The sequence below is a fragment of the Bufo bufo genome, chromosome 3 (genome assembly GCF_905171765.1).
Source record: "Bufo bufo chromosome 3, aBufBuf1.1, whole genome shotgun sequence".
NCBI lineage: Eukaryota > Metazoa > Chordata > Amphibia > Anura > Bufonidae > Bufo > Bufo bufo.
In genome coordinates this window covers 79,405,480-79,628,789 of record NC_053391.1, presented here as the reverse complement: position 1 = coordinate 79,628,789, position 223,310 = coordinate 79,405,480, and the positions used below count along the sequence as shown (strand labels likewise).

General features: G+C 44.5%; 3 protein-coding genes and 1 long non-coding RNA gene across 7 annotated transcripts; 1 reads left to right on the top strand and 3 right to left on the bottom strand.

The window, feature by feature from the left end:
• Positions 1-21,965: 21,965 nt before the first annotated feature.
• Positions 21,966-60,245, bottom strand: LOC120994587 (uncharacterized protein C3orf38 homolog). The gene is made up of 3 exons (XM_040423260.1): positions 60,097-60,245; positions 27,679-27,719; positions 21,966-24,573 (listed from the first exon to the last, which is right to left on the bottom strand). The coding sequence occupies exons 1-3, from the start codon at positions 60,170-60,172 to the stop codon at positions 24,148-24,150; spliced, it is 543 nt and encodes a 180-aa protein (XP_040279194.1). The 5' UTR covers positions 60,173-60,245; the 3' UTR covers positions 21,966-24,147.
• Positions 60,246-87,323: 27,078 nt separating this feature from the next.
• On the bottom strand, positions 87,324-162,180 carry LOC120994584. 3 transcript variants are annotated; one of them, XM_040423254.1, is made up of 11 exons: positions 162,013-162,180; positions 135,041-135,213; positions 134,740-134,919; positions 110,224-110,343; positions 106,253-106,363; positions 104,735-104,863; positions 104,469-104,591; positions 104,063-104,173; positions 102,230-102,358; positions 101,979-102,086; positions 87,325-88,612 (listed from the first exon to the last, which is right to left on the bottom strand). In XM_040423254.1, exons 1-11 carry the CDS (start codon positions 162,134-162,136, stop codon positions 88,160-88,162), a joined length of 1,761 nt encoding a protein of 586 aa, XP_040279188.1. In that variant the 5' UTR covers positions 162,137-162,180; the 3' UTR covers positions 87,325-88,159. The 3 variants fall into 3 exon arrangements, with proteins under 3 accessions (XP_040279190.1, XP_040279188.1, XP_040279189.1); XM_040423255.1 differs by having other exon boundaries at positions 104,063-104,178; positions 104,489-104,591; XM_040423256.1 differs by lacking the exon at positions 110,224-110,343 and having other exon boundaries at positions 87,324-88,612.
• Positions 162,181-162,288: 108 nt separating this feature from the next.
• Positions 162,289-179,015, top strand: LOC120994583. The gene is made up of 3 exons (XR_005777437.1): positions 162,289-162,402; positions 177,617-177,798; positions 178,879-179,015. It is a non-coding gene; the product is annotated as an uncharacterized LOC120994583 (long non-coding RNA).
• A 6,107-nt stretch (positions 179,016-185,122) lies between these two features.
• C3H3orf38 (chromosome 3 C3orf38 homolog) lies at positions 185,123-213,913 on the bottom strand. 2 transcript variants are annotated; one of them, XR_005777436.1, is made up of 4 exons: positions 213,681-213,913; positions 189,533-189,738; positions 185,508-186,177; positions 185,123-185,329 (listed from the first exon to the last, which is right to left on the bottom strand). XR_005777436.1 is itself a non-coding variant. In XM_040423253.1 (3 exons), the coding sequence occupies exons 1-3, from the start codon at positions 213,805-213,807 to the stop codon at positions 185,641-185,643; spliced, it is 870 nt and encodes a 289-aa protein (XP_040279187.1). In that variant the 5' UTR covers positions 213,808-213,913; the 3' UTR covers positions 185,123-185,640. The 2 variants fall into 2 exon arrangements, 1 of the variants encoding a protein (XP_040279187.1); XM_040423253.1 differs by having other exon boundaries at positions 185,123-186,177.
• Between the last annotated feature and the right edge of the window lie 9,397 nt (positions 213,914-223,310).

Genomic DNA, 223,310 nt, shown 5'->3' with positions numbered 1-223,310 from the left:
CCCCTAGCAGGCCTGTACATGCAAGTTTCACAGTAACAGGGAAATACATAGCATTACATTACATGACATTTTATAAAACTGACATATACCAACTTCCCCATAATTAAGGAGGGACGACAGCACACCAAGTGACACTTTGGTAGTGACGGGTATTACAGTCCCCGTACACTACAATACAGGCACGTGGAGGCCACACACACTACTGAGCCTCATTTTGACTTGTTTTAAGGACATTACATCAAAGTTGGATCAGCCTGTAGTGTGTTTTTCCACTTTAATTTCGAGTGTGACTCCAAATCCAGACCTCCATGGGTTGAAAAATTTGATTTCTATATTTTTTATTTTTGTGTGATTTTGTTGTCAGCACATTCAACTATGTAAAGAACAAAGTATTTCAGAAGAATATTTAATTAACTCAGATCTAGGATGTGTTATTTTTGTGTTCCCTTTATTTTTTTGAGCAGTGTATTTTACTTTTGACACTAATACACGACAAACAGGGCTGTAATTTTATCGCTTCACAACACATCGGCTAATAAGCCCTTTTTTCCACTAATACAAGCCAAAAAATGCTTTAGAACTTATAACGGCACCATACAAGGGCAGATAAGACGTAGAAATATTTCCTTGTAATAAACTCTGTTAATGCCTGTTTCAAACAGCACTTGCACCCTAATAAGAACGGTTTGCTGGAATTACAGAGCTGTATAATGGCAATTTGGATCCCCAGTCAGTGTAGCAAGGTGTAATCGGATTGTTCCTATTAATCAGGTTGTAACCTCCCCTACTGAACCCTGTTGAACATAAATGCTGTGGAATGATTCCTCCCTATCCTTTCCCTACACCTTGAATAATCTTTCCCTGCACTTGTAAATATTTTTTTTTTAGCACAGTGAAGTTTTTTCTAACACTGTCCCTAGTGCCTGCTGATGTCTCTCCCTGCACTAAGTACACTGGTAAATGGCAGAATCCAAGATAGCTGACGCAATTTTTAGGGCTGTGACATTACAGGGCAAGCTGGCTGCTGATTGGCTGCAAGCATGGCATTATCCAAAAGTTCCATGCTCCATGTCCTCACACGTGCAGCAGCCATTTTAGGAAAAAATTTGATTTGTTACCACGAATCTCTAGAAAATTCGGATTCGTTGTGAATCGAATAAAACCTGAAATTCGGATCAAATTACACTTCGTCCACTTCGATTCGCTCATCTCTACTCCTGGATTTAGCTAATAAAAACTGTGTTTTTGTGTCTTCTGTGTTTCGGACACATTCCTGCTTTTGGCTTCCAAATCATGATCAAATCCTGATGCAAAATACTGACCTTGTGATAGAGGCCTTATGGAAACTCAAACAACAGGACCTATTTTTATTTTTCTGTTCTGATGAATCAGAAGAATGAAAAAATAAATGGTGATGTCAACATGGCCAAACAGGGACACTAGTGGCCCCAGAACAGACTGCTGATGGTGGTGACAGCATTACGAGTCACAATAGTGGCCCCGAAACAGAGTGTGGATGGGGCACAACAGCAGTGGTAGTAACGGCACAAGATGGTGGCAGATCACAGTAGGGGCAGCAGGTGTGTGGCTGCAGCACGTGGGCAGAAGTTACGAGCAATTTTAAATATAACACTAATAATGTAAGAAAAACCTATACACTGATGAGCAAAAGAGTAACAATGTATTGAACTTTTGATTTTCAGGCTCCATATCTCACCATCCACTACAGCATGGGTGTCAAACATGCGGCCCGGCAAAGATATTCATTGCTCTGGTTACCTGGAGGTGGGCGGAGATAAAATAAAAAAGTCAGAGGCGGTCCAGGAGCGGTTGAAGGATGGCGGAGCAGTTGGAGGCGGTCCAGGAGAGGATGGAGGCTGGCGGAGGCGGTCCAGGAGAGGATGGAGGTGCGCAGAGGTAAACGTCACGTCCTGATGTGACGTCATCAGACTCCGCCTGGAGTTCTGACATGCTGCGGACGGCGCCATTGCGGCTATAGACGCAGGCTACCAGATTTACAAGGTAAGAAAAGTACCGTATTTTTCGCCCCATAAGACGCACTTTTTCCCCCCCAAAAGTGGGGGGGGAAATGCCCCTGCGTCTTATGGGGCGAATGCTTCCATTTTACAGCGCAGTTTGCGACGCTGCAGCATCGCAGACTGCTATGTATGAGCCGGGAGAGAGGAGGGGCTGGAGTCCGTAACTAGGGGCGGGGCCCGGTGCAGTCACTGTACTCTTACACCGGGCCCCGCCGCTCACCAAAGTATTTATAAACGTGAATCCTTATCCTGTTATTAAGTTGAACTAACGCTGCCCTCTCCCATGTTCCCATGTTCCCCTGTATCCCCATAGCACTTACTTAAGCTTCAATAGCAGGCAGAGCGGACGGCAGCAGTAACGTCACTCACTGACGTCGAGCGCCTGCTCCGCCCACTTTATGAATGAAGCAGGCGGAGCAGACGCGCAACGTCAGTGAGTGACGTTACTGGTGCCGTCCGCTCTGCCTGCTATGGAAGCGTGTTCGTAAGTGCTGTGGGGATACAGGGGAACATGGGAGAGCGCAGCGTTAGTTCAACTTAATAACAGGATAAGGATTCACGTTTATAAATACTTAGGTGAGCAGAGGGCCGGTGTATTGGGGGACACTGTTATGAGGGGGATCTGTGGATGACATATAGCAGTGTCATCCACAGATCCCCCCCATAACAGTTCCATCCACAGATCCCCCCCACTTCATAACAATGCCATCCACAGATATCCCACCCCATAGCAGTACCATCCACAGATATCCCACCCCATAACAGTTCCATCCACAGATCCCCCACCTCATAACAATGCCATCCACAGATCCCCCATAACAGCACCATCCACAGATCCCCCACCCCATAACAATGCCATCCACAGATCCCCCCACCCCATAACAATGCCATCCACAGATATCCCACCCCATAGCAGTGCCATCCACAGATCCCCCATAACAGTGCCATCCACAGATCCCCCATAATAGTGTCATGCACAGACCACCATTAATTCAAAGCCCACCAAAAGCACAACTTTTGGTTAAAAATATTTTTTTCTTATTTTCCTCCTCAAAAACCTAGGTGCGTCTTATAGTGAAGTTTAATATTTGTATATATATATAGGTCTCACTTGTGTTATTGGGCAACGGGATGTTGGGGGTCAGCAGTCATGAAACAACAATGTTGTTCTATGAAAATGTACGATTTTTTTTTTTTTTTTTGATGCGGCCCACATAAACTTAAATTTTGTTTTTTTGGCCCATGTTAGCCTTTGAGTTTGACATGCTTGACCTAGAAGGTAAAAAAAAAAAAAAATTTATTAACATTAACTTTATATAACATTTGAACAGAACATTAACTTTTATAAACTTTATTGAACTTTTGAAACAGAACATTAACTTTTTTGCTTACCTGTGATTTTTTTTTTTTTTACCTTTAGAGGACAAACCTCTCCTTCCCCATGGGACAATGTGCAAAGAGCAAATCGCCCAGAGATGTGGCGAAGTACATTATGCACTTTGTTCCATGTGAAAGGAGAGGTTTGTGGCAGCTCTGTGTGAAAGGGCCCTAAGACCCCTGTATGCCTGTCCTGTGTCACGCAATCCCTATACTAATAGTGTACCTGTGTGTGGAACTTGCGGAAACACTCCCCTATGCATAGGACAGGCTGGTCAGGACAGTCAGGACAAAAAATTGTGGTGTCACGCCTTATTCCACCCCTGCTACAGACACGACATCTTTATCTTGGGGAACGTTGAGTTGGGGTACCAGGATAGACAGACTGGAAGTGTCTGCGATGTAGCCGGCTCACTACATCAGGGACTTGGGGCACGGGACTTAGATACAGGAGTTCCGAAATGATCTCTTCCTGGAATTTAAGGAAGGATCCTGTTCTCCCAGCCTTACTGTAAAGAACAAAACTATTATATACAGCCAATTGAATTAAATATACAGACACCTTCTTATACCAGCGTCTGGTGCGGCGGGAAACTAAATAGGGAGCCAACATCTGGTCATTGAAGTCCACCCCTCCCATGTGAAGGTTATAGTCGTGGACAGAGAGGGGTTTCACAATGACTCCAGTTGCCCTTTCAATTTGGACAGTCGTGGCTGCGTGAATGGTGGACAGAAGGTAAACGTCCCTCTTGTCCCTCCACTTCACCGCGAGCAGTTCTTGGTCACACAAGGCAGCCCTGACCCCCGTGCAAGTCGGGTACTAACGAGCCGTCGGGGGAAGCCCTGGCGACTAGGTCGCACGGTGCCACAGCATTGAATTCCGACTAGATGTAAGGCCTCTTTCACACTTGCGTTGTCCGGATCCGGCGTGTACTCCACTTGCCGGAATTACACTCCGGATCCGGAAAAACGCAAGTGTACTGAAAGCATTTGAAGACGGAACCGTCTTCCAAATGCTTTCAGTGTTACTATGGCACCCAGGACGCTATTAAAGTCCTGGTTGCCATAGTAGGAGCGGGGAGCGGGGGAGCGGTATACTTACAGTCCGTGCGGCTCCCCGGGCACTCCAGAATGACGTCAGAGCGCCCCATGCGCATGGATGACGTGATCCATGTGATCACATGATCCATGCGCTTGGGGCGCCCTGACGTCACTCTGGAGCGCCCGGGGAGCCGCACGGACGGTAAGTACACTGCTCCCCCGCTCCCCGCTATACTTACCATGGCTGTCAGGACTTTAGCGTCCCGGCAGCCATGGTAACCACTCTGAAAAAGCTAAATGTCGGCTCCGGCAATGCGCCGAAACGACGTTTAGCTTAAGGCCGGATCCGGATCAATGCCTTCCAATGGGCATTAATTCCGGATCCGGCCTTGCGGCAAGTGTTCCGGATTTTTGGCCGGAGCAAAAAGCGCAGCATGCTGCGGTATTTTCTCCGGCCAACAAACGTTCCGTACCGGAACTGAAGACATCCTGATGCATCCTGAACGGATTTCTCTCCATTCAGAATGCATTAGGATAATCCTGATCAGGATTCTTCCGGCATAGAGCCCCGACGACGGAACTCTATGCCGGAAGACAATAACGCAGGTGTGAAAGAGCCCTAAGTGCCGAAAGAGGGCCACGCTTGAGTAAAAATTGTCCACTTATAAGTGGTACCCCTTGTGAAGTAAGGGTGACACCAAGTCCCAGACAATCTTGCCACTGCTCCCCAGGTAGTCGGGACATCCAACCGGATCCAGTTTTGAGTCTTTTCCCTCATAGACCCTAAAACGATATGTATAGCCTGTGGCCCTTTCACAGAGCTTATACAATTTGACCCCATACCGGGCGCGCTTGCTGGGGATGTACTGTTTGATGCCAAGGCGCCCGGTAAAATGTACTAAGGACTCGTCTATGCAGATGTTTTGATTAGGGATATACGCATCTGCAAATCTGGATGACAAATGGTCTATGAGGGGCCGAATTTTGTGGAGCCGGTCATAAGCAGGGTGGCCTCTTGGATGACAGGTGTTATTGTCAGCGAAATGCATAAAGCACATGATGACCTCAAAATGTGCCGTGGAAATTGCAGCAGAGAACATGGGTATGTAATATATTGGGTCTTTAGACCAATATGACCGCAATACATTTTTTTTAGTTAGACCCATGCTAAGGATAAGGCCCAAAAAATTTTTTAACTCTAAAACTGTGACTGGTTTCCACCGGTAAGGCTGGGCATAGAAGCTTTCCGGATTGGCGGTAATAAACTGTGTGGCGTAGCAGTTGGTTTCTGCCACAACTAGGTCATAGAGATCCGCGGTGAAGAACAGCTCAAAAAACTCGAGGGCTGATCCTAAATGAGCTGTCTCCACGCAAACTCCAGACTGGGCGGTGAAAGGGGGCAATACGGGTGCGGCGGAAGCAGGGGAGTGCCAATTAGGATTTGCCAGCACCTCTGGGAGACTAAGGGTTCTACGGGCCTGTGAACGCAGTGGCTGCGACGGGGGAGTTACTGCACGTGCCACCGTACCAGCTTGAACTGCCCTTCTGGTGCTCGCCACTTCACCAAGGAATACGGCAGTGCTGGTAGAAGGTCCAGGATGTGCTGCGCTGCTGGTGTATGCCGCACCATAAACAAGATCAGCGCTAGCACCACTCTGCTGCAAATGAGGCTCCTCATGCGGGGTATGCAGAACCCTGACATGGGATCGGGTACGCCTGACCGTAGCAGGGACCTCAACCTCGTCATCTTCGCTAGAGGTTAGAGTGCCACTGCTGTCTACAGGTTCATATTCTGAACCACTGGATTCAGCGGGTGAGGCGTCCCCATCGCTTTCATCCATCACGGCCAGAATCCTGTAGGCCTCTTCAGCGGAATACCCCTTGTTTAACATTTTGGGCTCACTAAATTTAGGGGGTATTCGTCTGAGACTACCCAGGAAAAAGAGCAAACCTACATAGTAAAAAGGAGTGCTTGCGAAGTAAAGCTGCGATAGCTAATAAAGATCCAAAAAGCTCAAAAGTGATCTTTATAGCGGCGCAGCGATTTTACGGTGTTTTTGCAGTGATCAGGAAAAAAAATAATCTGTCACTGCGGTGGGGCGGACTGAACGCAAGTGTGCGCACAAGATCAGGCCTGATCGGGCGAACACTGCGTTTTTTGTAGAGCCTAAGGTGACCCTAATGTACTTATATAGATCTGATTGCGATCAGTCTTGATCACTTACAGATACTATATAGTACTAGCGCTGATTAGCAACAGCGATGACGCTAATCAGCGACTAATCAGTGACTGCGGTGCGGTGGGCTGGGCGCTAACTACCTAGCAAGTAGCTAACTACCTGGCGGTGATGAGGGACCCTAATATGGGTGATCAGGTGCTAAATAAGGGGTTAATATGTGACAGGGTAATGTGTATGTGTGGTGATTTGGTGCAACTTACAGAGCTGCCTGTGTCCTCTGGTGGTCGATCCAAGCAAAAGGGACCACCAGAGGAGCAGGTAGCAGGTATATCAGACGCTATTTTCAAAATAGCTTCTGACATACCCATTTCATTGGTCATTTAAAAAATCCACAGCCTGCCAGCCAATGATCGCGGCCGGCAGGCTGCAGATGAACTTGTGAACTGCGCTCCTCCGATCGGCGTTAGTGTGACCTGGGAGAGCCAGGGTTAGCGAGACGGGAGGTGGTTAAGTAGCTGTTAAGACACCCGTTTTCCCCCAATATTATTACGAACAAGGTCCCACCCAGCAACCCTCCAGTCGCTATCCCTACCTCTATGAAAGTCCAAGAAATGAGAGACCACCGATGTTCGTGGTCAATTCCCTTTCAATCAGTCTCGTGATGCTAGACGAATATTAGAGAGATGCTGCTGTATTCTCTTGCGTAGCTCTTGTGTAGTTTGTCCCACGTATACCGTTTCTTGTTACAAGGACATAGTAGCGCATAAACCACGGTCCTGGAGCAACAATTTACATACTGTTTAGGTGTAATCTTCTGATCATTTGAGATCATCAAGTTATCAGAGCCTAGTGTGAATTGGCATACTTTGCAGTTACCATGGGGATGTGTACCTTTTAGTCTTCTACCTGTGCCAGTGTTCGTAGATGGACATTGAAAGTGACTTTACACCAGTTTGTCCTTTATGTTGGGTGCTCTTCGCGCTATTATCTTAGGCTTGGTGTCAATGTACGGAACAAGTCTCCGGTCAGAATTGAGTAAAAACCAATGGGTCTCTAGGATCTTATATAAGTCTGGTTATTAAAGCTGGTGATCAAGTGTACCTTGTTGTCATGGGTCCTAATTTTAGGGTCAAGCAGGTCCGAGCGGTCTGAACATTTAGCTTCATGATAGGCCTGTGAAATGAGTTTTCTTGGGTAACCTCTTTCCAAAAAGTGAAAAGAGAGATCAACAGCAGCTTCCTTGAAGTCTGTCATGGATGTACAATTTCGGCATAATCGCAAAAACTGACACTTCGGTATACCCCTCTTGAGAGGGGGTGGGTGGAAACTCTGAAAATGAAGCAAACTATGGAATTAGTGGCGGTACTTTAGGTCCAAGAAATCTACCTTAGCTTCCGAGATCTTGTGGGTTGATGTTCAACCGATTCTGATTTATTAGATTAATAAATTGTTCACAAAGGTCCTTGGGTCCCTGCCAAAAAAATAAAACATCGGATTTTGATTTGATTATGTTATGGTTTTAATCATGTCCTAGTTTATATGAATGGAGATAAAATACTTTTCTTATCTAGCTTTATTATGGTATGGCTTATTTGGCATGTTCAGTCATATGATTATAGGGTATACTATATGACACTCATTTTATATGTGTTTATGTCAGGGAGAATCGGTACATTTGTGCGCATATATGGCTCATATTTTTATGTCTTTCCCTTTGATCAATCCTCCTTTTTTGATAATTTTTAATCATGGCTTTCCTTTGATCAATTCTCTTTTGACAATTCCCAATCATGGTTCACTTTTAGGGGTATGGCTTATTTGGCATGTGTAGTTTTAGGATTATAGGGTATACTATATTATACCTATTTTATATATGTATTTACAGTCCTGATCAAAAAAGTTTAAGACCACTTGAAAAATGGCAAAAAATCTTATTTTACATTGTTGGATCTTAACAAGGTTCCAAGTAGAGCTTCAACATGCAACAAGAAGAAATGAGAGTGAGACAAAACATTTTTTGAGCATTCAATTAATTGAAAATAATGATTAAACTGAAACAGGCTGTTTTTCAGCTGATCCAAATTTTAGAACTACATGCCTTTACAAGGCCAAATCTGTGCAAAGATGTGGATTCATTGTCATTTTCTGTCAGGTAGTCACACGTTGTGATGGCAAAGGCAAAAAAACTCTCCCTTTTTGAACGTGGTCGGGTTGTTGAACTGCATAAGCAGGGTCTCTCACAGAGCGCCATCGCTGCTGAGGTGGGACGCCTTAAGACAGTCATTTGGAATTTCTTAAATGATCCTGAGGGTTATGGAACAAAAAAGTAAAGTGGAAGACCCAAAAAAAATTCACCAGCACTGAGCCGGAGGATCCAATTGGCTGTCAGTCAAGACACTGGACGATCCTCGACCCAAATTAAGGCCCTTACTGGTGCTGACTGCACCCCATAACCATCAGACGGCATCTGAGACTGAAGGTCTACAAAAACAAAAAACTTCTTCAAAGACCTCGTCTCCTTGAAAGCCACAGAACTGCTCGTTTTGACTTTGCAAGAGAGCACCAAACATGGGACATTCAAAGGTGGAAGAAATTTTTACTCTCTGATGAGAAAAAATTTAACCTTGATGGTCCTGATGGTTTCCAACGTTACTGGCATGACAAGCAGATCCTACCTGAGATGTTTTCTATGCGCCATAGTGGAGGGGGCGCCATAATGGTCTGGGGTGCTTTTTCCTTCCGTGGAACAATGGAGCTTCAGGAAGTGCAGGGGCGTCAAACGGCCGCTGGCTATGTCCAGATGTTGCAGAGAGCATTCCTCATGACTGAGGGCCCTCGTCTGTGTGGTAACAACTGGGTTTTTCAACAGGACAACGCTACAGTACACAATGCCCCCAGGACAAGGGACTTCTTTAGGAGAATAACATCACTCTTTTGGCCCATCCTGCGTGTTCCCCTGATCTAAATCCAATTGAGAACCTTTGGGGGATGGATGGCAAGGGAAGTTTATAAAAATGGACAACAGTTCCAGACAGAAGATGGCCTTTGTGCGGCCGTCTTCACCACTTGGAGAAATGTTCCCACTCACCTCATGGAAACGCTTCAAGCATGCCGAAACGAATTTTTGAAGTGAGAAACAATAACGGCGGAGCTACTCATTACTGAGTTCATGTTTGGAAGTTGGATTTCTGTTTTGGGGGGGTTTATTTATTTTTTTGGAGGTGTGGTCCTAGACTTTTGATCAGCTGAAAAACTGCCTGTTTCAGTTTATTCGTAGTTTTCATTAAATTGAATGCTCAAAAAATGTTTTGTCTCACTCCCATTTCTTCTTGTTGCATGTTGAAGCTCTACTTGGAACCTTGTTAAGATTCAGCCATGCTAAATATGATTTTTTGCCATTTTTCAAGTGGTCTTAAACTTTTGATCAGGGCAGTATATATGAGGCATGATGGTTTTTTGTATGTGAACCCCTGAGGAAGCCAGCATTGGGATACGCGTGGGGATACTCTCCTTCCTGCACACCATGATTATTAAACGGATTAGTACTTAGTGCATTCTTTATGATATATTTATACGCTTTGCACCTTACTTTGACGGTACTTTATGTCTATACTGGATATATGGAATGTTTGGTTTATGTGCTGGACAAGATTCATGGTCCTCACACAGATATATGATCGTATACATTTGGTTTTAATGTTTTTTTACTTAGTGCTTTTTTAATAAATTATATATCTGTGCCCATCTGTGTGCTATTTTTTTTTCTTTTTCTGGCACATTCAGTTCATCTATTCCCCCATTAACGATCCGCATATAATGGCGCCAGGTTTTTCCCTTCGCCATGGTGGCGTCGGAGGCTTTGATGAATTGGCAAACCTCGATGAGATCACCCACTGACAAGTGGAACAGGTGTCCGCTGATTTCATCCTGCAGCTTCTCTAGATGCATCTGTGTTCGCTTGCAGTGTTGTAAGGGTTAATATCTGAATCTCCTTTAGGCTTCGCGTAACCGCTTTCTTTCACTTTTTTATCACTTTGCGTCTTCTTCACCCACTCCCCGTACGGGCCACCAATTTTATTGCACATATGCTGAAAGTATGGTCAATAATTCCAACGTGCAAAGGGAGCAGGCTGGGTGAAACTGGAAGTGCTTTTATTGAAACATGTTCTGCAATGACAAGCATGACCTTCTGTCACGTAGGCAGAAGAGTAACTGCGTATTCTGTCCATACAGATTAATACACAACAATCTATATAATAATAACACTCTCATATAACATTCTTATATAAAATCATAAACTATTAACCATGTGCAGATCTATTATTACTCAATCTGCATCACAGTAGGCAAATAGTGCAGTATAATATTATACAGGGAGTGCAGAATTATTAGGCAAGTTGTATTTTTGAGGATTAATTTTATTATTGAACAACAACCATGTTCTCAATGAACCCAAAAAACTCATTAATATCAAAGCTGAATATTTTTGGAAGTAGTTTTTAGTTTGTTTTTAGTTTTAGCTATTTTAGGGGGATATCTGTGTGTGCAGGTGACTATTACTGTGCATAATTATTAGGCAACTTAACAAAAAACAAATATATACCCATTTCAATTATTTATTTTTACCAGTGAAACCAATATAACATCTCAACATTCACAAATATACATTTCTGACATTCAAAAACAAATCAGTGACCAATATAGCCACCTTTCTTTGCAAGGACACTCAAAAGCCTGCCATCCATGGATTCTGTCAGTGTTTTGATCTGTTCACCATCAACATTGCGTGCAGCAGCAACCACAGCCTCCCAGACACTGTTCAGAGAGGTGTACTGTTTTCCCTCCTTGTAAATCTCACATTTGATGATGGACCACAGGTTCTCAATGGGGTTCAGATCAGGTGAACAAGGAGGCCATGTCATTAGATTTTCTTCTTTTATACCCTTTCTTGCCAGCCACGCTGTGGAGTACTTGGACGCGTGTGATGGAGCATTGTCCTGCATGAAAATCATGTTTTTCTTGAAGGATGCAGACTTCTTCCTGTACCACAGCTTGAAGAAGGTGTCTTCCAGAAACTCGCAGTAGGACTGGGAGTTGAGCTTGACTCCATCCTCAATCCGAAAAGGCCCCACAAGCTCATCTTTGATGATACCAGCCCAAACCAGTACTCCACCTCCACCTTGCTGGCGTCTGAGTCAGACTGGAGCTCTCTGCCCTTTACCAATCCAGCCACGGGCCCATCCATCTGGCCCATCAAGACTCACTCTCATTTCATCAGTCCATAAAACCTTAGAAAAATCAGTCTTGAGATATTTCTTGGCCCAGTCTTGACGTTTCAGCTTGTGTGTCTTGTTCAGTGGTGGTCGTCTTTCAGCCTTTCTTACCTTGGCCATGTCTCTGAGTATTGCACACCTTGTGCTTTTGGGCACTCCAGTGATGTTGCAGCTCTGAAATATCGCCAAACTGGTGGCAAGTGGCATCTTGGCAGCTGCACGCTTGACTTTTCTCAGTTCATGGGCAGTTATTTTGCGCCTTGGTTTTTCCACACGCTTCTTGCGACCCTGTTGACTATTTTGAAAGAAACGCTTGATTGTTCGATGATCACGCTTCAGAAGCTTTGCAATTTTAAGAGTGCTGCATCCCTCTGCAAGATATCTCACTATTTTTGACTTTTCTGAGCCTGTCAAGTCCTTCTTTTGACCCATTTTGCCAAAGGAAAGGAAGTTGCCTAATAATTATGCACACCTTATATAGGGTGTTGATGTCATTAGACCACATCCCTTCTCATTACAGAGATGCACATCACCTAATATGCTTAATTGGTAGTAGGCTTTCGAGCCTATACAGCTTGGAGTAAGACAACATGCATAAAGAGGATGATGTGGTCAAAATACTAATTTGCCTAATAATTCTGCACTCCCTGTATATTAACATAAGATCCTATAACAATCACATTCACCATACACTGGCGCCATGTGACACGTCAGTGTACTCCACTAACATTTGTGCAGTTTGTTATTTACTCACACAGCATCACCAGCAGCCTTTGCTGATTACAGGGATGTGGATTAACCCCTTAAGGACCCATGACATACATGTACGTCATTTCTTTGCGGGACTTAAAGACCCATGACATACATGTACTTCATTGGGATCGGAAGGGTGTAGGAGCTGCGCCCGTCCGATCAGCGGCAGGGGTCTAGCAGTCACTGATAGCCGGACCCCTGCTGCATGCGTCGGCATCGGTGAAATCACCGATGCCGCATTAACCCTTCATGTGCCGCGGTCAGCGCCGACCGCGGCACATGCGATGTCGGGCGGGGATCGGCGCTGCCATCGGGTCCCTGGGCTGCTGTGACGCGACCTGATGGCATGGAAGGCAGCCCGAGGCCTTCCTTGGGCATCGGGGATGCCTTCCGGTGGAGAGCCTGTGAGATCCAGCCCCCTGGATCTCACAGGCAGGAAGCTGTATGAGTAATACAGAAGTATTGGAATGCATTGTAAAGGGGATCAGACCTCCAAAAGTTGAAGTCCCAAAGTGGGACAAAAAATAAAGTGAAAAAAAAGTTGAAAAAATTGTTTTCCCCAAATTCTTTTTAAAGTTTCAAGAAAGAAATTTTTTGTAAAAAAAAACAAGTAAAAGTAAGTAAAGTAAAACCAATTTTTTGAAAAATAGGGAAAAAAAGAAAAGTAGACATATTAGATATCACACGACCTAAAAATAAAAAAATAAAAACTGTGCTAAATAAAAATTTTTTGTCACCTTACATTACAAAAAATGCAACACCAAGTGATCAAAAAAGTGTATGCCCCCCAAAATAGTACCAATCTAACAGTCACCTCATCCCGCAAAAAAATGAGCCCCTACCTAATCCAATCACCCAAAAAATAAAAAAACTATGGCTCAGAATATGGAGACACTAAAACATATTTTTTTGTTTAAAAAATGCTGGTATTGTGTAAAACTTAAGTAAAAAAAATATAATATACATATTAGGTGTTGCCGCGTCCGTAAGAACCTGCTCTATAAAAATACCCCATGACCTAACCCCTAAGGTGAACACCGTAAAAAAAAAGGTGTAAATAGCCATTTTTTGTCACCTTACATCGCAAAAAGTGTAATAGCAAGCAATCAAAAAGTCATACGAAACCCAAAATAGTGCCAATCAAACCGTCATCTCATCCCGGAAAAAAATGAGCCCCTACAGAAGACAGTCGTTCAAAAAATAAATAAAACTATTGCTTTCAGAATGTGGAGACACGAAAGAATCTATTTTTTTTTATGCTTTGTTATGTAGAACTGAAACAAATAACCAAAAAAAGTCATATTTAGTATGGTCACGTCCGTGACAACCTGCTCTATAAAAATACCACATCATCTAATCTGTCAGCTGAATGTTGTAAATAACAAAAAATAAAAACGGTGCCAAAACAGCTATTTCTTGTTACCTTGCCTCACAAAAAGTGAGCAACCAAAAAGAATCATATGTACCCTAAAGTCGTACCAACAAAACTGCCACCCTATCCCGTAGTTTCCTAAATGGGGTCACTTTTTTGGAGTTTCTACTCTAGGGGTGCATCAGGGGGGTTTGAAATGGGACATCGTGTCAAAAAACCAGTCCAGCAAAATCTGCCTTCCAAAAACCGTATAGGAAATTCCTTTCCTTCTGCGCCCTGCCGTGTGCCCGTACAGCAGTTTACAACCACATATGGGGTGTTTCTATAAACTACAGAATCAGGGCCATAAATATTGAGTTTTGTTTGGCTGTTAACCCTTGCTTTGTAACTGGAAAAAATTGATTCAAATGAAAAATCTGCCAAAAAAGTGCCTAAAGGATTAACAAAGTTTGTAACGTCCCCAAAAAATAAAATGGCATTCCCAAAATGATCCAAACATGAAGTAGACATATGGGAAATGTAAAGTAATAACTATTTTTGGAGGTATTACTATCTATTATAAAAGTAGAGAAATTGAAATTTTTTTTTTACTCCATTTTACCACTGCCATGAAGTAAAATATGTGACAAAAAAAACAATCTCAGAATGGCCTGGATAAGTAAAAGCGTTTTAAAGTTATTTACATATAAACTGACACAGGTCAGATTTGCAAAAAATGGCCTGATCCTGAAGGTGAAATATGACCGTGTCCTTAAGGGGTTAGATTTTGAATTTTAGGAACAAAACAGTAACTATGCAGTTACATGACAAGAATCTGCATAACTAACCATATGCTAAATAGTTGCAAATCCAATTTATGTATGAGATAGCCAAGATGATTGTCTATAAAATGATGGTAGTCTCACTTTCAAAGCTGTAGTGCAAGCATGTCAAACTCAAAGGCTAACATGGGCCAAAAAAACAAAATTTAAGTTTGTGGGCCGCATCAAAAAAAAATAAAGAAATCGTACATTTTCATAGAACAACATTGTTGTTTCATGACTGCTGACCCCCAACATCCCGTTGCCCAATAACACAAGTGAGACCTATATATATATACAAATATTAAACTTCACTATAAGACGCACCTAGGTTTTTGAGGAGGAAAATAAGAAAAAAATATTTTTAACCAAAAGTTGTGCTTTTGGTGGGCTTTGAATTAATGGTGGTCTGTGCATGACACTATTATGGGGGATCTGTGGATGACGCACTGTCATGTGGGGGATCTGTGGATGGCGCTGTTATGGGGGATCTGTGGATGGTGCTGTTATGGGGGATCTGTGGATGGCACTGTTATGTGGGATCTGTGGATGGCACTGTTATGGGGGATCTGTGGATGGCACTGTTATGGGGGATCTGTGGATGGCACGGTTATGGGGATCTGTGGATGGTACTGCTATGGGGTGGGATATCTGTGGATGGCATTGTTATGGGGTGGGGGGATCTGTGGATGGCATTGTTATGGGGTGGGGGATCTGTGGATGGTGCTGTTATGGGGGATCTGTGGATGGCATTGTTATGAGGTGGGGGATCTGTGGATGGAACTGTTATGGGGTGGGATATCTGTGGATGGTACTGCTATGGGGTGGGATATCTGTGGATGGCATTGTTATGAGGTGGGGGGATCTGTGGATGGAACTGTTATGGGGGGGATCTGTGGATGACACTGCTATATGTCATCCACAGATCCCCCTCATAACAGTGTCCCCCAATACACCGGCCCTCTGCTCACCGAAGTATTTATAAACGTGAATCCTTATCCTGTTATTAAGTTGAACTAACGCTGCGCTCTCCCATGTTCCCCTGTATCCCCACAGCACTTACGAACACGCTTCCATAGCAGGCAGAGCGGACGGCACCAGTAACGTCACTCACTGACGTTGCGCGTCTGCTCCGCCTGCTTCATTCATAAAGTGGGCGGAGCAGGCGCTCGACGTCAGTGAGTGACGTTACTGCTGCCGTCCGCTCTGCCTGCTATTGAAGCTTAAGTAAGTGCTATGGGGATACAGGGGAACATGGGAACATGGGAGAGGGCAGCGTTAGTTCAACTTAATAACAGGATAAGGATTCACATTTATAAATACTTTGGTGAGCGGCGGGGCCCGGTGTAAGAGTACAGTGACTGCACCGGGCCCCGCCCCTAGTTACGGACTCCAGCCCCTCCCCTCTCCCGGCTCATACATAGCAGTCTGCGATGCTGCAGCGTCACAAACTGCGCTGTAAAATGGAAGCATTCGCCCCATAAGACGCAGGGGCATTCCCCCCCCCCACTTTTGGGGGGGGGAAAAAGTGCGTCTTATGGGGCGAAAAATACGGTACTTTTCTTACCTTGTGAATCTGGTAGCCTGCGTCTATAGCCGCAATGGCGCCGTCCGCAGCATGTCAGAACTGCAGGCGGAGCCTGATGACGTCACATCAGGACGTGACGTTTACCTCTGCGCACCTCCATCCTCTCCTGGACCGCCTCCGCCAGCCTCCATCCTCTCCTGGACTGCCTCCAACTGCTCCGCCATCCTTCAACCGCTCCTGGACCGCCACTCTGACTTTTTTATTTTATCTCCGCCCGCCTCCAGGTAACCAGAGCAATGAATATCTTTGCCGGGCCGCAAAGACATTCATTGCGGGCCGAATGCGGCCCGCGGGCCGCATGTTTGACACCCATGCTTTAGGAGGATGGAACCTATTTTCCAATCTCTCTCTCTAAGGAGAGGAGGAGTTGGTTAGTTTAGGAGTTAGTTGGAGCCGACCCCCAGCCAAGGGAGGTTGTGCAGCAGGTTGCACGTCCCTCCTGGGCGTGCATTGCCTAGAACAAGCAGAGCACCTTCAGCTCTGTTGGAACAGAGAGACCAAAGCCTGAAGCCTCTGAAGCCGGGAGTAAAGGTTCCCTGGTACAAACTAAGAGACAGACACAAGTAAGAAGTTGAAAACATAAAATATTATAGTGGCTCACTCTACTCAAATAATAGAGGTAAGGGTGCTTAGTTTATAAGTGGCTCACCCAGTCACTTGGTAAACTTGGAAATAGCAATTGAATAGTTAAACCGGCACTCACCATCCAAAACCAGATCTAAAACCAAGTGTTATAATAACAACTAAAATTTATTCGAATAAATGGTAAAATATCGATAAATAATCTATATATAGTGAAATCGATGAATAGGCTACCGAAGTTGTCATACACTCTGTATTAAAACTACATATTACTCTAACTCCCCAATTGGCTTTGTTATTGTTGGGACTTGAAGATCTTCCAAACAACTTCAGGTCAATAGTGGCACATATTGTTATGGCTACAAAACTAGTGATAACGAGACACTGGAAATAAGTAGAAACTCCCCATATAAAAGAAGTCTGGCAGGCTGTGAACAACACCTGTTCATTCGAACAAACTATTGCAAGGGTCCAGGACAAACTCCACACATATCACTATAGATGGGACGAGTGGTTGAACAGTACCTATTATTGCTCTCAGTCTTGAGGGCTGTTCCTGCATTGTTTTGATGTGTTATTTGTTTTTACACTTTTGTTAGACTTTTCTGTGTTACTATTCAACTCATATATCATTATTTATTTATTTTTTTCCGATATAAGTTCACTATATGACTGTAAACAAGTCTGAACTCCTATATTTGATATCTTCTTTGTATCATGGAAAAGCATGTTTTGTTTTATTTGTTTTAAAAAAATGTAATAAAAAGAATTTACAAGAAACATGTATAAATATGGATAAATGCACTTAAAATTTACATGAATGTATAATAAATAATAAACAAACAATAGAACAGCATAAAAATAATTTTGTATAAATGAGGATTTAGGACTGTAAGTTATGTTGGTAGTAATAAGTAGATCAATAGTTCATCCAATGTATAATCTTTTCAGCGTACTAGTTCAATCAATGGATAAAAACTTAATAAACTTGATAGAAAAATCTAAGTAATAGGAATGTTCAAATGTTGAAATATTCGAAGTACTGAATATTCGAGCTATGGATTAATAAAGAACAGTCTTGTTAAATATTCTAATATAAAATCGGCAGTCCTTTATGAAAAAACGGCGATCCTTTTAGTTGTATTTGACTGGATTTACTTGCAAGTATTGATATAGTTGTACTCACTCGCTGTATGATTGCTTTAGCGTATTTACCAGAGGCGTCCATCGGGGTATGTAAAGACTTACCCTCCTTGGTATTTCTGTATATTCGATATGTCTCAAATCTTTATACAGCAACCATGTAGTTTCAATTTTCGCGTTGAAAGTTGGCGTCTCACGTGCTGCTCTGTCACATGACTTGTGGCGGTACTGACGATTTATATCACGTGGTATTTCGAGGAGGCGGCAATCGAAGCTTGAGTGTTAAGATCTCGAATAAATAGCGATCTTTCTTAATACTGTAATCTTGTATAGATATTGCAGTCAATATATTCGGGTAGTAGTGGGTAGTTGTGATTCTCTGGTTCTGCCAGACGCGTTTCGAGGACCTCTATCCTCTTCCTCAGTGGCCATGCTGAGAGTCTCATCTACCCTCCTTTTATACCCTTATGTTAGAGGGATCTGGATTTCTTAAAGGGACAGACTGTCCACTTACAATTTGCCATAATTATTTGATTTTGTTCGATTAATCAATATATCGACTTAATTCTTGTGATATAATCGATCTACTCTTGAAAATTATCCACAGAAACAACAAAAAATTATGAAAACGCAACTGCCTTTATGATGCAGTATTGATGCGTTTTTTCTTCTTTTTGCGCGTTTTTGTTTTTTTCTTTCCACCATCATTGCATTGTTATATACCGTCACTAAATAAAGTACATATGAGATAAAAAACATTTCCCTTAAAAACTTTTGTTTAAAAAAGTTGGTTTCCAGATTTAATTGGAATCATTGAAGGGGATTCTCAATATATTTTAGCGTATTAGTGATTTAAGGTGTGCTTTTCTGTGGTTGACTGATGGATCCTCATATTACTTATGATATGATCAGTAAAATTACTCGAAATGTACATGAAACCAAAAATAACAAAAAATGCAGGAGCGTTAGTGCAGTTTTGATGCGTTTTTTTGTTCTTTATATTATTTTCCAGCAGCCAACCATAGCTACAATATTATATACTGTATATCTAATTGTTTAAATACATATCCAGTGAACAATTGAGGCAATTCTATATTGATAATAAGGCATTAAGATATAGGAGTTCATCATATGATAATACAGTAGTAATTGTGATACAGTCTGATTGGAAGGATCTCGCCCCGAGGGAAGATCGTGGTACTGGTACACCTTAAATCACTAATACGCTAAAATACATTGAGAATCCCCTTTAGTGATTCCAATTAAATCTGGAAACCAACTTTTTAATGTATTTTTAAACAAAAGTTTTTAAAGGAAATGTTTTTATGTTTTTTATCTCATATGTACTTTATTTAGTGACTATATAACAATGCAATGATGGTGAAAAGAATAAAAACAAACGCACAAAAAATAAGAAAAAACGCATCAATACCGCATCATATACGCAGTTTCTGTTTCTGTGGATAATTTTCAAGACTAGATCGATTATATCACAAGAATTAAGTCGATATATTGATTAATCGAACAAAATCTAACAATTATGGCAAATTGTAAGTGGACAGTCTGTCCCTTTAAGAAATCCAGATCGGCTTTTAGGTTGGTCCCTCTAACATAAGGGTATTAAAGGAGGGTAGATGAGACTCTCAGCATGGCCACTGAGGAAGAGGATAGAGGTCCTCGAAACGCGTCTGGCGGAACCAGAGAATCGCAACTACCCACCACTACCCGAATATATTGACTGCAATATCTATACAAGATTACAGTATTAAGAAAGATCGCTATTTATTCGAGATCTTAACACTCAAGCTTGGATTGCCACCAACTTTCACCGCGAAAATTGAAACTACATGGTTGCTGTATAAAGATTCGGTTCATATCGAATATACAGAAATACCAAGGAGGGTAAGTCTTTACATACCACGATGGACGCCTCTGGTAAAGATGCTAAAGCAATCAAACAGTGAGTACAACTATATCAATACTTGCAAGTAAATCCAGTCAAATACAACTAAAAGGATCGCCGTTTTTTCATAAAGGACTGTCGATTTTATATTAGAATATTTAACAAGACTGTTCTTTATTAATCCATAGCTCGAATATTCAGTACTTCGAATATTTTAACATTTGAACATTCCTATTACTTAGATTTTTCTATCAAGTTCATTAAGTTTTTATCCATTGATTGGACTACTACGCTGCAAAGATTATACATTGGACAAACTATTGATCTACTTAATACTACCAACATAACTTACAGTCCTAAGTCCCCATTTATACCAAATTCTTTTTATACTGTTCTATTGTTTTTTTATTATTTATTACACTTAAAATTTACATGAATGTATATTTATCCATATTTATACATGTTTTATCGATTTCACTATATATAGATTATTTATTGATATTTTACCATTTATTCGAATAAATTTTAGTTATTATAACACAAGTAAGAAGTTGCAGCAAAAAGCAAAGGACAAGATTCCTATTTAATCTTGTCAGCACAGCAGAGTTAAGAGAATTAAAGATGTAGGAGAGCCGAGATTGTTATTGCCTGCCAAGTTAATGCTAAAACCTGCTGGAAACCAAAACAAAGTCTGTGGATTGTTTGGAGAAGCGTTTATTGAAAGTAAAGCTGCTTTGAACTTTAACACAAGGTCTGAACTCAATTCATTTCTTCATCCCATCATCAACTACCCCCTTTGTATTGCTTTGGAGCCAACGCCTGGGGTTCCAGAGTATCCATGTAGGAGCACCGTGACACATGCAACACCAACATACAAGGACATTGTAGGCCACCCTGCACCACTCTGGCATTTCTACACCTGGGTACCATCTACCTTATCACTAAAAGGGGTCTCTATGTCCTCGTTGCTGAAATGCAACAGCGTCACAACAAACTAAGGCCCCTTTCACACGGGGGAGTATCCCTCGCGGATGCGATGCGTGAGTTGAACGCATTGCACCCGCACTGAATCCCGACCCATTCTTTTCTATGGGGCTGTTCACATGAGCAGTGATTTTCACACATCACTTGTGCGTTGCGTGAAAATCGCAGCATGCTCCTCTTTGTGCATTTTTCACGTAACGCAGGCCCCATAGAAATGAATGGGGTTGCGTGAAAATCGCAAGCATCCGCAAGCAAGTGCGGATGCGGTGCGATTTTCACGCACGGTACTAGGAGACGATCAGGATGGAGACCCGATCATTATTATTTCCCCTTATAACATGGTTATAAGGGAAAATAATAGCATTCTGAATACAGAATGCATAGTAAAATAGTGCTGGAGGGGTTAAAAAATATATATATAAATTTAACTCACCTTAGTCCACTTGATCACGCAGCCCGGCTTCTCGTCTGTCTCCTTCTTTGCTGATTGCAGGAACAGGACCTGTGGTGACGTCACTCCGGTCATCACATGATCCATCACATGATCTTTTACAATGGTGATGGATCATGTGATGACCGGAGTGATGTCACCACAGGTCCCTTTCCTGCAATCAGCAAAGAAGGAGACAGACGAGAAGCCGGGCTGCGCGATCAAGTGGACTAAGGTGAGTTAAATTTGGTTTTTTTAACCCCTCCAGCACTATTTTACTATGCATTCTGTATTCAGAATGCTATTATTTTCCCTTATAACCATGTTATAAGGGAAAATAATACAATCTACAGAACACCGATCCCAAGCCCGAACTTCTGTGAAGAAGTTCAGGTTTGGGTACCAAACATGCGTGATTTTTCTCACGCGAGTGCAAAACGCATTACAATGTTTTGCACCCGCACATTTTCCTGCAACGCCTGTGTGAAAGAGGCCTAACTGTTTTCCATGAACCCATTTGGGGCCCCGGGTGGAGTGGCCCGCTGCATTTATTGCCAATTTTTTTGTGATTTTCAAACTTTTATGCGGTCAATTATCAAACTGGTGTAAAGTAGAACTGGCTTACTTGTCTATAGCAGCCAATCAGATTCCACCTTTCATTTTTGACAGCTCCTTTTGGAAAATGAAAGGTGGAATTTGATGGGTTGCTATGGGCAACTAAGACAGTTCTACTTTACACCAGTTTGATAAATGACCCCATTGGTCTATTTCCTTGACAAATTGGAATAATTTAAAGGGGAATAACATCCATGGACTGAGATCATGAACAAAGGAGCAGGAGTGTTTCATGGTGTGTGGAGGGTAATTCTCCATTTTGTTTGTGGTCCAGACCTATTGCACTATTAAGCTGTATACTGTGAATTGTGGTGTAATCAGGATAATTTTATATCATAATCATTTGATAATTTTTTTTTTTCACCTTTATACAATATATTACCTCTAACAACCTTTTAACCCCTTAGATATCACGGTCAAAAGCATATGTAGCATCTATGTGGTTAATCACAGGGTGTGGGGTCCCTCTTTTACCCTACCTACTCCCAGCAACACATGAAAAGCAGTAAAACATAAAAAGAAGTAGACGTATTTTGTATTCAGGTAATCCCCAATGTCAATTTAAAAAAAAGTTCCAGCTGTGAAAATGCAAATTCTTGCTGTTCTTATTCCAAAATACAGTCCTTAAGATGTTAAGGCATTATAGTTTTATCATAAGGAAAATATTATTATTGCGCTGTGAAATTTGTCTTTTATTGAACAGTCATTTAAAGCCCAGTTTCATTGTGTAAATGTAGACTACTACAGGATATGACATAAATGTCCGAGGTGACCACATCTTCTATGGGAGTTCTGAAAATAGCCGAGCACACTTAGATACTTGGATATTTTCAGAACTTCTATAGTAGTGACAGGAGAGAGCCACATGTGTCCAGCCACCTCTTCATTCCCAATGATGCAAAATGGGGTCCCATTCTTTGATATAGGTGCTTGTCACAGAAATAGGACCCACACCTTCCATAACTCTTTGACATATCCTATGAAAACGCCATAAATGTCCAGCTGGCTATGCCAGCCTTCCAAAGAATTCTAGTTATTGCCTTAATACATGGAAATTAAGAAACTCTGCTCAAAGTCTTGATTAAAATATGCTACAATTTTGTGTATATAACTCCTATGATTCGAGATACATATCACCATGGTTACAGACTACTAATAATGCTGTGTGTAGTCTGAACTTGAAGTCATGTGTTACTCCGCGCTGTGTGTTCTGCTCTACTTGATAATTAGCTCTCCTTCCAAAAATAAAAAGAAGCTGAATTTCTAATGCACCAGATATAAGCTAGCTATCTTATATAGGAGAAATAACTTAAGATTATAGCTAAGCCAGTGCCTCATCTGCAGACAGCTGTTTCAGGGTCACTGCCCATTATCGATGCAAAACATCAAGAGACCATTGTCGGGATTGGGGGTACGCAGTGCCGTTTTAGACGCCGATCTTAATAGGGCACTGCGCTGGCAGTGGATCTGCTGAAGTTATGAAGAGAAAGCTACTGACCTCGTAGAGGAAAGCGGATAGAGCACAGCAAGAAATAGCTCCAGGGTCCTGACAACATGGAGGGTTTGTGGTCTGTTACCTTGGAGACACATAAAAGCTACAGAAGCTACAGACACAAAATGAAAGTCTGTTTGGTTGGTTTTGATTCTAGATGCATTGCTTGTAAAGGTCGACATAACCATGTCAACAAAATAACTATGGAGGTTATTTATGATGAGATGTACGCTACTTTTTGGCGTGCTTTTGTCACAGATTCGTTCTCAAAGGGAATTTGCGCCTGAATCTATGACTTTTCCCACTCATGCCACTTTTCCGAGATGGCAGAAAAAGGGGGCATAGCGTGGGCGGAGAATGAGGCTGTCCGGCCCGTCTTATTTAGCATTTTCTACACCTATTTTTGGACTAGAAAGTTGCATCTCCAGCGTATAAGTTATATAGAGGCCGGCACCTCTACATAACTTAGGCGCATCAAGCGCCAGAGCACGGTTATTAAGACCGGCGTCTAAAACACCAATCCTAATAAATGACCCCATATATTCTTTCAATATAATGCATATTGTGTCATACCCCTATGTGTGCATGTTGAGTTGAACAGATTTGATTATAAAGTTCTGTCCGCCTGGCAAACGAACAGCTTTGAAGGTGTGATCAAATATACCAATATAGGAATTGTCCTTGTGTACAGTCCCAGAGATTTCCACAGTCAATACTCCATATCTGTCGTGTCCTGTCTTTAGTCCTCCAAGATCAAGATTTGGGCTGAAGAGGAGATTCTCTTCTTTGAATATTCCAGACAGAACCCATGTAGTCAACATAAGACCTGTAGACTCTAATTTATTTTGACCTTTTATGTTATAGGTGCACTGAAGGTGTACATTCTCCGTAAAATAACTGGATGCCAGTTCGTTAAAAGGTTGATGCTTCTGATGTAGTTGTTTGGGTAATGTAAAGTAGAACCACTGGCATAGCTTTCTTCCGATGTCATTGGCGATGGTCTGCAGACAACAATAACACTTAGTTAGTCTGTATAAGTGTCTAGAATGGGGAAATGAAGTAAACCGTGTGCCCATATGACATTTATGCCTAACCTCTTGTCAAAAGTGGAGAAACTACCCATTCTGGACATTTAATACTTTGAGGAGGGAATTCGAATTTCATTCCCATCCGCCTGGGCACTGATAGGGTTAAAAAAAAAAAAGTCAAAATGAAAATAAAAATGAAAGCATATTTTCATACAAACTAATTTTATTAAACATACATCACAAAAAACAATAAAACATTGTCCTATTTGGTATCCCTGTAACTATAGCAACCTCTGTTAGGTTTGAACAGTCAAAAACAAAAAGTTTTTATGCATTTTGTAATTATAAAACATTCATATGAGTTAAATATTAATTTATATGTAAAAATGACATTAAAAATTCTGCCTGTTACACAAAAAATATGAAACCTTATGCCGCTACGAAAACAAAAACCTTTTAAAAAAAAGTTATGATGGTTAGAAAGCTGGGAAACAATAGAAAAAAAGCTTCTCTCATCCTAAGATTGACCTTGTCCTGGAGTGGTTTAGGGTACGACCACATGGAGTGCTGTGCTGCACTTGGGATGCAGTCACCTGTGAATCATAAAAATGCCTGGCCCTGTCAAGCAAAGCGGAGAGGGCGTGACAGTTGCAGAGAGAGCAGAGCCTCTAGGTGTAATAGGAACGCCCCCATTGCTCCTCGAGGCTCATTTGCATATATTAAAACATCATTTTTCTCAGCAATACGGGCACATATGAACCTGGGGCCAATACAGATGCCTTCAGCTGCTAAGCGCACATATAACAGGTCAGCCAATTTCATAGGGACTAATCTGCTGACAGATGCCCTTTAATAGGATGCAGCAGCAGCAACTTGTGCTTCTGCGTATTACTCACCTGTAGGTGGCTGCACCGTGTGGTCGTACCCTTAAAGGGGTTTTACCATCTCAGACAATGGAGGCAAATCGCTAGGATATGCCCCCATTGTCTGATCGGTGTGGGTCCCGCACCTACACCGAGCCTTAAAAGTGGTGGAGGGTGCACTGCATAACGCCTTCCATTCATTTCTATGAGGAAAATAGCTGAGCGCTCCCTCAGCTGTTTCCATCGGGCCCATAGAAGTGAATGGGAGCGGTGGCCATGCTTAAGTGGTGGCTCCCATTCACTTCTATGGGGAGAGCACTTGGTGGTGGCCGGACCCAGGAAAACCAGGGTCCTTCAGCCACCACTTTTCCCGCTCCGTTCTGGACCCGCACCTATCAGACAATGGGGGCAAATCCTAGCGATATGCCCCCATTGTCTCAGATGGGAATACCCCTTTAAGGTAACTGCACACATTGCAGTTTTTGTGCAGATAAAAACGCAGCTTAATGCAGTACCAACAAAGTGAAAGAGACGTGACAAATCAGAGGCCATATAAATATTTATTTAACAGAAAATATGACCATGATATCTCCCTAGGCAATGTGTGGATAAATTTATAGATAAATAATTATGGATTTATAAATATATATATATATATATATAGTTAACAGAAAATATTGCCATGAGATCTCTCTACCCCCACACTGCGCAGGCGCGGAGATCGGATGGATCTTCTGGAGTTAGCCGCGCTTGCGCACTGGGCCGTAATATTTCCCTACTGAGGCTCTCCGGCGCATGCGCAGTGTCCCGGTGTGCAGAGGAACTCCGCTGAGATTTTCCATAAACTGTCCGTTTGTGCATGCGCAGATCGTCAAAACTCAGGAACGCCTCCTCACGTCATTAGCAGTGCGACCGGAAGTTAGGAGGTAGGGAAATCTCACGAAGTAGGGTAATGTAACGTTACACCGGCACTCCACGCAGCGTACTGTGAGAGCTGTGATTCTCTATGACCTTAGATGACATCATCACCATGTGACCAGTAACCTAGCAATATTACTGGTCACATAGCTATGAGGTCATCAAGGTCCTACCAGGAATGTTGCAGGAGAAGTTTGCCTTAACTGTGGAGCTTTTTTTGTGAAGATTACATCAGAAAAAGGTGACAGGGGCTGTTATGCTAATATACTGTAAACTACTGTATAGTGGGGTGCTGTATACTGTGTGGGAGCCTGTATACTGTGGGGGCCTGTATACTGTGGGGGGCCTGTATAGTGTGGGGGGCCTGTATAGTGTGGGGGGCTGTATACTGTGTGGGGGCCTGTATACTGTGGGGGGCTGTATAGTGTGGGGGGTCTGTATAGTGTGGGGGCCTGTATACTGTGGGGGGGGCCTGTATACTGTGGGGGGGGGCTGTATACTGTGGGGGCCTGTATACTGTGGGGGGGGGGCTGTATACTGTGGGGGGCTGTATAGTGTGGGGGGCTGTATATTGTGGAGTGCTATACTGCTGTACTGTATACTGTGGGGGGCTGTATACTGTATACAGTGGGTGCTGTATAGTGTGGAGTGCTATACTGCTGTACTGTATAGTGTGGAGGTTGTATAGTGTGGGGTGCTGTATCATGTATAGTTTGGGGTGCTATACTGCTCTACTGTATACTGTGAGGTGTTGTATACTGTGGGGTGCTGTATACTGTGGGCTGCTATACTGCTCTATTATATACTGTGGGGTACTGTATAGTGTGGGGTGCTATACTGCATACTGTGTGGTGCTGTATACTATAGGGTGCTATACTGCATACTGTGGGGTGCTGGGGTGCACTGTAACGCTAGGGTGAGCCGAGCCCTGGTCTCCTTCCTGCAGAGCGGTGCCCACTTCCAGCCTGAGCCCAGCTGCCCAGAGCACTGATCCTGAGCCACTGGAGTCTTCAGAACTGGAAGTATTTACAGTCATTCACTGTACTCTATCAGATGTGTGGATTTTGTGTGTGTGTGTTGTGGTGGGGGACGTGATTGCCTGCTAAGGTGTGGGAAGGCGGGATCCAGGGGGCCCAAGTAAATTTTTGCCCAGGGTCCAATCAATATTAAAGATGGCCCTGCTTACATGCAGGTATCCTATTAATACTGAAGGCAACAAACTACTTCATCAACAGGCGTCATCTCAGGATATCTTAATGCACTTTTTAGAAAAGATGATTTTATGGACACAACCTACCTCACTGACGTGGCTGTTCCAACACTCAACCTCCCCACCACCTGTAATACAAAATAAAAAGTAACTAAATATCTACTGATAGTACAGGGGGTAAAGGGAATAAAATCATTTCATTTTCGATGAAACCCATGACAGAATTTAGACATCTCTGATAACTACCGAACAGGTTGTGTGATGTAACTGAATGGCTCTCATTTTAATACAGTCGAAACCAGTGCCTAAATTATCACTAAGGATTGGATTGAACAAGTTACTGGCGAAAAACGTGTCATTCCCTTACGTCCTACCAGCAGCACAGATGGGGTTAACTACCCCCCGTGGACTGGTAGGACCGGTGGAATTTTAATGAGCCCAAGAACCAATAATAAAGACTTACACCCCTACAAAAGGAGGGGAGACCCCCCAGCCCATTGTGTTCTTTTCTGTCCTCCGGACAGGTGGACTGGGCCAGGGTAGCGGAGTTTTCGGCCTTTGGGCAGACTATTCTTAGCTCTGCCAGGCATGAAGGCCCTCCCTAGGGGTTCTTTTTGCTATCTCCCCATCTGTGCTGCTGGTAGGACGTAAGGGAATCGTTAATTTCTAATGATAATTTGTTTTCCCTTAGTCCTAACAGCAGCACACAAATATCCCACCCTAGTAAGGTTATTCATGCTATAGACACAATGGGCTGGGGGTGTCCCCTCCTTTTGTAGGGGTGTAAATCTTTATTATTGGTTCTTGGGCTCATTAAAATTCCACCGGTCCTACCAGTCTACGGGGGGTAGTTAACCCCATCTGTGCTGCTGTTAGGACTAAGGGAAAACAAATTATCGTTGGAAATTAACAATTTACCAGTTCAACACCAGGCCATATATCATCCTTCCTTACCAGTCGCAAGGGGTTGTCCCCTATAACTTTCTTTTCGTTCGGTTATATAAATATTTTTGGTTCCTGTTTTTCAGTGATACATGGGACTTTACTTTTATGGCATTTTTATTTTAGTATTGTTTCGTTTTTATTTATTTTTAAAGGAGAAATGTAAAGAAAAGCAAGGAAAAAGTCAGTTTTTTTAATTTTCTTAATTTTTATTTTGTTAATAGCACCATGTGTAACTAAAATATAGTTTTTTATTATTTTCCCTTTCCATAACGATCATTTTGATACATGGCTGTATGCAGGGCAGTTTTTAATACTGATTGGACCCTGGGCAAGAATTTACTTGGGCCCCCTGCATCCCGCTTTCCCACACCCTAGCATGCAATCACACCCTCCACCACAACACACATACAACCTCATCAATACAATGCACAGGAATGTGCAGTGTGTGAGTATATCTTAGCCAACCCACTGCTTTTCCATAGTGAAGCATTGGGAGGCTATTACACATGCGTGGCTTCATAGAGATGCTTTGAATCAATGCATTTCTACGAGGAGTGTTTAGCGTGAATGCCAGTGTTGAACGTTGTGCAACCCTGGACTAGGAAGCACCTCTAGTGGCCATCTGATGAGTGGCCACTAGAGGTGTTCCTTGGCAGTAATGTAAATACTGACTTTTTTTCTGAAAAGGAAGTGTTTACATTAAAAAGCTTGCAGAGACATGCTATAGTCACCAGAACTACTACGTTTAGCTGTTGTGGTTCTGGTGACTATAGTGTCCCTTAATATAGAGGGGGGAAAAAGAATCCGCACAAAAGTATCAAATAAAATGGCTGTATCATTATTCTAAAAATTAAAAAAAGCACAACTTCTAACACAAGTATAAAGTATTTAGCAGATTACTATTTTTATATTTGTTTTACAATGTGCAGATAGTATTGTACTACTTAACACCACAGATAACACAGTGGTAACTCTCTGAGTACAGATAATGTAGTAGATGGGTGTGAGCTCCCAGAATTCAGAACACGCACAGTGTGACCTGAAGTCTGGGGCCAGGCTGCCACAGTGTGGGCCAAATTCTATATCCACCCCCCATCACTACGGAACATACAGGGTAATACAGCGCCCCATACCTCTTACATCCAGTGGCCTCTCCTCTGATGTAGATGTTCTCTTTCCTCGTCTTCTCCTTTCAGACCTTCAGACCAGACCACCATTTTTCACCCATTTCTCATCTCTGCAGTTTGACAAAAAAAATCTTAATTTACTACTTTTCCATCATCCTCCCATCTTCTGGACAAATCATTCTACCGCCCCCAATACTGTGCCGCCGTGCTCCCCAATATTATACTGCAGAAACAGATAAACCCCCTGATAATACTAGTACCACACAGATAATGCCCCCTTCAATAATTATTGGCACACATTGCCAAAAAATAACTGCTCCCAGGAAATAGTGCCCCTGACACTAATAGTGTAAGCATAACGTCCCCCCAAAATAATTGTGGTAAGCTGATACTGTGCCAAGGTGCCCCCCACAGTAATAGTGCTCCCAAAAGTCCCACCAATAGTAATAATTCTCTGCTAGAGCACACATGGTAGTAATAGTGCTCCTACAGTGCCCCCAACATTTCCCCACTGTGCCCCAGAAGTAATAATGCTCCCATAGTGTCCATACTAGTAATCATGTTCCCCATTGTCCATACTAGTAATCATGTTCCCCATAGACCTCCGGCAGTTATAAAGCTCATCATAATGCCCCCCAGTAGTAATAATTCTCCTTATAAAAATACCCCCTCAGTTGAGCTAATGTCCCCATAGTGCCCCAATAATGTGCCAGCATAAAATACCCCTAAATAGTGCCCCCAGTAAATGCCCCCATAGTGCTTCTCTCCCCCCTTCCTCCTAGTGCCCCCCATAATGTACTAGTATAAAATGCCCCATAAATATAACGTCCCCCAAAAATAATTGTGGTAAGCTGATACTGTGCCAAGGTGCCCCCACAGTAATAGTGCTCCCAAAAGTCCCACCAATAGTAATAATTCTCTGCTAGAGCACACATGGTAGTAATAGTGCTCCTACAGTACCTCTAACATGTCCCCACTGTGCCTCAGAAGTAATAATGCTCCCATAGTGCCCATACTAGTAATCATGTTCCCCATAGACCTCCGGCAGTAATAAATGCCTCCCAGTAGTAATAATTTTCCTTATAAAAATATCCCCTTTTAATGCCCCGAGTTGAGCTAATGTCCCCATAGTGCCCCCATAATGTGCCAGTATAAAATACCCCTAAATAGTGCCCCAGTAGATGCCCCCAGTGTCCCTCATAATTTGCAAGTATAAAATACCCCTTCTTAGTGACCCCCTAGTGCTCCTCTCCCCTTTCCTCCTAGTGCCCCCCATAATATACCAGTATAAAATGCCCTATATATAGTGCCCCAGTAGATGCCCTCAGTGTCCCTCATAATTTGCAAGTATAAAATACCCCTTCTTAGTGACCCCCATAGATGACCCCATAGTACTCCTCTCTCCCCTTCCCCATAGTACCCACCATAATGTGTCCCAGTATAAAAATGCCCCTATACAGAGCCCTCCATATAAAATAACCCATTTTTTGTGGCCTCAGTAGAATCCCCCATAGTGTTCCTCTCCCCCTTCCCCCATAGTTCCCTCCCCATATAAAATACCCCTTCTTTGTGGCCTCAGTAGATACCCCCATAGTGCCCCCAATAATGTGCCAGTAAGAAGTACCCCCATAGTGCCCCCAATAATGTGCCAGTAAGAAGTACCCCCATAGTGCCCCCAATAATGTGCCAGTAAGAAGTACCCCCATAGTGCCCCCAATAATGTGCCAGTAAGAAGTACCCCCATAGTGCCCCCAATCATGTTCCAGTAAGAAGTGCCCCCATAGATGCCCCCTAATCATGTGCCAGTAACTAGTACCATATAATAAAAATAAACATTTATAATTACCTCCATCAGGCTGGCAGTGATGAGATGTAGGCCTCTTCCGGCCTGTGTCCCACGCTGTACGGCTCAGGCGGCACAATGTCATCGCGCCGCCTGCGCCGGCCTCTGTTAGGCTGCAGGCACTTGGCCTGCAGCCTATCAGAGAAACGGGGAAGGGAGACGCCTCTCCCCTGCCCCGCAGCATCCATATGTATCGCTGTCCTGAGGACGGAGATACAGATGACTATGGAGATGAGTGCTTCCACAATGGAAGCACTCATCTCCCTGTGCCCTGCCGCCACCGCTCCCCACTTGTCACCAGTGCCGCGCTGCCTCACTTTGCCTAATGGGCGGTGCGGCCCTGCTAGCGCCCCCCGGCCCCCCCCCACGCTACACCACTGGCTAGCAGGGCTCAAGAGGCAGCTGCCTTGGTCCCCCCAGGAGCAACTGGGCCCGGGGCAGCTGCCCCTTCTGCCCCGTGTTAAAGAGGACCTTTCATCCGAATCAAGTATGTAAACTGAATATACCTACATGGAGAGCGGCGCCCAGGGACCCCCCTGCACTTACTATTATCCCCGGGCGCCGCTCCGTTCTCCGGTGATAGCCTCCGGTAAAGTCATAGGCTCCACCCATTTGAGCCTGCCGGCGGCTCCTTCTCCTATGCTGTAGCGCTGGCCAATCGCAGCGCTCAGCTCTTAGCCATGCTATGAGCTAAGCGCTGCGATTGGCCAGCGCTACAGCATAGGAGAAGGAGACGCCGGCAGGCTCAAATGGGTGGAGCCTAACTATGACTTTACCGGAGGCTATCACCGGAGAACGGAGCGGCGCCCGGGGATAATAGTAAGTGCAGGGGGGTCCCTGGGCGCCGCTCTCCATGTATGTATATTCAGTTTACATACTTGATTCGGATGAAAGGTCCTCTTTAAAGACGGCCCTGGCTGTATGGATTATGTTTGTTGGGAGGTGGGGCTAGAAGCTGTAGTGTAGTTATTATTTTTCATTTATTTTTTTATTTTTGTCTTTTTTATTAATTTTTTTTATTGCTGATTTCTCTTGTTACTGGGGATGATATATTAGCTCCAGCTATAGGGCTCATGCACACGGCCGTTGCCTGACGTGGCCCGTATTGCGGCCCGCAAACAGTGGGTCTGCAATAAACGGGCACTGGCCATGTGCACCCCGCATTACAGATGCAGACCCATTCACTTGAACGTGTCCGCAATCTGGAATATATGGTGCGGAACGGAGGAATGGAACCCCATGGAAGCACTATGGAGTGCTTCTATGGGGTTTCTCTCCATGCCTCCGCACTGCAAAAAAATAGAGCATGTTCTATTTTTTGTGGTGCGGACCGATCACGGACCGATTCAAGTTGAATGGATCTAGATCTGTCTGCAGAATCCGCACGGATGTTGCCTGTGCATTGGGGACCGCAAAAGGCCGATCAATGGCCGTGTGCATGAACCCATAGGGAAATACAGCCCCAGAAAGGTTGTACAACCGCACTGCCGGGCAGATCTGTGTCTGATAAGACCCAGCCAGCTCTGCTGACTCCTGGCCCCTGGCCAGGGCTGGACTGGGAAATTAAAGCCCTGGAAAAAAAAACTATAAGTGGCACCATGTTGTAAGCGGGTCCATGTTGACAAAAGGCAGGGGCAACACATGTAGGCAGGGACGCCTCAAGTAGACAAAACTGTAGTGCAGCACAAAATACTGCCTTAGCAGAACCAAATACCACAGTGCAGCACAAAATACTGCTACCCACACCACAGTATGAAACTGTATCATCGTCCTGAGGACAGCAATACAGTTGAATTCAGGAGGGCACCTGCGGCCGGCCAGGTGCATAGATGCCTGATGCTCCTTCATTAATTAAAGGGGTCGTCTGTGTTCAGAGCTGAACACAGACATATTCCCTTCTTCACCCACGCAGTCCCTCTGAGACGAGCACTGGAGCAAGGCAAGGGCTTTTTTGTTTACAAACTTACACTGCTAGGAGGAGGCTTTCACCTAGCACTGTTCCCAGCGACGTCACCAGCACTAATGTATAATAAATAATGTTTTACAGGCTAGTGCAGCGCTAACGTCCACCAATTACTGCCGGTGACATCACCGGGAACACTGCTAGGCGGAAGCCTCCATCTAGCAGAGACCCGGTATGTCACTGAATCTGCTGAAAACGCCTTTGCCCTGTGCGATGCAGGGCAAGGGAGAGCATCGTAGCTTGAAATGCCCCAATGCTCATCTCAGAGGGGCTGCCTGGGTGAAGAAAGGGAGGGGAACCCCTTTAATGCTGAGAGCAACAGACCTTTATGTATGTGGCTGGTGACCAGTAGGAATGCTCGGGAAATTTCCCTGTAGGGTCTATGGCCAGTCGACCCCCAGTGATCACATGACCATCGGGACCATAACACCACTCCCTGATCTCCATACACAGCTCTCATTCAGCATAGTGTATAGCACAATAGGAAAGTCAGAGATGGTGAAAAACTTTCCCTGCATTGTCTATGGGGAGCACACCTGTCATTGACAACTCCCTGTTCCCGCACATGCATCATTTTTCTGTCTGGATTTGCAGGGGGAATTTTAAGAAATCTCATCCACACACTGCAGAAAAACATCTGTGTGTAAATTGACCTTCAATGCATATTTTAAGTCTGACAGTTGAAATTTTCACATTGATTTCACCTTTTACCATGTACATGGAGAAATCATTAGTGTCCGTGAGAAAACTGGCATAACAATCACAATGTCTGACCTCACCTAAAACATACTTACAACAGAACTTAAAGAGGACCTTTCATCTGTTTAGCCCTAGTCTAATTAGGGTCTTACCTTTATAGGGCGGCCCCCACTGTTATCATCGCGCTTTTCATCCGCTGTTGTCCCCCGTTGATTTCGCCGCATTATATTCTAGATAGCTGACTTGGTTATAGTAGGCGGAGACTGGAGCGGTTCTCTTCTCCCTGGCTGTGAGCGCATCCAATCGGAGCGCACCGCTCATAGCCAGGGAGAATGAGCTCCTCTCTGGCTATGAGCCGTGCGCTCTGATTGGATGCGCTCACAGCCAGGGAGAAGAGAACTGCTCCAGTCTCCGCCTAGTATAACCAAGTCAGCAGCTAATTAGAATATAAGGTGCCGAAATCAACGGGGGACAACAGCAGACGAACGGGGGGGTCTTTGAAAAAAAAAAAAACGGGGGCCGCCCTATAAGGTAAGACCCTAATTAGAATAAGGCTAAACAGATGAAAGGTCCTCTTTAAATGGGTTCTCCAGGAATTTAGAAAATTAAAATACTTAAATATTATTATATTGTGAATATATTCCCATATACCTTTTATTATTTATAGTGGCTCATTTTGTTTAGGGAGCAATCATTAGGATAAACAATATGGCCACTGTCCTATTAATAAACACAAAACCTGTCCTAATCACACAGGAGGACATGGATCAGGATCATAGAAGGAGATGAGGCAGCGATTTGGCTCACTGCTCTGAAGTAGCATGTCCTCCTGTGTGATTAGGACAGGTTCTGTGTGTACTGATAGCATGGAGGCCATTTTATTTCTCCTAATGATTGCTCCCTACACAAAATGAGCCATCATAACTAATGAAAGGTATTTAGGAATATATTTATAATAAAGTAATATTTAAGTATTTTCATTTTCCTAATTCCCAGGGAACCCCTTTAAACCCCTTCCCGCAGGCGTATATATGGTCACAGATTCAGTTGCATGCCATGTTGCGGCAAAATCTGCAACTTCTTCTCGCTCACGCCAGATCTTAAAACGTGGACGTGGTGTGTGTGGGGACGGGCCAGCAGACCTGTCTCATTCATCGTTTTCAATACCTGGTTTAGGCACCTCTACATAACTTCAGAGGCCATAGAGGCTGGCGCCTCTACATGACTTCAGTGATCCACCACCAGCTATAGGGCTTATTAAGACCAGCGTCTAAAACACCAGTCTTAATAAATGTGCCCCATACTGTAATCCCCGTACTATTAAAATATAAAATTATTTATCCCATACGGTAAACTGAAAATAAGCCGATTTTTTGGTCACTTCGCAAGAAATTAAATAAAAAGTGATCAAAAAGTCATACACACCCAAGAGTGGTATCAATGAAACATACAGATAATTCCTCAAAAAATGAGCTATAACACAGCTTCCTACACACAAAAATAAAGTTATAGGAATCAGAATATGGCAATGCAAAGAAAATAATTGTTTTTTCCAAAGTAATTTTTTTTCCTTCAGTATGAAAACTAGAAAAACAATACGAATGTGGTATTGTTGTAATCGTACTGACCTGGAGAATGAAAGTAACAGATCATTTTTACCACCTAGGAAACAATGTAAAAATAACGGTGGCAGAATGATTTTTTTTCATAATTTCACCCTGTTTGGAATTGTTTTCCCGCTTCCCACCACATTGTATGCAACCGTAAATGGTGCCATTAGAAAATGCATTTTGTCCTGCAAAAACAAGCCCTCATACAGCTATATGAATTGAAAAATAAAAAACTTATGGCATTAGGAGGGCAGGGAGTAAAAAAAAAAAAGAGGAAAAATATAAAATATCCTGGTCTTGAAAGGATTAATGCATAGAGCCCCAATTTTCAAATTAATCGCAATTTTACCATTTGCTCCATCATATGCTGCAGGCCTAATAGCACAACGGTAGAACATAGATATAAATAGATATGAGAATACCAGATAAATAAGAGCGTTTATTCTGCCACCTTTGCCTTGGCAGTCCTGGATTACAAATAAATATAAGATACTAGTTTAATAATGGAGTATTAATTCAGCTTTGCCCAGTGAAAGTCTGATTAGTAGCGCAGCTCGTCATTATTATAACATGTATATCTTTACTATGAAGCTATGACGTCAGTACAGATTGCTCTCCTGTGGTATCAAGCAGAGTATTACTGAGGTCAAAGGTTTAGTGGTGATACCAGTATCTAATATACACTGCTCAAAAAAATAAAAGGAACACAAAAATAACACATCCTAGATCTGAATTAATTAAATATTCTTCTGAAATACTTTGTTCTTTACATAGTTGAATGTGCTGACAACAAAATCACACAAAAATTAAAAAATGGAAATCAAATTTTTCAACCCATGGAGGTCTGGATTTGGAGTCACACTCAAAATTAAAGTGGAAAAACACACTACAGGCTGATCCAACTTTGATGTAATGTCCTTAAAACAAGTCAAAATGAGGCTCAGTAGTGTGTGTGGCCTCCACGTGCCTGTATGACCTCCCTACAACGCCTGTGCATGCTCCTGATGAGGTGGCGGACGGTCTCCTGAGGGATCTCCTCCCAGACCTGGACTAAAGCATCTGCCAACTCCTGGACAGTCTGTGGTGCAACGTGATGTTGGTGGATAGAGCGAGACATGATGTCCCAGATGTGCTCATTTGGATTCAGGTCTGGGGAACGGGCGGGCCAGTCCATAGCATCAATGCCTTCGTCTTGCAGGAACTGCTGACATACTCCAGCCACATGAGGTCTAGCATTGTCTTGCATTAGGAGGAACCCAGGGCCAACCGCACCAGCATATGGTCTCACAAGGGGTCTGAGGATCTCATCTCTGTACCTAATGGCAGTCAGGCTACCTCTGGCGAGCACATGGAGGGCTGTGCGGCCCTCCAAAGAAATGCCACCCCACACCATTACTGACCCAATGCCAAACCGGTCATGCTGGAGGATGTTGCAGGCAGCAGAACGTTCTCCACGGCGTCTCCAGACTCTGTCACGTCTGTCACATGTGCTCAGTGTGAACCTGCTTTCATCTGTGAAGAGCACAGGGCACCAGTGGCGAATTTGTCAATCTTGGTGTTCTCTGGCAAATGCCAAACGTCCTGCACGGTGTTGGGCTGTAAGCACAACCCCCACCTGTGGAGGTCGGGCCCTCATATCACCCTCATAGAGTCTGTTTCTTACCGTTTGAGCAGACACATGCACATTTGTGGCCTGCTGGAGGTCATTTTGCAGGGCTCTGGCAGTGCTCCTGCTGTTCCTCCTTGCACAAAGGCGGAGGTAGCGGTCCTGCTGCTGGGTTGTTGCCCTCCTACGGCCTCCTCCACATCTCCTGATGTACTGGCCTGTCTCCTGGTAGCGCCTCCATGCTCTGGACACTACGCTGACAGACACAGCAAACCTTCTTGCCACAGCTTGCATTGATGTGCCATCCTGGATAAGCTGCACTACCTGAGCCACTTGTGTGGGTTGTAGACTCTGTCTCATGCTACCACTAGAGTGAAAGCACTGCCAGCATTCAAAAGTGACCAAAACATCAGCCAGGAAGCATAGGAACTGAGAAGTGGTCTGTGGTAACCACCTGCAGAACCACTCCTTTATTGGGGGTGTCTTGCTAATTGCCTATAATTTCCACCTGTTGTCTATCCCATTTGCACAACAGCATGTGAAATTGATTGTCACTCAGTGTTGCTTCCTAAGTGGACAGTTTGATTTCACAGAAGTGTGATTGACTTGGAGTTACATTGTGTTGTTTAAGTGTTCCCTTTATTTTTTTGAGCAGTGTATAAAGCTGAGTGTATGTATGTATGTATGTCCTCTAAAGGAATCCGCACCGTCGCATTTACAGTCACTAAATTTGGTGAACAGGTACATCAGGTGTCCGGGAAGGTTTTAGACCGGCTCTCAGCTCTCTAGGACGTACCATTCCTGAGAGATTCCCAAAAAATGACCATGATTAGCCAATACAAGCCCCCAACTGCCATGCACACGGTCACATGTTTCTTATCAGCCAATAGAAGCTCGCAGGTCCTACTCCAGGTTTCCATAACAACTGATCACAGGGTGTTAGCAGTTCATAGGTCCTTAACCCCTTCATGACCCAGCCATTTTTTACCCTAAGGACCAGGGCATTTTTTGCAAATCTGACATGTTATGTGGTAATAACTTTAAAACGCTTTCCAGGCCATTCTGAGATTGTTTTCTCATCACATATTGTACTTCATGACAGTGGTAAAATTGAGTCAAAATATTTATTTATTATTTATAAAAAAAATACCAAATTTACCAAAAATTTGGAAAAATTTTCAAATTTGAATTTCTCTACTTTTATAATAGATAGTAATACCTCCAAAAATAGTTATTACTTTACATTCCCCATATGTCTACTTCATGTTTGGATCATTTTGAAAATGACATTTTATTTTTTTGGGACGTTAGAAGGCTTAGAAGTTTAAAAGGAAATCTTAACATTTTTAAGAACATTTCCAAAACTAAATTTTTTCAGGACCAGTTCAGTTATGAAGTCGCTTTCTGGGGCTTACATATTAGAAACCACCCATAAATCACCCCATTCTATTCAAAGCTGATTTTACAAAATTGTTAACCCTTTAGGTGCCCCACGAGAATTAAAGGAAAATGGGAATGAAATTTCAAAATTTCACTTTTTTTTGCGGATTTTAAATTTTAAGCTATTTTTTTCCGAAACACATCAAAGGTTAACAGCCAAACAAAACTCAAAATCTATTACCCTGGATCTGGAGTTTACAGAAACACCCCATGTGTGCTCAAAAACTGATGTATGGGCGCACAGCAGGCTTCAGAGTAGAACTACACCCCTCAAGGAATATTTCAAGGTGTGCAGTGAGCACTTTGACCAATCAGGCATTTCACAGAATTAAGAAACACTTGGTAGTGAAAATTTTAAATTGCATTTTTTCACAAAAAAGTTGCTTTACACCTACATTTTTCACTTTCCCAAAGGGTAACAAGACAAAATGCACCCCACATTTTGTTCCCCATTTTCCCCCGAATACGAACACTTGGCTGTGAAAAGGAAAAATTACAAAATTTTCGAGAAAAAGTTGCTTTACACCCACATTTTTCACTATCACAAGGGGTAACAAGACAAAAATGCACTCCACATTTTGTTCCCCATTTCCCCCTGTATACGCCAACACCCCATGTGTGCTCAAAAAATTATGTATGGGCGCACAGCAGGGCTAAAAAGGGAAGGAGCACCAAATGGGTTTTAGATGGCAGATTTCAGTAGATAAATTTTCAGGTGCCATGTCGCATTTTAAGACGCCCTAAGGTACCCCTACAGTGGATATGCCCAAAAAGTGACCTCATTTCTGCAGTAGTGAACACTTTGGCCCAACAGGTGTTTATAGAATTTAGGAACAATTGGCCATGAAAAAAAAAATTGCATTTTTTTCATTAAATCGTCGCTTTAGGCCCACATTTTTACATTTCCCAAGGGGCAAAAGAAGAAAATGCACCCCACCATTTATTAACTGTTTACTCTTGAATATGGCAACCCCGTACTTGTTCGTAAACTAGTATTAAGGCTGATTTCAGCCTGTATTTGTGGGCAGGGCGTTGGCTCCCTATATATACCTGCCAATTCCTTCCCTCAGGTGGTGTGTCTCACTTACTTTGTAGGAGGAGCCACATCTAGCTGCCATGCAAGCTTCACTTCAGTTTTTTTCTAGCTTCACGTCGGGTTGTTCAAGTGCGATTCGCTACACAGCGCCACGATATCAAGAGAGGTCGTTCGGTTACACGTAAGTTCTTGGAGCATGAGCTCCCGCCTACTCACGGCTACGGGCAGTAGCACTCCTCCACAAAGGTTCTGCGGTTCAAGGTGGAACGCATCCACTTCCGCCTGCCCTCCTCCAGCCGAGCACTGATCGCAACACCTCCCACACACGTCCGTCCACTCCAGGCTCGCACTTGGGGACTGCACATCCCAGTCCAAGCAGGGTAGCAAGCACGGGGGTCCCCCTTCCCCTCCCTGCAGCGGCCATGAGTGCGCCACATGCCCACTCGGAAATATCCACCCCAGATAAAAAAAAAAAAAAAAAAAGGGGGATAATAAATCATTGCCCCAGCAGAGACGCTATATACCAGAGGCGGCACAGATGGGAAGCAGTGGGCATTGTTGCCGGCGTTACGCCAAACTGCGGCAGCCCAGCTTCCAGCCTGTGTCAGGGGCAATTTTGGTGTGTGTATTTGCATATATTAATCAACAGCACATGGGCCAGTAAGTTACTTGGTCCCTGCAGGTCAGAATTGTGTCACGGCATGGAAGCAGGGATTCACACTGCCAGCAGGTGTCAGGGGTCCAAAATTGCGCGTGGCAGGCTCCCTGTTTCCAAACGCAGGTTTGGCTGGAAAGATTTGTCAGCGGCGCGCGATCAGTTCAGTTATCACATATACCGCGTACTTAAATCATCTGTCGCCTGGACCACTCAGGCCAAGTTCAATGTTGTATGTCACCTGGATCGTACAGGCCGTGTTTAATGTCATGTCACCTGGATCGTCCAGGCCAACTTTAAACGTTGTATGTCACCTGGATCGTCCAGGCCGAGTTCAATGTTGTATGTCACCTGGATCGTCCAGGCCAACTTTAGCGTTGTATGTCACCTGGATCGTCCAGGCCGTGTTTAATGTCATGTCACCTGGATCGTCCAGGCCAACTTTAAACGTTGTATGTCACCTGGATCGTCCAGGCCGAGTTCAATGTTGTATGTCACCTGGATCGTCCAGGCCGTGTTTAATGTTATGTCACCTGGATCGTCCAGGCCAACTTTAGCGTTGTATGTCACCTGGATCGTCCAGGCCGTGTTTAATGTTATGTCACCTGGATCGTCCAGGCCAACTTTAAACGTTGTATGTCACCTGGATCGTCCAGGCCGAGTTCAATGTTGTATGTCACCTGGATCGTCCAGGCCAACTTTAGCGTTGTATGTCACCTGGATCGTCTAGGTTCAGCTACCACTTATACCATGTCACATCATTTATCTTGCCTCTGGGTCACGCCAGGATGAGCTAAATGTTGGGCGACAACTGGACCTTCAATTTAGCCATTGTTGTGACACGCAGTTAGTTTTTCAAACGAGCCAATGTAACACGTCACCTGGATCGTCCAGGCCGAGTTTTTCATATGTCCCCTGGATCATACGGGGCCGAGTTTTACGTAGTATGTTACCTGGATTGTCCAGGCCGAGTCTAATGTTGTGCGTCGTCTGGATCATCCAGGCCGGGTTCAATGTTGTATGTCACCTGGATTGTCCAGTCTATGTTCAATATGGTATTTCACCTGGATCGTCCAGGCCAAGTCTAATGTTATGTCACCTGGATCGTCCAGGCCACGTTTTTAAGTAGTATGTTACCTGGATCGTCCAGGCCACGTTTAATGTAGTATGTCACCTGGATCGTCCAGGCCATGTTTAATGTAGTATGTCACCTGGATCGTCCAGGCCATGTTTAATGTAGTATGTCACCTGGATCGTCCAGGCCATGTTTAATGTAGTATGTCACCTGGATCGTCCAGGCCATGTTTAATGTAGTATGTCACCTGGATCGTCCAGGCCATGTTTAATGTAGTATGTCACCTGAATCGTCCAGGCCATGTTTAATGTAGTATGTCACCTGGATCGTGCAGGCCATGTTTAATGTAGTATGTCACCTGGATCGTCCAGGCCATGTTTAATGTAGTATGTCACCTGGATCGTCCAGGCCATGTTTAATGTAGTATGTCACCTGGATCGTCCAGGCCATGTTTAATGTAGTATGTCACCTGGATCGTCCAGGCCATGTTTAATGTAGTATGTCACCTGGATCGTCCAGGCCATGTTTAATGTAGTATGTCACCTGGATCGTCCAGGCCATGTTTAATGTAGTATGTCACCTGGATCGTCCAGGCCATGTTTAATGTAGTATGTCACCTGGATCGTCCAGGCCATGTTTAATGTAGTACGTCACCTGGATCGTCCAGGCCATGTTTAATGTAGTACGTCACATAGGTTGTCCAGGTTCAGCTACCACTGATAACATGTCACACCATTTGTCCTGTCCGGGTTACCCCTAGGATGAGCTAAATGTTGAGTGACAACTGGACCTCCAAGTTAGCCACTGCTGTATCCACATCATATGTCATATTGGGTTCGCCACACCCCGTTCTAGTCTGTCCAGGCTCGGCTTTTAGGAGCCTTCCGGACAATCAAGGGGTTTCACGGTCCCAATCCTTTTCTCACGGCTACGTTATTCAGTTTACTTAAATGTTTTCCCTCAGATTCCTAGAAGTGTCTCCGGCCACTATCATTCTCAAAGTAGGCTAAAAGTCCCGCAAGGTAAGTCATACGCAACGAGGGTAATAGCACTGGGAGGTTCTATCCTTGCATATCCCAGTCTGTATATACCTTATTTAGCTCTTATTGTTGGTTTTTTCTGTTCGCGGCAATCCAGATCAAGTCATTCATCAAAGTCAGGTTCAGTCAAAGGCGGATCCACGATGTCTCAGGGTCAAAGAAATGTAGCAGCAGATGCACTGTCTAGATTTAATTTTTTGGTTTTCTTTCAGGAGATGCCCGACGCGGACCCCACGGGAGCCTCAATCCCGACACACAACACTCTAGTGATGGGCTAGAGTCTTTGATTTCGACAGCAAAACACCTCATAAGTCAATCATTAGCCCCAAATACGGCCAGGAATTACAGAGCCGGGTTGAAAGCGTTTGATAGTTTTAGACTCCTTTACCCTCAGGGCGGCCGTGACGAAACATCATACTTGCTGGCGTTCATAGCTTTCTGTTATTCCCAACTTAAACTCTCTTATAATACCATCAAATTATACCTAGCGGGCCTCCAACATCACTTCATGCTCAGTAATCTGGGTCGATCTTCTATTTTTTTCAAACCAGGCAATCAAGGCGGCCCTCAGGGGAATACAAAAAAATGCAAAACAGGCTCCCACCCGTAGACAACCGGTGTCCAGCAAGCTGTTCAGGGATTTGTCTTCTGCCCTAGATGGCTGTCCTTTTGGGCCCTTGACCAGCACGGTAATACAAGCAGCCATGTTTTTAAGTTTTTACGGCTTCCTCCGGCCAGGAGAATTCACTGGCAGCTCTCCGGGACATGGCTGTCTCCGCAAAGAACAGCTGTCGTGGCATAATGACTATTTCGTACTCAGCCTTTCACTGACCAAAACAAACCAAGCAGGGCCACCCACGGAGACTAAATATTTCCCTACCCAAAATAACTGGTGCCCAGTTCGGATCCTCAACAAATTATTATCCCTGTTACAGACAGCGCCTCGTAACAGTCCTCTTCTGCCCTTCAAAGACAAACCCCTCTCTTCAAACCAATTCACGTCCCATATCCGTTCTCTGGCAGCAGGCCTTGGGTACGACCCAGGCGTCATCTCGGGTCACTCGTTCCGCATCGGAGCGGCTTCGTCAGCGTCGAAACACCAAGTCCCTGCTCATGTCATTCGTTCCATGGGGCACTGGAGATCATCTTGTTTCATTAGATACATTCCAAACCCACACAGGGAAATATCCCAGGCTTTTCAGTCATTGGCGTTATAGGTCATGCGAGTTGGAAGTATATGAATAAACCGGTTTAGACAACATAGTGTACTTGTCTTTTTGCCCTCTCCAGGCTTACCCACGCCCGTGGCTCCCGGCACAACTCAGCCATAGTTCAGGTTCGGCATGCCTTACCCACGTCCAAGACGCATTCAGCCCTGCCCATAAGTATTAAGGCTGATTTCAGCCTGTATTTGTGGGCAGGGCGTTGGCTCCCTATATATACCTGCCAATTCCTTCCCTCAGGTGGTGTGTCTCACTTACCCCTCCCTCCCACCCCTTTTTTCACACACTCCAATAGGGTACGCCCTCTCCAGGCTTACCCACGCCCGTGGGTCCCGGCACAACTCAGCCATAGTTCAGGTTCGGCATGCCTTACCCACGTCCAAGACGCATTCAGCCCTGCCCATAAATATATTTAATATATTGGCACAAAGCAGGGTTCAGACGGAAAAGAGCACCATATGGCTTTTGGAGGACAGATGTTGCTGGAATGGTTTTCAGGCACAATGTTTCACTTGAAAAGATCCCCCACAGTGGAAACCTCTAATAAGTGACCACATTTTGGAAACTACTCCCACTAAGCTATTCATCTAGAGGTATAGTGGATTTTTTGTTTCATTATAATTTGTACATTAAAGAGGACCTCTCATGGGTTTGGATTAATAGAGATAAATACCTGGACTTGCGGGGATGCTGCCACCCTGCCTGATTTTTTAAAATATTGCCCCTGCACCCCGCTTTGCCCCCTGCATATTTCACGCTCAGTATACTAATACTGAGCATTGGAACAAGGAGAAAGAGACGCCAGGGCTTCTTAATGGGCGTCTCCTTCTCCCTGCTGTAGTGCTGTCCAATCGCAGCGCAGAGCGTCACAACCAAAGAGGTAGGGGACCACAGCGGAGCGCAGGGGCGATATTTTAAAAAATCAGGCTGGGTGGCAGCATCAGCAAGGGTTACCCTGCAAGTCCAGGTATTTATCTCTATTAATACAAACCCATGAAAGGTCCTCTTTAAGTTTAGTTTGAATAATTTAGACAAGGTGGACTAAGATTTTTTGAAAATATAAATTCTCACTGGGCAACAGGAAAGGATAAAAAGGGTTTCATGAAAGTAAAAATATAAAATTATACGCCTGCTGTGCACCCATACATCAGAGCACACATGGGGTGTATTCATCTAGAGGTATAGTGGATTTTTAAAAGATCAAAGGGTTTTGGAACCGCGCTGCTATGGACTGTGTCTCCCGGTAAAAGTGGATGGCATAGGGTATCAGCCCCTCTCCCCGGCACCCAAGGGATCCGATCTTCCGCAGACCTCCTCCTCTACAGGGTTTAAAGGGGATAGGCAGAATAGTGAAGCACCCTTTGCAATCTTTTTATAAAAGGTTTTATTCTACTCACAAGAGTCGGTAGACAAAAAGCATGTAATACAAATCAAACGTCACGTTCCTGCCCGACCCGGGTTTCGCTGCCTCGCTTCTTCAGGGGCGATAACTGCGCATGCTTGCAATCAGGCCCTTAAATAGCCCAGCTGATCTCATTCCATAAGCCGGTAAAATTCCGGACCGTAAAACAATTCACAAACATCACTTACATATCATACATAGTCAAATTACCATTAGCAATCCTTTATGCATTCACATTTAAAATAAGAAATAAAAAGGGGAATTGCTCCCGCTATTACAAAATCATCCGCATATATACCCTTTCAGGTTACCGCAAAAAACATATCCACTCAATACATATTTCAGCCTCCTTTCCACATTTACTATTCCCCATCATAACTATACCATCTAATACCCTAATTCCCTCCTGCTTACAGTATCTATAATCCCGTCCCTTAGGCTCCGCCCACTCCTGGAGCATAGTTCAGGTGCTCTCCACCCACTCCTATAGTGTCATCCAGGTGTCCCCGACCCCGCCTCCCTCCTCTGACGTGCACATCACGGGGCACCACCGCCCAATTGAACGGTCAGGCCAACATGACGTCACTCACAGGTCCTTAAGAAGCCAGGTAGAGAAAAGCCGGACGACGCTAATGGTGAGGACAATTTACAGTATACACGGTTTCAAATCAAATTCTATGTTTAACCCGCTTGGTTGTAGGGTTCCTAGTTGATAGATCCACTCTACCTCTTTTCTGTTAATCTGTGCCAGCGAATCCCCTCCTCGCCAGTGTGGCTTAACGGTTTCCACTCCGGCAAATTTTAAACCCCGCGGATTTTTGTCATGCCTTAGCTTAAAATGAGCTGATACACTATGGGTCATCAGGCCTTTTTTTTTATGTTACGTAGATGTTCTTGTATCCTGACCTTCAGCTTCCTCACCGTCCTGCCCACGTACTGGAGCCCACATGGGCACTCCAGCACGTATATGATGCCCTCATTTTCGCACGAGCAATTTCCTCTTATGCGAAACTCCACCCCATTCTTTTTGGATATCATAGAATTAGTGTATCTCTGCCGTTCTTTTGAATTCCGATTCTTACACCCTGCGCAAAACCCGCACCAGGTAAATTTTCCTCCTTCTTTATGCATCTTTATGTTCATTGGGGGGATGGCACTATGTACAAGTTTTGTTCTAATGCTAGCAGCTTTCTTAAAAATAAAAGAGGGATTCGCAGGTATCGTTTTTCCTAATGTTGGATCATTCTTCAAAATTCCCCAGTTCTTTTTTACCATTTTCTTAATGTTAGCGGACATAGAGCAAAATTTTGTTACAAAAGAGAACCTGTAGTCCCTATCCACCTTTTTCGCTTTCCCTTTCATGTGGGAAAGGACCTGTGAGTGACGTCATGTTGGCCTGACCGTTCAATTGGGCGGTGGTGCCCCGTGATGTGCACGTCAGAGGAGGGAGGCGGGGTCGGGGACACCTGGATGACGCTATAGGAGTGGGTGGAGAGCACCTGAACTATGCTCCAGGAGTGGGCGGAGCCTAAGGGACGGGATTATAGATACTGTAAGCAGGAGGGAATTAGGGTAGTAGATGGTATAGTTATGATGGGGAATAGTAAATGTGGAAAGGAGGCTGAAATATGTATTGAGTGGATATGTTTTTTGCGGTAACCTGAAAGGGTATATATGCGGATGATTTTGTAATAGCGGGAGCAATTCCCCTTTTTATTTCTTATTTTAAATGTGAATGCATAAAGGATTGCTAATGGTAATTTGACTATGTATGATATGTAAGTGATGTTTGTGAATTGTTTTACGGTCCGGAATTTTACCGGCTTATGGAATGAGATCAGCTGGGCTATTTAAGGGCCTGATTGCAAGCATGCGCAGTTATCGCCCCTGAAGAAGCGAGGCAGCGAAACCCGGGTCGGGCAGGAACGTGACGTTTGATTTGTATTACATGCTTTTTGTCTACCGACTCTTGTGAGTAGAATAAAACCTTTTATAAAAAGATTGCAAAGGGTGCTTCACTATTCTGCCTATCCCCTTTAAACCCTGTAGAGGAGGAGGTCTGCGGAAGATCGGATCCCTTGGGTGCCGGGGAGAGGGGCTGATACCCTATGCCATCCACTTTTACCGGGAGACACAGTCCATAGCAGCGCGGTTCCAAAACCCTTTGATCTGTACTAACCAGTGTAAACGACCGACCACACTATTCCGGGACCAGCAGCAGCGCAAGTAACTGTCCGTGTTGGGACACAGGACTGATTTTTTGTTTTCTGTATTTTATAGTGGATTTTTAGTTTCATTATAATTTGTACATTAAATTTAGTTGGGATAATTTAGACAAGGTGGACTAAGATTTTTTGAAAATATAAATTCTCACTGGGCAACAGGAAAGGATAAAAAGGGTTTCATAAAAGTAAAAGTATAAAATTATACAGCGTAGTATGGTAAATTTTGAAGCATCTTTTCATACAAAGGCCAGGTTTTGATGGACATGTTTCACATTGATAGCTGGTTACCTTTCTTATACCATATTTGTAACACACACGGCAACGTTTTAGTGGCTTGCTCTTTTTTGCAGTGGGAGAAATTTCACTGGGGAAGTGCTGTTCTGGCACTATCCTTGTTGCCTCACATGTAGAAGTGGTACTGGGGCCGACCTCCACCCGGTCCCTATATATGAGGGCCTTTATTACATTTTCTTGGAATTCAAGAAAAGTTCCCTCTTGGCCTGCATTTCTGTAAAGTACAAATGCATTATATAATGCAACCTGTGTAAGGTGCACCACAATTTTTTTTATACCATATCCTGGATTTTCGCATTGGTACTGTAGAGTTTGAGTACCTGGTCTGACAGGTCTACCCCACCCATAAATTTATTATATTCTTGAATACACACTGGTTTAGGGGTTTCAGTGTCAGTACCTCAAACAGGTACAAGGGTGCTGATGTCAGTGTATTGTGGTTAACATAAGTACATCTCTTTTGTCTTTATATTTAACGCACAATACATTTTCGCTACGAAATGCTCTGCTCTCTCCCACCCTACACATTTGTTCCAGCAGCGTTTTTAGGAGGCCTTTTTGTTTTTTTCTTATTGTGTCACATTCCACCGTACTTCTGTTAGCAAGGCACTTAAAAAGTGATATATTGGAATAAAAGTTGTCAAGGTATAGGTGGTATCCTTGATCCAGCAATGGGTGAACCAAATCCCATACAATTTTTCCGCTTATTCCAAGGGTGGGGGGACATTCTGGGGGTACTATTTTAGAATCCTTCCCCTCGTATACTTTAAAGCGATGTGTGTAGCCAGTTTTACTTTCACACAATTTATACATTTTGATGCCGTATCTTGCCCTTCCTTTCAAGGTCATTAGGGATTGGTCGACAACAATATGTTTTTCAGGGGTATATATTTCTGCAAACATAGAATTGAAATGGGTGATTATGGGCCCTAGTTTATACAATCTATCAAAATTGGGATCATCTTGGGGTGGTCATCTGGTATTATCATTGTAGTGTATAAATTTTATGATGGTACATTGGGGCGTAGTAAAGTACATCTGTACTCCAGTATGCTCTTATAGATGTTTTTTTTTTACCAGGCCCATACTTAATACAATGCCCCAAAATGTACGCATTTCCTCAGCGTCGATAGGGGTCCATTTCTGGGCATGAAATGTTGTAGGATTCATGGCAATGAATTGGCTTACGTACAAATTGGTTTTGCACCATCATCAATAAAATTAAATTATCAGTAAAGAAAAGCTTTAAAAAATCTACTTCTCTAAACCCAGTCGTATTAACATGTATACCCGCATCAGCAGTAAAGTCGGGTACCTGGGCCACATAGTTATCTGGGGGTGCCCAAGTAGGTGCATTTGATTGGATTTATGACTGATCATCAACTCTTTGGCGCCTTCTTGGGGTTCATCGGATTCATTTGAAGATGATTATGATGATGCAATAAATTTTATTTCACCTTCACTTGCAGACTCAGTGTCTGAGCAAATCATGGTGTACACCTGCTCTGCAGTAAACCGCCTTTGATGCTCCATATTTGAATTTTAGTAAACTACGTAACAGTCCAGTAACTGTAGAAGATTAAATAGTTTTAGTTTTTTTCAAAAAGGTACTAACTGAAATATTTTTAACCACCTCCGGACCGCCTAACGCAGGATCGCGTTCCGGAGGTGGCAGCCCTGCGCAGAGTCACGCATATATGCGTCATCTCGCGATGGGCGAGATTTCCTGTGAACGCGCGCACACAGGCGCGCGCGCTCACAGGAACGGAAGGTAAGAGAGTTGATCTCCAGCCTGCCAGCGGCGATCGTTCGCTGGCAGGCTGGAGATGTGTTTTTTTTAACCCCTAACAGGTATATTAGACGCTGTTTTGATAACAGCGTCTAATATACCTGCTACCTGGTCCTCTGGTGGTCCCATTTGTTTGGATCGACCACCAGAGGACACAGGTAGCTCAGTAAAGTCCCACCAAGCACCACTACACTACACTACACCCCCCCCCCCGTCACTTATTAACCCCTTATTAGCCCCTGATCACCCCTGATCACCCCATATAGACTCCCTGATCACCCCCCTGTCATTGATCACCCCCCTGTCATTGATTACCCCCCTGTAAAGCTCCATTCAGATGTCCGCATGATTTTTACGGATCCACTGATAGATGGATCAGATCCGCAAAACGCATCCGGACGTCTGAATGAAGCCTTACAGGGGCGTGATCAATGACTGTGGTTATCACCCCATATAGACTCCCTGATCACCCCCCCTGTCATTGATTACACCCCTGTCATTGATCAACCCCCTGTAAAGCTCCATTCAGACGTCCGCATGATTTTTACGGATGCACTGATAGATGGATCCGATCCTCAAAACGCATCCGGACGTCTGAATGAAGCCTTACAGGGGCATGATCAATGACTGTGGTGATCACCCCATATAGACTCCCTGATCACCCCCCTGTAAAGCTCCATTCAGATGTCCGCATGATTTTTACGGATGCACTGATAGATGGATCCGATCCGCAAAACGCATCCGGACGTCTGAATGAAGCCTTACAGGGGCATGATCAATGACTGTGGTGATCACCCCATATAGACTCCCTGATCACCCCCCTGTAAAGCTCCATTCAGATGTCCGCATGATTTTTACGGATGCACTGATAGATGGATCCGATCCTCAAAACGCATCCGGACGTCTGAATGAAGCCTTACAGGGGCATGATCAATGACTGTGGTGATCACCCCATATAGACTCCCTGATCACCCCCCTGTAAAGCTCCATTCAGATGTCCGCATGATTTTTACGGATGCACTGATAGATGGATCCGATCCGCAAAACGCATCCGGACGTCTGAATGAAGCCTTACAGGGGCATGATCAATGACTGTGGTGATCACCCCATATAGACTCCCTGATCACCCCCCTGTCATTGATCACCCCCCTGTAAAGCTCCATTCAGATGTCCGCATGATTTTTACGGATGCACTGATAGATGGATCCGATCCGCAAAACGCATCCGGACGTCTGAATGAAGCCTTACAGGGGCATGATCAATGACTGTGGTGATCACCCCATATAGACTCCCTGATCACCCCCCTGTCATTGATTACCCCCCTGTAAAGCTCCATTCAGATGTCCGCATGATTTTTACGGATGCACTGATAGATGGATCGGATCCGCAAAACGCATCCGGACGTCTGAATGAAGCCTTACAGGGGCGTGATCAATGACTGTGGTTATCACCCCATATAGACTCCCTGATCACCCCCTGTCATTGATCACCCCCCCTGTCATTGATCACCCCCCTGTCATTGATCACCCCCCTGTCATTGATCAACCCCCCTGTCATTGATCACCCCCCTGTCATTGATCACCCCCCTGTCATTGATCACCCCCCTGTCATTGATCACCCCCCTGTAAGGCTCCATTCAGATATTTTTTTGGCCCAAGTTAGCAGAATTTTTTTTTTTTTTTCTTACAAAGTCTCATATTCCACTAACTTGTGTCAAAAAATAAAATCTCACATGAACTCACCATACCCCTCACGGAATCCAAATGCGTAAAATTTTTTAGACATTTATATTCCAGACTTCTTCTCACGCTTTAGGGCCCCTAGAATGCCAGGGCAGTATAAATACCCCACATGTGACCCCATTTCGGAAAGAAGACACCCCCAGGTATTCCGTGAGGGGCATATTGAGTCCATGAAAGATTGAATTTTTTGTCCCAAGTTAGCGGAACGGGAGACTTTGTGAGAAAAAAATTAAAAATATCAATTTCCGCTAACTTGTGCCAAAAAAAAAAAAATTCTATGAACTCGCCATGCCCCTCATTGAATACCTTGGGGTGTCTTCTTTCCAAAATGGGGTCACATGTGGGGTATTTATACTGCTCTGGCATTCTAGGGGCCCCAAAGCGTGAGAAGAAGTCTGGTATCCAAATGTCTAAAAATGCCCTCCTAAAAGGAATTTGGGCACCTTTGCGCATCTAGGCTGCAAAAAAGTGTCACACATCTGGTATCGCCGTACTCAGGAGAAGTTGGGGAATGTGTTTTGGGGTGTCATTTTACATATACCCATGCTGGGTGAGAGAAATATCTTGGTCAAATGCCAACTTTGTATAAAAAAATGGGAAAAGTTGTCTTTTGCCAAGATATTTCTCTCACCCAGCAAGGGTATATGTAAAATGACACCCCAAAACACATTCCCCAACTTCTCCTGAATACGGCGATACCACATGTGTGACACTTTTTTGCAGCCTAGGTGGGCAAAGGGGCCCATATTCCAAAGAGCACCTTTAGGATTTCACAGGTCATTTACCTACTTACCACACATTAGGGCCCCTGGAAAATGCCAGGGCAGTATAACTACCCCACAAGTGACCCCATTTTGGAAAGAAGACACCCCAAGGTATTCCGTGAGGGGCATGGCGAGTTCCTAGAATTTTTTATTTTTTGTCACAAGTTAGTGGAAAATGCTTATTTTTTTTTTATTTTTTTTTTCATACAAAGTCTCATATTCCACTAACTTGTGACAAAAAATAAAAAGTTCCATGAACTCACTATGCCCATCAGCGAATACCTTGGGGTCTCTTCTTTCCAAAATGGGGTCACTTGTGGGGTAGTTATACTGCCCTGGCATTCTAGGGGCCCAAATGTGTGGTAAGGAGTTTGAAATCAAATTCTGTAAAAAATGACCTGTGAAATCCGAAAGGTGCTCTTTTGAATATGGGCCCCTTTGCCCACCTAGGCTGCAAAAAAGTGTCACACATCTGGTATCTCCGTAATCGGGAGAAGTTGGGGAATGTGTTTTGGGGTGTCATTTTACATATACCCATGCTGGGTGAGAGAAATATCTTGGCAAAAGACAACTTTTCCCATTTTTTTATACAAAGTTGGCATTTGACCAAGATATTTATCTCACCCAGCATGGGTATATGTAAAAAGACACCCCAAAACACATTCCTCAACTTCTCCTGAATACAGAGATACCAGATGTGTGACACTTTTTTGCAGCCTAGGTGGGCAAAGGGGCCCACATTCCAAAGAGCACCTTTCGGATTTCACAGGTCATTTACCTACTTACCACACATTTGGGCCCCTAGAATGCCAGGGCAGTATAACTACCCCACAAGTGACCCCATTTTGGAAAGAAGAGACCCCAAGGTATTCGCTGATGGGCATAGTGAGTTCATGGAAGTTTTTATTTTTTGTCACAAGTTTGTGGAATATGAGACTTTGTATGAAAAAAAAAATTTAAAAAAAAATCATCATTTTCCACTAACTTGTGACAAAAAATAAAAAATTCTAGGAACTCGCCATGCCCCTCACGGAATACCTTGGGGTGTCTTCTTTCCAAAATGGGGTCACTTGTGGGGTAGTTATACTGCCCTGGTATTCTAGGGGCCCAAATGTGTGGTAAGGAGTTTGAAATCAAATTCAGGAAAAAATGAGGAGTGAAATCCGAAAGGTGCTCTTTGGAATATGGGCCCCTTTGCCCACCTAGGCTGCAAAAAAGTGTCACACATCTGGTATCCCCGTACTCAGGAGAAGTTGAGGAATGTGTTTTGGGGTGTCTTTTTACATATACCCATGCTGGGTGAGATAAATATCTTGGTCAAATGACAACTTTGTATAAAAAAATGGGAAAAGTTGTCTTTTGCCAAGATATTTCTCTCACCCAGCATGGGTATATATAAAATGACACCCCAAAACACATTCCCCACCTTCTCCTGAGTACGGAGATACCAGATGTGTGACACTTTTTTGCAGCCTAGGTGGGCAAAGGGGCCCATATTCCAAAGAGCACCTTTCGGATTTCACAGGTCATTTTTTACAGAATTTGATTTCAAACTCCTTACCACACATTTGGGCCCCTAGAATGCCAGGGCAGTATAACTACCCCACAAGTGACCCCATTTTGGAAAGAAGAGACCCCAAGGTATTCGCTGATGGGCATAGTGAGTTCATAAAACTTTTTATTTTTTGTCACAAGTTAGTGGAATATGAGACTTTGTAAGAAAAAAAAAAAAAAAAAATCATAATTTTCCGCTAACTTGTGACAAAAAATAAAAAGTTCTATGAACTCACTATGCCCATCAGCGAATACCTTAGGGTGTGTACTTTCAGAAATGGGGTCATTTGTGGGGTGTTTGTACTGTCTGGGCATTGTAGAACCTCAGGAAACATGACAGGTGCTCAGAAAGTCAGAGCTGCTTCAAAAAGCGGAAATTCACATTTTTGTACCATAGTTTGTAAACGCTATAACTTTTACCCAAACCATTTTTTTTTTACCCAAACATTTTTTTTTTATCAAAGACATGTAGAACTATAAATTTAGAGCAAAATTTCTATATGGATGTCGTTTTTTTTGCAAAATTTTACTACTGAAAGTGAAAAATGTCATTTTTTTGCAAAAAAATCGTTAAATTTCGATTAATAACAAAAAAAGTAAAAATGTCAGCAGCAATGAAATACCACCAAATGAAAGCTCTATTAGTGAGAAGAAAAGGAGGTAAAATTCATTTGGGTGGTAAGTTGCATGACCGAGCAATAAACGGTGAAAGTAGTGTAGGTCAGAAGTGTAAAAAGTGGCCTGGTCTTTCAGGGTGTTTAAGCACTGGGGGCTGAGGTGGTTAATATACACTGCTCAAAAAAATAAAGGGAACACTTAAACAACACAATGTAACTCCAAGTCAATCACACTTCTGTGAAATCAAACTGTCCACTTAGGAAGCAACACTGAGTGACAATCAATTTCACATGCTGTTGTGAAAATGGGATAGACAACAGGTGGAAATTATAGGCAATTAGCAAGACACCCCCAATAAAGAAGTGGTTCTGCAGGTGGTGATCACATACCACTTCTCAGTTCCTATGCTTCCTGGCTGATGTTTTGGTCACTTTTGAATGCTGGTGGTGCTTTCACTCTAGTGGTAGCATGAGACGGAGTCTACAACCCACACAAGTGGCTCAGGTAGGGCAGCTTATCCAGGATGGCATATCAATGCGAGCTGTGGCAAGAAGGTTTGCTGTGTCTGTCAGCGTAGTGTCCAGAGCATGGAGGCGCTACCAGGAGACAGGCCAGTACATCAGGAGATGTGGAGGAGGCCGTAGGAGGGCAACAACCCAGCAGCAGGACCGCTACCTCCGCCTTTGTGCAAGGAGGAACAGGAGGAGCACTGCCAGAGCCCTGCAAAATGACCTCCAGCAGGCCACAAATGTGCATGTGTCTGCTCAAACGGTCAGAAACAGACTCCATGAGGGTGATATGAAGGCCCGACGTCCACAGGTGGGGGTTGTGCTTACAGCCCAACACCGTGCAGGAAGTTTGGCATTTGCCAGAGAACACCAAGATTGGCAAATTCGCCACTGGCGCCCTGTGCTCTTCACAGATGAAAGCAGGTTCACACTGAGCACATGTGACAGACGTGACAGAGTCTGGAGATGCCGTGGAGAACGTTCTGCTGCCTGCAACATCCTCCAGCATGACCGGTTTGGCATTGGGTCAGTAATGGTGTGTTGTGGCATTTCTTTGGAGGGCCGCACAGCCCTCCATGTGCTCGCCAGAGGTAGCCTGACTGTCATTAGGTACCGAGATGAGATCATCAGACCCCTTGTGAGATCATATGCTGGTGCGGTTGGCCCTGGGTTCCTCCTAACGCAAGAAAATGCTAGACCTCATGTGGCTGAAGTGTGTCAGAGGTTCCTGCAAGACGAAGTCATTGATGCTATGGACTGGCCCGCCCGTTCCCCAGACCTGAATCCAATTGAGCACATCTGGGACATCATGTCTCGCTCTATCCACCAACGTCACGTTGCACCACAGACTGTCCAGGAGTTGGCAGATGCTTTAGTCCAGGTCTGGGAGGAGATCCCTCAGGAGACCGTCCGCCACCTCATCAGGAGCATGCACAGGCATTGTAGGGAGGTCATACAGGCAAGTGGAGGCCACACACACTACTGAGCCTCATTTTGACTTGTTTTAAGGACATTACATCAAAGTTGGATCAGCCTGTAGTGTGTTTTTCCACTTTAATTTTGAGTGTGACTCCAAATCCAGACCTCCATGGGTTGAAAAATTTGATTTCCATTTTTAATTTTTGTGTGATTTTGTTGTCAGCACATTCAACTATGTAAAGAACAAAGTATTTCAGAAGAATATATAATTAATTCAGATCTAGGATGTGTTATTTTTGTGTTCCCTTTATTTTTTTGAGCAGTGTATAAAGCAAATTTGCTCAAAAATAAAAATGGGAGTGGGATTGGGCTCACTGGGTCAGTGGTGGTGGTGGTTGGTGTCGATGGCAGAAAAAAGCCCACTAAGAATATGTATTGCTTGGTGTAACTCTGGCAATAGGTCTGTGTGTACCCAAGAAAATAACTGAAAAACTGTAACTAAAAAAGATTTTATATAGCAGTGGGTTAGGGTTCACTGGATCAGTGACTGATGGCCGTTAGTCAATGCGAAGGGGGGTGAGGGTGGAGGCCCTCCAGAAAATATGTAGTTCTTGATGTGACTCTGATAGGGGTGCTGGGCGTACCTACTGAAATAACACTAAAACTGTGTCAGTGACTGGCGGCCATTGGCCTGTGCGGATGTCGATTGGGGTGGATATGTAGTGCTTTGTGCGACTGGCAGGAGCACTGGGTGTACTGGGGCTCACTGGGTCAGGGACTGGTGGATGCTAGCTAGTGAGGATGATGATGGGGGAATAAAGGGCCGCTAACAAAATTATAAAACGAAACGGCACTAAATATATATATTTAAAATGGGGGAAAAAATATTTGCTCTGAAAAAAAATAATATGGGAGCAGGATTGGGTTCACTGGAAAGTAATGGGAGGTGGATGGGCTGTGTATAGCGATTTTAGCGATTGGTGCAACTCTGACAGGAGCTCTGAGCGACAATAACCCTCTCTGATCTCCTCTCTGACAGAACTGAGGTGATCAGAGGGGGTAAGGTCACCTACCTAGACTCCTGTCCCCTGATTGGCCAACCTAAGACCATCTTGATTGGCCCTGGGTTGGCAAACTGTGATTGGTAGCCGTCTGTGACAGCTGCCAATCACAGCTCTGTCACCACCTACATGCTGACAGTTTCGCATCTGGGATGGCTGTCAGAGAGCAATGACAGCAGCGTTCCCTGATGCCCTCCAGCTCTGATCGGTCCATTGGAGGGACGATCAGAGCCTCTAACAGTGTGGACCATACAGCCTATAACAGCGGGTGGCTGTCGGAGCGCCGCTGTAGTCTCCGTTGAGTTCCCTCAAGACATGCGCTGGCTAATAAAACCAGCACTGATTGGTCCATGAGACTTCATGGACCAATCACAGCGATCGCCGACATGGGTGTGTGCTCACAGGTCCCAGGCCGGCTAGCTGTGATAATCAGCTGTCCGTGACCACTATCATCACAGCTCTGCCACCAGGTAGAAAAACATGGTGACATTTTCTAGCCATGACGTGTATACTCATCATGGAGTGCAAAGTAACACTTCTCCATGACGGGTATACTCGTCAAATAGCACTAAGGGGTTAAATATTCAGTCATATGACGTGTCAGGATTAGATACACAGCTCTGCAGACAGTATCACACGTTATAGGATTAAATACACAGCACAGCAGACAGTATCAAACGGGATAGGATTAGATACACAGCTCAGCAGACTATCACACAGGATAGGATTAGATACACAGCTCAGCAGACTATCACACAGGATAGGATTAGATACACAGCTCAGCAGACAGTATCACACAGGATAGGATTAGATACACAGCTCAGCAGACAGTATCACACAGGATAGGATTAGATACACAGCTCAGCAGACAGTATCACACAGGAGAGGATTAGATACACAGCTCAGCAGACAGTATCACACAGGATAGGATTAGATACACAGCTCAGCAGACAGTATCACACAGGAGAGGATTAGATACACAGCTCAGCAGACAATATCACGCGTTATAGGATTAGATACACAGCACAGCAGACAGTATCACACAGGATAGGATTAGATACACAGCTCAGCAGACAGTATCACACAGGATAGTATTAGATACACAGCTCAGCAGACAGTATCACACAGGAGAGGATTAGATACACAGCTGAGCAGACAGTATCACACAGGATAGGATTAGATACACAGCTCAGCAGACAGTATCACACAGGATAGGATTAGATACACAGCTCAGCAGACAGTATCACACAGGATAGGATTAGATACACAGCTCAGCAGACAGTATCACACAGGATAGGATTAGATACACAGCTCAGCAGAGAGTATCGCACAGGAGAGGATTAGATACACAGCTGAGCAGACAGTATCACACAGGATAGGATTAGATACACAGCTCAGCAGACAGTATCACGCGTTATAGGATTAGATACACAGCACAGCAGACAGTATCAAACAGGATAGGATTAGATACACAGCTCAGCAGACAGTGTCACACAGGATAGGATTAGATACACAGCTCAGCAGACAGTATCAAACAGGATAGGATTAGATACACAGCTCAGCAGACAGTATCACACAGGATAGGATTAGATACAGAGCTCAGCAGACAGTATCACACAGGATAGAATTAGATACACAGCTCAGCAGACAGTATCACACAGGATAGGATTAGATACAGAGCTCAGAAGACAGTATCACACAGGATAGAATTAGATACACAGCTCAGCAGACAGTATCACACAGGATAGGATTAGATACAGAGCTCAGCAGACAGTATCACACAGGATAGGATATTAGATACAGAGCTCAGCAGACAGTATCACACAGGATAGAATTAGATACACAGCTCAGCAGACAGTATCACACAGGATAGGATTAGATACACAGCTCAGCAGACAGTATCACACAAGATAGGATTAGATACACAGCTCAGCAGACAGTATCACACAGGATAGGATTAGATACACAGCTCAGCAGACAGTATCACACAGGATAGGATTAGATACACAGCTCAGCAGACAGTGTCACACAGGATAGGATTAGATACACAGCTCAGCAGACAGTGTCACACAGGATAGGATTAGATACACAGCTCAGCAGACAGTATCAAACAGGATAGGATTAGATACACAGCTCAGCAGACAGTATCACACAGGATAGGATTAGATACAGAGCTCAGCAGACAGTATCACACAGGATAGAATTAGATACACAGCTCAGCAGACAGTATCACACAGGATAGGATTAGATACAGAGCTCAGAAGACAGTATCACACAGGATAGAATTAGATACACAGCTCAGCAGACAGTATCACACAGGATAGGATTAGATACAGAGCTCAGAAGACAGTATCACACAGGATAGGATATTAGATACAGAGCTCAGCAGACAGTATCACACAGGATAGAATTAGATACACAGCTCAGCAGACAGTATCACACAGGATAGGATTAGATACACAGCTCAGCAGACAGTATCACACAAGATAGGATTAGATACACAGCTCAGCAGACAGTATCACACAGGATAGGATTAGATACACAGCTCAGCAGACAGTATCACACAGGATAGGATTAGATACACAGCTCAGCAGACAGTGTCACACAGGATAGGATTAGATACACAGCTCAGCAGACAGTATCACACAGGATAGGATTAGATACACAGCTCAGCAGACAGTATCACACAGGATAGGATTAGATACACAGCTCAGCAGACAGTGTCACACAGGATAGGATTAGATACACAGCTCAGCAGACAGTGTCACACAGGATAGGATTAGATACACAGCTCAGCAGACAGTATCAAACAGGATAGGATTAGATACACAGCTCAGCAGACAGTATCACACAGGATAGGATTAGATACAGAGCTCAGCAGACAGTATCACACAGGATAGAATTAGATACACAGCTCAGCAGACAGTATCACACAGGATAGGATTAGATACAGAGCTCAGAAGACAGTATCACACAGGATAGAATTAGATACACAGCTCAGCAGACAGTATCACACAGGATAGGATTAGATACAGAGCTCAGAAGACAGTATCACACAGGATAGGATATTAGATACAGAGCTCAGCAGACAGTATCACACAGGATAGAATTAGATACACAGCTCAGCAGACAGTATCACACAGGATAGGATTAGATACACAGCTCAGCAGACAGTATCACACAAGATAGGATTAGATACACAGCTCAGCAGACAGCCGTGGGGCGGGGTGCTGTAGAGGTCACTGTTATGGGGGAAACTGTTGATATCTTTTTTTAACGACACACAGAAACAATAAATGAAATAGATTACATATACCTGTGCGAAGCCGGGTCCTTCTGCTAGTGAGATATAAAACTAATAACATACCTGTAGGATTAGAGCACTTTGCATATTCCCCCTCTTCTTGTTTCAAAGATGACAGCATATCAGTCCAACTATTCATACTGACAGCAGCTGCTCGTCTTTTTCTACATATTTGTGAAACTGGGAAATGCACTTCTGACTGAGAAGTCGAAACTTAAAGACAAAAAAGGGAGTGGCGTACTGCACAAAGCAAAGTGACTGACGTAATTATGTGATTAGACTCCATCATTCTCAAGCAGTACTGCAGACCAGGGTTTTATGACAACTACAGTAGGTTGAAATCTGAGAGGTGTGAACAGTGTCAGACTGGGGTACTTAGAGCCCACCAGTGTAACTGTTTCTGGGGGCCCACCTTAAGGCTCCTGCACACTAACTTATTTTTTTTCTATGTCTGTACCGTTCACTTCAATGGGGCCGCAAAAAAACAACAAAAAAAAAAAAAACTCTGTGTCTGTATGTCCGCATGGCCGTTCTGCAAAATGATAGAACATGTCCTATTATTGTCGGCATTACAGACAAGGATAGGACTGTTCTATTAGAGGTCGGCTGTTCTGTTCCGCATAATGTGGAATGCACACATCTGGATCCGCAATTTGCAGACTGCAAAACATCCAACGGTCATGTTCATGATTACTTACAGTGATAACAGAAATATTAAAGATAAAGTATGATGGCAGACATTCACAGCAAAATTCACAAACATACATGTGGCAGAATGTACACATATATGGATATCCTGCACTTAAATCGGTTCTGGATATCCTGCACTTAAAGAGGCCCTGGATAGATCATCAGCATCTGATCGGCGGGGGTCCAACACCCGGGACCTCCGCGGATCAGATGCTGATGATCTATCCAGAGGATAGACCATCAGTTTAAAAAAAACGCAGAACCCCTTTAAGGCAGTCAGAAACAAGACACATGAAGCGCACACCAATCACTCATTGGACAGATGTGGGACACAAGACACTTATACATGGCTCACATGTCACATGCTGCACATACACCACTGATACATAGATCATATATAGCACACACCAATCACACATGGGAAGCACGCAATGCACACACCAAGACATTTATGCCTAACCCTATTAAGTGTAGCACATTTAAAGGGGTTAAAGGGGTTGTCTCACTTCAGATATTGGAATTTATCATGTAGAGAAAGTTAATACAAGGCACTTACTAATGTACTGTGATTGTCCATATTGACTCTTTTCCATCACATTATACAAAGCACGTATCCATGGCTTTGACCACTCTGCAATCCAAAAGCGGTGGCCGTGCTTGTACCTACCATATAGGCCACACCAAACCACACCACTCGGCATTCCACTAAACCTGGGATGCGATAGGGCCCTGGGGGGGGGCGGTGCGTTGCAAATTCACACTAATCCTGATAATAAAAGCTCCACAAAAGGTATGTTTGTCCTGCTCTGCTCTGTCTCTACTTAGCGCTATCCATAGTTTAGCATAGTCTCAACTTTTGACAGAAACTTTTAAAAGACAAATTCACTGGTGAACCCTCATAAAGACAGTAAAAACATTCACACCCAGGCTCGGACTGGCCCATCGGGGAGGCGGGGGATTCCTCGGTAGGCCCGCAGTCTCCTGCGCCCGGAGATAAGACAGAGGAGTAATTATTTTTCTTGTTTCTCAGAAGAGATAATTATTGTAGCCACTAGGTGGTTCTCCTACCTGGGCACAGTTGGACCCCAGGCTTAGGGCTCTTTCACACCTGCGTTCTTTTCTTCCGGCATAGAGTTCCGTCGTCGGGGCTCTATGCCGGAAGAATCCTGATCAGGATTATCCCAATGCATTCTGAATGGAGTGAAATCCGTTCAGGATGCATCAGGATGTCTTCAGTTCCGGAACGGAACGTTTTTTGGCCGGAGAAAATACCGCAGCATGCTGCGCTTTTTGCTCCGGACAAAAATCCGGAACACTTGCCGCAAGGCCGGATCCGGAATTAATGCCCATTGAAAGGCATTGATCCGGATCCGGCCTTAAGCTAAACGTCGTTTCGGCGCATTGCCGGAGCCGACATTTAGCTTTTTCTGAATGGTTACCATGGCTGCCGGGACGCTAAAGTCCTGGCAGCCATGGTAAAGTGTAGCGGGGAGCGGGGGAGCAGGATACTTACCGTCCGTGCGGCTCCCCGGGCGCTCCAGAGTGACGTCAGGGCGCCCCAAGCGCATGGATCATGTGATCGCATTGGACACGTCATCCATGCGCATGGGGCGCTCTGACGTCACTCTGGAGCGCCCCGGGAGCCGCACGGACTGTAAGTATACCGCTCCCCCGCTCCCCGCTCCTACTATGGCAACCAGGACTTTAATAGCGTCCTGGGTGCCATAGTAACACTGAAAGCATTTTGAAGACGGTTCCGTCTTCAAATGCTTTCAGTACACTTGCGTTTTTCCGGATCCGGAGTGTAATTCCGGCAAGTGGAGTGCACGCCGGATCCGGACAACGCAAGTGTGAAAGAGGCCTTAGGCTCCAAAACAAATAAAGGAAAATAGTTGAGTTAGGGGGTGAAGAATAACTTGAGTTCAGACCTTGGTAAACTTTAACAGCAGCTTTACTTGCATAAACTTGATTTCAGACAATATTCAGGCTTTCTCTTGGTTCCAGCAGGCTTTGGCATAAACTGGCAGGCAAACTTGGTAACAGGCTTGCTTAATACCTCGGCTTTCTTTTTCTCTGCTGTGCTAAACTCTGCTAGGGTCTGGTTGCTGGACTTTCGGTCAGTTCTGGTATATTTGGATTGGGGTGCCTTTGGCTGTTATCCCCCTCCTGACACTCAGTGAAGTAAATAAGCATTGAGTCCGGGGGATCTACTAGCTACTTCCCTTTGGTGGCTCTTGCTCAAGCCAAAGAACACTTTCCTCTGGCTGCTATATCTTTAATGTCTTCCCAGCTAAACTGAAATAACTGCAACCCCTCCCTTCTGGTAGGAAGCAGGAGTGGCCTGCCTATGCCTAAAGGGGGGAGAATAGAATGGTGAGTTCTGCCTAAAGATATCTCTCACTCTGCCAGATACACACCGCCACCTGCTGGTGAACCAGACATATTACATGTACAAAACAGTTTCAAAACAATATTAGAAATGCACAGTGTGAAGGACATGGAAATAAATACAAAGATGACATTTATGGTAGACCATTAGATACATTAGCAGGGTGAAGGAATGGTAACACCAGGGTGTTACAAATATTAGCTTTTATTCTGCCAGGTTCTGTTCTTTAAGTGTGTTGGAGGTGGATCTCCACTGTGAAGTGCTCTCTGCTCCATAGTCCCTTCCCTCTGGTCTAAGTGACAACTGTAGCATCCAGCCAAGAGACCAATGCAGCTGTCACACAGAGCAGAGAGGAAGTGCATTTCACAGTGGAGCTCCACTTCCAATATAGCTAACAGAACCTGACAGAATAAAAGTTCATATTCACACTTGTTCTGCCCAGCAGAGTTTGAGAATCATTACAGATCACATCTGCCTCAGTTTTGGTATTTCTATAGTGATTAGTATGGTTATAGCACCATCTAGCGGTGTCAAGTTGCATTACAATTAGTTTTTCCTATTACAAAGACTGCTGCATTGTGGGTGGTGCAAAGCATCCTGGGAAAGAGAAGTCTCCAGTCACCAGGACACATCAGCAGAGAACAACACTAATCCTGATAATTAAAGCTCCACAAAAGGTATGTTTGTCCTGCTCTTCCCCAGCTCCTACCTGTTGCTGTCAGCAGTTTAGCATAGTCAGAACTGCTGACAGAGTCCCCTTGAAAAAAATTACTTGAGCACTACAAGGAGGTAAGTTCTACACTGGACCAGGGTGAGTTGTTTAATGTCATATATTTTGACTTTTCCAAAGCATTTGATACTGGACCACATAAAAGGTTAGTACATAAAATGAGAATGCTCGGACTGGGAGAAAATTTCTGTATGTGGGTAAGTAACTGGCTCAGTAATAGAAAACAGAGGGTGGTTATTAACGTTTGAGAAGGCAGCAGTGTGAATGGGGCTGAACTGCGCCCACGCCACATGACATAGTTGTGACATCACGGCCTAAGTAAAGCTGTGAGAAGGCCACTGGCTACTGTGAACGCCGTTGCCTTCTCAAACAGCTGATTGGAGGGGATCCCGGGTGTTGGACCCCTGCCAATCAGATGCTGATGACCTATCCAACTGTCTTTATTGATCTAACCTGAATATCATCTAATGTATTTATTCCAGGTCCTCCACAATGTGCATTCCTAATCTGTTTGCAACTGGTCTGTTCATGAAATATGCCTGGTTCACCAGCAAGTGGCATCAAACACGGCAGAGCTGTACTTGGATAGAATGTAACCTTCCATTCCATTCTAACCCCCCTCTGGAGAGAAGTGGGCGAGCCCTACTTCCTGCAGGAAGGGTGGGGACCAGTTAGCTTCAGTATAGTTCACCCCCAGCTAGGGGAAGGGTGTGCAGGGGCACATCTCTGCTGGACGTGCCCACGCCAGCCAGAGCACCTTAAGCTCTGCTGGCCATGGAGGCCAAAGCCTTAAGCCTCAGGAGCCAGGAAGAAAGTTCCGTGGCATAACCTAGAGTCAGACTACAAAGAGAAGTGCAGCGTACAGAAGAAGCTGAGTTATACAACCAGCCTGTCAGTACAGCAGAGTCAGAGAGAAACAGATGTAGCAGAGTGGAGTTTGCCTGCCAGTTTTAATGCTAAAACCTGCTGGAACCAAGACAAAGCCTGAAACTGTTTGAAGAAATGTTTATTCAATAAAGCTGCCATTGAACTTCATCGCAAGGTCTGGACTCAAGTTATTATTTCCAATTCCTCAATTAGTCCCCCTATTTATTGCTTCGAAGCCAAAGTCTAGGGTCCAGTGATATCCAGGTAGGATCACCGTGACACACATAAAGATACAGATAGGCCGTACTATACCACTCGGCATTCCTACACCTGGGTCGCGTTATATAGAGGGCCTTGGGAGAGGCGCCCATTGCACTGTGAACAAGGCAGACATAGCAGAGCTGGAGAGGGTCCAGAGGAGGGCAACTAAAGTAATAACTGGAATGGGGCAACTACAATACCCTGAAAGATTATCAAAATTAGGGTTATTCACTTTAGAAAAAAAGACATCTGAGGGGAGATCTAATTAATATGTATAAATATATCAGGGGTCAGTACAGAGATCTATCCCATCATCTATTTATCCTCAGGACTGTGACTGTGACGAGGGGACATTCTCTGCATCTGGAGGAAAGAAGGTTTGTACACAAACATAGAAGAGGATTCTTTACGGTAAGAGCAGTGAGACTATGGAACTCTCTGCCTGAGGAGGTGGTGATGGTGAGTACAATAGAAATTCATCCAGGCCCCTCTTGGACTCTTTTAGAGTGTAATAATTATTGTTCAATTCGCCTTGAAGCCAAATTTCCCTGTGCTTCATGGTAACGAATTTATTTTTCATGAAATGGTGTTAAAAAAAAAAAAAAAAACATACTCACCTCATCCATTTGCTTGTGATTGAAGAGATTACGTCACCACGCCCGGCCATCACATCATCACGTCACCATGCGAGATTTTGAGGGGTGTCTTCAATCAAGATGGCCACGACAGCCTCTCTGTGAACAAATGGATAAGGCTCCATTCACACGTCCATGGTGTATTGCGGATCCGCAATACACCCAGCCGGCACCCCCATAGAAATGCCTATTCTTGTCCGCAATTGCGGACAAGAGTAGGACATGTTCTATTTTTTTCCAAAGCCGCGGACCGGAAGATCGGCATCGGCATCCATTCCGTCCACATAGAGAATGAATGGGTCCGCACCCGTTCAGCATAATTGCGGAACGGATGCGGACACATTCACGGACATACTCACCTTAATGGACCTTAAGGTGAGTATGTTTTTTATTTAACTGGATTATCCCCTGAAAAAACATTATTTAAATCTCAGATGCCGCAAATCACGAATTTGGCGAAGCAGCTGAATCGAATTTTTCATAACTTCACTCATCACTAATAATAATATTACAGGTTATAGTTACTAGAGAGGGGTCGTTGATCCAGGGAGTAAGGCCTCTTTCACATGATCATTTGGCTTTTGCGGTCTGTTTTTCACGGATCCGCTGTTCCATTTTGTTGTTTCCGTATCTGTTCCGTTTTTCCTTTCTGTTTTTCCGTATGACACATACAGTATACAGTAATTACATATAAAAAATTAAGCTGGGCATAAAATTTTCAATAGATGGTTCTGCAAAAACAGAACGGATACGGAAGACATACGGATGCACTTCCGTATGTGTTCTGTTTTTTTGCGGACCCATTGACTTGAATGAAGCCACGGAATAGGACTTGTTCTATCTTTCAACGGAACGGGAAATACGGAAATACGGAAACGGAATGCATCTGGAGTACATTCCGTTTTTTTTGCGGAACCATTGAAATGAATGGTTCCGTATACGGACCGTACAGGGAGTGCAGAATTATTAGGCAAGTTGTATTTTTGAGGATTAATTTTATTATTGAACAACAACCATGTTCTCAATGAACCCAAAAAACTCATTAATATCAAAGCTGAATATTTTTGGAAGTAGTTTTTAGTTTGTTTTTAGTTTTAGCTATTTTAGGGGGATATCTGTGTGTGCAGGTGACTATTACTGTGCATAATTATTAGGCAACTTAACAAAAAACAAATATATACCCATTTCAATTATTTATTTTTACCAGTGAAACCAATATAACATCTCAACATTCACAAATATACATTTCTGACATTCAAAAACAAAACAAAAACAAATCAGTGACCAATATAGCCACCTTTCTTTGCAAGGACACTCAAAAGCCTGCCATCCATGGATTCTGTCAGTGTTTTGATCTGTTCACCATCAACATTGCGTGCAGCAGCAACCACAGCCTCCCAGACACTGTTCAGAGAGCTGTTTTCCCTCCTTGTACATCTCACATTTGATGATGGACCACAGGTTCTCAATGGGGTTCAGATCAGGTGAACAAGGAGGCCATGTCATTAGATTTTCTTCTTTTATACCCTTTCTTGCCAGCCACGCTGTGGAGTACTTGGACGCGTGTGATGGAGCATTGTCCTGCATGAAAATCATGTTTTTCTTGAAGGATGCAGACTTCTTCCTGTACCACTACTTGAAGAAGGTGTCTTCCAGAAACTGGCAGTAGGACTGAGAGTTGAGCTTGACTCCATCCTCAACCCGAAAAGGCCCCACAAGCTCATCTTTGATGATACCAGCCCAAACCAGTACTCCACCTCCACCTTGCTGGCGTCTGAGTCGGACTGGAGCTCTCTGCCCTTTACCAATCCAGCCACGGGCCCATCCATCTGGCCCATCAAGACTCACTCTCATTTCATCAGTCCATAAAACCTTAGAAAAATCAGTCTTGAGATATTTCTTGGCCCAGTCTTGACGTTTCAGCTTGTGTGTCTTGTTCAGTGGTGGTCGTCTTTCAGCCTTTCTTACCTTGGCCATGTCTCTGAGTATTGCACACCTTGTGCTTTTGGGCACTCCATGTTGCAGCTCTGAAATATGGCCAAACTGGTGGCAAGTGGCATCTTGGCAGCTGCACGCTTGACTTTTCTCACTTTTCTCTATTTTGCGCCTTGGTTTTTCCACACGCTTCTTGCGACCCTGTTGACTATTTTGAATGAAACGCTTGATTGTTCGATGATAACGCTTCAGAAGCTTTGCAATTTTAAGAGTGCTGCATCCCTCTGCAACATATCTCACTATTTTTAACTTTTCTGAGCCTGTCAAGTCCTTCTTTTGACCCATTTTGCCAAAGGAAAGGAAGTTGCCTAATAATTATGCACACCTGATATAGGGTGTTGATGTCATTAGACCACACCCCTTCTCATTGCAGAGATACACATCACCTAATATGCTTAATTGGTAGTAAGCTTTGCCTATACAGCTTGGAGTAAGACAACATGCATAAAGAGGATGATGTGGTCAAAATACTCATTTGCCTAATAATTCTGCACTCCCTGTATACGTAACACAAAAAACGGCCCGTAAACGAAAAAAAAAATGGTTGTGTGAAAGAGGCCATTCCTTTCAATGGGTCCGCAAAAAAAACGGAATGTACTCCGTATGCATTCCAATGTCCTATTTTTCTCCGCATAACGGACAAGGATAGTACTGTTCTATTAGGGGCCAGATGTTCTGTTCCGCAAAAAACGGAATGCACACGGATGTCATCCGTATTTTTTGCGGATCCGTTTTTTGCGGATCGCAAAATACTGAAAAAGCCAAGCGATTGTGTGCAAGAGGCCTTATTCTGATTGCCTGATTTTTTTTTTTTCCCCTAAAGTGAGGAAAATTGGCTTCTCCTTCACCTGGGTTTTTCTCCCTTCTTCTGGATCAACTTGCAGGACAACAGGCTGAACTGGATGGACGGATGTCCTTTTCAGCCTTATAAATTATGTCAGTATGTTACTTAGGCCTCATGCACACAACCGTTTTTTTTTAAGGTCCGCAAAAACGGGGTCAGTAGGTCCGTGTCTGTTTTTTCTTCCGTGGGTCTTCCTTGATTTTTGGAGGATCCACGGACATGAAGAAAAAGTCGTTTTGGTGTCCGCCTGGCTGTGCGGAGCCAAATGGATCCGTCCTGACTTACAATGCAAGTCAATGGGGACGGATCCGTTTGACGTTGACACAATATGGTGCAATTGCAAACGGATCCGTCCACCATTGACTTTCAATGTAAAGTCAGGAGTTAATATACCATCGGATCGGAGTTTTCTCCAATCCAATGGTATATTTTAACTTGAAGCGTCCCCATCACCATGGGAACGCCTCTATGTTAGAATATACCATCGGATTTGAGTTAGATCATCAAAACTCAGATCCGTCAGTATATTCTAACACAGAGGCGTTCCTATAGTGATGGGGACGCTTTAAGTTAGAATATACTAAGAACTGTGTACATGACTGCCCCCTGCTGCCTGGCAGCACCCGATCTCTTACAGGGGGCTGTGATCAGCACAATTAACCCCTCAGTTGCCGCACCTGAGGGGTTAATTGTGCGTATCATAGCCCCCTGTAAGAGATCAGGTGCTGTCAGGCAGGAGGGGGCAGACCCCCCTCCCCTGTATTTAACTCATTGGTGGCCAGTGCGGCCCCCCTCCCTCCCCTGTATTTAACTCATTGGTGGCACCTGAGGGGTTAATTGTGCGGATCACAGCCCCCTGTAAGAGATCGGGTGCTGCCAGGCAGCAGGGGGCAGTCATGTACACAGTTCTTAGTATATTCTAACTTGAAGCGTCCCCATCACCATGGGAACGCCTCTGTGTTAGAATATACTGTCGGATTTGAGTTTTCACTGAAAAAGCTTTTATGCAGATGGATCTGCGGATCCGTCTGTGTGAAAGTAGCATACGGCCACGGATCACGGACGCGGATTCCAATCTTGTGTGCATCTGTGTTTTTTTTTACAGACCCATTGACTTGAATGGGTCCGTGAACCGTTGTCCGTCAAAAAAATAGGACAGGTCTTATTTTTTTGACGGACAGGAAACACGGATCACGGCCGCGGATGAACAACGGTGCATTTTCCGAGTTTTCAACTGACCCTGGTGCACCCCGATGCACACAACGGTCGTATGCATGAGGCCTTAGGGGAAACCCCACACAAAGACAATGAGATCATTCACAATTCCCTCACCTAATTGTAATAGACTCCTGGGCTGCAGTACTGCTCGAGTACTATAAAGCCTAACCACATAATACAGTCACTTTGTGCTTCACGACACACCCTTTTTTATTTTTAGTTTCAGTCAGAAGTGCATTTCCTAGTTAAACGTCATGTGTTGTGTTAATGCGTCATTGATGGAGCAGGAAAGACCAGTTGGGGACCAGGGAAGAAGTGGCATGGGAGCGGCACCTGATTATTTTTGTTATTTGACACTATCATAAGGTCTTTTTTTAAAAATGGCATGAGGTTGTACAACTCAGCCTAACATGGAAATTACCTGCAGCTACCACTGGGAACTTTTTATTATTGATGTATTCCTGTATACAGCTAGCCGGTTTGGTGTCTGCAGGCAGACAGAATTTTAGCTTTAAAAGGAAGTCTGTCAGCACTCTTGACCATGCACAACTCTTGACAGCAGTAGGCACGGGATGGCTAGAGCAGTACAAATATACCTTTTGTGGAGCTGTCATCAGGAGTAGTGAGAATACAGGGAGTGCAGAATTATTAGGCAAATGAGTATTTTGACCACATCATCCTCTTTATGCATGTTGTCTTACTCCAAGCTGTATAGGCTCGAAAGCCTACTACCAATTAAGCATATTAGGTGATGTGCATCTCTGTAATGAGAAGGGGTGTGGTCTAATGACATCAACACCCTATATCAGGTGTGCATAATTATTAGGCAACTTCCTTTCCTTTGGCAAAATGGGTCAAAAGAAGGACTTGACAGGCTCAGAAAAGTCAAAAATAGTGAGATATCTTGCAGAGGGATGCAGCACTCTTAAAATTGCAAAGCTTCTGAAGCGTTATCATCGAACAATCAAGCGTTTCATTCAAAATAGTCAACAGGGTCTCAAGAAGCGTGTGGAAAAACCAAGGCGCAAAATAACTGCCCATGAACTGAGAAAAGTCAAGCGTGCAGCTGCCAAGATGCCACTTGCCACCAGTTTGGCCATATTTCAGAGCTGCAACATCACTGGAGTGCCCAAAAGCACAAGGTGTGCAATACTCAGAGACATGGCCAAGGTAAGAAAGGCTGAAAGACGACCACCACTGAACAAGACACACAAGCTGAAACGTCAAGACTGGGCCAAGAAATATCTCAAGACTTATTTTTCTAAGGTTTTATGGACTGATGAAATGAGAGTGAGTCTTGATGGGCCAGATGGATGGGCCCGTGGCTGGATTGGTAAAGGGCAGAGAGCTCCAGTCCGACTCAGACGCCAGCAAGGTGGAGGTGGAGTACTGGTTTGGGCTGGTATCATCAAAGATGAGCTTGTGGGGCCTTTTCGGGTTGAGGATGGAGTCAAGCTCAACTCTCAGTCCTACTGCCAGTTTCTGGAAGACACCTTCTTCAAGTAGTGGTACAGGAAGAAGTCTGCATCCTTCAAGAAAAACATGATTTTCATGCAGGACAATGCTCCATCACACGCGTCCAAGTACTCCACAGCGTGGCTGGCAAGAAAGGGTATAAAAGAAGAAAATCTAATGACATGGCCTCCTTGTTCACCTGATCTGAACCACATTGAGAACCTGTGGTCCATCATCAAATGTGAGATTTACAAGGAGGGAAAACAGTACACCTCTCTGAACAGTGTCTGGGAGGCTGTGGTTGCTGCTGCACGCAATGTTGATGGTGAACAGATCAAAACACTGACAGAATCCATGGATGGCAGGCTTTTGAGTGTCCTTGCAAAGAAAGGTGGCTATATTGGTCACTGATTTGTTTTTGTTTTGTTTTTGAATGTCAGAAATGTATATTTGTGAATGTTGAGATGTTATATTGGTTTCACTGGTAAAAATAAATAATTGAAATGGGTATATATTTGTTTTTTGTTAAGTTGCCTAATAATTATGCACAGTAATAGTCACCTGCACACACAGATATCCCCGTAAAATAGCTAAAACTAAAAACAAACTAAAAACTACTTCCAAAAATATTCAGCTTTGATATTAATGAGTTTTTTGGGTTCATTGAGAACATGGTTGTTGTTCAATAATAAAATTAATTCTCAAAAATACAACTTGCCTAATAATTCTGCACTCCCTGTATACATAGTAACATAGTATATAAGGCCGAAAACTACATTTGTCCATCCAGTTTGGCCTGTTATCCTGCAAGTTGATCCAGAGGAAGGCAAAAAAAAACTGTGAGGTAGAAGCCAATTTTCCCCACTTAAGGGGAAAAAAATTCCCACCTCCTCAGGCAGAGAGTTCCATAGTCTCACTGCTCTTACTGTAAAGAATCCTCTTGTATGTTTGTGTACAAACCATCTTTCCTCCAGACGCAGAGGATGTCCCCTCGTCACAGTCACAGTCCTGGGGATAAATAGATGATGGGAGAGATCTTTGTACTGATCCCTGATATATTTATAATTAGTAATTAGATCTCCCCTTTTTTCTAAAGTGAATAACCCTTATTTTGATAATCTTTCAGGGTACTGTAGTTCCCTAATTCCAGGTATTACTTTAGTTGCCCTCCTCTGAACCCTTTCCAGCTCTGCTATGTCTGCCTTGTTCACAGGAGACCAGAACTGTACACAGTACTCCATGTGTGGTCTGACCAGTAATTTGTAAAGTGGTAGGACTATGTTCTATGCCCCTTTTGATGCAAACCATTATTTTATTGGCCTTGGCAGCAGCTGCCTGACACTGGTTTTTGCAGCTTAGTTTGCTGTTCACAAAAATTCCTAGGTCCTTTTCCATGTCCGTGTTACCCAGTGTTTTACCATTTAGTATGCATGGGTGACTTGCATTATTCCTTCCCATGTGCATAACCTTACATTTGTCAGTGTTAAACCTCATCTGCCACTTCTCTGCCCAAGCCTCCTGTCTATCCAGATCCATCTGTAGCAGTATACTGTCCTCTTCTGTGTTAATTACTTAACACAGTTTAGTGTCATCTGCAAAAATTTATATTTTACTGTGCAAGCCTTCTACAAGATCATTAATAAATATATTAAAGAGGATAGGGCCCGATACTGACCCCTGAGGTACTCCACTAGTAACAGTGACCCAATCTGAGTGTGTACCATTCATAACCACCCTCTGTTTTTTATTACTGAGCCGGTTACTTACCCACATGCAGACATTTTCTCCCAGTCCGAGCATTCTCATTTTATATACTAACCTTTTATGCGGTAGAGTGTCAAATGCTTTGGAGAAGTCCAGATATAAGACATTCATTGATTCGCCGCTGTCAAGTCTAGAACTTACCTCCTCATAGAAACTGATTAAATTAGTTTGAAATGACCGATCCCTCACGAAGCCATGCTGATATGGCGTTATTTGCTTATTTTCATTGAGGTACTCCAAGATAGCATCTCTTAGAAAACCTTCAAACAGTTTACCCACGACGGATGTTAAACTTACCGGTCTATAGTTTCCGGGCTCTGTTTTCGGACCCTTTTTGAATTTTGGCACCACATTTGCTATGCGCCAATCCTGTGGAACACTCCTTGTCAGTATAGAGTAATTAAATATCAGAAATAAGGGTCTGGCTATGACATTACTTAATTCTCTTAGGATACGGGGGTGTATGCCATCTGGTCCTGGTGATTTGTCTATTTTAATCTTTTTAAGACGTCGCTGTACTTCTTCCTAGGTCAAACAGGGCACTTTTAATGGGGAATTTACTTTTACATTCTGCATTTCATCTGACAGTTTATTTTTTTCAGTGAATACAGTGAAGAAAAAGCTTTGCTTTCTCCTCATCGCTCTCTGCAACTCCCTCCTCATCACTCTGTAAAGGGCCGACACCTTCAGATTTATACTTTTTACCATTTATATAATTGAAGAACATTTTAGGGTTAGTTTTGCTCTCTTTGGCAATTAATCTCTCGGTCTCTAGTTTGGCCGCTTTTATTTGTTTTTTACAGATTCTATTTTTTTCCTTATAGTTTTTAAGTGCTTCCTCGCTACCCTCCTATTTTAGTGATTTAAATGCTTTCTTTTTGTCATTTATTGCTTTCTTTACAGTTCTATTTATCTTTTTGTTCCTTAACCTTTTATTCCCATAAGGTATGTACCTCTTACAATTAGATTTTAGGATGCTTTTAAAAATATCCCATTTTGTGGCTGTATTTTTATTTTTGAGGACCTTGTCCCAGTTAGTTAAGCCTATGGCCTCTCTTAGTTGGCTAAATTTAGCTTTTTTGAAGTTTAGTATTTTTGTTCCTCCCTGAAGAAACACTCTTTTGAATGATAATTGAAAGGTTATTACTTTATGGTCACTATTTCCTAGGTGTCCCCCAACCTGCACATCTGTTGTTCTGTCAGGTCTATTGGTTAATACTAAGTCCAGTGTGGCCGTCTCTCTAGTCGGGTCCAGAACCAGTTGGGAAAGGTAATTGTCTTTGGTTATTGCCAAGAACCTGTTTCCTTTATGAGATTTACAGGTTTCAGTTTCCCAGTCTATATCTGGGTAGTTAAAGTCCCCCATAATAACCACCTCAATATGATTTGCCTCCTCGTCTATCTCGTTTAGTAGTAGATTTTCTGTGGACTCTGGTATATTAGGTGGTTTATAATAAACTCCTATTAGTAATTTATTATTGTTTTTGCCTCCATGTATTTCTAACCACAGTGACTCCACATGTTCGTGTCCCTCACTTATATGTTCTCGGACTGTTGCCTTTAGACAGGAATTTACATAAAGTCAGACTCCTCCCCCTCTCCGGTTTTGTGTCATGGTCTTACCTGCTTGCTGCTCTCCTTCGTTTGACATGTGCTGGCGGCCATCTTGGGTCCTGGGTTTCTTGTAGCCTTCCACCCTGCGGCTCCTCCTTCCCCTGGGAGGAGCTGGATGCCTAGCTCATATATATAGGAGGTCTGTGGCTTCAGTTCCTTGCTTGGTCCTCTTGTGTTCACATGCTTCTAAGACTGCTGCTGCTTCTGGTTCCTGATCCTGGCTTCGTCTGACTACCCTGCTGGTTCCTGATCCTGGCTTCGTCTGACTACCCTGCTGGTTCCTGATCCTGGCTTCGTCTGACTACCCTGCTGGTTCCTGATCCTGGCTTCGTCTGACTACCCTGCTGGTTCCTGATCCTGGCTTTGTCTGACTACCCTTCTGGTTCCTGACCTCTGGCTTCGCAAAGACTCTGCTCGGTTTCACCATCCGTTTGGACTTTTGCTTTACAGCTTCATTTTCAATAAAGCCTTCTTATTTTCACTTATCTCTTGTTGTACGTCTGGTTCATGGTTCCGTGACATTAGGACCAAGCCATGAATTCTGACGGTACAGGGTTGATCAGCAGGATCACCTGTTGGGTCGGTTCGCTGTGGCGTTGCAAACCCTGCTTGAACGCACGGCTCATTTCGCTCCCGTTGCCGATGGGTCGGTTGTCGCTCCTGGGCTCGCTCCTACTGCCGCTCCGGTTGTTGCGCCAGAATCTACCCCGACACCTGTTGTTGCGCCTGCGGTGTTTCGGGGTATGACCGGTTCTGCCCCTCTTCCACAGCGCTTTGGGGGAGAGCCAACTCAGTGCCGAGGTTTCCTTAACCAGGTGGGCATTTATTTCGAGTTGCTGCCACATGCCTTTCATACTGAGAGATCAAAGGTGGGCTTCTTGATCTCGCTGCTCTCGGACAAGGCCTTGGCCTGGGCCAGCCCTTTATGGGAGAACAACAATCCGGTGGTTGCCGAGTTTTCCGGTTTTGTTGCTTCTCTTCGGAAGGTATTCGATGTGCCGGCTCGTGCTGCCTCTGCTGCGAAGCTCCTTATGTCCATCAGACAGGGTTCACGATCCGTAGCTGAATACGCCATTGAGTTTCGTACCCTGGCAGCAGAGGTGGGCTGGAATAATGAGGCTCTGGTCGCTGCTTTCTCTCATGGTCTCTCGGATGCCTTGAAGGATGAGGTTGCAGCTAAGGACCTACCAGTTGAGCTCGAGTCTCTTATTTCTTTCCTGATTTTGATTGACACCAGACTCAGGGAGAGACCTTCCTTTAAGGAGAACCTGCGGAGGTCTTCTAACAGATTGGTGCCTACGTTTGCTGTCCCACCCGTGCCTCCCTCTCCTCCCACGCCTCCTGGGGATGACTTGTCTGGGGGTGAACCCATGCAGCTGGGGTTTGCTCGCCTGTCCGAGGGGGAGAGGGCACTCCGGAGACGCGAGGGCCGATGCATGTACTGTGGTCTCGGTGGGCATTTTCGGTTGGCATGTCCGAACCGTCCGGGAAACGCTCGTACCCTGAGATCCTGTCGGGGGCAGATCTTGGGTGGAGTCTCCTCGTCCCCGGTTTCCCGTGTTGACAAACCACTGATCACTGTTGTCCTCTCCTGGGTCGGGGGCTCGGTGACGACCCAGGCGTTGGTGGACTCTGGTGCTGGTGGTTTGTTCATTGATAGTGTGTTCGCTGCCGCCAATTCCATTCCTCTGCAGGCTCGAGGTTCCCCACTGGCTCTTGAGGCGATAGACGGCAGACCCCTTCTGCCGCCACACGTGACTCATGAGACCCTTCCAGTGGGGATAGCCATTGGTGCCGTTCACAGAGAGTCGGTCTGCCTCCAGGTTATTTCGTCTCCACACTACTCGGTGGTCTTGGGGTACCCCTGGCTCCAGAAGCATAATCCGACTTTCGATTGGAGATCGGTCGAGATCCTCTCGTGGTCACCGCAGTGTGGGGCTAGTTGCATCCATGGGTCTGTCAAGTTGCTGTGTACTTCCTCGGACTCTCTGTTGCCTCCTGAATACGAGGAGTACCGGGATGTATTCGATAAGGTGCGCGCGGTTGCCCTACCTCCGCACCGCCCATACGATTGTGCCATAGAGTTACAATCTGGTGCCGTTCCTCCTCGTGGCAAAGTCTATCCACTGTCGGTAGCGGAGAATGAGGCCATGGAGGAGTACGTGAGGGAGGCGCTTTCACGCGGACACATTCGCAAATCTTCGTCCCCGGCAGGGGCTGGATTTTTCTTTGTGAAAAAGAAGGGCGGTGAGTTGAGGCCTTGCATCGATTACAGGGGTCTCAATCGCATCACGATCAAGAACGCTTACCCGATACCCTTGATTTCCGAGCTGTTCGATCGCCTTAAAGGGGCCACGGTCTTTACCAAACTCGACCTGAGGGCGGCATATAACCTGGTAAGGATCAAGGCGGGCGATGAGTGGAAGACCGCGTTTAACACCAGGACCGGTCATTACGAATCCTTGGTTATGCCCTTTGGGTTGTGCAATGCGCCCGCAGTCTTTCAGGAATTCATCAACGATGTTTTCCGTGACCTGTTGCAGCAGTGTGTGGTAGTCTATTTGGATGACATCTTGGTATATTCTGAATCCATGGAGGCCCACATTCTGGATGTCAGACGAGTGTTGCAACGGTTACGAGAGAACAAGCTGTTCGGTAAGCTTGAGAAATGCGAATTTCACCGATCCCAGGTAACCTTCTTAGGTTACATCATTTCCGCTGAGGGGTTCTCCATGGATCCTGAGAAGGTTTCGGCTGTCTTACAGTGGCCCCAGCCCAGTGGTCTTCGTTCCCTGCAGCGCTTTTTGGGCTTCGCCAATTATTATCGGAAGTTCATCAGGGACTTTTCCATGCTGGCCAAGCCTCTCACGGATCTGACCAGGAAGGGCAGTAATTCCCAGGTTCCAAGAACATCAGGGCGGATGCCTTATCACGGCAGTACTCCGAGCTGTCCAGGGAGGAGTCGATTCCGACTTCGGTCATACCTCCGAATCAGATCCTGGCCGCCATTCGCACCAGCCTGACCTCTCCCCTGGGTGAGCAGATTTTGGCGGCTCAATCTGGTGCTCCCTCTGGGAGACCCAACGGCAGATGTTTTGTGCCTGAGGAGTTGCGCACTCGGTTGTTGCGAACCTACCATAACTCCAAGACCGCGGGGCATCCTGGAAAGAATCAGCTGTCCTGGGCTGTTTCACGTCTGTTCTGGTGGCCTTCCCTACGTTCCGACATCGCCGCATATGTAGCGGCATGCTCCGTTTGTGCCCAGAGTAAGTCCCCTCGGCACCTTCCGTTGGGCCTTCTGCAACCCATAGCCACCGGGGAGCGCCCATGGTCACACCTGGGGATGGATTTCATTGTGGACCTCCCTGCATCCCGAGGCCATACGGTCATTCTCATGATTGTGGATCGGTTTTCCAAAATGTGCCACTGTGTTCCTCTCAAGAAGTTACCCTCTGCACAAGAGTTGGCCACGATTTTTGCCAGGGAGGTCTTCCGGTTGCACGGTTTGCCTAAGGAGATTGTGTCGGATCGGGGGAGTCAGTTTGTGTCCAGGTTCTGGCGCGCCTTTTGCTCCCAGTTGGGGATTCATCTCTCCTTCTCCTCGGCCTACCACCCTCAGTCCAATGGGGCCGCAGAACGATCCAATCAGGCCTTGGAGCAATTCCTTCGTTGCTATGTCTCCGATCACCAAGACAATTGGGTTGACCTCCTGCCTTGGGCTGAGTTTGCCAGGAACACGGCGGTGAACTCTTCCTCTGGGACGTCTCCCTTCATGGCCAATTATGGGTTCCAACGTGCCGTGTTACCGGAGGTATTCTCTCCCCAGGATATTCCGGCTGTGGAGGATCACCTTTCCGTCCTACGTGCTTCTTGGGTACAGATCCAGAAGTCCCTTGAGGTCTCTGCGCAGCGCCAGAGATTCCAGGCTGATCGCAGACGAGCGCCTGCTCCTTCCTACCAGGTCGGAGACCGTGTATGGTTGTCCACCCGCAACCTCAACCTTCGAGTGCCCACTCCCAAGCTGGCGCCTCGCTTTGTTGGTCCCTTCCGAGTGCTTCGCAGGGTAAACCCGGTAGCCTATGCCCTTGCGCTTCCTCCTGGCATGCGGATCTCCAACGTGTTTCATGTCTCCCTGTTGAAGCCACTGGTGTGTAATCGTTTCACTTCCTCGGTTCCTCGGCCTCGTCCGGTCCAAGTGGGCAATCGTGAGGAATATGAGGTGAGCAATATCCTGGACTCACGCCTGGTCCGCGGTCGGTTGCAGTTTTTGGTCCATTGGCGTGGTTATGGTCCAGAGGAGCGTTCCTGGGTTCCCTCCGCAGATGTCCATGCTCCTGCCTTGCTCCGAGCCTTCCACGCACGCTTCCCTCAGAAACCGTTTTGTGCTCCGCGGAGGAGGGGCCCTTGAGGGGGAGGTACTGTCATGGTCTTACCTGCTTGCTGCTCTCCTTCGTTTGACATGTGCTGGCGGCCATCTTGGGTCCTGGGTTTCTTGTAGCCTTCCACCCTGCGGCTCCTCCTTCCCCTGGGAGGAGCTGGATGCCTAGCTCAAATATATAGGAGGTCTGTGGCTTCAGTTCCTTGCTTGGTCCTCTTGTGTTCACATGCTTCTAAGACTGCTGCTGCTTCTGGTTCCTGATCCTGGCTTCGTCTGACTACCCTGCTGGTTCCTGATCCTGGCTTCGTCTGACTACCCTGCTGGTTCCTGATCCTGGCTTCGCAAAGACTCTGCTCGGTTTCACCATCCGTTTGGACTTTTGCTTTACAGCTTTATTTTCAATAAAGCCTTCTTATTTTCACTTATCTCTTGTTGTACGTCTGGTTCATGGTTCCGTGACATTTTGGCGATCCTTCCTAAACAGACTGTAACCCTGTACATTAACTGTCCAGTCGAAGCTATCATCCAGCCATGTCTCAGTTATTCCCATTATGTCATAGTCCTCCTCACACATCACTAATTCCAGTTCATCAGTTTTATTAGTCAGGCTTAATATACATACATTTAAAAGGGTTTATGTATATTTTTTACCCTACACCTTTCCTTCTGAACTGTTCTAGTCCCTCCTTCCATTTCTTCCCTAGTCCTACTACCTTGCTCCTGGTCTCTATCTGCACTATCTTCCCATCCTATAATGTAATTACCCTTCCCCAGTCCCTATTTTAAACACTCCTCCAACCTTCTAGCCATCTTTCTCCCCCAACACAGCTGCCCCTTCCCCATTGAGGTGCAGCCCATCCCTACGATAGAGCCTGTACTCGAGAGAGAAGTCGGCCCAGTTCTCCAGGAACCCAAACCCCTCCTTCTTACACCAGTTCTTGAGCTACTTGTTAACCTCCCTAATGTCCCGCTGCTTTTCTTGTGTGGCTCGAGGTACAGGTAGTATTTCGGAAAATACTACCTTTGAGGTCCTTGCCCTAAGCTTTTGACCTAAATCCCTAAAATCTTATTTGAGGACGCTCCACCTACCTTTAACTTTGTCATTGGCTCCGATATGGACCATGACCGCTGGATCTTCTCCAGCCCCTCCCGAGTAATCTGTCAACCCGATCCGCGATGTCTCAAACTCAAGCACCAGGAAGACAACACACCGTTCATCGATCATGTTCTTTGTGACAGGTCCCCTTTTCTGTACCCCTAATAAAGATCCTGAACTACTTAAAGTTATCTACTTTGCCGTGTGCACCCACATTCATAGTTAATCCGTTCTGTAGTTACTGTGCCGTCAGTATTACAGGTGTAATTTATTTCCCTCTACATCACTGTGCAGTGCACCAAGATCTGTCAGAAGAACAGAAAACTAACAAAAAAAAGAAGCCTGTACTTTGAGCATCTATAAAGCCTCTTTCAGACGGTCAGTAGAAAACAATGTAATATAATTATTTGCATCTCTTCTGTGTTTTGGGCCCACTCCTGCTTTTGGCTTACAAATACTGATACAAAATACTGACCGTGTGAAAGAGGCCTTATGCTCAATTTGCATCCGTTTTGGCCATTTACGTCTGAAATCAGTTTTTTTAACAAGTGAAAAAGTCCTGCATGCTCAAAATACAGAATCCTTTTTTTATTATTTTTATTCTGTTCTTCTTACGGATAAGAAGAATGGAAAAATAAACAGTGATGTCAACACTGACAAACAGGGACAGTAGTAGCCCCATAACAGAGTGGGGATGGGGGCCCATAGCAGTGGCAGTAACAGTGACAATAGGGGCCCCATGACAGAGAGTGGGGTAGGTAGCAGCAGCAGTTGCATACAGCACAAGATGGTGGCAGATCACCGTAGTAGCAGAACCCAACAACAGAAGAGTGATAGCAAGGCCCAATGGTATGCATATCTTTGTAAAAATGTAACATGTACATATCAGTAGGCCGAGAAGCCCTATTATAGGGCAGTAGAGGCAGCAGGCAGAAGGTATCTGTCACGGCTGAGGATGGGGGAAATCCTCAGCCGTGCGTGCCAGATGATGTTATGGCTGCTCAGCCAGGAGAAAAGGGTAGGGAGCAGGTCACCTCCTAACAGCGTCCCTACCCTGACCCTAACTCCTAACTGCATGGGCCGACCTTAAAGGTAGGAGGACCCATGCGCAGGAACCTCGGATCCCTAACTCACCCTCCGTCCGGTCCCTGCGCTAGGAGTCAGGGTAAGACGACCTACTCCTCCTAGGCACGGAGGAGCAGGAGTCTCACTGGCCAAGCTGTTGGGAAAAAGGGGAACCAAAACAGACTAACGGAAATGGCAGGTGAACTAAGTAGTTCAACCAACCTGCCACAGCCTTGCTGACTGGATCCCTGAGAACACACAGAATCCAGAACCATTAGCTGCACAAACCAAACGAAGGAAGGACCCAACAGAACATCAGATGGACATCTCACACAACATGACATAAAACATAAAGTGACATTTTCTTTATGACCACAGGGGTGGCTCTCACAGGCAGATAATAACACAGGAGGCTGCTCCAGCAAGCATGGCTGAAACAACCCACTGAGCAATGCTAACAGCGAGGCTATATAGGCCAGGAAGCCACACCCACAGTCAGACACACCCAGTGCACACACACACTAGGAAGGAGGTTAACCCTTCCAACACCAGGGAAGGGAAACATAAATTAAAAGGGAAAGTGTCCAACTCAGAAACACACTGTGGCTGTTGCCGCAGGCAACGACATGGGTGGCAACCATGTCCTGGGAGTCAGCCCGAAGGCCGGGACACTGCCACCACATGTACACCATGCAACCAAACGTTGCCACGGGCAACCACAGTGAGGAGAAGATGTAAGTGTACACCACACAAAACAGAGAGTGCACACCGACATACAAAAGTGCATACATACACACAACTCCTAGGAAACCGCACACATAGCTGTTGTCCGCGGCAACCGCACCTGAGGCCAACTACATTATGCCTCAAGCTGCGGTTGAAACTACAACACAAAACCGCGGGCAACAGTATGCGGCTCCCAAGGAGTCACGGCCAAAACCGTGGCCGTGACACTCCCACCCCTCAAAGCCCCCCCCCACAAAAAAAAAACACGTGAGGGACTCACACAAGGGGATGGGAGAAGGGGACGTCCACTCTCAGACACGGTTCCCAAAAAGTCGCTGTCAGCTGCATCCTCTCCCAGCACACAACACAGCCAGTCCGACGAGGCCTGCAGCCCGCACCAGCGACACAGGGAAGAGAACCACTGAGAAATGGACGAGGGGACTCTCCACTCACGTCCCCACTCCAGTCGCTGCCAGCAGACACTCCTAACCAGCACGCAGCCGGACCACTTACGGAGTGCTGCCAGCAAATAACCAGAGATGGGAACATGGAGAGGAACGAGGGATCACCAATACAGACACGGAAGATAAGGTGGCGGGGAATAAGCCACCAACCGTGCTGTTAACGGTGATCCCCCCGGGACGCTCTTCCTCCGGAGAACGCGCATGCAGGCCACAAGGGGATGGCGCTGCATGCTGCACCCTCATCCGAAGGTGTGCACCCGCACACCAAACAAACACCACGGTGCAATATAAAATTAGGGGGACTCCAAACGAGGCAACGGTGAAGGGAAGGCGGGGAACGCCACTCACCGCGCCGTCAGAGGCGAAACCCCCCAGAACGCTCTCCCTCCGAAGAGCGCGCATGTACCCCTTCCGCAGACGGCGGTACATGCTTCACCCTCTTACGAGGGAAGCATACTCCCACCCCTCAAAGCCCCTCCCAACAACAAAAGGGGAAAGTTGGTGAGGCATAAGAAACAATGGGGGGGGGGAGGGGAAAGACAAACAAAGGGGGCACCAACATGGACAACGGTGAGCAAGGAATGGCGGGGAATGCCACTCACCGCGCCGTAAATGGTGAAAGCCCCATAACGCTCTCCCTCCGGAGAACGCGCATGCACCCCATCCGCAGATAGCGGTGCATGCTTTACCCTCTTTCGAGGGAGCGCCACGTAAGAAGCCTCTGTGGTCATACTGTCACGGCTGAGGATGGGGGAAATCCTCAGCCGTGCGTGCCAGATGATGTTATGGCTGCTCAGCCAGGAGAACAGGATAGGGAGCAGGTCACCTCCTAACAGCGTCCCTACCCTGACTCCTAGCGCAGGAACCGGACGGAGGGTGAGTTAGGGATCCGAGGTTCCTGCGCATGGGTCCTCCTACCTTTAAGGTCGGCCCATGCAGTTAGGAGTTAGGGTCAGGGTAGGGACGCTGTTAGGAGGTGACCTGCTCCCTATCCTGTTCTCCTGGCTGAGCAGCCATAACATCATCTGGCATGCACGGCTGAGGATTTCCCCCATCCTCAGCCGTGACAGTATCAGGCGGGTGGCAGCAGGATGTGGCCAGAAGTAAGGGCCTATTTTGCAGAATATTCCGGCAGCACACTACAGTATGGCAGAGTGGACTATTCTGTTGCATCAGGCACAGGTGTCTGGAAATCCCAGTTGATCCACGTCTGATTCATTTTTATCAATCGGCGCAGGATGAGGGTTTTATAGGGATGTGACATCTCAAGGGATGGCTACTGGCTGCACAGCATTATGGGTCGTATCTTACTTTTACTTTGTAATTCATGCAGCAGCCATTTTAGAAAAAAAAAAATATTTGTTACCACAAAGCGTGACGAAATTCGGATTCGTGGCAAATCAAATTTTTCCTAAACTTCGGATCGAATTCCACTTCGAATGCTTTGATTCGGAAGCAGACCTTTAGACAGCTTCCGGCAATGTTGGATCCAGACATCTCCAGCAGGATGCTCCCTGCCGTAACAGCCTTCCAGAGATGTCAAGCGCTAGTGTAAAACTAGCCTTATACCAGCACTGCCCATATCATTATATACAAGAAGAACTATAACTTATACCAGCATTGCCCATATCATTATATACAAGAAGATGTATAACTTATACCAGCATTGCCTATATCATTATATACAAGAAGATGTATAACTTATACCAGCTGGATGTATATAATTATATACCATATTCCCAGGTTATACCAGCATTGCCCATATCACTATATATAAGAATATGAACAGCATATATTATACCAGTAGTGCATATATATTTATATAACTCTTCTATCTTTTAGGAATGCGATCATACATTGTATATTGACTATCAATGTAAAAAACTTTTATATAATTTTTTGTATACTTTTTTGCAGAATACCTCTGCATAGAAAAGCGTTACTAATTACATATTCCTTAATGATCAGCTACTGTATTTTGAGCTTTAAAAAATATTCACAAAGTGTTATGTACAATTAATTTTATTGAATAGGAGTACAAAAAGATTTTATTAATTTGGAATAATAAAATGTATTTTTTTATTTGATGGCAAGAAAAAATATCAAATCTTCTAACGTATAATGTGCATGGTAAAAAAATATCAAGCCAAGGAAGCCACAAATGTCAGAGACAACATATCATACAGTAACTACTATGCAATTAAAGGGGTTATCCTGGAAAAGATAATGACTTGTCCTCAGGATAGGTCATCATTATCACATTAGAGGGGTCCAAGTCACCCCCACTGATCAGCTGTTTCAGGGAGCTGCTGTGCTCACTGAAGCAGGCTTCCAGCAGCTTTCCAAGGACAGCACATCGTATAGTGGCAGTTTCTGGTATTGCAGCTCAGTCCCATTGACTTGAATGGGGATGAGCTGTAACTAGGCCATGTGACCAATGAACAGTGATGTCATTGGCTTAGGAAGAGGCTGTGGCGCTCAAGGCCTCTTCTAACAGCTGATCAGCGGGGGTCCCGGATGTCGCACCCCCGCAGATCTGATACTGGAGCTATCCTTAGGATAGGTCATAAATATATTTTCCTAGATAACCCCCTTTAAGGTAAATTCAGCATAAACAATACAGAAAGAGAAAGTGTATTGGTGTAATGGAGGCATGGGCAAAATTGTCCATGGATAGAAATTGTAACAGTCTTCACTACTTTTACACTAAATTATATTATTGTTTTACTATTTTCACATTTGTATATGTAGGGACTAAACCAGACCTCCAATTTTTTTTTTTAAATGGTCATTCACGTTATTATAACGTAATAATTATAATGCTTTGCTAAAAACCTGTGCATGCTTTACAATATTTCTTGTCTATAGTACATTATATGTTACAATTATTGGCAAGGATAATATTTCCCACCATACAAATGACTTTATATTTACCACATTGTCCCATGCATGCCCAGCTTTAGACCTTAAAGGCTATGTACACCTTTGGAGTAATTTTTTTTTTAATGATTGGATTTTACTCTTTATTACAAATATTGAGCAGTTCTGTCACAAAGTGTTAACTGTTTGTCTAGCTGTGTGAATCAAGCTTTTTTACTTTTACTTTGTGCCAATAACCCTTATCTCTAATTTACTAAGAGGTCATAAACACTTAAGCCACATTTAAGCCACATTCTTATCAGTAAGTAAAAAAACTGAGCTTTAATGAGTGTTTATAAGGGCAGAGAGCAGAGATAAGGAGTCCGTCAGATTAGCTGGCTTATGGAGCAGAGAGAAAATTCAGATCCCTCTATTAGAGCATCTCAGCCCTGTACTGAAAAAAGGGCTCCATATTTGGCAGCAGACAAGTAGATGTGGTCAAATATACAAGCCAAGTTGATGCCAAAAGGAACAGGAACATGCAAACCTATGCAGACTTAAGGAATCAAAAGGACCTTATTGTTCAAGTTCACTAAGTAGTTTTGTAACAGATAGGCGGCCAACAGGAAATTGACATTTAACTATTAAAGTTCTGTCGTTAAAATATAACTTTTATTCAGATTGCTAAAATATGGGTATTTTCAACTCAATTGTGTAAATAAAAAATGTAAACCGTCCTAGATAGCATTATCACTAGGTGTGAGTATATTGTCAACTACTCAGACCAAAACCTAGGACTGTACAGACTAGCCAATCAGACAATCCTTATGCCGGCTGACAGGTTCTGATCCCCGCAGTCCGTGACTGCGGGGATCAGAACCTTCTAAAATGAATATATAATATCCCCCCTCCTCATTTTATGGATGGCTGGGCGGGCGTGCGAACCACTGCGCGCGATCCCCCCCACCACTTCCCCCATTTTCAGGATAGCCGAGCGGTTTCGCAGAGTGTCAGCATACAGCTGACACTCTGCTTGAAACAGCCCACATTAGTGCTGGCACCGATGTCAGCTGTTTAACCCCTTCCATGCCGTGGTCCATAGGGACCGCTGTATAGAAGGGGTTAACAGGGAGGGAGCTCCTTCCCTCTACCATCGGGTGCTGCTGTGCTGTTGCACAGGGATCACAGAGGGAGGGAGCTCCCTCCCTCATCAGACGCTGCTCTGTTGTGGCAGCGTCCGATGGTTACCATGGCAATCGGACGCCTTCACAAGCTTCCGGCTTGCCATGGTATAGCTAAGCCGGATCAGGCTTCTGCTAAAGGCAGCAGCCTGATCAGGCTAAATGTAAAGTCACAAAACACTACAGTATACTTTGTAGTGTACTGTAGTGTATTATATAGGCATTAGACCCACTAAATCTTCAAGAACCAAGTGGGTCTGGGTAAAAAAAAGAGTTAAAAAAGTTTGAAAAAAAATATTTCTTCTTATAGCGACACATTTATCACTGATTAAAAATTTTAAAAAATAAAATACACTACACATGTTTGATATTAGCGCGTCCATAACGACCTGATCTCTGAACAGGTCATGTTACTTTCCCCGTATGGTGAACGCCATTAAAAAAAAAAAAAAACTATGATGAAATTAAAATTTTGCCCACCTCACTTCCCAAAAAAGGTAAAAAAGGTGATCAAAAAAGTTGTATGTATGCCAAAATGGTACCAATCAAACCGCCACCTCATCCTGCAAAAAATTAGCCCCTACATGAGAAAATCGCCCAAAAAATAAAAAAAATATGGCTCTCAGATTATGGAGACACTAAAACATGTTTTTTTTTTTCTAAAATCCTTTTATTGTGTTACAGTAAAATAAAAAATAAAAAAGTATACATATTAGGTATTGCCGCGTCCGTAAGAACCTGCTCTATGAAAATATCACATTACTCAACCCCTCAGGTGAACATCATTAAAAATATATATATATATAAACTGTGCCAAAAAAGCCATTTTTTTTCACCTTACATCACAAAAAGTTTAATACCAAGCGATCAAAAAGTCATATGCACCTTAAAATAGTACAAATCAAACCGTTGTCTCATACCAACATTTTTTTATTAGGTTAGTACAATAAAAAGGTATACCTGCATACCGCAATACTCTCGTATTTTGTAATCTTATTTATATATACTTATTTTGTTTTTTTCAGTAGTATGATTAAGTGGTGAAAATTATTAGTGCCCCCCCATTTTTGACTGTGGTATCTTATCTGCCCCCCCCCTATATATTGTTCATAGAGTCGCCACTGCCCAACACACAAGTTACCAAGGTGCAGTGTATCTATGCTGATTTGCGCCCCAGTGCCGCAGGCTACGTGTCTGCACGCCATGTACCAGAGCGTGCAGCACTCTCTGTTTGTTTGTCTGTCTTGATCAGCTTCCAGTCGCTCCTGATGACTAAGTTGCATAATAAAAGCAACTAAAGAAACGCGTCGAGCAAATTAGGCTTTGTTGCCTACCCTGAGAGATAGGGGAGAGCTTCAATGAAGAAAGCAAGACTTATTTGTAGCCAATTCTATTAGTCTGTAGACAAGGGGTAGCAAATCAGCATAGATACACTGCACCTTGGTAACTTGTTGTGTGTTGGGGGATTATAGGTGGGGGTGTATTGAGCGCTCATTGCCATATTTCCACCCAACTGATATCCAGTTACCTATCTGCTCCCTTTGTGTATACACAGTCCTAGGTTTTGGTCTGAGCAGTTGACAATATGCTCACACCTAGTGATAATGCTATCTAGGATGGTTTACGTTTTTTATTTACACAATAGAGTTGAAAATACCCATATCTTAGCAATCTGACCTTATTGTTCAGCCTGGGGCACTTGGGCTTTAGCTGAAGAAGTCAGGGAGATTGAAGCACGCTAGACCTGTCAAAGGCCGAGTAGGCACACAAGTGCATGACCCATGGACAAAGCAACACCATGAAAAGGGAGAGCAGGACACTGGCCATAGGGATAGGTATACATTTGGCTATACAATCCATGAAGTTTATTTCATGATATACAATGATGTAGACTCTTAAGAATTGTTTATGATTTTCAGATCAGTAAATTGTATTTTCCAGTTATTGTTTCTCAAGTTCCCAACCACCTCAAAGACCTGATCAAATGTACCCACGAATGACTTATTCCGGAACAGGGTACCATAAACCACTACCACCACCACACCTTTTGGGGACCTCTCACATTTTACCTTCCTACTAGTAATATTTGGTTGAAAACAAAATTTGTCTTCCTGTACTAGAGCAAGTAAACACGCACTCACGCTCCTGCCACCTTTGTATTTCCCCCTGGATGACATGTACGTTAGATGTAGCACAGCATTTTCCAGGAAGTGCTGAGGGCCCCAGTTTTTCTTATGTGGTCCAGATGAGGCATTTTGGGAATTGAGGAGACTGTAGTACCATTCACAGAAATCACGGGTAAACTTTTCACAGTCAACTGGCCAAACACGTGACGCACCTTCTTCCCCCTGTAAAACAAATGCAACATAAGCTAGGACAAGGCTGATATCACTTATGATGGCAGGGTGGTTCCTGGTTAGCCTCAATGACTTAAAAAGAATGTGTCATCAGAAAACGAATTGTTATTTAAATCAAGTTTTTATGCCAAACATAATTTTGGGGAAACAAATTATGTTTTTTTTTATTTTTCAATGTTAAAAAATTATAACTGCTTTTATTCCCAATGTAATAACAATTCTGGGACATATTTTCATATAATTCTGTTGTGCCGTCCCTATATTATTCCTAATGGAAGCTTATAAGTGAATTGCCAGCAGTCTGCAATAAAGGTGCAGCCGGGTGTTACCAGTTGGGGATGTGTCTCTGCATAGTCTGCCACTATCCAATCAGTGCTGACTATGCTAAGTTCTGCACCTTTGTTACATGCATTATGTTTGCATTCCTCTCCATTTTCATCTGTTTGATGTCACTGAACGTGTTTTCCTGTTTCATCAAATACAGGTGACTCATTGCATAAATACTGTAAAAACTATACAGTTTTGTAATATACTTCATGCATGGATCATTTTCTTAGTTTTCAAGAACTCTGCTTGCAAACATTGAATAGGATTGTTCATCACTGACTTGATGAAAATCTGTCGAGTCTTTAATGTAAAGGACACCCCAGGGAGAAGAACTCTAATAACTGTCCTGTGAGTATAATGAGCCGTGCACCCATGAGTCCGTCACATGTGCAGGACAGATTTTATTCATTTGAATAACGACGATTTCCATCCAATGTTTACAAGCAGAGACCTCGAAAACCTGCAAACCGGGGGGCCTTTCATTTTTGCTTTTTCATTTTTCACTCCCTGCCTTCCCAAAGCCATAACTGTTTCTTATTTTCCCGTTCACATAGCTGTATGAGGGCTTGTTTTTTTGCAGGACAAGTTGTACTTTCTAATGGCAACTATTGATATTGCATATGATCTGGAAAAAAGATCCACATAAGGTGAAATAAAAAAATTTAAAAAAAGCAGTTCTGCAACAGTTTTATGGCTTTTGTTTTTATGGCTTTCACTATGCGGTAAAACTTCATTCTCCAGGTCAGTACAATAAGAAGGATACCCCATATGTATAGTTTTTCTTGTGTTTTAATACAAAAAAAATAAAACTTTGGAAAAAAAACCTTTTTCTTTTTATCAAAATATTTTGACCCCCATAACTTTTTATAGTTATGTCTACAGAGCTATGTGAGGGCTGATTTTTTTTGTAGGGCAATCTATATTTTTCAGTGATACTATTTTGGGGTATGTATGACTTTTTAATCACTTTTTATAAAAAAAAACATTTTAGGGAGAAGAAGCGATGAAAAAACTGTGAATCGGCTATTTAGATTTTTTTTGCATTATGCCATTCACCGTTTGCGATAATTTTTTTAATATTTTAATAGTACAGGTGTTTTCAGACATGGTGATGCCTGTGATGTTTATATTTTTTTTCTGTTTATTTATTTTTATTTTTATTTTGGAGAAAGACGAAAGATTTGGATTTAAAAAAATGTTTTAATAAAAAAATATATATATTTTTTTTTTAGTCACCCTAGGTGAATATAACATGCAATCATTGGATTGTATAAAGTAATGGAATTGTATCCATTACAATATAAAAAGATCTGTATTTTCCAATGTACAGGGTGGGCCATTTATATGGATACACCTTAATAAAATGGGAATGGTTGGTGATATTAACTTCCTGTTTGTGGCACATTAGTATATGTGAGGGGGGAAACTTTTCAAGATGGGTGGTGACCATGGCGGCCATTTTGAAGTCAGCCATTTTGAATCCAACTTTTGTTTTCTCAATAGGAAGAGGGTCATTTGACACATCAAACTTATTGGGAATTTCACAAGAAAAACAATGGTGTGCTTGGTTTTAACGTAACTTTATTCTTTCATGAGTTATTTACAAGTTTCTGACCACTTATAAAATGTGTTCAATGTGCTGCCCATTGTGTTGGATTGTCAATGGAACCCTCTTCTCCCACTCTTCACACACTGATAGCAACACCGCAGGAGAAATGCTAGCACAGGCTTCCAGTATCCGTAGTTTCAGGTGCTGCACATCTCGTATCACCTGAAGGCAATCGTCTATGCTGTGAAGATACGAGATGTGCAGCACCTGAAACTACGGATACTGGAAGCCTGTGCTAGCATTTCTCCTGCGGTGTTGCTATCAATGTGTGAAGAGTGGGAGAAGAGGGTTGCATTGACAATCCAACACAATGGGCAGCACATTGAACACATTTTATAAGTGGTCAGAAACTTGTAAATAACTCATGAAAGAATAAAGTTACGTTAAAACCAAGCACACGGGGGGCGGAGCCTAGCGGCGCATGGAGTAGGACGCACGCCGCACTAGCTCCGGCAAGAATCCTTTCTATTATATCTATAATATAAATTACTAATAGGAGTTTACTATAAACCACCTAATATACCAGAGTCCACAGAAAATCTACTACTAAATGAGATAGACAAGGCGGCAAATCATAATGAGGTGCTTATTATGGGGGACTTCAACTACCCAGATATAGACTTGGAAACTGAAACTTGTACATCTCATAAAGGAAACAGATTCTTGGCAATAACTAAAAACAATTACCTCTCCCAACTGGTTCAGGACCCGACTAGAGGGACGGCCATACTGGACTTAGTATTAACCAATAGACCTGACAGAACAACAGACGTGCAGGTTGGGGGACACCTGGGAAATAGTGACCATAAAGTAATAACCTTCCAATTATCATTCAAAAGAGCGTTTCTACAGGGAGGAACAAAAATACCAAACTTCAAAAAAGCTAAATTTAGCCAACTAAGAGAGGCCATAGGCCTAACTAACTGGGACAAAGTCCTCAAAAAAAAAAAATACAGCCACAAAATGGGATATCTTTAAAAACATCCTAAAATCTCATTGTGAGAGGTACATACCGTATGGGAATAAAAGGTTAAGGAACAAAAAGAAACCAATGTGGATAAACAGAACTGTAAAGAAAGCAATAAATGACAAAAAGAAAGCATATAAAACACTAAAACAGGAGGGTGGCACGGAAGCACTGAAAAACTATAAGGAAAAAAACAGAACATGTAAAAAACAAATAAAAGCGGCCAAACTAGAGACCGAGAGATTAATTGCCAAAGAGAGTAAAACTAACCCTAAAATGTTCTTCAATTATATAAATGTTAAAAAGTATAAATCTGAAGGTGTCGGCCCTTTAAAGAGTAATGAGGGGGGATTCGCAGAGAGCGACGAGGAGAAAGCAAAGCTGTTAAATATTTTTTTCTCCAGTGTATTCACTGAGGAATATAAACTGTCAGATAAAATGCTGAATGTTGAAATAAATTCCCCATTAAAAGTGTCCTGTCTGACCCAGGAAGAAGTACAACAGCGACTTAAAAAGATCAAAATAGACAAATCGCCAGGACCGGATGGCATACACCCCCGTATCCTAAGGGAATTAAGTAATGTCATAGCCAGACCCTTATTTCTGATATTTGCGGACTCTATACTGACAGGGAATGTTCCACAGGATTGGCGCATGGCAAATGTGGTGCCAATATTCAAAAAGGGTCCAAAAACAGAGCCTGGAAACTATAGGCCGGTAAGTTTAACATTTGTTGTGGGTAAACTGTTTGAAGGTTTTCTGAGAGATGCTATCTTAGAGCATCTTAACGGAAATAAGCAAATAACGCCATATCAGCATGGCTTCGTGAGGGATCGGTCATGTCAAACTAATTTAATCAGTTTCTATGAGGAGGTAAGTTCTAGACTTGACAGCGGCGAATCAATGGATGTCGTGTATCTGGACTTCTCCAAAGCATTTGACACTGTACCACATAAAAGGTTAGTATATAAAATGAGAATGCTCGGACTGGGAGAAAACGTCTGTAAGTGGGTAAGTAACTGGCTCAATGATAGAAAACAGAGGGTGGTTATTAACGGTACATACTCAGATTGGGTCACTGTCACTAGTGGGGTACCTCAGGGGTCAGTATTGGGCCCTATTCTCTTCAATATATTTATTAATGATCTTGTAGAAGGCTTGCATAGTAAAATATCAATTTTCGCAGATGACACTAAGGCTACTTTCACACTTGCGTTGTTCTTTTCCGGCATAGAGTTCCGTCACAGGGGCTCTATACCGGAAAAGAACTGATCAGGTATGTCCCCATGCATTCTGAATGGAGAGTAATCCGTTCAGTTTGCATCAGGATGTCTTCAGTTCAGTCGTTTTGACTGATCAGGCAAAAGAGAAAACCGTAGCATGCTACGGTTTTATCTCCGGCTAAAAAAACTGAAGACTTGCCTGAATGCCGGATCAGGCATTTTTTCCCATAGGAATGTATTAGTGCCGGATCCGGCATTCAGAATACCGGAATGCCGGATCCGTCCTTCCGGTATGCGCATGCGCAGACTGAAAAAAAGGTGAAAAAATAAATGCCGGATCCGTTTTTGCCGGATGACACCGGAAAGACGGATCCGGCATTTCAATGCATTTTTTCGACTGATCAGGCATTTTTAAGACTGATCAGGTTCCTGATCAGTCTTACTAATGCCATCAGTTAGCATACATTTTGCCTGATCCGGCAGGCAGTTCCGGCGACGGAACTGCTTGCCGGATCTCTCTGCCGCAAGTGTGAAAGTAGCCTAAACTGTGTAAAGTAATTACCACTGAAGAGGACAGTATACTACTACAGAGGGATCTGGATAGATTAGAGGCTTGGGCAGATACGTGGCAGATGAGGTTTAACACTGACAAATGTAAGGTTATGCACATGGGAAGAAATAATGCAAGTCACCCATACATACTAAATGGTAAAACACTCGGTAACACTGACATGGAAAAGGATCTAGGAATTTTAATAAACAGCAAACTAAGCTGCAAAAAACAGTGTCAGGCAGCTGCTGCCAAGGCCAATAAGATAATAGGTTGCATCAGAAGGGGCATAGATGCCCGTGATGAGAACATATTCCTACTACTTTACAAATCATTAGTCAGACCACACATGGAGTACTGTGTACAGTTCTGGGCTCCAGTGAACAAGGCAGACATAGCAGAGCTGGTGAGGGTCCAGAGGAGGGCAACTAAAGTAATAACTGGAATGGGGCAACTACAGTACCCTGAAAGATTATCAAAATGAGGGTTATTCACGTTAGAAAAAAGACGACTGAGGGGAGATCTAATTACTATGTATAAATATACCAGGGGTCAGTACAGAGATCTATCCCATCATCTATTTATCCCCAGGACTGTAACTGTGACGAGGGGACATCCTCTGCGTCTGGAGGAAAGAAGGTTTGTACACAAACATAGAAAAGGATTCTTTACGGTAAGAGCAGTGAGACTATGGAACTCTCTGCCTGGGGAGGTGGTGATGGTGAGTTCACTAAAAGAATTCAAGAGGGGCCTGGATGTATTTCTGGAGTGTAATAATATTACAGGCTATAGCTACTAGAGACGGGTCGTTGATCCAGGGAGTTATTCTGATTGCCTGATTGGAGTCGGGAAGGAATTTTTAATCCCCTAAAGTGAGGAAAATTGGCTTCTACCTCACAGGGTTTTTTTTGCCTTCCTCTGGATCAACTTGCAGGATAACAGGCCGAACTGGATGGACAAAGGTCTTTTTTCGGCCTTATGTACTATCTTACTATGTTACTACGGTGGGGATCTATTTAAAAAATACCTGGAGGAGCTGGGGACATATCCAGGAAGCGGTCCGGTGCAAAAAAACATCATTATGCCTGCGAAGAGAGGCAAAACGCCGAGCCGTCAGGAGAGAGAGACCCGTTCTCAAGATGGCGCTGAGGAGGAGGAATGGCCTGACCTGAGGGCGGCGGTGAGTCAGGGAGCTGCAGCGCGGCTAGAGCGCTTCGCTCACAAGTCCCATCAGTCCCCCAGCCATATATGGGGAGAAGGAGATGACACCCTGGCACAAGTGGAGGAAGGCTTAGGGGAGCAAGATGGCCCCTGTAATGATGACCAGCATTCCCCTGTTCAGCAAGAGGGGGGAGAGCTCTAGCCTGTGCAGCACTGAAAAGGGTCTGCCAGTGATCACTGCCCCTGAGCCCACCTTGAAAGACGTGATGGCAGCTATTGCTAGTTGTAATGTCACCCTCCAGACTATGAATATTAACATTGGAAGCCTAAAAGCGGATATATCCATTATCCGTCATGACCTGCATAAGGTGGCTGAACGCACCTCAGAAGTAGAGCGGAGGGTCTCGGATCTGGAAGATGGGGCTGTTACCCTACAGAGAGAGAGCCGAGCTGCGTCAAAGGATATAGCGGCGCTTTATGCAAAAACTGACGACCTTGAAAACCGCTCTCGCCGCAATAATATTAGGCTGGTGGGCATTCCTGAGAAGTCTGAAGGCCCAGAGGCTACTGAATTTATTGAAAAATGGCTTGCGGAAAAATTCAGTGATAGAGGACTCTCTGCACTTTACGCGGTTGAACGAGCACATCGGGTCCCCACTAGGCCCTTGCCGCCAGGACGTCCGCCACGCCCAATACTGCCTAAAATCCTGCACTGTTGAGACAGGGACACTATACTGAGGGCTGCGAGGTCTCATCCTGATTTAAAAATCAATGGGGTTCAGGTGTCTCTGTTCCCAGATTATTCATCGGATGTACAAAAGAAGAGAGCTCGTTTTGTGGAGATTAAACGGAGGCTGAGAGAATTGAAGTACAGTATTCCATGATGTTCCCGGCAAGGCTCAGGGTGGTGGCGTTTGGATCTGCTGTGTTCTTTGAGGACTCGGATGCTGCGGTCAAGTGGCTGGATCAAAATGAATGTCGCCTTAGGATCCCATCAACAGACACCTGAGACTGATGGACATTCCTGTTCCTGATTGAAGTTTTGATGTCCCCTGGACTGTCCACCCACCGTTGTGGACATTTTACTTCTGTCTTTAGCCGGTTGCTGGAGACACTTTGTGGGTAGAGCATACGCCCTCGGTTGCTCCCCACCTTCTCAATGTGCCTGCGTACGGTATCGTGCTGGATGCTGTGCTGCTTCAGGCGCTGTTGAGCCAGGTTCATAATGTTGGCCCCGGGTTCACTACTGAATCTAATTATGCTGCATATGCTTATTGTGTGGGGTGGGATAGTTGGGTGGGGGGAGGGAGGGGGGAAGGGGTTAGTGGGGGCTAATACTGTCATAGGTGCTACTGATAGCGATTCTAAAATGATGAAACGTACAGTCCTTCTATACCTTGATGGGGGAAATGGAGAAGGGATGGGAGACTATATTCTGGTGATTAACATTGTTTTTCCTTGTAGCTGCTGGGAGGTGCAGAGGTGTGGATCTCAATTGTACTTTTCTTTATGTATGCATTCTTATGGGACCTGTTATGAGAATACTTAGCTGGAGTGTGAGGGGAATAGCGGATGCTACGAAGAGACATGGTCTGTTCAGTTACCTATCTAGATATCAGCCGGCAATAATATGCTTGCAAGAAACGCATATGACCAAACAATGTACACATGTTATGCAAAAGCCGTGGTTGGGTTATTCGGTGCATTCCGTCTTCTCCTCGCATTCCAGGGGGGTTAGTATCCTAGTTCATAAGAATATCTTATTTGAATGCCTCAGGGTATGTGTGGATGATGAGGGAAGGTTTATAGGAGTGCATTGTGTGGTCCAAGGGATGAGAATGGTGTTAGCGACAATCTATATACCCCCACCATTTTCCTCAGTGCCTTTAAGGAAGCTTATGGAGTTTATGGCAGAATTTTCTGAACTTCCAATGTTAATAGTGGGAGACTTTAATAATGTACTTGACAGTTCGCTTGATAGATGCCAGATCACACCTAGCGGTAGTAATACGGGTGAGACCCCGTTTGCAAGAATACTGAGGGAAGTAGGTCTGATGGATGTATGGAGAGAGACCCACCCCCTGGACAGGAAGTACTCGTGTTGCTCCTCGACTTATGGCTCCCTGTCGCGTATACAAACCGGATTCCAAAAAAGTTGGGACACTAAACAAATTGTGAATAAAAACTGAATGCAATGATGTGGAGATGGCAAATGTCAATATTTTATTTGTAATAGAACGTAGATGACAGATCAAACGTTTAATCCGAGTAAATGTATCATTTTAAAGGAAAAATACGTTGATTCCAATTTTCACGGTGTCAACAAATCCCAAAAATGGGACAAGTAGCAATAAGAGGCTGTAAAAAGTAAATTTGAGCATAACGAAGAGCTGGAAGACCAATAAACACTAATTAGGTCAATTGGCAACATGATTGGGTATAAAAAGAACTTCTCAGAGTGGCAGTGTCTCTCAGAAGCCAAGATGGGTAGAGGATCACCAATTCCCACAATGTTGCGCAGAAAGATAGTGGAGCAATATCAGAAAGGTGTTACCGAGCGAAAAATTGCAAAGACTTTGCATCTATCATCATCAACTGTGCATAACATCATCCGAAGATTCATAGAATCTGGAACAATCTCTGTGCGTAAGGGTCAAGGCCGTAAAACCATACTGGATGCCCGTGATCTCCGGGCCCTTAAACGACACTGCACCACAAACAGGAATGCTACTGTAAAGGAAATCACAGAATGGGCTCAGGAATACTTCCAGAAACCATTGTCAGTGAACACAATCCACCGTGCCATCCGCCGTTGCCAGCTAAAACTCTACAGTGCAAAGAAGAAGCCATTTCTAAGCAAGATCCACAAGCTAAGGTGTTTTCACTGGGCCAGGGATCATTTAAAATGGAGTGTGGCAAAATGGAAGACTGTTCTGTGGTCAGACGAGTCACGATTCGAAGTTCTTTTTGGAAATCTGGGACGCCATGTCATCCGGACCAAAGAGGACAAGGACAACCCAAGTTGTTATCAACGCTCAGTTCAGAAGCCTGCATCTCTGATGGTATGGGGTTGCATGAGTGCGTGTGGCATGGGCAGCTTGCATGTCTGGAAAGGCACCATCAATGCAGAAAAATATATTCAGGTTCTAGAACAACATCCAGAAGTCATCTCTTTCAGGGAAGACCCTGCATTTTTCAACAAGATAATGCCAAACCACATTCTGCATCAATCACAACATCATGGCTGCGTAGGAGAAGGATCCGGGTACTGAAATGGCCAGTCTGCAGTCCAGATCTTTCACCTATAGAGAACATTTGGCGCATCATAAAGAGGAAGGTGCAACAAAGAAGGCCCAAGACGATTGAACAGTTAGAGGCCTGTATTAGACAAGAATGGGAGAGCATTCCTATTTCTAAACTTGAGAAACTGGTCTCCTCGGTCCCCAGACGTCTGTTGAGTGTTGTAAGAAGAATGGGAGATGCCACACAGTGGTGAAAATGGCCTTGTCCCAACTTTTTGGGGATTTGTTGACACCATGAAATTCTGATTCAACATATTTTTCCCTTAAAATGGTACATTTTCTCAGTTTAAACTTTTGTTCCATGATTTATGTTCTATTCTGAATAAAATATTAGAAGTTGGCACCTCCACATCATTGCATTCAGTTTTTATTCACGATTTGTATAGTGTCCCAACTTTTTTGGAATCCTGTTTGTAGATCTGGGTCTGGTAAATGCTCATATGTTTCCGTTTGTACAGAACTCAGAGTATCTGGCTAGGACCTTATCTGACCACTCCATATTTAGCATCGCCCTTGATATTTCTGAGACAGCCAGGCCGGGGGTTAGATACTGGCGTTTAAATGCCTTTTGGTTAAAACTGATGGGTGACCCGTCCGATACGCTTCAATCCCTTAGGGAATATTTTTGTATAAATGAGGGGACTGCGTCTCCGATAGTCGTTTGGGAAGCGATGAAGGCATTCCTCAGGGGCTCCCTTATCAAAACAGTCAGTCGGATTAAATCTAAATCTAGAGAGCTTGATCTGCAGAAACATGATAATATGAAGCTAGCGGAGGAAGCCTTTGTGCTGAACCCATCTAACCTAACAAGCAATGCCTTAAAGACTAGGCAGGAGGAGTTGAGGTGTCACCTCTTGGAAGTAGCAGAGAGGAAACGACTGTTTTACAAGCAGCAGTTTTTTACTGAAGGCGAGAATGTACAGTAGGCCATATGCTCTCGGTTATCGCGAAAGCGCAGCAAGGGACACAATGTATATCTGGCCTGTTAGATGCTGGTGGCGTCCTGAGGCGTGATACTGACAACATTTTGAATATACTGAATAATTTTTATTCCTCTCTGTATGCTTCTAAGGTGACATGTTCAGATGAGGATATTGACGCCTTTTTAACCACATTAAATCTCCCTAAGCTTTCCAGGGAAGACAGTATGCGGTTAGAGGAGCCGATTGAGTTAGAAGAATTGAGGGCGGCGCTGGCTGATATGGCTAACGACAAGGCTCCGGGTTTGGATGGGCTTCCGGCGGAAGTATATAAGTCCTTTGCGGAAGTGTTGCTCCCGGAACTTCTAAAGGTATTCAATTATTCCAAGGAGAGGGGGGTGCTACCTCCGTCTATGCAGGAGGCGTTAATAGTAGTCATTCCTAAGCCGGACAAGGATCACTCTCTCCCTGACTCATATAGACCGATATCGTTACTCTCCACTGATGTTAAGTTGCTTGCAAAGGTATTGGCCATGCGTCTGTCTAAAGTGATTTTGTCTATCATACACTCTGACCAGACAGGCTTCATGCCTCAGAAATCAACGTCAATTAATATTAGAAGAGTGTTTGCCAGTATTCAACTTCCAGCTGACAATGTTGGAGATAGAGCTATCCTTTCTTTAGACGTGGCCAAGGCCTTTGATAGCATTGAGTGGCGATTCCTGTGGAGAGTTATGGCATATATGGGGTTTGGAGATGAGTATATATCCTGGGTCCGGGTGCTATACTCTAATCCCAAAGCATGTGTCAGGGCGAATGGAGGGGTGACCCCCAAGTTCTGCTTGGGCCGGGGTACTAGACAGGGGTGCCCGCTGTCGCCTCTGCTATTTGCAGTTGCGATTGAGCCGTTAGCCGCAGCGATTCGTAAGTCACCGGACATTCGGGGGTTCCAGTATGGGACAGTTAATAATAAAGTGGCGATGTATGCAGACGACACTTTGCTTTTTCTGGGGGACACTGGTCCATCTTTGGAAGCGGCTATGAAAATCATTGATTGCTTCAGTGACCTGTCGGGTCTGACTATTAACTGGAGTAAGTCGACGATTATGCTGCTTGACGGGCAAGTGCAATCGCAGATAGTGTGAGACAGAAGTATTCCATGTGTAGCGACCTTTAAGTATTTGGGTATCCATATATCCCCTAGAATCCGGGACTTTGTGCGCCTTAACTTTGACCCGCTGGTTATTAAATTTCGTAATAAAGCTAAGGCATGGTGTAAATTATACCTATCGGTGGCGGGAAGGGCCAATCTTATTAAAATGGTGTTGATGCCTCAGCTACTCTATATTCTACATAACTCCCCGGTCTGGCTGTCAAAGTCCAAATTTGTTCCAATCAATGCTACTTTCAGGGAGCTCATATGGCGGAAGGGGCAACCGAGAATTAAGCTCGAAACGTTGCAATATCCTAAGACGGAAGGGGGCCTTGCAGTCCCAAACCCCTGGATGTACTTCCTGGCTGCACAATGCCAACATTTTAAAGGGTGGATAGAACTGGAGTCGAGTGAGGTGTCGTGTCAGTTGTTTACTCATTGCTTGTCATCTAATGACCTATTGCTGATCCTTGAGACTAAGGGGGCCGGGAAGAATGGTATGATGAGAGATCTGGGATACTTGATGCACTCCGTGTGGAACAGGGTTAAGCTCCTGAGGGGGGTTATCGGCAGTACGGAATACACTCCACTGTGGGACAATCCCGTGCTGCCGGAATTCCTCTCCCTGTCTGATTTTGGGGCATAGAAAAGGAAGGGTATTATGAGGTTGGACCACCTTTTGGAAGAAAAGAAGTTCATGTCCTTTACCAGACTGCAGGAGGTATATGAATTGCCTAGAACTCACTTCTATAAGTACCTTCAGGTGAGACACGCATACAACTCCACATTTAGAGAAACGACTGTGGTGGCAGGGAGAGATGCTGCATTGCACCAGATTCTGTCCAGGGGGGCGAGGAGAGGTATGATCTCCTGTATATACAAGCTGCTGCTTGATAAGTTTCTAATGTCACATCCGCTTGCGGCTAAAGGTAAATGGGAGAAAGATGTTGGCGAGCTAACTGAGGACCAATGGTCTGACATACTGGAGGCGATACCTCTCTCTTCCTTGAGTGAAGGGCGTAAACTCTCGCAGCTGTTTATTGTCCATAGGGTCTACAAGACACCGTTTTTTTTTGTTTTGTATAGGGTTTAGACCCACGGATGAATGTCCAAGGTGCTCTATGGTTTCTGCAGATTTGTTGCATATGATGTGGACGTGCGAGAGGTTAGGGAGATACTGGGAGATGGTATCTCAGACAATACAGGACGTTTACAAGGTACGGATACCCTCTGACACTAAAGTGTGTGTGTTGGGATATGTCTCTGAATTGGCCACTGGTCAGGTGCATAAAATAGCTATAGGTAGAGTGTTATATGTTGCTAGAAAGTTAATCGCCCTACATTGGATACAGACAGCGCCGCCAACCCTAGGCGAATTCTTAAGTGCTGTTGACACGATGTTGAGCTATGAGCGGATGGTGTACCAGAAGCGTGGATGCCCAGCAAAATTTGAAAAATTATGGGAACCATGGTTGTCGTTTCGACGTCTGAATAGAAATGTCTAACAGTGTGCCTTTGTATTGTGCAGGTTAGGGTGGGGTGGGATGGGAGGGGTTGGGGGGTTGGGTTGAAATTTGATTATTACACATGGTTTGGTATCCTATTTGTTATCAGCCTTATGGATAATATGTCTCTATGTCATCTTTGTACGTGATATGTTAAAATGTGTATTTACATTGTAAAATGATCAATAAAAAATGATCTGATTCAAAAAAAAAACAAGCACACCATTGTTTTTCTTGTGAAATTCCCAATAAGTTTGATGTGTCAAATGACCCTCTTCCTATTGAAAAAACAAAAGTTGGATTCAAAATGGCCGACTTCAAAATAGCCACCATGGTCACCACCCATCTTGAAAAGTTTCCCCCCTCACATATACTAATGTGCCACAAACAGGAAGTTAATATCACCAACCATTCCCATTTTATTAAGGTGTATCCATATAAATGGCCCACCCTGTAGTGCTGCCCTACATTGGAATATAGCTGTTAAAGGTATTAGAGCCTCAGCAGGCCCTGGCCTTTAACAGACAATAAATAGCTTCCCCGATCGCCACCTGGGGGACTTTTTCCAGACCCACAAGTGCAGCACTTCCGGGTTTTGCTCTCTCAGATGCTGTGGTTATTCCACGCTGTACAGCCTTACCATAACGCCTGTGTATGGAGCGGCTGCCGCTGTTTCGGTCTTCAACTTAACATTTGCAGATTGTCGCGCTGTCTGTGACATGGAGCGGGTTGTCATGTACGTCACATTCTGTAAAAGATAAAATAACACTGGAAAACCTGAGGGCTGAGCGGTTCCTTCTAAATTCAATGGACTTGTCACACTACCTCGCTGTCAGGCATGAATGTCATAAATGGCTTTCCATTTGGTGACCACTTTAAGGTCACACTTACCCCACTGACAGGTGATGATGGAGATTTCTGCGGTGTACCCTTCACTCCTTCGCTTACTGTATATCCCTCATCAATTCGCAGAGGACAAGTGGATCTTTTAGATGATCGGACACTGTGGCCAACGTCGTACTGCGGCAGAGAACAGCAATGGAGCGGATTTACTAATCCTATAGATGATGGATAGAGGTGGTCTACACCGGCACCAGATTTATCACCGTGGCTCAGACTGGATGATAAATGTGGTGCAGGAATAGACACTTTTGTGTAAAAACCCTATTAGATTGCCCAGTACTGGGGCACGACGAGCACCGATCAACAATAAACACGGTGTGTGAGAAGAACCCCTTAAAAGAGACATCTTGGCTTATTAACTGTTACTGCAGCCGTGTAAGGCCAAGTTCACACTTCAGTTATTTGGTCAGTTATTTCCATCAGTTATTGTGAACCAAAACCAGGTGTGGGTCTAAACACAGAACAGGTGCAGATCTTTCCATTATACTTGATGTCTGTGGAGGCTCCAATCCTGGTTTTGGCTCACAATCACTGATGGAAATCACTGATCAAATAACTGAAGTGTGAACTCAGCCTAACCTGTAAGAACTGCCAGTCCATGCAGGCTGAGAACTGGGACTAATGTACCTGAACTTGCTTCTTCAACATAGAACCGTTCTACTATTACCTTGGCCTCATTATTTCCTGCACTGCTACACTGCACCGACATCTTCAGCTGCCATGGGACCCTGCCTTGTACCCCACAATTCATCACCATCAAAGACACCCCGAACCGCTAACAGGCAAAAGAACCCCAGACCCAGGGTGTGCCCCAAAGGGAGTAAAAGGTGCGCCCTTCTTATCACTACACGACCCAGGAAGTGTCCGTACAACTACTCTTATCCTCCACACTGCCTCTGCAGCTTGCATATTGTCAGATGTTCGGTGGATGAGATGACTACAAGACATACAATGTAGCAGAAGATGCTGTACTGATTTGTTCTTCTTAAAGGGTTACTCCCCACATGCCCCCATTTAAATTGAGCGAGGATCAAGCATGCACACCACCACTCCATTCAGTCTATAAGACAGTCTAAGCAAGCCGAGTACAGCTCTTGGCTATCCCCGGCAGCCCCACAGAGTTTGAATAGAGCGGTGGTGTGCATGCTCGGCCGCTGCCCCATTCAATCAGGGGACACAAGACCCCCCCCCCCCCTCCCCATTCTATCTGGTTGTTTGAAGTATTACAGAGGAGATGAAGGAATCAGGTAGTGGGGCAGTGAACTTTAGGTGGTGGAAGTTCCTGGACATTTGCCCCATTGCCCTCCTTATAATCTGGATTTAAAGAGGACCTATAACCTCTCTTACATGTCTGTTGTAGTTAACATTTACATTATCCATGTAATAACAATTATGGATAATCTATTCTTATATTGTACCATTCTTTTATTATTCCTGCTGGAAGTTATAAATGAATTTCTAGCACTTTGAAGTGAAGGTCCAGATGGGTGTTACCAGTTGGGGGTGTCCCTGCATAGTCTGACACTATCATATCAGTGCTGTCAGTATCAGACTGTGCAGTGACGCACCCCTAAATGGTAACACCCAGCTGGACCTTCATTGCCAACTGATAGTAATTCAGAATTTCTACCAGGAATATTACAGGAATGGAACAACATAGAGCCATAAGAATAGATGCTCCAGAATTGTTATAACATGGGGAATGCAAGTAGTTAGTGAAACAGATATATTGCAGGTTGTCTTTGAGTTTTACATGGCTGTGCACCTATAGAAAACCGTATCTGTGTATATATCAGCATACACTGCATTAGGAAGCCTTACCTCGCCAGCTAAGGACGGGGACGACAGGGAAGTCACCACTTCTCTAGTACTTTCTTCATCATGTGTAGATTGATATACAGGTGGAGGCGGGGAGACTTTATTCTTATGTTGCTGAAAATGTGAAATTCTACAATATGAATATAATAGTGTGGTTTTACTGATCAATATCATAATGAGAAATAACTCATCTACAATCTCCAGTGCAAACCTGAATCCATGACTTTAGAATGAAGAATTTTACTTTTACAATGTTAAAATAAATCCATCAATCAAACAATTTGCAAACTGCATTAAAATAGAAAAGAGGTTTTGCTCTCTTTCAGATGCTGTGGTCAGCATCTGAGGGGTTAAGTGTCTGAGATCAGCATTTTTGGAGATTTCTAAAAATCTTCCCTTAAAACATTACCATTATTCCAGGCTGTACAGCGCCTGTGTATGGAGCGGCTGCCGCTGTTTCGGTCTTCGACTTAACATTTGCAGATTGTCGCGCTGTCTGTGACATGGAGCGGGTTGTCATGTACGTCACATTCTGTAAAAGAGAAAATAACACTGGAAAACCTGAGGGCTGAGCGGTTCCTTCTAAATTCTATGGACTTGTCACACTACCTCGCTGTCGGGCATGAATGTCATAAATGGCTTTCCATTTGGTGACCACTTTAAGGTCACACTTACCCCACTGACAGGTGATGACGGAGATTTCTGCGGTGTACCCTTCACTCCTTCGCTTACAGTATATGCCTCGTCAATTCGCAGAGGACAAGTGGATCTTTTAGATGATCGGACACTGTGGCCAACGTCGTACTGCGGCAGAGAACAGCAATGGAGCGGATTTACTAACAGTGACTCAGGCTGGATGATAAATGTGGAGCAGTGATGGACACGTTTGTGTATAAGCCCTATTAGATTGGGGCAAGACGAGCACTAATCGACAATAAACACGGTGTGTGAGAAGAGACATCTTTGGATATTAAAAGGCTTTTCCGGGATTTTAATATTGATTGCCTATACTCTGCATAGGTCATCAATATCAGATCGGCAAGGGTGCCGGATGTCAGAAGAGAAGGCAGCGCTTGGGTGAGCGCAGCCTCATATATTACTTTAATGCTTACCAGCTCGCCGTCGACATCGCAGCGCTGAGCAGCTGTAATTAGAAGAAGCCGCCCCAATTACTTCAGTGGGACTGCTAGTTCCTATTCAAGTGTGTGCTACAGAGCTGTCCCATAGAAGTGAATTGGACGGCTTCTTGTAATTACAGTGTTCACCGCTGGGATGTTGATGGCGAGCAGGTAAACATTGAAGAGAAGGCAGCGCTCACGCAACCGCTGCCTTCTCTTCCTATAGATAGGTCATCAATATTAAAATCCCGGGAAACCCCTTTAACTGCTACTGCAGCCGTGTAACCTGTAGGAACTGTAGAAACTGTCCTCTGTGTAAGAACTGCCAGTCCATGCATGCTGAGAACTGGAACTAATGTACCTCAACTTGATTCTTCAGTAAAGAACCGTTCTACTATTACCTTGGCCTCTTTATTTACCGCACTGCTACACTGCAATGACATCTTTAGCTGCCATGGGACCCTGCCTTGCGCCCCTCATTTCATCACCATCAAGGGAACCCCGAACCGCTAACAGGCAGGAGAACCCCAAACCCAGGAAGTGCCCCGAAAGGGAGTAAAAGGTGTGCCCTTGTTATCACTACACTGTAACCTCTCTTACATGTCTGTTGTAGTTAACATTTGCATTATCCATGGTATAACAATTCTGGAGAATCTATTCTTATGTTGTACCATTTGTTTATTATTCCTGCTGGAAGTTATGAATGAATTACTAGCAGTTTGCAGTGAAGGTCCAGATGGGTGTTACCAGTTGGGGGGTGTCCCTGCATAGTCTGACACTATCATATCAATGCTGTCAGTATCAGACTGTGCAGCGACGCACCTCCAAATGGTAACACCCAGCTGGACCTTCATTGCCAACTGATAGTAATTCAGAACTTCTACCAGGAATATTACAGGAATGGCACAACATAGAGCCATAGGAATAGATGCTCCAGAATTGTCATAACATGGAGAATGCAAGTAGTTAGTGAAACAGATATATCGCAGGTTGTCTTTGAGTTTAACATGGCTGTGCACCTATAGAAAACCGTATCTGTGTATAGATCAGCATACACTGCATTCTGAAGCCTTACCTCGCCAGCTAAGGACGGGGACGACAGGGAAGTCACCACTTCTCTAGTACTTTTTTCATCATGTGTAGATTGATATACAGGTGGAGGCGGGGAGACTTTATTCTTATGTTGCTGAAAATGTGAAATTATACAATTTTAATATAATAGTGTGGTTTTACTGATCAATATCATAATGAGAAATAACTCTCCTGTGCAAACCTGAATGTTACAATGTTAAACTAAATCCATAAATCAAACCATTTGTAAACTACATTAAAATAGATTAGAGGTTGGTATCAACAGTCTTATAGGATGTATCGGTGTACTGGACAGTGAAAATGGGACATCAGATGTGACAAGTTAAAGGGGTTTGTCAGGGGGTCGGACCTTACAGAAAGAATCTTTTTGGCCCTGAGCTGTATGCATGGCTCCCCTACTCTAGGATAGTGAAAGGACACAGTCAGACATAGGTGTCATTTAAACAAGACAAGGTTACTGGTCTCACATGTGGCAAAAACCACAGTAACCCTTTATATCTCCATGTAGCACAGTACTGAACAATCTACATGGTGTCCAACCTACTCCCTGAGGAGAAGTAACCTTATGACTACCACCTCGCACCTCTACTGCTAGTTGAGTACAAGCAGGAGTATGGCTGGATTTGTCACCAGCAGCTGCTTCTCTCCAGCACACACTTTCTCTCCTTCTCACTTTAGATCTGCAGGGCAGTGCTAGTTGTCATCTCATACACAGTAGCTCTCAGTATAGCTCCAAAACCTGCAAATTAGATCATGTGACTAAAGGGCCCTGTGCACCTAACAATATATTATCCAACAATGCAGTTGGCCACTAGATGGTATCACAACCTCAATGCTGTTTACAACATACATATATGTAGTGCAGTACATCACAGTGCAGTCCAGTCTCAACATTGTGTTTTCCACTGTGGCTCTTGCAATGTCCATTATATCTTGCCCATCTAGACTGCTGATACACGATTGCCGACTATCCCACTATTAGACAGATACATCCAAGGCCTTTCACCAAACAATACCTTATTTTGTGGTACCCCTGCTGGTATCCCCTAGCAGCAAGTATTATACATGGCCACACTTATGTGTGGGAAAATATAAGAGATTGCAATAAACATAAGGTACACAAATGCTGGAGTACTGTTCAGCAGTCCAGCATGTCACAATCACTTAAAAGGTTTGTCTGGTTTCAGGAGGAAACTAAAAGACCCCTGAAATCCACCTAAAATAAAAAAAAAACAGGTAAGTATTTAGCTGACAGATCCCAGACTTCTGCTCCAGTTCTCCCTCTCAGGCCCTATTTATCCTTGCAGGGGCTGAACGAGCCAAAAAGCACTATCTTTGCCAAAGCGCCACATTGCCTAAGCGCCTGGCAGTTAATCATGGAAATTAGACAGGGTAGAAGACCGGGATGCTATGTGTGCTTCTCAAACAAAGTTAAACGCAGGACGGGTATGTTACAGTATTGTTTCACCCAGTTTTTTGCTACATTTATCATTGTTACAGCTGTCTACTTTCAAAATCAACCACAACTTCCACCCTCTGTCCTTTCTCTCCACATCAGTCCCTCCCCTCCTTTCCTCACCCATGTTCAGTTCACATGCACTTTTTACCCTCATACATCACCCTGACCCATTTTCCTCCATGGTGCAGCATAAAAAACACCCATACAAATCATTCAACCACTGGCTGTCTCTCTCTGTTCTCCAACTACTAGCTGCAGGGGATATTTTACCAAACCCTTGCCTTCCCTCTATTGACATCTTCAGCTTCTCATCTGCCACATATAGAAACCCTGAAAATCTTATAAATATTCACTGTACATCATTCTCTTTTAACTTTGCGCTCTGGTACACACGGTCGGTTTGTAACAAACTCCCCACAATTCACAACTTCTTCCTCTCACACTCTCTGAACTTGCTGGCCCTTACAGAAACCTGGCTTCAACATTCTGACACTGTTTCCCCTGCCGTTGTATCTTATAGTGGACTTCACTTCTCCCATACTACTGATGACAGGCATGGTGGAGGAGTAGGCATACTACTTTCTTTACAGTGCACGTTTCAGGTCAGTCCCCCTTTACCCTCTCTCACATTGAAATCCATACTATCAGACTGCCCATTCCACCTGCGAGTTGCAGTTGTCTATTGTCCCCCAGGCTCCCCCTACCCATTCTTGGATCCTTTGCAGCCTGGCTCCCTCACTTCCTATCTTTTGAATTACCAACTCTTATTATGGGTGATGGGGTTAATATCCCAATTGATGATTCTATCTCCCCATCAGTCTCTCACTTTCTTTCTACAGTATAACCTCCTCTCTTGGCCTATCACAACCTACTTCCTCTGCCACTCAAGAAAAGGGAAATCTAATTGATCTAGTTTTCTTCTGTCACTGCTCAGTCTCAAACTTTAGTAACTCATCCTTCTCACTTTCTGACCACAGTCTTCTTTCATTTACTATTAAGACCTCTCACTCTTCTCACAACAATCCTACTTTTCACACTTATAGAAACCTACATGCAATTAACTGCCAACAACTCATTGACACCCTACAGTTAGCTCTTACCCCAATCTCTTCCCTCTCCAGTCCAAACCTGGCTGTCAACGATTACAACCATACCCTCAAAACCACCCTAAATGAAGCAGCTCCAATATCAATCTGACCCTCCTGGCATAGAACATGGCAAATCTGGCACACACCTGAAACACGTTTTCTCCAGTGGTGCTCCAAATGTGCAGAACTTGTATGGAGAAAACGCAAATATTCGGCCCTCAACATTGCCAAACAGAAGTATTTCACCTCTCTCATCTCCTCACTCTCAAATAACCCAAAACGACTCTTTGACACTTTTCATGCCCTTCTAAGCCCTAAAGTTCCAGAAGCCCTCACTGACCTCTGTGCTGATGACATGTCCACTTACTTCAGAGATAATATTGACAATATCCAGAAGGAAATAATCTCCCAGTCCCCAACCAATTTCAATCTTCCTCCCTCCCACACTTCCACATGCTCTTTCTCCTCTTTTGACCCTATAACAGATGAAGAAGTCTCCAGGCTTCTCTCTTCTTCTCGACACACAACCTGCAGCAGTAATCCTATTCCCTCACACCTTCTTCAGTCCCTCTCCCCAGCTATCATCACTCACCTCACTGCAATATTTAACCTCACTCTTTCTTCTGGTATCTTTCTGTCCTCTTTCAAAGATTCTGTTATAAATAAAAAAAAAACATCTCTTGAACTTACCTGTGCTGCTAACTACCGACTGATTTCTAACCTTCCCTTCATCTCTAGACTCCTAATTATTTTACACTATCACACTACCTTACTGTCAGGCATGAATATCATAAATGGCTTTACATTTGGTGACTACTTTAAAGCGTACCTGCTTTTTAAAAATAAAAAAGGTTGCATAGAGGATGTGCTTCTTTGTACAACTGTGAAGGAACAAGTCTTTTGGGGCTTTCCAAATGTCTCTTTCAGTCATATTATTACCTGTTTTATCTGCACAGATAGATGAATTTCTCTCACAAGCAGGAGGCATCTTCCTTCACTGAAATCTGCCATCACTGTGCTGCTGTGACGTCCTTTACCTTATTTCCCATTATGTTTGTTTTAAGGGATAAATCATACTTACAGACATGCACACAGAAGGCTCCTATAATCTTCAAAAGCAGTTCTTATTATCAAGCTCACATTCTTGGCTAGTTCTGACACGCTCCTATTTCCTGTAAACCATCTTCTGTGTCTCTGTTACTAGGGACGGATCTTGCCTGACAACGGGCAATGGACTGCAAATTAGGTGGATGTGAGACCCCTAGTGGCCATAACTTTGCAGCTTTTTCAGGTGGATGCACGCATATTTTTAAAATAAGCGATTTATAAATTTGCTAGTTACACCATTCTCTATTAAATTAAATGAAATTGTGTAAAAGTACAGTAACTCTTTAAAGTTAGACTTACCCTACTGACAGGTGATGACTGAGATTTCTGCGGTGTACCCTTCATTCCTTCAGTTACAGTATATCCCTCATCAGTTTGCAAAGGAGAAGGGGTTGATCGAATTCTATGGCTGACATAATACTGTAGTAGAAAACAACAATGGGGCAGATTTACTAAGATGGTGTAAGACTAGGTGGTATAGACTGGCATCAGATTTATCACAGTGGATCAAACTGGCTAAAATGGGGTGCAGTGATAGACACTTTTGTCTAAAGGCCCTGTTAGATTGCCGAATGTTGGGGCAAGACAAGCACCGATCGATGATAAACATATGGATCGGCACTTGTTTGCATCAGCCTATTACACAGGCGATCTAAAGTGAATGGGGGAGGAATGATTGCTACAGCAATAGATCAATTGATTATCAACAAGACATCCCTGATTACACAGGGAGATATGCTGCTGATAATCGTGCATTTTCCGTTCTGATCAAAGATACAAATCAGACGAGAAAAGAGCGGTTGCTGGTTTATCAGCAGCCCAATTACATAGGACAATTATAGGGTATGAGCAGGACTAATAGAACGTTAACTCTATATCAACTGTAACAGAATTTTACACCAGAATTGTGAATCAAGTGTGGCGCAAAATGTTGCATTTTATGCCACACTCCCTTCCCGATGAAACCATGCTCTTTTCCTGTTAACCCACACCCCCTTTCAGAAAAGACACAGATAACTACTGTAAACCCGAATGTGCCAAATGGTGCTACATTTACACCAAAATCTAGGTGCGCTCACATTAGTAAATGTGGGTCACCAAATTATTGAGTTTTACGTGAAAATACTTTGAAAACAATATTTGAAAGAAAACAGGTGGTGAAGGTTACTATGTGATGGAAGCTCCCAGACCATTTCCAATGGACCATTCCAATAATCTGACTTTAAAGAAGTTCCACCATTTAAAATCTTTAACCAAAATCACCAAATGGTCAAAAATAACAAAATAAGAATAGTATTCAGGGGGTATTATTATCCTAATGGAGAGCACCCACTAGGTGTAAGAAGTCTTATTGTCACGGATGGTGTACAGGAAACAAGACAAAGCAAAAGAATCTATGACTCACTGGATCCAAAACTAAGGAACAAAAGGGAGACCCCTGCATGAGACCTGTCACTCTCCCTGACTGCTCAGCCTATGCGAACACCCCAAAGGTGGATGGTCACATATCCACGTGCCTCGACTATCTACCAGCTGAACACCCTACAATAGTGAGGGGACACGACCACCAGCTCCCTACACTAGACACGGAGGGAGTCAGGGTCAACTGAGATCCAGCAAACAGAAAATCACAAATAAAAGTACAGCACTTATCTTAGTAGAAGACTGGGCAATAGGAACAGCATGCACACACACACACTCCAGGAAGTTGTATAAGCCGCACACTATTGCATTATGGGGAGGAATTTAAAGGGATGCAATCAGTCCAAACACATGACAGCTGAGAGAGGCTAACGAGATGAGGAACTGAAAACCAAAACAAAGAAAACTCAAGGAGGAGGTTCTGAAAGGCTTCTGTCAGAGCTTCTCATCTGTCTGGTTGTGACAGTACCCCTCCCTCTACGAGTGGACTCCGGACACTCAGAGCCCACCTTCTCAGGATGGGACCTATGGAAAGCCCTGATGAGACGAGTGGCCTTAATGTCCGTCACTGGGACCCACATCCTCTCCTCAGGACCATAACCCTCCCAATGAACGAGGTACTGGAGAGAACCGCGGACAAGACGAGAATCCACAATCCTAGAGACCTGAAATTCAAGATTCCCATCAACCATAATCGGAGGAGGAGGCAAAGGCGAGGGTACAATGGGTTGAACATAAGGTTTCAATAAGGACTTATAAAAAACATTATGGATCTTCCAAGTCTGAGGAAGATCAAGACGGTAGGCAACAGGATTGATGACAGACAGGATCTTGTAAGGCCCAATAAACCTAGGACCCAACTTCCAGGAGGGAACCTTCAATTTGATATTCTTGGTAGACAACCACACCAGATCACCAACATTCAGGTCCGGACCAGGCACACGTCTCTTATCCGCCACACGCTTATATCTCTCACTCATGCTCTTTAGATTATCCTGAATCTTTTGCCAAATAGATGACAAAGACGAGGAGAATCTGTCCTCATCAGGTAAACCAGAAGACCCCTCTCCCGAGAAAGTCCCAAACTGCGGATGAAACCCATATGCACCAAAAAATGGTGACTTATCAGAGGACTCCTGACGACGGTTATTTAAAGCAAACTCAGCAAGGGACAAAAAAGAACACCAATCCTCCTGATTCTCCGCCACAAAACAGCGCAGATATGTCTCCAGATTCTGATTGACGCGCTCTGTCTGGCCATTCGACTGCGGGTGGAAAGCAGAAGAAAATGACAACCGAACCCCCAATCGAGAACAGAAAGCCTTCCAGAATCTGGAAACAAACTGCGTGCCCCTATCAGAGACTATGTCTGAAGGAATACCATGCAATTTGACAATGTGATCAATAAATGCCTGCGCCAGCGTCTTAGCATTGGGCAAACCAGGAAAGGGGATGAAATGCACCATTTTGCTAAAACGGTCCACCACCACCAGAATCACAGTCTTCCCCGAGGAACGAGGCAGGTCCGTTATGAAGTCCATGGACAGATGTGTCCAAGGATGGGAAGGAATGGGTAAGGGAAGGAGAGGACCTGATGGCCGTGAATGAGGGACTTTGGCATGAGCGCAAGTCTCGCAGGCTGCCACAAAACCCTCAACCGACTTACGAAGCGCAGGCCACCAGAATCTCCGAGCGATGAGATCCAGTGTGGCTCTTGCCCCCGGGTGCCCAGCAAGGACCGTATCGTGGTGTTCCTTAAAAATCTTGTGTCTCAAAGCGAGAGGCACAAACAACCTCCCAGGAGGACAAAGATCAGGAGCCTCCGACTGGGCTGCCTGCACCTCTGCCTCCAATTCAGGAAAAAGAGCAGAGACCACCACACCTTCAGCCAAAATGGGACCCGGGTCTTCAAAATTCCCACCTCCCGGAAAACAACGTGACAGGGCATCTGCCTTCACATTCTTAACCCCAGGGCGGAACGTGACAACAAAATTAAACCTTGAAAAGAACAAAGACCATCTGGCCTGTCTCGGGTTCAGACGCTTGGCTGACTCCAAGTAGGCCAGATTTTTATGGTCAGTAAACACGGTAATAGGGTGTCTGGCTCCCTCTAGCCAATGGCGCCATTCCTCAAAAGCCAACTTGATGGCCAACAATTCCCTATCTCCCACAGCGTAATTTCTCTCTGCGGAGGAGAGTTTCTTCGAGAAAAAGGCACACGGTCGCCATTTGGCAGGAGAGGAACCCTGAGACAAGACCGCACCCACACCTACCTCTGAAGCATCAACCTCAACTATGAAGGGTAAAGAAATATCAGGTTGTACCAGGATGGGAGCGGAAGCAAAACTCTCCTTGATATTAGAAAAGGCCTTACGCGCCTCTACCGACCAGGAAGAAAAATCTACCCCCTTTCTGGTCATATCAGTGAGTGGTTTAACAACAGAGGAATAATTCAAAATAAACTTCCTGTAATAAATGGCAAAGCCCAAAAAACGCATCAGCGCCTTCTGATTCTCAGGAAGCTCCCACTCAAGCACAGCGCGGACCTTCTCGGGGTCCATGCGAAAACCAGAAGCGGAGAGAAGAAACCCCAGAAATTGAACCTCTGGAACCGCAAACACACATTTTTCCAGTTTCGCGTATAATTTATTCTCCTGCAGGATGAGCAAGACCTGACGTAAGTGTTCCTTATGAGTTTTGAAATCAGGAGAAAAAATCAAAATGTCATCCAAATACACTAATACAAATTTTCCCATTAAATGATAAAAAATGCTGTTCACGAAATGCTGAAAAACGGCTGGGGCATTCATCAAACCAAAAGGCATAACCAAATTCTCAAAATGGCCCTCAGGGGTATTGAAGGTCGTCTTCCATTCGTCTCCTTCTCTGACCCTGACCAAGTTGTATGCCCCTCTTAGGTCTAATTTGGAAAAGACTTTAGCCCCAACAACCTGGTTAAACAGGTCCGGGATCAGAGGAAGCGGATAAGGGTCACGAATAGTGATACTGTTCAGCTCCCTGAAATCCAGACAAGGTCTTAAAGAACCATCTTTCTTCTTAACAAAGAAAAAACCAGCGGCAACAGGTGACTTCGAGGGTCATATGTGTCCTTTTCTCAGACTCTCAGAGATATAAGCACGCATAGCGACCCTCTCAGGTTGGGAAAGATTGTATAAACGAGATTTAGGCAGCTTGGCGCCTGGGATGAGATTAATAGGGCAATCGTACTCCCTGTGCGGGGGCAAATCCTGAACTCCACTCTCAGAGAAGACATCCGAAAATTCAGAGAGGAAAGGTGGTACAGTCTTAGTAGAAACCTCAGAAACAGATGTCGTGAGGCAATTCTCTCTGCAAAAGTCACTCCAACCATTTATTTGCCTAGCTTGCCAATCAATGGTGGGGTTATGTTTAGTGAGCCAGGGTAGCCCCAACACTAGAGGAGTAGGCAAACCGCTAAGGACGAAACATGACACATCCTCAACATGAGCATCACTCACAATTAAACGGATATTGTGAACTATGTGAATCAATAGCAAAAACAGGAATATCCTTTCCCAAAGTGCATACCTGGAAACCATGAGTTATTGCAAATTGATTATCAATGAGATTGACAGCTGCTCCACTATCCACAAAAATCTCACAAAAAATGCTCTTGCTCTCTAGCGCCACCCTAGCAGGCAGGACAAAACGGGAACTACAAGCAAACGGAAAACCTTCAATTTCCGCCTCAACCCTGCCAATAGTAACAGACGGAACATTTTTAAAAGATTTTTTCCTTTTTGTTTCTTTATTACTCCCAGAAAACTGCCTGTATCTCCTACAGGGACAAACATTTGCCAAATGATTTATACCTCCACAACAAAAACAAACCCTCCTATGCGGCCTGAATCTTCTATTGTCAGAGGCAATCAACCCCAGCTGCATGGGCTCCTGCTCAGAAGGGGCTGACAGCGACTGAGACCCCTGCGCACAGAATGAGACCGCTGCACTGTCCCGGGACTGAGTATCACAGGAAGGAGAGATCTCTCCTCTCTCTCTAAGACGCCTGTCAATACGAACGGCCTGAGACATAGCAGAGTCCAAGGAGATAGGCCTCTCATGAAAGGAAAATGCATCTTTCAATCCCTCTGAAAGACCATGGCAAAATTGACTTCGGAGTGCAGCATCATTCCAACCAGTATCAGCTGCCCATCTCCGAAATTCTGAGCAGTATATCTCTGCGGATTGTTTACCCTGGCATAACAGACGTAGTCTAGACTCAGCCAGAGCAATACGATCCGGATCATCATATATCTGACCCAGGGCTAAAAATAATTCATCCACTGAACGGAGGGGCCGTGCCCCCTCTGGCAGCGAAAAGGCCCAGGACTGAGCGTTACCCCTGAGCAGCGATATAATGATCCCCACCCTCCGTTCCTCATCACCAGAGGAATGGGGAAGAAGGCGAAAATGGAGTTTGCAAGCCTCTCTAAAACGCACAAAATTCTCACTACCCCCGGAGAACGTATCCGGGAGCGAGATCTTAGGCTCAGAACAAACTCCATGAACGCAAGCTGAACCGGTCACTTGAAACTGAGAAAAAGTCTTACGGAGATCAGCTACCTCCAATAAAAGACCCTGGAAGCGTTCAGCCAAAAGTGAAACCGGATCCATGCTTGAGACGGTTTTGTCGGCTTATAATGTCACGGATGGTGTACAGGAAACAAGACAAAGCAAAAGAATCTATGACTCACTGGATCCAAAACTAAGGAACAAAAGGGAGACCCCTGCATGAGACCTGTCACTCTCCCTGACTGCTCAGCCTATGCGAACACCCCAAAGGTGGATGGTCGCATATCCACGTACCTCGACTATCTACCAGCTGAACACCCTACAATAGTGAGGGGACACGACCACCGGCTCCCTACACTAGACACGGAGGGAGTCAGGGTCAACTGAGATCCAGAAAACAGAAAATCACAAATAAAAGTACAGCACTTATCTTAGTAGAAGACTGGGCAATAGGAACAGCATGCACACACACTCCAGGAAGTTGTATAAGCCGCACACTATTGCATTATGGGGAGGAATTTAAAGGGATGCAATCAGTTCAAACACATGACAGCTGAGAGATGCTAACGAGATGAGGAACTGAAAACCAAAACAAAGAAAACTCAAGGAGGAGGTTCTAAAAGGCTTCTGTCAGAGCTTCTCAGCTGTCTGGTTGTGACACTTATGGGCCAGTCAATGCGCCTCTGGATTTCTGGGAAAAACGATATGCAAATCAGCTCTCCTTTCTAAAAGAAAACAAAGCTGAGCCTCTGTTTCCACCAGATGTAAGATAGCTATCCTACAGTCTTGTGAAAAAATTAGGACACCCTTTGAAAGCATGTGGTTTTTTGTAACATTTTTAATAAATGGTTATTTCATCTCCGTTTCAACAATACAGAGAGATTAAAGTAATCCGACTAAACAAAGAAAACTGAAGAAAAGTCTTTTCAAGATCTTCTGTAAATGTCATTCTACAAAAATGCCTATTCTAACTGAGGAAAAAGATAGGACACCCTTGCCCCTAATAGCGAGTGTTACCTCCTTTGGCTGAAATAACTGCAGTGAGACGGTTCTTGTAGCCATCTACCAGCCTTCGACATCGGTCTGAGGAAATTTTACCCCACTCCTCAATGCAGAACTTTTTCAGCTGTGAGATGTTTGAGGGGTTTCTTGCACGTACAGCCCTTTTCAAGTCACCCCACAGCATCTCAATGGGATTCAAATCTGGACTTTGACTTGGCCATTCCAGGACTCTCCATTTCTTCTTTTTTAGCCAATCTTTGGTTGATTTACTAGTATGTTTTGGGTCATTGTCATGTTGCATGGTCCAGTTCCGCTTCAGCTTTAATTTTCTAACTGATGGTCTCACATGTTCTTCAAGCACCTTCTGATACACAGTAGAATTCATCGTGGATTCTATGATGGTGAGCTGACCAGGTCCTGCTGCAGCAAAGCAGCCCCAAACCATGACACTTCCACCTCCATGCTTCACAGTTGGTATGAGGTTCTTTTCTTGGAATGCTGTGTTTGGTTTACGCCAAACATGTCCTCTGCTGTTGTGTCCAAATAATTCAATTTTGGACTCATCTGTCCAAAGAACATTATTCCAGAAGTCCTGGTCTTTGTCAACTTTATCGCTGGCAAATGTCAGTCTGGCCTCGATGTTTCTCTTGGAAAGCAAAGGTTTCCTCCTTGCACACCTCCCATGCAAGTTAAACTTGTACAGTCTCTTTCTGATTGTAGAGGCATGTACTTCTACATCAACAGTAGCCAGAGCCTGCTGTAGTTCTCGAGATGACACTTTAGGGTTTTTGGATACCTCTTTTAGCATCTTGCGGTCTGCTCTTGGGGTGAACTTGCTGGGGCGACCAGTCCTGGGCATGTTGGCAGTTGTTTTGAAAGCCCTCCACTTGTAGACTATCTTCCGGACAGTGGAATGGCTGATTTCAAAATCTTTTGAGATCTTTTTAAATCCCTTCCCAGACTCATAGGCTGCTACAATCTTTTTTCTGAAGTCCTCTGACAGCTCTTTTGCTCTCACCATGGTGCTCACTCTCACTTCAACAGTCAGGAGCACACCAAACTAAATGTCTGAGGTTTAAATAGGGCAAGCCTCATTCAACATGCAGAGTAACGATCTACTAATTATGTGCACCTGGTGTGATATACCTGTGTGAGATCTGAGCCAATTTAAGAGGGAATACATGTGAGGGTGTCCTATCTTTTTCCTCAGTTAGAATAGGCATTTTTGTAGAATGACATTTACAGAAGATCTTGAAAAGACTTTTCTTCAGTTTTCTTTGTTTAGTTGGATTACTTTAATCTCTCTGTATTGTTGAAACGGAGATGAAATAACCATTTATTAAAAATGTTACAAAAAACCACATGCTTTCAAAGGGTGTCCTAATTTTTTCACATGACTGTATAATTTAATGCTTGTCCTTTAAAAAAGCTTTGAGGCATAACTTGGATATCAGAGGCTTAGCTTTCTATTCTTTTTGGAAGGAGTGCTAATTTGCAGATCTTTTTCCTTAGAAACCCAGAGAAACTTTGTCTGATCTATAAGACACCTTAAAGGGGTTGAAACCACAGTTAGCAGGAATACAACAGTGAGTCCTAAGTGGAACCCCACCCTCTTTCCCTGCCTACTTGCAGTGCAAGGTCTAGGCGGCAATTCTGCAACTAATCGACGTTCCCTACTATGCTAAAGTGCAAGACATAAACACACAGAGACGGAGTCGTATGGAAATGGGTCAAAACCAAGCGGACAATACAGTACCAAAGCGCAAGGTAGTGAAATAGCCAAGCAGAAGTCAGAACCAGACAAGAAACACAGTACTAAAACAAGAGGCAGAGTGGTAAAAGCCAAGCCAAGGTCAATAATAGAAGAAATGCAAACGCACACAGAACTGGAACCAGGAGCACAGCTAGGGAGTCAATGGCTGTTATAAGGCCAGGAAGGGGTTTAAATAGAGCACTGAGTCCCAGGATGAGAACCTGGTAGGTCCATGACTCGGCACTTCATTAGTCAGAACACTAGCACACAGGAATAGATCAGCTGAGCAATCACCCCACTGCTAGTGTCCTCTAGCACATGCCCGCTGTGGGGAGAAAGAGAATTGCATCATGTTGCTAATGACGCTGTCGCATCACCATGGAGCGTGGCTTAGCCTGTCTTTCTAGGTACAGTCACCCCGAAGCTGGAGATCTTGCCGCTGGAACCCGGACAGGTAAGTTCGTGACAGGGGTTGTCCCATCTGGGACAATGGGGTCATATTGCTAGGATATTCCCCAATGTCTGATAGGTGCGGATTCCACCTCTGGGACCCGCACCTATCCTTAGAACGAAGCCTGAAAGTGCCAGCATTCCTATGCAAGTGCCAAAAATAGCCAAGCGTGGGCTCGACTATTTTCGGAAGTCCCACTGAAATTAATGGGAAGTGCACAGAGCTAGCACGGTAACCGCTCTATTCACTTCTATGGGTAGCACCACTCTACTATTTTTGGCTGTCCCATAGAAATTAATAAAGGATGGCCGCGCATGCACACTGCACCCTCCGGCACTTTGCAAGCTCTGTTCTAAGAATAAGTGCGGGTCCAGAGGTGGTACCCACACCTATCAGACGTTGGTTGCATATCCTAGCAATATGACCCCAATGTCCCAGATGATACAACCCCTTTAAGCCTACTAGGCGCTCTCCATAAAGAGAAATAGCAACTCCTCGAATCCTGGCAAACACCTCTTACCTTTTTAAGCCAGTACTCTCTATTCTGCACTAATGAGCAGAAAATACCCCAAAACAACTATCCGCAGATGAGGTACTTGATTGGCTATTACCCAAATTATAGTATTGATAACAGGCACTCTATCACCCAGAATTTTATTAAAAAGCTGTATTTTATTAAGCAGTAGAACTAAAATAGAATAAAATAAACCACAATACACCAAGAAAGGGGCCCCTAATAGATAAAAAAAATATGTCGTGCGATTGCAATATTATACACAATATACAGTTCAGTTGAAAATTTGTATATTTTACTATATTCCTTGAAAAAATATCTTTAAAAAGCCAAGATAAAACAGAGAGATTGCAAATTAAGTAGCTGGAATATTCATCAATAAGTCCTTTACAGTAAATCTTTGAGAGTCAGGAGAAAGTCTCACGATCCAGTATCTATTGTTTATCACGTTCATCCAACAGTTACACTGTTCCACCTGGTTAGGCTACTTTCACACTAGCGGCATGGACCTCCGACAGGCTGTTCCGTTGGGTGAACAGCCTGCCGGATCCGTCCGGGGGCACATGGTCACTAGCGGCAGAACGGATCCGACAGGCTGTTCACCCGACGGAACAGCCTACCGGAGGTCCATGCCGCTACTGTGATAGTAGCCTTAGATTATATTATATCCAAGTGTCAATTCATAAAGCTTTGTCATGTCGGAGTAATAATTAATAAAATATAAATTCATAAAATGTTATAAAATGTCACAAATAGGCACTTGTTCATAATTGTATAGAGTTCATATATAATAGAATTTATGGTTTAGTATTTGATAATCAAAATAGATTAGATGGTTAGTCCCATTTCAGAAATCATTACTCGCGATCATATGCACTTGGTAATCACTAATCACTGTTCATGATTCTTCATATCTGTCCTTTTTTTGTTTCATAAGATAAATAGTATCAGACCTATAAAGTGATATTCTATTCAGTTTTACCGTAGTGATGGCTTTTGTGGAGGAGATCCCCGACTAGAACACTCGTGTCTCGCTCCCCGATAGAAGCGACGGCTCGGACTGAATGCTGTCTGTGATCTCTTTTATATATTTTTTGCCTTACCTTTAAATCCTTCTGTTTAGAAAAAAAGACAAATAAAAGACAAGAGATTTCAAAATAATAGATGAAGATATATTAAAGCTGTGTTAATGATGTGTTTTAGTGCGTTCCTCATAACTGTTTTATTAATCTTTTCTATTTTCTTCTATTTTCTGTATTATTGTCTTTATACATTTATGCATAGGTAAAAGCTTTTTGTTACTTTACATAAGAGTTTTTATACAATATATGATACTATAGAAGCCAATCTATTTTTCCTATGAGATGAAAAAATATATATATACACCAATATGGAGATCTAGTTCACCTCTTTTATCCATCTGAATGAGAAAACGTTACTCCACCCCAATAAGGGATATAAAAGGCACAAATGTATGGGGTATGTGAACTAGCCACTGATGGAGAAGCAGGGTGCTCCGAAACGCGTATGGCAGAATTATAATACCCTAAAGGATATCCTTACAATATGGAGTAATAACAACCTATGATGTGACACTTTCCCAACAAGGCTTGAAGTTATACCGAGACAGCGCGCTGAATCGGAGGCTCGGCTTGTAAACCTGACATGTGGGATGCCACGTGACACTCTGAGCAACACGTGACACGCTTATCACAGGCAACCTTCAGTCCTAAGTACAAGGAGCCGGACGCTTCTATCGGGGAGCAAGACACGAGCGTTCTAGCTGGGGATCTCCTCCACAAAAGCCATCACTACGGTAAAACTGAATAGAATATCACTTTATAGGTCTGATACTATTTATCTTATGAAACAAAAGAGGCACAGATATAAAGAATCATGAACAGTGATTAGTGATTACCAAGTGCATATGATCGCGAGTAATGATTTATGAAATTGGACTAACCATCTAATCGATTTTGATTATCAAATACAATTACTAGTGTTGGGCGAGCATGCTTGGCAGAACACTAATTTTACTCGAGCATCGCGATGCTCGGCACATCGCGGTTTTTGGCCGAATACCGCGTGTGCTCGAGCGCGATGCTCGAGACTCCTCCCCACACGTTTGTTGGCTGCTACATAGCCAATAAACGTGCAGGTAAGTACTGCCATTCACTGTAATGCCGTAGCCATGTGGGCTACTGGCATTACAGTTATTGGCTGGCCGAAACACGTCATCGGGTGCTATATAGTACCCGATGACACGTGTCCGGCTCAGTCTCAGTCAGGGAGAGCTGGAGAGCAGAAGGGAGAGATAGTGTAGGGAGTGAAATAGGAATATTTTAGTTTTTATACTTGTTATAGACCCAAAAGTCCTTTTAAGGACTATTGTTGTGTGTGGCAGCAATATACCGTATATTTTTAGCGCAACCTGCGCTAAATTGCTAAAACTTGTTAGAGACCCAAAAGTCCTTTTAAGGACTATTGTGTGTGGCAGCAATATATATTTTTAGCGTCACCTGCGCTAAATAGCTTGCAATTGTTTGGCTGCTGCAGACAGCGACATTATCTGCGCTACATCTCCTGTCTAACGTGTGCGCAGCCTAAAAATATGTGTGACATCCAGTGTACTTTTTCTGTAGACGGTGTCCGATGTGGACAGTTACATTACCTGCGCTACATCTCCTGTATAACGTTTGCGTATCCGAAATATCAGTGACATTCAGTCTAACTTTTTTGCTGCTGGTGGCAGCGACATTACCTGCGCTACATCTCCAGTATAACGTTAGCGCATCCGAAATATTAGTGACATTCAGTGTTATTTGTTTCGCCGCTGGTGACAGTGACATTATCTGCGCTACATCTCCTGTGTAACGTGTGCGCAGCCTAAAAATATCTGTGATATCCCGTGTACTTTTTCTGTAGACGGTGTCCACTGCGGACAGTTACATTACCTGCACTACATCTCCTGTATAACGTTTGCCCATCCTAAATATCAGTGACATTAATTCAGTGTAATTTTTTATTAGCCGCTGGTGACAGTGACATTACTTGCGCTATACCTCCTGTATAACGTTTGTGCAACCTAAATATCAGTGACATTCATTCAGAGTAATTTTTTATTAGCCTATGGTGACACCGACATTACTTGAGCTATACCTCCTGTATAACGTTTGCGCATCCTAAAATTATCTGTGACATTCAGTGTACTTTTTTCATAGACGCTGCGGACAGCGACATTATCTGTGCTATATCTCCTGTTTAACGTGTCTGCATCCTAAAAATATCTGTGACATTCTGTGTACTTTATTTGCGCATACACTTACAAAACCTGCGCTACTGTATGTGAGATATACTTGCAAGCATATATACCATTTAATATGCGCAAGGCGAGCAGTGGCCGTGCTGCTGATGGTGCACGCGAGGCCGTGGCCCTGGGCGCGGGGAAACTGTGATCGCTGCCAGAGCACAAGAAACACACTCATCCACGATACCTAGCTTCATGTCCCATTTTCCAGGGCGGCGCAGGACACCACTCTCAAAGTCAGACCAGTGCGACCAGGTGGTCGGTTAGATTGCAGCAGATAATGCTTCCAGTTGGTTAAGAACTATCCTGTCTTCCACAAAGTCCAGTCTCATTAGCCAAGAGTCTGGTCAACAGAATCCTCACCCTGATCCTCCTTCCTCCCACCATGGAGATTATTGGCAAACAAGTGATCCCACACTCGGATATTCCAAGGAGCTATTTTCATCGCCATTCCTTAATTTGGGCCTCTCGCCAAGTCTGCTTGAAGAGGGACATGAGGAGGTCTTGTGCCCTGATTCCCAAACTCTGGGGCATCTACAGTCAGAAGAAGATGACGATGGGGAATGGCAATTAGTGTTTCACGAGGTGGATGATGATGATGAGACACAGTTGCCAATAGGTCAACCACAATTAGTGTCTCAAGAGGTTCATGATGAGGATGAGATGCAGTTGTCAATAACTGAGGTTGTTGTTAGGTCAAGTCAGGAGGATTAGTGCAGACGATAAAAGAATTGTCATTTCCAACCTGGGCTGTACCAAAATGAGCAGGGGCGTGAACACTAGCAACCTCACCACCACCAGCATGATCCGCCACATGGCATCAAAGCACGCTAATAGGTGGGCTAAACGCCTGGGTCCACAATCAGTGTCTGCGGGTCACACCACTGCCTCCTCTTCCCCTGTGTTACATGCTGGCCAATCCCCTGTCCAAGACGCAGGCCCGGATGCCTCCCACCATGCACCTGGACCTTCGCAAGCACCGTCAGCTAGCACATCCACTTCTGTGTCCCAGCGTAGCATACAGATGTCTATACCCCAGGCCTTTGAACGAAAGCGCAAATACCCAGCCACACACCCACAGACCATAGCACTAAATGTGCACCTTTCCAAATTGCTGGTCCTGGAAATGTTTCCATTTAGGCTTGTGGACATGGAGGCTTTCCGCAGCCTGATGGCGGCTGCTGTCCCGCGGTACTCTGTCCCCAGCCGCCACAATTTTTCCCGGTGTGCAGTCCCATCCTTACACCAGCATGTGTCCCGTAACATCACCCGTTCCCTGACCAACAAAGTTATTGGAAAGGACCACTTAACTAATGACACATGGACAAGTGCTTTTGGCTAGGGACGCTACATTTCCCTGATGGCACACTGGGTAAACGTTGTGGAGGCCGGGAGCGAGTCGTACCCTGGGATGGCACAGGTGCTACCGACGCCAAGGATTGCGGTCCCTATTTCCATCAGGGTTTCCGCCGCCACCTACGTTAGTGGCTGCAATCCCCCTTCTCCTCTTCCGCCTTCTCCTCCACTTCCACCTCTGAATTATCACTTGCAGCACCAGTCAGCCATCAGTCAGTAGCTGGAAGCAGTGTGGGAAGCAGTGGGGAAGTGGCAACAGGGCGTACTTAAACTGATCTGCTTAGGTGACAAACAGCACACCGCCGCAGAGCTGGGGCAGGGGATAAGGGACCAGACTGAGCTGTGGTTCTCGCCACTCAACCTTTAACCAGGCATGTTTGTGTCTGATAATGGCCGTAACTTGGTGGCGGCTTTGGAGCTCGGCAAGATCACACATATACCATGCCTAGCCCACGTGTTAAATCTAGTGGTTCAGCGGTTTCTCAAAACCTGAGTTACTGGTGAAGGTGCGCCGTGTGTGTGCCCATTTCCGCAAGTCATCGACAGCTTCCGCCAGTCTGGCAACGCTGCAGCAGCGCTTGTAATTGCCAGCTCACCGACTGTTGTGCGATGTGAGCACACGCTGGAACTCGATGTTCCACATGTTGGCCAGGCTTTGTGGGCAGCAGAGGGCAGTAGTGGAATACCAGCTGTAACATGGTCGTCGCCTTTCCAGTCAGCTTCCGCTCTTTACAAGCGACGAGTGGGCATTGATGTCTGACCTCTGCAAGGTTTTACGCAACTTTGAGGAATCAACACAGATGGTGAGCGGCGATAACACTATTATCAGCGTAACCATCCCACTTCTGTGTCTATTCAAACGCTCACTGCTCACAATGAAGGCGGATGCTTTGCATGTGGAAGAGGTGGAAATGGGGGAAGAAAGTACACAGGGTAATAGCCAGACCACCCTCAGTTTGTCCTCTCAGCGCGAATTGGATGATAAGGAGGAGGAGGAGGAGCAGGAGACGGTTGCCTCCGCTACAGAGGGTAGTACCCATGGAAGTTTTATTCCATATGTTCAGCATGGATGGGTAGAAGAGGAGGAAGAGGATGAGGAGATTGAGAGTCATCCTCCTGATGAGGACAGCGAAGTCTTGTCTGTTAAGACTCTGGCACACATGGCTGACTTTATGTTAGGCTGCCTTTCCCGTGACCCTTGCGTTGTATGCATTTTAGCCAACACCGATTACTGGTTGTTCACCCTTCTCGACCCCCGCTACAAAGAGAACATCTCATCTCTCATTCCTGTGGTGGATAGGACGAGCAAAATGGTGCAATACCAGAAGGTCCTTGTGGAAAAATTGCTCCAAAAAGATCCAGCTAACAACGCTGGCTGCAGAGTCCGTAGTTCCTTGAAGCAGAAGAAATGTCCAGCACGTAATATATTGAAACACTGCATCATCTTTATTCTATCGTTGATACAATCAGTATACAAAGGCAGTGATCGTCTGATTGGAGGGTGGGTTCTACAAATGGGTTCTACAAGTTCGTCCGAGTTCCGGCCATTTACAGATCATGATTAAGAACCGTCTGGTTCGAGACATGTCAGTCTGACGAGAGGTGATGGGAGGTGATGATCACTGCCTTTGAATACTGATTGTATCAATGATGGAATAAAGATGATGCAGTGTTTCAATATATTATGTAACGAATAAGATAGGGGGCGGCACCACTGCTCCGGCTGAATACACGAGGAGAAAGACGCTGTATATGGCTGGAGAGGACCCACACGATCGGCGGTGCTCAGCTGTAGAAGCGAGATGCAAGAATCACGGTAATGTAGAACGGAACAAGACAGCGGCACTCACCCGTGTGGAGTCAAATCAGCAACTTTATTATTCGGATGCTACATCAGGCAGGGGGCGGACAATTCAAAACACACGCATTGATCAGCGGCGGCCGTTTCGCGCCAAATGCGCTTCTTCTGGCTGTGCGTCAATGCGTGTCCACACATCACTCCTCTTAAATACTGGCGCAGGCAGCTGTCAAGGATCGACAGATCAGGCTGCGTCAGCATCCAGGTGATGTGTTGATACGGGAATACATTACAGACACAATATAAAAACAATGTACGTGCAAAAAACAAAGGAACATATACAAACTGCACAACAAAAAGCTTGACATATTGAGACATTCACAAAAATGGACTTAGATCGTTCCTATCGTTAAGTCCCAATTCCCCTAGGGCTTGTGTTCGCAATATCCATTTAGCCTCTCTCTGCAGGAGGAGGCGATGTCTATCTCCTCCCTGCAAAGAGGCGGACACAGTTTCAAGGCCAGAAAAAGAGACGCAACTCGTGTCACTGTCATGGGCACTTCTAATATGTTCTATAAACCTGGGACAACCTTTCCCTGTCTTGATAGAATTGAAATGTTCTCTCACTCGTTCGAACAGGCATCTGATAGTTTTACCGATGTAAAAACGCCCACATGTGCACAATAATAAATATACTAAATAAGTACTGCGGCAGTTGATAAAGGTATTGACAGTGTGCCTGATACCAGCAAATTCAATACTCTTTTTCTGTAAATTATTAGTGCACAGTGAGCAATTTCCACACCTGTAATTGCCTTTTGGCAAATTGCTTTTTAGCCAATTCTTGCTCTTCTCTTTCTGTAGCCTACTCCTAACAAGCTTGTCCTTGATAGTGTGACTCCTTCTGAAGGAGATGAGGGGTCTCTGTCCTGTCAGCTCATTAAGAGTTGCGTCCCTCCTCAAAACGTCCCAGTTCTTAAATATGACAGACCGGATCGCATCAACTGCCGCAGTACTTATTTAGTATATTTATTATTGTGCACATGTGGGCGTTTTTACATCGGTAAAACTCTCAGATGCCTGTTCGAACGAGTGAGAGAACATTTCAATTCTATCAAGACAGGGAAAGGTTGTCCCAGGTTTATAGAACATATTAGAAGTGCCCATGACAGTGACACGAGTTTCGTCTCTTTTTCTGGCCTTGAAACTGTGTCCGCCCCTTTGCAGGGAGGAGATAGACATCGCCTCCTCCTGCAGAGAGAGGCTAAATGGATATTGCGAACACAAGCCCTAGGGGAATTGGGACTTAATGATAGGAACGATCTAAGTCCATTTTTGTGAATGTCTCAATATGTCAAGCTTTTTGTTGTGCAGTTTGTATATGTTCCTTTGTTTTTTGCACGTACATTGTTTTTATATTGTGTCTGTAATGTATTCCCGTATCAACACATCACCTGGATGCTGACGCAGCCTGATCTGTCGATCCTTGACAGCTGCCTGCGCCAGTATTTAAGAGGAGTGATGTGTGGACACGCATTGCCGCACAGCCAGAAGAAGCGCATTTGGCGCGAAACGGCCGCCGCTGATCAATGCGTGTGTTTTGAATTGTCCGCCCCTGCCTGATGTAGCATCCGAATAATAAAGTTGCTGATTTGACTCCACACGGGTGAGTGCCGCTGTCTTGTTCCGTTCTACATTACCGTCAATATATTATGTGCTGGATGTTTCTTCTGCTTCAAGTGTCTACACTGAGCCAGCCTTGGCTTGTCCGCGCACTGTGGATTATTGGTGAGCTGGACTTTACTTTTTTTATTACGTATTTCCTTGGCCAACCAAGGAGGGGAGATGAGGGGAACACACAGCAGTTTCAACAGAGGCATGGAAACACTCTCCAAGGCCTGGGACAGTTTTATGACACCCCGCCAGCACCCTCAACCTGACCCGCGGCCTAGTGTCACAAGGAGGGAAAAATTTTGGAAGATGGTGAAGGAGTACATAGCAGACCGTGTCAGCGTCCTCAGTGATCTCTGTGTGCCTTACAACTATTGGGTGTCCAAGCTGGACACGTGGCACGAACTGGCGCTCTACGCCTTGGAGGTGCTGGCCTCCCCTGCCGCCAGAGTTTTGTCAGAGCATGTATTTATTGCTGCTGGGGGCATAATAACTGATAAGTGCATCCGCCTCTCAACTAAAAATGCTGACCGGTTGACTCTTATAAAAATAAACAAGGCCTGTATTGCCCCTGACTTCTCTACTCCACCAGAGGAAAGCGGCTGAACATAAAGGCACTCTAAATGTGGCTTTTATGGTGTATTGAATACATTGCATTCCCATACACCCCTTTCACCACTAAAAAGGGTATATGGTTCAATCTCCCTTTTCTCGTTCTCCTCCTCCTCCTCCTCCATTATATAAAAATGCTTATTAGGCTGCCCTCGCTCCTAATGTTTTAGAGGGTCAGCTCGGCAGCGTGCCCTCAACCATAATGTTTTTGAGGGTCACCAGCAGGCCCTCAACCATAATGTTTTAGAGGGTCAGCTCAATAACAGACCCTCACCCCTAAATTTTTAGATGGTCAGCTCGGCAGCAGGCCCTCGCCCCACAAAATTTTTTAGATGGTTAGCTCGGCAGCAGGCCCTCGCCCACAATTTTTTTTAGATGGATAGCTAACCAGCAGACCATCAATCATAATTTTTCAAGGGTGTGTATGATGCCCTCCTTTATGTGTAATAAAGGGTGTATTGGAGTGCCAGTTCCTTGTAATTTTTGGCAGCCCTTTCCCTTAGTGCATAGGCTTTATGAGTGTAGGAGTCCCACTACCTGAACTATTGTACCACAATGTGAATGAGGCCCTCCTTTATTGATATACAGGTTGTATCGGAGTGCCTCTTCCTTGTAATTTTTGGCAGCACTTGCACTTTTTATACAAGTAAATATACAGAAAAGAATGTTTCCTAACAATTTTTCCTCTAAAATCGATTTTTATCTTCGGTTTGGTGCGTATTATTGTCAGTCTGTAAAAGTGGCGTACTACTTGGACAACATCGTTTCCAGCAGCGACCTGGGAGTCCAAGATGCATCCAGACATCCTCCCCATGCAGTTCCCGAACCATTTTAGTGGTGTTTCTATCAATTTCGGACCTTTTCATGTCAACCAGACACCCTCTTAACTTCCATCGTGCTCGGATGCTCAGTAGAGCACCCGAGCATCCCGAGGTGTTCTACTCAAGCACCCGAGCACTTTGGTGCTCAACCAACACTAACAATTACTAACCCATACATTTTATTATATATGAACTCTATACAATTATGAACAAGTGCCTATTTGTGACATTTTATAACATTTTATGAATTAGCATTTTATGAATTATTATTTGGACATGACAAAGTTTTATGAATTGAGACTTGGATATACTGTAATATCATCTAACCAGGTGGAACAGTGTTACTGTTTGATGAACTGGATACACAATAGATACTGGATCGTGAGACTTTCTCCTGACTCTCAGAGATTTACTGTGAAGGACTTATTGATGAATATTCCAGCTACTTAATTTGCAATCTCTCTGTTTTATCTTTTTAAAGATATTTTTTCAAGGAATATAGCAAAATATACAAATTTTCAACTGAACTGTATATTGTGTATAATATTGCAATTCCACAACATAATTTGTATCTATTAGGGCCCCCTTTCTTGGTGTATTGTGGTTTATTTTATTCAATTTTAGTTCTACTGCTTAATAAAATACCGCTTTTTAATACAGTTCTGGGTGATTGAGTGCCTGTTATCAATACTATTACCGATTTTCCTCTCTGGACTGTGGGGTAGTCCATACACAAGAGCACCTAGGTCCAATTGGTGAGAGCGGTAAGCCGCTATATATATATATATATATATATATATATATACAGTATATATATTACCCAAATTATGCCTCAAGGCCTGTTTAAAAGTTTGAGCATTGACTTATAGGATAGCTACTTTACATCTGGTGGCATGAAAGGCTAAACTTTCTTGGTCTCTGCTCTTTTCTATCTTCCTTTTGACAGCCGCATGTCGACATTTTGAAAATATCAGTGGAGACTGGGCAGGTAGACACATTACTGGAGATTTTCTTTCGCTGCTGAACTGACACATTGGAGACCTTCTTCTGTTGCTTTGTTTTTAAATCAAAGGATCTACACTAGTGTTCGCTCCTGATTTCCTGTAACACATAGACTAACTGTTTTATCTAAATTTAGTTAGTTAGAAGTTTATCACTTTAAACTAAAAACTAGCATGCACATAGTAAATATTGTCCCATAGTACCCACCATCACTTAGAGACTGAACACTCAAGCCAACATCAACCTACACATGCATACAGGCAACCAGAAGTGACTGACCTAGTCTTAGGGCAAATAGAATAGAGGAGGAGACACTAAGCTCAGAAATATACATGGTCAGTCTTAACATTGACAACACCTGCCTAATCTTACGTAGATCCTCCTCATGCAACCAAAACAGATTTGACCTTTCGAGACATGAACTCCACAAGACTTCTGAAAGTGTCCTCATCACAAGGTCTATCAGTTCTGGTGCGACAAACACGGCAGTGGAAGATTCTCGTATGCTTTGTAATAATGAGATCACAGATGTCCATGCAAGTACCGTGCAACGCGCATTACACAAGGAATGTTGGCCCGAAAAAAGGTGAAGAAGCCTCAGCTTCAATATCGTCATAAGAAGTCTCGGCTCGAGTTTCCAAAAAAGTACGAACAGTGGACAGTAGAAGATTGGAAACAAGTGATTTGGAGAGATCAGACGAAAGTCAATAGACTGGGCTGTGGTGGGTGCAAATAGGGCTAGAAGAAACAAGGAAAAAAAGGGGCTCACGGATCGAGAAATTGAAGGAACTATCAAGTTCGGTGCAGGGAGCCTGATGATATGGGGTTGTTTCACAGACACAGGTGTTAGATATTTGACCAGGATCGATGATGGTCTCAATGCTGAGCTATATGTGAGTATCCTACAAGCAGTGGCGTAGGGATCGCCATAGCAACCATAGCAGTGGCTATGGGGCCCTACGCCTTCTGTTTATTTATTTTTATTTTTTTTTAAATTTACACACACACAGGCAGCCAGGCCCGAGCCGCGGACCGCCCGCCCACTACACTAGACTAGTGTAGTGGGCGGGGCGTGGGCGGTCCGCAGCTCGGGCCTGGCTGGGGAGAAGGAGTCAGGACTGGAACAGGGCACACGCGCAGCAGATGAGGTAGGCAGTGGAGGGGGCCGGGATGGGGGCGTACCTGATGGACAGAGCCAGCCACCAGCGCCGTAGCGCAGGAATCCTAAGTTCCGGATCATCAGTTGAAGCCGCGGCTGGCGTGTGTGGGGGGGTGGGGCCTGCGGCCGCCGCTGCCGGCGACTTGTGGCGCCATTGTGAGCTGCAGGGCAGGCTAGGGGAGGGCCGAGGGCGGGCACAATTAGTGGGTGGTCCGTCCATGGCCCAGGCCGGCTCGGGCCTGGCTGGGGAGGAGTCAGGAGCAGTCAGAGCAGGCGAGCAGCACAGATACAGGTAGGCAGTGGAGGGGGCCGGACCGGGGGCGTACCTGAGTGGAGGGAGGGAGGAGGGACTGGAGCCAGCCAGCCACCAGGTTGGAGAAGCAGCAGAGGGAGCCGGACTAAGGCGGTGGAGGGGGCCGGGCCGGGGGTGTACCTGGAGTGGAGGGACTAGGGACCCATGCATTTCTAGCTACGCCCCTGCCTACAAGATGAGTTATTTCGTATACTCGAGTACTATGAGTATAAAAGGACAACATAGTATTCTAGCCGGACAACGACCCGAAGCATACGTCGAGTTTGGCAAAGAAATAGTTCAATGACAATGAAGTAGACACACCCATGCAAGCTTCAGCAGCAGTGCAAGTTTCCAGCAGCAGGGCATTACTAATTTAAAGGGCGCACAATGGGCATTTCTACTATGGAGGGGGCACACAGAGCCAGAGGGCATTACTACAATGAAGGGGGCACAGTGGGCATTATTACTGTGAAGGGGGCACAGTGGGCATTATTACTGTGAAGGGGGCACGGTGGGCATTATTACTGTGAAGGGGGCACAGATAGGGCACTAAAACTGTGAAAGGGCACAATGTGGGCAGAACTACTGTGAGAGGGCACACTTCTGTACAAAACTACTGTGAAGGTTGTATAATGAGGGAAATACTACTGTGAGGGGGTACAATTATTTTTAAGTATTGAGGGGTGCCAGAGAAAGGACCCGCACCGGGTGCCAAACACCATAGGCATGCCACTGAAGCAAGGAACTATTTTCTCCCCACTGCACCATTGAGCCACCAGCGCTCCACAGCAGCAACACAATGTCATCACACATCGTTCTGCTGATCTTTGTAGGAGGAGGAGCGGGGCAGGCTGGGAATCAGCCTCTGCTCTTCCTACACAGCAGTGCGATGTGTCACAGTATCCTGCTACTGCTGATGGGGAGCGCAGATCATGGGAGGAGCCACGGGGGCTAAGGAGTGGAGTATTGTTTGTTTTTTTAACTTCCTGTGAAGGGGGCACATCTGGGCATAACCACTGTGAAGGGGGCATTGGGCACATATCTTGGTATATCCACTGTAAGAGGGCACATATCTTGGCATATCTACTGTGAAGGGGCACACATCTTGGCATATCAACTGTGTGGGGGCATATATTTTGGGATATCTACTGTGAAGGGGGCACATATATTGGCATATGTACTGTGAGGGGGCACATACAGTATCTTGGCATATATACTGTGAGGGGGCACATATTTTGGGATATCTACTGTGAGGGGGCACATATCTGGGCATATCTACTATGAAGAGGGCGCATATCTTAGCATATCTACTGAGAGGGGGCACATATCTGTGAGTAGACCTAAGGGACTGAAACACTGGGTAGAAAATAAAAGTAGGCACATAAGCACTGATTCACATATATCCGCTCTTTAGCATGCTCTGGGTAAGGTATTTAATCTATAATACATGCTGTTTCATTGCTGTAAGCGTCGTGCAAAATGCCACAAGGGAGCCCACTAAGACTTTATCGCCCATGGGCCCTCATGAACCTGGAGCCGGCCCTGAGTCCAGGTCACCTTCCATTCCTGCATTGTCCAGCTCACATATCCATTGTGGGCACATTTAGTAGTGAACAGGGGTTAGTATAGACAATGTGACCGGACTATGGCCAAGCAGCCTCATAAACAGAAAGCTGTGATGCATCTTTTTATCTCTCCTGAGCTACCAAACGGGCTAGCTTTCACTCTCCAAATGCATCAGTGAGCCTTGATGAGCCTTGGACACCCATGACTGTCGCTGGTTCACCAGTTGTCCTTCCTTGGACAACTATTGGTATTTACTAACCGCAATATACCAGAAGAACAACACAAGATCTTCCATTTGGGAGATGCCCTGGTCATCTAGCCATCATATTTTGGTCTTTAAAAGGGTTTTCTGAGATATTTTTACTGATGACTTATCCTCTAGATAGGTCATCAGTATCTTATCGGGGGGGTCAGACACCCCGGTCGTCCCTGTTTGAGAAGGCACTGGCACTCACAGTAGTGGCATGGCCTTCTCTCTGCCCAGCAAGCCCAGTGTAGTACATTGTATAGGAGCTGTGCTTGGTATCACAGCTTAGCCCCTTCCCTTCAATGGAGCTGAGCTGTACCTAGGCCATGTGACCAATGAACATGACATAATATTGCCTAGCTGTGAGAAGGCCATGGCACTACCACAATCACCGGTGCCTTCTCCAACAGCTGATTGGCATGCATCCCGGTTGTCGGACCCCCACCGATCAGATACTGATAACCCATTATACATTCACTAGAGTACTGCAATGACTTACAGTAAAACAATAAACATGTAACAATTGGGGACAATAGCCACAAACTTTATTACACTGCTAAGCTTGGGTTATCATTTTATTAGCATTCAATAGTTTCAACTATTAATGGGGATAGGTGGAGGTTAGGTTTTTGTTGCCTTAGGCGATTGGCATTTATAGTAAACCTTGTCAGGTAGCACAAGTAATCCTGCTACTAAGGCCTCATGCACACGACAATTGTGGATCTGCAAAACACGGAAGCCGCCCGTGTGCCTTCCGCAATTTGCGGAATGGAACAGGCGGCCCATTGTAGAAATGCCTATTCTTGTCCGCAAAACGGACAAGAATAAGACAGGCTATATTTTTTTTGTGGGGCCACAGAATGGAGCAACGGGTGCGGACGGCACACGGAGTGCTGTCCGCATCTTTTGCAGCCCCATTGAACGGAATGGGTACGCACCCAAGCCGCAAAAACTGCAGCTCAGATGCGGACCAGAACAACATTCGTGTGCATGAGGCCTTAACAAGGAGAAATAACCATTTCAAGAATCAGGGCCGACTCAAGGTTTACTTGGGCCCTTGTGCATCAGAGTCAAAGTGATCTTCCTTACGGCTCAACTTTTTTTTCTTTTCAGTATACCCATTTTGTCACATTTTTTCTTGAATTATTTTGGTCTTTGTTGAACACAAATACTAACACAAGTAACATTTTAGAAACAGATTTTCCCCAATTTCCTGTGAGGATACACATACTATGAGCATCAGATACTCCAGCATTTTGTAATGTTTTGCTGATGTTGTGTAGACTTACTTCCAAATCTGATGTCGGAGCGCCAAGAGTCCATATTTTGCTGGAATATTCTATTGGGGTACTTGTAGATGGTTTAACGGTATGAAAGTAGAATGAGCGAGAGAAATCAGAAGCAGAGGCTGCCTGTGGTTGCATTATTGAAGATGGAGTAAATACTCTTGCTGTTGGCATACAGGAATCCTGCAACATTGGAGAAGAAAATATACTGTACTTATGCGAAATATATTCAGGTTAATTCAGAAAAACTCAGAACCCCACATAGGCCTGCGAGCATGACTTTCCAGGAGTCACTCATACTGACCAGCTCACTCCAAAATGCAAGAGTTTTCAAAACAACTTCAGCCTTTGTGATTTTCTGGGGTATAGATACGCCTTCATTTTTTAGGTATGTAGCAATGATGTCACGGAGAACTTTTCTACGGTTTAAGAGCTCGTAGGCACTCTGACTGTTCTGTAGTATTGCATCAATGGCTCCTAAAAGTAAATCAAAGGCACAAACTTTAAGGAGGTATTCCAGGCTAAGGACACACCAATATAAAAGATTCATATATCTCTCAGGTATATACCAGTTATGTACAGAGACAGTGTTTCTCAATTATGTACTTTGGCAATATACTGTTATATACTTTACATATAACATACATAACCATTATGTAAGGAATGCCCCAGCATCTCACCTGCCTTTGTGCGCACTGTAGATTTCTTCGTGGTCACAGTGCCAGCCAAGGAGAGTAGGGGCTGTACACATTTTGTTTTTGCTTCACGCCAAGCGCATACGTTTGAACACATTAAAGAAACATATTGCTTGTCGTTCTAGGGTTGTTTCAATACAAAAAATTGTATTCGGTTTCGATACCATAAAAAAGTCTTGCGATACTCGATACCATTCGATACCACACAAAAAAAAGCTGCATGCATTCCGCATTTTATGGAACGTCTGGCCCATAATAGAACAGTCCTATCCTATTTTTTGGGGGGACAAAGTGACTAAAAAAACTAAATTGTGAATCGCGCAGTTTTTCTTTTTTTTTCTTTTACAGTGTTCACCGCATAAGAGAGATGTTTTTTATATTTTGGACTTTTTCAGGATGTGGCGATATGTAATATTTTATTTATTTATTGTTTATATAGTTTATATGTAAAATTGGGAAAGGGGGTGATTTATACTATTTTGATGTATTTTTGTCACTTTTTTTACAGTTTATTTAATAACTATTTCCCCTCTTAGGGGTAGAACCTGGGATCTTTTAATCCCTTGTCCTATTCACCCTAATAGATCTCTATTAGGGTGAATAGGATTTTACACTGTCTCTGCTGCCCTGTGCATAGTGCACACAGCAGCAGGGAGCTTACCATGGCAGCCAGGGCTTCAGTAGCGTCCTGGCTGCCATGGTAACCGATCAGAGCCCCAGGATTACACTACTGGGGCTCTAAACACAACTGCCACTGCCACCAATGAGAGGAGATGAGGGGACTCTGTGGCCACTGCCACCAACGATTTTAATACTGTGGAGGAAGGGGGGGGTCACTGCACCACCAATGTTTTTAATACTGTCAGAGCCAGGGTGCCGGCAATGTGTTTCTGCCGCTTGTATTTGTAATGTATTAAATGTTAGTTATCATTGGTGGTGCAGTGGCCACAGCCCCTCCCCTCCTCCGCCTCTCTGCGCTCTCATTGGTGGCAGTGGCAGCAGCAGCACAGGGGGAGGGAGAGACTGCTTCCTTCTCCCCATGCTGCTGAGGGAACATGGCTGCACTGATCGCAGCGAGATCTATATTCTCTGATACTGGGCTGTGCAGTAGCACAGCCTAGTATCGATTAAAGGCAAATCCCGGTATCGTATCAATACCGGGACAAAAGTATCGACTGGGTATCAAAAGTTCGATACCCGAAACAACCCTATGCCGTTCCCATAGATGGTAATTGGGAAAATGTAGGTCAAAAGATGTGACATTTTGACTTTTTTTAAGGATAAAATAGTGTAGCACAGGGATGCCCAACCTGTGGCACTCCAGCTGTTGCAGAACTACAACTACCAGCAGACCCAGGCAGTCTACAGCTATCAGTCTACAGCAGGCCATGGTGGGATTTGTAGTTTTAAAACAGCTGGGGGGCCGCAGGTTGAGCATCCCTGGTGTAGCATATCAAGCTATTCTGTTCTGCAAAAATAAATAATATTTTTTTATTATTTTTTTTTTTTTAAACTTTTTTTTTAACTTTCCATGTAACATATATACTGTACATATATATAAAAGGATCCACCATTAACTGTAGGTGATATCACAGCTTATCTACTCTCTCCTGACTTCTGAACAGGTCACAGAGCACACCTAGAAAAATCTCCTGTTATGTCGGCGGCCCGTGCCCACTGTCATCCTGTTCCTCCAAGCGAGCACAGGCGCAGCTCCACTCACCATCATGCTGCTGTCCCGGCAGTCTGGACCTGCTGGAATTCCTCTGCTTTCCAGCAGTGAGCCTGGCTGCTGGGAATTTCAGTTCCCCTGCAGGTCACCACCTTTTTTCTGCCAGCCAGGCCTATCCATCCTGCCCGTAGGGTGCACACAAACTAATTCTACAAACTGTAATGCCAGCCCATGGCTGGTCACCTGTAGGTAGTTAAGGCACCTTTCCTATAGGTTGTCTTGTTTATTAGTTCCTACAAGGGTGTGCTATATCTGTTTGTCTGCCTGTGTACTGACTTTGGCCTATGTTCCGGATTCTGACTCTTCGCTGCCTGACCTGACCCTCAGTTCCTCACACCAGTGTCTCTGATCCCAGTGGGTCAGTTATCCGGGACTACTCCAAGAGGTAGTGGCCTGGTGGCAACCTTACAGCGAACTTCAGATCCCCGTATTGTGGTTAAAGGGTGAAAACCAGAGGACTGCCAGGATAACTCCATTAGGAGTAGCCCAAAGTCAAATCTGTTGACACAGTGGTTTCAAACCGACTGCAGTCACATCTCCCACAGAAGTCAGTGAGGTCAGATCCTCAGGTATATATCCTTGCTTTCCTATTAAATCCTTCTGCCCTTCAGCTCTCTTGTCTGGCTGGAATACTGGCTCTGCTTTGCTCTGTTATGGGAACTTGTTTCTCAGGAGGTAAACCCTCTCCTGGTTGCAACCTCTGAGCTTGCTTTGCTCAGGAACCTCAGGCAGGCTAGACTGCACTCACTAGCCTCCTGGACTACTATCCTCCCCTTTCCTGTCTGGACCTTACTATATATACTAGGGGTTCCCTAGCTCCCTCTACTGTCTAGGAGGAGGAACTATACCCTAACAGGCCTGATACAGGAAATAAACAGGAAAATCACATAAAACATCCTATAAAATACAATGACCATATTGACCCATGTGTAGTGCCCACAATTACCTAGTGGGACACTACAAATGTGGCTGCTTTCAAAGAATGGTAAGTCTTGACATATTTTAAGCCTAGAGGCCAGAGTGAAAACTGCATGATATTAGGGTTCCTTTTAAAATACAGGGTGATTCAAAAAGGATGCTGCAAAAGTAAAGGCCTGTAGTTAAAATAGACAAATTATGTGCTTGAAAAACAAAAGCTGTGCCTGTGATTAGTTGCAATGAGTAATAAAGTAAAATATATATATTTGTACCGTGTTAGCCACTAAATAGAAGATGAAAACCGATTGAGATTCCTCAGTGGTTGATACTATTTAATGGCTAGCTGAAAAAATGATGACAAAATTGTAAGCTTTCAAGGCTACTTGGGGCTCTTCGTTAGGAGTCTCTTAAGACAGTATCTGAAGATTAACATATTTATACACCAAAGTACATAGGAATAATGAGTAGTGATGAGCGGAAGGAGTCATATTCGAATTTGCGATATTTCGTGAATATTTTGTACAATATTCGGCGAATATTTGAGAATTCGAATATTCGTTATATTCTACGATTTTTTTACTTGAAAAATCGACAAGGTAATGATAGCGTAATATGCGAATTTTCGTAATGCGAATTTTTGTAATGCAAATTTTTATCGCAAATTTTTCAATTGCTGAGCAAAAACATGATTCCTCCCTGCTTCTTGTTTGTGAGCCAATTAGTCATAGCACTATATCGAATATATTCGTTTTTTTCGAATATTCGTAATATTCTAAAACAAGAATATATAGCAATACAGCGAATATTCCAAAAAAAACACGAATGTACAGGAATTTAGCTAATATAGTGCTATAATCTTTTTTTTTCAATAGTTGAAATTTTTTTCCAATCTGAACTTCAGATGAGAAAAATATTATTATTAGACAAAGAAGATTATAGCACTACATTAGCTAAATTGCTCTATATTCGTTTTTTCGAATATTCGCTATATTGCTATATATTCTTGTTTTAGAATATTCCGAATATTTGAAAAAAAAAATTATATTTGTTTTTTCGAATATTCGTAATATTCTAAAACAAGAATATATAGCAATATAACGAATATTCAAAAAAAAACTAACAGACCAATTTAGCTAATAAGATAAGATGCCTTTATTGTCACTATATTAGCTAAATTGCTATATATTCTTGTTTTAGAATATTACGAATATTCGAAAAAACTAATATATTCGATATAGTGCTATATATATTAGTTTTTTAGAATATTCATAATTTTTCCTATTTAAAGTCATGATTCCTCCCTGCTTCTTGCTTGTGGGCCAATGAGTCATCATCTTTTCATCAACCACTGAAGAATCTCAATCTTTTTTCAATGGGCAACAAAGTTTTCTTTTAGACAGTTTTTATGAATCCGCCCCTTCGAGTACAAGTTAGTTTAACCCCCCTTTTATTGTAGATTTCTAATTTGTGCCGGGAGTAAATATAGGCAGCGCACAACTCAGGGAACACAAGTGCATTTTGAACACCTTAAGTAACGTAACTAATAAATCCTGGCATAGAACATGAGTACTCTGTAACCTGTCACGAACCGGAGACTCTGAACAAGACTCCGGGACGTCAGGAACGACCGAAATACTAGAGACAATGAAACGAACAGGAAACCCCAATGTACTGCTACCAAGCAGCGGGAGTAACCCACTGTGCCACTGACTAGCCATACTGTGGTGGGGGGGGAGTGTACTTCACTAGAGCCTCTGATGGTAAGGATAGACTAACCGTCAGTAGTTGCCAGGGGCGACTCCAGAGCATAAACCAGCCAGTGGCAGAAGGAACTGAAAACCTGAAGGTACCAAAGGTACCAGCAGTACGTTGAGCAGGCAAAGACAGGGCATGGCAAATAAACAGAAACATCAATGCAGAACAAGGAATACCACACAGAAACATGGACAGACATGAACGGCAGAAGGGACCCCAAGGGTCAGTAGCAAGGGGCGAACACATGATAACCAGGAACAGAACAAACAAGACTGACCATGAGACTCCACGCTCACAGGCTGAAATAGCCAGTTAATGAGCGCACCTGCAAGGACACACCCACAGAACATCAGAGGGGAGTTAACCTTTTCATAACCAAATGGGATGTACTACAAGCAGGTCAGAGGTAACAGAAACCGCAGTACCACATGTTGCCAATAGCAACAGTCCAGAAATACCCTCTAGGAGATCATACTGCCAAGAGGAGAGAAAAGTACACGGATTGCGCACACCACCGAACTGCCGCCAGCATGTAGCCCCGAGCAACCAGCCTCCACAGGCGGCAACCTGCAGCCGATATGCTCGGGAACGTGCAGCCAGACGACACAGCAACACAGTCACAGTCAGGCAACACATAACATAACCATATGCTATGCCAGGATTAGCTGAGCGGAGCTGCTCCTGCCTGTGCCTGCTTCGCTAAGCTAAAAGTCCTGCATGTCAGCTCTTAGCTTAGCGAGGACCTCGGTGGGGGGGGGATCATGGGCAGGAGTAGCAATGTGTGCTTCTGCCCGTACTCCATGTGCTAAGGCCCCCTTTATAAACTGTAGAACTGAGAAGTCAGCGGTGTACAGAAAAGTGGATTTTAAGTGCACAGGGAAAAGTGCGCTTTAGGGAGTCTATTAAAAATACAAAAAGTATTATTAGGGCATTTAGGACATTTTACCAAAAACTTTATCAAAAGTTTAGTTACTTTTTAAGAACTAGTAACATTTTCCCCCTTTTGTGTTCCAGTAGTCATAATTTTTTTTAAATTTTTCTTCAATTTAGCTGTGTGAGACTTTGAATTTTGTAGGAAGAGCTGAAATCTTCTTTCACTGTCAACTGCTATCACTTCCAACCCAATTTACAGTCGTGGCCAAAAGTTTTGAGAATGACACAAATATTAGTTTTCACAAAGTTTGCTGCTAAACTGCTTTTAGATCTTTGTCTCAGTTGTTTCTGTGATGTAGTGAAATATAATTACACGCACTTCATACGTTTCAAAGGCTTTTGTCGACAATTACATGACATTTATGCAAAGAGTCAGTATTTGCAGTGTTGGCCCTTCTTTTTCAGGACCTCTGCAATTCGACTGGGCATGCTCTCAATCAACTTCTGGGCCAATTCCTGACTGATAGCAACCCATTCTTTCATAATGACTTCTTGGAGTTTGTCAGAATTAGTGGGTTTTTGTTTGTCCACCCGCCTCTTGAGGATTGACCACAAGTTCTCAATGGGATTAAGATCTGGGGAGTTTCCAGGCCATGGACCCAAAATGTCAACGTTTTGGTCCCTGAGCAACTTAGTTATCACTTTTGCCTTATGGCACGGTGCTCCATCATGCTGGAAAATGCATTGTTCTTCACCAAACTGTTGTTGGATTGTTGGAAGAAGTTGCTGTTGGATGGTGTTTTGGTACCATTCTTTATTCATGGCTGTGTTTTTGGGCAAAATTGTGAGTGAGCCCACTCCCTTGGATGAGAAGCAACCCCACACATGAATGGTCTCAGGATGCTTTACTGTTGGCATGACATAGGACTGATGGTAGCGCTCACCTTTTCTTCTCCGGACAAGCCTTTTTCCAGATGCCCCAAACAATCGGAAAGAGGCTTCATTGGAGATTATGACTTTGCCTCAGTCCTCAGCAGTCCATTCACCATACTTTCTGCAGAAGATCAATCTGTCCCTGGTGTTTTTTTTGGAGAGAAGTGGCTTCTTTGCTGCCCTTCTTGACACCAGGCCATCTTCCAAAAGTCTTCGCCTCACTGTGCGTGCAGATGCGCTCACACCTGCCTGCTGCCATTCCTGAGCAAGCTCTGCACTGGTGGCACTCCGATCCCGCAGCTGAATCCTCTTTAGGAGACGATCCTGGCGCTTGCTGGACTTTCTTGGACGCCATGAAGCCTTCTTAACAAGAATTGAACCTCTTTCCTTGAAGTTCTTGATGATCCTATAAATTGTTGATTGACGTGCAATCTTAGTAGCCACAATATCCTTGCCTATGAAGCCATTTTTATGCAACGCAATGATGGCTGCACGCGTTTCTTTGCAGGCCACCATGGTTAACAATGGAAGAACAATGATTTCAAGCATCACCCTCCTTTTAACATGTCAAGTCTGACATTTTAACCCAATCAGCCTGACATAATGATCTCCAGCCTTGTGCTCGTCAACATTCTCCCCTGAGTTAACAAGACGATTACTGAAATGATCTCAGCATGTCCTTTAATGACAGCAATGAAATGCAGTGGAAAGGTTTTTTTGGGATTAAGTTAATTTTCATGGCAAAGAAGGACTACGCAATTCATCTGATTACTCTTCATAACATTCTGGAGTATATGCAAATTGGTATTATAAAAACTTAAGCAGCAACTTTTCCAATTTCCAATATTTATGTAATTCTCAAAACTTTTGGCCACGACTGTACATTTGTGCTATAAAGGCAAAACTTGGATAGATAGTATGTGTGTTAGAAAATTTGTTATGTTCGCTCAGTTATGAATACCGGAGCTATAATTTCGCACCGTTCTTTTTGCATCACCCTGTAGAGATTATACAACATGTAAAAAAAAATAAAAAAAACACTAAATGTTGTAAGAAAGAAATAAGTTTAACATAAAAACCTGATTTAAAGAGGTAATTTTCTGATGAAACATTCCCTTTAAAAAAAGATATAAAAAAAGTCGTATACCTGAAATTTTCTATGCATTTCTATGCTTTTTCATGTACGCTTATCATATACTCTAAGCATACATTAAAAGCATCATATAAACAGCCTCCCTGTGGTGTCCAGAAACTGCCTTTCAACGCCCACTCTTTTCCATGCACTCATCCCCATGATCCCAGTATCCTAGTATTATTGAGATTATTTTTATATAGAAAGCAACCAAAATTTTTAGGACCTTTAAAGGAACACTTTCATCAGAAAAGAATGTTTTAACTCAATATTCATAGAAAACAAAAAAAATTATACATTTTTACTGTTTTTCGTTTTCATTTTGGGAATTAAATACAAAATATTGTCCTCCAATAGCAGTCACCACAAATGATAAGAATCAGGACTCTATATATACAGTTGTGTTCAAAATAATAGCAGTCAGACATCACTAACCTGATCAATCACTGTTTTTGGTAGAAATTATATTTCTACATGGCAAATAATTCACTAGCAGGTGTAGTAGAGTATTAGAAATCCAACAGACCCAACAGTCATGACATGCATGCTGCTGATTATGTGTAATTGAATCACTAATTGAAAGGGGCATGTTCAAAATAATAGCAGTGTGGAGTTCAATGAGTGAGGTCATTCATTCTTTGAAGAATAGGTGCCAATTATTGCCCTTATTTAAGGAAGGAAGGCAGCAAATGTTGTACATGCTGGTTACAGTGCATTTCTCTCTGAAATTCTGAGGAAACTGGGTTGTTCCAGACATTGTTCAGAAGAACAGAGCACCTTAATTAAAAAGTTCTTATCACAGATGTGATATTACAGCCAGACCAACAGTTCAGGAGCTTTAACAGCTTGCGAGCTGTCAGTATTGCTGAGGTCAGTGATAGCAGCAGCAGTCACTGGTCTCACCATCTATAGATGTGTGCCCTCCCCTTCCTGCACTCTGTATATGGGGATATGTGACCCCCACCACTGCATACAGAGATCTGTGACCCCCTGAGCTGGTCTGAGGAGCTCCTCCAGGGAGGCACATCATGGTGAACAGGTTAGAAAAATGATATATAGCCAGTACATGTCACATGATAGAAATACTTCATGGTTTGGGCCAGTGCTTTAAGTGGGCCAAAAGAGGTGCCGGTACTCTATTAGGCGCCGGTGCTCCCCCCCCCTGCACATCAGACCCCCCCATCACACACATATATATTAGTTCCTCTATGTACCAGTACAGTACCCCCCCCACCACCGCACATTCGTTCCTCTCTGTACCAGTACCCCCCTGCACATCAGACCCCCCCCCCCACTCATCACACACACACACACATTAATTCCTCTCTGTACCAGTACCCCCCTGCCAGGGGGGTACTGGTACAGAGAGGAATTAATGTGTGTGTGTGATGAGGGGGGGGTCTGATGTGCAGGGGGGTACTGGTTCAGAGAGGAACGAATGTGCGGTGGTGGGGGGGGGGGGTACTGGTACATAGAGGAACTAATATATATGTGTGTGATGGGGGGTCTGATGTGCAGAGGGGTACTGGTACAGAGAGGCACTAATGTGTGGTGGTGGGGGGGGGGGGGGGTACTGGTAAAGAGAGGAACTAATGTGTGTGATGAGGGGGGGGGGTCTGATGTGCAGGGGGGTACTGGTACAGAGAGGAACGAATGTGCGGTGGTGGGGGGGGGGTCCTGGTACATAGAGGAACTAATATATACGTGTGTGATGGGGGGGTCTGATGTGCAGGGGCCCCCTACACATCAGACCCACCCATCAGACACATATATATTAGTTCCTCTATGTACCAGTACCCCCCCCCCCCACCACCGCACATTCGTTCCTCTCTGTACCAGTACCCCCCTGCACATCAGACCCCCCCCCCCCCCTCATCACACACATTAATTCCTCTCTGTACCAGTACCCCCCTGCCAGGGGGGGGGGGGGGTACTGGTACAGAGAGGAACTAATGTGTGTGGGGGGAGGGGGGGTGCCTGTCACTCACCAGTACTCTTCAGAAGTTGGATTCCAAAGCAAAGTCGATGTTCTTTGCTGCACCGTCCGACTCCTGACTCCAAGGAGGACCAGTCACTGGTCGCCGCACTGATCGCTCCTCAGTCACAGGCGCGCGGGAAGGAGTTGACGTCACCTAACGTGAGGTCAACTCCCTGCCTGCGCCAGCCTGAGCCGTACTCTGCAACGACCCGCCCCCCTCCACTAGCTGCCCAGCCAACGACATTAGGGAGGAGATACTGCCAGCTCTCCGCTGCGCTCCGGTACCGGAAACCCACGTACTGGGCGCACGGAGAGGTGCTGGTACTCTCCAGGGCAATTTTTGGAAGTGGCGGTACTGAGTACCGCCGCGTTCCGGCCCACTTCAAGCACTGGTTTGGGCTATTGTCTAGGGCACTTTGGATTTTTGATACTTAGGGTGGCCAACTCCTTTAAGTAGTAAGAACCATATTTTATACCATTTTGTGCACGTTTATGTATGTCTCTTATTTATTTTAATTTTTGTAAGTACTGTACCTTTTTAGTGCATTAAAGCACATCTTTAATGGTTTTGCCTTATGCCCTGAATGAGCCCAGTAACCTCAATTTTTAACCCCTTAAGGACCAGACCATTTTTCACCTTAAGGACCAGGCCATTTTTTGCAAATCTGACATGTGGTGATAACTTTAAAACGCTTTTACTTATCTAGGCCATTCTGAGATTATTTTCTCGTCACATATTGTACTTCATGGTAAAATTGAATCAAAAAAATAAAAGAAAATAATAACAAAATTCTAAATTTACAAAAAATGTGGAAAAATGTGCAAATTTCTACATTTCAATTTCTCTACTTTTGTAATAGATAGCAATACCTCCAAAAATAGTTATTACTTTACATTCCCCATATGTCTACTTCATGTTTGGATCCTTTTGTGATTGCCATTTTATTTTTTGGGGACGTTACAAGGCTTAGTAGTTTAGAAGCAAATCTTGAAATGTTTCTGAAAAATTTCTAAAACCCACATTTTCAGGACCAGTTCAGGTCTGAAGTCACTTTGTGAGGCTTACATAATAGAAACCACCCAAAAATCACCCCATTTTACAAACTACACCCCTCAAGGTATTCAAAACTGATTTTACAAACTTTTTTAACCCTTTAGGTGTTCCACAAGAATTCATGGAAAATAGAGATAAAATTTCAAAATTTCACTTTTTTGGCCGATTTTCCATATTAATCCATTCTTTCCAGTTACAAATCAAGGGTTAACAGCCAAACAAAACTCAAAATTTTTGGCCCTGATTCTGTAGTCTACAGAAACACCCCATATGTGGTCGTAAACTGTTGTATGGGCACACGGCAGGGCGCAGAAGGAAAGGAACGCCATACGGTTTTTGGAAGGCAGATTTTGCTGGACTGGTTATTTGACACCATGTCCCATTTGAAGCCCCTCTGATGCACCCCTAGAGTAGAAACTCCAAAAAAGTGACCCCATTTTGGAAACTAAGGTGGCAGTTTTGTTGGTACTATTTTAGGGTACATATGATTTTTGGTTGCTCTATATTACACTTTTTGTGAGGCAAGCTGTTTTGGCACCCTTTTTATTTTTTGTTATTTACAATATTCATCTGACAGGTTAAATTATGTGGTACTTTTATAGAGCAGGTTGTCACGGACGCGACAGTACCAAATTTGGTTGTTTGTTTTTTGAAAAAAAAAAAAGATTTTGGGTGTCCCCACATTCTGAAAGCCGTAGTTTTATTTATTTTTTGGGTGACTGTCTTGTGTAGGGGCTAATTTTTTTTCGGGATGAGATGACGGTTTGATTGGTACTATTTTGTGGTGCATATGACTTTTTGATCGCTTGCTATTACACTTTTTGTGATATAAGGGGACAAAAAATTGCTTTTTTTACACCGTTTTCATAAAAAAAATTACAGTATTCACTTGAGGGGTTAGGTCATGTGATATTTTTATAGAGCAGGTTATTACAGACGTGGCGATACCTAATATGTAAACTTTTTTTATTTATGTAAGTTTTACACAGTGATTTGATTTTTGAAACAAAAAAAATCATGTTTTAGTGTCTCCATAGTCTGAGAGCCATAGTTTTTTCAGTTTTTGGGCGATTATCTTAGGTAGGGTATGATTTTTCAGGATGAGATGACGGTTTGATTGGCACTATTTTGGGGTGTGTATGACTTTTTGTTCGCTTGCTATTACACTTTTTGTGATGTAAGGTGACAAGCATTTTTGAAACAAAAAAAATAAAGTTTTAGTGTCTCCATATTCTTAACCATAGTTTTTTATTTTTAGGGATTGGTACTATTTTGGGGGGCATACGCCTTTTTGATCACTTGGTGTTGCACTTTTTGTGATGTAAGGTGACAAAAATAGCTTTTTTTTTTAAATCGTTTTTATTTTGATTTTTTATGCTATTTATCGGACAGGGTGGATCATGTGATATATTTATAGAGCCGGTCATTACGGACGCAGTGATACCTAATATGTGTGTTTTTTGTTTTTGTTCTGTTTTTTATTATAAAATAAGGGGAAAGGGCGTTTTTTTGTTCTTTTTTACTTTTTTCTTTTTTTTTTTCAAATATCTTTTTATTAAGTTTTGTGAGTCTCCATGCAGTATCATACAATTCGGTAGCATTACAATTGCTTCCATACCTTTTTTTACTTTATTAATGTTATTACTTAATTTTAATTTTATTAAAAACACTTTTTTTTTACTTTTATTTCCTTACTTTATTTCTGATGTTCACTTTTGGGGGTCTGATCCCCTCTGCAATCCATTGCAATACATCTGTATTGTAATGCATTGCCTGTTAGTGTATGACACTGAGTCATACACTAACAGGTTGCCTAGGAGACCCAGCCTGAGGCTGGATCTCCTCGGCTCACGTAGAAGGCAGATCCCGATGCCGTGCAAGGCATCGGGCTGCCTTCTGAGACATTGAGTCCCCGCCACAGCAGCGCGGGGACTCGATGGGCTCATTCAAACACAAAGCCCTTCTATGCCGCGGTCAGCGGCATAGAAGGGGTTGATCCGCAGCGATCGCTGATACGGGGGGTCACAGGACCCCCCTCGGCATTGTCCCAGGGTGCCTACTGATTGATTTCAGCAGGCGCCCAGTTCCGATCACCGCCCGCGGCGTGGCGGTGATCGGAAATATACAGGGCGTACAGGTGTCCTTAAGTACCGGGACATCAGGGCGTACCTGTACGCCCTATGTCCCCAAGAGGTTAAGTGTATGAATGCGGTTTGCTTTACCGTGTAGTTGCTATAAGTGTGGCCTGTGCTACTGTGGGCCTGCTTGCAAGTGGGGCGCTGTGTGGCTTTCTATGAGCCCCTAATTAATTGGTATTAGATGGAGGCAGCATGTTGGGGTGCATGATAGGCTGTGTCGGAGTGTGATCTGGGTTCAATCTGAGGCCTGTGTTTAGAGGTGCGAGAGATTGAGTGCGTGAAATAGATGGACCCTTGGCAGTTGTACCTCAAGCTCCCGTATGTGAAAATGGGCATGAGAGGGTGGGGACTTCAAAAAGTTGTGGCCATAATGACCCATGGCAGCTCCTGTTAAGGTGAGGTAGGGTAGTATCCTCAGAGACCCAAATCTGCTTATTAGGACAGGCAGCATAGCCTACAGTCACTATTTCCTGCGGAGGTTGATATCCCTGGTCAGGGACCACACTATAGTGCAGGGATGGCCAACCTGCGTCTCTCCAGCTGTTGCAAAACTACAACTCCCAGCATGCCCAGGCTGTCTACAGCTATCAGTCTACAACAGGGCGATCGCATAAAAACGCAGGTCAATTCAGACCTGCGGTTTTCTGCGTTTCCGGTCCATTCGGGGGTCCTGTGACCCGATGAACCGGAAAAAGACTGCGATCGGTGGCGTAATTATACACCACCTATCGCATTCCGAGGATTTGAAGAGGCGGTGCTGGCTCTGGTGCTGAATGCCGCTGTCCAGGGTGCTGATTGGTGCAGGGGAGAGAGGCGCGAAATTCAAACTTCCTGTGCTCCTCTCTCCCCTCCTCTTCCTGTCCAGCACCCTGACCGTGCAGCATCGTCCAGCACCAGCTCCTGTGTCCCCCTAATTGTTATCCATCACCCTCCTGCACCCATCGCCACCCATGTAGGTTAGGGTCAGTGAGGGAGAGGCACCGTTAGGCAGGGAAAGAAGGGAAAAGTAAGTTAGGAAAAAAAAAAAGAAAAAGTACTTTTATTCCAAACTTCCATCTATCCATCTAACCCTAACCCAGACCCCCCCCGCCACTTGCCCCCCCCCCCCCACCAGCCCCCCCACCGCCCACCAGCCTCCCCCCCCTCCACCAGCCTCCCCCCCTCACCACCTTTTCTGCGTGCGCTGACTGGCCGGCACTTTTTAGCGTCCGTCCACTGTTAGCGCATCGCCCGCCCCACCACCCCACCACCCCACCGACCGCTGATCAGCGTTGTACAGCTGATCAGCAAGTTTTAACTTTTTTTTTTCCTAACACTTGCCCATTTTTTTGCCTGGACTTTTTAGTACGCGAACACCCGTTGCCCCCACACACACGCACATATAATAAAGTTTGCCACACACGCACACCTACACGCACACACACCCATGGCCCGCCGGATGTTCTCGGCCGAGGAGGCATACGCCCAGATTGCCTCCGACTCTGAGAGCCCCAGTGAGGATGAGGATGACCCCAAATTCCTTTTATCATCCGCATCCTCCTCATCATCATCTGATGACGATGAGCCCCCAAGGCGGCGGAGACGCCGCCAGGCGGAGCCAGGGGCCCCACATGCTAGGGATCCTGTGGCCCACCCTAGTACGAGCCGTCCTGGGGTTCGTACTGGTTTCCCGGCCTACCAAATAAGTCCACCGGAGCCCCCTGCCGATGAACTTAGCTGGTGTCCCCCAGTGGACTTTGAGCCTGAGATTCCGGATTTTGCTGGCAATCCTGGAATACAGATTCCCACAGTGGGGTTTACTGAAATAGACTATTTTAGTTTTTTTTTCAGTAACCCACTGGTGAATCTGATGGTGGAGCAGACGAATCTGTACGCCCAACAGTTCGTCGCTCAAAACCCAGGCTCAGTTTTGGCTAGACCCGGTGGCTGGACGCCGGTCAGTGCAGCCGAAATGAGGACATTTTGGGGCCTCGTGCTACATATGGGTCTAGTCCAAAAACCTAGTGTCAGGCAATACTGGAGTGGGGACGTCCTATACCAGACCCCACTGTACAGTATGGTCATGACACGTCACCGGTTTGAGGCCATCCGGAAATGTTTGCATTATTCCGATAATGCAGCATGTCCACCCCGAGGTGATCCTGCCTATTACCGGCTGTATAAGATACGGCCGGTCATCGATCACTTTGGGGCCACATTTCAGCAGGCCTACGTACCTGGAAGGGAGGTCGCGGTTGATGAGTCTCTCGTTGCGTTCAAGGGGAGACTCAGTTTCCGCCAATATATTCCCACTAAGCGGGCGAGGTATGGCGTGAAGCTATACAAAATTTGTGAGAGTGCCTCAGGGTACACTTACAAATTTCGTGTGTACGAGGGGCGAGATTCCCGTATTCAACCCCCAGAATGTCCCCCCACTCTGGGTGTTAGCGGGAAACTCGTGTGGGACCTTATGTACCCACTGCTGGATAATGGTTACCACTTGTACGGGGATAACTTTTATACCAGCATTCCCTTGTTCAGGTCCCTTGCCGCCAGATCCACATTCGCTTGTGGGACCGTGCGGAAAAATCAACGCGGCCTCCCTGCCTACCCCCTCCAGGTACCTATCCCCAGGGGTGAGACCCGTGCACTTACCAGTGGAAACCTGTTGCTGGTCAGGTATAAGGACAAGAGGGATGTCCTTATGCTGTCCACAATCTACGGTAACAGCACCACCCCAGTCCCTGTGCGAGGTACCGCGGCAACGGTCCTCAAGCCCGATTGTATCGTCGACTACAATCGGTATATGGGAGGAGTTGATCTCTCTGATCAAGTCCTCACGCCATATAACGCCATGCGCAAAACCCGGGCATGGTACAAAAAAGTTGCGGTCTACTTGGTACAGGTTGCCATGTACAACTCTTTTGTACTATCCCGAAGCGCTGGCAGCACAGGGACATTCCTCCAATTCTATGAGGCAGTCCTCAAGGACCTGATCTTTTCGGACCGGGAAAGAGCAGGCCGGAGTACCTCGGGAACTGGAGGCGCCCGGATCGTCCCTGGCCAACACTTTCCAGGTGTGGTCCCCCATACTGGAAAAAAGGGACGAACCCAAAAAAAGTGCAGAGTGTGTCACAAGAGGGGGATACAGAAGGACACCACTACTCAATGTGACACGTGCCCCGATCATCCGGGCCTCTGCGTTATCAATTGCTTCAGGGAGTACCACACTTCCATGGAGTACAACATTTTTATAATCCCCAACAGTCCCCTAGAGAACATAAAACACTATGGCTCTCAGACTTTGAAGACACGGAAACAATTTTTCTTTCCCCAAAAAATATTAGTTTTAGTGCAGGCATCCTCAAACTGCGGCCCTCCAGATGTTGTAAAACTATAACTCCCAGCATGCCCAGACAACCTACAGCCATCAGCAGGGCATGGTGGGAATTGTAGTTTTACAACATCTGGAGGGCTGCAGTTTTAGGATGCCTGCTTAGTGTCTCCAAAGACTGAGAGCCATACATATTGGGCATCGTCGCATGCGTAAAAGTCGTCGCTATAAAAATAACTTTTGACCAAACGCCTCGGATGAACGGTGTTAAAAATATAAAATAAAAACTGTGCCAAAACACCCATTTTTGGGCAAAATTTCAATTTGAATCCATTTTGCCGGTAATAAAGCAAGGGTTAACAGCCAAACAAAACTAAATATTTATTGCCCCAATTCTGTAGTTTGCAGAAACACCCCATATGTGGTCGTAAATGGCTATATAGCCGCACGGCAGGGCATAGAACGAAGGAAACTCCATATGGTTTCTGGAAGGCAGATTTTGATGGACAGTTTTTTTTTTTGACACCATGTCCCATTAGAAGCCCCCCCTGATGCAGCCTAGACTAGAAACTCCAAAAAAGTGACCCCATCTAAGAAACTACACCCCTCAAGGTATTCAAAAGTTACTTTACAAACTATGTTAACCCTTTAGGTGTTCCACAAAACCAAATAGTGAATGTAGAAACAATTTTAGAATTAAATTTTTTTGTTACATTGCCTCAAAAAAGAGTAAGATAGAGCAACCAAAAATCAAATTTACCCCAAAAATAGTCCCAAAACAACAACCACCTTATCCCGTAGTTTCCTAGATGGGGTCACTTTTATGGAGTTTCTACCTTGGGAGGTTTCTATTATCTAAGCCACACAATATGACTTCAAACCTGAACTGGTCCATAAAAAGTGGGATTTTGAAGATTTCTGAAAAATTTCAAAATTTGCTTCTAAACTTCTAAGCCTTGTAACATCCCCAAAAAATAAAATATCATTCCCAAAATGCTACAAACATGAAGTAGACATATGGGGAATGTAAAGTCATCACAATTTTTGGGGGTATTACTATGTATTACAGAAGTAGAGAAACTGAAACTTTGAAATTTGCTAATTTTTCAAAATTTTGGGTAAAAAATTTATTTTTTATGCAAAAATTTTTTCTTTTTTGACCCAATTTTAGCAGTGTCATGAAGTACAATATGTGATGAGAAAACAGTCTCAGAACGGCCTGGGTAAGTCAAAGCGTTTTAAAGTTATGAGCACTTAAAGTGACACTGGTCAGATTTGCAAAAAATGGCCTGGTCCTTAAGGTGAAAAAGAGCCCGGTCCTTAAGGGGTTAATACAGAGGGGGCCATTATAATAATAGTACAGAGGGGGCATAATAATAACACAGAGGGGGGGCATAATAAGAATACAGAGGGGGTCATTATAATAATAATAATAAAGAGGAGACGGTCATAATATTATTATTATTATTATTATTATTATTGTCCCCTCTTTTTTATTATTATTATTATTATTATTATTATAATGACCCCCTCTGTATTATTATTATTATTATTATGATTATTATTATTAATAATACAGAGGCCATGCGAACGCTGACCTGACCTCGCCGCTTCGAGCGCCTCAAGCTGTGGACTCATGCCGGTAATCCTCTCCTAGCCTGCTGCCTCAGTTCCTCACCCTGTACTGGCGTCCCTCTATTTGCCTGCGGATTCGCTGCTCCTGCCTTGGCCCTGCGGTGGCATCCTCCCCCACCCGGACTGTGGTCGCAACAAACGGGAGGGGAGAAGGAAGCTTTGGTGTGCGCACTTGATCCCTGGATAACCGTCAAGGAAGCCAGAGGTTGGTGGTCTCAATGTGCTCCCTATGTTTGGGGGCTGTGCGGATAGTGCCGATGGGATAAGAGTGGAGTGGAGTGATAGATCTCCGTACAGGTGGATGGAGGCAGAAATTGTTTGGATCGCTCTGCATGATTGAACTGTATGGACTGTGGTGATAAGCCTATGCCATATTAGTAAAGAAGGGATGCGACATTGAAATCGAAAAGATATGAGCAATATGAGTGTTCGCTAGGTGATTTAAACCCTCCTCTATTTCATGCAATACCCCAGGGACACACAGACTTGTGGTGTTTGCTTTTCATTGTGGCAGCTGCACCAGTTGAGCTATCTGTGGTACCTCTGTGGGGAGGCCCGCCTGTGATGGGTGGGCAGTGACTTTCACATTCGGTGGAGCTGACACGTTTTCCCTCTGTCCTTTTTGGGGGTCTGGACCCGGCTGGGGCTTTGTGGATTGTATCATATCTGAGAGAGAGTGTCCAGAGGAATGAACCCTGAGTGGTAATTAGAACCCTGCTGGAGGACTACTCTCCGTTGTAAAACAGACAGCAGCATTACAAGTATCCCTGGGACACCGATCCTCCGAGTGAATGCCGAACGCTGAACGCCGCTTGCTTTGACCTGCTACTGCACTTCTGCTGGGACCGGCCGTGTGGTGCTCCGTTGCTGCAGAGCTGCTGGGCGCCGGGCGCTGGAGCTGCGCTCTGATTTGTGCTGCCAGGTTATCTCGGCTTGCCTGACCCATCTCGCTGTGATCAGCTGCTTTCTCTCTGGCTGCCTGGGAGGTGCTGGGTATCGGAGCTGGTAAGATACCGGGACTGGCCCCCCTGACAACCTCAGTTGCCAATTGGAAAATTCCTGGACACTTCGATATTGTTTGCTGAACTAGAGACACTAATCTTGCTTATGGGATATATAAATCTGAGCTTTAGTAACCTGTTAAGAGCTTGATTGGTTTTGTGCCATCCATAGTTATATGTCCGCTATTTAGTTGTGGGCATGTATATTCTATTCTTATCTGTGGGGGACTAACCAGCTAGCTCGCATCTATCACGGGTATCTGAAGTTTTTATATGGTTTCAGCATTTATCATTATTAGTATTTTCTGTATTTTTTTTATTTTTTTTGTTTATTTCTTTCTATGTACTTAATTGTACCCTCTTTCTATAGGGTTTTGCTAATTTATTGAGAGGTGGTGATCTGTATACATGAGATATCGCCGAGTGGGATTTTTGTAGGTAGACGCAATATATTGTTTTGTGTAAAAATGCCGCCAAAATACCGTAAATCCGGTGGTCTGACCTCCCCAAAAGGTGGTTCAGGGGGGAGCCCACAGGCTCGACTAGATAAGTTTTTGAAGTCACCACCACCTAAAACTAGAGGAGGGGTATTGAGATCCGGCCCACAGGCTGAGCTAGTCTCAGACAATGCGGACCGGTTGGCGCAGGGCTTATCAAAGACCGGTTTCTCTCATAGTGAAGGCTTTGAGAGTATAAATAATAAATTGCAGGATATACTGGGAGTGGTAAACGCCACTAGTACCTCGGTTGCAGAGTTGACTTCCTCTCTGGCGGTAGTACAAGGGGACGTTACTATAATAAGAGATGAAGTGACGAAGTTGAGAGTAAAGGTTAAGGAATTGGAGACCACAGTTAAATCTGTCACTGCAGAGAACGGGGTATTAAAGAACAGACTGGTAGAAGTAGATGAAGATCGTACCTGGTTAAGAAGGAAAGTGATAGAGTTGGAGGATAGATCCCGTAGATATAATCTTCGATTAGTAGGATTTCCAGAAGGGGTAGAACAGGATGATCCGTCAAAATTTATTCAGAAATGGTTGATAGAAAGTTTGGGGCCAGACTATGACGTAGCCTCCTTCTGTGTGGAAAGGGCCCACAGAATCCCTTTTAAAAAACCTCCTCCAGGTGCCCCCCCTAGGGCAATTCTAGCAAAATTTGTCTGTTCAAAAGACCGGGATTGGGTTCTTAGACGCAAAAGAGAAGTATCAGAAATTTATTTTGATGGTAACTTGATATTAATATTTCCGTACTTTTCCCGAGAGACTCAAAACAAAAGAAGATCTTTTTTTGAGGTTAAAAAAAAGGCTGATTTAAGCCAAAATTAAGTACTCAATGATATACCCTGCTAAATTAAGAGTAGTACACAATGATTCTGTTTGCTTTTTCCCCATACATGTCGAGGCAGCGCAATGGTTGGATTCTAGGGGTTTATGAAATAAAATGAAGAGGGGGTAAGGGGGGGAGGTTAATGAGGGGAGGTGGCGGGGGGGCGGTTTGGTGGAAGGAGAGAGGTTGATGGGTATTGTACAATGCCCTGTCAACCATGCAGGGGGGTTTTTTGGGGGTGGGTTTGAGGGAGGGATTGGCTGTCGTTCTCTCTTTCTTCGTGGCTGTGCGTGCCTCTCCGCTGAGAGGGGGCTATTTCCTTTTATTTCTTATGGTAGGTAACATTTTATGTTGGAATGTGAGAGGGCTGGGAGATAGAGTGAAGAGGACGGTGGTTTTTGATCTTGTGGTCCGTCATTTGCCTGCGATTGTGGCACTACTAGAAACCCATGCAATAGAAGATAGGATCTTTACATTGAAAAGGAAATGGGCTTCTTTTGAGTATCATGCCTGTTACTCTTCTTATGCAAGAGGTGTTAGTGTATATATTCATCGTGGGCTGGATTTCCAGCCACTAGATAGTATCATTGATAAAGAAGGGAGATATGTATTCCTCCATGGGTACTGGAAAGGGCAGGAGGTGATACTCGCCTTTATCTATGTCCCCCCGCCATTTAAACTAACGTTTTTTTCTCATCTAGCCCAATATATAATTACCAAAAATCAATGTGCCTTATTGGTGGCAGGTGATTTCAATGCAGTACTAGATCCTGAGTTGGATCGGTTCTCCTCTGCGTCCGGGCGCGGTCGCAGTGGATCTCCTTTGATCGCTGTGTGCCAAGAGCTGGCGCTGGTGGATATCTGGCGCCACCTCTATGGCAACAAAAAAATCTTTTCTTGCTTTAGCCAGTCATACGGGTCTATGTCCCGTATTGACTTGGCCTTCGCAAGTCGGGATCTGTGTGGCCGCGTCCTGAGGATGAGGTATGAAACGCACAGAATTTCGGACCACTCCCCAATTCTGATTACGTTTACGGAGGATCTACCCTCCGGAAGAACTTTTAAATTGAACCCGCATTGGTTTGAGGTGATAGGGGAGCAGTCCCGAGTAGATCAGGATATTCAGGAATTTTGGGGCTTCAACGTTGGTTCGACACACATACACTTTGTGTGGGACGCGTTGAAGGCCCATATTCGGGGTTTGTACTTTAATAAGATCCATAGATTTAGAAAGGAAGCACGACGAAGGGAGAAAGAACTCACAGACTTAATAAGGAGCTTACGTGCCGCATTGATTGGTTGCCATAGTGAGCAACTCATCACCCAAATAAAGGAGGCTAATTTTCAGCTTAAGACACTTTTATATAAAAAGGCACAACACAAGCTTCTATTTCAGGGCCAAAATCGTTTTTGCGAGTCTGGTAAAACAGGCAGGTTTTTGGCTCGTTTGGTGGCCAATCAGAGAGAGGACACTACTATAAAAGAAATTAGGAATTCACAGGGAATTGGAGTGAGATCAGCAGAGGAGATTAGAGAGGAATTCGTGAAATATTACTCTATTCTATACAAATCTGAGTCTATGGTTAGTCGCTCTGACATTGATTACTATCTTCAACAACTGTCGCTCTCCCAGCTATCTATTGAAGCCAGAAAAATGTTGGATTCCCCCATTCTTTTGGAGGAACTTCAGGCGATTCTCCCGGCCCTAAAGTATAGTTCATCTCCCGGTTTAGATGGTCTGCCATTTGAAATCTATAGGTATCATGCTAAATCACTCTTGCCTATCCTTCTTCGGGTTTTTAATGAATCCTGTGCATTCGGTTCTTTACCCCCTTCATTTAGAGAAGCCGTGATTGTTATGGTCCTGAAGAAGGATAAGGACCCATGCGATGTGGGGTCATATAGACCTATATCGCTCCTAAATACCGACTATAAGATTTTCGCAAAAATCCTGGCTACTCGCTTGAAGAGGGTTATAGCCGGTCTGGTGCATCCTGATCAGACGGGCTTTATCCCGGGTCGCCAAATACACACGAGTATATATAGGGTTTATCTGAATCTGTCTGTAGGGGGCAGTGTGGACCACTCCGTCCTGTCATTAGACGCCGCAAGGGCGTTTGACAGGATGGAGTGGTCTTTTCTTTGGGGTACAATGTCTTGCTTTGGTTTTGGGAAACCATTTTTGGAAATGACTCAAATGCTATATGAACAGCCGGTTGCATATATTAAGATCAATGGTATCGGTACTTCTCCTGTTATGATGCGGAGAGGGATGAGACAGGGTTTCCCCCTGTCTCCTCTCCTCTTCGCTCTTTTTATAGAACCGCTGGCTTGTCGGATCCGCCTTGATAAGTCCATAGAGGGCTTTGGGCTCGCGGGAGTGAGCGACAAAATAAGTCTATATGCAGATGACGTGATTCTGTTTTTGGACCAGGGTTATAAAATCCTTCCATATGTTATAGAGGTAATAGAACAGTATGGTAAATTATCAGGGTATATGATTAACTGGATAAAGTCATCGCTCCTCCCGCTGAACCGGAAAGCTGTAGATGTAGGGACGCGAGTTCGAGTTTTGGCCCCTGATGATACTTTAGATTATTTGGGGGTTAAGATCGGGACACCAATAAGTAGGTTTTATGAGCTTAATTTGGCCCCAGTTCTGGATAAAGTTAGGACCAAGGCTGGTACTTGGCGCAAATTGAATCTGGCACAGATAGATCGAATCGCATTGATTAGGATGATTATTTTGCCCATGGTTCTGTTCCCAATATGTGCCTCTCCTATTTGGATTGATGACATCTTTTTTCATAGATTGGAGACCTCCATTAATGACCTAATTTGGGGCAGAAAGAGGGTGCGTATAAAGCAGAGATATTTATGCCTGTCGGAGGTGGATGGTGGGCTGTCATTACCCTTTTTTCAGGGTTATTATTTATGTGCACAGATTCAACGGTGTTGTAATTGGAAAGAGAACCTACTTATACGTTTTCTGAATAAAGTTATTAATAAACCAATAGATAACATTTTTGCATGTTTGGAAACAGGGATTATGGGAATGAGGAAGTCGTTGTTGATCCCTTATTCACTACAGAGGGTGTGGAATAGGTTAAAGGAGATACTTAAAGTTTCCGGCCCGCTTGTTTTCACCCCCTTGTGGGGAACGAGAGGCTAGAAGAATTTTGCAAAATTACTGATTTTGGTTATTGGACACGTAAAGGCATCAGTAGGGTGTCTCACTTATTTTATTTAGGTCAGTTTAAGTCATTTTCAGAATTTGGTTTAACCAATAGTTCACCACTAGACTTATTTATGTATGCACGCTTGAAACATATATTCGAAGCCTCTAGGAATAGGGGCCGTATTTTTCCACAAGAGAATATTTTCTTTGATTACTGTGACGCCCAGAAGGATGTGAAGGTGAAGCTATCTAGCTTATATGCTAAATTTCGTAGAGCACTGGCAACTGTAACGCCTTTTAAAAGCCCAAGTAGATGGGAGCAAGAGCTGAATTGCTCTCCCCTACAGTGGCCTACTATCTATAGGAACGTGAGAAGGGCGACAGTTTCCAGTGCTCATAGATTAATCCAATTTAAGATTCTCCATAGACTGTATTATACGCTTAAAACCCAGGGAAAATTTCCCCAAAATAGGGATCGGGCCTGTTGTTGCCCTAAATGTGGATATGTGAATGCGAATTATGTCCATTTGCTCTGGAGCTGCAGCAAAGTCAGGAAATTTTGGGATGAGGTTTTTCTTGCTTTACAAAAGGAATCCTCAATGAATTATAACCCGGGGATCTTGATAGTAATCTTTGGTGATTATGGCTCAGAAACAGAAGTTCCCTCGTATGTCAGACGGATCTGGATGAGAGGATTGATGGTAGCAAAGGTTATACTGGTCAGGTATTGGGGCGCTGCCGCACCACCCTCGTCAAGGGAGTGGGCTTTATACTTTCAGCAAGTGAAAATGTATGAAGAGATTGAAAGGAACCAGAGAGATGCACGCAGAGCCACGTAGAAATAAGCTATTTGTGTTTTGTGCTTTTTTTGACTGAACTGAGGGGAACGACAGCCAATGGGGGGTGGGGGTTATAGGAAGGTGTATGTTTTCTATGCTATGTACACGGTCGTGATATGTGATATATCTATATATACTATACACTAAAGTGATTATTAATTGGCTATGTATCAATTCTATGTTTCTTTTTTTAAATAAAAATAAAGATAAAAAAAAAAATAATAATAATACAGAGGGGGCCATTATATATCACAATACTAATACAGAGGGGGCCATTATAATAGTAATAGAGGGGCCTTGTTACTGCTGGGGGCACTATATGAGGCCTTATTTCTACTTGGGCCCTATGGGTGCATTTTTATTTAGCACATATTAATGGGGATGCTATTGGAGGTACTGTAGGGCAGTGTTCCTCAACTCCAGTCCTCAGGGCCCACCTGCTGGTCATGATGTAAGAATATCCCACAGAATGAATATCTGAGGTAAGTCCTGATGCATTGATACTAATTATATCTGCAGCGTCCCACATATGTGTGTAAATGGGACGCTTCAAACATCTGTAATTGCATTGTATGGTATTTTCTGGCTGGCAATGTCATTACATCCATTCGCCCCTAGGTGGTGCTGGCACCACATAGTATATATAGTGGGGTGTGTCTAGCTTAGAGCAGAGTAATGTAGAGAATGTAGAGAAGAAAGTTGGAGGAGGAAGAAGCAAGTTCATGGAGGAAGGACACAGGCCAAATTCACCATGTAGCTGCTTCACTTTCCTCTGGGCCCTGATCAAGCCTAGAGAAGATATCTACAGAAAACAAGCACCAGACAGTGAGTCTATACACCAAGATGCAGACAGCCTAGCGAGGGTAACAGCTAAACTTAAGCTTATGGACCTCATTAGCACAAGTGATCAGGAGTAGCTTTCCGAGTGCCTGGACACAACTAGACGATTTAAGGCCAGAACCGTCTTTATCACTAACTTCCGGGTGGTAATGAGAACCTAAACCTTTCTAGAAGAGTTTCCTGCCAAGGAATGAAGCAGATGTGTTTGCCTGCCGTGAGGGGAACGCCCTTAAAGGATAACTCCTAGATAAATATTTATCATCCTTAGTGCCAGAGTGCTGTAAAGTGAACGTAGGATTACCACCTGGATCCTTGCCTGTAAAGTGTCTACTTTAAAAGGGACAACTCCCTCATTGACAACTGCCATTGCCTGATAATATGATTACAAGTGAACTTACTTATGCTATGTAAAAAGCTTTCCATTGATGAACTGTACCAACTGTCCAGAGACTATTGATTGTTAGTAAATGTTCAACTGGTTTACAACTACCGACTCCCCATTCTTACTACCACTACTCTCAACATTTGCACCTAACAGTGCTGGCATCACGAACACAGGGGCCCAGCCACCACAAGCACCCTAAACATTACCACCATCAAGGGCACCTCAACTTCCATCTGGCTGGTGTTCCCTGCAACCGAGAGTGCCCTGGAAGATCTCGTGCTCTCTTCCCATCCACTACACTGCCGGCCCCAAGGGACAATGAAACCGTGAGTACTACTATCCTCAGCAAGTCATTCCCTAGTATGCTCACACCCGAAATAATCCTTAGGGAGCCCTGTCACGCTGCGTATCACTTGCTCAATACTAAGGAAATTCTGAGCTGAGAAACACTGGTGTAGGGAATGCTATTACCATTGAGGACAGTTTGGGAGCATGGTATTATGGGGAACTATCTGTCTGGCTCTACCACAGTATAGGAGGTAGCAGCAGGATGACAGTGTTGAGGCACCAGGAGGGGAGGATGATAGTAAAGTGAAAAATCCCCCAAAAAATTCTGTGAAACTCTGCAGAGACGAGACACGGCTGAAAGAAGGTGTCATGGCGGTCTTATCTCGGAATGAAGACGCTGAGGAAAGAATCTACATCACAGGAGATGTCACTGGATGTAAGAGGTATGTTCTGCTGTATTCTGCTGTATATTTTGTAGCGATGTATGAAATATCCATCCAAATATCTGTTTACAGTAGGGTTGGATATAGAATATGACCCACACTGCCGCAGTCTGGCCCCAGACTTCAGGTCATACTGTATGTGTTCCGAATTCTGGGACCTCACACTCATCTACTACATTATCTGTACTCAGAGAGTTACCACTGTGTCATCTGTGGTGTTACATAGGACTGCAGGTGACATCTACTGCATTATCTGTACTCAGAGAGTTATCACTGTGTTATCTGTGGTGTTACATAGGACTGCAGGTGACATCTACTACATTATCTGTACTCAGAGATCTATCACGGTGTTATCTGTGGTGTTACATAGGACTGCAGGTGACATCTACTGCATTATCTGTACTCAGAGAGTTATCACTGTGTTATCTGTGGTGTTACATAGGACTGCAGGTGATATCTACTACATTATCTGTACTCAGAGAGTTATCACTGTGTTATCTGTGGTGTTACATAGGACTGCAGGTGACATCTACTGCATTATCTGCAAAAAGGGGCGTGACCAAAGTTTGGGGGGGGCACAATACTTGACTTGCCCCGGGTGATGACAACCCACACTACACCACTGGGTAAGAGACAGAGGTTATGAATTTAACAGCTCACAATTACCTGTGGATTGTACAGAGACAGGAGGAGGTATTCTATGTTAAACCATTGGGGAGTAAGTGGCCACACTGTTCTTGCCCAGGGAGCGGATGCTGTGTCTGCCCCTGAGCTATATACTCTTATACACTCTATACATAATTCTGCGCCAGCACCTCACCTGCCCTCGTGCATGTTGTAGATTTCTTCTTAGTGACAGTGCCAGCCAAGGAGAGTAAGTCTGCCGTCTCCAGTAACTCCAGCAGCCTCCTGCTGCCCACCTGTTCCCGTGCACTCAGCCCCATGAACCCAGTATTGTGGAGATTATAGTGAAAGCAACCAAACCAGTCCGGACCGTCAAATGACGAAAAGGGAAACGAAACTGCAGCCCAATGTAATAACAGGTCTTGCCATCAGGGGTCACCAGTGACAATCTTCATTACTCACATTCATAGGCGTGACTACCAGGTAGCAGACGTAGCAGTTGCTATGGGGCCCAAACTCAAACATTTGGTGTAGTTAGTAATGAAGTGTATGCAAAATGGCATGAAACATTGAATGCGGCCCCAAGGTTAGCTACGTTGTGCTGTGACATTGCTATATCATTAAGATATTGTGCGTCCTGTGTGTATTATACCTACATGTGACATCATTATGTTTTTTTGATGAGGAAACAGGAACATGGTGCTGTTTTTTATGTTATTTCTGTGCTATGCAATGTCGTGTGCGTTACGCTTGTACTGTGAGATCACGGTTTGTATAATACGTGCGTTGTAGCATCACCGGGTACAATATCTCTGTATTGTGACGTCAGCGTGTGCATTATCCCATCTGCTTTAGGTAGACCACTCATGAGCTTTGCTGATGAAAGTAGTCGTGTAAAGTGGGGGCCCATACCAAGTTTTGCTAGGGGGCCCCATCATGGTTACTTGTTTTGCCCTTCTTCACATTTATGAATAGTGTTGAGCACGAATATTCGAATAGCGAATTTTTATCGCGAATATCGCCACTTCGAGAATTCAGGAATATTTAGAATATAGTGCTATGTATTCGTTTTATCGAAAATTCCGCATTTTTTTCCATCTGAACACATGATTCCTCTCTGATTACTTCACGTACAGCCTCTTTTATTCAAAAACCAAAAACATAGTACTGCCCACAGGGTTTTGAAATACAAGCAATCAATATATTACATCCCCACAATGCATCAAGGTTTCTTCCTCTCTGTCCTGGAGACAACCGGGGAGTAATCCAATTATCTCTCAGGACAAAGGGAAATCGCCAATACACATGTGGAACAACAGGACAGGAATCCCCACCCAAACACACAAAATCCTCCCTTTCTGTCTGTGATATAATTATGGATTAACATAACTATCACAGACAGTAAAAATACAGTTTTTAAACATACTCTATAACTTTAAAACCATACATTCCATCTCCATAAAAATTACATATTTAAACTCAGCATACATCAAATATAACCACTTCCAAAAATCACACAAATCCCTCCAGCGGATCAAAAGTTAAGTGGAAGTCCTTTATGACCGACCGCAAGCACAATTTCCTGCCCAAAACAGTTCCATAGATATGGGCTGTGCGGTCGGTCAATTTCATGCAGAAAAACGACTAAGTCCCATCTTCGAACGGGACTTAGTCTCTGGAGCTGAAAGTTCGGTATGGAAGAAGGTAAGGGTCAGCGGTGTTCGTGTACTTGCGCATCCGATTTTAGTTCCACAGAATCTTTAGTATACACCGCTGACCGCGTTCGGTCCTATTAACAGTCCAGACATGCGGCATAGTTCTGTTACACTGTTCTTGAAGGGTAATATGTCCCGGGGCCATAGTCGTAGGGCAAGAGGCTGGTAAACAGGCCTCTCCAAAACCCAGTGGCGAGGTTGGTTTCGCCACAGAACCCATCCAAAAATGACCCCAATCTAGAAACTACACCTCTCAAGGTATTCAAAACTGTTTTTACAAACTTTGTTAACCCTTTAGGTCTTCCACAAGACTTCATGGCAAATGGACATAAAATTTAAGAATTTTGATTTTTTTGGAAAATTTTCCAATAAAATCAATTTTTTCCTGATTAATGGCAGATGGAGAAACAATTTAGAAATTTATATTTTTTGGAAAATTTTCCATTTTAACCCATTTTTTCCAGTAATAAAGTAAGGGTTAACTGCCAAACAAAACTCAATATGGGTTGCCCTGATTCTGTAGTTTGCAGAAACACCCCATATGTGGTCGTAAACTACTGTTTGGCCAAAAGGGAGGACATAGAAGGAGGGGAACGCCATATGGTTTTTGCAAGGCAGATTTTGCAGGACTGGTTTTGTTTATACCATGTCCCATTTGAAGCCCCCCGTTGCACCCCTAGAATAGAAATTTAAAAAAAGTGACTCCATCTAAGAAAGTACACCCCTCAAGGTATTTATAACTGGGTTTACAAACTTTATTAACCCTTTAGGTGTTCCACAAGAGTTAATGGCAGATGGAGAAACAATTTAGAAATTTCAATTTTTTTGAAATTTTTCCATTTTAACCCATTTTTTCCAGTAATAAAGTAAGGGTTAACTGCCAAACAAAACTCAATATGGGTTGCCCTGATTCTGTAGTTTGCAAAAACACCCCATATGTTGTCGTAAACTACTGTTTGGCCAAATGGGAGGATATAGAAGGAGGGGAACGCCATATGGGTTTTGGAAGGCAGATTTTGCAGGACTGGTTTTGTTTATACCATGTCCCATTTGAAGCCCCCGTTGCACCCCTAGAATAGAAATTCCAAAAAAGTGACTCCATCTAAGAAAGTACACCCCTCAAGGTATTCAAAACTGGGTTTACAAACTTTGTTAACCCTTTAGGTGTTCCACAAGAGTTAATGGCAGATGGAGAAACAATTTAGAAATTTCTATTTTTTGAAAATTTTTCCATTTTAACCCATTTTTTTCAGTAATAATGTAAGGGTTAACTGCCAAACAAAACTCAATATGGGTTGCCCTGATTCTGTAGTTTGCAAAAACACCCCATATGTGGTTGTAAACTACTGTTTGGCCAAACGGGAGGACATAGAAGGAGGGGAACGCCATATGGGTTTTGGAAGGCAGATTTTGCAGGACTGGTTTTGTTTATACCATGTCCCATTTGAAGCCCCCGTTGCACCCCTAGAATGGAAATTCCAAAAAAGTGACTCCATCTAAGAAAGTACACCCCTCAAGGTATTCAAAACTGGGTTTACAAACTTTGTTAACACTTTAGGTGTTCCACAAGAGTTAATGGCAGATGGAGAAACAATTTAGAAATTTCTATTTTTTGGAAAATTTTCCATTTTAACCCATTTTTTCCAGTAATAAAGTAAGGGTTAACTGCCAAACAAAACTCAATATGGGTTGCCCTGATTCTGTAGTTTGCAAAAACACCCCATATGTGGTTGTAAACTACTGTTTGGCCAAACGGGAGGACATAGAAGGAGGGGAACGCCATATGGGTTTTGGAAGGCAGATTTTGCAGGACTGGTTTTGTTTATACCATGTCCCATTTGAAGCCTCCCGTTGCACCCCTAGAATAGAAATTCCAAAAAAGTGACTCCATCTAAGAAAGTACACCCCTCAAGGTATTCAAAATTGGGTTTACAAACTTTGTTAACCCTTTAGGTGTTCCACAAGAGTTAATGGCAGATGGAGAAACAATTTAGAAATTTCTATTTTTTGGAAAATTTTCCATTTTAACCCATTTTTTCCAGTAATAGAGTAAGGGTTAACTGCCAAACAAAACTCAATATGGGTTGCCCTGATTCTGTAGTTTGCAAAAACACCCCATATGTGGTCATAAACTACTGTTTGGCCAAACGGGAGGACATAGGAGGAGGGGAACGCCATATGGGTTTTGGAAGGCAGATTTTGCAGGACTGGTTTTGTTTATACCATGTCCCATTTGAAGCCCCCCGTTGCACCCCTAGAATAGAAATTCCAAAAAAGTGACTCCATCTAAGAAAGTACACCCCTCAAGGTATTCAAAACTGGGTTTACAAACTTTGTTAACCCTTTAGGTGTTCCACAAGAGTTAATGGCAGATGGAGAAACAATTTAGAAATTTCTATTTTTTGAAAATTTTTCCATTTTAACCCATTTTTTTCAGTAATAATGTAAGGGTTAACTGCCAAACAAAACTCAATATGGGTTGCCCTGATTCTGTAGTTTGCAAAAACACCCCATATGTGGTTGTAAACTACTGTTTGGCCAAACGGGAGGACATAGAAGGAGGGGAACGCCATATGGGTTTTGGAAGGCAGATTTTGCAGGACTGGTTTTGTTTATACCATGTCCCATTTGAAGCCCCCCGTTGCACCCCTAGAATAGAAATTCCAAAAAAGTGACTCCATCTAAGAAAGTACGGGATAAGGTGGTTGTTGTTTTGGGACTATTTTAGGGGTAAATATGATTTTTGGTTGCTCTATATTACACTTTTTTGAGGCAAGGTAACAAAAAATTTAAATTCTAAAATTGTTTCTACATTCGCTATTTAGTTTTGTGGAACACCTAAAGGGTTAACAAAGTTTGTAAAGTAACTTTTGAATACCTTGAGGGGTGTAGTTTCTTAGAATGGGTCACTTTTTTGGAGTTTCTAGTCTAGGCTACATCAGGGGGGGCTTCTAATGGGACATGGTGTCCAAAAAACCAGTCCATCCAAATCTGCCTTCCAGAAACCATATGGAGTTCCCTTCGTTCTATGCCCTGCCGTGTGGCTATATAGCCATTTACGACCACATATGGGGTGTTTCTGCAAACTACAGAATCAGGGCCATAAATTTAGTTTTGTTTGGCTGTTAACCCTTTCTTTATTACCGGAAAAAAAGGATTCAAATGGAAATTTTGCCAAAAAATGGGTGTTTTGGCGCCGTTTTTATTTTATATTTTTAACACTGTTCATCCGAGGGGTTTGGTCAAATGTTATTTTTATAGGGCATATTCTTACGGACGCGGCGATACCTAATATGTCTACATTTTAAAATGTATTTAGATTTTACACTATATTATCATTTTAGGAACCCAAAAAATTATTTTAGTATCTCCATAGCCTGGGAGCTACAGTTTTTTTTTTTTGTTGGGCGACTATCTAATGTAGGGGCTCATTTTTTGCGGGATGAGATGGCGGTTTTATTGGCACTAATTGGGGGTGCAAATGACATTTTTATCGCTCGCTATTACACTTTTTGTGATGTTAAGTGACAAAAATGGCTTTTTTTACACGTTTTTTTTTTTTTTTTTTAACGCTGTTCATCCGGGGGGGTTGGGTTACATGTTACTTTTATAGAGAAGATTTTTACGTACGCGGCGATGCCCAATATGTATGGCTCTCAGACTTTGGAGACACTAATCAGGCATCCTCAAACTGCGGCCCTCCAGATGATGGCTGTAGGTTGTCTGGGCATGCTGGGAGTTATAGTTTTACAACATCTGGAGGGCCGCAGTTTAAGGATGCCTGCACTAAAACTAATATTTTTTTGGGGAAAAAAAATTGTTTCCGTGTCTCCAAAGTCTGAGAGCCATAGTTTTTTATGTTCTCTAGGGGACTGTTGGGGATTATAAAAATGTAGTACTCCATGGAAGTGTGATACTCCCTGAAGCAATCGATAACGCAGAGGCCCGGATGATCGGGGCACGTGTCGCACTGAGTGGTGGTGTCCTTTCGTATCCCCCTCCTGCGACACACTCTGCACTTTTTTTGGGTTCGTCCCTTCTTTCCAGTATGGGGGACCACACCTGGAAAAAGTTTGCCTGCTCTTTCTCGGTCCGAAAAGATCAGGTCCTTGAGGACTGCCTCATAGAATTGGAGGAATGTCCCTGTGCTGCCAGCGCTTCGGGATAGTACAAAAGAGTTGTACATGGCAACCTGCACCAAGTAGACCGCAACTTTTTTGTACCATGCCCGGGTTTTGCGCATGGCGTTACATGGCTTGAGGACTTGATCAGAGAGATCAACTCCTCCCATGTACCAATTGTAGTCGACGATACAATCGGGCTTGAGGACCGTTGCCGCGGTACCTCGCACAGAGACAGGGTGGTGCTGTTACCGTGGATTGTGGACAGCATAAGGACATCCCTCTTGTCCTTATACCTGACCAGCAACAGGTTTCCACTGGTAAGGGCACGGGTCTCACCCCTGGGGATAGGTACCTGTAGGGGGTAGGCAGGGAGGCCGCGTTGATTTTTCCACACGGTCCCACAAGCGAACGTGGATCTGGCGGCAAGGGACTTGAACAAGGGAATGCTAGTATAAAAGTTATCCACGTAAAGGTGGTAACCCTTATCTAGCAGTGGGTACATAAGGTCCCACACGAGTTTCCCGCTAACACCCAGACTGGGGGGACATTCTGGGGGTTGAATACGGGAATCTCGCCCCTCGTACATACAAAATTTGTAAGTGTACCCTGAGGTACTCTCACAAATTTTGTATAGCTTCACGCCATACCTCGCCCGCTTAGTGGGAATGTATTGATGGAAACTGAGTCTCCCCTTGAACGCAACGAGAGACTCATCAACCGCGACCTCCCTTCCAGGTACGTAGGCCTGCTCAAATTTGGCCCCGAAGTGATCGATGACTGGCCGTATCTTATACAGACGGTCATGGGCAGGATCACCTCGGGGGGGACATGCTGCATTATCGGAATAATGCAGACATTTCCGGATGGCCTCAAACCGGGGACGTGTCATGGCCATACTGTAGAGTGGGGTCTGGTAGAGGACGTCCCCACTCCAGTATTGCCTGACACTGGATTTTTGCACTAGACCCATATGCAGCACGAGGCCCCAAAATGTCCTCATCTTGGCTGCACTGACCAGCGTCCAGCCACCGGGTCTAGCCAAAAATGAGCCCGGGTGCTGAGCAACGAACGGTTGGGCGTACAGATTCGTCTGCTCCACTATCAGATTTACAAATGGGTTACTGAAAAAAAACTAAAAAAGTCCATTTCAGTAAACCCCACTGTGGGAATCTGGATTCCTGGATTGCCAACAAAATCCGGAATCTCGGGCTGAAAATCCACTGGGGGACACCAGCTAAGTTTACCGGCAGGGGGCTCCGGTGGGCTTATTTGGTGGGCCGGGAAACCAGTACGAGCCCCAGGGCCGCTCGCATGTGGGGCCCCTGGCTCCGCCTGGCAGCGCCTCCGCAGCCTTGGGGGCTCATCGTCATCAGATGATGATGAGGAGGATGCGGATGACAAAAGGAACGTGGGGTCATCCTCATCCTCACTGGGGCTCTCGGAGTCGGAGGCAATCTGGGCGTATGCCTCCTCCACCGAGAACATCCGGCGGGCCATGGGTATGTGTGTGCGTGTGTATGTGCGTGTGTGTAAACCTTTATTGTATGTGAGTGTTTGTGGGGGCACGGGTGTTCGCGTACTAAAAACTGAAAAAGAAAAAAATGGAGAAGTGTTAGAAAAATTTTTTAAAAAGTTCAAACTTGCTGATCAGCGGTACAACGATGATCAGCGGTGGGGCGGGCGATGCGCTAACAGTGGTCGGATGCTAAGTGGTGGTGGGGGGGCAAGTGGCAGGGGGTGGTCTAGGGTCTGAAAGCTGAAACAAAAAAAAAGTTTTGAATAAAAGTTTTTTTTTTTTTTTTTTCCTAACTAACTTTTCCCTTCTATCCCTGCTTAACGGTGCCTCTCCCTCACTGACCCTAACCTACCTGGAGGGCGATGGGTGCAAGAGGGTGATGGATGACGATTAGGGGGGACTCAGGAGCTGGTGCTGGACGGTGCTGCAGGGTGCTCGTGCAGAACAGGAAGAGGAGGGGAGAGAGGAGCGCAGGAAGTTTGAATCTCGCGCCTCTCTCCCCTGCACCAATCAGCACCCTGGACAGCAGCATTCAGCACCAGGGCCAGCACCGCCTCTCCAAATCTTCGTACTGCGATTGGTGGTGTGTAATCACGCCACCGATAGCAGTTTTTTCCGGTTCATCGGGTCACTGGAGACCCGAATGGACCGGAAACGCAGCAAACCGCAGGTCTGAATTGACCTGCGGTTTTCTGCGATCGCCGATACGGGGAAGGGGGGGGTCACATGACCCCCCCCAGCGTTGTGACAGGATGCCGGCTGAATGATTTCAGCCTGCATCCTGTTCCGATTAACCCCCGCGGCGCCGCAATCGCGATTTAAACTAAGGACGTACCGGTACGCCCTGAGTCCTTAAGGATTTGGGAAATAGGGCATACCGGTACGCCCTAAGTCCTTAAGGGGTTAAAATTTGCCAATCACATGTATAGTTCTCCACCAGTACAGACATTATATTCAAGCTACTTTAGGTACAGTGTACATAGATGCTAAGTACGGACTCCAGCATAATGGAAACGTGACAGATCCGTTATGTTGGCCATGGACTTCTATTATGACAGAATGAATAATGGAATGCCTCTAAAGGCTTTCCGTTATGCATTCCGTCATGGAATTGCGTTATGGTCTGTGGTACCAGAATCCATAATGCAATTCAGCAAATACCACAACACAAATCCGCACACAAACTTCAAAATATTAAATTCGCTCATCCCTAAGGCCTCTTTCATATGGCCGTAGTGCTACCGTGGCCATATCGCCAGCCACATACGGCGGTTCCGCAATACACAGGGCACGGGCCGTGTGCATTCCGCATCACGGATGTGGACCTATTCAATTGAAGGGTCCGCAAATCCGGAGATGCGGTACGGAATGGAAGCATGGAACGAAACCCCACGGAAGCACTACGGAGTGCTTCCGTGGTGTTCCGTTCCGCAAAAATATAGAACTTGTTCTATCTTTTTGCGGAATGGACGGATCGCAGACCCCATTCAAGTGAATGGGTCCGCAATCCGCATGCAGCTGCCCCACGGTCGGTGCCCGTGCAAATTGCGCTGCACAACACAGGCCCGGCCAGCACAAGGCCACGTGAAAGAGGCCTAATGCAAAGCTTTACTTCCAGTCTCTTGATATTGATGAACGATCCTTTGGACAGATCACCATTATCAGATCAGTGGGGGTCTGACACCTAGCACCTCCACCAATCAACGGATCTCAGAAGCTGCTGCCGCTGGAAATGACTGGAGATGGAGCAGAAAGCAGAAGGCCGGCGTGCCAAAGGGAGTACGGCTGCCAAAGCAACTTGAACTTATAGGTGCCTATTTTGCTATGAAAAGTAATTTTAAAAAAAGTACATAAGAAAAATAAATTTAATCACATTTACAATAGGTTTTAATAAAGTTTGTCTATAAGTTTAGGCACATGTTAAAGGGCATCTGTCAGCAGATTTGTACCTATGACACTGGCTGACCTGTTACATGTGCGCTTGGCAGCTGAAGGCATCTGTGTTGGTCCTTGTGAGGAATATGGATTATTATTTTATGTCAGCCATGTTCCCATACCAACCATCTTATGTCAGATAGCAGAGATAGTGAACTCCACAGGGGGCCCTGCTTCAAAGCCCAGCCAAAAGGCAGAGAACTTCTTGCAGGCCACCTTTGTTTACAATTTCCCCCCTCCATTCAGCCAGCCAGGAACCCAGCTAATGGAACAGGAAAAACATCTCTGCAGGGGGTCTAGGCCATTCCCCAGTTCAATGAACATTATCAAACATCATAGAACCAGCGATTCATAAGGAATTTTGAATCGCCTGTCCATCACAGACATAAACCAGATGCATATTTGGGTCCCTGTGGCCACGATGAACAGGCCCGTGGTCATAGTTTGGTGGTGGGATGCCTGGAAGAGGAGATATACATATCTCCCCACAGAAACCAAATAACAGTACCATGCTTGAACTCTACTGGTAGCCGGAACCTAGGCGGATCCATTGGTCCCAGAACCACCTCCCTGCGACATTCTGGTCTGGAGCCATGAGCTTTAATCAGTTTTGTGGCTCATGTGCTGCCAGCCCAGCAGACGGGGGTGGACCCCTCCCAGAGGTCAGGAGGGGAGGGGCCGGCTACAGGTTAAAAGGCTTGTGCCAGCAAGCGGGCGTGTCTTTCTCTGAAGGGAGGTCACATAGTGCCATGCGTTTAGAGGGACCTGCAACCAGCTGACATCACTGCTTCCCATGTGACCACAGCTAAGAACTCATCACAACACAAAGGACTCCTATACCTGGTAAACTGACTTTTGCTCTGCCTATCCCTGTTTGTACCACACCATCAGTACTTGTAACCTCAGACCACTGTATATTTTCTTTGTGTGTATAGTGTTAATTCTAGTGAGCCCTTAAGGCGATTAAATATATAATTTAATCTTGTGCTGTCTTCTATCTCGATCACGAAACCCCGCGTCCGTGTTTTCGGCCTAGTTAGTCGCTACCGCGGGTTGGTTTCTTACCCTATATAATCCTGTTAGCGGACCGGGCTTATATCAAACAAGAAACTGGTGGCAGTATACCCGGGCTGAGAAAGCGCTGTTTCACTGGGGCAGTGAAAAGGCTCTCTCAGCTTGTTGCCTCTCTGTGCCACGTTGGCACTGTCTGTGCCAACGTGGACAGAAGGTGTCTGTAAACACTGTACCAAGCTGACCTTACCCGCTCCTCCAGGAGAGCGTAATGTCACACCTTGGTAACCAGTGGCCATACTGTATCTCGCTGGCTCTACATAGTTAACGTCCGACGTCAGTTGGAGTACGGTATTCATCACAGTCCCATGTTCATATGTGCCCGCATTGCTGAAAAAACATATTTTTTAATATATGCAAATGAGCCTCTAGGAGCAACGGGGGTGTTGCTATTACACTCAGAGGCTCTGCTCTCTCTGCAACTGCCGCGTCTTCTGTACTTTGATTGACAGGGCCAGGTGTGATCATGTTTACACTGCATGGTCCTCTCAAAGTGAAGAGGGCGTGACAGTTGCACAGAGAGCTGAGCCTCTAGGTGTAACGGCAACACCCCCGTTGCCCCTAGAGGCTCATTTGCATATATTAAAACATCATTTTTCTCAGTAATGCGGACACATATGAAAATGGGACCAACACAGATGCCTTCAGCTGGCAAGCGCTCATGTAAACAGGTCAGCCAGTTTCATAGATAAAAGTCTGTTGACAGATGCCCTTTAAGGAGACAACACCCTCAATAACGTGGACCTGACATGAAACTGTGACTGCCCTTTTGGGCTCCTCTGCTGTAACAGACTGCCAGAAGGTTTTAACACTAGTGTGTAACCATCCTTGTGCCTAGCTACTTACATACTCGAAGATCCCCCGGCCATGCCATTTGGAGGATATCCCGTTCCCCGATTCCTGCTGAAGCCAGTGGTTGGCTACAGGGGTCACGTCTCTGTGTTGGGATGTGATTGCTGCAGCAGGCAGTTAAGAAAAGTGGGAAACCAGGGCTCCTTGGAACGAGATCAGTGAGGGATTGTTGAGACGAGCCTATCTTATTTGTTTGCTCCTAGCTGAGATTAAAAATGATCATTTTATTACCTGAAAAACTCCTTTTACATTGAGAAATCTGCCTTAATATACAGTACTAACCACATGCCCCATATGGTCATTATTTCAGATGGGTGTACTGCCATTCCTTCACATTAGGAAATAGGAGATATCCTACCAATGCATAAAATAAGTGGTTTGTGGAAATACCAAAAAGGGAGCAGCACCACGTCTGTCCATAGACTGTGCTTGAATGGGAATAATCTACAATATCATATACAGCCCGTGGACAGAAGAGAGGTAAGCATTTTTTCATCCTGCTTTGTCTTCCATGCCTTTAGAAATACATTGCAGCTGGAAATCCTATTATATTCTGTAAGCTGCAGTGATTTAGCTTCTGGATGTAAGTGAAGGAAGTCAAAAGAGGAACCGTGCTGCGGCCAGAGCATGTGCGAAACAAGTCTCCACCAGAACAATGCCATGTAATGGCGCCTCAGACAATCTACGGTGAGAATCAAACCCTTGCGAGCCACAAGTCAAACACTGGTCTTTCATATAACATTATGCAAGTCAACAGCAAAGCAGAACATCTATAGATATTATCTGACCACTCTTAACATCATTCTGGATCATGTATATTTGGGGACGCAGCTGAATGAGGCCTTGTTTCTTTCTTTTTTTTTTTTGGGCAAGGGGTACTTTCTATTCATAAAATTAAGAGGTATGGGTAAATTTGCATACTACTTATACCTAGTACTTTTCTTTTTTTTCCCCTTTTTATCAAATTACATTTTTTAACAGAATGTGACAGAAGCTCAGAGATGGAAAGGGGTTAAAAGAGACCACTACTGGGGTTGTACCTCAGACATTAGGGGCATATCGCTAGGTTATGCCACCAATGTTTGATAGGTGGGGGTCCTACCTCTGGGACCCGCAGCTATACTTAGAACGGAGCCAGCAAAGTCCCAGCACACCACCCTCCACTCATTCCTATGGAGCGCCAAAAAAAGCAAAGTGGCGCACTTGGCTATTTTCGGAAGTCCCACTGAAATTAATAAGAGGAGCACAATGCAAGCGCGGCCACCACTTGATTCACTTCTATGGGGGATGAAGGAAATAGCTAAGTCAGCGGCGCTCCCATAGGAATGAATGGAGGGAGGCCACGGTGTACCCTCTGGGACGTTGCTGGCTCGTTCTCAGTATAGGTGCGGCTCCCAGAGGTGGGACTACCACCTATCAGACATTGGGGGCATATCCTAGCGATATCTTTAAGGGCCAGTTCACACAGAGATTTTGGCATGTTTCTGCCTCAAAACAGCTCCAAAACCGGCCTCAAAACAGCTCCTCAGTCATTTCAATGAGAAGCTGCACTTGCAGTTTTTTCCCCCACACACAAAAATGAAGCAGCATGCCCAACCTTGGGGCAGTATCCACGCTGAATCTCCAACTGAAATGAATGTGAACCATCAGAAAATAGCTCCATACGTGTCCGTGCGTTTATTTGTGCATTTTCTGCTTAGTTTCTTTCGCAAATCTGTGCCAAAAACTATAAACTGAAAATGCAGTTTTGTATTGAAGTAAACACCCACTGGTTTAAAAAAATAAAATAAAATAAAGAAAAACTGATTCTGCGCAGATTTTTGTAGGCAGATTTTCAAAATCTGTTGTGTGAACATACCCTAAGAGAAGCTACCATCAATCCGGAGTGGTTGCTCTCTTCCAGAAAATGGTCCTTCCAACTTGAGTATGAAAAAATGGTTGACATACAGATGCACAATATGGATGTTTTCTACAGCTTTTTTCCATTGATTGGTTCTGAACTGCATCCACTTTGTTCTGGATTTCACTATGAGGCTACATGCACACGACCGTATGAGTTTTGCGGTCCGCAAAAAAAAACAACGGAAGACATCCGTATGCCATACTTTTTTTTTTTTGCGGATCCATTGTAACAATGCCTAAAACGGACAAGACAGGTTATATTTTTTTTGCGGGGCTACGGAATGGACATACAGATGCGGACAGCACAGAGTGTGCTGTCCGCATTTTTTGCGGACCCATTGAAATAAATGGGTTTGAATCCTCTCCGCAAAAAAAACAGAACTGACATGGAAAAAAAATACATTTGTGTGCATAAGGCCTAAATTGTAAGTTTTTCAACTCCTTCTTTTGGTAAGCAACCTTTTTTTTTTTTTTTTGCTGTTTTTGCTATATTGTAATGATAGAATACAGAATACAGACATGTAAACTATGGGGGAGATTATTTTTTTTAATTAAATCTCTTTTTATTAAAAGGATAGTAGTACAAGACATTATACATAATGCAGGGCATAAAGACATTGTAGAATCCATAAAATATAGGTGTAGTTCATTCCAACCTTTATAACTTACAGCTTAAAGAGGACCTTTCACCGATTCTTACCCTATGAACTAAGTATACAGACATGTGGAGCGGCGCCCGGGGATCTCACTGCACTTACTATTATCCCCGGGCGCCGCTCCGTTCTCCCGCTATGCCCTCCGGTATCTCCGCTCACTAAGTTATAGTAGGTGGAGATACCAGTCCCTAAGTTATGGTAGGCGGAGTCTGCCCTTGTTCTGCTGTAGCGCTGGCCAATCGCATTGCAGAGCTCACAGCCTGGGAGAAAATAACCTCCCAGGCTGTGAGCTCTGCGCTGCGATTGGCCAGCGCTAGGGCAGACTCCGCCTACCATAACTTAGGGACTGGTATCTCCACCTACTATAACTTAGTGAGCGGAGATACCGGAGGGCATAGCGGGAGAACGGAGCGGCGCCCGGGGATAACAGTAAGTGCAGTGAGATCCCCGGGCGCCGCTGTACATATCTGTATAGTTAGTTCATAGGGTAAGAAACGGTGAAAGGTCCTCTTTAAGACATAAATTATGAAAATAATCAAAGAACATTTGATGCTGTATCGGATATGCAAACAAATGAGCAACTCGAAATACCCTGAAATGAATTAGACCTGCCATAGCTTTAGCATTTGCAACTACCAACCTTTGGGTTTATGGGTAACAGGGGAAGAGAAAATGAATAGAACTGGAAGTAACACAAACAACTGACACTTGTCTTGCATGTTATACCTGAACCTATATTGCAGCTAGAGGGTGGGGGGTTACTACTATTCAATGTGTCTAGGGGGGGGCTACACACTTCGGCTAGTTAGGCATTTTGGCCCTAAACTCCGACCACGGTTTCCATAATTTCTCAAATTTGGAGTGTGATCCGTTTGCCCAACTGGCTAATTCCTCCATTGAATAGACTTGGTCAATTTTACTATACCAATCGTCCACTGAGAAAGGATAGGTATTTAGCCAATTAAGGGGTATTAACAGACTTGCTGCTTGAATGAGAATAGTTGGAAGATTATACCTGGAAGGACGCCAATTTTTCGAGGGAAGCCAAAGCAGTACTGATTTAGAGGTCAGTTCAATGGAGGTACCACAAATTTAGTTAGTTTTATGTTCCACCTGTTCCCAGAAAGTTCGTATAAGTGGGCAATGCCACATTATATGACCTAACAAACCACTACTTGCCTTGCATCTCCAGCATAAGTCATGTGAGGACAAACCCATCTTGAAAAGTTTCACAGGGTCATTATACCACCGGATCATGCTCTTGTAGGAGTGTTCTTGTGTTGTGATACACCTAGAGAAACCATGTGAGTTTAGCATTATCTGAGCGGATTCCTGGGGAGTGAATGAATCACTGAGATCCGCTTCCCACGCTCTAATGAATGCAGGTGTGGTATCCCCCTGTTTGTTTAAAAGGTGATTATATAAAAGTGAAATACAATGTTTCGGGATCGTGTTCTGTAGTGCTAATTGTTCGAACCAGGTGGGAGAGGGGCTGGAGGGGTAAATGGAGGACAACGAAGTCCAGACATTCTGGAGCTCCCTTGTAGCCAGAAAGTTCCTTTCCCCAGTAAATTTAGCACAGAAGAGGGAAACATCTCCCATTGCTTTGAACTCTTTCAATAAAGAGGCCATGGTGAATCCTGTCAAAAGTATCCAGCACGGGGGGGAAGCTGTCCTATCTGGGTTTGTCAAGAAAGGGACTACATCAGCTGGCAAGCTACTGGGCGGGTTCGCAAAGAGGTGCAGTTCTTTGTTGATTTTAGTGACATCGAGGTGCAGGCCTTTAGTTAGCCCCGTAGGAAAATCATGAGGGGTTGTGACTCCCCAGAGACTCGCAAATTGTCTGTCTGAAAGCATGGACAGTTCAATATCCGAGCCTAGGTTACGGAATCTTGGGATACAAAGTTGGAGCCAACGCTTTAATTGAATAGCCTTGTAATAGTAAGCGGTCAGGCAATCCAAAGCCCCCCTGTGAGCGGTTTCTTAACAAAAGGTCATATTTTATTCTTGGTTTCCTGTTTTTCCACAGGAATGAAGTGAAGACCTTTCTCACTTGCTGGAAAAAAGACAGGGGGAGATGTATGGGGATCATCTGGAGGAGATATAGAAGTTTGGGAACAATGTATGATTGGAGAAGATTTTTCCTGCCCATCCATGAAACCCATGGGATGTTTAGGGACCTCAACTGTTCCTGAATCTTCTTCAGTAGTGGTAAGTAATTGGTTTTATAAAGTGCAGAGGGGTCGTTAGTAAGTTCTATACCTAAATATGTAAGAGAAGAATCCTGCCTTTTAAGGGGATAGGAATTCTGTAATATGTTTTTCGTCTGGGGCGAGAGTCCCACTTCCATCGCTACAGACTTAGTGTAATTTATTTTAAAGTTCGATAGTCTACCAAAGTTAGTGAACATTTCCATAACTTGCGGGAAGGCCTGTGTGGGGTTTGAGATCATAAGCATGAGATCGTCTGCAAATGCAGCCCATTTATGATCTGTCTTCTGTATTTGAAGCCCTTTAATTTGGGTATTTTCCTTAAATGCTTGGAGAAGTGTTTCCATTACAATAATAAATAAGGGTGGGGACAGGGGACAGCCATTGGAGATGGCAAACGGCTTGGATAGAATCCTATTTACCCTTACCCTGGCACTTGGGGTGCTATACAGAGACATTATTGCCTGGATGAATGAAGCGGGGACACCAAATCTATGCAGTGTACGTTGAGTATAGAGCCAATCAACCCTGTCAAAGGCTTTTTCTGCATCTGTGCTCAAGAGTACTAAAGGGACTCCTTTCTCTCTGGCCCATTTGACAGCATTGATTAGCCTACTAGACTGGAAGTTCCCCTCCCGCCCCAAGACAAAGCCAGCCTGTTCTTTATTAATTATCTTCTTAGGGGTAATAATGTTAAGCCTAGAGGCCAAAATCCTAGCCCAAATTTTTATGTCCAGATTCAATAATGAGATTGGCCTATAGTTACCGCAATCTCTAGTATCTTTATTTTCCTTGGGTATGATAGTTATTGTAGCTTCTAGAGTCTGTTTGGGGGGTGTCTCTCCCATGGTCATTGAGGCACACCATTTTCTAAGATAAGGAAGGAGGGTGGGTAGGAACTTTTTATAATAGCCTATTGACAAACTGTCAGTGCCTGGGGCTCTACCCTGGGGCATACTTCTAATGATCTTTTTAATTTCTTCTTCCGTGACCGGTTTTAAAAGTTGTTGACGATCGTCTATGCTGAGTGTGGGGAGTTTTAAGGCTTGTAAAAAATTATCTATGTGTTTTTCCTTTTCAGGGTTACTCGCACCCGTGGGGTCCAAGTTATACAAGTTACTGTAGAAAGAGCGGAATTCATCCGCAATTTCTTGTGAAGACGAGACCATCCTTCCCTGATTCGTCTTAATGGAAGAGACGAAATGGGCTTCCTGTCTCTTTTTAATCAGGTAAGTCATAAGTTTGTTTCCTTTTTTTCCATGGATGTATTGTTTGAATTTGGAATATTGGTAGGCCCTTGCACTTTTTATGTTTAAAAGGTCTTTCAGTTGTCGTCTCAGAGCTCTCAGCTCTTACTGGGAATGGAGTAGAGTGGACTGCTTTTGTACAGATTCAATAGCTGATATTTGACCCAATAGGGAGTTGAGTTTCTTTTGGAGTTCTTTCTAAATTTTAGAACCTAATGCTATCAGTTCACCGCGGATGAAGGCCTTGTGTGCCTCCCATATGATGGTTTGTGAGCTGACAGCTTGTGAATTTTCTTGGAAGTAGAGGGCTAAATTCTGGGTGATGGATGAGACATGTGTGTCTGAGTCCAGAATGGTCTCATTCAGGCGCCATGTCCATTCTCTTTTAGGAAGATTAGCAAAGGTGAGTGAGGACGTTACTGGGGCATGGTCTGAGACGGTTATGGGCCCAATTTCTGCACTTTTTAACATGTCCACACAGTGTATTGGAATGAAGATATAATCTAGTCTTTGGAAGGAATTGTGTGGGATTGAGTAGAACGTGAAGTCCTTCTCTGTAGCGTGGGCTGTACTCCAGGTATCTAGTAGTCGGAAGTCCCTAAGGATCTTCTGCAGCCCTCCCAATGTCCTCTGGGATTGTGATGCGGTACCCTTAGAAGTGTCTAGGTTTGGATTCAGGGATACATTAAGGTCGCCCCCAATTATCTTAATCCCTTCTGCAAACCCATTGAATCTGGAGAGTGTTTTTTTCAGCCATAAATGTTGTCTGGAATATGGTGCATATAGACCTGCTAAAGATACTAAGAACTCGCCCACTTTTCCCTTCACAAATATATATCTGCCTTCAGGGTCATATTGTGCAACCACCAGAACAAATGGGACTTTTTTACTAATTGCTACACTGACTCCTCTAGAAGCTGAACTATAGGTGCTATGGTACCACTGAGAGTAGCTCGAGTTAGAAAGGGTAGGAACTTTTCCGGACTTAAAGTGAGTTTCTTGTATAAAACATATATCACTTTTGACTTTGGTGTAATAATCTGTGATAGTTTTTGGGAGGTATTCAGTCCCCTGACATTGAAAGTAGTTATGTTTAACTCAGACATATATATATCCCTCTCACGTACATACGCTTCTTAAAGGACATGCAAGAGAGCCAGGTAAACGTTATCGCAAATGCGACATGAACACAACATAAAGTGAGTACATAACAGATTAATGATAACATATTTTCAGTAGAAGTAAATCCCTGTAATGGGGTGCGTATGTATTTAGGGGGGGGGGGTGTAGGTGGCTGTAAGATGACAAACTAACCTAGGCCCCTACCCCCACACCACTTATATCTAAAGGCTAGCTTTTTATGCAAAATATAACACTATAACTGGATAAAATTGCATCTAGTCATTAAGACTGGTTGAGTATGGTTAGGATCCTTCCAAGACTGTTTCATATAAGGCAAGTACGACCTTTACCACAGGCCCTGAGCCAGCATTAGCATGCCAGATAGCCCACAGGCAGGCGGTAATGTGCACATATTGCCCTCTGTCCCTAGCATCCCGCCTCCCCCTCTAACTAGAGGTTTACAGGGTGCTGTGGACATTTAATATTGCTCTTATAGGAGATATTCCACTAGGGGGCGGTGAATCTCTTCTGTTAATAGAGGCTATGTAGTGAACCATAAGGCTATGTAGTCCCATAACGGTTAAGCTCCATGTGATACTTATCAGTCCTGGTCCCTTCTGTTGATGGAGGATTTCTGTTTGGAGGCGGATTTCCATGGATCTTGGATTGGAAGTTGAGGAAGTCCTGAGATTGACAAGTCCACCGGGAGCCAGGAATCAATAGGAAGCGGTTGCACCTCCAGGATCTTCCATGCAGCAGCTAGGTCTTTCGGCGACCGGATCATGCAGCGACGACCATTTTTATTAAATGAAAGTCCAAATGGATACAGCCATCTGTATAGAATCTTGCTGTTTCTTAGAACGTCGGTTAGAGGCTTTAGGATCCTTCTGTTTGCTAACGTAGAAGAGGCTATATCCTGGAAAAGAGTCACTGGGGAGGTACTGTACGTGAGTTCCCTTTTCTTGCGGGCTGCTTGCAGGATGGCCTCTGTGTCTTTAAAACTAAGGAGACCGCATACAATGTCCCTGGGTGGTTCATCTTTCTTGGGGGCATGGCGCAGAGAGCGATGAATCCTCTCTATGACCACTTTTGCAGCTCTATCTTCCCCCAGAAGGTCACAGAACAGTCTCATAGCTGCTGGTTCCAGCTCCTCATAGGTAACACACTCAGCCACTCCTTTAAACCTTATATTTTTCCGCCTGTTCCTGTTCTCTTGATCCTCTATAATGAGGAACGCATTGTTCAATGAGGATATTTGCGCGTCCAAGACATGTGACATGGCGGCGCTGTGTGCCACTACTTGACTGTGGGCGTTTTCTAGATGTTCTACCCTACTGCCCATGGCGCGCATTTCATGTTTTAATTCTCCTACCTCTTGTATCAGCGGGGCTAGTGGCCAAGATAGTGTTTCTTTGAAGAAGGTCTTGGTGAGGATTCCGCTGTCCACAGAGGACGACCTCTCCTCCTGTGAGTGTATACTGTCAGCAGCTTCTCCTTCTGACTCCCGCCCTGAGAGCCGGGACGCCATCTTGGCTGGCCGGACTGGGGACAGACTTGCCTTCTTATTCAGGAATCTGTCCATGTCCACCTGGTTTTTCTTCTGTCTAGGGGTCTCAGAAGGGTACCTATCTCATTCAATTTTACCAATTTTCAGGGTATTTGCTGGCAGAAGAAGCTGAGAAGTGCGGGGTTTAAGGGAGAGAGCTCTCACTCAAGCTGCCGTCCTGTTTAGCGGTTAGGCTCCACCCCCCCATGGGGGAGACTTATCATACTGGTGTAAAGCAGAACTGACTTAGTTGCCCATAGCAACCAGATTCCACCTTTCATTGTTCGGAGCTCTTTTGGAAAATAAAAGGTGGAATCTTCCTTTTCCTTTACAATAGTTTTGATACATATGTACAGCACCATGGAATGAATGGCTCTTTAATAATAAATAATAATAATAATAAATCTCCCCCTATGTGTTTTCAGATTTAACCCACTGCCTTCTATGGGCTAAAAACAGGACCAATCTGGACCCGTTGCATATTGTAAAAAACTGCATGTGCATAAAACACAGAAATGTGAACAAAACTATTTAAATGTACTGGCAATTTTTTTTTTCAATTTTAAAAGTTAAATTATTACAGATCTGTATTACAAAAGTGTGAATGAGCCTAATAATGGAGGAGAACATGGTGCTGTACGGAGAGAACACCTCAACACCTATTTCCCATCTTTTAAGATCCGGGCACATTTTAATCACCAGTATTACTGCACTGGTTTATAAGGAGAAGACAATATCCAAGAACAATGATAAACATATACAGGCATAAAACAATATAATGCCAGTGACGGACATCCCGTAAGATCTGGGAAGACAACTCACTCCAACCAATACTAAAAAATAATCTAAAATACATAGAAAATAAACCCTTTACAGTCAAACTGTCAGTACAACAACTATGGATGCCAGCATGTGCATGCCAGTGGTAATTAGTGTCTAAGCACAGGCCGATCAGGGTGCTGCCACACTTGGACTTCTATTACATAATGACATAATATTTGTGTCTAAGTGTAAAGGCCTCTTTCACATGAGCGAGTTTTACGTCCAGATGCGAAACGGCTGGCAAACGCTCAGCATCCGGACAGAATTCTGACCCATTCATTACAATGGTTCGGTGCACATGAGCGTCATTCATCACTGATCGCCTCTGCATTCAGGAATATTTGCAGCATATTCTATGTTGTGCATAGCAGTCCTGGCTCCATAGAAGTTATTGCACACTCTAGGAAAAAGCACCAGCCTATCCCACAGTCCTGGCCACCGCTTTTTCCTATATTGTGCAAGCACGACCAACATTAATGGATTGCAGGGTGGTCGTAGCCATGGAAACGAGCAGTGTATAATGTAAAGGAAAAATGAATCCAGCCAGCAAAGGAAGCAATATGGACAATCACAATACTTTAGTAAGTGCCTGGTATTAACTTTCTCTACATAATAAATGCTATTTGCTGAAGTGAGACAACCCCTTTAAATATTATGGGATCCAGTGGAGATCCAGCCACAATCCGGCCAAAAATGCTGAGAATCGGCCGGACACAAACTGCTGGATTGCTCTGCCGGATCAGGTGACTGGATCTCCGTGCGGCAAATGTGAAAATAACCTTACTTACATATTGAGTCAGTCTGGGCATTGAGCTGTGGGCCTCTCACCAGAATATTAAAGGAACAGATCACACAGCTCCAACAAGAAATAATTAGGAAATAGAATGTAAGGCACGACGCTGAAAATCACAACTGGTAAAATAGACTGCAATGCTAAATAATATTAAAACATGTATGCCGCCTATTAATAACATGACATACCTGTGGTGGATACATTCTCTTTCATCAAACCATTAACACTTGAAGTGTAAACTTTCTTAATGAATCAGCTTTGATTTACTAGTATAGATATTTTTGTCCAATTTGGCAGGAAGCCCACTTAAAGTGGTATTCACATCTGAGACAATGGGGGCATATTGCTAGGATATACCCCCACTGTCTGATAGCGATGGGACCTGCACCTATTAGACAATGGGGGCATATCCTAACGATATGTCCCCATTGTCTCAGATCAGAAAATCCCTTTAAAAAGGGTTTCACAGCGGCTGTGGGACCCCGATTCCAGAGGTGGGACCTGCATCCATCTGACATTTATGGCATATTCTGTGGGGTGGCAACAGGTCCATGAGCAGAGAAAATGCCTACAAAAAAAAGCTGCAACCAAAATGTGATGTGTGAACCTTCCCCAAGACGGCAAACTATACGAGAATAACCAGCAATACTGTGTAGAGCAGAGACAAGGATGCTCCATAGTACAATGAGAGGTAATTGTTTGACCGGTGTGGAGCCAACTGTTCGGACCCCCGCAGATCATGGGAACAGAGGTCCTGTGCCCTTCATATAATGATATAATATTATACCATATTGTTTAGATATGCCATAATCAATTTGGCTGTCTCGACCTCTACATGGTCTGGGAATGAAGGAGCAGTGCAGGAAACAAACAGACAGCTCCATTCATGCAAACTGCACCGTGTTGGGTTTCAGCTCTGCTGTGCTATGAAAATCAGTGGGGCCACAGCATTTAAAGGGGCTGGCCCATCTCGCTAGGACATGCCATCAATTTCTGATAGGTGCAGGGCCCTGCACCTATCTCTAGAATGGAGCCTGCAACGTGAGCCCGCTCTACTTCACTTTGCAGGCTCTGTTGTAGAGATAGGTGTGGACTCTACCTCTAGGACCTGCACCTATCAGACATTGATGGCGTATCCTTGCGATATGCCACAAATGTATGAAATGGGCCAACTTCTTTAACTACTACTGGAGCCGCTTCATTCGGACGACCTGTGGAGGTCCTGGCTGCCAGATCCCCAGTCATCAAGTGATGGCATATCCCAGTGCAGGATTCAGCAACCTCCGCTACTCCAGCTATTGTGAAACTACATCCCCCAGCATGTACTGTACTCTGCTCTGAAGTGAATGTAGCAATCTGGGAGTTGTCGTTTCACATCTTTGGTGCCCCTGGTATAGTTACATGCAATGCTTACTATTATGCTGTGGTCATATCTCCATCGAAGCCTCCGTCAGCAGACTTCTGGGAAAGAACAGCACTGCATGAGGCGCTACACTTCGCGTCAAAATGGCAGAAGCCATGATGGAACCTAATAGACCCTACTGTAAATCAATGAGACCACATGGCATAGAAGGTATCCGTCTTGAGTTCTAGCTTCTATTAAACAGAAGAAACATGGGTAGTGTGAGCTTAGCCTGAGCGATGGGGCAGAGGAGAAGAAGAAACAAGGAAGTGGGTTGTGCACGTGTGGGCACTTTCCATGGATATGTGATGTATCTGAATGGCTGTTAGGCCGATGTCTTTAAGCCTATGAGTACCATAAAGAAATACATGGTATGGCAGGCATACAGCACAGTGTACACAACTCGCACAGATTTATGTTTGTGTATAATTTATACCAACCACACGTCTTAACTGACCTGAAGGGGTTTCCCAATTTTACACACTTATGGCATATCTAGAGGATAAATGTCTGAAAGGTGCAGGTCCCATCTCTGGGACTATCTCCAGAACAGAGGTCACCTAATCGCCATCTCGCTGTGAACGGAGAGGTAGAGGCGCATTCACAGAGCCACACATATGCAGCCATCTCTCCATTCATTCAGTGGCTAAAAGGCGAGTGAGGACTTGCACCCATCAGACATGTATGAATTACCCTGTGGACAGGCCATAAATGTATAAGATGATAAAACCTCTTTAATTACATTTTTTGGAACGCAACATTTTTGCACTTTCTAACGGCAAAGATTAAATCTGCATTATATATTTTAAAAAAAAGTAGTGCAAAAGGAAACCCACTGGTTACACAGCCAACCAGATGCTGCCCTCATGCATGTCTCTTATCAGCTATACTATCCGGCCACATTCAGGGGTTCAGCTGTAGTACATCTCCAGTTCTTTGCTGTGTAAGGTTATGGCAGGCAATCGTTGCGACTCTTCGCAGGTTAATGCGTTCTGTCCTTGGATTTTAAGGTCCACATTCTTAATCTTCCAGTTTTTACCCACTGGACAGCGGACTAATCCAAAAATCTGTTCAAATATTCCCAACCAGACGTTGTCTCTGTGGATGGTTCCGGCCACTGCCACCACCACAGGCCCATGAGGAGAAGACACACATTTTAAACCTCCGCTATCAATGTTGGGGTTAAATATGAGTCTCTCCTCCCGTGTAAGCGCAAGAAGACGCAGACTTGCCATCTGAGACCCGTAGTGTTCCTCTGCGGCCTGCTCGGCTGCTCTGTACGCCAGCTTCAGTACAGCATTCTCCCAGAAGTGCTGAGGGCCCCAGTCGCCCTTCTCTGGCCTAAGGGATGGATTCTGAGAATTCAGCAGAGGGTAAAACCAATTGCAAAACTGTTCACCAAGCAGCTGACAGTTCAGGGTCCCGGGTTCAGATTGTTCTTTCTCGACCTAAAAACATGAATGAAATCAATAAATCCATACATTTCAGGTTCAGCGGCCTGACCATAATCACGATTTACTTAAAGGGAACCTGTCACCAGTTTTATGGTGTCCTAACTAAGGGCAACATAAATGACTGATTCTCTTAGCACAATGCTGGGTCACTTTCTTTAATTGACCCCGTCAATCTGCCAACATCTTGAATTGAAAAGCTCCAGTGATAATGATGAGTCATGAATATTCATGAGCTCCTGACTCTCCCCGCCCACCTGCTGCTGAGTGACAGTTTGTTTCCATAGGAACCAGCAGCAGGTGGGCAGGGGAGTGGCTATAGCTCTGAATGAAATAAACGCTGGACTCAATGACATCACGCTGGACTCAAATCAGCTCATTAGCATGCAACATCTTTGTGTGTATATTATGAGGTAACCATCTGTCACACCAGTAAGTGAATACATCTAAGGTACTTTTTAGTAGTTAATGATTGTATATAATTAGTTAGATTATAATCAAATATCCACATGACAGGTTCCATTTAAATTCTATTCACCTTAATAGTTAATGGGGATGTCCCATCACATACATACTTGGGGTGATTAGATAAAAGAATGATATGCTCTGCCTTCTCGGTGAAGGGTCCGATTACTGGATCAGAGGGACTGAAGCTCTAGTAAAGCGCAGCAACCCCTTATAGCTTCATTCTAAAAATGGTAACGCACTTCCTCACCTAAATGGAGCCGTGGTATGAGTCGAGGTGCAACGCCTGCTTGACGGTGGTTGCTCATGTAAAGGCTATGAACACCTTCGGGGGGAATTATTATTATTTTTTTAATCACTGCATTGTAATAATTTTGAGCTAATTAAAAAAAAAATTGGTCTTTATTAACATTTTTTAACAGTTTCAATATCTGCAGATGGTCGGTTTTACCGGAATTAAGAAAATGAAAATACTTAATTATTATAAATATATTCTCAAATACCTTTCATTATTTATAATGGCTCGTTTTGTCTGGGGAGCAATCAGGGGAAACAAAATGGTCGCTGTCCCATTAGGTCACACAAAACCTGTCCTAATCACACATGAGGACAAGTTACTTTACAACACTGCGGTAAAGAGCTGCCTCGTCCTCCTCCTCTGCTCTACTTGCCAGGGATTACGATCCTGAATACAGATGATAAGAACTTTAGCTGAATCTCAGGGGAATTTAGTTCATGAGGAGACATGAAGTACAAAGAGGACGGACAGGACAGGCTGTGTTAATGGAGACGGCATACAAGTGTTGTTGCTCATTTGCCACACCTCACCCTCCTCTCATGTCTCCTCATCATCTCCATTCCCACAGAGATTCACCTGTATTCAGGATCATGATTGCTGACAAGCAGAGCAGAGAGGGGAATGAGGCAGCTCTATAGCTCATTGTGGTGAAGTAACTTGTCCTGCTGTGTGATTAGGACAGGTTTTGTGTGTACTGATAGGACGGCGGCCATTTTATTTCTCCTAATGATTGTTCCCTAGACAAAACAAAATAATTCTAAGTAATGAAGGGTATTTGTGAATATATTTATTATAAAATAATATTTAAGTATTTTCATTTTTTTTAATTCCTGGAGAACCCCTTTAAGTCTGGTCAGACAGCAGCTTTGAAGGTTCGATGTATAGCCCTCATCTCTGATATCCTGACAGATCATAAACCCTCAATTAAGCCATATCCTAATTGATTAGCTAAAATGAGTGTTTATGAGCTGACAGGAGTTCAAAGATAAGGGCTACACAATGTGCCCTCAAAGCTCCTGCAGACAGCCTGCAGATATGCTGAAATAAGGCTGTAGAAAAAAAAAACTTTTAATAAAGAGCAATTGAAAAAATGATGAATATTTTTTAACAGAATATGGACGTGAATGGGTCTCCCTTTGCTTCATATTTACAGTCTTGTAGTATGGCTTTTTATTGACATATGTGTTAATTATTTGTCATTTTCTCTTACTGTTTCTCTTCCCTTGATGAATAAACAGTATTGGGAAAACATATTGGAGACCTCATGACTTAATGCATCTGTAACGGTTCAGTTTTGGGTTCTCCACTGGAGACATTACTGATGTTTTAGGGTCATCGTTGAGAGTTTTATGACTACACTCTTGTCTTGTTATGTGTGTCCTTGATAACGGTTGTTGCGCACTTTAGGATATTTCAGTTTGTCCTCTCTAGTGCCTTTAACCATCATTGTGTGGTATGATGGGGAATTGATCTTTACAGATGACGATGTACACAATAACCTTTAGTTTAGTACAGAGCTTATATTCTTTACCTCGACAAGCAACATCCCTGATCAATTTAAATATTGGTTTATTTTTCCACTGAAAAATGAGCATGTTGCAGATGTGCAGGTAACATGTATACATTGCTGCAGAGCTGTGGTGAGAATCGTGGAGGAGAACTTCTGTGGCCTCACCATAATAGTACATGCGTGCCAGCGGCATTATTTCTCAATAATAGCCATTTGTCAAAGGCTTAAAGGGGTGATCCAGGAATGGATAATGATGACCTATACTCAGGATAGGTCATCATTATTAGATCAGGAGGGGTCAGAGTCCTGGACCTGGAGCCGACCAGCTGTTTCAGGGAGTTGCCACGCTCACGGGAGCTCTGGTGAGCACAGCCGGCTACTATCCAAGCATAGCATAGAACATAGTACAGCGACTAGGTAACATGACATGGCCTAGAAAGAGGCCGCAGCACTCGGGGAGCTCCGGTCTTTTCTAACACCTGAACGGCAAGGGTCCATTGGTGTCGGATCCCCGCCATTCTGATATTGATGACCTATCCAGAAGATAGGTCATCGATTTTAATTGCCGGATAACCTCTTTAAGTAACTGGATGTTTGACAATCAGCTGAGGTTTGTTTTTTACCCTTGTCCAGGTGACAACAATCATTTGAAAGGCTTTTCCAGGATTTAAAAATAAAATAAAGACACACACACACACACATTGCTGCTATGCTCTAAGTCCCCCCGTGGTCACATGTGTATAAATGGCACGTCACCACTGATGCCAGCGATTGGTTGCAGTGGTCACATGAACATGTGAAATCATAGCATAAAATTAATGAGGGGAATACAGGTTTGTTTGTTTTTTATTCATTTTATACAGTCCTCTGCTCTGGACTAAAGTCGAGAAGATCTTGAAAAACCACTTGTAACGTACATCAACCATTAAAGACAAAGTAAGACTGAAACTAAATATTAATTTGTGGTTTATTTTTTTTTAACCCCCTCTCTCCCATACTTCTCTTCTAGCAGATCCGTGTATTTAGCTGCCCCGTGCTCTCTGGACCGGCGAGATCTTCTGTCCATTACCACTGCTCACCTTTACATCTGGAGAAGCTGGATGTCGGACACTGGGACCTCTCCAGTGATCTAGTGCACATTGGATGAGCTGATTCTTCTCATTTGACGGCAGCACGTTGACATTTTCTGCAGCAAGATACTTAAAAATGGCGCTGCGGTGAACCTTTCTCCTTTTCAGGAGCTCTTCTGCACTTTTACTATACGTAACAATCGCATCGAAGGCTTCTAGAAAGGAGAGATGCAGACACTTATTCTCCTTAACTTATAATGGTCCTTCAGTCTTTTCTGGCATCAAAAGTCACAATTGTTTCCCCAGGTTTCGCTTGCACAGAAACTTTTGGGTTTTTAGGCCTTTCACTTTTTTTTTTTTTTTTAAAGAAGAGTGGGCAGACTTAAAGGGAGGCAATGTGGCAGCCCCAGAGATTTACTAGAATTTATGTCAGAAATGTATGTAAATTATAGCACAAAGCTACGCAGATTTGCTTTTCTGATGTAAGGACTACCAGAAAATGAGCTGAACAGGCCTGCACCTTTTAAAATGGTTGTCTGCCCCCCCCTCCTCCAAAAAAATAAAATAAATAAATAAAAATGTATTGACTCCAGGAATTTGCTTAAAGGGACACTGACAGGCCAAAACAGCATATATAGTTAGATATATCACATTACACAGGGCTCCAGACTAAAAAAAATATCAAGGAGCCATTGGCTCCTAACCTGAAAAATTTAGGAGCCAAATGAAATTTTTAGTCGCCAAATTTAAAATACATAATATAACTGGGATGCTTAGGAGCATGGGGTTTTCTAAGCTACAGCCCACGCAGTTAAACGGGTTGTACACTCATTTCCATGACCTGTCAGACTAGCCAGATTCGCGTTGATAATCCCTAGGTGCTGGGTCCCGGCTCATTCGCTTCCCGGCCTCCGCTGCTTGTCTTGGCTTTCTCCATGAAAACGTTTGGCTGCAGTGGCATCAAGACAATCTCTGGCCACGGTGGAGATCTGCTCCCCTGGCATCACATGACCATTTAATATAATGCATGGGAAGCAGTGGTCAGTCATTGGCTGTAACATCGTCAAATAGGAGGTTTTCATGAAGGGACTCAAGACAAGCAACAAAGGCTGGGGAGCAAATAAGCCGGGATCCAGCACTGGGCATCAGGCAAGTATGATCACCAACAGAGGTCCTGCCAGTCTGAGGTCCAGAAATTAGTGTATCCAAACCCTTTAAGGAGTAATTTTTATATTTTTCTTTAAGGGGTTTCAAACCAGTATTATTCAATATGTGACACAGAATGGGTTCAAAAAAAACTATCCCCACTGCACTCCTTAAAAGGCCAATCACTTGAGAGTCGCCACTGCAACCAGTGACCACATCAGCGGGCATCACATGTTGACGGGACCAGCATGACAGTGGGGGTGGGGGGAGGGCAGCTTTTTTTTATTTTTTTACATTTAGGAAAAAATATAACAGCTAAAAATATAATACTACACGAGCTTTACTCTTTATTCTCAACCCCTCTGCTTGCCTGTCAGTGAATGAAAACCTCTTGTTTGCTGTTTCTTGAGGAAAGATCGCCCATATTCTAGTGCTGCTCACTGTGTAACTGTGGCTGGACATGGACATTCAGTCTGTCAATGTCAACCTTAAAGGTTTCCATTCACTGCCAGCAAGCAGAGATGTAGGAAAGCTAGGGGACCTCCTCTGGCAGCTGAACTAGCCTGTGCTTAACCCCTTATAGGCTGCTTCAGTGCCATTTTCCCTCTTTTTAACTCTACCACATGTCTTTGCAGTTAAGGGCTCTCTGCCCATCACCCCCGTGTCAGTAAGGAGCCGTGCACGGACATCGCAGTATAGGCGGCAATCTCTCCTTGACAATTGGTTTCACACCGGAGTCTGTCTGCAGGAGCTCTGCACTGCCGGGGGTCGCAGAGCATTATATTGATTTATGATGCTATGTAACCCTTACAGTTCTGGAATGTATCGGACAACACTGACCGCATTAGGTCAGTGTTATCCAGTACATTCCAGACCTCTAAGGGTTACATAGCATCATAAATCAATAAAATGCCATGCGACCCCGGCAGTGCTATGCAAACCAGGACAGCGAGTGTTAAAGCAGCACAGCCGGTGCTTATACTTGTTCTTACGGATCTCTGCCTTCTCCTTGTGACCCCAGGACCCAGTCCTATAAAACACACTAATAAATCTGCATACGGGGGACTCGCCTCGTGTTATCAGCGGTGGACTGTGCGGCCCTAGTTGAAGTGTCTCCAGCAGCGTGATGTCCGGTTCATGAACGAATCGTTCATTTGAATCGATTCAGATCAGTGAACCGTTTGAAACGGCTCATCACAGCACACAGACAATACAGCTCACCACCTCACGCTGGAGCAGGAGCCTGAGGGCGGGACTGGGAGGAGTCAGTAATATGATCTTAGAGTGGAAGCTGCTTCTGCCAGCCCCTCCCCTCCCCGCCCACCAACCAATCACCGACCAGAGCTGAGGGGGCGAGGCAAGCACAGCACAGTAGCAGCTCTGACTCGAGTCCTCGGAGTAGTGCAGGGTCAGGGAGTCTAAAGGAATCGAATGAGTCAAAAGAATCTAAAGATCCGAATCAGTCAGTGACTCATTCGATTCATTGAGTTAGAAGAGCCGCGAGTCAGACTGTAGAGCAGGTTACACTGAGGCTGTCAGACTGTAGAACAGGTTACACTGAGGCTGTCAGACTGTAGAACAGGTTACACTGAGGCTGTCAGACTGTAGAACAGGTTACACTGAGGCTGTCAGACTGTAGAACAGGTTACACTGAGGCTGTCAGACTGTAGAACAGGTTACACTGAGGCTGTCAGACTGTAGAACAGGTTACACTGAGGCTGTCGGATCTTGTTGCAGCAGTGATAAGGAGCAGAGAGATAAGAGAAGGGACAGATGACACAGAGTTTACATTATAGGATGAATTAAATTAACCCTTTAGAATCAAACTGGCTTCTCAGGAGATATATATGTTAAAGGCATCTCATGTGAACCCACCCTTAGTTATATAGCTACTGAATGAGATGCCTTTAACATATATATCTCCTGAGAAGCCAATTTTATTCTAAAGGGTTAATTTAATTCATCCTGTAATCTAAACTCTGTGTCATCTGTCACTTCTCTTATCTCTCTGCTCCTTATCACTGCTGCAACAAGAGCCGACAGCCTCAGTGTAACCTGTTCTACAGTCTGACAGCCTCAGTGTAACCTGTTCTACAGTCTGACAGCCTCAGTGTAACCTGCTCTACAGTCTGACAGCCTCAGTGTAACCTGCTCTACAGTCTGACTCTCGGCTCTTCTAACTCAATGAATCGAATGAGTCACTAACTGAGTCGGATCTTTAGATTCTTGTGACTCATTCGATTCATTTAGACTCCCTGACCCTGCACTACTCCGAGGACTCGAGTCAGAGCTGCTAGTGTGCTGTGCTTGCCTCGCCCCCTCAGCTCTGGTCGGTGATTGGTTGGTGGGCGGGGCGGGGAGGGGAGGGGCTGGCACTTGCGAGTCAGCTCTCAGCAGTCTGACTCACTAAGTCAGGGGTGCACAACCTGCGGCCCGGGGGCCACATGCGGCCCTTGATACCATTCTGTGCGGCCCCCGACCATCTGGTAACAGACATGTATGCCTATGTCTGTGGCTGCTCACATGTATTTTTCATGTATTTCTCCCATTAGATGGGAGTCCTGGAAGTGTAACTAGACATTAATGGTATATAATGTGTGTTCAATATGCCATAAGTACAATATTTCAGTTGTTAATACACCTTTAAATTTTAATTTCGGCCCTCCGTCATTGGTTCAGTCTGGCAATGTGGCCCCCAACCAGGAAACGTTGTGCACCCCTGCACTAAGTGAACCGAAGATCCGATTCATGAATCGGTTCATATGAATGAGCTGATTCAAATGAACCGATTCACCTAAAAGAGCCGAACGTCCCATCGCTGCAGTCAGCGCCACAGCACAGACTCAACTCCAAAACTTGCCAGACTGCTGGAAGCGGGAGCACAAGCCACGCCCACCCTCTATGTCGGGTAATCTGAGGGGCGGGTCTTCACACAGCAGCAGACGGCTGCAGCGTGTCTCTGTCTGCTGGATGAAAGCCTTTTTTTTTTTAAGAGGCTGAGCAGCGAGCGGAGGGTCTAGGCGCAAATGGCGACAAGACTACAAAGTCTTGTCGCCATTTAGCAGTTCTAAGTCGCATTGGCGACCATTTTGGTCGCCATCTGGAGCCCTGTTACAGGTCTTATAGAGTCTTTTAAAAGCATATAAGTATCCCCCCCTGTCCACCTTATAAAGAGCGAAATATAAAGTTTTATAACCTGCTTCTCCAGTCAGCAATCTGCCCAAGGGGCGGCGTTTCATGTGAAAATGCGCCCAGCCAGCCTTCCCAACTGCCGTTTGAAGCCCCGCCCAGCTCATTAATATTCACTTCGCTGGGCGGCGGCTAGAACTCTCCCCAGTCCCGATCCTGCGCAATTCAATCCTCCGGGCATCGTTCATGCCCAATCTTCTGCGCTTGCGCCCCGCTGTGCCGTTAGATCGCGCCTGCGTACACACACCAGCCTGCGTCTTCGAGGCAGCTGCAGCAGGTGAAAGGTGTAGGAATTACAACAGTTTGCATATGTGCCTCCCAATTGTTAAGGAACTAAAAGTAATGGGATAATTGGCTTCTCAGCTGTTCCATGGCACGGTGTGTGTTATTCCCTCATTATCCCAATTACAATGAGCAGATAAAAAGGTCCAGAGTTCATTTCAAGTGTGCTATTTGCATTTGGAATCTGTTGCTGTCAACTCTCAAGATGAGATCCAAAGAGCTGTCACTATCAGTGAAGCAAGCCATCATTAGGCTGAAAAAACAAAACAAACCCATTAGAAAGATAGCAAATACATTAGGCATGGCCAAAACAACTGTTTGGAACATTCTTAAAAGAAGAAATTCACCGGTGAGCTCAGCAACACCAAAAGACCCGGAAGACCATGGAAAACAACTGTGGTGGATGACCGAAGAATTCTTTCCCTGGCGAAGAAAACACCCTTCACAACAGTTGGCCAGATCAAGAACACTCTCCAGGAGGTAGGTGTATGTGTGTCAAAGTCAACAATCAAGAGAAGACTTCACCAGAGTGAATACAGAGGGTTCACCACAAGATGTAAACCATTGGTGAGCCTCAAAAACAGGAAGGCCAGATTAGAGTTTGCCAAACGACATCTAAAAAAGCCTTCACAGTTCTAGAACATTGTCCTATGGACAGATGAGACCAAGATCAACTTGTACCAGAGTGATGGGAAGAGAAGAGTATGGAGAAGGAAAGGAACTGCTCATGATCCTAAGCATACCACATCATCAGTGAAGCATGGTGATGGTAGTGTCATGGCGTGGGCATGTATGGCTGCCAATGGAACTGGTTCTCTTTTATTTATTGATGATGTGACTGCTGACAAAAGTAGCAGGATGAATTCTGAAGTGTTTTGGGCAATATTATCTGCTCACATTTAGCCAAATGCTTCAGAACTCATTGGACAGAGCTTCACAGTGCAGATGGACAATGACCCAAAGCATACTGCAAAAGCAACCAAAGAGTTTTTTAAGGGAAAGAAGTGGAATGTTATGCAATGGCCAAGTCAATTACCCGACCTGAATCCGATTGAGCATGCATTTCACTTGCTGAAGACAAAACTGAAGGGAAAATACCCCAAGAACAAGCAGGAAAGTTGCAGTAGAGGCCTGGTAGAGCATCACCAGGGATGAAACCCAGCGTCTGGTGATGTCTATGCATTTCAGACTTCAGGCTGTAATTGACTGCAAAGGATTTGCAACCAAGTATTAAACAGTGAAAGTTTGATTTAGGATTATTATTATGTCCCATTACTTTTGGTCCCCGAACAAGTGGGAGGCACATATGCAAACTGTTGTAATTTCTACACCATTCACCTGATTTGGATGTAAATACCCTCAAATTAAAGCTGACAGTCTGCAGTTAAAGCACATCTTGTTCGTTTCATTTCAAATCCATTGTGGTGGTGTATAGAGCCAAAAAGAATTGTGTCGATGTCCCAATATTTATGGACCTGACTGTATATGATGCTGAAGGGAAGATATTCATGAAGCTTTATTTTTCAGTTAATTTTACCTTTCTGATGTCTGTATTCAGCCCTTAGCAGCCCTACTTCTCTGTGCCTCTTTCAGCATCTTCCTAAGATGGCCTCTGCTGCACTTCCTGTGGTTATCTTTCCCATGTGCTTGAGGCCATCCTGTATTTCCCTCACTTCCCCCACTACCACGGAGCAGTGTGTACACTCTCACATACAGCTAACCAGAGACAGACAAGACCAATCAGAATGCAGATAACCTCCCCCACTACCCCAGAGCAGTATGTATCCTCTCACAAACAGCTAACCAAAGACAAGCCCTGCATTACATGAAATCAGTAAGCATTTGTTTTAGCCTCTTAATAGTCACCTATAAGCTCTTCAGCTGCTCCCTCATTCTCCTCCACACTGACAAGAAGGGGGGCTGCTTTAGCTGCTCATATCTCTGGTTTGGTACCAGCTAGAGATATTATTGCTTTGTATTGCTTTGAAAGCTGACATTCCAAGCTTTCAGACAATACCAGAATGATAGCAATCTGTTCAGTACAGGGGAAGATATCACTGATAGAAATTTGGATGCTGTGAATGCAGCTGAAAGTGAAAGTAAAAGCAGATTTTACCCGCGATTATTCCCAACTCGATTTCTTTTTTTTAAATAATTGTATATTTATTAAAAAGTGAAGAAATGACATATCCACAACAGATCTATGCACATTAGTACAAAGTATGAGGTATAACATGTAAAGCATCGTATTCACAGTAACTAGGCATTAATAACATTCAGTAATATTCTATAACAGAAAGAGGAATGTCAAGCATTAATATGACAAAGTGCACGGAAGAAAGATAAACTATGTCTGTCTTTAATCAGTCCATTATAGGACCATTGAATAACAACGAGACAAGACAAACGACAAAGACACAATAGGGAGGAGAGGGGGTGGGGAGAGATACACCATTCTCGCCAGCTCTCTAAGGATGTCTCCTAGCCCAGTAATCATCCCAGGGATCCCATATGGCATTGGAGAGCAATTTTGTCCTGAAACATAGCTGTGGAGTTTTCCAGGGTTCGGACTTCCGTCACCCTAGCATACAAATCAGAGACCCTTGGTGGTTCAGGGCTTTTCCAACATCGAGGTATTAAACAACGGGCTGCTGTAAGTATCATTAGTAGTAACTTAAGTGAGTGTTTTTTTAACTTGACGAGGTACCACATTAAGCAGGAAGGACATAGGGTCAGGCTGGATCTCCACTGCAAAAATGTCACTTAGAAGGGTGTCTACTCCAGTCCAGTAGGGGCGTATCTTGGGACAGTCCCAATAGATATGAGGCAGTGCACCCCTATGTAACCCGCACCTCCAGCACTCTCTCGGAACTACCGGATTCATTCTATGGAGGAGGTCAGGAGTGTGATACCAATGCATCAAAATGTTATATTGGTTCTCCTGATGTAGTACCGCCATTGAGGATTTCGCTGCCCTCCTCCATATAAGGCGCCACAGTGTGTCCGGCAGAGTCTTCCCCAGGTATTCCTCCCACCGTACCATGTAGGAGTGCCGTTGGACCCGATCAGGAAAGGGGGTCAGTAATATGGAATAGATTTCAGAAATCAGACCCTTCGTGTGTACCCCTTCCCTACAAAGGCGTTTAAAGGCAGTCGGGAGGGAGACTGTAACTCTCGAGAAAATGGACCGGGCAAAGTGACTAATTTGGATATAAAAGTAATTGGAGGAGGAGGGGAGATCATATTTGGTCTGGAGGGTTGGAAACGTCAAAAAGGTCCGTAGTGAAAGGGACTACAATATCTGCAAACCTGAACACCCCTCGTTGAAACCATGGTCTCGTCGTGGATGCGGTAAGACTAGTGGGGAGCTTAGGGTGATATAGAAAGAAGGTCATGGCGGAGTGGATAGACACTACAGGGAACCGACCACTACATAGCTGCCATATGGATCTAGTGCAGGCCATGGGCCCTAAAAGATCCCTATTTGGCAGGGCGCCATGAGATCTTGACCATAGCATACAGGGAGTGCAGAATTATTAGGCAAGTTGTATTTTTGAGGATTAATTTTATTATTGAACAACAACCATGTTCTCAATGAACCCAAAAAACTCATTAAATATCAAAGCTGAATATTTTTGGAAGTAGTTTTTAGTTTGTTTTTAGTTTTAGCTATTTTAGGGGGATATATGTGTGTGCAGGTGACTATTACTGTGCATAATTATTAGGCAACTTAACAAAAAACAAATATATACCCATTTCAATTATTTATTTTTACCAGTGAAACCAATATAACATCTCAACATTCACAAATATACATTTCTGACATTCAAAAACAAAACAAAAACAAATCAGTGACCAATATAGCCACCTTTCTTTGCAAGGACACTCAAAAGCCTGCCATCCATGGATTCTGTCAGTGTTTTGATCTGTTCACCATCAACATTGCGTGCAGCAGCAACCACAGCCTCCCAGACACTGTTCAGAGAGGTGTACTGTTTTCCCTCCTTGTAAATCTCACATTTGATGATGGACCACAGGTTCTCAATGGGGTTCAGATCAGGTGAACAAGGAGGCCATGTCATTAGATTTTCTTCTTTTATACCCTTTCTTGCCAGCCACGCTGTGGAGTACTTGGACGCGTGTGATGGAGCATTGTCCTGCATGAAAATCATGTTTTTCTTGAAGGATGCAGACTTCTTCCTGTACCACTGCTTGAAGAAGGTGTCTTCCAGAAACTGGCTGTAGGACTGGGAGTTGAGCTTGACTCCATCCTCAACCCGAGAAGGCCCCACAAGCTCATCTTTGATGATACCAGCCCAAACCAGTACTCCACCTCCACCTTGCTGGCGTCTGAGTCGGACTGGAGCTCTCTGCCCTTTACCAATCCAGCCACGGGCCCATCCATCTGGCCCATCAAGACTCACTCTCATTTCATCAGTCCATAAAACCTTAGAAAAATCAGTCTTGAGATATTTCTTGGCCCAGTCTTGACGTTTCAGCTTGTGTGTCTTGTTCAGTGGTGGTCGTCTTTCAGCCTTTCTTACCTTGGCCATGTCTCTGAGTATTGCACACCTTGTGCTTTTGGGCACTCCAGTGATGTTGCAGCTCTGAAATATGGCCAAACTGGTGGCAAGTGGCATCTTGGCAGCTGCACGCTTGACTTTTCTCAGTTCATGGGCAGTTATTTTGCGCCTTGGTTTTTCCACACGCTTCTTGCGACCCTGTTGACTATTTTGAATGAAACGCTTGATTGTTCGATGATCACGCTTCAGAAGCTTTGCAATTTTAAGAGTGCTGCATCCCTCTGCAAGATATCTCACTATTTTTGACTTCACTGAGCCTGTCAAGTCCTTCTTTTGACCCATTTTGCCAAAGGAAAGGAAGTTGCCTAATAATTATGCACACCTAATATAGGGTGTTGATGTCATTAGACCACACCCCTTCTCATTACAGAGATGCACATCACCTAATATGCTTAATTGGTAGTAGGCTTTCAAGCCTATACAGCTTGGAGTAAGACAACATGCATAAAGAGGATGATGTGGTCAAAATACTCATTTGCCTAATAATTCTGCACGCAGTGTAGAGTTGGGATGAATCGGGGCTAGCCAGAGTCTTTCTATCTGGACCCAGACAGAGTACGGGTGAAGAGAAGCCCAGGCCGTGACATAGCGTAATTGGGCTGCCCAATAATATTTGGACAGGTCCGGTACCCCTAACCTACCCTGGTGCTTACTTGATAGGAGGACTGACCTTGGGATTATATGACGTTTCCCCGCCCATATGAATCTAAGGAGCTGAGATTGGGTGGATCTCAGGTCCCTAAGGGGGACCGCAATCGGAAGAGTTTCAAACAGGCATAGTAGTTTAGGCAATATTGTCATTTTAGTCGCAGCAATGCGTCCCAGGAGAGACAGTGGGAGAGAGTGCCACTTATCCAGTAGACCCCGGATTTCTGCATATATGCGTAGGAAGTTGGCTTTATAAAGATCCCCATATCGGGGCGTAAGATCAACACCCAAGTATCCCAAGGAATCCCTCTTCCATTGGAAAGGGAAGTTCATCTTAAGAGAGTTCAGGACCGCCTGAGGAACATTGAGGGGGAGGGCCTCAGTTTTATGGGTGTTGACCTTATACCCCGAGAGCCGACCGAATTCCTGTAGAATGGAGTGGAGATTTGGTAGGGAAACGAAGTTTGGTAAGGGGGATGTCATCCGCGTATAGAGACAATTTGAATTCCTTGTCCCTAACCTGAACCCCTCTGACATCCGGGCAGGATCTGATTTTGGCTGCCAGGGGCTCGATACACATAGCAAATAATAGAGGAGACAAGGGGCACTCTTGTCTCGTCCCGTTGGCAATGCGTATGGGGCGAGACTGGGCATGAGAGAGTTTGATTGTCGCTTTGGGGGAGGAGTATAAGCTACGTATGGCGTGAACGAAGGGGCCAGAAAGACCGTATGCTTGCAGTGTAGCAAAGAGGAATGGCCAGCTTAAACAGTCAAATGTCTTTTCAGCGTCTAAACTAAGAAGCACCTCCTCCCCCGAGCGAGATACATCTATCAGGTCAATGCTTCTGCGGGTGTTATCAGCTCCCTGGCGGCCTGGGACAAACCCCACCTGTTCTTTATGGAACAGGGCGGGGAGGAAAACATTTAGTCGGGAGGCCAGGACTTTAACATAGATAGTTTCGGGATCATTGTGAGATAAGAATGGGACATCGGCGCAGGTACTGCATTGCCAGCTAGGAAATGGTTAAAAAGGGTCACTAAGTGAGGGGTTAGTTCGGTCTGGAAAGTCTTATAGTATTTATATGAAAAGCCGTCAGGTCCTGGGGATTTACATAGAAACATAGAATGTGTCGGCAGATAAGAACCATTTGGCCCATCTAGTCTGCCCAATATACTGAATACTATGGATAGCCCCCGGCCCTATCTTATATGAAGGATGGCCTTATGCCTATCCCATGCATGCTTAAACCCCTTCACTGTATTTGCAGCTACCACTTCTGCAGGAAGGCTATTCCATGCATCCACTACTCTCTCAGTAAAATACTTCCTTATATTACTTTTAAACCTTTGCCCCTCTAATTTAAAACTGTGTCCTCTTGTGGTAGTTTTTCTTCTTTTAAATATGCTCTCTTCCTTTACCGAGTTGATTCCCTTTATGTATTTAAAAGTTTCTATCATATCCCCTCTGTCTCTTCTTTCTTCCAAGCTATACATATTAAGGTCCTTTAACCTTTCCTGGTAAGTTTTATCCTGCAATCCATGTACTAGTTTAGTAGCTCTTCTCTGAACTCTCTCTAGAGTATCTATATCCTTCTGGAGATATGGCCTCCAGTACTGCGCACAATACTCCAAGTGAGGTCTCACCAGTGTTCTGTACAGCGGCATAAGCACTTCACTCTTTCTACTGCTTATACCTCTCCCTATACATCCAAGCATTCTGCTGGCATTTCGTGCTGCTCTATTACATTGTCTTCCCACCTTTAAGTCTTCTGAAATAATTACTCCTAAATCCCTTTCCTCAGATACTGAGGTCAGGACTGTGTCAAATATTCTATATTCTGCCCTTGGGTTTTTACGCCCCAGGTGCATTATCTTGCACTTATCCACATTAAATTTCAGTTTCCAGAGTTCTGACCATTCTTCTAGTTTTCCTAAATCCTTTTCCATTTGGCGTTTCCCTCCAGGAACATCAACCCTGTTACATATCTTTGTGTCATCAGCAAAAAGACAAACCTTACCAGCGAGGCCTTTTGCAATATCACTTATGAAGATATTAAACAAAATCGGTCCCAGTACAGATCCCTGTGGAACCCCACTGGTAACATTACCTTGTTTTGAATGTTCTCCATTGACTACAACCCTCTGTTGTCTGTCACTCAGCCACTGCCTAATCCACTCAACAATATGGGAGTCCATGCTCAATGACTGCAGTTTATTGATAAGTCTTCTATGTGGGACAGTGTCAAAAGCCTTACTAAAATCTAGATATGCGATGTCTACTGCACCTCCACCGTCTATTATTTTATTCACCCAGTCAAAAAAATCTATAAGATTTGTTTGACATGATCTCCCTGAAGTAAACCCATGTTGTTTTTCATCTTGCAATCCATGGGATTTTAGATGTTCCACAATCCTATCCTTTAATAGGGTTTCCATTAATTTGCCTACTATTGATGTCAGACTCACTGGTCTATAGTTGCTCGATTCCTCCCTACTACCTTTCTTGTGAATGGGCACGACATTTGCCAATTTCCAATCTTCCGGGACGACTCCTGTTACTAATGATTGGTTAAATAAATCTGTTAACGGTTTTGCCAGCTCACCACTAAGCTCTTTTAATAATTTTAAGTGTATCTCATCAGGCCCCTGTGACTTATCTGTCTTCACCTTAGACAGCAAACTTAGAACATCTTCCTCTGTAAAGATACATGCTTCAAACGATTTAATAGTCATTCTTTCTAGTGGAGGTCCTTCTCCTTTTTCTTTTGTAAAAACTGAACAGAAGTATTCATTAAGGCAGTCGGCTAGCCCTTTATTCTCTTCTACATACCTTCCGTCCTTTGTTTTTAATTTAGTTATTCCTTGTTTTAATTTCCTTTTTTCATTTATATATCTGAAGAATGTCTTATCCCCTTTTTTCATAGACTGAGCTAGTTTTTCTTCTGCCTGCGCTTTAGAAGTTCTTATAACTTGCTTGGCCTCTCTCTGCCTAATCTTGTAGATTTCCTTATCTTCATTGCTCTGGTTTTTTTTATAATTGCAAAATGCTAGCTTTTTATTTTTAATGATTTGGGCCACTTCTGCTGAGTACCACATTGGTCTCCTCCTTTTTTTGCTTTTACTGACGAGTCTAATGCAATTTTCTGTTGCCTTCAATAATGCACCTTTTAAGTAGTCCCATTTCTCCTGGACTCCATGTAATCCGTTCCAGTCTGATAAGGACTCATTTATGACTAATTTCATTTTTGAAAAGTCTGTTTTTCTAAAATCTAAAACTTTTGTTTTTGTGTGGTGGGACTCTTTCACAGTTCTTATATTAAACCACACTGACTGGTGATCACTAGATCCCAAGGTTTCGCCTACAATGACATCATATACCGAATCCCCGTTTGTGAATACCAAATCCAAAATGGCCTCCCTCCGGGTTGGCTCCTCAACCACTTGTTGTAGAGATAACCCCAGTAGGGAATTTAGAATATCTGTACTCCTGGTAGAACTTGCTATTTTGGTTTTCCAGTTTATATCTGGAAGATTGAAATCTCCCATAATGATAACTTCTCCTTTCATTGTCATTTTAGCTATTTCTTCAACTAGTAGATCATCTAGTTCTTTAACTTGACCAGGTGGTCTATATATCACACCTACACGAGTTACTGCATGGTTAGCAAACTGCAACGTAACCCAAACTGACTCTATGTTGGCCTCACCAACTTGTATTAGGTTAGATTTAATGCTATCTTTCACATACAGGGCCACTCCTCCTCCTTTCTTGCCTTCTCTGTCTCTTCTGTATAAAGAGTACCCTGGTATGGTTATGTCCCAGTCATTTCTTTCATTAAACCATGTCTCCGTAACAGCCACTAAATCTACATTCTCAGATGCCATTATTGACCCAAGTTCATTGATTTTTTTACCTAAACTGCGAGCATTTGTAGACAGGACTCTGAGCTTATCATTTCTTAACCTCAGTGCTTCTGGCCTGTTCTGGCATTGTTTCGGGGGGCAATTGGACTCTTTTATTTTCACTCTTTTGCCCCCCCTTCCTAGTTTAAATACTCTTTCGCAAATTCTTGGAGTTGTTCACTAAGTACATTTGTTCCTTTGAGAGAAAGATGCAAACCATCTTTTTTGTACAGTTCCTTTCTATTCCAAGTAGAGCTATCATGAGAAACAAAGCCAAATCTTTGCTCTTGACACCATTTACCAAGCCATATGTTGAACTCCTTTATGCGCCTCTGCCTATCATTCTGAACATTATGCACAGGCAGAACTTCAGAAAATGAAATGGTGGATGCAAAATCCTGTACGTCATTACCAAGTGTGATAAAAGATTTTTTCACCTCTGACACTTCATTGCAAGCCAGGTCATTTGTCCCTAGATGGACAAGAACATCCACGTCCCCTTCCTGCTTTGCTTGCTTAACAATATTAATAATACGTCTTCTATCTCTTCTAGCAGTAGCCCCAGGGAGACATCTCACAAAACCAATATCTCTTTACTAGTACTTAATGTAGTACTTGAAGCTAGTACTTTCAGCTAATGAATTAGGCCAGCTAATGAGTCTGTCTCTATATATACACACACTCCTTCCCAAACTCCTCCCCCAGCAACAAATGTAACACCTTAGTGAGCTAGGCTCATTAGCAAACGCACAATAGCAAACAGCTGACCGAATTCCTTACCTCTTCTCAATCAATGATCAGCAAAAACAACACAGATGAGCCAGTTGGAGACTCTAAGCCAATCTCTTGCAGTATCTCTTGAATCTCTTCAGTCTGCTGCAATATCTCTTTACTAGTACTTAATGTAGTACTTGAAGCTAGTACTTTCAGCTAATGGTCCTAGTAGTACTTGAAGCTAGTACCTTCAGGCAATTGGTCTACTATTTCCCCTATCTCTTTAGGAGTGACCGGACCATTAAGGATGGAGAGATCAGAGGCTGTCAGGGTAGGAAGGTGACAGGAGGCTAGGTACGACTGGAGTGTACTGTCTCTGAGTCCCTCATCGGAGGTTAGATTGTACAGGGCAGTGTAGCAGGTCGAGAACCTCTCCGCTATCACCCTAGGGTCATAGTGAATTGTTTCATCTGCCCCCTTAATAGCACTCGGACTCGCTTGGGGAGTGTGGTTCCTGAGTTGTCTGGCCAGTAGCGTGTGTGGTTTGTTCCCCCAGGCATAGTAACGCTGTCGCGTGTAAAGCAATAGCTTGTTGACACGACCTAAAGCTAGACTCTTTAGTTGGGCTCTAGTGTCAACAATTTGTCTGAGTGTGGAGCGCGAGGGACAAGCAGCCATCTTGCCCTCTAGGGTTCGCAGGCGGGAGGTAAGAGTCTTGACCAGGGCAACTGAGTCCCTCTTTAGTCTAGAGCTTATCCCAATACAATGACCCCTCATGACGGCCTTATGGGCCTCCCACAGAGGACGAACATCTCCCACTGACCCCTCATTCAAAGCAAAGTAGGACTTCAAATGTTTGCGAAGTTCCTCCCTAGTAATGGGCTGCTTCAAAAGGGAGTCATTAAGTCCCCAGTGGCATTGGCGGACATGACCCGATCCACTACTAAAGTCGATCATTGCTGGGGCGTGATCGGACCAGGTGATTTGGCCCATATCCGCCCCCTCCAATAACCGGAGTGTCGAGATTGTACCAAAAAAATAGTCGATACGGGTGTGGGATCCGTGTGGGGCAGAGTAAAAGGAGAAGGATCTGTCAGTTGGGTGGGAGAGACGCCAGAGGTCATACAGGGAATACTTCCGCACTAAATTTACGAAAGTCCCTAGCCAAGCGCTGCTGTGTCGCCCAACTTGATTTCTAACAGTGATTTCTCCTCTGATGCTTGGACTTTAGCTGTCATTCTGGTCTTGTCTGACAGCCTGGACAACAGTTGCATGTTTCTAGCTGCTACTATTCAGGAGATAGCAGCATCTAAAGCAGCCCTCCCCCCCTCCACTTTCTGCCTGAGCCCAGGCACTCAGGGCTGTGCTCCTCCTCCCAGTGCTCTCCCCAGTACTCAGGGCTGTGCTCCTCCTCCCAGTGCTCTCCCCAGCACTCAGGGCTGTGCTCCTCCTCCCAGTGCTCTCCCCAGCACTCAGGGCTGTGCTCCTCCTCCCAGTGCTCTCCCCAGCACTCAGGGCTGTGCTCCTCCTCCCAGTGCTCTCCCCAGCACTCAGGGCTGTGCTCCTCCTCCCAGTGCTCTCCCCAGCACTCAGGGCTGTGCTCCTCCTCCCAGTGCTCTCCCCAGCACTCAGGGCTGTGCTCCTCCTCCCAGTGCTCTCCCCAGCACTCAGGGCTGTGCTCCTCCTCCCAGTGCTCTCCCCAGCATTCAGGGCTGTGCTCCTCCTCCCAGTGCTCTCCCCAGCATTCAGGGCTGTGCTCCTCCTCCCAGTGCTCTCCCCAGCATTCAGGGCTGTGCTCCTCCTCCCAGTGCTCTCCCCAGCACTCAGGGCTGTGCTCCTCCTCCCAGTGCTCTCCCCAGAACTCAGGGCTGTGCTCCACCTCCCAGTGCTCTACCCAGCACTCAGGGCTGTGCTCCTCCTCCCAGTGCTCTGCCAGTCTCTTGTTTATAATACAGAGGATACGGCTGCACATGACAACGCTGTGAGAAGAGGCTGCAGAATAGGAAAGTAGCATGCATTTGTGGGAGTTATTATAAGGTAAAATTGAAAATGATAAATTTTAAAGAAAATGATAACATTTTAAAGCACAAAAGTACTTATACAGCAGGGTGTACTATACCATTAGGGTATAAAAAAAATGAAACTGCAATTACACTTTAACAAATGCCTCAGAAAACCAGATAAAAAGGGGGGCTGAGCGCGAAACCAAGAACGGCCGCTATACAATGTACGGTGCTGTGCTTGGTGAGATGTGAGAAGGCTGCGGAGCTCACAGGAGCGCCAGTGACTGGCGGGGGTCCTAGAAGTTGTACCTCCACCGACCAGATACTGATCACCTATCCAGAGGAAAGGTCATCCGTAAAAAAACAAAAAAAAAAAATCTCAGAAAACTCTTTTAATGTTAAGAGCCGAGCTCATGCAGAGCCAGAATTCACCTGGTTTGCTGGAAATTTCACAGCCGTCATATTGTGTGTTATATCTACAAATAGCATCAGCGCAGGGATCGGCTGCCTCCAGGACTCCAGCTGTTGTAAAACTACAACTACCAGCATGCACAATCGCTCACTTGTGTTAAGAAATCCCATAGAAATGAATGGAGCATGCTGGGAGTTGTAGTTTCACAGCCGCTAGAGTGTGGAGGTTGCTGATCCTTGCATTAGTGGGTTGAGCTGCGCTAAGGAGGCCGGGCAGGCATGGGTTGATACGGCAGTGTCTTACTACATGTGGCGGTGTGACAAGGCTGCTATATCAAGGTCCAGTATGGCCAGGCTGGGATATGCCATGGCGATCAGAGGACCACAGGGCGTCCAGTGTCAGCGGGTTGCAGCCAGAGGGCTTGAATATAATGGACTAAGGGGGAGACTGATCATCTCCCTGGCACCTGAAAATGATAATTACACTTACCGGTAATTTGATTTTCAAGGGTCCACCTCTCAGAACAGGAAAGCCACAGGTATAAAAAAAAAGGAGCCTCTCCCTTCCTCAGTGGTTTTCAGAGACGAGAAGCCCTCCGTAATTCAATCATCCAACTTTCCTCGACTGAAGACATATGCTCTCTCCACATATAATCATATTTTTTATGCACACCTCGTGACCATACGCAAGAACTGTCACCAACACAGAAGTAAAAAAGGGTGGGAAATTTAGGGGTGCCGTCATGGACTCTTGAAAATTAAATTACCGGTAAGTGTAATTATCATTTTTTTCCTATCGTCCATAACAGCACCATGAGAGATCCTATAGAAAAACTAGAGTGGGACCACGGCCTGGAGAACCTTACAACCAAAGGACAAGTCAGAAGAAGAAGAAAGATCCAGTCTACAGTGCTTATAGAAGGTCAATGGAGATGACCAAGTTGCAGCTTTGCAGATGTCCTGGATTGAAGCTTCTGCTCTCTCTGCCCAAGAAGTTGCCATCGCTCTGAGCCAACCATCCTCGGGGTACCGGCTTCTGCAGGGAAACATAAGCTAAACAAACAGCCTGCCTTATCTACCTGGTTAAGGAACTTTTGCTAGCCGATTTCCTTTTATTAGGGTCTGTAAACTGTATAAACAAAGATGATGCCCTCTTCCACTCCTTGGTAGCCTCTAAATAAGCCAGCACACATCTCCTAACATCTAAATGATAGAGCTCAGCTTCCTTAGGGTGATCAAAAAAGGAAGGGAGAAACACTTTCTGGCCCTTGTGAAAATCCAAGACTACCTTGGAGAGAAATGCTGGATCGGGGCGAAGACAAATCCTATCCTCCTGAATGGACATATAAGGAGGGTTTATGGAAAGAGCTTGCATTTCACCTACTCTCCTGGCTGATGTGATGGCCACTGAAAAGACACATTTTAATGTTAGGATCTTGATGAACACTTCAGAGAGGGGTTCAAAAGGAGCTTTAACCAAAGCCTGAAGAACTAGGCCCAGGTCCCAAGGAGGGACTCTTGCTATCCTGTCCAGGGTATTTCTAGCAACAGACTCACAAAATCTAACAATAAGAGGATACACAGCTAGCCTAGAATCAAACAAGACACTCCGGGCCGAAATATGAACCTTTAAAGTACTTAAGGCCAACCGTTTATCTAAACCCCTCTGGAGAAACTCTAAAATCCTAGGGACGCTAAGCTGACAGGAATGAGAAGGAGGAATCCCTAAAAACTTAAAGAAAACCGACCATATTCTAGTATATATGCCTGTAGTCACTTCCTTCCTACTTTTTAATAAGGTAGAGAGTAGAGACTACCGACCCAGATAGCCCCTTACGGCTCAACACCGACCTCTCAAAAACCAAGCCGTCAAGGGAAGGCCCCTGACTGGGGGATGTATTACTGGGCCCTGGCACAAAAGATCCGGAATCTCCGGAAGGACCCATTGCTCCCTCACCAACAGTAGTCTTAACCAGGTGAACCACGCTCGACGGGGCCAAAAGGGGGGTATCAAGATCACCGAAGCTCTGTCTTCCCTTATTTTGTTCAACACTTTAGGAATTAATTGTAACGGAGGGAATGCATACAGAAGACCCCTGCCCCAGGGCTGAAAGAAGGCATCAACTGCTGTCGGCGAATCCCCTGGACAAAGAGAAAAGAACCTTTCCACCTTCCTGTTGCTTCCCGTAGCAAAGAGGTCTATGTCTGACAACCCCCACAGGCTTACTATCTTGGCAAATATGTCCTGATTCAAGGACCATTCCCTCTGGTCTAGTCTGTTTTGACTCAGGTAGTCTGTTTTCCAGTTGTCTACACCTCTAGTGACAACACTCTCCCTTCCAACAAGGGACATATTTGACTGGTAATTCCCATCAACTCTTTGGATCAGGTCCCCCCCGATGATTTAAGTAGGCCACCACGGAACCATTGTCGGACAAAACCTTTAAATGTCGGTTCTGAAGTCAAGGCAGAATCTCCTGCAGAGTCCTTTAGAAATGCTGTCAATTCTTTTGCATTGGAAGAAATCTCCCAATCTGCACTGTCCCAGGATCCCTGAAAAATCCTGTCCAGAAAATGGGCCCCCCATCCAGACGGACTGGTGTCTGTAGTGACTACGAAAGGGTCTATCACCTTCCACAGGACCCCCTGATCTAAATTCTCCTGCACCAGCCACCATTCCAGCGACCGATAGGTCTTCATGGAGAGGAGAGTCTTGCTGTTCAGCTCCTCCTGTCTCCCTGAACAAGACTGGAGAATCTCCCACTGAAGATCCCTGGAATGAGCCTGAGCCCACAGAACTGCCGGAATGCGGGATGTTAAGGTACAGAGGACAGACATAGCTTTCCTGACTGAAACGTAAGGGCATAAAATCAGATCTCGCACCACTGACCTTACTTTGTTCATCTTGTCCAAAGTCAGAAAGGATCTCTGGGAGGTTGAGTCGAACAATATCCCCAGGAACCTCTGCGACTGTAGGGGAGGTCATTCTGGATTCCTCCATATTCACGATCCAACTCAATGATTCCAGGATCTGAATTACTTGATCTGCCTGTGAACGACAACTCTGCCTGAATGGGGCTAATATTAAAAAATCGTCCAGGGATGGGACAAACAAGATGTCCTTCTCTCTTATGTGAGCCGCCATCTCCACCACCAACTTGGTAAAGCCATAGAAATCCCGAACGGAAGCACCCCGAACTGAAAGTGTCTTACTCTCCCATTCAGATGCAGTGCCACTCTCAGAAATTTTTGATGACCAGGAAAAAAAAAAAAAAAAAAAAAAAAAAAAATCGACAGATTGTAATACGCATCCTTTATATCCAGCACTACAATCCTTGTACAGAAGATCTATTACAGTTCTGACTGTTTCCATCTTGAACTTTCGGTATTTCAGAAATTTGTTCAAACCCTTTAAATTTATAATCGTCCTGTAATCCCTGTTTGGCTTCTTCACAAGAAAGAGATTGGAATAATAACCCAACCCTTCTTCTCCAGGAGGGCAAGGAATAAGAGCACCCTTTCTTACCAAACGCATCCATCTATCTTTCTAGTGCCCCTTGTGTATTCTGAGCCATCTATGAAACTAAAAAATATTCTGGTGTGAAAGAGCTGAACTTCAACTTGAACCCCTCTTTTAGAGAGGTTAGGATCCAACTGGTGTTGGAAATTCTGCACCAGGCGGGGAGAAAGTTTAACAATCTTCCTCCCGCCCTGGTGTCATTATGAATTATCCTTCCTGGGGCAGAGCCCTGACCCTTGAACAGGAAACCCTTTGATTTAGAAGAGGAGAATTTCCACCTGTTATCCTTTCTACCCGTGCTTCTATCTTTACCAGGAAATCTTTTATTCTCCCAAAAGGGATTATAATGCCTGCGGAGCCCAGAGGGGAACCCTTTTTTTCCTATCCCCAGCTCTTTCTAATATATCATAATCATAATGTAGAACCAAATAAAATACTTCCCTTCACAATGAATATTACATAGGCGGTTTTTTGATGCTACAACACCTGACCAATTTTTTTTAACCATAAATCCCTCCGGGCGGAGTTAGATAGAGACGGCTCTGACAGATAATCTAACAGCGTCTACAGAGGCATCCTCTAAAAAGTCCGCCGCCCTGGCAATAACTGGAATATTCTCCAATAATTGTTCTCTGGCAACTCTATCTTTAGGGTCCATTGACACATCCGTAGTGTATTGCATAACCGCAATACACCGGGCCGGCACCCCTATAGAAATGCCTAATAGGACATGTTCTATTTTTTTGGGGAGCCGTGGACTGGAAGTACGGAGCCGTGGACCTGAAATGCGGATAGCACAATGTGTGCTGTCCGCATCCTTTCCGTCCCCATTGAAAATGAATGGGTCCGCACCTGTTCCGCAGAATTGCGGACCCATTCTACGGACGTGTGAATGGACCCTTAATCTGAGACTCGAGCTGTTTAATCCATAAAATCAGGGCTCTGCTTGTGCAAGTAGCAGCAATATTGGGCTTAAAGGAGGCCCCAGGGATTTCCATGTGCGTCCAAGAAAACTGCCTGCCTTCCTATCCATAGTGTCTATTAATTGACCAAAATCGTCGAAGGGGAGAGAGGGAGGATCTACGGGATACCTTTGCTATGGGTAAATCAATCTTTGGGGCCCGATCCCAAGACTGGCAATCCGACTCTTTAAAGGGATACTTCCACTTCACGGATGATGGAATAAAACTCTGTTTATCTGGAATTTTCCATTCATTTGAAATTAAGGAAGAGACATTTTTATGAAGGAAAAAACACTGCTTCTTTTCCCCCTCTTTAAACATTACATCCTAAATGGAAAGAACCTCTTTTTGGTCTTCAATGTTCATGGTCGCTCGTAAAAGCTGATCCGTATCCTGAATAGGAAACAGGGGTTTACCACCCCTGTCCCACTCAGGAGAAGAACCTGAGCCTAGCTCCCCGCTTTCTAACAAAAAATCTTCCTCTTCTGAACTAGAGATATTGGAGTAACCCGGAGATTTATCCTGAGATCTATGAGGAACCTTCTTGGATTTAAGCGCGTTCCCCACTTCCTCTCGAATTAACTTCTTCATGCATTTCATCATAGAAGGAGATTCTTCTGCAATTGTAGACTCAATACATGGGCGACAAAGTAGCTTAGTATAGGCGGGGGCTAACTTTGTTTTACACAATCCACATTCTTTGTACTTTGTTTTAGAGGGTGCCTTTTTAGGTTTATCCTGAAAAACAAGACTGCCATAAGCCCGTATTCATAGAACCGCACATATCACTGTACATATTCTCCATCCATACCACAGGCGCAGAGGTAGACGGCTCCTTCTGGTCACCGGCACTCTCCATGACCTTCAACAGCCTGGATACTGACCTTCTCGACAAGGATCTCGGCTTGTAGCTGGGTATGAGAATTTAAACATCTGCAGGGACAAATCTCACGGGATTTTGTGACGTCACACACTCCTGTGCGCACGTGACCCACCAGGCTGATTCTTTTTTTATTATAAGACTCTGCCTGCCTCCACTGCCGGAGATGCCCGCCGAGCGGGGGAATTCTGCTACCCAGTTAGTAGCATGGTGTGAGGGAAGAGAGAGTAATCATGGCAGCGATGGAGTCTGGAAGCTGATCGCGCGCACAGCCGCTCAGCCCAGGAAGATGCCTCTCTCCCCACGTTTTTCCAGTATAGCCCTCGCGCTCTCCTGGCTGATTCCTGTGTCTTCTGAGTGTGTGGAGCGGGGAACTCACCCGCCCCCCCCCCCCCCCCCCCGGCTAAATGAACTTCCCTAGATGCCCAGGTAGAAACTAATCCCCTGTTAGGGACATACCTGTAGGATCCACTTCCTAGGTCATGAAACCACTGAGGAAGGGAGAGGCAACTCCTTTTTTTATACCTGTGGGTTTCCTGTCCTGGGAGGCGGACCCTCTCTCATGGTGCTGTCATGGACGATAGGGAAAAAGTGGTAAAACTATGTGTTTGCGACTTTTTAACTGCAACTTTGTAAAAAAAAAAAAAAAATATATCACATCTCTAGGATTTTGTGCTGCCCTCGCCACTTTCCCTAAAGAGGACAGGAAGGGTGTGTGACAAGTGGCTCCGACAAATGTATCTTCGTTTACGCGCAATTAGAGTCAGACATGTACGACAACTCTGAGCTGTGGCTTAGGCGCATGGACTGCAAGCGGATGCGCCTAATTTATGGCGAGATGTGGGCGTTGTCATAAATCAGGTACATTCGGACGAGATTACAAGCAGTGAGGGCAGAAATTGTCTGTCAAAGCCTAGGGGGAGGGAAATAGGCTATGATGGTGTGAGGGGGAGGAGTTATTTATGCTAATGAGCATACCGCCGGGAAAGCGTTATACGGCGATAAAATAGGACAGGTTAGTCCTGAGATTATGGATCGATCGCTGGGAACCATCAGGGTAAACAAGCATTAAAGATGACCTCTCACCTCTCCTGACATGTCGGTTTAATGGCTTCATGCATTCCCCATGTAATAACAGTTCTGGAGAATCTAGTCTTATGTCTCTATGTTGTGCCATTCCTTTATTATTTCTACTAGAAGTTATGAATGAATTGCTATTAGCCTTCAGTAAGGGCACAGAGGGGGGTAACCAGTTGCGGGGTGTGTACCTGCACAAACTCATTTTATCCAATCAGTGCTGCCATTTTCAGACTGTGCTGGTACACCCCCCCAACTGGTTACCCCCCTCTGTGCCCTTACGGAAGGCTAATAGCAATTAATCCATAACTTCTAGTAGAAATAATACAGGAGCGGCACAACATAGAGACATAAGACTAGATGATCCAGAACTGTTATTACATGGGGAATGCATGAAGCCATTAAACCGACATGTCAGGAGAGGTGAAAGGTCCATTTGGTTTTATATGTCAGAACATGGTGACAGGTTCCCTTTTAAAGGGTTTCTGCAGTTTTTTTAAACTGATAATCTATCCTCTGGCCGCTGCCTTCTCAAACAGCTGATCTGCGGGGGTCCCGGGGGTTGGACCCCACCGATCAGATGCTGATGATCTATCCAGAGGATAGGATGTTTAAACAAACTGCAGAACCCCTTTAACACCCCATGTTAAGCCACGCCCCCACAACTACACCCCCTTTTTTGGGGGGGGGGGGGTAACCCTAGAGTACACAGGGATTGCTAGTCATGCACTTGCCTGCCACCTACATGTGAAGATCACACATCACTAGTGACATCACAGGCTGCTACACGGGCGCTATTAGGTCTTGCTGGGACCAGTAGTCCGGCACGAGGCGCTCACCTTCTCTGCTGAACACATGGATCAGGCGGTTGGTGACAGTCTCGGCTACAGAGAACAGGTCGTCGGTGTCCAGCTGAGCCAGCAGCCGCCTGCAGCCCTCCCTCTCCGGGGCGCTCAGACCCGCCATGGCCGCGGCTCAGTTCCACCCGGTAACACTTTTGAAAGTACCTAAAACTTCCGCTCCGGGGACTGACAGCTGAGAACGAAACTAACCAGGACAAGGGCGCCACTTCCGGCTGCGTCACTGTCACGTGATCGGACGTCACCTGTGTGTGCGGCGGGACGTTCAGGGGCGGAGCTGGATGCTCGCAGACGCCAATACATTCTAAACAGCTGAAGTGGCTCCTTACTGTCCCCTCCCGTTATCATGGCGCAGCGGAGGGGGAGAGGTCATGCACAATAGTGTATCCTAAGTCAGGACTGCGAAAGCATTTCGGTGCTGTAGGCCGATAAGGAACACTGCACCCTCCTCTCAAGCCTTAAAATGGGATTGGGTAGAGAAGAGGCCATTGAGAACACTGCAGGTTGTCTATGGAAGTGAATGGGTTAACAGGCACAGTTCTGAGTCACAGGGGTGGACTGGGGACTTTAAGTGGCCCCATGTTGTAGGCAGGTCCAAATTGACAGAAGGTGGGGCCAGCAATACAGAAGTGCAGCACAAAATACCGCCCAGCAGAACCCAACACACAGTGCAGCACAAAATACCGGCCCCAGCAGAACCAAACACACAGTGCAGCACAAAATACCGGCCCCAGCAGAACCAAACACACAGTGCAGCACAAAATACCGGCCCCAGCAGAACCAAACTCACAGTGCAGCACAAAATACCGGCCCCAGCAGAACCAAACACACAGTGCAGCACAAAATACCCCCCAGCAGAACCAAACTCACAGTGCAGCACAAAATACCGCCCCAGCAGAACCAAACTCTCAGTGCAGCACAAAATACCCCCCAGCAGAACCAAACACAGTGCAGCACAAAATACCACCCCAGCAGAACCAAACACAGTGCAGCACAAAATACCGCCCAGCAGAACCAAACACAGTGCAGCACAAAATACCGCCCCAGCAGAACCAAACAAACAGTGCAGCACAAAATACCGCCCCAGCAGAACCAAATATCACAGTGCAGCACAAAATACCGCCCCAGCAGAACCAAACTCACAGTGCAGCACAAAATACCGCCCCAGCAGAACCAAACTCACAGTGCAGCACAAAATACCGCCCCAGCAGAACCAAACTCACAGTGCAGCACAAAATACCGCCCCAGCAGAACCAAACTCTCAGTGCAGCACAAAATACCGGCCCCAGCAGAACCAAACTCACAGTGCAGCACAAAATACCCCCCAGCAGAACCAAACTCACAGTGCAGCACAAAATACCGCCCCAGCAGAACCAAACTCTCAGTGCAGCACAAAATACCCCCCAGCAGAACCAAACACAGTGCAGCACAAAATACCCCCCAGCAGAACCAAACTCTCAGTGCAGCACAAAATACCCCCCAGCAGAACCAAACACAGTGCAGCACAAAATACCACCCCAGCAGAACCAAACACAGTGCAGCACAAAATACCACCCCAGCAGAACCAAACACAGTGCAGCACAAAATACCGCCCAGCAGAACCAAACACAGTGCAGCACAAAATACCGCCCCAGCAGAACCAAACAAACAGTGCAGCACAAAATACTGCCCCAGCAGAACCAAATATCACAGTGCAGCACAAAATACCGCCCCAGCAGAACCAAACTCACAGTGCAGCACAAAATACCGCCCAGCAGAACCAAACACAGTGCAGCACAAAATACCGCCCCAGCAGAACCAAACAAACAGTGCAGCACAAAATACCGCCCCAGCAGAACCAAATATCACAGTGCAGCACAAAATACCGCCCCAGCAGAACCAAACACACAGTGCAGCACAAAATATCCCCCAGCAGAACCAAACTCACAGTGCAGCACAAAATACCGGCCCCAGCAGAACCAAACTCACAGTGCAGCACAAAATACCCCCCAGCAGAACCAAACTCACAGTGCAGCACAAAATACCGCCCCAGCAGAACCAAACTCTCAGTGCAGCACAAAATACCCCCCAGCAGAACCAAACACAGTGCAGCACAAAATACCCCCCAGCAGAACCAAACACAGTGCAGCACAAAATACCCCCCAGCAGAACCAAACACAGTGCAGCACAAAATACCACCCCAGCAGAACCAAACACAGTGCAGCACAAAATACCACCCCAGCAGAACCAAACACAGTGCAGCACAAAATACCGCCCAGCAGAACCAAACACAGTGCAGCACAAAATACCGCCCCAGCAGAACCAAACAAACAGTGCAGCACAAAATACCGCCCCAGCAGAACCAAATATCACAGTGCAGCACAAAATACCGCCCCAGCAGAACCAAACTCACAGTGCAGCACAAAATACCGCCCCAGCAGAACCAAATATCACAGTGCAGCACAAAATACCGCCCCAGCAGAACCAAACACACAGTGCAGCACAAAATATCCCCCAGCAGAACCAAACTCACAGTGCAGCACAAAATACCGCCCCAGCAGAACCAAATACCACAGTGCAGCACAAAATACCGCCCCAGCAGAACCAAATATCACAGTGCAGCACAAAATACCGCCCCAGCAGAACCAAACTCACAGTGCAGCACAAAATATCCCCCAGCAGAACCAAATACAACAGTGCAGCACAAAATACCGCCCCAGCAGAACCAAACACACAGTGCAGCACAAAATATCCCCCAGCAGAACCAAACTCACAGTGCAGCACAAAATACTGCCCCAGCAGAACCAAATACCACAGTGCAGCACAAAATACCGCCCCAGCAGAACCAAACTCACAGTGCAGCACAAAATACCCCCCAGCAGAACCAAATATCACAGTGCAGCACAAAATACCGCCCCAGCAGAACCAAACTCACAGTGCAGCACAAAATATCCCCCAGCAGAACCAAATACAACAGTGCAGCACAAAATACCGCCCCAGCAGAACCAAACACAGTGCAGCACAAAATATCCCCCAGCAGAACCAAACTCCCCCCCCTAGTTAAAATCACGTTCCGAATCCCCCATCATTGGTGGCCAGTGCGGCCTCACACCCCCCCCCCACCCTAGTTAAAATCACGTTCCCCCATCATTGGTGGCAGTGGAGAGTTCCGATCTGAGTCCCAGTTTAATTGCTGAAACAAAAGCACATCTAGAAATAAGGTACTAAGTGCTATTAGACTATGGCTTTACTTCAATAGAGATTATCCTGGTGACAGATTTCCTTTAAAGCTCACCAACAGCAGTGAAGAAAAATGGCTGGGTTGTTATGGAAACCTGGAGTAAAACTGTGTGTATGTGGAGACTAAGGGCCTGCGAGCTTATATTGGCTGATAAGGGTCATGTGACCAGGCTTCTATTGGCTAATGTATTTTTTTTAGGAATATCTCAGGAACGGTTTGTGCTAGAGAGCTGAGACCCAGTTTAACCACCTCCGGACCGCTGTACGCAGATTCGCGTTCCGGAGGTGGCAGCCCTGCGCTCAGCGACGCATATACGCGTCATCTCGCGTGAGCCGGGATTTCCTGTGAACGCGCGCACACAGGCGCGCGCGCTCACAGGAACGGAAGGTAAGAGAGTTGATCTCCAGCCTGCCAGCGGCGATCGTTCGCTGGCAGGCTGGAGATGTGTTTTTTTTTAACCCCTAACAGGTATATTAGACGCTGTTTTGATAACAGCGTCTAATATACCTGTTACCTGGTCCTCTGGTGGTCCCCTTTGTTTGGATCGACCACCAGAGGACACAGGTAGCTCAGTAAAGTAGCACCAAGCACCACTACACTACACTACACCCCCCCCCCCGTCACTTATTAACCCCTTATTAGCCCCTGATCACCCCTGATCACCCCATATAGACTCCCTGATTACCCCCCTGTCATTGATTACCCCCCTGTCATTGATTACCCCCCTGTAAAGCTCCATTCAGACGTCCGCATGATTTTTACGGATCCACTGATAGATGGATCGGATCCGCAAAACGCATCCGGACGTCTGAATGAAGCCTTACAGGGGCATGATCAATGACTGTGGTGATCACCCCATATAGACTCCCTGATCACCCCCTGTAAAGCTCCATTCAGATGTCCGCATGATTTTTACGGATCCACTGATAGATGGATCGGATCCGCAAAACGCATCCGGACGTCTGAATGAAGCCTTACAGGGGCATGATCAATGACTGTGATGATCAATGACTGTGGTGATCACCCCATATAGACTCCCTGATCACCCCCCTGTCATTGATTACCCCCCTGTCATTGATCACCCCCCTGTAAAGCTCCATTCAGACGTCCGCATGATTTTTACGGATCCACTGATAGATGGATCGGATCCGCAAAACGCATACGGACGTCTGAATGAAGCCTTACAGGGGCGTGATCAATGACTGTGGTTATCACCCCATATAGACTCCCTGATCACCCCCCTGTCATTGATCACCCCCCTGTCATTGATCACCCCCCTGTCATTGATCACCCCCCCTGTCATTGATCACCCCCCCTGTCATTGATCACCCCCCCCCCTGTCATTGATCACCCCCCTGTCATTGATCACCCCCCTGTCATTGATCACCCCCCCCTGTCATTGATCACCCCCCTGTCATTGATCACCACCCCTGTCATTGATCACCCCCCCCTGTCATTGATCACCCCCCTGTCATTGATCACCCCCCTGTCATTGATCAACCCCCTGTCATTGATCAACCCCCTGTCATTGATCACCCCCCTGTCATTGATCACCCCCCCTGTCATTGATCACTCCCCCTGTCATTGATCACCCCCCTGTCATTGATCACCCCTCTGTAAGGCTCCATTCAGACATTTTTTTGGCCCAAGTTAGCGGAATTATTATTATTTTTTCTTACAAAGTCTCATATTCCACTAACTTGTGACAAAAAATAAAATCTCACATGAACTCACCATACCCCTCACGGAATCCAAATGCGTAAAATTTTTTAGACATTTATATTCCAGACTTCTTCTCACGCTTTAGGGCCCCTAGAATGCCAGGGCAGTATAAATACCCCACATGTGACCCCATTTCGGAAAGAAGACACCCCCAGGTATTCCGTGAGGGGCATATTGAGTCCATGAAAGATTGAAATTTTTGTCCCAAGTTAGCGGAACGGGAGACTTTGTGAGAAAAAAATAAAAAATATCAATTTCCGCTAACTTGTGCCAAAAAAAAAAAAATTCTATGAACTCGCCATGCCCCTCATTGAATACCTTGGGGTGTCTTCTTTCCAAAATGGGGTCACATGTGGGGTATTTATACTGCCCTGGCATTCTAGGGGCCCCAAAGCGTGAGAAGAAGTCTGGTATCCAAATGTCTAAAAATGCCCTCCTAAAAGGAATTTGGGCCCCTTTGCGCATCTAGGCTGCAAAAAAGTGTCACACATCTGGTATCGCCGTACTCAGGAGAAGTTGGGCAATGTGTTTTGGGGTGTCATTTTACATATACCCATGCTGGGTGAGATAAATATCTTGGTCAAATGCCAACTTTGTATAAAAAAATGGGAAAAGTTGTCTTTTGCCAAGATATTTCTCTCACCCAGCATGGGTATATGTAAAAAGACACCCCAAAACACATTCCCCAACGTCTCCTGAGTACGGAGATACCAGATGTGTGACACTTTTTTGCAGCCTAGGTGGGCAAAGGGGCCCATATTCCAAAGAGCACCTTTCGGATTTCACTGGTCATTTACCTACTTACCACACATTAGGGCCCCTGGAAAATGCCAGGGCAGTATAACTACCCCACAAGTGACCCCATTTTGGAAAGAAGACACCCCAAGGTATTCCGTGAGGGGCATGGCGAGTTCCTAGAATTTTTTATTTTTTGTCACAAGTTAGTGGAAAATGATGATTTTTTTATTTTTATTTTTTTTCATACAAAGTCTCATATTCCACTAACTTGTGACAAAAAATAAAAACTTCCATGAACTCACTATGCCCATCAGCGAATACCTTGGGGTCTCTTCTTTCCAAAATGGGGTCACTTGTGGGGTAGTTATACTGCCCTGGGATTCTAGGGGCCCAAGTGTGTGGTAAGGAGTTTGAAATCAAATTCTGTAAAAAATGACGAGTGAAATCCGAAAGGTGCTCTTTGGAATATGGGCCCCTTTGCCCACCTAGGCTGCAAAAAAGTGTCACACATCTGGTATCTCCGTACTCAGGAGAAGGTGGGGAATGTGTTTTGGGGTGTCATTTTACATATACCCATGCTGGGTGAGATAAATATCTTGGTCAAATGCCAACTTTGTATAAAAAAATGGGAAAAGTTGTCTTTTGCCAAGATATTTCTCTCACCCAGCATGGGTATATGTAAAAAGACACCCCAAAACACATTCCCCAACGTCTCCTGAGTACGGAGATACCAGATGTGTGACACTTTTTTGCAGCCTAGGTGGGCAAAGGGGCCCATATTCCAAAGAGCACCTTTCGGATTTCACTGGTCATTTACCTACTTACCACACATTAGGGCCCCTGGAAAATGCCAGGGCAGTATAACTACCCCACAAGTGACCCCATTTTGGAAAGAAGACACCCCAAGGTATTCCGTGAGGGGCATGGCGAGTTCCTAGAATTTTTTATTTTTTGTCACAAGTTAGTGGAAAATGATGATTTTTTTTTTTTTTTTCATACAAAGTCTCATATTCCACTAACTTGTGACAAAAAATAAAAACTTCCATGAACTCACTATGCCCATCAGCGAATACCTTGGGGTCTCTTCTTTCCAAAATGGGGTCACTTGTGGGGTAGTTATACTGCCCTGGCATTCTAGGGGCCCAAATGTGTGGTAAGGAGTTTGAAATCAAATTCTGTAAAAAATGACGAGTGAAATCCGAAAGGTGCTCTTTGGAATATTGGCCCCTTTGCCCACCTAGGCTGCAAAAAAGTGTCACACATCTGGTATCTCCGTATTCAGGAGAAGTTGGGGAATGTGTTTTGGGGTGTCTTTTTACATATTCCCATGCTGGGTGAGAGAAATATCTTGGCAAAAGACAACTTTTCCCATTTTTTTATACAAAGTTGGCATTTGACCAAGATATTTCTCTCACCCAGCATGGGTATATGTAAAATGACACCCCAAAACACATTCCCCAACTTCTACTGAATACGGAGATACCAGATGTGTGACACTTTTTTGCAGCCTAGGTGGGCAAAGGGGCCCATATTCCAAAGAGCACCTTTCGGATTTCACCGGTCATTTTTTACAGAATTTGATTTCAAACTCCTTACCACACATTTGGGCCCCTAGAATGCCAGGGCAGTATAACTACCCCACAAGTGACCCCATTTTGGAAAGAAGAGACCCCAAGGTATTTCGTGATGGGCATAGTGAGTTCATGGAAGTTTTTATTTTTTGTCACAAGTTAGTGGAATATGAGACTTTGTAAGAAAAAAAAAAAAAAAAAATCATCATTTTCCGCTAACTTGTGACAAAAAATAAAAAGTTCTATGAACTCACTATGCCCATCAGCGAATACCTTAGGGTGTCTACTTTCCGAAATGGGGTCATTTGTGGGGTGTTTGTACTGTCTGGGCATTGTAGAACCTCAGGAAACATGACAGGTGCTCAGAAAGTCAGAGCTGCTTCAAAAAGCGGAAATTCACATTTTTGTACCATAGTTTGTAAACGCTATAACTTTTACCCAAACCATTTTTTTTTTACCCAAACATTTTTTTTTTATCAAAGACATGTAGAACAATAAATTTAGAGCAAAATTTATATATGGATGTCGTTTTTTTTTGCAAAATTTTACAACTGAAAGTGAAAAATGTCATTTTTTTGCAAAAAAATCGTTAAATTTCGATTAATAACAAAAAAAGTAAAAATGTCAGCAGCAATGAAATACCACCAAATGAAAGCTCTATTAGTGAGAAGAAAAGGAGGTAAAATTCATTTGGGTGGTAAGTTGCATGACCGAGGAATAAACGGTGAAAGTAGTGTAGGTCAGAAGTGTAAAAAGTGGCCTGGTCTTTCAGGGTGTTTAAGCACTGGGGGCTGAGGTGGTTAAAACCTTTCCGGACACCTGATGTACCTGTGTGCCAAATTTCGTGATTGTAAATGCGAAGGTGCGTATTCCTCTAGCGGACATACATACACACACACATACACTCAGCTTTATATATTAGAAGAGATAAGATGGTTGAGATGCTGTGCTGGGGGACTGGGGGCCCACTTTTGCCAAGGGCCCACCGGGGGATTCACCTGTCCCCTGTGGGTCAGTCCAAGCCTGAATGTATGGGAATAGCCTTGTTCTAATAGCCGTGCATACAATTCATGTGCCTGCTTTTTAAAGGTTTCCTCATCACTGTTTAATCCTTTTTAGGCCTCTTGCACTCGACCATATGGCTTTTTCAGTATTTTGCGGTCCGCAAAAAACGGACCAGCAAAAAATACGGATGATGTCCATGTGCATTCCGTTTTTTGCGGAATGAAACAGCTGGCCCCTGATAGAATAGTACTATCCTTGTCCGTTATGCGGACAATAATAGGACATGTTCTATCTTTGAACGGAACGGAAATACGGAAACAGAAGGCATACAGAGTATATTCCGTTTTTTGCGGATCCATTGAAATTAATGATTCCTTATACTGTCCTTATACGGAACGTAAAAAAAGGGGAAAAAAACGTTCGCGTGCAAGAGGCCTTAGGGCTTGTTCACACGACCGTGTGAAGCCTGTGCCCATGCTGTGGACCGCAAATTGCATGGGCATCGACCGTGGCCCAGAAACATGGGGATCCATCATTTCCGCAAAAAGATAGAGAATGTTCTATCTTTTTGCGGAGGCACGGAATGGAACCCCAGGAAGCACTCCGTAGTGCTTCCATAGTGTTCCGTTCCGTGCTTCCGTTCTGCACAGTTCCGGATTTGTGGACCCATTGAAGTCAATTGTACCGCATCCGTGATGCAGAATGCACACGGAACGGTGCCCGTGTATTGCGGATCGGAAAATGCGGGCTGCAATACGGCAACGGGCTCGTGTGAATGAGCCCTTAAACTGATAAATTGCCCGTATGGTACGGATTTTTTTACACTATTTAACTGGAAACTATCAAAATGTAGCAGAGCATTGGAGGCGCTGGGTTTCCTGTATCCTTCTGTTACAATATTTCTATTTTGTATCCTCACCAGCACATCAAGGAATTCCAACTGTTCCTCACTAAAATGCGAGTTAAAGCTCATATTCATGTTCAAAAGTCAGCTCCAGCTCACCTGCACCTTTTTTGTACCAGACGTGCACGGTTGTAGTCCGATTTCCAACCTTTTGTAATCCAGTACATAAATATGAGCCACAAAGTAAAAACCAGCACCGTTCTTAAAGCTGTGACCATCCTTTATTCTTTATACAGCAAGCATATACAAATAATCACGGCACCACGACTGTAAACGCGTTTCGGACAAGGTCCTTAATCATCACAGTGAGATAGTACTGCTGATCTTCATAACTTGTGGAGCCAGGTACTTGTGGCAACACGTAAAACACGGATTTCAGACCAGCAGCACAAAGCAGTATAATACTTGATGAAAATGAAAAGACTAGCTTGCACACACAATTCGGTAAT

What these genes read in the sequence shown, in the direction of transcription:
- LOC120994584 (XM_040423254.1), bottom strand. Translation starts at nt 162,136, where the DNA reads ATGGGGCTGAGTGCACGGGAACAGGTGGGCAGCAGGAGGCTGCTGGAG. An exon ending in CCCCGTCCTTAGCTGGCGAG is followed by an intron (nt 104,864 to 106,252) that starts GTAAGGCTTCAG and finishes TCTCTGCCGCAG; the next exon opens with TACGACGTTGGCCACAGTGT. An exon ending in CTCCATACACAGGCGTTATG is followed by an intron (nt 88,613 to 101,978) that starts GTAAGGCTGTAC and finishes TTTGTTTTACAG; the next exon opens with GGGGAAGAAGGTGCGTCACG.
- LOC120994587 (XM_040423260.1), bottom strand. Translation starts at nt 60,172, where the DNA reads ATGAATAGTTGGACTGATATGCTGTCATCTTTGAAACAAGAAGAGGGG. An exon ending in AAAGTGCTCTAATCCTACAG is followed by an intron (nt 27,720 to 60,096) that starts GTATGTTATTAG and finishes TTTGTATTACAG; the next exon opens with GTGGTGGGGAGGTTGAGTGT. An exon ending in GGAACAGCCACGTCAGTGAG is followed by an intron (nt 24,574 to 27,678) that starts GTAGGTTGTGTC and finishes TGTTGTCTGCAG; the next exon opens with ACCATCGCCAATGACATCGG.
- C3H3orf38 (XM_040423253.1), bottom strand. Translation starts at nt 213,807, where the DNA reads ATGGCGGGTCTGAGCGCCCCGGAGAGGGAGGGCTGCAGGCGGCTGCTG. An exon ending in CCATGTGTTCAGCAGAGAAG is followed by an intron (nt 189,739 to 213,680) that starts GTGAGCGCCTCG and finishes TCTCCTTTCTAG; the next exon opens with AAGCCTTCGATGCGATTGTT. An exon ending in CAGCTTCTCCAGATGTAAAG is followed by an intron (nt 186,178 to 189,532) that starts GTGAGCAGTGGT and finishes TCATGTTTTTAG; the next exon opens with GTCGAGAAAGAACAATCTGA.